The 222,900-nt window shown below is 55.8% G+C and overlaps 1 protein-coding gene and 1 non-coding gene across 3 annotated transcripts; both read left to right on the top strand.

Moving 5' to 3' along the window:
- Positions 1-77,445: 77,445 nt before the first annotated feature.
- Positions 77,446-222,694, top strand: CASZ1 (castor zinc finger 1). Of its 2 annotated transcripts, XM_069477325.1 has the most exons (19): positions 169,284-169,315; positions 169,660-169,698; positions 197,836-198,324; positions 201,509-202,343; positions 203,416-203,484; positions 205,060-205,150; positions 205,944-206,108; positions 207,189-207,361; positions 207,627-208,468; positions 210,855-210,990; positions 211,182-211,245; positions 212,467-212,621; positions 212,742-212,864; positions 213,769-214,107; positions 215,611-215,809; positions 216,458-216,629; positions 218,388-218,539; positions 218,687-218,828; positions 221,586-222,694. In XM_069477325.1, exons 2-19 carry the CDS (start codon positions 169,683-169,685, stop codon positions 222,692-222,694), a joined length of 5,271 nt encoding a protein of 1,756 aa, XP_069333426.1. In that variant the 5' UTR covers positions 169,284-169,315; positions 169,660-169,682. The 2 variants fall into 2 exon arrangements, with proteins under 2 accessions (XP_069333427.1, XP_069333426.1); XM_069477326.1 differs by lacking the exons at positions 169,284-169,315; positions 215,611-215,809; positions 216,458-216,629; ... (1 more) ...; positions 218,687-218,828; positions 221,586-222,694 and adding exons at positions 77,446-77,528; positions 109,623-109,779; positions 157,505-157,558 and having other exon boundaries at positions 213,769-214,691.
- LOC138391124 (U7 small nuclear RNA) lies at positions 88,814-88,875 on the top strand. Its single transcript, XR_011234745.1, has one exon. It is a non-coding gene; the product is annotated as a U7 small nuclear RNA (small nuclear RNA).
- Positions 222,695-222,900: the final 206 nt, after the last annotated feature.

Genomic DNA, 222,900 nt, shown 5'->3' with positions numbered 1-222,900 from the left:
CTTAATACATGCTAAAGAGTACATGTACAGTTTAAAGAATAATAATAAAACAAACAGCCAAATATCCGCTACTCAAGAATTAAGCGGGGTACAGTGGCTCTCGCCTATAATCCCAGCAACTCCAGCAACTGAGGCAAGAGGATCACTTGAACACAGGAGTTTAAGACCAGCCTGGGCAACACAGAGAGACCCTGTCTCTACAAAAAATAAATTAATTAATTAAAAAATTAGCTGGGCACAGTGGTGTGCACCTGTAGTCCCAGCTACCTGAGAGGCTGAGGCAGGAGGATCCCTTGAGCCCAGGAGTTTGAGGTTGCAGTGAGCCATGATTGCGACATTTCACTCCAGCCTGGGCAAAAGAGTGAGACTTTGTCTTTCAAAAAAAAAAAAAAAATTATATCCTACTTTTTCACTTAGCATTATGCTCTGGACGTTCTCCCATGCCATTAAATATTCTTTGAGAACTTGAATTTTAATGGCTGTCTGGTATTCCTTCAAAGGGTGTACCATATTTTATTTAACAAATCCCATCTTAGAAATTTAGATTGCTTCCAACTTTTTACTATTAAAAGAACATTGTGAAGAACACTATTATATGTAAATCTTTGCCCATAATCAGAACAATCTCTATTTCTTTATTGCAAGTGGAGAGAAGCAGGATTATAGGGTCAAAATTTTAAAATAGTAATAGCCAACATATACCAAGCATTTCTTTGCCAGGCACTGTACAGACAGCTTTATGTACATCAGCTCACTGAAATTTACACCTCCATGTGATAGATACTATTCTTGTTCCCATTGTACAGATTAGCAAACTGAGAGGGTCAGGGAAGCTAAGTGAATTGTCCCAAAACACATAGTAAGTGACAAGGCTAGTCTTTGAACCAGCAGTCTGGTCCCAGAGCCTGAGTTCTTAGCCACTGTGCCATGCTTTGGTTTGTTCATTCACTCAACAATATTTACTGAGCACCTACTATAGTGCCAGGCACTGTTACAGATGATAAGTATACAGCAGTGAACCAAACAGATAAAAATTTCTACCCTAGGCTGGGCATGGTGGCTCATGCCTGTAATCCCAGCACTTTGGGAGGGTGAGGCAGGAGGATCGCTTGAGGCTAGGAGTTTGAGACCAGCCTGGGAAACATAGCGAGACCCTGTCTCTTCCAAAAATAAGAAAAATTAGCCAGGCATGGTGGTACATGCCTGTAGTCCCAGCTACTCAGGAAGTTGAAGTGGGAGCATTGCTTGAGCCCAGGAGTTAGAGGTTACAATGAGTTATGATCACGACACTGCACTCCAGCCTGGGTGACAGAAGACCTTGTCTCAAAAATATTTAAAAAACCCACAAAACAATAACAACAACAACAACAAAGCTCTGCCCTACATTCTAGTTGGGGCAACAGACAGTGAAAACGATAAGTAAGATCTGTAGACTGTTAGAAGGTGGTAAGTCTCCTGGCAAAAGGATGCAACAGGAAAGAAGTAGAGGGAGTGCAGGGGTGGGTGTGCAACCAAAAATAGGAAGGTCAGGGAAGGGTTCCTGGAGAAAGAGACAGCGGAGTGAAGTCTTGAAGGAGGTGAGGGGGAGCTCTGCAGAGCTCTGGCGGAATAGCACTCCAGGCAGAGGGACCTGCGTGTGCAAAGGCCCTGGGGCCGAGCAGACTGACTGTCCAAGAGGAGCAAGGAGGCCAGTGGAGCTGGAGTAGGGCGAGAGGCAGAGGCTGGGTGGAGGTGAGGTCAGAGGGATGATGGGGGAGGTGAGGGGCTCTGAGGGCCACTGTGAGGACTTTGGCTTTTCTCTGAAGCAAGTGGGAGCCATGGAGGGTTTTGAGCGGAGCAGAGATGTGATTTGGCTTATGTCTAACAGGATCCCTCTGCCCGCTGGGGGGAGACTCTCCGTCGAGGGTGAAGGTGGACTTGAGGAGTCCACTGTGATGGTTGAGGCTGGAGATGATCTGGCTCGGCCCAGGCTGGTGGGGGGGACAGGGTTTGCAAATCATCTGACTGTGGGATGAATAAAGAGGAATCCGGGATGCCTCCGAGTCTGGAGCCTGAGCCCTGGCAGACACCGCACCATTAGCACAGCTGTGGAGATTGTGGGGGGATTTGGTTTGAATGCGTTAAGTTTGGGGTGCTGAGGCAGACGTCCCTGCTCGCTCGGTATCCTGTTCTCTGTTGGACACACAGGAGGATGGTACCGCTTGCCACACTGAAGTTAGACGTGGCCATTAGACCAGCCCCGGCCAGAGAGTTGTAGGCGGGAGTGAGACGCGTAACTTCTGGGCCAGGGCATTTGATTACCTGTAGCTCTGCTGTTTCCCTGCTGCTGTCATCTCAGGAGCATGTGCTGAGGTGAAACCTCCATCAGCCTGGGTTTCTAAGTGACTCATGAAGGACAGTGTCTTGCCCACATGTCCTGGACACATATCACCAGAAAGAAACAAATCTTTGTTGTTCTAAGACACTGAGATTTTGATGTTGCTTGTTACCACAGCATAAATTATCCTATCTTTACTAATACAGGTGCCTATTAGCAGGACTGCCTTGTAAGGTTGCACAGGTTGTACACTGTACAAGGGCAGCATATCAAGGGCGTTTCATTCTAATCACAGACTTGTCTAACTTCTAGATTCTCCACACATGTGAAGGACTGTGCTCTGTTGCAGTCACAAGCAGGGTGTCCCCTGAAGTTGCTCCTCTTCTTTCCAGCCTCTTTTGGAAGACTGATTTCCTCTCCTACTCAACTGTAAACCTGCCTCAGCTGCATCACAGGGTAGGGGTGGTAGAGGGAGTATTCAGAGTGTGACTGTTGCCTTAGCACTTGGCTATAAGTGAGCAAGAGTGTGGATATAAGTGCGTGCCTGGCCGGGACTGCCGCCCCCAGGAAAGCCCCTCCTTGACAGACCCAGGCCAAGCTGAGGGGGCAGGTGGGGGGCACAGCCATGCTCCAGCAGCCTCACTGCTTCCACGGGATGCAGATGGTCCTGCCACAGATTTAACAAGAAGTTTGATTTATGGAACTGTCATTCAGATGACTTTACGCTGAATGTTACTGATTAAACCCCAGAGCCAGTGCCCCTCCCCGCCCCCCCCCTTGGCGCAAGGGCCAGTCTGGGCTGCCTGGCCCGCCTTTCTCCTGCCCAGCTTTCCTGCGGTCGGATGGAGTACTATGTAGTACCAAGTTTTAACAAGTTTTTTGTTTTTCCACTGAAAGAAGTCACTTTCTCCTGACTTGCAAGGGGCAGCCCTGCCTGTTCTCCACGTGCAGATGTGGAGTAGACAGATGTGACAATGTGGGGTAGACAGACGTATGGGCACACCTGGGGCTCCGGGGAGAGGTGTGAACGGCAGATAAACATTTGGGAATTGTCGGCACACACTTGGTGTTTAAAGAGTTGGGGCTTAGAGGGATGGCGGAGGGAGGGTATGTGGAGAAGAGTCAGAAGACCCTCCCGTGTTTAGAATGGGGACAGGGAAAAAGAAGTCAGAGAGGAGGCTGGGAGGAGCGGGAAGAAGGGGAGGACCAGCCAGTAAGGAAAGGGTTCCAAGGTGGGCAGAGTGACCACCAGGGACCAGCAAACCGAGGGCTGTGAACTGACCATCAGGCTTCCCTACCTGTGCCCAGGCCCAGAGGCATCAGTTGAGCAGAATGGGTCCCAGAGAGGGTGGGAGGACCCAGCACCGTGAGCTCAGGCGCTGCTGGGAATAGGGTGGGGGCTGGAGGGCAGGTAGGGTGAGGGGAGAGGTGAGGCTGGTGGGGCAGAGCTGAGGCCAGGGGAAGTTCCTGCGCCTTCTGTGGAGCCCCACTGCTGTCCAGGAGCAGGTGAGAGGATGGGTCTGGGGTCGGGGAGATGCTGGCCTGGATGGGAGGAGCCGCGTTGCCAAACTGCCCCTCAGGGTCCCCCTTCCAGGGTCCACTGCCAGCGGTGGCCACTGTGAGGATGGCCTGTTTCCTGTATGCCCCACAACCCACTGGGGACTTCATGTCCTCTGCAGCCCCCTTCTTCTTACGGAGTTCCAGTCCCTTCCCCAGTGTGAGTACTGACCTCCGGGGGTCTCTCGCCAGGGCAGCAATTAGGATACACACCGCCCTTTCCCAGCCAGGACTTGGTGAAGGGGCAGAGGGGGCAACAGAGGCCAGAGAAGTTAAGTAACTTGCCCAAGGTCACCCGACTATTAAGTGGCAGAGCTAGAATTCAGCCCTAAGTCTACCCGACACTCATGCTCCCGGAGCAAAGGAGGGAGCCAAGATCTCCCTGTCGAACGTCCCCGTGGGCTCCACAGGTCTTGCCTTCTGAGTAGCTGTTACGTTTATTCCTCCGCTGCATGTGTTCCGGTGCGCTGGGGGCGGTGCCGGGACAGGGGAAGCCGTGAGGCAGGGCGCAGCCCCCAAAGGGCCCGCGAAACACTCGGGAGATCAGGCCGTGATCCCAGTTACCAAAGGCAGAGGCGGTCGCGTTCGTGGGGCTGTTCGGGGGGTCTGTTGAGGACGTGCAAAGGCAGCACCCAGCCGGGTCTGGGGGCACAGGGAGGGCCCGGGGGGGGGGCCTTGGCAGGCAGCGGTGGGCAGAGGGCGACCCTGCCAGAGGGCACACCGCGTGCGCGGGCCTGCAGGCTGGAGGGCAGCGCTGGGCCCCGGGCAAGCTGGAGCTTCCGAGGGGCCGTCGGGTCGGACCCCCGCGCCCAGCCCGGCCGCAGCCCACCCGCCGCCGCAGGGGCCGCCTGCTTGGAGCCAGCCTCGCCCCGCCCGCGCGGGGGTCGCCCCGCCGGCCCGGGCGTCTAATGGGCTGCCCGGCCCGCGTTCCGGGGAGTGGTCCCCGCCGCGCTAATGTGCGGTCGCCCCGCCCGCCGGCAGCTGGTGCCCCCGCGCCGACCCCGGGCGCCCGATCGATACGCATCAGGCGGCGGCGGCCGGAGCCCCCTCCCCGCCCGAGCGCGCCCCGCCCCGGGCGCCTCCGACGGCCGCGCGGGCCTCCCGCGCCGGGGTGGGCGGGCGCGACGCCGGGAGGGGCCGCCGTGGGACCCGCGCCCACTGCCGCCCGCTCCTCGGCCCCCTCCTTGCTCGGCCCTGACGCTCGCCTCCTCTCCCCTCGCTCTTTCCGCCCCTCTTCTGGTTTGGGGACCCGCTCCCCTGTCCCTCCGTGGCTGAGGTACTCATTCTCACCGTCGCTCCTTCTCTGTCTCTCCAGGGCTCTCGCGAGGACCCGGCAGGCAGCCGTCCAGGGCTGGAGGCTGTGGCCTCTGGGCCTCTGGAGCCCTCCGGCCCTCTGGCCTCAGTGCAGCCTGGGAGTGGCGGGTGGCTCCTTTAGGGACAAGGCCAAGGCCAGGGTCACGACTCATGTGACCCAGGGCGGGGGACCTGCAAGATGGGCGAATGAGGCACTTGAGGGGGTGTTCACAATCCTCGGAGATCAAGATAAATAACACTTTAATGCAATATTTTTGAAAAGCAAAATTAATGCAAAAAAAATTCGCAGTGATCAAAATAGCAAGATTTTAGGTAAAGACTAGATCAGTAACTGCTGAGCTGAGCCGTGTGGGAGCCTGCCGCAAAGGAAGGATCCGACCACCCGACCAGATTCACTGAACATTTTGACACTTGGTTCATCGCGGATCGCTCGCCGTGGATTCTACAGGAGACTGACAGAAGGAGCGCTTGGATTGGCTGGTGAGATTCCAGTCCCTGGACTGTGACTAACCAATGAGAAAGGATCCAATGCAAGCATCTTAATTATCTTTTTTAAAAACAGCTTTATCGGCCATACAGAGGGATAGACTTTGGAGACTCAGAAGGGGGAGAGTGGGAGGGGGTTAAAGGATCAAAAATCACTGATTGGATACACCATACACTACTCGGGTGGCAGGTACACTGAAAGCCCTGACTTCACCACAATGCAATTCATCCATGTGTCAAAAAACTTGTATCCCCTAAATCTACTGAAATTTTTTCAAAAGCTTTATTGGGATGTAATTTACATACCATACAATTCAGCTCTGTAAAGTGTAAAATTCTAACAAATGCAGAGTTGTGCAGCCATCGCCACACCGATTTTAGAACATTTCATCACCCCCCCACCCGAAAAGTCCCCGTGACCATTAGCAGTCAGTCCTCATTCCCTTTAATGTCCCCAGCCCTTGACAAGCACTAGTCTACTTTCTGTCTCTGTGGACTGGCCTATTCTGGATATTTCTTACAAATGGAATGTACAATCATACATCTCTCATGTATTGCTTTTTGACTTAAAGATGTTTTCAGGGTTCACCCATGTTGTAGCATGTATCAGTATTCGTTCGTTTATATTGCCAAATAATATTCCATTGTATGGACATACCACATTTTACTTATCCATTCATCAGTTGATGGTCATCTGGGTTGTTTTTACTTTTAGGCTGTGATGAATAATTGCTGTTATAAACATTCATGTGCAAGTTTTTGTGTGGACATGTTTTCATTTCTCTTGGGTATACACCTAGAATTAGAATTGTTGGGTCATATGGTAACTGGATGTTTAGCATTTTGAGGAAGTGCCAGATCGTTTGCCAAAGAGGCTGTACCATGTTACAGTCCCAACAGGTCTGTAAGTCTCCCATTTCTCCACATCCTCACCAGCACTTGCTCCTATCTGTCTTTTTGATTATAGCCATCCCAGTGAGTGTGGAGTGGGGATCTGGTCGCTTTGATTTGCATTTCCCTAGTGCCTGATGAGCATTTTTTCACGTGATTATTGGACATTTGTGTAGCTTCTTTGGAGAAATGTCTGTTCGAATTCTTTGCCCATTTTTCAAATATCTTATCTTTTATCACATCATATTTGTTGTTCCTACTTCTTTGCACTTGACAGTATGCTTTGGAGAACTTTCAGTGATCTTTACAGAACTCTGTAGATCTACTCACTATGTTTAGTAGCTGTCCAGGGTTTCACAGTGTGGCTGTGCTCTAGGTATACATCCAAGGTCTGATTGAGGGACCTTTTTGTTTTTTCGAAAATATTTTCTATTACAAAAAGACAAGGTAATAAACATTCTTACACACATTTTTGCTCACTCAAACGAGTCTTTCCAAAAAAGAGAGCCCCAGAAGTGGAATTCCTGGGTCAAATTTTTACCTTCAATCAATATTAACAAATTGTTCTCCAGAAAGTTAACTCATGTACATGCTAACCAGCGTTGTGTGAGAGTGCCTGTTTAACTGCATCTTTACCAATGCTACATGTTATCAGTCTTCTTAACTTTTTCCAATTTGTCAGACAAAAAAAAAAAAAACAAAACCCCAACTTATACCATTATTTTAATTTTCATTTATCTGATTACTAATGAGTGTGAATTTTTTTCATTTGATTATTGGCCATTTCATTTTGTCATCTGTGAAATGTGTGTATATCTTTAGTCCATTTCCTAATGTTTTTATACATTCTAGATATGAATCATTTTTCTCATAGCCTGTTGCTGGTCTTTTGTCACACAGAAATGCTAAATTTCGATGTAAAAAAGTATAACACTCTTTTTCTCTTTGACTCCTGGGTTGTATCTTGCTTTTCCTGCCCAAGGTTGTGATTTTTTTTTTTTTTATTTTAGAGACAGTGTCTTGGCTGGGCACAGTGGCTCATGCTTGTAATCCTAGCACTCTGGGAGGCTGAGGTGGGAGGATTGTTTGAGGTCAGGAGTTCAAGACCAGCCTGAGCAAGAGAGAGACCATGTCTCTATTAAAAAATAGAAAAAGTTAGCCGGGTGTGGTTGCACATGCCTGTAGTCCCAGCTGCTTAGGAGGCTGAGGCAGGAGCATTTCTTGAGCCCAGGAGTTTGAGGTTGCTGTGAGCTATGATGACACCATGGCACTCTAGCCTGGGCAACAGAGCAAGACTCTGTCGCATTAAAAAAAAAAAAAAAAAAATAGAGATGGGGTCTTGCTATGTTGCTCAAGCTGAACTCAAACTCCTGGGCTTAAGTGATCCTCCCTGCTTAGCCTCCCTAGTAGCTGGGACTACAGGGATGTGCCATTGTGCCTGGATCCTCTGATATTTTTATAAAACATTATTTAAAAAAAGAAACGCAGAGCTGAGCATGGTGGCACACAGCTGTTGTAGCAAGTAGTACACAGCTACTTAGGAGGCAGGAGGATTGCTTGAGCTCAGGAGTTCAAGACTGCAGTGAGCTATGATCACACTTGTAAATAGCCACTGCACTCCAGCCTGGGTGACAGAGCAAGATCCCAGCTCTAAAAACATAAAATAAAATAAAGGACTTATTACAGGCACAGCATGTAAGCTGGCCTTAAAATAAAAGTAAATAGAGAGAGATATTTCAGATGGGATAACAATATTAAAATAAAATAAATTCATCTTCTTTAATTAATAAATCAAATATAATCTCAATGAAGTTCCCAACATAAATGTTTATCAAACATGATAGTCCACTTGTTGAGTTCGTATGAAAAAGAATGTGCATAATAATATCGAAAAAAACATTTTCAAAGGAGAATAGCCCCTAACAGTTGGCAAAACATATTATATAGATAGAGCCATAGTAATTAAAATAGAACAATTTAGGAATGCGATAGATAAATTGATCAATGGACAGGTACAAGTCCATATTACATTTCAGATAAGCAGAATTCAGTAAGTGGTCTCGGTTCAAATGGCTGTCCATTTGGGAGGGGCATAGTTATTCATTTGTTCATCAAATATTTATGAATGCCTAACACAGGACAGCACTATCCATGTGGACGTTGGGGTGGGGCAGTGAACGAAACAGACAAGAGGACAAAAATTCCTGACCTCATGGAGCTGATATTCTGGCGGGGGAGGCAGTCAGTGCCCCACAAAATCAACAAAATAAATACATAAATTATATAAAGTATTAGAAAGTTATGAGTGCTATGGAGAGGAAAGAAAAGGAGGGGGTAGAGAAGGATGGGGAGAGACATGGCAATTTTAATAAAAAAGACCTTGTAGGCGGCTAAGGGAGGCCCTGAGGCGGCTAAGGCGGCTCAGGGCAAAGGCCCTGAGGCCCCAAAATGTGTTTGTTTGAACTACCTTTTTTTTTTTGTTAAAGAGATGGGGTCTCATTATGTTGCCCAGGTGGGAGTGCAGTGGCTATTCACAGGCGTGATCATGAGCACTACAGTCCTGAACTCCTGGGCTCAAGTGATCCTCCTATCTCAGCCTCCCGAGTCACTGGGACTACAGTGCTTGGGTTGGCTCTAATTAGGAACTTGAACTTTCACCCCGAGGGACATGGGAGGTATTAGAAGGTTGTGAGCAGAGGTGTGACAGGAGCCAATTTAGGCTTTAACTAGGCCACTCTGAGATCTGGGTAGAGCACAGGTGGTAGGGGGAAGGGCAAGAGTAGACATGGGGAGACCAGGGAGGAGGCGATTGCACGTATCCAGGTGGGAGGAGTTGGTGGCTTGCACCAGCCGGGCAGCGGTGGAGAGGCAGGAAGTGGTGGGACTCTGGACGTATTTTGAAGATAGAACAGCAATAATGATAATTCATGGAGGGGAGGAGGAAAGATAGGGAGCTCAGCTTTGGACGTTGGAGTTTGAGATCAGAAAAGAGAGAGCTGGGCTGGAGATGAGGCTTTGGGAACAGTCACTGTAGCCGGCCCCGCGCATGGTTCCGAGCACTAGAGATGCAGCTCTCCCAGTTGAGATGTGCTGTTCAGTGTAAAATACACATTGGATTTCAAAGGCTTAGGATGAAACAAAAGTAAAATGGCTCATTAATGATTTTTGCTATTGATCACAGCTGAAAGGATAATAATTCGAATACACTATACTCAGATAAAATAGAATATTTAAATTAATTTCACTTTTTAAAAATGTGGCTACCAAAAAAAAATTTTAATTGCCTTAGGAGGTTTGCACTACGGTTGGATTAGAAGGTCGTTAAAGCTGTGAGCGGGATGGTCACGCTGGGAGTGAATGTGGCAAAGGAGAGGCCCCAGCGCGAACTTCTGAGGTGAGGGAGCAGGCGGGGAGGTTGGGGGAAAGCCGAGCCTGGCTGCCCAGGAAACCGAGGCAAGACGGTGTCTCCCGGAGGAGGAAGAGGCGCCCAGCAGCCAGTGCTGCTGATGGGTTGAAGGAGGGCTGAGGATTGACGGTTGAAATTAGCAACTCTGAGGTCACCAGTCGAAGAGCATATTTCATTCATACAATATTCCTGAGCTCCTCCCACGTGCAGGTGCTGGAGGCACAACCGTGAACAAGGAGAGGCGGCCCCTGCCCTGCCAGGACTCATGATGAGACCGAGGGCAGAGTCCCCAAATAATGAGCTGCCAGTCACCCGAGAGGAAAGAGGAAGGGAGTGCAGACACCAGGAAAGCCCAGAAGTGAGGCTTGGAGGCCGTGCCCGGAGGGCTCAGGAGAAATTCCTACCCATGTTTTGAAAACCCACATTCCTGGGTTCTAAATCCCCCACCCACCCCCAGCACGGACCCTGGGCAAGGGGTGTGTCAAGACAGGGAGAGAGGAACCAGTGTAACATTCTCCAGCTTCTCTGTGCTAGAGAAGCCTCTAGCTCTCCTAGAGGTTGGCCAAGTTTGGAAGCCAGGGCTGTCTGGCCCCAGAGTCCATGTTCTTACCACTCTGCTCACTGCCATGACGTCCACACGGGCACGGTGATGTCCACATGGGACACGGGGAGTTACAGCAGGCTGTCTTCTCGACAGCAGAAGCTCCTGGGCTGCAGGGTCCCCCTCCTGGGTCTGCAGCCCCCGCGTGCCACGCTCCTTCAGCCCAGTCCCTGCAGCCTTGGCTTGCTCATCTGTCCAGTGGAACCCAGGAAAGGGAGCTACAGCGCATCAGCGACCACACCACGCTACCTATTCTGGGCAGAGTGAGGCTGGGAGGCTCTAGCCTTGGAAACTCGCTCCCCAGGGACGGAGGACGGAGGAGCTGGCCCAGAGCTCACCCGAGGGGAGGGAGGGCACTGGGCAGGCACAGCCTCCGAGTCCCTCCCTGGCCTGTGTCCTCCGGAGCGCTGGGCCCTGTTCCGGGGCCCCTGAAGGTCAGGCATCCCTCTGGTCCCTGCCGTCCCCTCCGCACTGGATAAACAGCACCTCCACCAGCCGCCTCCTCGTTCCCTCACGCTTCACCAGAATTAAATTCATCATTCATTTTTTATGGTTTATACATAGTGTAATTTATGTTTTCAAATATATTGAGGTCACACTTTAGCAGAAAAAAAGTATTTCACATTGAAATTGAAGGCATGTGTGTTCCATTAAATGGGGATGTTTGGGATAATTTTAAAAGGCTAAAAGTAGTAGAAAGTAACATTAAAATAAAATTTGAGAGATGTAATTACCCCTAATCGCACCATAAAATAATCAATACTGCATTCCATTATTTCTGACTTCCCTAGTTATAGCTTTTTTTGTTAAGCTCTTGAATATTGATGAGGTGAAAGGGTCGTGTCTTCTGGCGGAGGTCTGATGGAGGTGGAATTAAGGTGGTGTCCTCTCCGATTATCCCGGGGACACCGTGAGCGCCGCTCCTTCTCAGCTGCAGATCCCAGGGGACAGCGCCAGGCTCCTGATCTCCTGTCTGTCGGGAGGCCCAGCTCTTCTGATCCAGGACCTGGTGGGGGGGCCGGGGGGAGGCCCTGGGCAGAGCCACGTGAGCTTGCTTGGGCTACATTTTTGGAGCACTCATTGTGCACCAAGCTCTGTGCAAGCCTCGTAGATGCATCAACCCATTTAACTCTTAAAGCAACCCTCTGCAGCGGGTGTTGGCCAGACTCCCCCTTTTACAGATGGGCACACTGAGGCTCAGTTTGTAAGGAGTGGAGTTGGGATTTGTACCCACGTCTGTGCTCTTGCCATGTTCTATGCCACCTCCCCAAGAAGCCCAGCCTCTGCCTTGGAGATGGGCTGAGGGATAGCGATCCCAGCAGGAGGGCGCAGGGGTGCTGAGCCCCCCAGGGGAGGATAACTCAGGGCTGACCTTGAGGACAGTTGTCACTGGCCGTAGTGGTGCAGATCTAGCTAGAAAACCTCTGATTCCCCTTGGGGACACCTGAGAATTTCTGTCCCTTTCCCACATTTTATATAGTGGGCTCACTTCTCTGAACCTTCACATTCTCACCTGTAAAACGGGGTGAGAATATGAGAGCCCCTCACTCAGTTGTGTGGCTTAAGGGAGCTCATGCTGAACACACGGCCAAGCCCGTGGAAAGTGCCAGTCAACTGTACCTATGAAGGCATTGCCGACGGCAACACTAATGAAGAGGTCGCTTCTCTTTCCTGGCCTCAGTTTCCCCAACTCTAAAATGCCCCTGGGTGGGGCACTTGAACAGAGCAACAGCAAGGCCTTATCCTTCTCTGACATTCTGTGTTCTGTGATCTAGGCACAGAGGTTCTGCCACAGGCCTTTGGGACAGCCCACGATGAGATGGGCCCTCAGAAGGTCATCTCAGCCAGCCCCCACCCTCCCAGCATGGTCACACCTCGGGAGGGTGCCTCCCAGCCCCTCTTCCTCCCGCCCCAAGGAGCCTGCACCTTCCAGCTGCGGACAGTTTCCCGGGAGCTCAGGACTGGGTGCTGGACAAGGGCCTGTGGGAGCCCACCTACCTAACGGGACCGAGTGGTCCCTGGGGCCGCTGAGCTAGACACTGTCATGCCCAGCGTAGGGCATCTTCATGCCTGCTGTTTGCAGCTGTGCACCGCATCCAGCCCTGCCCCTACCCGGGATCCGGATAACCGCACGCTCGAGACCCGGACACCTCGCGGTGCTGTCCACGGGAGCCGGAAGGTGGAAACGACCCCAATGCCCATCCGCCGACGGCTGGATAAACAAAATGTGGCCAGTGGAATAGTCTTCGGCCATAAAAAGGACTGAGGTACGGATACATAGTGCAACTGAGTGAACCCTGGAAACTTCATGCTGGATGCAAGAGGCCGGGCACAAAAGACTGCAGAGTGCGGACTGCATTTGTAGGAAACATCCCAAACGGGCACGTCCATAGGGACAGAGAGCAGATTAGTGGTTGTCAGGGGTTTGGGGGAGGGGAAGATGGGGAGTGACTGCCTAATGGGTATGAGGTTTCCTTCTGGGGTGATGAGAAAGTTCTGGAACTAGATAGCTGCATAACATTGTGAGTGTGCTTAATGCCATATGTTCTGTGTATTTTACCACAGTAAAAAAAAATTTTTGGAAGTCTGGACGCCCTCAGGCCCTAAACCACATGGTGAGCCCTGCCTGACGGGCTCCTGGTCTGGCGGCTCAGCCCGGCACATTAGGAGCCCGGACGATGGGAGCGGACGAGCGGCCTCCCTCCCGGTGTTACCGCCATTAATAATAAACAACAGTAGAGTGTATTTTTAAAACTTTCCTTAATGGAGATTCCCAAGCAGCAACAAAAACACTCAGATTACCCGCTGGTCCCCTAAAGATGCTGGTGCGCAAAGGGAGCGTGGGCTGCGGAGGGCGGGGCGCTCCCTGGCCTCTGGGCGGCCCCCTCGCGCCCCACCCCTCCCCACCAGCCCCCTCGCTCCCCACCCCTCCCCACCAGCCCCACTCCCCAGGTTTCCCAGAGGTCCTGGGGACAAGGGCATGGGGAGGGTCTTCCTTATCCTCAGACTCCTTGCCAATGCCCTGGCCCTCTGACTCAGTTTCCCCCAGAAGTTCCCTTTCCTGCCCTTCTTTGCAGGGCCTGTGGACATCTGAGCAGAAAGGACAGTGCTGGCCTCAGTACATTCTGGCGCCTTAGGCCAGCAGAGACCTCCAGTCCCCTCTGCCGTGTCTCTGAGGGGACCCGAGGTCTGGATTGCTCAAGGCCTCCCGGCAAAGAAGCCGCAGAGCAGGGACTCGAACTCCTGGCAGATGGTCCAGCGTTTGCTCTTTGTCTCACGCTGGTGCTCAGCAAAGGCAGAGCAGAGCAGGTGTCAGCCCAGACCGTGGTGTCAGAGAGGACTCCCCCACCCCCATCCCTAGGGGGGAATCTCAGACCGGGCAAGTCGCTAACCTCGGTCTGTAAGTCAGCTGGGGAGGATGAGGGAGACGACGTGTGTGTAAAGATGAGGCAGAGCCCCAGGCCTGTGCTGCCTCCCCCTCCCGCCTGGCTACCTGGCCCAGGAAGAGTCAGAGCCCTCTGCCCACTGGGTTAGAAGCAGGCTGGGCTCTGACACCACGAGGCCCATCCTGACATCAGCCGCTCCTTACGGAGCACTCTCGTGCTTTGTCAAATAATCCCGCAGCCCTGGGAGGGACAGACCATTGTCCCCATTTTACAGATGAGGAGACTGAGGTCCAGAGAGGCAGAGAACTCGCTGGCTGTGGGTTCGGCAGTGGTACTTCCTGATCCTAGAGCCGTTGCTTGTAAATTCTCGGCAATGACTGAATCGGGGTGGGGGTTGCCATGGTACAGAGCAGGGTCCCTGCAATTATGCGTTTCCTGCATACATTTATCTGGAGTACGGGGACTCCTAGCATCAGGCTCTCAAAGTGATCAGAAGCAGACAAGTCCCAACTCCTCTGGCGACTGACTCTGTGGCCCTGGGCCAGTCAGTTCCTCCCCGCCCCCGCCCCTGCCCCCGCCCCGTGCCTTCGTTTCTCTATTTTCAAACGAGGGGTTAGACTCAAAACCTCTAAGGTCCCTCCAAGCACTGACACTGGCTCCTTCATGGCTTCTCTCGTCCTGGTCTCCCTGCCACAGCCTCGCAAACAGCCACAGGCCAGGCCAGCAGCCACGCCAGGGCCGGGAGAGCCCCTCCCTGACGAGGGCAAGTCAGGAGAAGGTGGCTGATGCCAAAGAGCTCAGGGCTGGGCCTGCTCTGCCTCCTCCTCCCCACCATTCCCTTGTCCCCCTTCTCCCTGTGGTCCAGAAGGGCCCCAGCCAGACCCTGTCCAGAGGCCCCTCATCACCCCCAGACCCAGTGACCCCTGAGCCAGCCACAGCCCACCCATCGGTGAGATGTAATTGGTTTCCACTGATAACCATAACAAGAAGGCTCTTTTAGGAAACTTGGAAATGGAAGGGAGGCCATTAGGAAATTTACATTTGCGAATATGATGTTTAATTAGCAATACCAATAAATTAATAGGAGAATCTTGCTGCGGTTCTGGGTTCATAAAACACCAGCCTCAATCGGCAGTGGGAGAATGCGGCAACCCGAGGCTGCCCGAGGGGAGAGGACGGGCCAGGACCACTCCAGGCTGCGGCTCTTGCAGGGACCCTCTGCCCCTGCCCCCCGCCCAGCCCTTACAGGGCAGCGCGAAGCCAGCCCCAGCAGTGGAATCGGGAAGGTCTGAGTTCGTATCCTGGTTTGATCTCTTATTCCCTGGAGAAGCCTCCATATCCTTATCTGTCAAATGGGGATAATGATGATAATATCCACCGCATAGGGCTGTTGTGAAGATTAAAGGAATTAATAGGGGTAAGAGCACCTAGAACAGAAAGGAGCTGGCACAAAATAAGTGTTAGCTATTACGCTGCTGCTCCTACTGTTATTATTATTAATGGGATAACGAATGGGAAGCACCTGGCGAGGAGGCAGGGCTTGATAAATACCAGATGTTATTGGCTTTTAATTTTTCTTTGCAGAGCCTAACCCACTCCTCTGGGCTCCTGGGCACGTGGGATGATCACCCTGACAGCCCTTACTACCCGATCTGGCCCTGACCTTGGAGCCATCAGCTTCCCTTTTGGAGTCATTGGCTCTGTACAGGCCGAGGTCATGGCTAGCTTATTACCATGTTCCCAAAACACATTTATAAACAAGCATGGGATACTCGGTTCTGACAGGTGCCTCCCCAGCTCACAGACCATCGATGGCTCCCGAGTGTGTTCAGGACTTGGCTCAGATTCCTCCTCAGCGCTGCCCCCATGGCCATCTGTGATCCAGCCACCTCATCTCCCACCTGTGGGGCCTGGGCACTAGCCCCTGCCATGATGCCAGGCCTCTCCTGCTTGCCAAACGTTCCGACTCCCCCCTGCCTCTGCACACGGTGGGGCTTGTCTTGGAGCGTCCTTCTCCGATTGAGAAACTTCCGCTCCTTCAACAAGGCCCAGCCTTACCAAGCCCCCTTCTAGTGTAAGGCAAGAATTAAAAGTCAGCCCAGGGGGACTGGGAACCAGGAGGGCTTAGTCACCAGACCTCCTCCTCCTCCTCGACCCCTTCCACTGTGCACGGTACTTATCACAGGGACTTGCTGGTTTCTTAGAAGAAGCTGACGCACAGCTCCTGAGCTGGCCTCTGGAAGCTCAGATTACTCACCTTCCACGGTCCGGGAAGACATGCTCTGTGCCTTCGCCCAAAACGGACCTCCCCGGCCATTTCCCCGAGCTCTCACCTCGCCTGGTTCACTCCCCCACCACCGTGCTTCCCATCGCCTTGTACTAACTGCGCTGCTGGTTTTCTTGCTCCCCAGGTCTTGGCTCCTCAGGGCTGGGCTTCCATCACCTGCCCTCTCCAGGAACAGAGCCTGCTCTACCTAAATGGATGAATAAATGAACAAATCAGGAGGTGAGTTTAAATTTCTCCTCCAAGAAGTCTTCCCTGACTATCTGAGCTTTCTGGAAGCATCACATGTGTTTATTGTCTGTCCCCCAACCAGATTGCTCTTCTAAGGCAACGACCTTGTTGTTTTGTTTACCACTGCTTCCTGGCACCTGTCCTGGAGCTGGTCACATGGCGAGGCAAATAAGTATTCCCTGGGTAAGTGAATGAATGAATGAGTAAATGAATATCGGAATGAATGAGGGACTGAGAGAATGAATCAATGACCAGCTGACAGGATGAAAGAATGAATGGATTTGATCATGAATCACAGCGGAAACACTGCTTCCCCGGGCTGGGGGCAGAGCACAGCTTCTCTTGAGCCTTGGCCCCACCAAGGTCTTGTTTCCCCAACTGTTTATTAAGTTGTATAAAGTGCATAGAAAACACGACAATAATTAAAGCAGACACAACAACAGGTAATTAATTGCATTCCTAAAATTTGATCCATGCATATGAATGAACGGGAGGTCACAGATTTAGTCGAGGAGGAGCCCCCGTGTTCTCCAGGGAACAGAGGTCGGGGTGGGGAGTCTTTGCAGAGTGGAGCTCAGGCTGGCCCCGAGGGAGGCTGTCTCCTTTCCCCATGCTCTTGGCTTGGCCCTAGCTCTGGAAGTCTGAGGTGGGGCCGGGTGATTAAGGAGGGACCATGCAGGGTAGGTGGGAGGCCTCTCCCAAACTCACAGCCACAGGAAGCTTCTGCTGGCAACTCCCAGGAGGTGGGGGGAGGTGACCACTAGCTCAGCACTGAGCAGGGAAATAGGTCTCCAACTCAAGTCCACAGGATGCATGAAGAGGCCCTGATGCTTGCTTAAAAAAAAAAAATGCAGAAGCTCTAATCCCTGCCTGGATGCTGAGTACAGAGATCTAAATGGGACCTATGTCCATGGTTTAAACATGCTCCCCAGGCATTCTGAAAACCTCAGAAACTTCCTGCTGGCTAACCTCAGGTAGCCCCTCAGGTGCTAGGCCCAGAGCTGCGCTTTCCCCTTCCTACCACCTCAGGAAGGAGTCTCCCCTGAGCCCAGGGGTACGAGAGGCAGGACAAAGTTCAGATTGGAGGGCAGCTGCCCTGGAGGCCAGGGTGATGGGAGACAGAGACACCTCCCGTTCCAGCCCCAGCAACTTAATAGTAGTCACCACGGCCACGGAGCTTTGGGGATCGGGGGACAGTGGGGGGGGGAGTGAAGTCCCTCTGGGCCCCAGCATAGAGAACTGAGTCTCTGGCTCACAGTTCTGCTAGGAAAATGTCACCTCCTCCAGGAAGTCTTCTGAGCCCCCATCAGATGCTCTGGTCTGCCCAGAGGGCACCTGCAGCTTTCCTGATGGTCCTCATCACTCCAGCCCAAGCTCCCAAGGCCGTCTCTCTGGCTGTAGGAGTGAGCTTGGCATCCTGTGACCTTCAGCCAAGGAGAGATGGCAGTTGGTGAATAAATACCCCAGCCCCCACCAACCTTGGGACAGTGTGGAGATGAGCAGGGTCCCCAGGCGAGTGGAGGCCCAGCTGCCCCCGTGGGAACTGTTCCTTGACTCACGGTCCTGCTCCTGTCTCCCTACTCCCTTACCATTTTCTTTGGGAATCCCTCCCAAATAAACGCACACCCAATCCTTGCTCTGCTTTTAGATAAACCCAAACTAAAAGAGTAACCTCACCCTGGGAGAGGTGAGGACCCTAACTTGCTCACAAGAATTATCCTAGGGGACCCTGGGCTGCCCTACAAAGCCCCTGCACACCCCTCATCTCATTGGCCCATGCAACCCCCTATGACACGGGTATCATCACCTCAAACTGTTGTTTCCTTAAGAGCCAAAACTATTTGGGAAAGTATTAGGGGACCCTATGTTTGCTACGTGTGGCCTATTTCACGCATTTGTGTTGCCAGTCTGGTCCCCAGGGCGATTGAGTTTGCACCCCATTTTTAATGACACAGACCAACTGCTGCTCCAATAGGAGGGCTTGTGGCCCAGCTCAAGGTTCCAGTCTGACCTCCTGAACATGGGGTCCAGGACACAGAGGAACATCCAGGGGGAAGGATGGAGCTCCTCCTCCCTGCTCTAGGCCTCTTGGCTCATTCTAGCCGCAGAATCTGAAGAAGTTAAGCTTTGGTTCAAATCTGAGCTGTGTGATCTTGGGCCCATGACTGCACCTCTCTGAGCCTCGGTTTCCTCACCTGTAACACAGGGCTCACAATCCTAATTTGCGGGGAGTTGCTGGGGCCAGAGATCTCGACAGGCGCCAGCATTTCAGCAGGTGCTCAGCAAACGCCAGAGGTCCACAGCCTCTGTGCTGACCGCCCCTCCCTTCTGGCTTATTAAGGCAGGGCAGGGAGAGGGTGTAGGCTGGGGGTGTCATTAGAATCTGTTCTCAATGAGGAGAGGCCATGAGGCCACCAGGTTGGCCCAGCTCCCCAGGGGCCTGAGAGATTGGGAGCTAAAGCAGCCGCCTGATCACTGGCTGAGACCTCTGCTGTCCTGTTCCCTGCTTGTTAGGAGGCGGTGGCAGGCCTGGAGGACAGGCGATGGCGTTCAGGCCGACCCCCAGATATCACAGGCATCTTGGGGAACACTCCAGACCTGGTGGGGGCCAGCTCTCAGCCATGACTCCCCACCGTGTCCTCTGACATCTGGCCTCTCCAGGGGGAGGGGAGGGGAGAAGATCCATTGCTCCCACCAAGAGGCCGCAGGAAGGTTCTAACAGGACCCTTACTCTAAAATGACAGATACCCATGTGTAGACACTGGGCTTTCTTGTATTTCATTTGAACTTAAAAAAATTATACCTCACTGTAGTAAATATTCTACAGAGACTTGGAAACTCTTGTGAAATTGTTTGCACTCGTTTTTATAAACGAATTAAGTCAGTTCTCTGCTCTCTCCCACCCTCCAAGCATGTACTTCCGGAGGCTGCGCTCCCGGCCCAGCCGAGTCCCGGTGCAGAAGCCGGGGGTGAGAGGTGAGACGGAGGGGGCTCCCCGGCCCCACCCCGGCCCCACCCGGGGACCGTGGGAGGCCACCGTGGCCTGCCCTGGGCTCTGCGCGGCCTCCCAGACTCCTTCCTCGGCCGCGGGGTGCGGGGGAGGCTGCTTCCCAGACGGGGAGGGCGGGAGCGTGGCGGGGCAGGGCAGGCGGGGCGGCCCGGCCGGAGTCGGGGCGGGGCAGAGGCGGGTCGCTCCCCACGGCGAGCGTGGGGACACCCGCCCGGTCCAGCGCCGGCCCGTCCCTCGCGCGTTGGGGCCGGGCCCCGCGCAGCCCGCGGCCGCCGGTAGGGGGCGCCTTGGTCATGCATTATTCATCGCCCGCCGCCCGCCCGCGCCGCCGCCTCCCTCGCCTTCCCCCGCGCGGGCTGCGGGCTGCGCCGCGGAGCGGGAGCGCGGAGCCTTCACAATATTGTGGCAGCTCCGCGAGTGACGGCTCCGGGAGGCGGGGGCCGCGCAGCTCGGGCGGCGGGAGGCAGCGGTGGCGGGGGCTGCGGCTGGGAGGGGTCCTGGGGTGGGGGCGACGCTGGGTCACATCGTCCCGAGGGGGCCCGGGCGGAGGGGCCTGGTTTAGCCGAGGCCTAGCCTGGCAAGTTCGGGTGTGGGGCGCCGTCAGTCCGTCCGTCCGTCCGTCCGTCCGCCTGCCCTTCCATCAAGTCAGCCAACTCGCAGGAAGCGTCTGCTCTGATCCAGGGGTAGGGAACATGACGGTGACCAAGGCAGGCGTGGTTCCCATCCTTCTAAAACTAATCTGGAAGGGGGGGGCAGCAGATCAAAAGCATGTAAACAGATAATTAAGATAATTCCAGATAAGAGTGCTCTGCATAAAAGAAAGCTCTGCTGGGGGCTACTCAGACGTCAGGGGGGCTTCTGTGAGAAGGTGACATTTGTGCAGAGACCCACATGGCACGAGTGAGCCTGACCTTGACCAGTCCTGGGGCCCCTGAGGTTTCTCCCCTCCCCGCCCCTGGCCTTCCAAGGGTGCCGTAAAATTCAGCACCTCGCCCCCACCCGCACTCGCACTCATGCCCAGAAGCAGGGAGAGTCAGATGCGGGCTGAGACGTCCCGCCCAGCCTTCCTCTGGGCTGCAGGTCCCGGCCACCACAGGCAGCAGGCTAGCCCCGGGCAGGGGGCGTCCAGAGGATCAGGTTCCCGGTGTCCCTGCCACTCCTGCACCCGCGTTGGGAGCGTGGAGTCTGGGCACGCCGGCCCTCGATGGGGGGCTCGGCCCCTCCACCTCCCAGCCTCTGCTCCGGAGCCGGGGCAAGGTGGGGGGGATGGAGGGCGTGGGCTCAGGGTCACCGCCGGCATCGGGTTTCCTTTCACTTGTACAAAGACTCGTTGACGCCTGAGCACATCAATATCCTTAATGACAGTGAGAGGAGCTGGGACTACAGACGGCAGGGCCCCCGCCCCGCCTTCCTCTCCCTGCCCTCTCCCCTGCGGCCCCCTCTTCCTCCTCTTCCCTCTGATTCCTCTGTCTCCTAGCTCAGGCTCTGCTCTCCTCTCCCGTCTCTCCCTCCCGCTTGTCTCTCCTCTTCCCTCCTCCTGTCTTGAGTCCTGCTCTCTTTCCTCTTTTTCTTCTTTCTTTCCTTTCTCTCTGTCTCAGCTGTCTCGTCTCTTCTCCCGTCCCCACCCCTCCCTTCCTTCTCCTCTCCAGGCTCCCAGGACCCCACAGCCTTTGTGCATTCGCAGACTTTCACCCCGCAGCCTGAGGCCGGGGTGGGCCAGTCCCTCTGTCTGTCTGTCTAACCCAGCTGGGCCCGGCACCTTCCCAGAGGCAGCCTCAGCCCCAAGGCAGAGCCTCAAAGTGGGGCCCAGGGAGAGGCGCTCAGCTCCCAATCCTGCAGCCACCACCCAAAGGCACGCGGGCTCCTGCCTTCCCACTGCCCCGGGCTACGCTGGGAAATGAAAATGGCAAGTTTGGGTGTGGGGCACCTCGGAGAGCAGAGAGTTTTGGGGAGGATTTTCTGTTTTGTATTTTTTATGACCATATATAATTTCGCATTTCTCCCCTCAGCCTCTGCCTCCTTGGCTCCCAGATGTGTCCCACATTGAAGAATTATCTCTCCTCCCTAGAGTGAAATAAATGCAATCAATATGAGTATTGCTCTCAGGGCCTTGAAATATTACATTAATGTTCCATGTGGTGACATTTTAGCTGGAATTTTCAAATACATTATGATGGTTCAAATTAATATTTATCAGATCAGCTTTTATATTTTGCAAAAGAGAGAGAGAGAGGGAGAGAGGGAGAGAGAGAAAAGGAAAGACAGAGAGAGCATTATTAAAATACAAAATGCAGATCAAGTCTAAAATCGATGGTCCATTTTCCTAGCACTTTCCAGGGGCTGTCTTTAGCTTTCTGGGTTTGTTTTTAAATTTATTGGTGTTTCAGGCAAATCTATTGGGCTCCCTCAGCCCCCTGGTCGTTCTCCCCTCCTTGCTGCCCTGGCAGGCTCCGGGCCCCTTCCTTTTCTGTCTTTCTCTCTTTATTATCCTGAAATGTAAATTACGACATTAGCCCAGTCCTTATTTTTTTTTAAACTCTCCGATGATTAAATCTGCTACACGACATCCTTGTCCTTTCTATAAATTAAATCATCTTGGCTTTGGACCTCCAGCTCAGGGCAGATGCCACCCGGGTGTCGAGGCAGCGAGCAGCTCGGGCCGAGGGCTGGGGTCCTTGTCCCGAGTGTGAACACTGGGGGCCTTTGTGTGGGGGCAGAGAGGACGCCTCTCTGGCTTGGTTTTCTGTAAATAAGAAATGTGGACTGGAGGGAGGAGGTGGTGGCAATCGTACATTCCACTTTATTTCAGTCACTTCCAAACTGATTACTCTGTGAAGTGGAAAATCCAGGCAGATTAATGGTTTAATTCTCTTTTCTTTTGCTTTTTCCCCCATCCACCTCCTGTTTGGTGGTTTTTTTTTTTTTTTTTTTCTCTCTCTCCTTTTTGCATCTTTTTCCCCTTCTTGGAGTTGTATTCAAAGACTCAGAGGCTTCGCGGAGGTGCATGCAGACCTATAACGTGGTTCTTGGAGGAAGGACAGCAAGTCCAGCTGGGGACATTGCCAGCCCCACCCTAGCTCTGCCTGGGAGCTCTGCAGGGGTTAATGATGCCTGCTGCAGCCCTTCGCTTGTTCTCTTCGGTGATTTTCTGTTTCCTCCCTCGGCAAGTTCTCTGGGTGAGAGCTGGAGCTAGAGTGAGTGTTTATCGTCAGGTGCACAAAGGCACACACACACACACACCACTGCAGATCCCACGCGTGCACACGCAAACACGCACGCAAACACGGCAATACAGACACTCTGAGAAGATCCACGTAGGGCGAGCTGCCCTCCTAATTTCTCTCCGCTGCTGATCTGGCCAAAAGAACGACAGGAAACTTAAAAAAGAAAAGGAGGAGGGATCGATTATTCGACCTGTACTTGAACCCGACTGAAAGAGATAAAGCGGAATTTTCAATAGGTCCCCTACCCTTTTCACCAGGAGGGAAAGAGGAGAAGAAAAACAAGAGATATTTATATGACAGCAGCTGCTGAAAATAGCATTTCAGAGCCATAAAAAAAGGCAAAAAGAAATTCAATGGTAGAAAAGGCAAGAAACTCCTCGTCTGCTCCCCAAAAGGCGAAGCAGGCAGCGAGTGGTCCCGGCTGGAAATCCGTGCTTGCTTTCTATAGATCTGTTTGAAATTATACTTGTCATTGAGGGGGAATTTATGCTTCTATTGATCTGCAAAAGGAAAATATTAAATGGTTTGGTTTTGATCTTTCAGTGACCCCAAGGTCAAGGGTAGTAGCAGATTAGTATTCATAGAATTCATCACGGAATTGCAGCCTGCATCCACTTTATGCAAACATGCTCAAAACACGGCTGGTGAAGCAGGCAGCAAATGGCCAATGACAGGGAAAAAGCCAACAGCACCCCCTCCCACCCCGTGGGGCTCTCCCTCTTCAAACTCCTTGGGGAGAAAAAGAAAGAAACAGCGAAGGGCTGAGTGGCTGGACGGATGGCAGACGCCCCGTGACTCTCATGGGCCTGCACAAAGGTGGGGGTCCCAGGCGGGGGCAAGCACGTAAGGGGTTCAGAAGGATGCCCGCCGTGGGGAATACGGCGTGCAGCTGAAAGGGCGACAACCCTGGGCTGGGGCCCAGGCGGGCCGCGCGGGGCACGCAGACCTGCCGCAAGACGGTGCCGGGAGAGCGGTGAGCAGGCAGGCACACACACGTGTGCGCGCACACTCAGCCAGCGGAAGCCTGGTCTTCCCTGAAGGGGGGCACGTGGAGAGCTCTCCAAGGGTGACATTGTTGCTTGTTCTACGCTGAGGAGCATCCTTAGCGTGAGGCGCCCGAGTGCAGGAGAGAAAGGCCAGGCGTGCACGCTGCCCTGATCCACCGAAGCCCTCTGCTCTCCCTCCCTCAGTGGCCGCGGAACCTGTGTTCAGTCTGTGTGCAAAAAGGACACACATGGAGCCCCTGGAGGCAGGCTGCAAACACCCCTCCTGCCTCTGTTCAGCACACAAGTGCCCTCTTAGCAGAGTCTGTCCCCAATGTGGGAACATTTGGTCAGTAACAGAGTCACTTGCCAACGCACTAAAAATAACCCACCAAGCATATCCCTGCAATGGCAGGAATTCTGGCTGGCCCTTGTTCTACCGGCTGATCAGGGGGCCAGTGAGGGGCACAGATCCCAACTCCCACTGGGGGCTGGGGAGGGGCCGAGGGAGCAGACCTCTGGGGACAAGGTTCGCCGTCTTTACTGGGTGCCCTCTTGTCCACGCTTGGCCTGCGTTGTTACCTCACTTAACACTCACAACTGCTCTGCCAGGGAGGGGCTGTTAACACCCCATTGTATAGATGAGAAAACTGAGGTTCAGAGAGGTGGGGTCAGGGGCTCCAGGTCTCAGCTCTGTCCTGACACTAAAGTCCGCCCTCTGAGCTGCTCTGCTCCCATGGCCTGGCACTTGCCCTTCACGATTTAGGCCAATTCCAGTATTGGGTGCAGAGGGAGGGCAGTTGGGATGAAGACGGGCTTGGAGGCCTTGGGGGCTCTGGGGGCTGCGGGGAGGGAGGGGTGGAGTGGCCCCAGCCCTGCCTCCTCGTCCCTGCTAGGAGGACAGCGTTCTGCCTATTAATCATGTTTCATTTATATTAGCTTGACTCGATCTACTGTATATTTGAAATGGATTTAATTTTAGATCACGCACTATGGAAGGGGGCCAGTTTGGTGTAAGGAGCATTATGAATATTTTCCATAAGCTGGATATACATTATCCACGGACAGATATACGAGCCGCAGCCCAGGGCTCCTGGCTGGGGGAAGGGGGCTGCTCTCTCCTTCCTTTCCCCCATTGCCCTGCAGCCCAGGGTCACAGGGCTTTGGAGGGACCCCTCTCCGCCCCTGCCCCTGCCAGGGTGGTGGGCTGTCTCAGCCTCATCTTTCCCCTGCCCGTGACCTCATCCTCATTGACCTTGAAGCTCCTGTTTCTCCCAGCTCCGGCCTGAGCTGCAGGACTGAGAAACGCGTGCAAGGTGGGAGGAAGCCAGGACTGTGACAGACCCCAGGGCCAAGGATCCTGGCCTGACCTGCCAGCTGTTCCCCAGAGCTGTGGAAGGCGCAGGGCCTAGCCTGAGATACAGGTGAGGGGGTGGGATTTGGAAGGAGAGCGGCCCCAGGACTGCCACCTTCAACCCTGAGCTCTGACGGAGAAGGCGGAAGCGGGGCTCCGCTGGCCAGCTGGTGGGTGGCACCTTCCTGCTCAGCCCAGCAAGAGGGGCCAGGCCAAACCAGACTTTCCCAAGAGGTGTCTGAGCCTGGGCCGGGTTGCGCCTTTCGTGGGGGTGGGCTGTGGGCCTGAGTCCTGGGGCCTTGACCCTTTCCCAGGGCGTCAGAGCTAGAAGGCCCCTCTTGAACCAGCCTATAATTCCAGACCTCAGCTGGGGAAACTGAGGCCCAGAGAGGATGAGGGTCTTGCCTGGGGTCACAGGGCGAACCGGCAAGGTGCACAAACACACTCATTTGCATAAGGCTCCCGTGCTGCCAGGTGTTCCCCGTGTCTGTTCTCCTGCGAGCCTGACACCGGGCCCTGACCTCGAGGGAACTAATGCTCAAGGCAGTCAAAGGACAAGTGCGTGGACACATGCCTGGGAGCAGCAGAAACGAGCCCCGGACCCCTGCCCCACCGCTCTGCGTGAGCCAGGTGTGGCATAGTGTTTTACAGACAGAGGACACAGGCTCAGGAATGTTGTGACGTTTGCATCCAGACCTGTACCTTTTATCTCCCTCCATCCTCAAATCCCTCCCCACACCCTGATTCCCCATCTAAGTAAGTGGCCCCGCTGTCCCCCAAGTTGCACATGACCCAAATCCAGCTTTTGTCCCTGTCACCACCCTGTCCCTCACCCCCACCATCACCACGAGGGTGTGATCCTCCCACAATAGGCTCTCTCGTCTGCCCACTTCTCTCCTTGGCTCCCCCCCTCTAGTCCAAGCCACCCCCATTTCTCCTGGCCACTGCGTGGGCTCCTGGGGTGTCCGCACCGCCCCGGCCAACTGCACTCTGTTCTCTGCACCGTGGCCGGAGAGACCTTGTTTAAACACAAGCACAGATGTGTTGCACACCCCTCCTTCTGCACTCCGGGGACCAAATCCCAAATCCAAACACTGGCCAAGAGGGTTCATCATGGTGTGGCCCCTGACCTTTTCCCCAGGGTCACCCCCCACCAGCTCTATGTCCTGCTTCCATGGCCTTTCCTGCCCTTTACCTGCCATGTGCCATGACCCTCCACCCCAGGAGCTTGGCACATACTGGCCCCTCTGCCTGGGCTGCTGCCCCCTCTCTTTACCTGGCCAGCTCCTCTTCCACCCTCAGGCTTTGACCTCCCCAGGGAGACGCTCTGATCACACCCACCCTCCCCACCCAAGTCTAGATCAAGTCCCACTTCTGCCTTTTGCAAACCTGCCGCCATAAGGGGCTATTTGGGATCTAACTGTCCACACGCAGCAGCAAGGCTCTGGGTACACGCTGGGCCCGGGACTCGCACAGGTACCAGCTGCCACTTCTGTCTTCCCCACCGTCCGCACATCCATCAGCTTCTCCACCATAGCAGAGTATAATGCACCCGTCACCCACCCAGCCTAGGCTGGCAGCCTTTCAGAAGTGGCATGCGAGGCTTCTCTTATTCATTCTTAATTTAAGGTTTTGTGAGTTGTAATAACCCCCCTTCCCCCCAAATCACTGGGGATGGGGACCTTCACGTCAGCCCCGGGCCAGGAACGCTGAAGGGTAATTGCATTGCACGTATGCTAATGGTTGTCTGGAGAAGACAATGGCAACTGGGGGCCTGGGATGGGGCTTCTCTCCCACCCAGAGTGCCTGGAGGGTGGGGAGCCGGGCTGGGGGGGGGGCTGGTGTCACAGCCAGCTGGGAACCTTTTGGGGGATTGTGTGGCCTGCAGTCCACAGTGGAGGAAAAGATAGAAAGGCTATGGGCCGGGTCTAGGGGCTTGGCTGGGGCCAGATGCCCTGGAAAGGGTGCAAAAACCTCTTCTTCCTCCAATTCCTCCTGCTCCACTCTCAGGGTACAGGCTGCTCCCCTCTTTTTTGGGGCCAGAGATAGCTCCCCAAGAGAAGAAGAATCTGGGAGCATGGACACTGGGGGGCACTTGAATCCTGGTCCTGCCTCCCATAAGCTGTGTGACATTAAACAAGCCACTTAACCTCTCTGAGCCTCAGTTTCCTCATCTTTAAAAGTCTTATTTAACTGGCACCTGCCTTTAGGTTGTTTTATATTTTAAAAGAGATAATACACAGAGGTAAATTTCAGGGTGCTTGGTGTAGGTAGGTCTTGGACAAATTAAGTGATTGCAGAAGTTTTTATAACTATTAGTTCAGGACGGGTCTGTGATGAGGTAGACCGAGGGACTCCTGGCTTCCTACTTGGAGGGGAGGTGCCTCCTGGATGGAGGGAAGGTCCTGACGCACAAGTGTCCCTTCGCTGGAGAGGCCTCTGACGCCTCCCATCGCGGGGGCTCCCTCTCCCTCTCCCGTGTCCCTGGGGCGATGCTCCTGCTTCCCTCAGTGAGTCCAGCTTGTAAGGAAAGATTAGTTTTCTTACTTCCTGTCTACTCCTCTCCAGACTGTGGGTTTATCCGGGTGCCTGGAACAGTTCCTGGCACACAGTAGGTATGCCATAAATATTTGCCCAGTGAAGAAGTGACTGAATGAGGACCACGCAGAAAAGTGCATGTGGATTGGGGCTCAGAGTTGCAGTCTCCTGGACCCACCTGACCTCTGTCTTGGGCCTTAGGAACTATATACCTGTCACCCACCTGCCGCCCCCCCCTTCCCCGGGGTCCTGTCCCCATTCTGTCACTGGACTGGAGCTTTCCTGCCTCGCTGTGATTTGGGGCTGGTGGGGAGCTGGGATGCTCTCTGGGCCTGGGCCAGGGTGGAGGGCGCTTTCCAGGCCGCGTGCCCCTGGTTTCTCCTCCCAGGCGCCTCGCCCGTGGCCTGCCCCAGGACCCGCAGACATCTGCTGCCCCTCACCTCCTGGCAACCTCCTCCCCCTCATCCCTGGGACTGAAGTGCCCCCAAGGCAGCTCAGTTATCCTTCTCCAGGGTCTAATCGGGGCCTGACATCCTTCCCCTCGAACGGAGAGCCAGAGCCCAGCGCTTTAAGCAGGTTTGAGGGTGCCGCGTCCTCCTGGGGAGTGAAGTGTAGTGGCCAAGGATGACGATGAAGAAACATTGACAGTGTCTCCTCCTGCAGCCCTGGTCCCATTGCTGTGGTCCACCCAGCACTTGGTCCCCTAGGTCGCAGACCCGGGGCCTCACCGGCTCCAGTGCCAGGGAGAGGCGAGAGGCTGGTGGCCTGCGCTGGCTCCTGCCAAGAGGTTTCTGAGACAGTCCAGTCTGTGTCCCCAGGTGGGGTGGGGGTACTGGTTCCTCCATGAGCCCTGGGGACACCTGCAGCCCCAGAGACTGCCCGCTCCACCCCACTGGCCCACAGCGGGGCCCAGGCCGAATTCTGAGTAGTGAGACGAGGGAGAAACAGACTGATGAGGGCGATGCCAGAGGACGGGCCTTCCGGTTTACAGAGGCCATGAGCTGGGGCAGGGGCGGGGGGTGCTCTGTGACAGAGACGGAGCCAGAGGGAGGCGGAGAGACAGGAAGAGAGGTAGACACAGAGACAGAAAAAGGAGGGAGAGAAAGAGAGAAAGACAAAGAGACTCATCTAGCAAAAGATGGAGGGGCTGGAGAGAGGCGAGTGCAGAGAGAGCAGCGGGAGAGGAGGGAGAGAGGCCGTGAGAGACCCTTGGAGACAGAGACGCACCAGGGATGCTGAGCAGAGAACCAGGGCGAGGCTGGCGAGGGTCTGCGCCGGTGACAGAGGAACTCGGGAGACGGAGAGAGTGTGGGGCCCAGCGTGTGCTTGTGGGGTCTGGGGCCGTCTGTGCACACGGCCAGGCCTGGAGTAGTCTCGCCGACGCTTGCTAAATTAGACGGAGAATCGGAAAGTGGGGGGCAGGCATTTTGCACGCAGAGAATGAGTGCCCTCCTCATGTGACTATCCTCACATGTCTGTGGTCACGTGTGCAGTGTGTACAAGCGTGCAAGTGTGTGGAGGACAGCAGGGCTCAGTTTCCCCATCGGCTGTCCCCATGTCCCCTTGGTGCAGACTCTGTGCAGACAGCCCTGCTGGTGGGCTGCAGGGCCGGAGCGGTGGGGGGGGGGGGTGTCTGGTGGGGGTTGGCCTGACACACGCCCTCAGCAGGGGAGGCCAGGGAGCTGTCAGCAGCCCAGGGCCGGGCAGGCAGCGAAAGTGAGCCGGAGAAGGGCCGCTTCTCCCCACTGCTGTTCACTTGACACTCTCTAGCCCAGAAGCCACCTGTTCAGCCATCAGTCACCCAGGGAAAACACAGCTTTCCTGAAACCGGGAATTGGACAGAGAGTCCCAGGAGGGGGTGAGCAGGGGGAAATGCCCACCTTCCGCCACTCCTAGGGGGCCACAGGCCCACCCCCGGCTGGGCTGGAGGGCCGGGTCTGGCCTCCAAGAGCTAAAAAAGAATATACTCCCAATCTGGTACTGACCTGGTACATTTCGGGGGACCAGAGGGCTGAGGGCCATGGAAGTGCCCACCTTGGGGGTGGTGACAGAGCAGCCCTTGCCAGGGTGGTATAGCTGGGTCTGTGTCCTGGAGGAGCTGCCATGTGAGCTGTGTGTCCCCGCATGGGGAAGGGGCAGGGGCCAGCGTGGGCTGGGGGTGGCACTGGAGCCAAGCCGGGGCTTGGGGGGCAGGCAGGGTGGCTGGGGCAAGGGAGGGACCTGGCTTGGAGCAGGCCTGGGGCTCTGCCCAGCAGCGGCGCCCCAGCCAGCAGAGGCCGGGCCATGCCCCGCCATGCCCCGCCTCGGATCGCTTGTTAATTTCATCGTTTAGCCCGTTTATGGTGTTCCCAGTTGCTGTTGCTTTTATAAACAAGCATTTTGGTGACCTTCCCCTCCGGACATCAGCTCCGCAAGAATCCCGAGCCCTGAACATTTATAAATAAGCCTTCTCTCAAGTTCCACAACAGGTGTGACCTCCCCCCCGCCCCCCTCCCCTGTCCTGTCCGAAAACTGAACAGTTTCAACAAGCAAAGGGAAGCCGCTAGGGCTGCCTTAAAGGGGTCGAGTGGAGGCCACGGTGCACGAGGCTGCAGCGGGGCTGGCCCACCTCCTCCTCCACGCCCCCCGGCTGGGAGTCCCAGAGAAGAGGGCTGTGGACTGTTGTCCCCTGACCCCACTTCCCCCAAACACCCCGGCCCAAGAGGCTACGGTCTGAGAGGGCTCCTTGGCAGACAGAGTGTATCTGAGTCAGGCCCCCCAGCCCCCCGGGAAGTTTGACTGAGCCCCCCCAACTCCAGTCCCCTCCACAGTCAGTTTCCCCCAAGCCACCCCACCCTGGTGAGCATAGAGCGTTTCCCTCTCTTCTTCCCTGCCAAAGCTCCCTGATTCATGCTTTGCAGCATTTCGTACACATTTATTTAACAAGCGTTCATTTATCCAACAAATATTTCTTGAGCTCCTCCTCTGTGCCAGGGACACAAGGCTGAAGACTCAGCCCTGCCCCCAGGGAGCTCACCCTCTAGCGGGGCAGACAGCAAAGTAGTCAGACAAGTGAACCACAGGTGCCAAGTCTCCTGAGAAAGGGCCTCAAGGACTTGGGGGTGAAACACTTCCTGGAAGGGCTGACTGTTGAGTTCAGTCATCACCAGGGAGGTGACAAGGGGACACACATTCAGGGCAAAGGAAACCAACAGGGCAGGGGCACAGAGGCAAACACAGCCCATGGGGAACTGTAATAGTTTGGTGTGGCTGGAGCTCAGGGGCCTCAGCAGGGCTGGCAGGAAAGGAAGGACTCTCAGAACCCACCTTGCATGTGCCCGTCCTCAGCAGCAGTGCTGGTCTTAGATTTGCAAACCCTAGAAAGCAGGGATCAGGCCGGTGGCAGTTGGTCCCCAGGGGAAAATAGGCCCCAAAATGTCCTTTGGTGCTGGTAATGTGAGGTGACAAGATGGTGCTGTTGAAGGATGATGAAGATGGTGGTGGCGGTGACTGAGACAGATGAGGAGGCAGAAAATGTGGGTGATGATGATGATGATGGGAACTGCAGGTGGGGCAGCAGATGGTGATGTGGATGTTGCTCAGGAGGGTGATAATGGTGACTGTGGGGGTGATCATCGTGGAGGTTGTGGCGGTGATGGTGCTGATAGTGGTAGCAGGGATGGTGGTGGTGATGGTGGTGATATAGTGGTGATCGCAGTGGTGCTGCTGTCTGTGGCGAGGCTAGCGATGGGGGGGGATGGTTATGGTCATGATGAGGGAGATGGCGGTGGTGGTGATGGTGCTCATGGTGTAGGGCTGGTGCCTGTGGAGTGAGGGCGGTGATGGTGGTGGTGGTGATGATGGCAGTAGTGACAGTGGTGATGGTGGTAACGACAGTGGTGGTGATGGTGGTGGCGGTGGTGGTGGTAGTGGCGGTGGGGGTGATGATTGTGGTGGCGATGATGGCAGTAGTGATGGTGGTGGTGGTTGTGATGGTTGTGATGGTTGTGGTGGTGGCAGTGGTGTTGGTGATGGTGGTGGCAGTGGTGGTGGTGGCTGGGTTGGTGCTCACGGTGTAGCCCTGGTGCCTGTGGAGTGAGGCTGGCGAGGCTGGTGATGGCGGTGTGGTAATCATGGTGCTCTTGGTGATCAAGGGTGATGGAGGTGATCCTGGTGAGGGTTGTCATGGTGATGGCTGAATCAAACCAAAAGGAGTACTTCCCCCAGTGTAGCCCAAGGGAGGAAGGTGGGAGATCCTAATTAAGCTCATAAGGGATTGTCAAGGTCACGATTCAGTCCTAAATGCCAGGCGTGACAACCAAGCTAAGAGGGGAAGTAGGGGAAGCAGGGGAAGCAGGGGAAGAAGCAAAAAGGCCCTGAGGGATTTTCCCTTTCAAGTCCTTGAAGGGGCCAGGAGGGCTGAGTGATGGGCAGAGCCGGGACCATCAGGGCACAGGGCTGAGATCCAAGTCTGTCACTGGGGGTTTGGGAGGGTCGTCTCTTGCCTAGAAGCTGGCATGGGTGCCAGGGTGGGCCTCATGACCTAGAGGACTCCCACAGGGCCTGGACTCTCTGAGCAGACATGAGCCACGGCAGTGTGGATCCTGGGGTGGCCTGGGGGTCTGACGGAGGGACCAAGGACTTCTGTCCGTCTTAATAAGGACCTAAGGAATAATTCTTCAACATGTCCTGTGATCCACAATTTCAAAAGAACTTTTCCCTCCCTTGTCTTTTAAAACTCACAACCACTCTTTGGAATGGGGGCTATTATTTATTTTATAGATGAGGAAACTGATTCGTCTGGGATCCCCTTTCTCTTCTTACCCTTAGTAGCCCTGCTTGTCCTTCTGGCCAGCTCAGTGGCCACCTCCCAGGAGCTTCCCTGAGCAGCTCAGATGACGTTACTCCACCTCCTCCGGGGTGTCCTGGAGTCTGCGATGGCCGATGGCCGCACCACGTCGCGGGAACCCGGTCTCGCTCCCCCGCTAGATGGACTGTGCGTCCACTGCGGGTGGGGACCTGCCTCTTACATTCAGCCCCAGGTGCCTGGCACAGAGCCGGGCTCAGAGGCCACTCAGGAAATACCAGATTCATTGATTTGTTCAAGTCTCCAGCTGACTCAGGGCCCCTCCGCTGCCCCTGGGGCTCCCCAGTGTTGGTACCCCCTCAACACGCGGGTGGGCACAGGCAGGGCCTCAGGAGAGAGGATGGAGCGTGGGCGGGCCTGGCTCAGCTGCCAGTTTGGGGCCGCGGAGGGAAGGTCTGGCTCTGGGAATGTAACAGCCGGGCTGTCCTCTGGGCTGAGCCCCTTTAAACGCTCCGACTGTCTGTCCCGAGAGACTGGCTAACGGCTGCCTGGGCCCCGTGGCTTTAACAGCATCAGCCCCAAATCAGCCTGGTCTGTCCCTGCCCCCAGGGGCTGGAGCTCCCCTGGGGCCTACCTTGGAAGAGTCAGCTGAGCTCTGGGGGACTTGGGCTGGATCCTAGCCAGAAGGCCCAGGCAGCAGGTGAGGAAGGGGCTCCTGGCCCTGTGGGTGGCTGGGGCGGTGCAGCCAGGCCACTGCCCATGAGCCCTTGGATGTGTTGCCCCTCCCCCAAAAGTCCTGGGTGATCAGATGATGGTCCTCCCTGCTGTCCCACCTCTTGGGGTTGTTTGTCAATGAGAAGGATGGGAAAGCACTTTACACCCTCCGGAAGGAAGTCCATGGAAACACAAGTTCAGTGAACCGTTATTATTCCCAGTAACAATGAGACGGAGCCCCTCACCTTTTGCACTGAAGCTGCACAAGGAACAAAGCGCTTTCACACACTGTCACGCTGTCTGCACCCCTGCTGTGTGCCAGGCACTGTGCTAAGTGCCTTGTCCTGGCAGATTGCGTCCTCTGGGGCTCAGACATCCTGGCCTTGGCAAGCTCAGTAGCTCTGAAGAGGTTGTCCCTGCCACCTCCCAGCCTCAGCTCATTGGAGCTGGCTGCTGTGCCCCCGGACTCCCCGACAGCCCACTGCAGGGGGAAGAACACTCTTCTCATCATCCTGATATGGAAACTGAGGCTTAGAGAGGGACAGTGTGCAGCAGGGAAACAAAGCCCAGAGTTGGAGCCCTGCTCTGCTCAAACTCCCCCATCTGGTCCTTCGCACCCCCCACCCCAGTCTTCATCATAGAGGAGAAGACAGGTGCTGGGCTGAATGGTTGCTGAGGGTTCTTTGGCTTCATCCACTTAATTTTTCCTGAGCACCTATAAGCTGCCTAACTTTTCCGGGGGCTGGAGACATGATGATGGACTGGAACCATACGGGCACCACCTTCATGGAGGTGACAGCCCCCATGGAGGTCACAGACAGGAGATGAGGAGGGACAGAAACCAGATTAGCCCCATAAGGACAGTAAGACCAGGTGCAGTGATGGTGCCCAGGGCCTCCATGGGGGTGGGGCCAGGGAAGGTGACGTTGGGCTGAAGGACAAGAGCAGAGGAGAGGCCCTGTCTATAGGCAGCATCAGCCTCTGATTCTGGCAATCTGGGGTCACTTGACCAGGAGATGGCAAAGGTAAGACTCAGACCCAGGTCTCCTGGCTCCCAGCCCTTGCTGGTGGGCCAGAGTTGGCCGGGCACCGGCAGATCAGCATGCCAGTTAAGACTGGGGCTTGGTGACTCTGGTGTCCCCGTTTCCTTTCCTGTGCTGTGGCCTGGAAAGTCAGCTGGGGAAATCATAGGGCTTACCTCGTTTATTTTCCTTCTCTTAGGGGGCACTGTCCAGGCAAAGGGTGTGACCAGCCCAGGGCGTCAAGGGAGGTGGTGACACAGCTCAGACTGGAACTCGGGGCTCGACTCTTAGAACAGTTCTCCTTCCACCGTCCACCTCCCCACGAGTGGCGGGGAGGTCCCTGTCCTCTGGGCCCAGCTGTGTGGATCCAAGGCCTCCTGGGAAGGAGGCGACGGACGTGGGGCAGGGCAGGGAGCTCAGGCCTCTGGCTCCACAGATCCGACCCAGAGGCCACTCCAGGGAGGAGCTTCTGTCTCTTTTCTTTTTTTTTTTTTTTTTTTTGAGACAGAGTCTTGCTCTGTTGCTTGGGCTAGAGTGAGTGCCATGGCGTCAGCCTAGCTCACAGCAACCTCAAACTCCTGAGCTCAAGGGATCCTCCTGTCTCAGCCTCCCGAGTAGCTGGGACTACAGGCATGCGCCACCATGCCCGGCTAATTTTTTCTATATATATTTTTAGCTGTTCATATAATTTCTTTCTATTTTTAGTAGAGATGGGGTCTCGCTCTTGCTCAGGCTGGTCTCGAACTCCTGAGCTCAAATGATCCGCCCACCTCGGCCTCCCAGAGAGCTAGGATTACAGGCGTGAGCCACCGCGCCCGGCCCTGTCTCTTTTCAATAACATGGGGGCCTATTACCGAGCATGAGAATGAGCGAGACTCATTCCATACGCCATCTCACATGAATCCCACCGCCACCGAGGGGACTCGCTCCCTGTCAGCAGTGAGGAAGAGGTTCAGAGAGCTGGGGAGATCGCCCCTGCCGGGTTCCACAGCGGGAAGGTGGCTGAGCCGGAATCCGAGCCCAGCTGTGCCGGATGTCACCTGCCTAGGGCGGATCCCTCCGGTCAGTGGAGCGACGCGTATGTGGTTTTTCTTACTAAGCACCCACTCTGTGCCAGGCACTGTTTCGGGGGCTAAAGACACAAAGTCCCTGCTCTCGAGGAGCTCTGTCTGGTCAGGGTGCCAGACACCAGCCCAGCAGCTAATGAGCCTCAGGTTGACTGCGAACACCGTGAAACTCATTCTCACACCTGCAGATTTGACACAAAAGTCCCTTTCTCAGTGAGATGTTCCCTGGACACCTTGTCTAAAGTTTCTTCCTTTCCTTGCTTTGTTTCCCACCTCCACCTCCTCGGCACTTATTATTATCTAAAATACCATATACTTAATTTATTTTCCGTCTCTTCCATTAGATCAGAGGTTGGCAAACTACAGCCCGTCACATTCGGCCCCCGGCCTGTTTGTGTGTGGCTGGAGAGCTAAGAATGGTCTTTACATCTATAAAGGGTTAAAAAATAATCAAAAGAAGAATAATATTTGATGACCTACGAAAAAGATATGAAATCCAAATTCCAATATCCATAAGTAAAGTTTTATTGGAACGCGGCCGTGCTCAGCCATCGACGCGCTGCCCGTGGCTGCCTTTGAGCCTCGATGGCCGGGGGAGCAGCGCGACAGGGACTGCACGTGGCACTCCTGTCGCTTTGCACTGCTTGCTGCTGAGCACACCACAAACTGCAGTGGTGCTGTTTTCACTCACTTTTGCCTCTTGGCCCGCAAAGCCTAAATATTTACTATCTGGCCTTTTACAGAAGTCTGTAAAGAGCCCCTGCACGAGAACAAGGCACAGCTGATTTACTGCTGTGTTCCCAGCATCTAGCACGGTGCTTGGACTTCTGTTTCTGGACATGGTGGAGTAACACAGCCAGATTTACCCTCTCACTTTAAAGTACCAGAAAACGGAGCCTCTAGTTCCACCTACTCGGGAGGCTAAGACAGGAGGACTGCTTGAGCCCAGGAGTTCAAGTCCAGCCCGGGCAACGAAGTGAGACCCTGTCTTTAAAAGAAAAAAGGTACCAGAAAACTGGATGAAATCTCTGAATCAATGGTTTTCAGACTTGGACAACAGGCAGCACAGGACAGTGCTGCCTAAGAAAAGGAAAATAAAGATGAGCCTTACAATTGCCACTCTTTCCTCCCGGAAAGAGTCGCCAGGCCAGAGCACAGGGAAGGAAAACAGAGTCACGGAGTTGAGGTGACAGAATTTGGAGTTCAGGGAGGTGGAACAATGAGAATTTGTGGGGCAAAATACGGAAGAGGAAGGAGGTGCACAGGCAGAGAGCACACAGATCCAAGAAGGGGTGCCCTCTCACCAGCCAGCGTGGAAAGATCTCCTACTGCAGGGGCATCTGGTAGAGCCCTCGGAAGGGCACTGCCTTAGGAATGGGGCCGAATTTGCCCTAGACGAATGCTACCAAAGCTTAAAAGCAAGCCTTGACAGTAGCAAACAAATAACTTACTAATAGCTGAGTTCTAGAACAAAGCCAACAATATTTAAAGGAATACAACAAAATCCAGCACCTAACAATATAAAATTTTAAATGTCAGTTAAAGAAATAAGCAAATAGGTGGTGGATGGTGGGAGCCAGGTGTCTTGTGGTTGGAGAGGGAGGTTACAGATAAGCAAGGAGAGGGAAGGCTGGAATGAACTCTGCAGATTAGAGTTGGAGACATCAGTATGAAGCCATGTTTAGCAGTAGTGTGAATACAGACAGATACAGAAACTACCACAGACAAGTGTGTGTACGTGGGCTGTGTATGCCTGAGAGGGCCTGGAAGCAATGACACCCCAGTAGCAATAAGCACTCCCAGTCAGATCTTGCTTTCTAGTAAAGGGGAAAATTGTGGATTCTAGGACCAGAGCAGGGAAAATACAAGATGAGGCAGAGCCCCTTGTAGTAGCAGAAAGTAAGAAAGTGCCCCCAAAACAGGACAGGGGCATGTCAAAGGGACTCAGGAACCAACCAGAAAGACCTCCCAATGGCCAAAGCTGGAAAAATTTGGACAATAAAATAAATAATACAGTATTGGATTATATCCCAAAGGATGAAATAAATACACATGAATCAATGCTGATAATAAACACATGATTGAATGAATACATAAAGGGGGAGAAGTGTAAAAATACACCAATGTCAGTTTCGTAGCTTTGACAAATGTACCATTATGATATAAGATGTTAACAATGGGGAAAACTGGATGTGGGGGTGTATGGAAACAATGTACTATCTTTGCAACTTTTCTATAGATATAAAATTATTCCAAAATAAAAAGTTTATTTTTAAAACATCCAGCATCAAACAAAAATTACCAGGCAAGCAAAGAAGAAGGAAAGTATGACCTATAACTGGGAGAAAAATCAATCAATAGAGATAGACCCAGAAATATCACAGAAGGCAGAGTTAGCAGACAAAGATGTTTCGAACAACTATTATCAATATACTCTTCACGTTCAAGAAGGCAGAGGTAAGCATGAACATGATGAGAAAAACAAAAAACTCAAAAATTAAACTTCTAGAGATGAAAAATACAGACAACATCTGAAATGAAAAATACACTGGATGGAATTAACAGTAGGCTAGACATGGCACAAGGAAATATCAGTGACCTTAAAGTCATAGCAATAGAAACTATCTAAAATGGAACATAAAGCGGGGAAAAGACTGAAGAAAAACATAATAAAATTTACCAGCATCTCAGCGACCCATGGGACAACATCAAGGGTCTAACACACGTGTAATTGGGGTCCCAGAAGGAGAGGGTGGGATGGAAAAGGTATCTGAAGAAATAAGGGCTAAAACTTTTCCAAACTTGACAAAAACCATAAACCCACAGATCCAAGAAGTTCAAATGAACCCCAAACAGAAGAAACCTGAAGAAAACCATGTGCAGGCAAATCATAGTCAAATTCCTGAAAACCAGTGATTTTTTAAAAAAATTGCTGAAAAATCAGTGGTGAAAGAACAATGTCTGGTACAAATTTTTAATAAACATTTGTCAACTATTAAAATGAATGAAATTTGCAAATATTTAGAAAGTGAAATGTAAGCTATGGAGAGTGGAACAGAGTAAAGAGAAAAGGGAGGTGGGCCCAGGGAGGGGCGTAGGCTGTTTCCATGCAGTGGAGCCTATCATGCAGCATTTGGGCAGAGCCTGGACAAGGTAAAGGAGCCAGCTGCATGGACATCTGGGCAAGGGGTCTCAGGCAGTGGGGACAGCATGCTTGAAGGCCCCGGAAAGAGACCCTGCCTGGCGCGTTCAAGGACAGCAAGCAAGCAATGTAACGGGGGTGCGCTGCGGGGGAGTAGCAGACGGGGCCAGTGAGGTTGGGCTTCGTGGCCAACTTAGGGATTTTGGCTTTTACAATGAGTGAGACGGGAGTCACTGGAGGGCCTTGGGAAGAGAAGCGGCATGATCTGAGTTAGGTTCTAGAAGGTTCACTCTGGACCACAGAGAAAAACAATGGTGGCTCAGACTGGGCCGCAGCAGTGGGGAGAATGAGAAGGGATCAGATTTTGGATTCTTTTTTGAAAGGAGGGACAGCAGGATTCGGCAAGGGGTTGGGGGTAGAAAGAAAGGGAAGTATAGGAACTCTGCAGTCTGTGGCCAGGGCAGTCCGGGGAACGGAGTTGCATTTATGAGCAGGGAAGGCGTGGTGATGAGTGTGGGGTGGGGTGGGGCTGAGGGGTCTCAAACGCACAGCCAGCTCCTCTGGCCACAGCGGTTCACCCACTCCTTCCCAGTGATCTTAGATGTAGCCTGAGAATTCTTCTCCATATGGTGCACATAGTAGGTCCCTAGTGGTTCACTTAGGAGGCAGCAGGTATAGCAGGTGAGAGTTGGAGTTCGGGGGTCTGATTCCCTGGGTGCACATCCCGGCTCCATGACTCAGTAGCTAATGACTCGGGGCAAGCTACTTCATTCCCTTGGACCTCAGCATCCTCATTTGCTCAGTGTTTCTGAATTTCTTAGTTTCCTAATATATTAAATGGGGTAATACTTGGCATTTATCTCATCAGGTTTTTGTGAAGATTCGATGAGAGAATGTATGAAAACACCTACACATGGTGCCTGGAAAGCACCCACAAATTAAGGTCCCCATAAACGGTGGCTGGGACAGGCCACCACCACGCTCCGGTTCACCAGTTTTTGAGCAGAAGCAACCTTCATGGCCCCAGGAACCAGTGAGCAGGGAACAGAGGAACCCCAGAACAAGTGCTCAGGTTTGATCTCTGCCCTGTGGGTTCTTAACCAGAGTTCTGGGGAACCCTGCGTGGGCCCGGATGAAAACTCGCCCGTTTTTGGACAGAGCAGGCAGTCATTGAAATATAAGAAGTCCCTGCTGAAAAATGTCCCCGCTGTGAGCGCTGCTGGGTGGATTAGCTGGCATTCCTTCTCCTCCATTGAGCGGAGTCGCAAGCTAATAAATATTTCAGAATTGGCTGTATTCAATCCAGCCCTTGTCCCGTTTGACGTCTGTTCTCTCAGCTTTCAGAAGGAGACAGGTGCAGAAGGATGAAAAGGGATTTAATTACTAAACATCCCCAACTCCTGATATGCAAACACATGCTGTACTGTACACACACCTACTGCACATGGTCACGCACAAACTGTGCACTCTCACGCATGTGCGGGCATGGCCCTGGGCACACACATACCCATGGGACCCTCGGCACATCTACTCCAAGTGCTCTCCCAGTGTGGTATTGTGTTCATACATGCATGCCTGTACACAACTAGCATAGGAGTCCCGTAGAAGCCTGTGGGCAAACAGTACATGTGAACACATGTGTGTCTAAGCATGTACACAGCACCTGTGGGTGTTAATATGAGCATGTTTGCAGTTGATATGCATGGATGTACACATAGGCATGCACTTAAAACATGTGCTCACACAGATGTGCATAAGCCCAAGAATACAGTCACACAGATGTTCGTGTCTAAGCACATGTATATGTGATGTGTTTCTGAGAAAAGAAAAGTTCAAAATCCTGATCACTGTCCAGCTGTACTGCACACTTTGGGGGGAGATTAGGTAACTTAGTGGAAAGGCAAATGGAGAGGGGGATACAGGCTTTTCACACTGAAAATTTCTACTTTCCTTGACACATGATCGAGCATCTGCACACAACACACACACGCACTCCTGTGCACACAGACCTACGAACCCCTGTACATTCTGTGCAAAAATGCACATCTCCCCTGTATAAGAGACTGTCATACAAACCCACAGTAGTGACTGTACCTTTGAATGGGCACACTCTCGTGCATACAGGTGTATGCACACATGTACACACCTGACACAAACACACACACACACATTCTCTCACCCGTCTGCTGGGAATCCTGGCTCTCTCCTCCTCTCTCAGAACTTGCCCAGCCTCTTGCTCCCGCCCTCTGGGTGGCCGGGGAAACAGAGAGATTTCCAAAAATGCACGGCCAGGTGTCTGGCCCTGAGGTGGAGAGAGGAGGTCGTGCCTCTGGATCCCCTCTCAGTGGCAAGGCCTGGGGCAGGGCGGGGACAGCTGGGAGGCAGGAGCAAAGCTGGGGCAGCCTCTCGGATTCCCTGACACCCACCCCCAGTTGTGGCCACACTGTCCCAGGGGACCAGGCCCTATCTCAGCAGTGCTGGTGACCCCATCACTCAGACCCCCACCCCTGAAGATCTGAGAAGCCTGTTTGCTGCCTGCTCTGCCCCATTCACACTGGAAGCAGCAGTGAGCACCTTCTCTGGGTTGGAGCTGCAGACTCTCATCTGCTCTGTGCCGCTGAGCAATCCCTAAGGGCCTGTTGCTCAGCGAGCACCCTGTCCCTCCCAGACGGGCCTGTGGGTTAGCCTCAGCTCTCAGGGGCTAGCCTCAGCTCTCAGCTGAGCAGAACCAAACCATGATGCTTTTTTCTAGGCAGGGCCTAGTAGACAGGGGGTAGACATTGCAAGTAGACAGGGGGTTGGCAGGGATGGGGGCATTCAAATAACCAATCAGTGGGTCCTATGGAAATGTATGCAAATGAAAGATGCAAATCAGCACTGAGTCTTTTTGCATCTGCAACCAGCCCAACCACCTGCCCTTAGGTGAGCACTTCCTTCCCGTTGACAAGAAGGATGGCAGCGCCCAGGCAGCAGGAAGTGGGCTGGAGGTCTGCGATCCCTGCCTTTCTGGCCCAGCGCCATCCGCCATCCCCTCAGCCCTCTCTGAGCAGCTGGTCTGGCACCTCCCGTGCCTGAGAGTAGGGGTACCCCTTGCCCAGCCCTAGGCTCAGCTGGCCCTGTCCACACTCACACTAACTCGCACTTACACTCAGTCACACCCTTGCACACTCATCTTCAGTCCAACACATGCTTAGCCATGTACAAAGACACACAAGCCTGTACACATCTGCACACACCTGCATGCTCATGTATGCAATCATTTGCGTTACTGACCCACATATGTGCTCACAGACTCATTGTACACACTCAGCTTTGCACGCACTCACTCTTACACACACTGTCAATATACACATCGATATCTTTGTATTTCTACATTCATATGCACTTACACCTTTGTACGCTTGCTCACACTGACTGATCACTTACAAGTGTTAACAGACTCCCACACACAAGCCTGCACATGCCCATCTCTGACGGTGCGGGAGCCCATGAACCTGTGTCCCATCGAGGCCAAGAGTCCAGGATCCTAGGAGAGGCAGGGGGTGGGGCCACAGGTGCCCCACTGGAGAGCCCAAGGGGCCAGAGCTCAGGGCCCAGCACGGCCCCCTGTCGGTTTCCCCGAAGGATGGGGAGCCCCTACCACAAACACCCCCGACAGGCTCTGGGACAGGTGGGTGGGAGCTCCCAGGATAATGCCTCCCTCAGGAAGCGGTAATTGAGGGGTAGAGAATTAGGTAATCAGCACTGCCAGGAAGTGGGGATGTGCCCTGTTGCCTTTGTTCCTAGAATGAGCAAGTGGGAGATGGGAGGGAAGGAACCCAGCCAAGCTTGGGGTGGCTGGAGGGGGGAGTGGTGTCCCCTCATCCTTCACCTGCCGCCTATTGGTGCCGCCAACGAGAGTAAGGTGGGCACTGTCAGGCCCTGAACCTACTGGTGGGGATCCTTGGGGGCCAGCTGGGCCTCGGAGGAGCCTGGGAGCTGCCTCATTATACCCGAGCCATCCCGCTGACCTCCCCGACTTTCCCTCCACCGCTGCGCACCAGAGGCTGCTACGAGCCCAGGAACGAGGTGGGCTGGAGTTCAAATCCTGACTCTTTCCCTTATTAGCAGCAGTGTGAGTGTAGGTGGGTCCCCTAAACTCCTCAAGCCTCAGCTGCCTCCCTGTGACCCTTCCTGCAGGCTGGATGCCCCTTCCCAGCTCACCAAGCAGTAATAACAGAGCCCTCGTTGGCTCAGCCCCTGGGCCTGGGCTGGGCCTCTGTGCACAGTTTCAGAGTCCTCTCAGTGGCCCCATGAGGCCAGGGCTCTTGCTATTATTCCTCCCATTTTATAGATGAGGAAACTGAGGCAAGGGAGTCACATGAATGGCTGGGTTCAGGCACCAGTAAGAGGAAGAGCCTGGGTTTGAACCCAGATCTCTGAAGCCAGAGCCCGTGAACTCCACCTCCAGAGGGCTGCTGCCCCCGTCCTGGTCCAGAGAAGAGCCCATAGGCTTCTGGACACGTCACCCATGGAAGTGGGCAGTAACAGCGGAGGTTGTAGAGTGGGCAGCCATCTTGCCAGCCGCTCTTTGGTCCCCATCTGCACCCCCACCAGGTGCCCCGCCGTGAGCCTCCATGCCTGCTTGGCACATCGTCACGCACTTGGGAGCTCTTCGTCACCCGCACGGCCCTCCCCTGAGGGCCAGCCACCCACAGCCGGGGCCCTGTGCGGAGTCCCTTCAGGAGACTCTTCCCACTTGATCCCTGAGGGTGCCCCTCCCCCCTTGGCTGGGAGTACCTGTCCCCGTGCAGGGTTGGCACTCTGCACCCTTCTCAGCCCCAGCTCCATTGCGCAGCTGCAATCGCCAAGGCCAGAGACAGGCAGGGGCTTCTCCAAAGGCTTCCCCTGGGCCTTGGTGTCCCCTTCTGTCACATGAGACAGTTGGACTCTCCCCAGTCCCTTCTCAGATCCTCCTGTCTCTATCCCACAGGCCCCTGATGCCTCAAAGCCAAGCTTAGAGTGACCAGGAAGGTTTTCCAAACCCAGGGGCGCTGCCCTCACCCCCAGCTCCCTGCAAAGATGGTCCGAGCACGCACCTGCCGTGCAGCTGTGCAGCCCCTGTTCCTTCCCCAACGCCCCCCTCCTATTCTCTGTCTGTCTGCTATTGAGTGGTCAGGGCACTGGAGTGGGAGTCTCAGCATGGGTTCCTGTTCTGTCTGCACCCCCTCCTCACCTTTCACTGGGGACAGGAGAGCGCAGCACCCAGTGCACAGGGCATGACGTATTCCCCTCCCCTTCTCAAGCCTCAGTTTTCTCATGTGTAAAATGGGATGATGATTCCACCCTTGGGGGCTCAGAGGCTGTAGGGGTGGACAAATAAACCAACACAGGGGTGTGAAAACTGTCTCAGTGCCGAGCATGAGGTGGGCTAGGCCCTGTCCTGAGTGCTGCGCCTGCGTCCCTCCTCCAGCCCCACAGAAGTCCGACAAGGCAGGGACTCTTCACCCGCTGTTCCCTCTGCCTGGAATGCTTTTCCCCCAGATTTGCCTGGCTTGACCCCATCTCCTGGGATTGACCTATCTCAAGTTGCAACCCCCTGGCCCAACCTCTGCCTCAGCTGCCCTCCCTATCCCAGTTGAACGCCCATGTCTGTCCCTCCTTTATTTTCACTCTTGTTTGTCTCTTGGCCAGGACAGGGGCTCTGCCAGGCAGGGATCTGCCATGGTTTTGTTCACTGCTGCCATTCTTGTGCCCAAAGCAGTGCCTGGCATGGGGCAGATGCTTAGTATCTATTTAGCAAATGGACAGCCATTTCACAGATGAGAAAACTGAGGCCCAGGAAGGTTCTGTGAGCTGCTAGAGTCGGGGAGCCCTAGGAGAAGCCTAGTAGCATCCCCCACCCCCAGCCCAATCCTGGCCTGGGGCCTATGTGCCCCCTCTGGCCTGTTCCAGGTGGCAGTGGTGGTGGGCAGACAGTCTGCCCAGGGACCAGAGGCTGGGAGGGGCCGTTGGGGGCTTGAGAGGAGCCTGACCCCTCCCCTTCCCCCCTCCTGGGCTGCCAGCCCCCACCCCAGGCTGGAAACCTGACACCCGGGGCCCATCTGCTGCTCCGCTGCCCTCCGTCCTCCGCCCCTGGAGGCCACTGGGAGGGTGGCTGCCGAGCAGTGATTGTTCGGGGCTGAATGGGCGGGCCTGGCGCCCACACCAGGTGCACCATTGTGAGGGGACACCTGCCTGGCGAGTAGCAGGCCCTGGCTGCGAGGACCCTCGCCTGGCAGAGCCGCCCACTCCCCTCCAGGGAGTGAAGATGGGGTCCAGACTGCTGCTGCTCCCCAGGGCAAAGGCCCCCAAACAGCGCCCTGAGTCCCTGCAGGCTTGGAGCTGCCTCCTCGGTTCTCCAGCCCCTGCGACCTCCCCTCTGCCTCCCTCTGCCTCTCAGCCCTGGCAAGAGCGTGTTTGGAGGTCAGTGATGCCACCACTCTCTGGCTGCAATGGTCAAGAGACACAAGCTTTCTGAGCCTCAGTTTCTCATCTGCAAAATGGGGATGGTCACAGAACCCACCACACGGAGCGTCAGGAGGATCAAAGGCTGGAGCCTTGGGCCGCCCTTAACACACAGTGGGCAGCAGACAAAAGCAGTCGCTGTCATTGAGACCCAGCAGAGTGCAGACGGGAACCCAGGGAGCTGGTCTCAGCCCCGGCAGGCCCAGCCCGGGGAGCCCCCAGCCTGCCCCTGCCCACCTCCCCTTGCCCGGCCTCCCGCCCGCTCTATGAAAATTTAATGCCGGGTAATGACAGTCTGGGCTAATGAAAGAGGCTTCTCTTCTGGCAAAAAGAGAAAAACAAACAAAAATCAACAACCTGCAAGGGGGCATTAACTTTTCATGAGCTGCTCTCCTCACTGACACCCCCCGCCCTGGCTCACCCAGCCCCTCCTTCCCTCCTTCCCTGTCGGAGCTGGGGCTGGGCAACCAGGGATGGGGTTCGGAAAGCTTGAGGGGGCCCGGATCTGTGGGGGGGCATCCTCCCAGGGTTCCTCCTCAAGCAAGCTGCCAGCTCTGGGGAGAAGGGGAGCCCCTGAGGGTTCCGAGAGCCCAGCTGAGCTCTGATGGGGGGGGTGGCTCCAGCCTTCAGAATCTTCTCTGGGCAGTGGGGATGGGGGGAGAGGAGAGGAGCAGCTGGGGGGGAGGTTGGGGGGGGGTCCTTTCCCACCCGCTGAGGCCTCCTCTGCAGCACAGACCCCAGCAGCCTGGCTGTCTCTGCTGCCAGCCGGGCTGGAAGTGGTTAGAGAAAAGGGCGCGAGCATCTCTCGCTCTCTTTCCCTCTCTTTGTGGTATCCTGGAGAGCCATTGGCTGCTGCCTGTGATATCCTGAGAGATGCGACAATTAATTTTCTTTTAATCAAGGTCGGATGAAGTAAATTGGTGCGGTTCTGCAGCCCTTCATTTTCTGTTTTTGCAGTGATGCAAAACAAATATGATCAAATTATGCTCCTTCTCACCTTATTGAATTAGGAAGCATGACTGATCAGAGGCGGTGGAAATGTTCTATACCATGTGGCACCCCCTCGCCCCCCCCCCCCGCTCTCCCTCCCTTAGCCTCAGTCTCCCTGGATTCGCTTGGATTCAGAGCGGGTTTGCCTCCCCCAGGGACCCAGGTGCTAGAGGGTGGGACCCAGGTGCTGGAAGGCAGCACCCGGCAGGGTCAGTGCCCAGCGGATGAGTGAGCGAATGAATGAGTGAGTGAGTGACAGATGCAGCCGGTCATGGGATCGAGCGGGTCAGGCGGGAGGAAGGACTCGCTTTGGTAAAAACCAGAGTGGCATCCGCTCAGGCTTTCTCTAGAACATCACTTTGTTTCTTCACGGGATTTATCACTGTCTGAAATTATCTGGTTCACGTGTCGCTCAACACAGGTATTGCCTGTCTCTCGCTCTCGGACTTGTGCCCTGCAGGTGTGGGCCCTTGTCTGACTTGTTCACCCCAAGTCCTGGCACATAGTAGGTGTTCAGTAAATACTGGTTGACTGAGTGAATGATTCTAACACATCCTGGTTGAGCGTGTGGGGCTCCTGCTCAGCAAGGGCGGTAGACACGGACAATGCAAAGGTCTGAACTTAGGGCCACCAGGACTAATTCTGCACCGTGGAGTTGAGGGGACATTTGAGCTGGGTCTGACAAGGTAGGTAGGAGTTGGGCCCAGGGATAGGCAAAGGGGAAACTTTCAGGCAGGGGAACTGCGTATGCAAAGGCTTGTGGTCAGCAATGACAGGGTTGTCTGGGAGAGAGGGTGGCCCGTCTGCCTGGCAGAAGAGGCTGCCCCAAAGGGGACAGTGTTGCCTAGTGGTTAGAATGTGCACTGGGGCACCTGATAAGCCAGACTCAAATCCTAGCTTCTTTCTGGGACATTTCAGATTTTCTGTCACTCTCTCTAAAGTGAAGATGACAACTGACACCCCATCTCAGAGTCACCTGGGGAATGAATGAGGTGACGACATAAGTCAGGTGACCTCACACAGTAGGCACTCAGTGACTGTCAGCCACTGTCATCACTATCTTTTTTTTTTTTCCTGTTATGAAAGGCAGGCTGGGGCTCACCTGGGAAAGGCCCTGAAGGCCACACCAAAGAAACAAAGCAGACAGGGACACGGGCTTCTCAGGCTGCTGGTGGACCCAGCCCACGGTGCTCAGCGCAGGGCAGGCAGATTGGATGTCTGGAAATAAATCCATCTTGCAGGTAGCAGGATGGATTACAGGACCCCTGCTGAGCATCCTTCTCTAAAGCAGAGACTTTCTGCAAAGTGGATTATTTCCCTAGTATATCAGGTTAGTAAGTCAAAAGAGTCAATTTCGCTTATAGCAAGCCTGCCCTGGGTGGCTTCTTATCCGCGATTCTCAAGACTGCTGGTTGACTTCAAGTTGCAGTATAAGAAAAAAAAAAAAAGACTGCTGGAACTCTCCGACCCTCCGCTGTGGGCAGAGTCCTGTCCTAGGTAGAGTGCTGGGGACACTGATGATGTGGTCGCTGCCGTCGGGGAGCGTAGAACCCAGCTGGACCCGCACACACGATGATAAAGCCTGTGAAGAAACACACACAGACAGAAGGAAAAGACAAAAGAAGGCTGGAGCCACCAGGGGCAGGGACGCTGATTCCAGGGCATCAGGGGTGGAGGGGGGGAGGACCAGATGGCTCAGGGAGGCTCAGAGGGCAGGGAACTGCCTAGAGGAGGCCAGAGAGTTTAAATAGGGGTTTGATGGGAACATGGAGGCAAGGAGGAGGCATTTCTGGTGGAAGGGGAGGCATTTGGGGAGGCTCAGGGCCGAGTGAGTCCCCAAGGGCACATGGACAAGTGTCCTTCTCTTACTCCTGGAAGCAAGGCTGCTGTGAAAATGCCCCATGGACCTGTTCCTCCGGAGTCTCTGGGCAGTCCCCTCTGAGCACATCTGGGCCCCTCAGGCCCGGAGCAGCTTCTCCTGAGTGTTCTTGGGTCTTAGGACAAAAAGGCCTGGGGCTCAAGCCAATGCCAGTCTCCAGCCCGACTCCGGGCAGCTGCTGTCCCAGGCAAGCTCAGGGCTTCCTGGCTCTATTATGTCCGAGCTGTGTGACCTTTGGCAAGTGACTTGACCTCTCGGGGTTCGGAGTGGAAGAACCTCACAGGCCTCACCTTACGGCCCCAGCACACTCCTTGATCTCTTTGGGGCTGCCCTGCCTCAGGGGAGTCAGCAGCTGGCTCTGGGTCCTCGGCCTGGGCAGGGTGTGGAGAGGTCAGGTGCGGTGGGGCGAGGGGGCACCCTGGGCGTTGCTCTGTGGGCCTCCCCTGTGTGTGCCTGCTGTGCCCATGGGCCGGAGCCACAGCCTGTGGGACCAGTCTCTGGGTGGGGACTTCTCAGCAGCTGAGTCATCATTTCTGGGGTGCAGCCGGTGACCCAGATGGGGCAAGATCATGACATATATTTATCTCTGCCATCTCCCCAGTGCCTCCCCTTCCTTCTCCTCTTCCTGTCCTTATCCCCTCCTCCAGTCACTGGGTGGGCCAGAGTGACACTGTGACTACTCAGCCCCAGATCTCTCCTGAGACAAGTTCTATGGTCCTCCAAGGCCTTCTGTCTCCTCCTCTCAGAGTTCAATGATGATAGTAATAGCTGCTATTTATTGAGCATTTACCAATTACCAGCTGCTTTGCATACATTACGCCTAATTCCTCTCAGGTGAAGTTGTTACTATTATTATCCCCATTTTACAGATGACAAAAAGGAGGCTCGGAGTTGAGTGGCTTGCCCCGGGTTACAGAGCCAGGAATGGCTGGGCTAGGGTTTAACTGGGTTGCTCTGATGCCAGAGCTCACGATCTTTCCATGACGCTTTGTGCAGTTTGTCTTCTAACTCCCTGGGGGTCCTCCCTCCTCTTGGAGCCCCCCCGGCCCAGGATCTCTCACCTGGCTCCCCTCATACTGACCTGTCCCAGGTCCCTGCGCATCAGCAGCTAATCTGATAACTCCATCCCGCCAGTTTAATGGGCTGCTACCCTCCAGGAACTTGCTACGCCCATCAGAGGAAACTTCTAGGGACACTGCCTGAGTCCACAGGAACTGAAGCCAGTGTGGGTGAGGGGTCCCCCCAGCAGGCCCCTCAATCTGCTCTAGGACAGTGGGTGTGGGGGTCCTGGGGCCATACCCTCTGGCAGCTGCTACCCTCCCCCAAACAGGGTCTGAGATGCAGTGGGAGGGGACGGAGGGGGAGGGGTGGTGCCGGGGAGGGTGGGGTGCCCAGCTGGTGAGCGGTGATCCCTCCTTATCCAGCATCAGAGCTTCATTGCTTTTCCAGGCTGAAGTTTCAGATCTCGTTTTCACTTTGGCCTTTGATCATACGGAGGGGGTGGCGGGTGGGCCAGGGAGGCATGGGGCTGTCAGGGGCGCAGGGGAGAGTGAATTCCAAGGTGACATCCCACCCCCACCATGTACAAGTATCTACTGTCAGAAGAGACGCTTCGAGGACAAAGAACGAGGGTGGCCGTGAGCGGGCACTCTGAGGACGAGGCCTCAACCCGGGCATTGCCTCCCTCCCACTCTGAGGCTGCTGTCTTTCTGTTTCCCAAATGAAAATAGCTTCGCTGGATTTTCCCCTCTGAATATTAAGGTCACACATGTTTGCTGGATGAGGTTCAGACAACACAAAAAATAAAGGTCCCCAAATCCTCCCTCCCCATTGCTGACGCGGGGCAAGGGCAACTGCTCCCGTGCCCATGTCCACACGAGGACCCTCCCCATTGTGACAAACGGCCCGCTGTGTGCCTCAAACTGTGCTGAAACCCACCTTCTTCACTTCACAGCCTACTCCGAATGTTTCTCTGTGCCAGGACGTTGAAAGCTGTATTCAATGACCTCGTAAGGTCCCTTACATTGCGCTTTATTTAACCAACTCTTTCAGGCCGGACACTGAAATCCTTCCCGGCTTTTGGCCCTTTCCGGCCTGGCAGTCGGTGGCTACCCCATGTTTGCTTTTCTCTCCTGACCCCTCCCACCAGGGATGTGTCCTTCCCCGGCTCCCCCTTCTTCTCCAGCTTTGTCTGCCTGGGGGGTCAGCCGGCGAGGACACGAGCTGGTGCAGGCAGCCGGGAGGGTTCAATGCAGTGGAAGACACATGGGCGTGAATTCGAGGGACCCAGGTCCACGCAGTGCCCTGTCCTATAGCCATGAGGACTTGGGGACACTCTTTATCTCTTTGAACCTCAATTTTCGAATCAAAAAATGGAGACAAGAATGGCCCCACTTGGCAGGGCTGCCATGAGGAGCTCATGAGCTCGTGGGCGTGAATGTGCTCAGCGCTGGGCTGGGCTGGGCGTCCCAGTCGGGGCCGGCACGTGGAGATGAAGTGAGGCAGCGGACGGAGGGTTTGTCCAGGCCGGGCAGGGGCAGCCTGGGAGGAGGCATGCAGGGACCCTGACACCCTCATCCCTTCATCCTCTCACCCACCAATTTTCCCGTTTTTATTCTACACTTAAAAAAAACTCACACACGCACGCTTATCGTGGAGTGCTTAGAAAACACATAGGGTTCTAAGAAGCAAATGTTGTTCCCGGGCAGTTTGACGCCTGTGAATTAACCACAGTGAGCATATCCTGGTCAGGGACCTGAAGGGCAGAGGCTTCCCATTCCCCTAGGGCCCTCCGCCACGTAGCCAGGAGGTCCGGAGTGAGCAGGATTGAGGGTAGATTCGGGAGGAACTGTCCCAGCTGAGAGGGTCAGAGTTCCTGGGTCTGTGACGGAGGAAAACAGAGGAGGACTAAGTGCTCTGGGACCAGATGCTGGGGTAGGGGGAGGTCCCTGGCTGGGGTCCTCCGGAGGTGGCAGCTTCAGGGGCACTGAAGCTGAAGGGTGGAAGGGAAGGGCTGTGAAGTTGCAGGGGACAAGTGGTCTTTTGGAGGGGACAGCTCTTGCAGAGGGGAGGAGAAAGGGGGCAGGGAGGGACCGTTTGCAGCCAGAAAGCCACATCTGTCAGGGCTGGAGGGTGCTGCTGGATGAAAGATGGGGTGGGCTTGGAAAACGTGTGTGTCAGCAGCAGACAGGGCCCGCCAACACTTGGAGCTGCCAGGCAGGGAGGCACTTTCAGGGCAAGTGAAGAAAGGGCCGGAGAGCCGGGTCGAGCGATAAATCTCCGGCAGGGTATACGCACAGCCCAAGGACCCCGTCTCCTCCCACCACTCCCGGGCACCCTGTATTTAGGGGGTCCCTCTGCCGTGCCCGGCCATTGCTGTCTCCCTAGGAACGTCCTTCATCCGGCCCGCAGGGTTCATGTCACCCCATGGAGCGCGGGCTCTGTGCCACTGTACACTTCGGAGAATCATTAGCAGAAATCATTAGCTAGAATACAGCCTCCCCCATAAATCTCCCCTGCACCTGGATCGTTTGTCCGTGCCTAATTTCCATCTCCCGAACTTTATGATTTGTCCCTCGTTTGATGAGCGTTTCTCCCATCAATTGTGCCGTAAGTGCTTGCAGAGAAAGACCCCCTGCACTGACCCCATCTCAGACAGACGGGTTTGGGCTCCTTGCCCTGCGTGCGGGGTGGAGGCCCCCTCCCCAGCCCCCTCCTCGGCTCGTCCCTCAAAGGGCACTTAAAGACACTGTGCCCGCTGCCTCTCTCAGGGATGGGAGCCAGAGCTGGGCCCAGAGTGTGGCTGCGGGGATGGCCGAAGAAGCAGGGTGGGAAGGGCCCGTGGCCGGCTGGATGGCTCTGGTTTCCCATCTCTGCCCCCAACTTGCTGTGTGACCTCAAGCATGTTGCTTTCCCTCTCTGAGCCTCAGTTTCCTCACCTGATGCATGGAGATAACACTGCCCATCTTTTGTGGTTATTGTGAATCGAGGTCATTCATTCATTCTTTGATTCATTCATTCATTTGTGCTTGCTGACGTCCAAAACCCGTTCAGGAAGTCCCTCCGCGCGGTCAGCATTCAGCAGACACGCTTACGAGCCACGCACCAGGTCCCTGTGGGTGCAGACAGCATCCTCAAGGGACTCGCAGACGGCGGAACTGGAAGGGACCTTGGCGGTTAAGAGCCGGGGCCTCCGTGCCCGGTAGATGTGGGTGTGAATCCTGGGTCTGCCGTGGACCAGCTGCGTCTGTGACCTTGGGCAAGACGTTTGACCTCTCGGCGTCTCCGTCCCCTCATCTGTAAAATGGAGGCGAAACGAGCACCTGTGTGGAGAGTGCCCCACACAAACCCTGGACACACGGCACCGTTGCCTTTGCTGCCTTGTCACTGTGAGGACACAGAGAGGGACAGCGGCTCTCCTGAGCACGCTGGGAATCGGAACATGTGCATGAGAGTATTCAGGAAAGTGTGAGGACGGGCCAGAAACCTGGGCCAAAGGCTTCTGCCCGAGGGGAGTGTGGCTCAGGCCTCACCGTCCCACAGGACGAGCCCCGGGAGAGGGGCTGAGAGGCGGAGGGGCAGAGCTCAGAATTGCTCACCCTACAAAGAGAGGGGGCTCCAGGGCCTGCCCTCAGGAGGCTGTGGGGCCCCAAGGAGGTGCCCACTCCTCAGGCTGCCGCCAGGATGTGGGAAATTGGGAAGCCCAGCTGGCCGGGCCCTTCCTGAGGCAGATCTGCCGATCTGGAAGGCTCCACGGCCATGATGCAAGTACTTCTGGGTTTTGGGACACAGGGTTCAGCCCCATCCGCCCACGGAAGGGTGCTGGGAGAAGCCAGGGCCTCTCGGATTCCTCTCGGAGTCGTGGGACGGTGGGGCGGGTGGGGGTGGGGGGCATGGCTAGGACAGGACCCTGCTGTCAGTCCCCTCAGGGCCGTGGCAGGGGCGGGTCATCTGGGAAGGAAGCTGCGCAGGGGAACACCGGCTTTAATGTTCCCCAACTGGCCCCCACCTGCAGGGCAGGGAGGGACTGGCCAGCCCAGTGATCACCGCGCCTGGCATTTGCAGGGGAGTCCTTAATTCCCGCTGTGGGAGGCCGGGGAGCCTGGTAGCTGGCTGTGTAAGTCATGTGGCCTCAGGTGAGTTACTTAACCTCTCTAACACTCAGTTTCTTCCTTTTAAAAAAGAGATAATAATCTCTAAGGCTTCATAAGGTTATTGGGAGGATTAACCATAAACCTCGTAGTGTGGTGCCTGGCACACAGTAGGTACTCAATAAATGATGATTATTGTCTTTATCCCAAGAACTGTACTTGCTATGACACACTCTTCTATTAATACTTTATTACCTTCTTGCAAAATACAAAGGGCAGGATTTGTATGCCCATTTTAAAGGTAGAGAAACTGAGGCCCCCAAACTGTTCAGGACTTAACAAGGTCACATTATCTTTGGTGACCTGAATGTGGGCATAGAACCCAGGCCTATTAGCTCCCGTCTCACCACCCTACCTCGTGGCAGACCCGGGGACGGGGTGTCTGCCCCCAATTTGTGAATTCCCAGGTGCTGAAAACAAAGAACCAGGATTCGGATTCGTCAACACACTCCCACGGGGTGACTCACCTGAGAGAGCGAGGGCTGGGATCTGCCCCGGCACATTCCCGCCCCCCAGCCTGGCAGCAGCAGCCCTGCTGACCTGAGGGCCCAGGAAAGGGGGTGCAGAGGAGGGGCGCGGGGGGCTTGAGGGGAAGGGGCCTCACCACCTCGTCAGACCATGGTGGCTGGGGGCAGGCGGCCTCCCCCAGCCTGGTCCTCTGATGTGCAGAGGGCCTGGGCTGCGACAGGCAGGGCAGGGCCTTGGCCTGGGGGCAGGAGAGTGGAGCTGGGGGTGGGAGTGGGCGTGGGGCCGGCGCCACAGGCTGGGAAGCAGCTTGCAGATTTTACAGGTCACATTATCTTTTATGGGCATCCTAAAAAGAATGTCAGGCACTGGAGGGTTTTTTTCCCCTTCTCCTCTCTCTCTCCCTCTCGCTGTCTCTCGACTCTGATCACTGCAGTTGCCACTGCAGGATTTTAATCACAGGCCTGGTCCCCGAGGTGCCCCACTGGCACCTGCTGAGGGCCGGGTTCTGGGGTTCCGCTCCTTTGTGGGGTGGGGTGGAGCAGCGTGGCCGGTGGGAGCAGCAGGCTCCCTCCCCCATCACACTGGAAGTGCCCATGTCTCCCCCATCAAGCTAGGACATCAAGCTCGACCTCCAAGGACAGGCTTTCCTTCTCCTCCCCCCACGGATCCCTGCCCCCGGGAGAGTTCAGTCCACAGTGGGTGCTAATTCGCTTCCAGCATCCGCTCTCTAGCCCTGCTTAACCCAGACTGGGGGTTCCCCGTGAAGACCCTGATGCTCGTCACCCCTTCCCAAGCATCTGCATTTCCCCCGGTCCCATCTTCAGTTGACCTCACTCCCAGGAAGAGGCCTGGTCGCTGGGGTCCCCAGAACTGAGCTTTGGGGCCCAGAAGTCCTGCCTGGGCAGCGTTACCTCCCTCAGCTTTAAAATGGCTTGGGTCCTTCAGAGCACACTACCTCAAGGGCATTGTGTTTGGGGCTTTGTCCCCTTACCCGGAAGGAAAACACCATTCTGGAACTGGCTGGGAAAGATCTAGAAGACAAGTGTGAGTGTGGAGGGTGGCGGGCGGGGACTGTTTAGCTGGGAGAAGGGCATTCAAAGACTCTGAATGCACATAACAGGGTGGTTAGTGGCATTGACCTGGGGTCCCCAGCTCTACCACTTACCATCTCCGAGCCTCAGTTTCCTGATCTGTAAAATGGGGATGAGAAGAGGGGTCTCCACCTCATAAGGTTATAGGGGGAAGTTGCTGAGTTCACAGTGCCTGGCACATAGTGAATGCTCAATAAATGCTAATGATCATAATTAGTGTTATTATTAATCAAGTCTGGGCACGTCTGAGCCACTGCTCTCTCTCCGTGGGGACTCCAGGAAAGGGGACATGGGCTGATGGCAGGAAGAACCCTGGGTCATGATACCAGGCAAGGGAGACGGAGTGAGATGGCTCTTTCCTCTGAGATGGTTAAGAAAGACGGGAGAACAGCCAAGAAAGCAAGTGCCACCCAGGAAAAGCAGGCAGCGGGCCTAATGAAAACCAGGCAGCGGGCCAAGTGAGAAATGTGACCTTCCTTCTGCCTCTCTTTTTTCTTCTCTCTGAGCCTGGGGTGGGGTGGGGCAGTGTGGCTGCCTTCAGCTGGGTCTCGGGCAGGAGGTACCGTTGGGATCTACTTCGATGACAATGACAACGTTGGGGGTGGGGTGGAGAGGGCAGGCTGGGAGACAGTGTGGGACTGCACAGCTCTGGCCAAACCAATATGGCCTTAGACAGGTTTCTAGGGCTTGCTGGGACCGTAGAGAAGCTCTGATATAAGCCTGTCATTTTACCCACAAGAAAACGGACTCAGAGAAGTGCAATGGCTTGCCTGAGGTTGCACAGCACACGGGATCAGAGCACTGACTGGAACGTGGGGCTCCTGGCTTCTAAACCCTCTGGTTTCCCCTACTCTGGGCTTTGCCTGGAGGGATTTAGCCCCTTACCTGGTCTTTTGGAGCAGTGGCTTTCTCAGGCCACGACAGCTGGATCGCTGGGGCATGAGGTCTCGGTACCGCTAAGGGTGTCTGCTACCCAGGGGAGGCGGGGGGAGGGGGAGGGGGGAGGCGGCGGGAGGGGGAGGGGGGAGGCGGCCTGAGTGAAGCCCCAGGGACCCCTTCGGTCTTGGGTTTCTCTTAAAAGTCTGCGTAGGCTCAGCGTGCCATCCCACGACGGAGCTGTGTTGCTAAACAGAAGGCAATGCGCCACCCCAGCACTCTTCAAATTTAGGAAAGAAACCGACGTATTGGGACGATGTGCCAGGTTTGTCCTACGACTTCACCTCCCTGACCATGTGGCAATACCTCCCCAAGGCGGGGGACAGCTCCCCCAGCTAGAGAAGGTCAGAGTTCAGTCTACTCTGTCCCTCGAGGCCAGGGATTTTTTATCAGTTCTGTTCACTGCTGTGTCGCCAGGACTCAGAACAGTGCCCAGCACACAGTAGGTGCCCAATAAACATGTGCTGAGTGGGTGAGGTTGTCTGAGAGAGCCTGGCCAAGGCAGTGACGTTCTAGCTGAACTCTGGGAGGCAGTTAATGGGCGAAGAGAGACAAGCCCTCTAGCCAGAGGCAACCGCACCTGAGGGTCCTGAGAGGCGACAGCCCGGCGTGCGGAAGGGGCTGAAATAGGGGGAGCGGTGAGTGGGGCGCAGGCCGTGGGGCTGGGAAGCCCAGTTCCTCTCCTTCCTAGCTGTGTGCCCTGGGGCAGGTTCTTGGTGTCTCCGAGCCTCAGTCTCCTGGTCTGTCAAACGGGGTAATAAAAGGATCCGCCTCACTGGGTGTTGGGGGATCCTGGGACCAGCGCCCAGGGCCTGCCTGCAGCCGGCCCTGAATATTCGGCAGCTCTAATAACAACGGTAATGACCAGTATTCCAACACCTTCCCAGAAGCTCTGTGTTTCATTTCACACCAGGCCCCGTGGCCTGTCCCCAGCCCCATCCCCAGCCAGGGACAAGCTGCAGCCCAGGGGTGTCCCCTTCCCATCCCCGCCACTCGGGAAGGTCGGACCTCCCCAAGGTTATCTCTGTTTTTCGCTGGATTCTGTGAAGTCGCACAGGTCACACTCTGGGGCTGAAAAGTGTTGCTTTTTATAGCCTTCCCTGACGGCAAGGAATGCCTGCGGGGCCCGTCCTGGGGAGTCCTGTCCCCTGGGCAGAGACGCCGCCAGGGGCTGGGGGCCCCTCAGTCACACCAGCCCGACACCCCAGAAGTCCGGGGCCCACCTAGGCCCGGCCCCAGCCCGCCAGGTCTCTCAGTGGCAGGGACGCTGGTCAGGCAGGCAGAAGTGCCCTGGACAGACAGCCAGGACTCCGGAACGCCTGGGTCCCCACTCTGGCCCTGGGCAAGCCATCCTCCCTCTCTAGGCTGCAGTTTCCCGTATGTAAAGTGGGGGTACCGAGCCTTGCCTGCCTCCCATGGCAGTGAAGTACTGGGGGGCTTCGGAGAGCACGGGCAGAGGGCCAGCAGGTCCTGTAGCCAGGACCCGCGATGGCAGGAGGAGAGGGAAAGGAACAAGGGCAAAGCCAGGCAAAAATGAGGCGTCAGAGCTTCTGGGGGGCAGTCGGAATAATAATAATAATTGCTGTCACTACTGGAGCTGCTGAGCGTTGGAAGGCTGTGGCGAGACGGGGACACACGTTTCTGTGTGGCAGGTGCTCCACCTCCACCTCCTCCACCTCATTTCATCCTCCCTCTGGGCCTTGGAGGAGGTGCGGTCATCAACACGGCTTACAGATGGGGACACTGAGGCTGGAAGAGCTGGTATGGTTTGCCCAATGTCACTCAGCTTCTGTCCCTCGTCTCGGTCATTCCAGCAGGCAGCCCCAGGTGGTGGCTGGCTGCAGAGGAGACCAGAGTGGGGGGCTGTGCAGGAGGCCTCAGCTTGGGAAGCCCCTGCCCTCCTGCCACTGGCCGGCTGGGTGCCTGGCAGCTCCCCTGCCAGTCCCTCCCCGCCCCGCCCCTCTGCAGTGTCCCCTAGGAAGGAGCTTGGTTCTGGGGTCCTAACTGGGCCCCAACCAGAGCCCGGAGAACAGCCGAGGGCTTGCTCAGCTAGAGCAACGCTGCACTTTGCTTCTCTCCCCCACCCTCCCCACCCTTCCCTGCCTCCCCCCCTCCATTTAATCTGGCTCTTATCAGGGATGATAACACTCAGCAATAGCAAAGCCCAGGTCCACTTTCTAACAGCTGATTGCCCCCACGCCCTGATGCCGCGATACAGGAGCCCACGGCCCTCGCTGGCCCAGGACAGCTCCGTGCCGCCACCCCCACCTCTGCCCCGGCCCGGGGGGCTTCCACCGACACCCTCATCACCCCCACGCCCCCGGCTGACTCCCTGGGAAACCTCCTCCGGGGAGGGGAGGCACCTCCCACCTCTACACGTGTCTCAAAGCTGTTTCCTCTTTTTTTTTTTGGAGAAAAAGACATCCAAATTTATTTAACACATGGACTGCCACACTAGAAAAAAATGTTTTTTCCTTGGGGCCATGGTGTTTTATTACGAAAATAGAATAAAAACTTAGAAAATGAAACAATCCTTTCTAATTTAATGAAAAATTTGTTATTTTTTATTGTTTTCTGTGCGTGAGTTCTAGGCAATTAAATTGTCAATAGTAATTGTAACAATAGGAATATCAACAAGTAAGATTTCCACGAACCAACTGCGGGGTTTTGCGCCGGCGGGGGGGGGGGGGGGGCACCCATCACGTGACCCGTATGCTACAGCACGGCAGTGGGAGTTGCCTGCGCACCACAGGCTCCCAGGGTAACGAGACGCATATGCTTCGCGAGGCCCCGGGCTCAAAACTAGCATGAGTTAAATACAACTCACGTGGCAGTTACTGCGTTAACATGTGTATACAAGAGCCTTCTGAATGAAAACTCCTCAAAGCTGTTGCCTCTTCTCCAGGACCTGCAGAAAGAGCCCAAGACCAACCTGCAGTGTCCACCTGTCCAGCCCTTTCTCCCGGCAGCAGTGAGCAACAGCTGCCGTTTACTGAGCACTCTGTGCCAGGCTCTGCAGGGTTTTCAGCTTGTTCTCACTGAATCATGGGTAATAGGTACTGTTCTTAACCCTATCCTCTTCAGAGGTGAAGAAACTGAGGCTCAGAGAGGTCGAGTCGTTTGCCCAAGGTCACATAGCTTGTTAGAGGAAAAGGCAGGATTCGAACTCAGGACTCCTGGACTCCAAAGTCTAGACTCTGAAGTGCTGTGTATCCCGCCCCCTGCCTGTGCCCTGCTGGGTGGAAAGCATCCGCCAAGCAGTGTCCCATCTGCACACAACTCGGGAGGCTCTGCCCCAGGAGAGTTGGACCCAAGACCCAGATTCTTCCCCCTCTGCCCTGAGGCTGGGGTGGCAGGGCTGAGAGTGGGGGTTCCTGCTGCAGCCCAAACCTAGGCCAGCTGCCAGGGCTGAGCCTGGGGTGCCTGCACCCCGTGGGGACCTTTGTCCCTTTAATAGGTCCTCCTGGGTACAGGACGTCCCAGGGCGGAGGGTGCAGCTGGAATGCCAGGCCTGGGCAAGCCCTGCCCAGGGCACTCCCCAGGCTCTAGGGCTGGGGGGAGGGCACCCTCGTCTTTGCAGCCATTGGTTTTCCTGTGGACAAGAATTGTGGCCCCCGGTCACCCCCAGCCAGAGTAGGACTTAGGGGTCCCAGGTGTGGTGGTGGCCAGACGGGCAGCTTGGCTCTGAGCTGCATGTAATTCACAGAACTCGCCCGTGATGTTTGCACTGACTTTCAACTCCGCACCTCTTGCTCCTCCCGCCGCTATCCTAGTCCCCGCCAGTCCTGGAGAGTCCAGGCACCTCCCTCAGGAAGCCCTCCCTGACTGCTGCAGGCCGCAGCCATCTGCCTTTCCCGCCTGGCACTCATGAAGCCTGCATTGGTTGAGCTCCTACTGTGTGCCGAGTCCAATGCTGTGCTCTATGGGGCGGGGAAGAGTAAAAACTTAACACGTGGTGCTGGCCTTGTGGGTGCTCTCAGCCCTGTAGGGGAGGAGATCACATGTGCATTCCCAGAGCTCTATTCTAAATAGTGTGAACTCCTCCTCCTCCACACTCCTCCCAGGTCCCCAGGGCGCCAGTCCTTAGGGGTGCAAGCACCCAGGCTCAGCCCTGGCCGCTGGTCCGCAATAGGTGCTCAATAAATAACTTGCTGGCTGAAGAGTGAATTGAGTAGATAAGCCAGTGCCTGTGTGCTTGCTTTGCTTCCTTGCCTGAGGGCAGGGACCAGGTGCTGTTTGACACTCAGGAAAAGCCGGAGTCTCTGGTGATGTGGAAGAGGGAGGAGGCTAAGGAAGATGGTCAGGGAGGTGCTGTCTCGTTTGAGACCTGACAACGGAGGGGTGGGACAGGCAGGGAGATCATTCCTGGGGAAGCCACAGCATGAGCAAAGGACAGGGGCAAGACCACCTGGGCACCAAGGGAGGGAGACGGGAAGTCCCAGAGCAGAGAAGAGAGGGCAAGGCCGGAGAGGGTGGCCACACCACATGCCACGTGGGCAGGACCATGAGAAGGAGTCTGGACCAGGTCCTGCAGGCCCCAGTGAGCCTCTGATGGGCTTTGAGCAGGGGACCAATGGCTCAGCTTGCTGCATGGCCAGCAGGTGGGCAGGGCCAGCCTGGGGCCACCAGCGTTAGGAGGAGGCTGCAGAGGGAGCCTGAGGGCAGCAGGACTCACTGCGCCTCCTTCCTTGGCTCCCGGACCTGAGCCTCTGGGAGCTCCCTCAGCCCGGTCTTCAGCTTGTGGAGGGGCCTCGAGGCCAGAGCTGGGGAGGGGCTTGCCCGAGTTTGAGAGTGAACTGAGGCGAGAATCTGGCCCCGGGCCTTAGACCAGGGCACCTGTCGCCCCCCCAGGGGCACAGGGAAGGGCAGTGGCGCCTCAGGGAGCACTCGCTCAGGCCACAGGCAAATACGGTCTCAAGCAGTCCCTGCAAGACCAGGGCATTTCGGATGGGCCAGAATGGGAGCTGAGGATAAAAAGTATCTTCCAAGGAACAGCGGTGGGGAGCCGCAGGGGGACCAGGTCAGCGTGAGATACAAGGTCCCCAGCCCACTGAGCCCTCCGGCCTGAAGGACCCCAGGCAGCCCCTGCTTTCGGAGAGGCAGCCTGTGTAGCAAAACCATAACGCTTTACTCTGACCGCAGAGAGGGGGCAAGGTCCCTCCGCTGCCAAGCACCTGCTGCGTGCCCGGCGCTTTGCACGCACTATTTCATTTCGCCCTCGCAGTAACCCCGGTGTGGGGGGGGGTGCTATTGACCCATTGCAGAGAGGGAACAGAGGCACACACCAGTGATGTAATTTATGCCACGGCTGTAAAGTGGGAGAGTCAGGATTTGAATCCGAGAGGCCCGACCTGACGCCGTCTCTCAATGCCACCCGCCTGATGCGGGTTGTACCAAGTTGAGAACGAGAAAGGCCTGGTTAGAATTCAAGCTCCACCATTAAGGGACCTCTCAGAGCCCCAGTTTCCTCCCGCTGCCCCCAAACACAGGGATGAGGAAAAGTCGATCTCTTGAGGTGACGTATTTGAAATGCCCGCAACACAGAGGGGCCCCGGGAGCACCTGCCCGCCTCCCTCTCTGCAGCCGACCTGGCCCTGCCTGGCCTCTGCCGTGTGCCCACACCCCTCGCCGGGCGCACTTGGTCTCTGCCCCACGCCCATTTGCATGCCAGGCCGCCAGCCTTGGCAGGTGAGCCGGGCACACCCCTGCCCTCCTCTTCCTGTGGGGGGGAAGGGCAGGGCTCCTACTGGGGGCTGGGCGTGGGGCAGGGTCCTGTCGGGGGGTCCTGCCCCCTCCAGGCTGGGGCTGGGGAAACGGGTGTTGGGCACAGAGCGCAGCCACCCTCTCTGAGGGCCCCACAAGTCCTGGTGGGCGTCAACTCTGGAGAAAGGGGCAAAGCCTCCACCCTCTCCTTCCTCCAGCCCCCTTCCTCCGCCCTCGATAAAGGTGTTTAACGAGCAAACAAAAAAGAGAAGGCCCATTTCTGGGATGCCTTCGGCTCCCCTGAGATGCCAAATAGCAATTGCGCCTCCCACCCCCTCTGACTGGCCTTGGCTTTGATGTTGGCCCCGGTGGGTGCCCTGTGCCTCAGCCTCCTCATCTGCGAAATGGGGCTGAGACGTCCCTGGATGGGCGTGAGGCTGCAGTAAGAGCGCATGGGGCGACAGCCCTTCTAGCTAAACCAAATATTCCCCATCCTTACTCAACTCCCAGTCGGAAGCTCCTGGTCCTGAGCACCTGGGGAGACTGAGGACCTGCCCCCAAGCTCCTAGCAGGTAGAGGTGGGAAACTAACCCCAGGAGTCCACACTCCCACCTCTTGTCTGTTCTCGGGGTGGCGGTGCCAAGATACCGTCTCCCCTCCCAAGGGCCCAGAGGAATTTGGATAGGGAAGAAAAAACAAGCCCCAGTCTAATGTTTTTCATTTTTGTCCTGAACAATGCCGTTTCTGGGCTGATTGTTAAGCAAATATTGCTGAAGGCGGGCCCAGAGCTGATGCCGGCTGAGGACGTTATGGGAGCTACGTATGGCTCCAGGGGCAGGGCCGGGACTTTGCCGCCCACAGATCCTGTTTGGAACTCCAGACCCCCTGTTGGCCCTTCCCAAGTCTAGTTACCTCTGCAGAGGGGCTTCCCGGCCTGGGGTCCGAGCAGGTCCTGATTGGGAAAAGGCAGTTTGGGTACCAGCTCTGCCCAGCAATGCCAGGTCTCCTCTCCTCCATCTTTGGGGCAACAGGGAATTTGACTGACTGTCCCAATCTGTGCTGGACTGTGGGGTTTCTTGTGACATGGGACTTTCAGCGCTAAACCCAAAATAGTCTTGAGCAAAGGAGGATGACTGTTCACTCTACAGGGCCCAAAGAATTACGAGATTCAAGTGGAAAGATTCCTAAGATGCTGCTAATAACAGCAACTGCTGCTACTTCTACAAGCCATTTATTGAGTGATTACTATGTGCCAGGCAGCGGACGAGGCGCTTTCATGTGCAGCCTCTCCCTTCTCCCCACAACAGGCCTATGGAGGAGACCCATTAGTTCCATTCCACAGCTGAGAAAACTGAGGCTCAGAACTGACTTGCACGAGATCACGCAGCCAGGAAGCAGTAGAGCCAGGAATCAAATCCAGTCTGATTCCCAAGACCTCGGTTTCAGTGACCACCTTCCCCATCTGGGAGATTGACCTTGGCCAGACACAGATGGTAAAATCAAGGTCAAGAGAGCTGGGAAGTGCCCAGCCCTAAGCTCGTGCTGCCTCAGTGGACGCTGGCTCTAGGGGGCCCTGCCTATCAGCATTGGGAGGTCTGGTTGCCTTTTGGCCCAGCCCCGGAAAACACACACCAGCTGCTTTGTGGGAATTAGGTGCTTCCCCCTTGTCTACAGGGTCCCAGAAACTGGCCCTGATACGGGGGCTCAGTGCAGCCTCTGAGATCTTGCCTTCCTCTGAGAGCCTGCTGCAAAGTCAGACAAACCTAGGCTTGCTCGTGAGAGAGTCACACCCAGAGGCCCGGCATGGAGGGATCCCAGAGCTCCGGCCCTCCCCAGGGTTCGGAGGACAGGAAGGTAGGGGTCAGAGCTGGTCTGGTCCCCTTTGCACCAGAGGCTGGGCCTGGGGCTGCCCATATGACCCCCTCCTCATCGTCCCCATGCTTGGCTGGTGCCTTGGCCTCTGTGGCTGGCGCTCTGGGGGTCTGTTTGAGGTTTCCTCCAGCGGCTGGTGGCAGCGGGTACAGCTCACTAATTAATTAGTGCTTAAGTACTTAGCATCCTCCTGCATCGTGTCAAACGAGGATTTGAGTCTTAATTCCCTATGTAGGTAACGGTGGGACTGTGCCGGGGAGAGCGGTCAGGATGCAGAGGAAATGCTTCTCCTTGCTTGCGTGCAGGCTGAGAGCCTCACTGCTACTGAGGACCCTCGGGGGCTCAGCACCTGGACCCCCAAACCCTCATCTCCCCCTCCTCCCACTTACTTCTCCACCGGAAGCTCTACCGTGACATAGAGGAGCAACCTGGCAGGCTCTGCAGCCAGACTGCCTGGTTCCACTCCCAGCCCCACCACCTGCTACCTGTGTGACCCCAAGTGAGTCACTTCATCTCCTTGGGTCTTGACTTGCATGTGTGGAGGTGACGATGATGGTACCTAGCCACAGGATTGCCGCAGAAATTCCACAGAACACGGCTGGCACGTGGTAGGCCCTGATTAATAGGAGCTATCATCTTTCACGTGTTCACCCTCTTGGTTATGTTTTTATTTATACAACAAACATTTATCAAGTGTCTACTGCGGACCTGCTGGGCACAGGCCTGGGTGCTGGAGAGTTTTTCCACCTCTCCAAGCCTTAGTCTGACCATCTATAAAGTGGGGATGGAGAGAGACTCTATCTCAAGGGGGTGGGGTGAGGCTGCCCCAGGCTGAGCCCCACTAGCTATTGGCAAGAGGAGGAGCAGCGGGCCTGCAGAGCAGGGCTGGGGCTGCAGGGCAGGCAGGATGGCCCCACCTCCAGCCTGGCATCACCCTGAGACATACCTGCGGAGGTGACCCCATCCCTTGGCCACTGGTCCCTTGTCAGGCTCTGGGCAGGGCTGCTGGGACCACTTGGGAGGGCTCCCTCATTCAGCTCAGGGACTCAAGGACACAGAACGAGGGTGTCACTGGTCCTTAGAAGGGGCCAGGTGGCGGAGCCACAGGGCAAGCGAGGCCAGATTTGAGCCTCTTTTCCTAGTGCTCAGCTTGTTCATTCCCCCTCCGCACCACCAGGAAATCGAGCACACGACATCAAACTTCAGCACGTGTGTTATTTAGGAGCCATGATCGCCTAACCATCCTACAGAAGCCTTTACCCGCTATATTATAAACTCCTTGCAAGCAGAGACCCAAATCAACTCTGCACCCACTGTGGTCCTAGCACTGGGACACACCCATAATAAAACATACATGCCTTCTACGCAGGGCCTACCACGTGCCAGGCACCATGCTAGGCACCGAGCATTCATTATTTCCCATCAATTCTTCGTGACAGACCACAAGATGGGTCTCCTCTCGCAGATGAGGAAACCAGGCTCAGCCGGGTTAAGCCCCTTAGCTAGGTTCTCCTAGCTGGTAAGTGATACAGCCAAGATTCAAACCCAGGTCAGCTCTACTCGACACTCAGTAAATATTTGTTGAGCGAATAAACACACAGATGAATGCATGGTTGCAGGCATGTCATGCAGTTGTTGGAGGAGGATGAGTGGGATGGTCCTTTTACGTGAAACCATAAAGGTAGCAGTAGTGAGAAAAGAGCTCCCCATGGTTTTTGACAGTCTTGAGCTATTACCTATTGTTGCACAGACTTCTGGAAGTTTAAGAGATGCGAAAAAAAAAAAAAAATATCCAAGCCCTGAAGGAAGAGCACAGTTCCAGGGATGATTCAAGTGTTCAGCTGACAGCAATGGAGCACCTGCTACAAGCTAAGCACTGGGAGAGGAGCTGGGGACCCAACCGTGGGTGGGCCAGACATCGTCCTATTCTCACGGTGCCCAGCAAGAGAGCTGAACCTGCAGCGTGAGGGCCACCCGGAAGGTAACACGTCTCGGGCAGCAGTCTGGGGACTTGGACTAGATGTCTCCCTCTTTATCTGTCTACCCCGCTCTGTGAAATGAAGAGTTTAAGAATGAGGGTGTTACCTAACCACACCGCCTTGCTTACACATTGAGACTCAGAGCCCGAAAGAAAGTAGATGGAGACAAAACGAAAGCAGGAGGTTGGAAGAATGGAGCTCATAATGAAACCTGCAATCTGCTTCTTGACCAAAATGATAGCTCGTGCGCACGGAACACTCGCTATGGGCCTGGCGCTGTGCTAAGACCTTCACGTGCTCCGTCTCACTCAGCCTTCTCTACAACCGTGTTTTACAACCAACAAACAGAGGCTGCAAGAGGTCACCTTGCCCAGGGTCAAAGTGCTAGTGAGTGGCACAACTGGGACCCAGACCCCAGGGTGTCTGACTGTGGAGACCGAAAGGTCAGCTCTGCTCTGCTGCCCCGGCATCTCTTCCTTGGGTTGAAAGAGCTCCCTGCAGTCTGATTTCACATGGAGGAGTGGGACGGGAAAAGTGGAGGGAAGCAGCGGACAGTCCCCAGGCTGGCAGCTGGTGTTCTATCTGCAAGGCCGCCTTGGCTCTGTGGCCCCAGCCTCGAGGCATCGGAAGGAAGGTGAGCTGCTGAAACGCAGAACTTGTGAAACCCACTGGGGTCCGAGGTCACGAGCATCTTGGAAAACCTCTCTGAAGGTTCCTGGCAATGTCCCTGTGGGAGCCAACTCATGTATTCTAAGAAAAAAAAAAAATCGTTAAAGAAGTTAGGACTCTGGAGAGGCCGTAAATGTAAAATATTGGTGGTTCAACAGTGTAGCCCTAGCAGCCGTGAGCAGAGTTCATCTTGATGAGCCAGAACCTTGTCCAAGAAATTAATCATTTTGTTTTCCCCAGATGGCTGCCCCTGAATCTTCCCAGGATGTCTGCTCCAAAGTTGCAACTTGCCCACCTAGCTCAGGACGCACTAAGACCGTGGCTGCACCTACCCAGGAAAGGGGACAGTGTCAGCGGAGTTATGGAGGGTGTAGGGCCCCAGATGGTAGCTGCAGCCTCTTCTGGAATGGTGCCCAAGAGATTCAACTTTCCAGACAGTCCCCAGATCTTCCCTTACTTTGGTTATTAGTCACCATAAACCATCACACCAAAGGCACTTCACTTAATGACATCCGGGAGGAGGGAAGTCGTGTCACTTGGCACCTTTTAGCCACTCAGTGGGTACTTGTTGATGGTGGGAACAAATAAATGGTTTGGGGCATAGACATGGCATCTGCTTGTTCCTTTGTCTGATGGGTGTCTTGCTGTCCTCCCTTGGCCCAGCAAAGGAAGGTGCCACGACCCAGCCAGCCTTTGACGGCGTGCCCTCCTTCATTTGGCAAGCCACAGCCAGAATCAAGATTGAGGGGTTTAACCTGTTGGGGACCCCTGCCAGCTCACGTCAGATTTAAAGGTGTTGGGGACCCCCACCTGCTCCGATGAGATTACAGTCGGCTGCAGACCTGGCCTGGACCTGGCCGTGACAGAGGAACTGAGGCTGGAGGGAGAATTTCCAGGGTCCCACCCTAGCCCCCATCCCCCACGTCCAGGGTGACTTCCAACAAACCACCTGACCCCTCCCCACCTCCTCGTCCCAGCTGGGAGACAGGGAGGGTGACATTGAGCTTCGGCTCTGGGGCGTCCTAAGGGTTAACTAATTAATGGTCGGAAAGTGCTTTGAAAAAATAAAGTGCTGGATAATGGGAAGGGCAATTATGTTGGGAGAAACTCCTAATTTGGCTGGAATTGATGTTAATGATAAAGTATCTGAAACATGTAGCAAGCAAGCGTGATTGTATTTTATATGACAGAGAGAGACACTTACACGCCGGGGACACGGAGAGCGGTTAATTTGGTTAAATAAAGTGAAAGATAAAAGGAACGCGGACACCACGGGACTCGCTGTTTATCTGGACTCGCTGTAACACTTTGGAATTGGATCAGGCCCTTTGACTCTTATTTATTTGTTTGTGGTGGAAATAAATGGGGAAGTGCCCGTTTTATGGCTCAAAAAGAAACTGCAGAAAGCAGAATCCAGGTAGGCGGCCCCGGCTTCCAAGCAGGCGCAGGCTGTGTTCCCAGGAAGGAGCCAAGGTCTCCGAGAGAGTCAAGGTGGGCGAGGACATCCCCACTCCACCCCACCGGAGCTTGGGGGACCTTAGCGGGCAGGCAGCGTAGCTCTCACCTTTCTGAGGGAGGAACTGAGACCAGGAGAGGGAGGAGGCATATGAATCAATGTAGGACTCAACATTCACCAGGTACTCCTGTTTGCTCGGCCCTGAGATAAGATGTGACCCCATTTAATCCTTAGAGCAAGACTGTGAAGTGGGTACTATTTTCACCCCTATCTTATGGAGGAAGAAATGGAAGCTCAGAGAGGCAAAGCAGCTTGCCCAAGGTCACACAGCCGGGAAGCGGTGGAGCAGGGAGTTGGGCTCAGTTAGTAACTGGGAATAAAACTCGACTAGTAGTGACTTTGGGACCGATCAAGTGCTCTTGGTATTCATGGCTCTGCTCTCCTTGACTAGGTTCTGCTGAAGCAAGAGCCAGGACAAGGAGGTGGGGAGACTCCTGTCCCTGCCCAGTGAGGACTGAGTGGGGCCGTCCAGGGTGCCGGGGCCTCCTGGCCTGGGACCAGTGCAATGCCACGGCTCTGGGGAGAGTTGGAGCCACAGCTTGGGGCCCGAGAGGACAGCATGAGGCTGCCCCAAGGAAGAACAGGAGCCTTGGTTTCTGGAAGGTCTGTGAGGTCCCTGCAGGTCCAGATTAGTATTCAGTATTTATAATATTTCCATAATGGTAAAACAAAAGAAAACAAGCAGAGAGAATGCATTTTTAATCACCAATCATTTCTCTTTGTTTGTTGTGAATGAACAGCGAGGTGAAATAGTATTTCATAATCACCCCATTCGAATTTTCCTCCCCACAAAGCACCGAGAAATCTCTAAATAAAATAAATAAACAAGCCAAGACCTTAAAATAAATTCCAGAGGGCAAAGTGCTACGTGTGGGTTATCACAGCTGCAGGGCGGTGGGGCTGGGAGGACGGGAGGGGAGGACAAAGGGCCAGGGGCCTTGTCAGTTACCTGGAGTCAGAGACCCCAGGTCTGGAGACTGACAAGGCAGGTAAGAAAAGCAGAGCGAGGGTTTGAAGATCCGCAAAAAGGTGGGGCTGAGACAGACTCTCCATGCTTCATTTCTTCTTTCTTATTCCTCCAGAATCTTCTGGTCCTCATTCTGTCTCTGAAAACCAAGACACTCCTGTTCCCTGCTCCCTGGGAGCTTCATAACCTCCCACTCGAAATACTACTCATCCAGGGGGTCTTCTCTGGACAGTGTCTGCCTGCCCTCTGAGCTAGCCTAACGCTCTCAAGTGGAAGGGGGAGAAACCATAGCAGAGAGAAAATGGAAGAGACATTGCCTAGTCTCCCCCCAACCCCCAGCAAGTTAATGCCAGGGCTGGGCCGGGAACTCAGGGGCCTTGGCTTCATCTACCCACACTTAACTCTAGATAAGAGAAGCCGCCTATGCCACTGAATTTTCTTCACTGGCTGTTCCTGATAAGTTGTTTTGTGCATCTCAGCATCCCCAGACCCTCAGGTCCTGGCAGGTGCCTGGCACATGGGGGCACTCATCAAATGTTTGTTGGATACATGGATGGGTGGGTGGATGGGTGGATGGATGGGTGGAAGGTTAAATGGCTAGATGGATGGATGGGCAGGATGGATGGAAGGTTGGATGGATAGATGGGAGGATGGAGGGATGGACGGATGGATTGGTAGATGGATGGATGGATAGAAAGTTGGATAGGTGGATTATTGGATAGATGGATGGATGGATATGTGGACAAGAGGCTAAAGCTGATTTTGTCCCTTCACTGGCCAGTGGAAAAGGCCACCTTTGCATGGCCACTTGCTAGATAGTTAATGCCATTAACAGTGAAGTCTAGTTAATATCTGGGGTCCTGGTGCCCTGAAGTTATGTCTTCTACAACTCCTTGAAGGACCTCGAAAAAAAATAACCTTCTAGCAAAGCAGGCCTCATTCTAGTAGAAATTTGAGGCAAAGCTCTAGGGCCAGGCAGATCCCCATTTTCAAGTAAGTCATGTGGCAGGAAAGAGCCCTGGCCTGGGTCAGAGCACCCAACTCTGTTCCCACTCCACTGCTAACTCTGTGTGGTCACTGGCGAGTCAGTGGCTTCCTCTCTCTGGGCCTCAATGTCCCACTCCCCACTGTTCTCTGTTAAATGTTCTAGGCTCTGGGTCTGGTCCCTTCTATGTGGGCCGGGGTTTGGGAGAACTCTACCTCTGGAGCTCTTGTCCTGTAGTCCAGGAGCCCCTCTGTCCCGGCCCTGGCTCCTTCCATACCAAGGAGCAGCGCTCAGCCCTCTCCAGACAGCCTCCTCCCTGGGCCTGCGGGTGGCGGGAGCGGGGGCAGAGGGAAGGGGGGTAGCGCGGAGCAGCAGGAAGCCGGCTGGATGTTCTGGCTGCAGCCAAGGCCCACACTCCTCTGGATCCTATTGAAAAAATAATAAAAAGGTAATTACTTTGTCATTACTGAACACTGGTTTTTCTTTTTTCTTTTTTCTTTTAAAGCCCTGGCCATAAATAACCAGCCCATTACCCTTCAGAGTGGACACCCACATCCATGCAGGGTCTGCATGCTGGTTTCCCACCCCCACCCATGCCCTGGCACACGCCACACGTCCCCCCACGCGTGCACATCACACACAGAGACACCGTTCGTTCACTTGACATTTTCCGAGCATTCTGCTAGCTGCTGGAAATAATAATAACAACAGTCATCATGCGTGAGTTCCAGGTTAAGGGCCATGCGTGAATTATCTCAATTAATTCTCCTAACAGCTCGGTGAGTCAGATACTGATTTTGTTGCCATTTTACAGATGGGGACACTGAGGCTGAGAGAGGTTGGAGGTTGCCCTAAGTCATACTGCTACTAAGTACCAGAGCTGGATTTGAACCTATGTGACCTAATTTAGAAATATACCTATTATATAAACATAGATTAAAAATTGCACCCGCACAGCCTTATGGGGGGTGCAGGGAGAGGACCATTATAATAAAGGCTGTGACAGAGAAAACAAGGGGTCTGCGAGAACACAGATGGGGCAACCAACCCTGTTTTGGGCAGGGGGACAGCAGGGAAGTTTCCCCAGAAGAGGTGATAGGTGTTTGGGTCTTAATAGGTGAGTGGAAGGAGGAAAGGCCTTCGGAGCAGAAGGAGCAGCCTGGACAAAGGCCTGGAGCGCAGACTGAGCAAGGGAGCTTGGAGCTCTAAGCAGCTGTGCATGGTTGGAGCAGAGGGCGTGCAGATGCGTGGGGAGAGGTGGGCAGGGCCGTCGCTCACATCCGGGCCAGCTTGGCACAGTGGGGCCGCCCTCCTCCGCCCACATTCAGCTACCTGGCACTCCTGCCAGTGTGACACGAGGGCACCTCATCAGCAAAACAGCTCTTTCCTGCCTCCCTGGCCAGCCCAGGCCAGCCCCGCCCTCCGTGAGACACCATGCCAGGGGTGGCAGCCGGCACCTGCCCAGGTGCCCGTCGGGAGGAAGCATGGCCCCTTCCGGAGTCCCAGGGCAGGCTCCCTTTCCATGCCAGCCGCAGGTGGGATCACATCCCAGGATGCAGCCGCACAGCCATGACTAGTCCTTCGGGCTCCTGCTCTCAGAAGTCTGCACTGATTTCAGATCGGGAAGAGGTGGGGAGGAAGGAGGAAGGGAGAGACGTGGGCCCCCGTGGCAGGAGCCACAAGGCCATGGAGTGGGGCTTTCTAGGACAAGGAGAGAGTGGGGAGGCTGGTCCCTTCGACTTTTCGACTTTTCCATCGCTTGGTTTGGTTTACCTGTTCAACAGGGCCCTGGGGCCAGGCCTGCCCCGCCCTGGCAGGCGTGGGAGGGGTTAAGGTGTTGGCCCAGGGATCTTTGGGTAAGAGGTGATGTCAGCATCAGCCCTGCCCCTCACCTGGCTATACTGCTGTGTATTTGGGTGTCTGCCGACAGCAGGAGCATAGTCTGCCAGTGTGCAGAGCACGACCATACCTACATGGACCAAGACCCTTCTTTAGGGATCACACAGTCCCCACACCCACAAGTGCGCGTGCACACACACACACACACACACTCGCCTATACAGATAAAATCAGACACGCGCTTCACATTTGGCTTAAAAACCACTCCTAGCCACTCACCTCCTCAAACCTTCCAGGCAGGCTGCTGAGGTGGGCTCAAAAAATATATATCTGGAGGGTTTCATTTAAATTCATTCTTTTAATTTTTAAGTCCAATTCATACCCAAGTATCTGGCTGTCAAATTCTGCATTATATTTGTATTTCTGAATTTTCACTGAATTGTTTGCAGTGAAAATGAATTACCCCCCTTTTCCCGCAGAAATGTAAAGTTATTATTATTTTTTTTAAAGTGGACGGTTCAGAGGATGTTAAAGCTGCAAGTGGCCATAGAGATCAGAGACCCTGGGACTAGGGTATGTTTCCTAAAAGGAAAATGTTAGTCACCTGCAATTCTTCTTGTTACCAGGCAGGAGTAAACATAAATACCAAAAAAGTAAATTAATTAGAACAACTAGAAAAGGAGAGGAGAGCAAAACAGCCTGTCTCTTGCTTGGAGCTAAGCTGAGGGCTCAGACAGGGAAAACGAAAGCAGGTAGAGAGTGTAGATCTTGAGCTTGGAAAACAGGTAGTATTTATGATGCAGAAATCCCTGAGGCTTTTCTGTCCAGGGAGGTTTCCGGAAGGTGTGGGCAGAGAGGAAGGAGGAAGAGGGCAGCCCAACTCTGTAAAGGCAGGACTGAGACAGACGCCACCCTGACTCCCTTGCCCCCCACCAGCTGAGCAAATGTCCCAAGGAGCCAGGCTCAAGGAGCAGTTCTGGAGGCCTCCCGAGAACCTGTCCGGGTGCTATAATCTGGGCCACAGCTCCTGGGGGCTGCCTTTCCCCCCACCTCTGCTCGAGGTGGTAGGTCTGAACAAGGCCGCTCAAACCTTGAAACAGCCCCTGCTTGTGGCCAGCGCGGTTCTAATAAGGATTCATTACTAGAATCACAGATGCTTTCACCCATTAAATTAGCAGGGGTTAAAAAAAAAAAAGGACAGAGAACACCAAAGGTTGGAGAGCGTGCAGGGAGATGGGCTCACTCACACGCTGCCGCTGCCGGTGGCAGGGCAGAGGCACACAGCCTTCCCGGGAGGGGGCACGTTGGCAATGGGTAGAAAAGGCTTTAAAACGAATGCACGCTCTTTGACTCAACAATTCCGCTTTAAGGAATGTGCACTATCATTTATGGATAAGGATATTCATTAGAGTTATTTATAATAATGAAAAGAATTAGAAACTAGTTCGATGTCCAAAATTTCCAATAGTGAAGTATTGCTTAAGGAAATTGTGACCAAACTCTACAATTCAGCCATTAAAAATCATGCTGTAGAAGGATGTTTAACGACGTGAGGAAATGTTCATGCTACACATTCACGGTAGGCTAAAAACACACCACAGTCCGGTATGTTCAGTGTGATCCTGATTTTATACAACAACAACAGCAAAAAAAAAAAAACAACAAACAAACAAAAAAACTAGACTGGAAGAAAATACACCAAAGCATTCATAGCGTTTACCCACCGGGGTGGGATTACAGATGATTTAAATTTTCTTCTTCCAGTTTATCGGTATTTTCTGAATTTCCTATATAAACATATATTATGTGTGTAGTCAGAAACAAATAATTATGTACTTTGTAAAAAGAATGAGAGAATTTGGGGGTGGAAGAAGTTGTAAAGTTTACCAACCTGGATGGGCTTTGGGAACAAAGCTCAGAGTTTGGGGAAAAAGCCCCTTTCTCATTCTCCCACCCCACGACTCCCAAGGGAGACATTCATAAATAAAATGAATGACCTCAGCTTTTTTTATTTTTAATTACAACTTGCCCAGTAATCACCACAATCACTTATCTGGAGATCTAGCTGAATTATTCAGTCACTAAGCATCTCGTGAGCACCTACTGTGAGGCAGCACTGGGCGAGGCACAGGGAGCCCGGAAAACCCACACCCTACCCCAGGAGAACCGCAACATGACGGAAACGAGCACATCATCCATCATTTTTAAATTTAAAAATAGTGTGCATTTGTCAACATTTATTGAGTACTTACTGTGTACAAGATCAGACGTGCTTTGTACTGTAGTCTGTTTGGTTCCTTTTGTCTTTTACTAGGTTGAAATAAGATTGACAGTTAAAGGACAGATTTTTCTGCTTCCCTCTCCCCCTCTCCCAGTGCAACTCACATTTAGGTTTCATCTCTTTATGAACATACAGCAAAGGCAAAAATGCTTGTTGCACTGGGGTAAGTTTAGGAGAGAGACTTCTGTTACCTCCCTGCCCAAGCAGCTTGTCCTGGGGGAGTCAGACAGCCTGACTAAGTCTTGGGAAAGTTATTCTCCATGTCTCGGTTTCCTCACCTGTACAGTGGGTACATTCATAATTGTAACCACCTCATATGGCTGTTCTGAGGGTCTGACGAGCTAATTGAGAGCTTAGCACGGTGCCTGGCACATAATAACCACTCAATATCAGCTATTGATGTACAATCTGGTTTTGCTTTTTATCACTGAAAATGACCAGAAACCAAAAAATTGTGACCAGCAAGCTGAGCTGTGATTACTTTCAAAGCTTTCCCAATTAAAGAAACTGAGACAGACTTGAACGTATTTGTTCCACAATCAGTAATGGAGAGCATTCTGGGTGCCAGGCTCGGTGCTTGGCTCCTGAGTTTCTGAGACCAAGGCACAGGCTCTGCCCTCAGAGTGGGGAAGGGGTGTGTGTGTGTGTGTGTGCGTGTGTGTGTGTGTGTGTGCGTGTGTGTGTGTGTGTTCCCTGGAGACTTAGAAATGGGAGAGGCTTTTGATCATGTGCAGGCTGCCTAGAGGCAGGGGGCTGGATGGGACCCTTAGCTGATCCACCTCCCCTCCCACAGGCACAGCCTCCTCTGCTGGGCACAATTCACCAGAGCCATCCATGTGTCCCCACTGCAGACCCCCAGCCAAATGTCAGGGAGCAGAAAACTTGGCAAGGCCACCACGTCAAGCTGGCAACTCCTGGCAACTCCTGGGTTGTACCAGCTCCTCCTCCCTCCCCCAACCTTTGTCCTAGGACCTTCCTAGTCATTCTCCTACAGCACAGATGTTTCGAGGGCAGGGACCACATTGACTTACCTTGATTCAGTGCCTGATTCACAGAGTGAGGACCTGCTTGGTGCTAGGCACTGTTCGAGGTGCTGAGGATACAAGGGGACACAGAACAAAGTCCCTGTCTCCAAGAAGCTCCCATTCTAGTAGGGACAGCTGGAGAGGAAATATGGGAACGAATGAAAAAGAAAAATCAGTTTGGATACTCAAATAGGATAGAGTGATAACGTTTGGGAGCTACTTCAGTGAGAAAGCCCCCCTGAGATAAGATATGAACAGAGACCTGCACAATACGGTTCAATGTGAAGGAAGCAGTCCGAGAAAAGGCCATTCCAGGCAGAGTGAACAGCAAGTGCAAAGGCCCTGAGGTGGGGACAAGCTTGGTGTTTTCCAGGACAGCAAGAAGCCAGTGTGACCAAGGGAGAGGGCAGATGGAAAGGGGTCCGAGGACAGGTAATGGCCAGATCTTGGCGGGCCTTGCTGACAATGGGAAAAAGTTTGGATTTTATTTTAGGGAAAGCTCAGGAAATGCTAAATGGAAGAAAAGGAGGAGAAAGAGCATGATTTCAGCCCCTGCGGAGTGGAGTGGGGGAGAGAAAACGAGCAATAGAGGAACAAGCATGGATGTTTAACTGAGCCCAAAGGCTGCTGTTTGGGTGTGGCACTTTCTCCTAATCCTTTGCTTTAATTTTTCTTTCTTTTGAGTTGGGGGTGGTGACTGGGAAACAAACACACCTTCCCCTTTCACCTCCTGCCAATGTCCTCTTCTCTCCTCCCAGCCTTGCCACAGTTTCTAGTCTCCCCCAACCCCAGATGAGGTTCCTTTAGAAGAGGTGGAAAGACTCCTTGGGGGGCTGGGAGAATTGCAAAATATCTGAGAAAAAAACAGAGGGAAGAATAAATGTTTTAATAAATTTTGGGGGGCGAGATGTGGCTGTTGGAGGTGTGGGAGGGCATTATGGTAGGGGAGGGAGGCGAGCATGAGAGTGACACAGAGAGACTAGCAAACCCCCCAGCCAGCCCCTCGAGGGCAAGGGCTTTGTCTAGTTCATCTCTGTCTCCCACAGCTGGCAGAGATCTGCTTTTCTCTGGGTCTCAGCAAATACCTACCAAACGGATGAATGAGTGAAGGATTATTGTTGGAGGGGAAAAACAAAAGGACAGAGGAGAAGGAATGGAGAGAGGACAGGAAGAAATGAGAAGTAGAGGGAGCAGCGACTGTCCCAAGGAGCAATGACAATTACTGGCATTTATCGATCAATATCTTGGCCCAGGCCCTCTTCCTGCATTAACTCATTTTAGCCTCTCAACAATCCCAGGCGGTAGATACTATTATTATCATCCCCATTTTACTGTTGAGGCAACTGAGGCACAGAGAGGTCAAATGCCTTACTCAAGGTCACCCTGCTGGTGAGTGGTAGGGATCTGACCCCAAAGCCTAAGCTGGGAACCACTCCTTTACACCGCCTCAGGAGCAGACGGAGCCCGAGCCAAACATCAGAAGGGCTACTTTGCCACTTCTCACCGTGCCTCAGTGTTTCTTTCTGCAGGATGGCAGAATTGGGCCTGAGATCGCTGGGCCTGCGTGTTCTGCTGAGTCACTGGGCACAAGGGTCTTAGAGACGGTGGGTGGGCACCCACCTGGGCACACCCCCTGGGACTGAGGATGCCTTTGATGGTGGTGGTGGCAATGGAGAGTAATGAGCCAGTGGTCTGCGGGGGCTGTTAATTATTGATGTGTTGCTCCTTCCTGTTAATTATTGGGATAAGAAGCAGAGAAAACAAAATGAACCTGAGAGGCGTGTCTAACCCCCAAATCTTTCCTGTGTGGACAGATCCTGAACTGATCCCCGGGCCCATTGCGGGTAGTAAGGAGCTGCTGTTTTGGGCTGTTTCCTTTCCCCAGTCAGTCTAAAGCAAGTAGGTGTCACTCGGTATCTGAGGAGTGTGGCATGGTTGAGCTTCCTCTCTCAAATTTTGGAGACTTTATTAGAGGACAGAGCAAATCCTGGCCTCCTCGGGCCAGTCTCCGTCCATTTGCTCCTGGACCGACTAACTTCCAGTTTAAGGCAGAACATGAAATGTATCCCAGAAGATGCTTGTCTTCGGCAATCATCACGCAGGGCTTTGGGTCACTTCTAGTTGTCAGAGGCTTCGCTGATACTTTGTAGATTAGGCCCCAAAGTCTACCAGTTATCAACAATGTTTACCAGCCTGTGGCATTTCTTCTGTTTGACACATTCTGTTGAGCATGCTGTCTCAAAGTTGTGGGTCACACTTTTAATTTTTATTAATTTATTCAAGTAATCATTTATCTATTTAGCTTACTGTTGTGGTCAATTCCTCACTTATCTCATCATATGGGTGTTTTCCCAGTTTCTTTCAGGTCTCACCTTATTTCCAACCTGTCCCAGGTAGTGTGACTAGCTCAGACGCCCTGGGATGGCGGTGGCCTGTCTGAGAAAGGCAGGACCAGGGCTACAGTGCCCCGGGATGGTGCCGACCGCTAGGCTCAGCCTGGTGTGGCCACTCTAACCAACGGGGAGGTGGGAAGGGTGGGCATGGGATAAAAGGGGAGTTAGTCCCGTCTAAGAGGCTCTCCGCTACCGCCTGGGGGCAGGGAGATTAGCTCTTCTGAGATATTCTTTATCTTGCTGCCTTGGTTTATTTTCTTCATGGACCCTTTCACTCTCTGGAATAACATTATCCATTTGTTTTAGTGTTTATTATCTTCCCCCGCCCCGCCCCATGTGAGGTTCCTTCTGAGCGGCCTATCTTGCTCATTTCAGGTTTATTTTTTGCACAATTGACTGAATGAAAAATTCCCGTGCAAAGCGCTGAGAACATTACGTTCTTTCGGGTCCCACAATTCTAACAGTCTAACTTGCAAAAAAGAGCCAGTTCTTCAGTGGGAAGTGGGAACCGGGAACCAAACTTGGGGTCTCTGCGAGTTCAGAACGGGTGGAAGGTAACACCCACCCCCATCGCTTCTCTCTTCTTCTCCAGCCTCCACTCAACCCAGGGGGTGTAGAAACCCGCTGGAGCCGCAAAAGGGAGCCGTGCGCTCTGATCCTGCTCCACAGGCCGCGACTCGCCGCGCGCGCACGCCGAGCTCAGCCGGGGCGGTGGGTGGGAAGAAGCCGGGAGGGGAAGGTCTGGGGGTGTGAGGGTGGAGCGGAGCCCGGCCCCGCGATCCGGCCCGGGTTTTGCATGCCACCCACTCGCCCGCTCGGCCGCGGAGAATTCCATAATCACAGCGGGCGAGAGCGGAGACTGGGAGCGAAAAATCCGGGATCCGGCAACTTTGGGCAGCGCATGCGCGCCCGCGGCGCTCCATCCCAAACACACACACATTTTTCCCCCGGACTTGGAAAGTCACCCAAAGCCGCCCCAAGTGCAGGTAAGAGACTCGGCGCTCCCTCAGCCGCGGCCCTCCCACGCCCCCCAGTTCCGCGGGCTTCCCGGGGCGCCTCCCCCGCTCGCCGTCTGTCCCGGTGCAGCCCCCCACCCCCGGGGCTGCCGCTTGCAGCAGGGAGCGGGCGAGCGAGAGCCAGCCAGCCAGCCAGCCTGCGAGCCGCGGCTGCCACCCAACTCCGGCCGTGCGGGAGGCAGGGGGCACGGAGGGCTGGCACCGGGGCGCGGGGCGGCGCGTTGCCCGCCGTGGCCAGGGAAATGCCCGGCGCGTGGCTCCGGGGGAGGGGAGGGCTGTTACTCCTGGGGGTCACTTACTCCAACTGAGGGGGCGGCGGGGTAGGGGAGCAGAGGGGGAGGTGCCAGGCGCTAGTGCAGGACTTCGCAAATAGGGTGGGGGCGCCCCCCGCGCTGTGGGCTCCCAGGGGGGCAGGTGTTCGCCAATACCGGGTAATCACTCCTTCCCCTTACACTCCCCCCCCCCCCCCGCAAGCTTTAGGGGAGTCGTGCGCTCTCTAGGGCAGAGGAGGCAGGGGTGAGGGGCGCCTGGGGTGACTTTGCAAGACTTTGCCCAGGGGAAGGGGTGGGTGGGGAACCCCTTCATCAGGCTCTTGTGCCCCGATAACTGGGTGTGGGTGCTGCCAACAGAGGTAGTCAGTGTTCGCTTAGGCGCGGGGTACCAAGGGGTGCCCCCAGCTGGGAAAATGAAGGCAAGAGATTTCTTGGATTGGGGAGCGGCGCCCCCTTTTTCGTCTGTGCCTGGGAAGTTTATCTTAAGTGCGCTGCTCCAGGCGCGGCAAGTGGCGCTCCTCACTCCCTTCCCCACCCCACCCCCAGCCTCCGCGGGCGAAGGGCTGGCAAGGTTGGCAACACTGGGCACAGCCGGGGCACCAGCTCAGAGCCGCTCTGCTGTGGGCCGGAGCCTGCCTGGGTCAGGGGAAAAGTTCGTGGGAGTTGCTGCCGCTTTTGTGTGCGCTGGGAGAGAAGTTGCGCCCGGGGACGTGGGACGCTGGGCTGGCGGGCCGGCGGGCTGATGGAGCAGTGCGCTCCCGGGGGGCTCTGCAGCATGGGAGAGGGTCAGGAGGAGTCTGTTCCCGCAGGGTGGGCTGAGGGTGACCTCTGAGCTCAACAATTGGGGAGGGGGAGGAGCCCTGAAGTCAAGGGCGCAGGGCTGAAATAGGCACCTGATGGACAGAGTGAAAAGTAGCTTGTGGGGGCGCAGAACACCAAAGGGGAGATGGCCGGGCCACCCAGTCACTTGGGATCGGGCTTCTTGGCAAAGGAGCGCGTGGTGGCTGCCGGACGAGTGTCGGGGAGCGGGGCTCCAGGGGGCGCACGGGAATAGGGGGTCGGGCCCAACCGACAGTCAGCTCTTGGGGCAGGGGGCCGAGTCGTGCGCCCGGGTGAGCGGGCCGGGCGGAGCGGCGGCCGGTTTATTTTTACTCGGTGGCATTTGCAGAATGTGCAGCTGATGGCCGTCGGCCGCCAGGAAGTTTTGCTTTCTGTTCTTTCTCTCTCTTTCCGAAGCCAGCGCGGCCGGGAGCGGGCGGGCCGGGGAGCCGGGCCTCGGAGGGCAGGGGGCGCCCGCTGGGCAGGCGAGGTCTGGGCAGGGGCGCTCTGGGGCCGCAGGTGGGGGCTGGCCTGGCGAGGGCGGGCGGGTGGTTGCTGGGCCGCTGCGGAGCTTTTGGGCGAATGTCTGTCCCCAGCGTTGGAAGCTCCTCGGCGAGGGGAACAGGTGTATGCGCCGTCAATCACGGCGGGAGGGACATTTTGGGGGCGTAGATTAAGATAATAATAATAGATTTTTCTCTAGGGGGTGGGCGCAGATTCTTCTCCCAAGTCATCCGCGACCCGGGTCCGGAGTTGGGAGAGGACTGGAGCGCTAAGGGAGACAGGGGGGGCCACTTCTTTCTCCAAACAAGTTCCTCCAGACCCAGTCACAGTTTGAGAAGCCGACCCTGGGTGCGGCGAGGACCTCCTTCCAGTCACGCTGGGGAGGGTACGGGTGCGGGTGCGTGCCCACCCGGAAAGCAGCAGTAACACTCCTCTGAGTACGGCGCTCCCCCAAACCCAGCAGGATCATTGGGCCATGGAGACGGGGGTGCGTCGCTGCCCAAGTGGAGTCTGGGGGCGCGGCCCTCAATGTGTGTGTTTGTCCCGACAACAGCCGGTACACTCACAGGGGTGGGGGACGGCCAGGGGGAAAGGACCAGGGTAGCCGCTGGGCAAAGTTAGTAAATTGAGGACATTTCTAAGCTGGTACAGGCGCGCAGTGAGAGCGCGCGAGGGGACTGGAAAACAGATCGCCGGGTAATATTGGTTCGCCCCCCCCCCGCCCACCCCGCGGCACGCGCGCGCGCGCACACACACACATACACACACACACACACACACACGCACACACACACGTCGCCGTCCTAAAGGGAGCTGTCCCGGCTGAGCAGGAGCAGCTGCGCCGGGCGTGGGGAGGGGGGTAGTTGGTCCCCGGGGGCTGCGCCCGGGCTGCGCTCCACGTGCCCGGAGGGGGCGCTGGGCCGTTGGAGCCCAAGCGCAAAGCGCCAGGTTTTCGTCCTGGTGGCGGCCAGGCGGTGCGTCCCCGGGCGGGCGTCGCGACCCGCGCCATCTCAGGCCATCCGCGCCACCTCGCCCGACCCCCAGCCGCTTTGCTACTTCCCAAACTTTGGCTTTTATGGTGTGCCCCTTACTGGAGCTCCCAGACCCTCTCCAGGGCAGGGCGGGGAACTTCTCTCTTCCCCGCGGCGGCCAAGGTCTCTCTCTCCGGAATCCGGCGAACTGGAGAGATTGTCGTCACCCCCACTCCCCCAATCTTGTTAGCCACCTTAGAGGCGGTTAAGGAGAGTTTATGGGGAATATTGTAGAACTTCAGTAATCAGGTTTCCAGCGATCTTATGCCTCCTGTTTAATTTATTAGACTAGTTATTTATTCTGTTGATGATAATCTGTTGCTGGTTTCTATGGAGATGTTAAACTGATCTCTTTCAGAAATCAAACTCCATATGCACTAAAACGTTTAAAGGGGCAGTGCCTCCCTCCTTTTTCCCCTTGCCTTTTTTTGTTTGTTTGTTTTTTAGACTTTGCACCTTGCCGAGACTTCGTGTCTTGCTCTGAGTCTCCGCGCATTTTATTTCCTTCTTACGAAGGCGAGGAGCCCGGGAGTCTCACGCTTTGTGTCAAGTACACTTATTATGGCTAGAAGAAAGCGAAGGCTTTGATCCCTAAGTTGCATCATCATTTTAAACAGATCATTTCACCACCACCCCCTTCCCCCCCATCATATAAGAGCAAAAATTCTTTCAAGATCAAAGACTCCAATCTAAAAAAAAAAACCAAACTATTGTTTAAAAAAATAGGAAAGTCAGTTAAATATGAAACTCTCCTTTATATCTGCTCCCCTTTTATTTAAAGAATTTTTTTGAATAAGAAAAACAAAACTTGTAGCTTAGCTAATTTTTTCATACTTATTAATAGTTTATCTTGCCTCCCCCCCATTTTTAATTTAAAAAGAAGTTCAAAGTTAGATTTTTCTGCCTGTGGGGGTTGAGGTATATTTGCTTCTCTTTTAGATCCTGACCATCTGTTTTTGGAAAATTAGCCTCTGGGAAGAGGGGAAAAGGAGTTTTTACTCAAACTTAATGGAGTGCTTTATGGTTGTTTTTTTTTTTTTTTTTTTTGGAAAATTGTCACCCAAATATTTTAAAGTCCTATTTTTCCTGTATTTTTTGGAGAATATCAGTAACCTGGCTGGTGTATGAGAGTATATGAACTTTTTCTCCTTCTCGTCTCCTCTGTTCAGGTATTTTTCTGTAGACTTGTGACTGCAAAGGGGGGTGTGCAGTGAATTAAGAAAGTAAGGCAGAAAAAAATTATCTTGTTTTGTGACACTGAAAAATTGTGAACCTACTCTGACTCAGATATTTATCACGCTGACAGATATGATATAAAGCAATTGCATTTCCTAATGATCCTTCGGGACTAAGTTGTAGGTAAAACCATTTAATGCATTTTTAATATTAAAGTAAGGTAGGGGTTCCATTTTCTTGGATGTAGGGGGAGTGGATGTCCCTGCATAGAGATGGTGCTTTCTGAGTATACTGCTTTGCTTTCTCTCCCGGACCGCCCCCCCCAACCCTTCACATTTCCATTTACTTTGGGGAGGGTTGAACCATACACAGGGCATTTGGCTCTCATAAATAAATTTATATCTGGCCAGAAGGTCCAATGCTAAATAAGAGCACACTTTAAAAAACCCAGACTCCACCCCTGCTATAGGAAATAAAACAGAGGCAATACTTGACTTTTTTTTTTTTTCTCTTCTGCCATCCTGGTTCTCTTTTATATTATTTTATATTGGAAAGGGGGTAGAGTGGTTGTTGCTTCTCAGCTCAGAGGAGAGAGGAAACGTTCCTATTATTTCCTTCTTTGCTGTATTTTAAAAATTTGTTTGATTTGGATTGCAAACAGAACAGAGGCTTACAAGTAGAAAAGAGCACTGTGGCTTTAAACTCAGGAGTTTGCATATTCTCCTTGTATCTTTCCCCTTTGCTAATTATTGTGTTGTTTTCAGAGCAAATATGTCATATCCATGGCGACCGGGCAGGTTTATTGTCTTTCTGAAGCAATAGCTCACATAAGTAATTAATGACTTTCTTTTTTTTCCTCTGGCTTAGGTTAAACAGATCATTCAAGGAAAGTCATATCTCTCTTCTCTCTCTCTCTTTCTCTCTCTCTCTTTCTCTCTCTCTCTCTCCCCCTCCCTTCCTCTCTCTCTCTTTCTCTCTCTCTTTTTTTAGCCCAGTGACATAAGAACATGAGTAGAACAAGAAAATACTTTAACCAAGAAGTCAACAGCTTATTTTCCCCCATTTCTTTTCAAAGCTGAAGTGTCAGCTTTCAGACATATGAGGCTGTCATTCTCACAGCCTGAGTGCAGTCCACGCCTGGGTAGGAAACCCACTGGAAGGTCGTGCAGCTTGGAGTGGAGGGAGGTGTTTGTATGGGGGGGAGGAACCTGGAGGAATTTGCTTTTGAGGTTGGGGAAAGCACTCCAAAATGAGTATTTCTCCTGTATTTAGCAGAATTTAATTAAATTGTTTACAGGAAAGAATTAATGAGTTGGTAGTAACATGTTCCCCCACCTCCCTCTTTTTCCCAGTCCAGTTAATTGGAAAGACAAAGTTTTTCTTTTTGATTCACCTTTAGCTTCTGCTTTCTCTGGCCTTTGTCTCAAGTGCTTTTTCCAAGAAAAGTAGCTTTTGGAATCCCCTCTGGTTAATATTTCCAGAATTAAAGTGGGGTTTTTGCTTTTGTTTTGTTTTTCCCCTTAGACCTACAACTTGAAGCTGACATCTACTTCTCAGGAATCAACAGCTCTGATGATTGACTGCAACCTGGATTTTTTTAACTTTTTTGTTCGGTGGGAGAGGAGCCTTTTAGGATACAAAATTGTGTAGTCGGCTCATCTCTCTTCTATATCTCATGATAGCATTGGAGAGGGTAGAGGCAATTTTTTTCCTTTTTAAAAAAAAATCACCTTTTATGATCTGCCCTTTCCTAATGGACCTTTGCTAATAAGAAGCCGTATGATGTCACCTCTTAACTTTAGAAATGTGCTAGATGTCCTACTAATATTCTCCAGCGGCATCCTTGCCCCCCATAGACATATATTAAGCATATTTATACTATCCTCCCACCCCTTTTTAAAATTGCATGTTTAGCCAAGGTTTTGTGTGTGTCCTTAAAAAAGGGGAACAAGATAAAGAGAAAAGCATTTATGTTGTACTCAGTCACAATTACAAGGAATATTTTCCCCCATCTGAACTAAGTTCAGAAAGGCCGTGAGTCAACGGAATGCATCTTTAGGCTTTTGGCATTGAAAATAAAAATATAAAGAAGAGAGATTTATTTGGTATCTGATTTCTGAAGAGGAGAAGAGAAGGCCGAGCGAGTCTGATGCTGAGACTCCAGCGGAGTTGTAATTGAGCCCGTAACCTCTTGATGTCTATATCAGAAAAACAGACATGAGCAGAGGGAACCGGAGGGAGGCAAACAAGCCTTGTAGAGGAGAGGGAGCTCAGGGGGAGATTCACAGAGAGAGAGACAGAGAGAGAGAGATTTAATTTATAGACATTTTAAAAACCGTAATTTCATTAGGATCTGTTCTTCCCTTTCTCTGAAGGGCAGCCCGGTAGACCGATAAGGCCGATCCCTCCGTCCGGGATGCGCAGTGTGGTTTGGTGGGCGCAAGGTCGAGCATCTTTGCCAGCTCCAGGGTTTGTTTCCTTTCTGCCCGCTTTCTGCTGGCTTCCCCATTTTGAGATGAAAAAGTCCCAAAGAGGCAAAAGTCAGCGGTGGTTCTGGCTGCTTGGTGATCTCTCTTCTGTGGGTGCCACGCCGTTCCGGGAGTGGGTCCGTCTCCTGCCTGGGCGGTGGCATCTGTGTGTCTTCCCTCTGTCCTAGGGATGGCTGTGGTTCCAGCAGCAGGAGGTCACTGGGGGAGAGGGGCACCCCCATCTCTGGCCCCCCTCAAGTTCACCAAGTTAAGTTGCTGTGGTTCTCAGGCCACAGCTTGGGGAAAAAAAGCTAAAGCCTGTCGTAAATTCTGCAAAAATTAATCAACCGTTTAAGAGCTGCACGTTAACAAGGTTTTGCAGGCAAGCTGGGCCCTTCTTCTGTTCCCCCTGTTCAAAGTCCGGCAGAGTGAGGGGTGGCCTGGACTGTGAGAAGGGAAGGGGGAGGTTTTTTTTTGTTTTTTTTTTGTTTTTTTTTTTTATCGGAATAATTGAAGACAACTAGGGATAGGGAAGGAGGCGGACGGGCTTATTGAATATAAATCCTCAAGTGCCCTTGTTCCATATTGTTGGAATTTTTTTCCCTTTTGGTCTGGATTTGTCCTGTGTGTCTTTGGTAGAAAAGACACGTAGAGAAAGAGAGCAAAGGAGGGGGTAGGGGGAGAGAGAGAGAGAGAGAGAGAGAGAAGGATAGAGAAGAGAGAGAGACAGGGATGTGTAGCTCCTTCGGAACTCATTATCATTCTTAATAAGTCTTAAGGAATAAAGAAGAGCATTGAGTGTAAATGCTGGGTAATCCTAACACTTCTCAAGGTGAGAGGAGTCTTGAGGACACAGAGAAAAGAGAGAGCAGAGGAGGGGGTGGGAGGTGGGGGACCCAGAGGCCCTAGGGGAGTGGCAGGCCCAGGGTTTGGGAGGTTCAGCAGGAGGCCTGGAGGCTGGGTGGGGGGACCCCTAGACATTCCAGGCAGGGTGGGTTGTCTGAGTTGACACAGGGGATCTCTAGGATAGGGTGACTTGCTAGGGGCAAGGAGCAAGTGTGATGGGAACAGCCCTGCCTAGGGTGGGGGGTGTGGACAGAACCCATAGGGTCTTTGATTTCTCTTGGGCACTGTGTCCCCAGCCAACCTGGCTCCTGTCCCCTGGCTTCAGGTTTCTAGAGAAGGCCCAGGTCGGGGTGCAGGGGGCTTGTCCTACTCCAGGCTTCCCCTTGCTGTCCCCTTGGGCTCCCTCGAAGTGGCTGCTCTAGGAAGCGGCAGGGACAGAGCGGCGGCCAGAGCTCAGCTCTGGACACTAGGTGGCTTAGAGGATCCACGAGGTTTTCCAAGGCGAGCGGCTGCTGGCTTCCCCACTCCTCCCCGCTGGTGGGCTCTGCTGTGTGATTCTCTGCCGGCTGGGCAGGCAGCCCTGGCGGACAGGCAGGAGGGCACCGGCCCAGGAGCCAGCCCTCCCAGTGACCAGAGTCCAGGCAAAGTGGGCATGAGGCTGGAGGCAGCTCCCGAGGGGGAAGGCAGCCAATCATGGACATTTGCAACAGGGACTGTGGGAGTCCAGACCGTATTCTCTGCCCATCCTTGGCCCCCTGGGCATGAGGCACTGCTGAGCCCATGGTGGAGGGTCTCTGGGCTGTGCTTTGCCCCTTCTTTTGAGTTCATGTGCCCCCTTTGAGAATCCACTTAATAAAAAAAATCTTATCATAAGCATAAATATTGCTTATAGTTTGAGGGGTTTCACGGATCTTATAAACCCAGCCTAAGACCCCCTAGGGTCCCTTGCTCTGGTGGGCTTCTTTCCAGTTCTCTGAGATGGGGTGGGAGAGAGGAGGCCAGATTGGTCCTCACCCCCATTCCCACCTGTCTGCCTCTGTACTAGGAGAGGAGAGTGCTGTCACACTGGCACACGGGGGACCCCATGGGTAGATCAGGGCCAACACTCAGGTTGCCGCCTGAAGAACCCCACCTGCTCAGGTACATGCCCCGTGCCAGGTCAAAGGCAGCCTCCTCCTTGTCCAGCTGACATTCTCTGGGATTCGTGGGATGTTTGAGGAAGGGTCTTAGCCAAGGTTATGCTCGAACCTTGGATAGTTTTCTCTGGGGAGAGGGCTTGCAGCATGGAGAATAGCACAATTCAGGTTTGACTTACAGTAGTTAGTTTTAAAAAATTATTTTTAACTCTGTGTTTCTTTTGGAAAGCAGCTTTGGGGGAGCTTGCAAAGGGGGTATGTGGGAGTTAGGGGTGCAGGCTGATGCCTGAGCTGGTGGGAAGCCCAGAGGGAGAGTGGGATGGGTTCATGGCAAGTGGATCCTGCTTTTCTGCTGTTTAAGAGCAGTAATGGCCAAATTGCGTGCCCTGAGTGTGCCTTGCTGATGAGATTTACCGAAAGGAAACCTCGCTGTGTCTACTGCTGGTCTCTGGGTGGGTGAGTGTGTGTGTGAGTGTGTGTGTGTGCGTGAGCGCGCGTGTGTGTAAATGAGAAGAAGGGGTGGGGGAATGAGCTCTGCCAGGCTGGCACCCTTCCCCAGCACTAATTGCTGGCAGAGTACCCACGGGGGCTGTGCCAGCGTCTCCAGCTCTGCCCGCCCCCCTCGCCCCTGGGGAGCTCAGCTGTGCAGCTCGCTATGTGAGGGCCATTTCCGGGCCCACTCGTCCCAGCAGCTCCTTTGGGAATTTCAGGGAAATCTGATCCTTGGGGAGACCATGAATCAAGCCCCAGCATCTCTGGCTGGGGATGGGGGACAGGGTGAGACACGAGTGGTCCAGAGCTCCACTGAGGTCTATCTGTCCACTCCCCCGCCTTTCCAAGCTCCGCTCTTAGGGTCTTGTGAGATGTGGTCTGATAGGCTAGGCATTGGGAGACCCCGTTGCAGTTCTGTCCCTGCAGTAAGTCCCTGTGTGTGTGGCTTTGGGCAAGTCATTTTATTTCTCTGGGCCTCAGTTTCCTCTCTTGTCGAATATCCTCTGACCCTGCCACCCTCATAGGGGTGTCCTGACAGCTGGCTGCGCTTATAGCTGTGAAAGTCCTTTGAAAGTAATTAAATGTAATGAAGAATTTATCATGGTTGCGTTGTCAAGTGCAGGGTGTCCCCAATGTCAGATGAGCTGGTTTTATATGATATGGTATCAGTCTCAAAGGGGACCCCTGTGAATTCCATTCTAGGAAGCCATGGGCCTGCATGTAGCGTGTGGTGCTGGGGTTGCATTTTTGTGTCACATTGTGTGTTGGGTCTCTTATCATTGGAAGCTTGGAGCTGAGTTGGAGGGCGCTGCCTTGCAGGCAGAATGGGAGATCCCATTCAGGATGTGGGGTGTGCTTTGCTGTTTTGTGCCTCTGGAGCCCACAGGGTCATTGAGGAGCTATATGTATTGTAGATTATGTGTTCTGGAGCCAATTAGCTGGGAATCAATGTTGTCTGACCTTGCATCAGTTACTTAACTAGCTTGTGCCTTGGTTTTTCCCATCTGTAAAATGGGAACAGTAGTGCCTACATTGTGGGGTTGATGTGAGAATCAGCTGAGCTAAGACGTGTGAAATGTTTAGAGCAAGCCTGGTACTGGTGTGTGTTACAGGCCCATGGGGGGCGGATGGGAAGTGCTTGCTGCTTACCAGGGATTGCTGTGGGTAGGGGAATGGGGAGCTCGCCCTCCCTGTGTCTGGGGCCTGGGATCCCATTAAGTGTGGGGCGATGTCGTGTTGGTCAGAAATTCAACATTTTGTGTGTCACCTTCACCTGCCTGGGCTGCCTGGCATCCTCCTGGGATTTTTAGCATTGGGTCTGGAGGGGATGAGGAGGAAGACTGTGCCGACACCTGGAGTCAGTCCCAAAGTGAGGCAGGGACCACTGGTCTCTCTTTCCTGTTTTGGTCAGACTGGGCGTTGCTGGAGCTCTGTGGGCTAAGGAGGTGGGAGGCCGGGGGTGGAGTGGGGCAGGGGGCAGACCCTGGGAATTGGCCCGTGGTGCCAGTGGACTGTGGCTATGGGAGCCTGATTCTGGGTGCTGGAAGAGTCCCAGAGTCCTGCACATGAGGGCTCCCCTATGACGGAGGTGGTGTGCCTGGCAGAGGGGTGAGAACATGGGGTTTGGAGCCAGGCTGAGCCACATGTGAGCCGTGTTTCTCCCACTTGGGAAAATTAATTCCTCTAATCCTTTTTTTCCACATCTGCAAAATGGGAGTTGGAATTCCTACCTTCTGGACTGTGAGGATTGGATGAAAGGACAGTAATTATAGGTGACAGTTGCTGAGGTTCCACTTTGAGCGCTATTTCACTGCCCGTAGTAGGGGCTGCAGGATGAGGGTGGGAGGATTAATAGACCAGCGGGGGCTAAGCCTCGCCAGAGGGCTGGGGATGACCAGTTTCCTTTTAGCCCCTGACTCCAAGGTTTCCCACCTGCCCTGGGGGCATCCACCAGGCCTGGGTGAGGGGGCAGGGCAGGGCCTGGAGAAGAGGCAGAGTCCCGTGGAGACAGTGACCCAAGGAGGCAAGGGCACACAGCGGAGGGGCAGGGGGCGCTGGAGGGGCAAGGGGCACTTATGGAAGATGAGGTGTATGAAACCCCATCGGCCTCTCCCATTTCACTGTGCTATGCCAAAACACCCCGGTTCCTGTTTCACTATCTGAGATCTGGGAGCAGGTTAATTTCCATGACGAACTCCAGGCCGAGTACTCGGAGGATTTATCTAATTAAACTGATGCTTTTTTCTAAGAAAGAAAGGAAGAGAGAGAGACATGGAGAGAAGGAGGGAGAAAGGAAAGAAAGGAAGGAAGGAAGGAAGGAAAGGGAGGAAGCAAGGAAGGAAGGAGAAACATAGGAAGGATGGGAAGAGTAAGGAACAGAGAGGGAAAGAAGGAAGGAAGGAATGGGAGGGAAGGAGGAAGCGAAGATAGAAAGCCAAGAAAGAAAGAGAAGGAGGAAGGTAGGTAGGCAGAGAAGCTGGAGGCTGACTGGTCATGTTTGAAAGGCTGTGACGGTGTTACAGCTCTTTTAGAATTTGTCTAGCAGGTTTTCCAGTCCTCACCAGAAGACCCAAAAACACAAATAAAGGCCGTGACAGAGTGGAGGAGGGGCTTGGTGGCTGAGGTGAGGGCCTTCCTGGTAGGCCATGCTCCTGTCTTCTGGCGAGATTTTAGTTTACTTCCAAAATAGCTCTTGCACTGGGAGGAAAGGGGGTAGCTAGAGAGTTTGGGGTCTGTACTGTCCAATATGGTAGCCGATAGCCCATGTGGCAACTGAAAGATTTGGTTCTTCAGTGAACCCGCCATATTTCAAGTACTCTGGAGCCACATGTGGCACGTTGAACATTTCCATCATTGCACAGAGTTCTGCTGGAAGCTTCCCTCAGAGGGGCGCTTCCCTCAGAGCTTGGGCTGAATGGATGCACCCCCAAGGGACTGTGATGGAGCCACAGTGAGGGGCTGGGCAGCAGGGATGCCCCCAGACGTCCCTGGGGACTCCCGACCTGGAGCCAAGGCCTCCGTGGAGCTGGGCTGTCTTCTCTTCCTGTCCTGCCTCAGCTCTCCTTCTCCCAGGGCGGCGAAACGGCCGATCGGGAGTTAGGCAGAACGGGGTTAAAACCCTTCTCCCACTTAGGATCTTTGTGACCTTGGGCAAGGGTCTGAGCTCTCTGATCCTGTGGAATTGGACTGACACACACAATGCCTGCCTCATTGGGTTCTTGTGATCATTAACCGAGGGGATGCGGTCAGCACTTTGTAGGGTAAGGGCACAGCGCGAGCACTTGAAAAATGGGGGCCGCCATTATCATAATTATTATAATTGTTGATATTATTTTCATAGTGATTATTGAAGGGCTTTTGTGACTGCCTAGTTCTTAGGGACACTCCCCCACCAAATACTGATTTATCCATAACTGACCCTTTCCAGAAATTAGTTTAAATGAACCTCCCCAAATCCTTTTTTTCTGGGAACCCAGTTTGGATTTCTTCTTTCCATTCCTCCTTTCTTTGGGCAAAGGAAGGCTTGAAACTGCCCCAGAATGAACTCTTGCACATCCTTCTACTTGTGATTAGAACCCCGTTCCTCCCAACACACACATAAGTGTGCTCATGTGCGCACAAACACACACACATATACACTCTCCTGTACTCGCCAAGCCATTGAAAAAAAAAGTAAACACAACCCGAAGTTTTAAAATAGGGGTGAGTAGATGCGGCCCGGCAGGGCTGGCTGGGTGTTTTGGGGGTGGGGGTGGGGCAGTGGCCTCTGGGAGGGATGTGTGTGTTTATTCCCGGACATTGCCCAGTGCCCTGTGTGCTAATGTGGGGCTGAAAAGTCCCCTGCATTGTGCAGGCTCCTTTCCCCGTGAAAAGGCAATTGAGTCAGTGAGTTCCGAATGGATTGGAGCTGACAGTAAATGAGAATTTGGCAGTGGGTAGACAACAAGCTCCACCACCCTCCACCCACCACCTAATACACACTCATCCCTCCCTAAACTCCCAGTGCTTGTTTTACAGGGATTTGGAAAAGAATTATGATTTCTTTTTGTGTGTATCGACATTATCAGCAGGGCTTCTACCCCAGCCTGCCCCCCACCTTCCCTGTGGCCTCACCCCCTCCCCCAGGTGGCCACCCTCCTCCCCTTGCCGCCTCGGTGGCTCCGAGCTGCCAGCGATCCCGAACGAGTTAAGGGCTGAATCAACTGTAGACCCAGCTGTACATTTTACTCTGGGTTCCTGAATGAAGCCATGTGCTGTGCTCAGCACGATTGGAGACTGTCTGTCCCGGGTGACCCCCCCCCCCCCCCCCGGCTGCTGGGCTCCACCAGCTTTCCTGGGACCTGCTGGTAGGTCCCAGGAACTCTGCCCTGGCAACTGGGGAGCGAGCGGCCCATGCCGTGGGGGCCTTGTCTGGTGCCCTCCCCACATCCAGCCTCTTATGAGAGACCTATTTCAGTTGTAAAAGGAAGGGTGTACCATTTTGGGTTGGCATTATCCCTGGAGTGCAAAGAAGACTTGCAGTTTTGAGGGTTCACGTGTGCCCGGGGACCTGCCCTGCCCCTCTGCCCCCCATAATGCTCCTTTCCACTGTGTCCACACCAGTAAATCAGTCAACAGATAATTACCGGTACCAGGCCCTCGGCAAGGGTCCCATGTCCCTAAACCTCCCTGCTTAAACATTCCCAAGAGCTCCAGGGAGGGAAATACTGCCGCCTTGCAATGCCCCTCCTGTCATAGCCCAGGTTTGTGAAATGGCATCTTTTTAGCCTGGCCACCCTCTCCTGGTGGAGGTGTAGCATCTCTCCTATTCCTGGGGGTCAAGAGGAACAGAGAAGCACTCGTTTGGGCAGAATTACAGCCTGCTCTGTGGGGGCATATGTGTCCCCCAGCGGCTGGGGCTGCCTGTTGTGTGCTCCTTTCTGGAAGAGGCTGGGGGAGTCTGCTTGCTTTAGGAGCTATGCTGGGAGAATAGTGGTTAGGTCCATGGGTTCAAATCCCCAGTTCCTCATTTATTAGGACTGTGACTTTGGACATATCAATAACTCTTCTGAGCCTCGGTTTCTTCATTTGTAAAGGAGGACCGATAATAGCGCCTGTGGCATGGGGTTGCTGTGAGGATTAAATGAAATAATGCTGGGCTCTTGGCACAAGCCTGGCACGTGGTAACAGGGGGTAGCTGTCATTGCTACTATTACTGTTTCTGCTCTGTCCTCTCCATCTGTCATCATGAAGGCAGAAAGACAGAGGGTCAAGCCTGTCCCTCTGTTTGGGCTCCAGGACCCCCAAGGCCAGGCTGGAGCCCCAGCCCAGAGGCTGTAGCCACCAAAAGTCTGTTGAAGCATACTTGCCAAACCAGCAAGGCAAACACGTCTGCCTAGTACAGAGCCCTGGAGGGAGCAGGGGAAAGGCTTGCGATGCCCAGGGCTGGGCTCTTGGACGCCCAGGCGCCTGGCCCAGGGAGGGGCCGACTCCCAGACGCGGGCCGCCATCTTGCTTCTCCTTGGCCTCTCCTCACAGACAGGTGTGTGGCCCTTGCCCTCCCCCAGGAGCAGGTGGCCTTTGCAGCCTGGCACCTGTTCCTGGAGGGCAGCTGCCAAGAAGGTGCAAACCCAGGGATCGCCCTGTCCTCTGAATCGTTGCACGAGGCCCGTGTGCTGCCTGGAGGGGCTGGCCTGGGCCTGTTCTAGTGGAGAGGTCAGAGGAGGGGCTTGTTCTCTCTCCCAGAGCCCCCTCCTCGCCCTCCAGGTGAGTCTCGGGGGAGCAGGGGCCAGCATCCCGAGGTCTGTGTGCTGGGGACTTGCTGGGGCGGGTGGAGGTTGTGGAGGAGGGTCTTGCTTTTGCCCTCGAGGGGCAGCAAGTGAGCAGAGTAATTTTACATTTTCATGTTATTAAAAGAGAAAGGAAACAGACATTTACCAAGTGCCAACTGTGTGTCAGAAGTTGTGCTGTGACTTTTTGTGGGATTGAAGGACCCAAGGCAGATAGGGGTTCGATTCTTATCGTATCCAGCAGCAGACAAGGCTCCGAGAGGTTCAGTAACTTACAGAGTTCACCCAGCTCGAGCAAGAGAGCCAGGGTTTCAGCGGAGGTTGGTCTGACTCTGAAATGCATGCTTTTCCCCACGCACAGAGAAATGGAACCGTGATTTAAACAGTTTTTGAAAGTAGTTAAAAGGAAAAAAATTCACCCCAACTTAACTATCATAATACAACCTTATTTAGTATTTAGTGTGTTTCCGTCTAGTGTTTTTTTCCTTTGGTGACTGTATATATTTATACCATACGTATTTTACATAATTACAATCATAAGAGAATATGGTTTGGGTTGAAGCCCTGGATGAAATAGGATCTCCCAAGGTGGGGCTACCAGGGAGTGACTGATTCTCGGCAAAATAGTGTCCCGGTTTGGGCTTGGGGCCAGCTTTTCGGTAATGGGGTTCCTGACGTTGCTCTGGAGAAGGCAAACTGGGTGACTGGAAAGGCAGGCAAGACCCCTGTGTACTCTTCTGAGTTGGTTTGGCTCAGTTAAGTGGTAGAATTTTCCTTTTAACTCACTTCCTTCTTGCTTTTGATAAATGGGAATATTTGTACCATTTTCCCGAATGACCTCCTCTCCTTGGGGTAATGAGAAAATGAAAGTCTTTGCTAAGTGCTTTGAGATATTCAGATATAAAAACGGAGAGCAGAGTGTTGTCATGGGCCTTTTGCTGCCAGGGCGCTTTATAAAGAGGAAGGGCAGTTTGTGGGAGTGAAGGTCGACCTGAGGATGAGGGCCATCGCTGGAACCCGCGTCTCTCTGGGCACCAGAGCAGGGGGTCTGTGGCCCGGCTCATGGTGAGCAGGGTTTTGGTGGCACCTCTGCTCGTCCTCCAGGTACACGCTCCAAAGCCAGGTCCCCATGGCCAAGGTGATTGGGATCATTCAGGCGTCAAAGCCCCCACCTTGGTTTGAATCTTGTGGTTAAATGATTCAATACAAGGAGAGGTCTCTCCCTCTCACTTCATAGCGTCAGCCCAAGAATAACACGGCGGAATAAATAACTGTGTCACCTATACAAATAATCATCCTGACGATGATTTCGAAACATGGAAAAATGTTTATTGTACGAGTGAAAAAAAATACGGAATGCCAAGTGTTGTGAACGCCGAGATAGAAACTATATAAAAATACAAATGCTTATGGACAAAGCTTGAAAGGTAATCCTCCAAAATGAAAATTATAGCGTTAGGGTGGTGGGACTACGGTGATTTGTTTTTTATTTCACAACATTTTATTTAAATTCCCCCCTGTGATTAAAAACCAACAAAGCCGATGTGTCGGCCCAGCAGGGAGCCCTGGCAAGGGGGAGGGGGCGGGGCAGCGCCAGGCGAGAGGGCGCCTGCACCCACGGCCCCCGAGGGTGCTGAGCTCACCGGCTCTGCCAGCCACAGAAACCTATGAGATCTCGAGAAGCCGAGGCGTATCGGTGACTCAGACCTTCGTGTTGTGCTGTTCAACAATAGCTTTTGTCCTTTGCCCAAAACCCTAGGCCAGTGTGCTAAAAAAAATTATAAAATTATGAGATAGTTTGTACTTTCCTTACCAGCCGGTGCCAGCTTCGGGAGCTTTATTTATTCAAGGTGGGGAGGCAGGGAAGGCGGGGTGGGGGTGGGGGGGGAGACAGAAAAGAAAAGAAAAACAAGGTAGAACTCGGACAAGGCCCAAGAAACGTTTGAACCTCAACAACAAACTTTCTTTTGTTTCACCGGTGGGGAGAAAAAAATAAGGAGGAAAAAATTCAGAGGACCAGTTTGAACCAAATAAAACCCCTGCTGTTTCGTGTGTGGGGTTGCTGCTTTTGCTTCTTGCAGTGGGTTTCGCCTTTTACTAGCAGAACATGAAAGCTGTGTCGTGACGCTCACCTGGGGGCCAGAATGTGATGCGGATGGCGTGGAGGGGGGCCCAGGAAGGAAGGGCTGGGGGCCCGGGGGCGGTGGCCGGGTGGGAGCAAGGACGATGACGGATGGGCTGCTCTCTCGTGTTCGGGCCAGGGGTGCCCAACTGCCAGCAGCCTCTGCCCTCACTCCCGCTTGGGTTTAAAGAAGATTCTTACCTCCTGATGTCCCAGAAGCCACTGTCTGCCAGTGGGACTCAGAATGCCATGTGGATCAGGGGCAAGGACAGGTTTGCGTTGTACCAGTTTGGACGGGAACTTTTCCCCTACTGTCCTTTGGAAGACATTTTAAGGGTTGGATTCAGAAAGAAAGACCTTGGGAGAGGAGAGTTGGAAATGGGTGTGTGCGAGATTGTGTGTCACTATGTGTGATTGTGTGTAAATGGTTGTGTGAATGTGATTGTGTGAGACCATATGTGATTGTGTGAGATTGTGTATGATCATGTGTGTAAATGAGTGTGTGACTGTGTATGTGAATATGCGTGATTGGCTATGAGATTATGTGTGATTGTGAGATTGTGTGAACGATTGTGTGTGATTGTGCGTGAGATTGTGTGAGCGACTGCATACAAGACTGTGTGTGTTTGTGTGTTTGTATGTGTGTGTGTGTGTGTGTCCCTTTGGTCTTAATCACTTTTTTCCCCGGTTATGTGGCAGCCAGGCACAGTCAAATTGATGGGGGGCCTTAACCTCCATTTTCTGCACGTATCACTTTGTGCCCCTGCCCCAAATCTGCTCTCTGAGTGGACCTGTGCGGTGGCCTGGAGCCAAGGGCTGATTGGCACTTCTTCCTTCCAAATCCGCTCAGACTGGTTGTGGGAATAACGTAGGGGTCGTTTTTTTGGCAGTGGTTTGACCAGTAAGAGAAAGGAGGCGTGGGGGTGAAGGGCGAAGTCACAGAGGTCTGAGGTGGCCTGGCCTGGGACTGGGGCACCCAACTCCCAGCCCTGTCGGCCTTGTTCCGTGCTCAGGACGGATTCCCTGTTGAGCTGCTGAGGCTCGAGTGGGCTCAGAAGCACCTTCTTGATCTTTCCATCATCATGACCGTTCCCGTGAAGAAGGCAGCTCACAGGTGATTGTCCCGTTTTCCAGATGAAGAAACTGAGGCCCAGAAAGTGGACATTGCTTAGCCAAGGTCCCACAGCTAGTCAGTGACAGATTTAGAACTAGGACCAAGTCTTTGGGCTACTTGGAAACGTGGTCGTCTCCCCCAGTGGCTCAGGGCAGGACTGGCCAGTTCCACACGTGGAATCGGGCTTCCCTCCACTTCAGGAAGACAAAGGGACCGTCCTAGAGCGTCAGATTTTGTGGTTGGGGTGACTAATGTCTCTGTCCAGGACAGAGCACTGGACGGGGAGACAGGCGAGGGGGTTCCAGCCCCACCTCTGCCACCGGCAGGCAGCCATGTCCCAAGACCTCGGCTTTGCCATCTAGATAGAGCAAGAGGGCTGGCCCAGTTCCTTCATCCCTTCCCACCCCAGGACTGCCGGAGCTCCTGCCACAATCAGAGTCTGCAGCTGTGCCATGCAGCAAACCCTCTCCCACAACCTGTCAAACCAGAGATGCCAGTTTCCCGAGGGCGCCCAGGAGCTCCCGCCCCTGTCTTGTACCAGGGAGAGCCCTTTCAGGCACGCCGGGCAGTGCCCCCAGCCCGTGCCCTGTGCACCTGCGTATTGATAACTGCGTGTCTGGATGTGTCTCGTGTTGGAGCCCTTTGGTTTGAACTTGCCGAGTACTGAGAGGCCGAGACGTGAGACAATTACGAGCAGGGGAGAGAAGTGGTACCCTGTGACAAGAGGCAGCTGTGGAGAAGGGGCAGGCTCCATGCCCGGGGTGAGCACCATCTGGGCAGGAGGCCTGGCTTCCAGCTGTGGGGGCTCCGGAAGGGCAGAGCCTGGGAGGAATGATTTTGAAGCCACTACTATGGAGATTAAGGGGATGAGAATGTAAATCTCAAGTAAAAAGGTAATTGAATGTAATAGCAAACACTGCTCGCTCTATGTTAATTTTAGCTCTTCCCCTGGATACAAGACGCTGTATTAGTGTTTTATTACCATTTTGTTTGCACTAATAAAATAGTAAAATTTATTTCAAGGAAGTTGAAGGATGGTTTTACAATGCAAATTTGAAGAAATTGGACTTTTCATTTATGCCTCTGCTATTTTAAACCCTGACGGGTGTAAATTAGCTACAGGGACCGAGCAGACCCCACTGATAGGGACTTGGGAGGCAGGAGCCCTGGCAGAGGTTCCAGACAAGCTCAGGACAGAAAGCAGAGGGTGTTCCGTGGAGGGGCGTGGGGTCCTTGGGGGCAGTGGGTGAGGGCGTGTCAGGCATGAATGACTCTGGGTGTAGGTGGGCTTGTCACACACCGGGCTGGCAGGGAGACACACGTGGCCACAGACCTCAGGGCTTCGTCTTCCCTCTCTGCCCTTTGGCCTCCTTCCTGTCCTGACGTTGGGCCTCTGTTAACCTGGTGAACCCCTAAGGGCAACGGAGCAGCCTCTTTCCTCTGCACCTAGAAAGGGCAAGTAGACCAGTTGTCCAGTTCACACCTGGCCCTTTGAAAGGGGCTGAAGATTGAAGGGACAACAGGAGCATTGAGGAAACTCTGAGCCTAAAAGGAACTAGGGAAAAGGACCCAGGCCAGAAACCAGCCCCACCCAGGCTCCCAGGCGCACTGGAGAAACTGAGAGCAGGACCTCCTCAATCAGCCGGCGTGCCTTCAGGCTGGGCCAGAGGTCCCAGATGTGGTAGTGTCCTTCAACCAAGAAGCTAGAGGACTGAATTAAAACAAGAAAAAAAACCAAGTTGTCTGAATTTTAGGGAACTGGATGATGGTATAGGTAGGTGGAGAAAGGGGTGATAGGAGACTCTCATTTTGCATTTTGGGTGAAGAATTCAGGTTGGATCTTGTTTTATCCAAACCAGTTTGTTTATCTCTGAAAAACTATCAGCAGCAATGGCCCAAAGCGATGCACTGGGGGACCAGCTTCCAAAGGGTAGGGAGCCGAACAAGTGTTCTAGCATCTGGCGGAGTCTGCGGCATGTATTGCCCAGGGTTTTCTGGCCTCCTGCCTGGTGTGGGGAAACGGTGCCGCCTGTGTCGCCAGTTTTCAGCTCCAGCCCTAGGTCTTGTGGGGTTTTTCTCAGTGTGTTCTCTCTCCCTTGTTCAAGTGGGTGAGCGTGTGTGTGTGTGTGTGCGCGTGTTTAATGCAAAGATTCAAACTGTTGATGCTGGCAAGGCGAGAGTAGAGCGACTGAAGGAGTCTGTAAGAAACTGGAGTGGAGATGGTTCCCCGGGACACTCGAGGACCCTCTTGACTGCAGATCGCATGAGCTCTGAGTGTTAGGACTCTGCTCATGGGTTGCAGGGAACTTGGTGCTGGGGCAGAGGAGGGTGGGCACAGGCCCTCCGTCTCGCTTGGTGGCTCCTCTAGGCTTACAGGTCACGCTTGGAGCAGGGGCATCTGCATCGACCCAGGTGGTGGGAAACACCCGAGGGTCAGGGTGGCCTCCAGCAGCAGGGCCAGAGCCCTGTGTGGCTGTCAGTGGAGCAGGAAGACTCTCCATCTGGGGCTCGTTGTGGTCCTTTTGGATCAAGGGGCTATGGATGGGATTTCTTGGGATCATGGGGCTTAGGGAATGTGCAGAAGCCAAGGGACTCTAAGCCCAGCCCCATCACAGGCCAGGAACCTCTGCTTTTCTTCTGGGTACACAGGAGGCCCTGGTGGCTGTGGGTTGGCAGCTGAGGGGCAGAGAGGGAGGCCCTGAGCTGGTGGAGGCGGCTGTGGCCAGAGCAGGTTTGAAAGTGTTGCCGAAAGGAGTCAGAGATGAGAACATTTATAAGTGGCCTGTTGTTTAGCTTTTGAAATGGTTTCCCATTCTGAGAGTGGGGAGACGCACCGCTGTGTACCCAAGGATTTAGAGAAGGCATCAGACAGGGGGGTTACACTCTGGGTGGATTTCAATCCAAAACTGTAATTACATCAGCAAGCAGACAGAAATGGGAAAAGAGGATTAGTGGGGTGCCCCTCGTGGGCACGGTGGTGGAGGGGGCACCAGGAGTGGCTGGCCTCTGCATCGGCACCTGCCAGCTCTCTTAGGCTCGAACTCTGTGCTGGCGTCAGAGATAAGGTGGTTCGTGCTGGACTGCGTGAGGAGCAGCCAGGGTTCCCTGGGGAACCCATTTTCTACTTGTCTACTCTTAATTCTCCCCAGCCCGTCTCTGGAAGGTCAAGGCCTCTCTGCAGCTCCAGGGCTGTCCTCCACCACCCTCATGGCCTCTTCCAACACGTGTCTGCAATAGAAGGAAGCTCCATTTTGAGTGGTTTGACTTTCTTTTTGGCATGGGGTATGTGTGTGTGAGTTGGGGAGAGGGTAACCCAAAGGGACACCAGGGGACCTGATGCCTTGTCCTGTTTGGTTTGGGGGAGCCTGGTGCCTGGTCCGTAGCACCTCCCCAGTTTTCCCTTTTGCCAGGAGAAAAGGGGGCCAGAACACCTAGGCCTTTTGCCCACCAGCCTCTGACCCTGCCTCTCATCCCGCTCAGCCCCCTGGGGTGTGACGGTGGCATCCGGCTCTCCCCTCCCTCTCCCTGCCCCCCTGCACCTGTCAGCTGCCTCATTGACTGTCTGGCTGGGCTGCCACCCATCCTGTCCTCCCAGGCCAGCTCCGCCCCCACCCCCTCCCCCAGGCCCACACTCCCTCCCTTCCTGTCTCTGCCCACGTCTGTCTCTACCTGCCCGTCGCCGGCACACCTGAGGATCCGAGGCTGCCTAACGGAGTGTGGGGACGGTTCAGGGTGTTTACCAGACAGCCAGGATAAGGTATTAAATCCTGTTGCTGTCTTCCCAGCGCCAGGTTCCTCAGATGGTTTTCCAAATCCCTAATCTCAGTGCCCACATCCCTGCCCAGCCTACGTTTGATGGGAGCTTTCCTTTCCGATTGAAGCTGAACCGAGCAGGATCTGTCATGGGGTTGGGTCTGGGTTCCCACCGGTGCATGATGACATGGGCGTCCAGCCCCTTCCTCTCTTTGGCTCTTCCTTTCTCCCCTCCTTTCTTTCTCTGGGAATCTTAGTGAGTGGGGGCCAGGATTCTACCAACAGGTGTTCTAGAGCTTTCTTGAGCCTCCCACCCCGCCAGTGTGATAGTGAGGCCCCCCTGCTGTAATGAGGGGAGTCCTGGATTGAGCCTAGTGGCAGAGGCACAGGGATCCAGCTCGAAGAGGATCTGAGATGGGGTGGGCAGGTAAGCAGCAGCCCTTCCAGAGCCCACCGTTGGGATTCTTCACGCTCAGAAGTGGCCAGTGTGGGGTTTTGCTCATGACACCCTGCGAGAGAGTCTGTAGAGCAAACTTGTTCCTCCCTCGTGTCTCTGTGTTGTTTTAGGAGATGACAGCTCTGGGGAGGAGGCGTGCTCCTGTTTGGTGCTTGGGGTGGACACCCTGCCCTCGTTTAGCTGGTCAAGCCTCTGGGGTCACAGGAGGGCCCAGGTGCTCCCCAGTGAACGGGGACATTGAGGCATCCAGTGGTATCCATTCTTGATATAGGGCCTTCCCTTTGGTAGGACATCTGGGGACCACTCTGCCCTTCCTGGCATGGTAGGGCTGGGCAGAGAGCAGGGAGGCTCTGACCCTGTCCTTCACCTTCTCTCCCAGAAACTAGGCTGGATGAGGCCCATTAGCTTACTTCCCCAAAGCTGGGAAGTTCTGCGAGTGGAGGAGCAGGACTCTAGACCAGTGGGGGTGCTTGGCTAATGGTGGCGGCCTATATCTGGCCCTCTGTGGCTGCCTGGGACTGAGGGGTATGTTCTTTCTCCCAGCTGTCATATGGCCGGGACAGAACTCCTAATGGCTGCTTCTCTCCTCTCTCCCTCCCATGCCCCTTCTCCTCCCTCCAGGCAGCCAGAGGTCCTAAGTTGGGTTTCACAACAGCCCAAGCCTCCTTCTCTCTCCAGGTCTTCTCACCTTGCTCTTGCTGGGCTCCAGGTGTCACGTGGCCCCACCCTCTCGCTGTGGCCTTGGCAGTCATCACTGCTCCTGGCTTGCCTCTCTGTCTCTTCCTGAGGTCAGTGTGCTGCAGGAGCAGAGGGGTCCCCAGGCCTAGCAGACTAGGGGCTTGACAGTGGTGAACAGGGCTGGTGACCAGACAGGGGGCAGCGGCTGACTGCATGTTATATCCTCAGCCAGCACCCCCATTATCAAGGCTAGAAGCTGGGGCTCCCGTGGGAGTCCTGGGTGCCTGTGTTCCTGATTTTATTTGGGAGGTGTTCTTTTTCTAATATGTGTTGGGCAAGGATCAAGAAGTGGAATAGGGAAAAAAAGGGGCTGAGAAAATCTGGAGGTGACAGTTGGGCTTGTGAGGAGGAGGAGAAAGAGGAGGAGGAGGAGCAAAGAGGTGAAATTAATTCATTAGAAAAACTTGTTTACTGGCTTTGCTTAGGTGCCTCCATTTTAAAAGTCTACGTTTACAATAAGTCGCTAATTAAAATACAAAATTAAGCAACAGCTATGTTTTTTTTTCCCTTACACTTTAATTGCATGATTTTTTGTGATGTAATTTCTGGAAACACCCAGCATACCTCACAGGGCTGATTGTTTGATAAACTAGAAGCACCTGAAACCAACCCAAAAAATAAATATATAAATCTGAGGAGAACTTAAGGTAGATTGGAAATGACAGAGAACTGCAGACAGCAGGGAACCAAAAATCCATAATAATAATAAAAAAACTTCTAAGTAAGGACATTTATCCTGCCTCCCCACCCCCGTTCCACCCGCCCCAAAACCAGAACAATCTGTGCATCTCAGGGGGGAAAAGGCTGAAATAGAAGCCAGACCAAAGTGGGCCAGTCACTCCCTGTCCCTCACCCCCAGGTTGGTCCTATGGAGAAAAAGCAGACACAACTTGGAATCCTCCCTGATGCCGTTTCTAGCTGGGCCCAGTATTTGCTGGGGCCTCTGCTTTCATCCCTGACCTTTCAAGGGGATTTTCTTTGTCCCCCTTGTTCTGAACCTAGATTCGATCCCAAGAAGGGGGTGTGGGGGCAATGACTGTCGCTCCTGGGAAGAGCAAGCCTCTTCCTGCTTAGCCATGGCAGATGGTAGACCTGGGTTGCTGGCCCAGCATTCCTGGCTACCCTAAGAGTACTGGCTCTTCTAGAAGGTAGTAGGAAGGGGTGGTCCAAGGTAAGAGAAGTGTGGGTTGACTTGCAGACAGCCCCATGGCCTGCTGCCTTCTTTCAGATGTAGGCCTAGGTATGATTGCAAAACTGCTGAGAAACCTGTCAGGAACTGACTCGGGTGGGGCTGGGAGGAAGCTGGATCCCACTGGCAGCCTTGCTGCTGGGGAATCACAGGCCCCGCATCATCTGCACCTCCTGGGTACGGGGCATCTGGGCAGTGGGAGCCTGTGGAATAGAGGGGACCTGTGACCGGACTGCTAGCTCCTTTCTCTGTGCACCAGCTGGGGGCCCAGTTGGCTGGGGACCTCAGGAACTTCTGTACATTCTGCTCCTGGGGAAAAAGGAACTGCCCCCTTTTAGGGTCTTTCTAAAAAATATATTTTCTCCCTGTTTATAACTCATGCTCATGGCTCATTGGAAAACACAAAAAAGTGTAAAGAAAATAATTTAAAAATGTGTAGTGTAGTAGTGAGAAATATGAGTTAGGGAGACAGAAAAACCTGGTTGTGAGCCCCAGCTTTGCCACCCAGCAGTGTAACTTCGGGTAAGTCACTTAACATTTCTTAACCTCAGTTTCCTCATCTATAAAGTGGGGGCAATGATAGTATATATCTTATAGGCTGGTGAGAATTCAGTGTGATGATTCATATAAAATACTTAGCACTGGGCTTGGCACACAGCACACTTAAATATTAACTATTTCTGTTATTCTAGCTAATAGTGATTATTCTCACTGCCTTGGGATAATATACTTTTTATGTTTTATTAAGAAAATTTTTTTTTAACATCGATGAGTTATCTATCTAAACCTGTGCTGTCCAGTATAGTAGCCTCTGGCCATGTGTGGCTATTTAAACTTTCATTAATTAAAATTAAATTAAATTAAAAATTCAGTACCTCAGTCACGTTCACCACCTTTCAAGGGCACAGTAGCCACATGTGACCAGAAGCTGCCTACTTTGTGGAAGTGTGTCTTAGTAGCTGCATAGTAGTCCACCATGTGCCCCAGTCACACTCTTCCCATTGGTTTGAATTTTTGTTCCTGGGAGGGCGGGGCATCCTCTGGGCTCTGATTGGGTCTGCTGGGGTTGCCCTTCCTCCTGGCACTTGGGCTGTGGCATGCTCTGATTGGTGCCAGGCAGTGAAGGATTCTGGGAGGAGCAGGCCCGGCCTGCTGATTGGCTCCCAGTGGTGGTGGTGCCAGGACAAGGGGCGGGGCTCTGTCTCCCCTCCCCCACAGTGGGCTCTGGCAGGGCAGGAGGGGGCTGCTCCCCTTAGCACCCCAGTGCCCGCCTCAGGCTGGCTCCTCCACACCCTTCATCTCACAGGGCCGGACACCAGGGAGCGGAGGGACTTGCTTGAGGTAGCAGAGATGAACACTCTGGGTCCACCTCCACTGCCCAGAGGGTCCAAGATGCACCTTGGAGCCCCCCACTGGAGGGAGGCCACCGGAGGCGAGGCGGCCTTTCTTGGTGGGGAATGCCATGGTGGGGGCTGGCCTGGCTCCCCGAGGCCCGTGCAGGCCTCGTGATCCTAGTGAGGGTCTTCAGGCTTCTGGAAGGGCCCTGACTCAAGATGGTTGTGAGATTCCCTGGATGGGGTATGGGGCTGGGATCCCAGGCCTGGGGGCTGCTCCGGGAGGACCTTGCAATGGCAGGTGACCATCCTGTGACTAGGGTTGGCAGAGTGAGTGCCGGGGTGCTGAGGGGATCCCGGGGTCACGGCTCTCCCGTGTGCCGAGGACAGAGCTCCGGGTAGAGGGCTGGGGCAGGCCGGCAGGGGAAGTGATCCCCAGGGCAGTGGGCAAGACGGATAGGGAGAGCCGAAACCGGACCTGCTGATGTGGCCCTTTCTGCTCGCAGCGGATCATAAAATATGGCTCAGATTTTCATTACGGGCTTTATCGATTATCTTCTGGGATGGATGAATTATAGAGAACATTAAATTTTTTTTAAAAAGCAAGTGAGAGAGGAAATATCTGAATGAGTTTGGGTGGTCGATGGCAGAAAGGGCTGAGCCACCAAGCCTGGTCTCCGAGCAGGGCGAGGACCAAACTTCTCAGGGCAGGCAGCCTCTGACCCTGGCCCTCGGCCTCCTGGGCCTCCCTGGGGTTGGCCTTGTGTTAGGGAAGGCCTGTGCCCCGTCCCCTCCAGGGATCTGGCCTAGGTTCTGGGGAGGCAGAAAATCGGTCATTTATCGGAGCTCTGACCTGGAAATAAGACCTTTCCCAGGCTTTGGGCCTTCGTGGCTGGGAGGTGGGCCCTATGCCCCGCTGTTTGCCCTCCAGGGAGCTCCTGATTCTGGAGACGCCTGCCTGGGCAGAGGGAAGGTACAGAGGGCATGGTCGGTCTCCTGGGGTCAGGACTGGGAGGGGAACTCCTGAAGAATGTGGACACCCGGTCTGTTAGCTGCCTCATCTTTTTCCTGCTCCTTCTCGTTCCGTTTGTCAGCAGTCACGGACACAGAGGGTTTTCGTTTTCCTTTGCAAGCTTGGGAACAGCGAGTCTGGGTCCCACTGCTGTGTGTCTAAGGCCAGTATGGAAAGAGCATTCCTGAACGCATCCCTCCCTCACGTCCCCCCACCTGCCCCTCTCCTTGCCAAGCAGTTTAGTTGTTAGGTGTCAGACAGCTCTGGTTCCAATCACTTACCAGTGTGTGACCTGGGTGGGTCCCATCCCTCTCTGAGTCTTAGTTCCTCAACTCCGTTGAGATAATAATCTGCCTCATCGTAGATTATATATATTAATCTTGTGATGATTATGTGTATTAATGTATTAAAATCCTGAGTACACAGTGCTTAGTAAACATGAACTATTATTGTTTTCCTCCTCTACTGTGGCAGAGTCTAGAAACCTTCCGCCTTCTGTTCATTTAGGCCTTTTGATTTGTTTGATTTATTAAATGCTTTATAGCATGTACTATGTGCTAGGTACTTTTCTTAGCATGTTATACATAATAAATCATTTAATTCTTCATGACTATATGCAGGGGGAACTATTATTATCTCCATTTTCCTATGGGGAAACTGAGGCACAGAGAGGTTACAGTAATTTTCTCAGGGTCACACAGCTTGTGAATGGCAGAGCCTAGATTCATACCTGGGCAGTCTGGCTCCAGAGCCTGTGCACTTAAACACTGTGGCATGCTGTCCATTGATCTCGTGAGGTAGCATGTACGTGTGTGTGCACACGCACACATGCGTGTTCCAACAGCCCTGCCCTCACGGTGGTCTCTGGCACACTGCACTTCCTGATCTTCCACACTGTGTTTGGCTCCCTCGGATAGATCATCCACAACCCCTGCATTTTCTGGGGCCCTGTTCTGGGTGGAGTGTATCTCCCCATCCCCCACACCGTCCCCTTACCCCAGCTTCACCTAGGCTGCTGTGAAAAGGTGGTGGTTTCCATGGATATCCGTCTCCCTCTGGCGACACGCCCTTTTTTGTATAACTCTGTTCCCAGGAGTTGATTGTTTTTGGCACACAGCTTTGTAAACTCATCCAACAATTAAAAGGGGGGAGGGGTGGAACAAAAAGGAGACAGATAGTAACTGTGGGGTGAATGACACGTAGAAAGGGCCTCTGGGGTGTGGGTCCCCTCCCTGTCCCCTGTCGGCAGCAGGACAGCACCTTAAGTGCAGAAAGGCTGCATAACCAGCTGGCTGGGAGTTCGGCTTGCAGAGTTCCGAACTCCCCATTTCCTTCCACTTGATCAGGGTGCTCTTGCCTCGTTTCTCTCTCCCTTGGAAATCTACAGTGGCCCATTCGCAGAGCCAATGTAGCCATCTCCAGAGGTCACCTGAAGCCATGACATGCCAGCTTGGACTGATTTGAATATTTACTGCTTTGGTTAATTGTGTATGTGTTTGCTCTGTTTGTGTACCATCAAATACCTACTGCATTGGGCGTACCCGTCGTAGGCCGTGTGAGATCACAGATGAAAAATGCAGTGAAAAACACTTTCGTGCCACAACACATCATGTAGGATTTTTGTATTAAGATGTGGATTTTTATATTGTTTTTTTTTTTTTTTTTTCCTTTTCCATACAGCCCTGAAGTTGGGCAATGTGCACGTCTGTGTTTTTGTTTTCACTCCGGGTGGTTTATGAAATATGCTCATTAGTGCTCCGTCCTCTCCCTACCCAGGCTTGATCTTCCACCATTATCCTCTCGGATGTAGATCTCTCCCCGGCACCTCCCAGTGTCTCCTCTTTGGGGAGATGGTGGGTGCCCCCTCATACACACATTCATCCAGATGAAAGTCAGGGAGTTCTGCAGCCCTGCTTCCCAATGCTGCACCACATGTTCATTGTGGTGGGGGAGGCAGTGGAAATCTCTGCCCCCCAAAGGATAAAGCCTCTTGGCTTGCCCCTTGTCTGGAGAGAAGAAATGTCCCATCCCCACAGGACCTCCTGACTTAGGGTGGCTTCTTCTGAGTGGTTTCCTTGTCCCCATCAGATGACAGGTAGCCGTGGGCATGACCACAGCTTGAGACCCTATTTAGAAGGTAGGTTCAGGGGTTACTGCTTCTTGCCAGGTGTGTTACCAAAGGCCTCACGTCCCCACCTTCAGCCCAGATGGAAGCACCTGAGCAGCCTTTGCCTTTGGCTGTGATCTCACCAGCGCTTTCTGGTGGCTCTGTGGGATTTGGCCCAGACCTGTTTTGAAGCCAGGAGAACTGAGATTCAGAAGGGAAAATGGCATTGGGTGGTTGCTGAGGTCATGGGGAGGGGAGGAGGAAGAACTTCGAGGTGAGTTGGGCCTGTGAGACCAGACCTGGCTTCGGCACCTGAGCGGGATGACCTTTGGCAAGTCACTTCGTATCTCTGTGCCTGCTCTCCCTAATCTATCCATGAGGACCATAATTGTTCCTGCCTTTGTGTTGTAAAGATTTGGCAAGATCGTGCGTGTAGAGCACTTGGCACAGTGCTTGGCAAGTAGAAGGCATCCAGTTGGTTAATATCATTAGTTCTCATATAGGCCTATCGGCAGGGGGTGAAAATCACTCATCTGGTGCCCTCTGCTCCCTGCATGCTACATGGCACATAGTAGGTACTCAGTCGGTTCTTATTGGAATTGTTTGGAGGAAGATGAGATAACTAAGCGGTTCCCTTGAACCTGAAAGTTACGAATTCACGGGCCTAATGGAGGAGGGGGAGAGACCGAGACACAGGCTGGGGCTTGGGGGAACTACACGGAATGGAGCGTGAGAATAGCAAGCGAGGTGTCCTGCTGGAGAGGAGGGATGGGGCGGTGCCAGGCCCATCTGATTGTGACATGCAGTCAGGGACTAGTTTAGTTCCACAAACACTTCTGTTGCCCACTGTGGGCCAGCTGTTGTGCTAAATGCTGGGGACAGAAAGATAATTAAGACCTGGTCTCTGCCCGTGTGGAGTTAAAAATCCAGTGGTGGAGACAGACTCGTGAACAAATTAGTTCAGTCCAGTGTAGATTTAAATGCTGTGACAAAGGATACATGAGGAGCAGGGTAGAGGGGCATGTGGGCCCGCTTGGAGTAGATTCTGGAAGGTTACCTTGAAGAAGCTCAGAAGAGGGTGCTGGTGATCCCAGCCATTTCTAGAGCACTCGTTACCGCCCTTTCACGTCCCTCGTTGGCCTTCCCCACGGCCTGCTAGCTGGGAGGAAGAAGGAAGGTATGTTCTCCGCTTGACTGGTGAGGAAACTGAGTGTAGGGGGATTAGCTGGCTTGTCCGAGGGCCCACGGTGGGTTCAGTGGCAGAACTGGGACTCAGAATCATGTCTTCTGGTTCTGGGCCCAGTGTTGTTTCTGCAAGTGCACTTGGCTTCTCACCTCTTCACCCTGGAGCTGCTAGTCACGGAGACCCAGCCTCTGGGCTTTGTACCTACTGGCTGGGATTTGGGCTGGCCCCTGGGGCCTGTGCTCTGGGAGGGCCCCAGTCCATGGAAGGCCTGAGGCCTGTGCCCTGGTTTGGTAAATGGGTCAGGCCACTTGGTTGGGGGCAGTCCCAGAGCAAGGCCACGCCCTGGCAGGGCTGGGGGATGGCAGGAATGGAGAAGACTGAGGAAGAGGAGGAGGCCTGGCCACACCCTTGATTCAGTTGTTCTTGGTGACAAAGCTGAGAAGCTCCCTCTGCCCTGGGAAGGCCCTTTTCTCAGCTGGAATAGGTCAGACAAGGGCCCCGCCAGGATCTGGAACACCCTCTTCCCCCATAACTAGAACCCCCTTCTGAACCAGGACATAAGACACTGGGATTGTTCACCATTGGCGTGTGGTCAGACTCTGGTCATTCTAGCTGCTTGCCAGAAGTCAGGGAAGTGTTTCTCTTGCTCTTTTCTCTGGGGAAATGTGTATGTCCCTTTTGCAAAGCTGGAAGGGGGGAGTGTCAGCCCCCTTTGTAAGATGCTGGCTTTTTGGTGAGGTTGTTTTGATGGGATATTGGAGTGGACACCCCCAAAAGGAGAGTATTCTGTGGGCAGGAGCTGTCGGTGGTCTCACGCACCCCTTCCTCCAGCCCAGGGATATTCTATTGGTGGATGGGCTGCCTAGGGCTTTGGGGGGGCCAGACTAACAGGCAGGGGCATTTCAGAGCCCAGAAGAGTGAGTCTCCCAGTGGCCCTGAAGTTCCCATTAAAGTGTTTTTTCCTCTTTTTTAAAGAAAAAAATATTCCCAAACTGGAAAACAAAGGAAATCCACTTCCCCCAAATCACACGAAACTCACATTAGGGGCCTGGCGGGAATCCATGGAAACCAGGAAACCCGCTGTTAACCCTGTATGGTGCTGAGGGGTGGGATGGGAGCTGGGCTGATCCAAGCCTTGCACCACTGTCACCGTCCATCTGTGACGGCTTCCCCCAGGGAGCTGGTCTCAGTGGCATTGCCCCACCAAAGTGGGGTGAGGCCAATGCTGAAGCCCTCACCTTCAAGAAGCCAACTCCTCCTTCCACTCAGGAAGGCAGGAGGCAGGAGAGGAGGGCTTCGTGAGCTCCCGGGAGGCCCCTGGGGATTCCGAGGGCTGGGCCAAGTTGGAGAACCTGCCGGGCAGCTGCCCACACCATGCCACACTGTGGAGTCAGGCCTGAGCCCGCTCACACACTTTGGGAACACACAGCCTCTGTGGATGCTGCAATCCTCCTGCAAAAGGGGAAGGGATGGACCAGAGTTTCAGCGCCACTCTTCCTGGTGCCCACTGACTGTGCAGGGTGGGCATGGGAGTGGGTGGAGCGCCTCGTCCGGGTTCTCTGCACCCCACTCTCGCCTCCATGAACCTGGGCTTCCATGCCAGGGAGGTTGTGTGCCGAGATCAGGTGGTGTGTTTGTGTTTGCACACATACGGGCTCATTTTTTCTGAAAATGGCTGAAAATATTTACAGGTTTGAAGTTGAAACGCAAACAGGAAAAGCCCTTTAAAAAGTGAGTGTAGTGGATATTCAAAACAGGAATCACCATGGAAACGCCACAATATTTGCTTAAATTGACACAAAGGTTGCTGGTAGGAGGGCACCAACTTTCTTTGGCCATTTTTTTTTTTTTTTTTTTGTCCCAACACCTATCACAAATGTATCCCAGCAGCCCCCTTTCAGGGTGTGCGCCCGCGCCCTCTTTTCCCTTTTATGAGGCAAAGTAGCACAAGACCAGGATGGAGAGACAGGGAGGGAAGCGAGAAGAAGCCAAGTTCACCATCCTGGGTAGCTGTAAAGACACCTGTTGATTCCTTTTTTAGAGACTCCGCTAAGGCCACCCAGGGGTCATGGGAGCGGCTGGGAGCTGGCCAAGGGAGAGAATGTCTGGAGGGCGCAGGCACTGGGGAGCCCAGGGCTTGATTCGGTTGTGTGGGTCTGATCTGTTTCCAGTGTTGGCTTGACCCATTGTCAGGCTGACCTTTCACCCTGGGTGCCAAGCCTTGGGTGTGATCATGCTGTTACCTGGGTGGCACCTGATTGGCCTAGTATTGTCTCTGCCTGTTTGATTCTTTTATTAGGTGCGACAACTGCGTAGCAACTGGCTAATAATTGTGCAGAGGGCACATTGGCTTCAGGGTCAGGCATGGCACACACCATGGCAGTGTCATCTGCTGATTGGCAGGCAGGGCTGAGAATTTCCTACCTTGTTGGCTGGTTACCACATGTGGTGTCGGAACCTGATTCTCCATTGTCCTCCTGTGTGGGGTGCCTTTGGGGGTATCACTTGTAGCCTAATCTTCTCTTTTCTTGTTTTGGTAGGCAAACAGACCTCGCTGACTGAAGGCAAAGACCACTCCATCCCACCTGCCCTTCCAGCTGCCACGGCCACTGACCCCTCCTTTACAAGGAGGTCCTGCAACTCCCCAGTGGTGTGCGTTGGAATGGACTTCGGACCTTGGCCTCTTGGGACACAAAGGTAGCTGCTCCCCGTTCCCCAGATGCCACCAGGAAGTATGGGTTGGCCAGTTTGGGGGTTGCTCCTTGGGGTGGAGACTGCCTAGGTCCTAGACTTGCTTTTCTCAGTGGTTTCTGACCTGGAAGTGGTAGTTTAAGCACCATAAGTAAAAGTGAAAAACTGTCAGATCAAGAATAGAGCCCTGGCTAGGAGCAGGGCACCTGCATTTTGGCCTTGGCTTTGCCTTTGACTCACTGCTTGCTCCCCTCTGGATCTCCAGTGTCCCCACTGTAAAATAAAGAGGTTGGAATAACTCACCTTCAGGAGTCTTCCCAGTGTTTCCACGGTGTGACATTAAATGGTGCCAGCAGTGTGCAGGTAGTTCAGGTGAAGCCCGTGCCCGGTCAGATGCTACTCTGGATCTAAGCCTCAGGTCATTTCTGAAACTTCATCTCAGGGAATGGTAGGTCCAGCCTTTCTGTGTGTCCAGAGGCTGCTCTGCTCTGAGCTCACGTGTGGTAGGGGCTGTCCTGGGAAGACTTGCTGGGGTTCTCTTGGGTGGTCCTTAGCCCAGGCCAGGACCCTCCTTCCAGAAGAAGCTGCAGGTGCCTTTTGATCCAGGCTTGGAAATAGCCCTTTGCCTAAGGCAAATCACTTACACCAGCAATGGGTAGTCTACGGGGCTGATGCTGTTAGATATTTACCTGTAGGTATCAAATGTGGCAGTTCTGGGGCTGGGGGGTTGACACATAGCAGGTGACTCGTTATAGATGGTCATTATTCTTTATTCTCTTGGGATCCTGAGGAAACCAACGTAGAGGGATTGGGAGTTCATAAAGTTAATGGACAAGATCTTAGGGTGGAGGTTGAGGCTGAGGCCTCTTCTCCTGCCTGTGCTGGGCTGGAGTCAGCATCCCTGGCTCACCTACCTGTGCTCTCACTCCCCGTGGTCGCCCTGGGCAGGCATGGCTTGCCCCTCTCCTGTGGCCAAGCTCTGCAGCTCTGGACTTGAAACCTGCCGTGAGGAAGCACTTGCAGAGATGGGTGTCTTGGTGCCCCTGGGGATTGATAAGTCCCCAAAGCTGCAGGCCTGCTTCATGTCAGGCCATGCCTCCTTGGGGACTAGCAGAAGCCTGGGATACAGCCCAGAGATTTGCAAATCAGATGCAAAGGTGGCTTTTGGTTGCTGTGGTTGAGCACGTGTGGCTGAGACTCTTCTTCCTGGTGTCCAGAATGCAGTCACACTCCAGGACTTGTTCCATCGTACTTCACATATGCTGCTGTTGTCCCCTGCATGGCGACAGGGCTGTTTAGACTGCTGCCTGGAAAAGGCTGCGGGGGAGTTGGGTTGTGCTGGAGTCTCGCTTGGATTAGGCGCTAGCACTGTACCTCTTCACTCACTTCCTGGGTCCCTCTCGCCTGAGTCCCCCTCCTCTGATGGTCATGAGTCCTGGGAAGGTAGGCTCCAGTGTCTTTGAATCTCTGGGGGTCTCACCCCACCCTGCTCTGCACCCCACCCATGAGCAGGCTGTCAGAGTGCCTATGGAGCCCCCTTTGAGGGGGTAATGTTTGCCTACTCTGTTTTCAGTGGCAGGATTTTTGTTTTCTTCTTTCCCTGAGCAAAACATGCCCATTAGTTTTTCCCTTTCTGAAGTTTCCACTCACTGTTGACTCCCAGGGGCTGCTGTGATTTGCACCTGGTGTGGGGTATGGGCTCCACAGGTCCCCTGGGACTCCCGCATCCTGGCATCACTGTCTTGGACTTGATTATGAAGCTTGGGAACTCCAAGGTCTCCAAGAGGGAATATAGTGGCCAAGTCCCTCCTCACTTACCCAGGCCTTTCCAGTGACCAGGCTTGGCTGTAGGCTGGGGTCCTCTGTGGCAGAGGTGACCCATGGTCTCAGAGGTGTCCTGCCCTACCAGTGTGGACGAGGGGGCAAGTCCGTGCTCAGGTCTAGTCTGTGGGCCTGACCCTGTCTGGCTCAGATTCTCCCCATTTCTGGCTCCTCTGCAGAAGATCTGGCTGCATTTATTCAACGGTTATGGAGGGTCTGGTGTCTGCCAGTTGCTCCCCAGTGGGCAGAGTGGACAAGACAGCCCCTGCTCTCGTGAAGTCTGGTAGGGGGAAGCAACAACAAACAGGCCCACAAACATGGACAAGTGGAGAATGAGATGAGGGGCAGCAACTGGGTGGCACTTTAGGTGGGCTGCTCAGCGGAGGCCTCTTGGGGATGTAGCATTTAGCCGAGATCAAAGGACAGGAAGTGGACAGCCATTTGAAGAGCAGGCAGGAGAATATTCTAGAAAGAGAGAACTGCCAGCTTAAAGGTCCTCGGGTGGGATGAACTCAGCACCTTCAGTAACCAGAAAGAAAGGCCAAGTGGCCAGGAGGTGGACAGGGGAGGGGCTGGGATATGCAGGGGCTCTTGGGGGAGAAGTTGGGATTTTATGCTTGGGTGACGGATGCCACTGGAGAGTTTGAAGCAGGGAGGTAAAATGATGTGATCTTTGTTTTAAAAAGGTGGCTGGTGCTACTCCAAACCGGGAGGCCAGAGGAGCAGCCACTGCAGCCGATGGCGTGACGGGGCGGTGGTTGGGCCAAGGACAAGGTGGACAGGCAGGGAGGGGACAGAGTTGCATGTGTGCTCAGACAGTCGGCAGGACTCGCTGATGGATTGAATGGGGTGAGGGAAAGAGAGGACCCAGGATGACGCCAGCATTCTGAGCCCTCTGACATGTGGCCCTGTGTCTTCCCATGTCTCTCAGGCCCCATGCCCGATGGTGCCAAGAACAAGCCATAAGCCATGGCTTTCAGAGGGTTAGCGTCTCAGGGATTAGAGGTGAACGCCATCTTGGAACCGTGCTGGGTGCTAAGAAAGGCTCGACCAAGTGGGTTCGCCAACTCCTGGTCAGTGCGGTGGAAGGCCGTGGGGGAAGGCCATGGCCTGCTTGTCCCCAGCCCTGTTTTCAGCAGTCAGCCTCAGAGCAGCTGAGACTTCCCAGCTCACTGTGCCCTTGGCCCTGATTCTGCACTGAAGCTACTTTTGTGCCTTCGCTCCGTGGCTTCTGTGCTGGGTCTGAGACTGGGGCTAGAAGTTCATAGTTTCTCCACCTGTGGCTGTTAATGTGGCTGTTAACTGCACACCTTCTTCCCTGTGTCACACACAGCCTCAGTTGATCGGCTGTGAGGGCTGACAAATGAGCGTATCTAAGACCTCATTTGGTGGGGCCAGCTTAGTCTCCAGCCCCAGCTCACAGGCAGGGATCCTAACAGTCCGTCCACATTGGAAAGGTGTGAATCGCCATAGGTGGCCTGACATAGGAAGGTTGGCTGCTGTCTTCTTTTCCAGGGCCTCTGGCACGAAGCTCCACTTTCCTGGGTCCTGACAGGCTTGCGTAGGCCATGTTGGGGCAGCAGTCCCAGCGTGGAGGCTGTGCCTGACCCCCCTGGACAGGCCCTGTGCAGCCCCGGGCTCTGCCGTGTAGCCCACTAGCAAGCCAAAGGCCTGGCTGGCACGAGCGTGAAGCTGTCACAGCCGGCTGCTGGGCCCCAGTGCGCACTTGCCCTTGCTGGCAACATATTCCCAGCCATATGGGCCAGCTCAGCCCTTCAGGAATGCTCTGGAGGCCTGATCTCCAGGGGGGTGACAGGAAGGGCGGGCTGGTGATGTCTTGTAGTGGGTGTTGGGGGTGTCCCAAGTGGGTAGCAATATGTAGCACAGCAGCCCGGCCCTCCAGGAAGCTCTGGAGGCCTGACCTCCCGGAGGGTTACAGGAGGGAGCAGGAGGCCAGGCTGGCAGCGGCTTGGCTTGCTGAGGGTGATGGGGCTGTCCCAGGCCTACAGCTGGTGCCTCTGCCTGGCTCCGAGGAGTGTGTCAGCAAGTCTTCCTGCGTGTGTCTGTTGGCCTCAGAATGCTGGACTGGCCCTGGGGGAGGGTGTGTCTAGGTGGGCAGGCGTGTGCGTCTGTCCACGCGTGGGAGGTTTTTCTGCCCTCTGCCTCCGTGGTCTGCACTAGATCCCTGGCCCTCACTCGTAACTGGACTGGACAGTTCTAATGCCATCCTCCAGGGCTTTGATCTGATGTGAGGCTGGCAGCTCTAGAGCACACAGCCGGGGTGGGGGATGCGGAGGGGTGGGGTCAGGAGAGAGAGGTGCTGGCTGAAGGGCAGTGGGGGCCCAAGTTCCCTGCCACGCCTGGGTGATGCGGCACTTTGGAGGATGAGTGGACTCCAAGGTTGTAGTCCCTTTGGGCTGGGAAGAGACATGACTGGGAGATGGTTTGGGAAGAGTTACGAATCTTTCTGGTTTCTAATCTGGGTAAGAATTCTGCCTGATGGTGCTAACACCCTGGCCAGGGCCTCCTTCCTCAGTTCCCCCTCATGCCTCTCCTGCCTTCCTAGCAGAGCCAGGAAGCCCCCGGACCTCACCAAGCACAGGTCCAAGGGGGGAGGGATTGGTAAGGGCTGGTAACACCTGCCCTGTCTAGAGCTACCCAGGGGGCTTCCTGTCTGGTGACAAGGTTGCTCCAAAGGGCAGGACGACCCCTGGATTTGGGAGGGTGGATGCTCGTGGACTAGGGGAGAAGCGCTTCTGCCCTGCCTTGGTCCCTGTGGCTGCCGAGCACCCGCAGTGCTAAGGGCCAGCATCGGAGAAGCGATGTCAGATTTCACACACAGGAATCCCAGTGGCTGTGAATGCGTTGTCTTCTCGTGTACACCTTTATGCTCCTCCTCCTCTGACTTCTACCAGCTTCTCCTGGCTTCTTTTATTCTGGAATCCACCCAGAGGTAGACCTGGTCCAGGTGAAAGTCCTCAGGCCCAGAGGCCACCACCCCGAGGCATGAGGCAGCCCACGGGATCCTTGGCTCCTGCCTTCACAGGGACCCCTGGCTGGCCGCCTGCCCTGGCCACCCACACCATCGCTGCTTTCTCTCTGTTCCATCAGACCTGGGGTGCTCCTCACCCTCCACTCACCCCCCGAGTTTTCTCCCCGGGTTGGTTCCTTGGCCCCCCTTCGGAAGCAGGAGCCTTCCCTGACCCTGATCCTTGCTGTGGTAGTCAGGGCTTGGGACCCCCATGGCCAAGAGAGTGAGAGGAAGAAAGGTGTAATTAAACACTAGTTTCTTCTCCAGAAATGCTAATCGGGAAAAGCAATTAAAAGCAACTTTTTTCCCTTAGTAATCTGTGTTAAGAGCTGGTAATGAAGTTTAGGGCCGTTGTGACTCAATATTTCAGCTTCACCGACTCAAGTCAAAACAATCCAAGCCCAGGAGTTTGCCGGCAGCTGAGCTGGGCCCCGGGCAGCAGCTGTTAGTCCCACCCTGCGCTGCTCTCCGGGCAGAGTGAGTTGCAGTCCCCTCTGGAAGTGGGGGGGTCTGTGACACAGAGCCAGGTCCCCTAGGGCATCCTACAGAAGACCCTGAACTTGGAAATGCGTCTCAGTGAAAATGCTTGGGACTAGGGTACAGGTAGCACCTAGCACAGGGGACAGAACTGGGGAGGGGTGGGGACAAAGAGGGCCAGGGAAGAGGAGATGGCACCCGAGGAGACCCCCGGGGTGGGCTGTGGCCCAGCTGTTCGGGGCTCAGAGCCAGAAGAGGTGATGATCTTAGTCTTGACCTCTGACCTCTGGTTGTTCAAATTCCATCTTACTGACAGCACTGCCTACCAGCCCATGGGCACCACTCAGCAGTGAGCAGGACAGGCACAGCTTACCGCCCTGTGGAGCTCGCGCCTGGTAGAGGGAGGCAGATGATCAGTGGGAAGAAGGAATGAAGGATGTGCTAGGCGGCCGCCCGCTGGCACGAAGGAGGAAACTGAAGCCGCTTTGGAGAATAGAATTGGCTCCGGGGTGGGTGTGGATGGTTTGTGATTTTCGATGTGGCTTCTAGGGAAGGGGTCATGGAGATGGTGACAATTGGGTGAAGACAGAAAGGAGGTGAGGGTGTGAGCCAACCTAACCAACATCTGGGGGAAGAATGTTCCCGTCAGAGGAACAGCAGGTGTGCGATCCCAGAGGCAAGAGTCCACCTGGCTTGTTGCCGGTGTGGCTGGAGCAGAGTGAGAGGCAGAGAAGCCGCGAGAGTTCAGGGGGGTCAGGGTGGGGACCCACAGGTCCTGCAGTCCTTGTAGGCTGTTGGGAGAACTCTGGCTTTTCCCCCAACTGAAATAAGCTTTTTGAAGAGTTCTGACTGACATGATCTGATTAGGCACAAGCTGTTTATTAAAAAACAAGACCCAACTGTCACAGACTCCTCCTCTCATGGGTCCCATAAGTGCCCGAACCTCCTCCTTCTCTTGCCTGTCCATCTGGGGGTGGGCAAGGGGGTGCTGAGGGGTCTGCCTGGAATGTGCCTGCCCCTGCCTCAGCCTCCTCCCCCAGTCCTCCCGGGGAGTGTTCAGAAACAGGGTCTTGTCACTTTAAGCAGGCCCCCACCTGCCTTCCCTGGCCTGCTTTATCTGAAGTCCAAGCGCATGTTGTTCCAGGACCGATCCGCTTTAGCTAATTAATAATCTGACAGGAGCCACCCAGGGGATTAGCCGTTGAGCTGAGCTCCACCAAGCCCCAGCAAATGAGCCCTGTGCTCCTTGGGGACATGGAGGTGACTTTGGAGGGTGCAGGGAGAGGGGACCCCCGCAGGTGAGCCACAGGATTGAACAGTGTAGTGGTGACCAGTGAGAAGGGAGGTGGCAGGGGAACAGTTATGAGAAGAGCCTCTTGAAAGGAGTCTACTGTCCCGAGACGGGTGGGGACCTCCAGTCTCCCTCACTGTCCCTTACGTCCTGCGCACCCACGAGAAACCATCCCCACCTCCAGGTGCTGCCTGCTGAGTAGCTGGGGTAGTATTGTCTGAGCTAGCAAATGAAATACAGGGCACCTAGAGAAATTTGAATTTCAGACAAACAGCACACAATTTTTAGTGTAAGTATGTTCCATGCAGTGTTTCGGACATACTTATATTAAAAACCTGTTGTTTATTAGAAATTCACATTTCTCTGGGCATCTTGTGTTTCCTCTGGCAACCCTGAATGGGGAGGGCTGGGGTCGAAGGGGCTCCATCCCCAGGGCAGCCTGGACCTCCTTCGGGAAGAGGTGACACTCTCTGGGTATCGCCTGGGGACTTTGCAAACAGGTGGGGTTGGGGTCACATTGACCTCTGCTGCCACGGAACAGGAGGATGGAGGCAAAGATCAGCCACTTGCCAGAGTTCCCGGCCTGTATTTGGGCCCATGTGGCCCCTGGATGGGTGGAGTCTAAGTTCCCTCTGTGGCATCTGTCCCTCAGGGCCACCTCCCCTAGGTGAGACTGGTGTCCAGGAATGGCCTGGGGGCCTCCCCTGAGGGGAAGACCTGAGTTCCTGGGGTAACTTGGGATGGATGGTCACTGCTAAGGGCATCTGTTCGGCACCCAGGGAGAGGCGAGCAGGGCTGGCCCACTGTATAGGAGGGGCCGGGCCAAGGCAGGCATGAGGTCAGAGATGACAGCCTGCTATATAGGGCCACCTCCATGTTCTAAGACATTTGGGCACTGAGCAGAAATGCCCATCTGCTGACCGCTCCATGCCCACCCGCAGTGGACAGCCCCATGCCAGCTTCGCAGGGAGGGCGTGCCATCCTGGGGCCTGGGCTGCCTGAGATGTCACTGGGGGGGCGCAGGGAGGGCTGTTCTGTATCAGAAAACTCGATGGGGTCCTCACTGCTCCCTCTCGTGACCCCTCTCACCCTGGCACTGTGCCCGTGGTCAGGGAGCTCAGGGCTGCCAGCTGGTAGAAGTCCAGCCTCCTGCAGCCAAGGGGCCCGATGCCAGGCGGGCACTGCCCGAGGTGGGAGCTCTCTCGCTGCAGCTCTGTTCTCCAGGAGTTAACAGCATCCCGCGCCCCGGGAGGCCTCCTCTCCCCTCGCCCCCGGCCGCCCTCCTCCCAGCCTTTCCCGGCACAGCCAGCCGGGAGTCTTGTGGTGGGAGCAGAAGGGGCCGGGGGTGCCGAGCTGGTGGGAACCTCTTCCGCTTCCCGAGCTCTCAGCCTCTTCCCCAGCCTGCCCGGCGGTTTGGCCCTGTTTCTTGAGCCGTCTGCTGCCCGTGTTGCCTCTGACCGACATCGTTAGCGTGGGTATTTATATTTCATTAACGACATTAAGCCCAAATGGCATTAAAAGCAAAGCTGGTGATAAATAGCTTATTAATAAACAGGGAGTGCTCCGTGCTGCCTGGCCTCTCCCAGCCCCGGCGTTAACCCTTGCTGCCCTAGATAGATACGCTTCACCCCGATGCTCATCCCCCTGAAGGTGGGGCCGGCAGGGCCGGTCACTTGTCCGCCCTCTGTCGGCTGCTCTGAGGTCAGTGTGTCTCGGATACTGCGGGGGCAAGGTCTGGTTCACTCCGGCTCATGCAACCTGACCGGCCCCCCTCACGGCCGCCAATCAAATCTTTGTCACCCTCTCCTCACTAGTTTGATTCTGGGGATAAGGAATTTAAGACATGTGGCTTTTGTAGGCCGTAAGCTCGGATCTTCCCCATTCCTTTGTAGCTCTGTCTGAAAGGAGGTTCGTAGGATATTTGGAATCGAGAAGAGTGATGCTCGTGAAAATGACAATGACAGTAGTAGTAGCAACAGCAGTAGCAATCCCAATCCAGCCAGCACTCCCCAAGTGCTAACCGTGAGCGGCGTTGTGGCCATCACTCCACATGCAGCGGCTCTGGAATCCTCCCGGTGACCCCAGGGGTCATCCAGCTCAGCCTCACGTTGTAAGTGGGAAAACCAACGCCCAGAAAAGTAAAGCAGCTTCGCCAGCTGGGGCTCACATCACACAGTTGCTGGGCCCCTGTCATCGTGCAGCCCCCTCAGAAATAGGACTTGTGGAGGGGGCTCTCCCTGGCTCCTGGGCCTCGGACCTGCCAGGGCTTCTCAGAGCTGTAGCTGTAGCCTTTGCTGGACTCTTCCTGCCCTGGGGACCCCGGCGCTCCGTCGTGCTATTCCCCTGCCTGGGCAGGCATGCCTGCGCACAGGATGGCTGTCCGGAGGGCACAGTTATGTACCTCACAGGCCACCACCCCACCTAGAACTCAGAGGTGCCAACAGAGAGCACCCCAGTGAGCCTTCTGCTTCTGATTGGAGCAACTTCTATGTGGCACCCTCCTGGGGTTGGGGGACAAGCCAGGCCTTGGTTGTGTGGGGTTTTAAGTTAGTATTTCTTGGATGTAGGGTCATCCCTTAATGCTTCCTAAAAATAGGGGTACACTAAGCCCTGGGTCCCACTCCGCCCCAGCTCCCTAGCTGAATTGGCTGAATGTAAGAAGAGAACTGGAACCTTTTTTAAACTTTGGCTGAGCGGCCCCACTTAGAACTTGTCACCCCTACAAACCTGAACCAGGATTCTTGTTATCTGCCTTGTCCATTTGGGGCCGTCTGGGCCCCACCCGGCTGAAGAGGCGAAGGGGCTCTCTTGGAGTTTTGCAGCATAAAAGGGAAAGATGGAGGGAAAGTGGAAAGTGAAGCTGCCATGTGGTTCCAAGGAGAGGATGGGGTAGAGGGCACGTCGCTGAGACCATCTGGTTATGTCTGGTGAGCACTCAGGGAAGACGGAGAGCTAATTAATTAGCAGGGCTCCTGCTGCCTCTGCGGGGGCCCAGACTGCTTCTCCCAGCCCATTCCCAAGCTAGGAGGGAAGTTGGGAAGCAGCAGCCACAGGGCTCCTTGTCAGAGAGGAATTCCACTTCTCATCCTGAAGGCTGGAACCGGAGTACCCCCCCTCCCCAGAGAGAAATGCAAGCAGGAGGGAGCCAGCAGGGATGCCCCACCTGGCTGCCTTGGCGATGTTGGGTCCACCTCGGAGGGTCTGATTCCCACCTGCTTCTCCTCCTGAGAGGACCTTCCAGCTGACTCTGGCCCCACAGGCCTTGGCCATCTCAGCAGGGCATGGCAGGTGGCTGGGAATCGGAAACATCATGGAGTGATGATTGCCACCTATGTGACACTTTAAATGCACAAGGCACATGCATTACACCAGTTATCAGAGATCCCAGAGCAGGAGCAAGCAGTGGGAAGGGCCAGCTGGGCCTGCCCTGCCTCGAACTGGCGGCAGGCAGGAGAGCTCGTTGGGAGAGAGGGGCGCGGTGGAGAGAGACAGGTGCTAGAGCTGTGTTTTAGATATGTGGCCGTCACTTTGCCATGTTCTGCCTCATTGTCCTTCTCTGTAAAATGGGCACAATGTACCTTCTTTGCAGGGATGTAGTGTCTAAAATGCCTGTGACAGGACATGGGGCCTGGTAGGTACTGAAGAAGCAGTAGCTGCTGCCCTTATTACTGTTGGGCCTACTCCTAATTTGTCACCACTAACTTCTGTTTGAGACACAGGAAAGGAAGTGGGGGAAGAATACAGTATACACAGCAGGGCGCGGCCTGCTGCTCATGCTGGGGGCACCTTCTCCTCTACTAGGCTTAGAAGGGGAGTTAGGGGGGCCTTTGAAAGGGGAGCACATTGCACCTTTCTCCCAGCGAGTGCTTGTTCTGGAACGGGACTGGGTGTGGGTGTGACAACTCTGGTCCCAGGCAGCTGCGGTGACCCATGGGAGAGCAGGATGAGGGGCTTCAGTGTGGTTGCCCCTTGCTGCCTTTGATGCCACCTGTGGTGACACAGGGTCTCTCCCTCTCCCCTGCACGGGAACTGGGCTTCTGTTAGGGAGCCTAAGCCCACCTCACTGTCCCCCCACTCTGCACAGCCTGGGACTGAGACCGCACATTCCCCTCATGCTCGCTGAATGCCCATAGAGACGTGTTCTACTCCAGGGCTCTTCCCTGGATGTCCGGGTGGAATGCCTTTCATTTGCCGCTGGGACCTGGCCATTGTTGGAACCTTGCTGGCAACCATTGCTCTGCCACGGTTTGGCAAGTGCTTGACTTGGCCCTTAGTAAGGTCCCCCTGCCTGTGGGATTTGGTTGGCTATCTGTTTGTTTGAGAGGTGAGAGTATGCAGACCTCCTGCCTTCCTCTGCAGACCCCACCTTCCCAAGGACAGCTTCTGCTGTTCTTCCCAGCCCACCTTTAGTCTAAGATCTCTAGTGTCTGTCTCCAAGGGCCAGAGGCCGCAGGGGTCTAGGGGGGTCATGGAGTGGCTGGTACCCTCTGGGGTAAGGGTCTATGTTTGCTTTCCTTGCTTTAGTGGAATGGCACAGCTGATGGGGTGGCTATCACGTGCCACTTGTCACTCTGAGGATTTCTGAGCACCCACTCCAGGTTAGGAGGGACCATGTGGGGAGAAGCCACAGGGTCATTTGCTTTGCCCACATGGTCTCAGTGCTACCCAACCCCGCATGGGCCCAAGAGAAGGGGCCGGGGGTTGCAGCCCAGACACAGCTCCAGGGAGCGGGAGAAGAGGGTGTGTGGGTATGTTCCTCAGTGGCCAAGGAGCCAGGCACTGTGGCTCGATGGTAGAATTTCTAGCGAGTCAAAGGCCACTCCAGATCCAATGCTTTTTCTTTTCCTTTATCCTTCACCTCCAGGAGTCGTAGAAATAGCACAACTTCCCCTCTGTGTGCTGGGATATAGGAAGGCCCTAGGAGAAGGTCTTGGGCCCAGAGCTGGCCCTCAGTTGGGGTGTGAGGTGCTGTCTTGGCTCTGTGCCTGTCCCCAACGACGGGCAGTGCCAGCCTGTTTAGTGGACACTCCTGACGAGCTGCAGGCAAAGGGGCCATCATCGGAAGCCGCCAGACCGGGAAGGCAGAAAGGATCACATGTAATTCTCTCCTTTGGGAGCTTCTACTTTCATTTTCTTTTCGCCACTATTTTTTTTTTCTTGGGGTCTAATTAAAGACTTGGAGCCGTTTACAGCCTGTGGTTGGCTTTTTATTTGGATCCTTGGCAATTACCTCCTGCCCTAAAATAAGTTTCGATGGAACAGGGGTAGGATTCTTCTTTTTGGCCAAGTTCTCAGCTTTAATTTTGCCATGCGTGGCGTGTGCGTGGTGTGCGTGCATGTGTGTGTGTGTGTGCGTGCGTGTGTGTGATGGAGTATAATGAAGCCTTTCCCTCCTCCCTTTTCCAAATCATGCCTCCTTGTCACTATCCTCATCTCAAGTGTCTTGTGGCCAAAGCAGAGGCCTGGACAGTGAGAACAGTATGTCCTAGGCCTCTCCCTACCTTGAGGCAGCTGTGTGACAACAGGCAGGTCACCTGTTGACTTCATCCCAGTTTCTTCACCTGTGAATGGGGCCAGTGGGCTGGGCATGCCAGAGGCTTTCCTCTGCACTGCTTTGGAGGCAGACTTCTTGCCGCAGCAGAGTATGATGATCCTTGGAGTGGGAGGAAGCCACCACCAGGCCTCATTATCCCTCCTTGATCACACACATTGTATTAGAATGGGAGCATAGAGTCGTGTTCCCAAAGCTTATTCCCTAACCCTCTCAATGTTCCTGGCCACTGTGTGTAAGTAGATGTGATCACCCGACTTTATAGACAAGCGCCCTATGGCCAGAGATAATTAGTGGCTTTTCTGATGTCACTTGCCGTAGAGGGGACAGAGCCTTGGAATTCAAACCCAGGTTCTCTGATCTTCCAAAATCCACACTCAGAATTGGCTACATAATTTGTGGGGCCCGATGCAAAAATGAAAATGTGGGGCCCTTGTTCTAAAATGATTAAGAATTTCATGGCAGCAACAGCATGGCATTAAACCAAGTGGGTGCCCCTCTAGCCTGGGGCCCTGTGTGACTGTGTGGGTTGCACACCCAGAAAGCTGGCCCTACCCACACCCCCTTGAGTCCCCTTCGCTTGTTTGCCTCGGTTTCTCTCCACGTGGTGAAGGGCAGGGATGTTAAACGGGCCACCTGTGTTCTGTGTCCCTGGCCGCTGTGGCTTCACTCCTGCAGATGGAGAGGACTCTGCGTTCTCCCAATTCTTAGCCTGTCCCGCCTGACTTCTGTTTCAGAAAGAAGCACAGTGCAGGCTTTCTGGAGTTCTCTGAGTCTCTTAGGGGCCTTCAGGCCTAATTTAGGCCACCTGAGATTTTACGTCAGCGGTGAGGAAATAAAGGACAAAGAGAATTTGGTAAGAACTCTGTTTCCTTGGGGCAGAGGGTGCAGCTTTTGGGGATCGGTCCCCACAGTCCCACGTAGGAGCTCTGTGAGATCTCTTTTTGTCAAACAAAGCAAGTGGTGACCTGCCAAAAATATCCGGGTCATTCTGGGCTCTGACTGCTGTGCTTGGGCTGGAAGTTCAGGTAGCCCATTCCGTAGACTAATCTGGAAACTTCCTAGCTGGTTGTTAGGAACCTCAAGTAGCCATGGAATCTTAGAGGGTAATGGATAGGTTGACGCAGCGCATGGCTGGGTGTGAGTCCGCGTGTGTCCTGGGGCGCGTGTGTGCTCTGATGAGGACATGGCTCTCCTGCGTGCCAGGCAGCTATTTAAATAAGAGCTGTCAGGATGAATGGCCCTCGCCGACTCCCCAGACAGAGCCTTTGCCTGCCCATCTGGGACCACGTTCCCCTGTCAGTACACACCTGCCCATGGCGCCATTTCTCTCTTCTGCTCATGCACGCCCCACCCCCAAGAAATCTGGGGACCAAAGTTCTGGCCCCACGACCCCACCCCGACTCTCGCTGCTGTGCCACCTGCTTCCCAGAAACTCCCTAAATTCTGGACCTTGGGCAAGCTTCAGGATAAGATGTGTCCTCAAAGCCACAGCAGCTGTTTTTATGAGGGGGGAGCAACTTCGTCTAAAATCGGGGGGCAGGCTGGAGAGCACCACAGGCGTGAGGTCTGAGGCCGTTGGAGCATCGGAGGGAGAGAGTGCCCGGGTTTCCAAGGACTGATTAGATGGTATGCCAAGTGTATTAAATTCTGCAGACATTTTAACAGCAATATGCTAGATAGTTGGGTGTCCCCTGAGGCGGCTGGATTTTTTATATCCTTCACAGAAGGTCAGAACCCTCTTCTGCCTGCCTCCCCTCCCCCGTGCTCCCTGCTCCTGTCTCCCCTCCCTTTCCTTGCCAATTTCCCTTGCTTCTTGCTCTCTGCTCTTCGGGTGCCTAAAAGACACCTCTGATCCCTCCTGCCCTCCCACCCCCCGTCAGGGGATCAGGGGTCTCCAAGGCTGGAGAGGGGTACAAATGGGGAGTTTGATTTCTATTTTTTCTCCCCTTCCCTCTACTTCCCCCCATTTCAGAGACTGTCGTAAGACCTCCTCCCTCCCTCCTTATTTTTGTAGAAAAAAAAGGCAGGAAAAGAATCCATCTGGCATATGAATAATTGAAATGGCTCAACTCTGTTCCTGTTGCTGCTGTTTGTTCTCCGCTCCCCCGGCCCCAGCCCATCCCCCTGAGTATGGGTCTCCACGCGGAGGGCGTGTGGGCATCCTTAGAAGGTTCTCCTTAATCCTGAGCCCTTTCTGCCTGTGAACCGATAGGTCTGAGTGGGGGGCATTTGGAGATGTGATTTCCTTCTCGCTGTCCATGGGGACAGCCAGCCTTCTGGCTAGAGTCTCCCCAAATATCACTCAAACTTGAACAGTTCCCTCGGCGCCTGGGCCTCAAAGGAGAACTTCCCTGACCCTGATTTCTCCCAGGGTCCCCCCAGGACTCTCTGGTTTATGCACAGACTCCTCTTGTCCCTCAGCCTGTGCCCGTCTGTCCTGAGGGTTCCCTGAGCTTCAGGGGCCATGGGGACGCCTGTCTGGGGGAGGCTCGCCTTTGCAATACTCACTGCACCCTCAGCACTGCGTCCAGGGGCTGTCCCCACCCCAGGAACCGGCCAGGCCCCTTGCTCAGTCCTCCGCATGCTCTCCGACCCAACTCGTTCTTCTTCCTCTCCTTCCCCTCGGCATGCTCAGCCGAGGGCTTTCCCTGGGCAGGAGGATTTCGAGTTCTTCACTTCTGCATTCAGCCTTTTTGTTGGGAGCTGTGAAAGACAGACTTTTAACTTTGTTTTGTGCGACAAGTTGGGAGAAAGCAGGAGGTGGGGTGGGGCGGGGATGGGGGAGATAATGGGCGCAGGCCTGGCTGGAATGGCTGCCTGTTCGCTTTCCGGGGCCTGGACCAGCTGCACACCAAGCCCCCGCATCCCGGCCGAGGCTTCGCTGTCTCTTTAAAACCATTTAGAGGAAAAACAAAAGAACTTTAGTGCATTAATTCTAGATGAAGATGGGTCTCCAGATGACAGCCTGATCCACATTATTCCCTGCAAGACAACTTCCCCTCTCTTTTCTGCCCCTCCCACCTTCCTGCCCCTCTGCCCAGCTCTTTGTGTCCTCCCTGGGTCTCGCTTTGTGAAAAGCCGACACGGGGGTTGCATGAAGCCGGACCCGTGTGCTTTATGCTTGAAAAGTCAATACTTTTGTTTGTCTGTTTGGGACAGCACGTTTGAGTCATGTGTGGGGTATCGACTTGCGGCTGTGGGCCCTGTGGTTGCAAAGTGCCAGGAGCCGGTGTGTGCCTCGGGACCACCGAGCGGAGGGGTGGGCGTGTGCGTCGCCTCGAGGTGGTGAGGGGGGCCCTTTCCCCAGCCCTTTCTGGGTTGGGCACACTAGGTCTCAGAAAATACCCCATAGAAAGAGGGTGTGAGTAGCACCAAAATATTCTAGATCTTTTCTAGGTTTGTTAAAAAAACCAAAAACAAAAACAACAAAACTGCCCAGTAAGCAAAAAATAATTCAGATGAAATTCAAATCACATTTGTTAATATATAGCTATATATGTATAAATATAAATATATATAAGTCGTTTGTAAAGACTCCTACACATGTTATAAAAGCTGCAAAATGTCTGGCATTCCAGGGCCTGGTAGGAATAATTAGATATTTATATCCAATAAAACTGGTTTGATGGGGAAATCATTTCCCTCCGTGTGGATTCTCAGTTGAGGATGAGTTTCGGTGGTTGGGTTTGTTTTTTTTCTGACAATAAAAGCAGAGGTTTGGCACCAACAAATGTATTTCCCGTAAATATCGAAATCTCTTTTTTCCACCGTGAGCTCTGCTAGACGGGCCTCGTCTCGCCAGCTCAGCCCGCCGTCCTCGCCCGCCTTTGCATGTTCGCTGGAGCTCTGCGTGCGTGGGGCGCCCTCCTGCACCCCCTGCCCGAGCTCCCAGCCCGGGGCCAGTGCTGGGGCTTGCGTGCACCCTGGGTCTGCTCCCCACTTCACCCCTCCCTCCACACCCCGCCCCAGGACAGCTGCTGGTGAGGACTTTTCTTGTCTTGGCTTTGCACTTTTCTTCTTTGAGAGGGGTCCCGCTCTCATGTTCCTTAAGGCCCAATCTAAGTAATTTTTTATTTTACAAAACACCTCCTACCCTCAATTTTCAACTTCTCCTTCTCCACCTCCTGCTTCTAGACCCTTCTCTCCCCCACTTTCCTGAGCTCTGCTTGACCTCCTGGCCCCCTGCCTTCAGGGCCTTGGCATGGTGCCGAGCGGCCCTGGGGAAGCGGTCTGCCTCAAAGCCCAGGCTTGGGGAGACCCCCGGCCCCACCCTGCTTCTCTTCCATCTGTTACGCAGCCATGACAGATGGAGCCAGAAGGAGCCGTAGGGGGCTGTGACCTCACTCTCCCATTATACAGATGCAGAGCTGAAGCCGCACCTGGGGCAGGTGCGGTAGTGGGAGGGGACTGGGTTGGCTTAAGGTTCCAAGCGCAGCCCTTGACTTCCAGCTGGTGCTGGGAGTGGGGAAGGCACTCGGGCCTCCCTCTGCCACTTAGCCACTGTGAAACTTTGGGCAAGTGGCCTCACCTCTCTGAGCCTCGCTTTTCCCACCTGGAACATAGAATTGGTAATCTTATGCTACAGGGTCGCCGAGAGGAGTGTGACAAGCTCCTAGGTTGGTGTGGGCAAGGGAGGCAGTTTCCTTGTCACGTGGTGGTAGTAGGTGTTCACCCTACTACAACACGAGGACAGCTGTGACCCTGGGTTGCCGTGACACAAATGAGCCCTTGTCCGTGGGCTCCACCTGCTTGGCGGGATTGCCCCCTCTCCCTGAGTGGCTGGAGGAACCTGACTGGGGATCAGAGCACCTTGCGGCTTCCCAAGGGTCAGCCTCGACTAACTTTAGCCGAGAAGGAAAAGCCAGGAACGGCAGAGGAGTTGGCAGAGTGCGTGTGCTGCAGTCGTCAGGGTGTGACCAGGAACCAGAACCCCAGGGAGAGGCCCAGAGAAAGAGACGAACTGCAGAGCCTTGGACACAGCCTCAGCCCCAGCTCTGTCTGGGGCTTTTGGGCCAACCTGTGGCTCGGGCTCTCCGGGGGCTGGTGGCCCCGTTGTCTTGACAAAAGCCTTTCAGATCAAAGATCTGCAGTCTCCTGAAGGATCTGTGGGGAGTGGCAGTGGCCGGCAAAGCCAGGGAAATGAGGAGTGGGCCCCAGGGAGGAGGGCTCTGGAAAAGGTCTGTGAACGCGGGCGGGAGCAGCGAGCTTAATTACGGAGCAGCGCGTGGAGCAGCGTGAAAATACACAGCCGCGTGCCGTGCCCCATGCCCTTCCCTGCTCTGGTGCCCTCCTCCTCCTCACCACGGCCCTCCCATCCCGGGACCCTGGGAGACGTCCCTCAAAGTGACACACACAGAGTGGCACACGCGAGCTCCCCCTGCACCCCTTGCCAGACAGAGAGCAGGAGTGACCCACAAGCACACGCCCACCTCGCGTGCGGCTCTCCCGCAGCTGGAGGTTTCACAGCGCGCCGTGTGCCAAGGGGACCAGACCCTAGCCTGAAAGTAGAAGCCACCCTCCAAAAGATACTTGGGTGTCTTTTTTGTTGTTGTTGTTGCTTTTTATTCCTTCTTCCCCCGCTCCCCCCGACCCCCTACAAAAATTTTTAAAAAAAAGAACTCAACAAGAAGCAGAGCCTGAGCTTCCTGTGACTGGCTCTCGGAGAAGCCAGTCAAATCTTCCCTTGTTGAGAACATTTTGACAGCATAAAATTGCTGCTGGAATGTGACTTTAGCGAAAAGTAAAAAAAAAAAAAAAAAAAAATCCTTCCTTCATGCATATGGAGTTTTTTGGAAAAAAAAATGGTATTTTAATGCTTTCTATTAAATTGGGACTAAAAGTGGTGTCTTAATTTGCATGCATTAGCATATTTGCATATAGATCACTGAAATGGTGGAAGAGAGAAGAGCCTTTAAATGAAAATTCTTTTAAAGGCACAGGCCTGCCTTCTTCTCCCTCTGGGATTTGTGCTTCATCTTCTCCTCCTCACCTCCACTCTACCTTTGTGTCCTCACTTCAAAGGGACAGGGATGGGAGGTCCAGACCCTGCCTCTCCAGAGCCGGCTCAGGGAGGAGGCAAGGGGCAGGAGGAAGTAGGTCCTGGCCATGGTGGCCCCGTGGCCCTGAGCCTCCTGTGCCGACGGTACCCACCAGCCTGTCCTGTGGAGGCTGGGGAGGAGGGGCCTGTGTCCACAGCCCACAGGAGGTGACCTCTCTGCCAGCCATCGTCCTTCCCTGGGTGGGCTCTGGCCCTCCTACGCACCCCAGGCCATGTTGATTCTTACAAGCCTGTCACGGGCACCCATCCTGCCAGCCACTGGCCTGGGCCTTCAGCCACCTGACACCAAAAGGCGGAGGTGGGGCAGGGTGCCCTCTGTCTTTCTGGCATCTCCCCCTCCCTACCTTCCTTACCCGGAAGGGCCAGGCTGCCATGTTGCCTTTGTCACTGGGTCTCTGGTTCAGATGTCACCTCCTCAGAGGTAGCTACGGTAGCCCCACCTCTCTCCGCAGTCAGTCTCTACCACTCTCCTCGTTTTGTCAGTAGTTTGTTTCCTTGCCGAGGGTGGACTCCATTACAGCAGGGCTTCGCGGCTGTCTCATTTGTAGCTGCACCCCCATGCTTAGCGTCGGCACATCGTAGGTGTTGAGGAGCTAGTTGTCAAATGAGTAAAAGGAGACCGGGACCCCTGCCAGGGCTGAGCCTGTCCCCAGTGTCACTGCCTGGCTGCACACAGTGCCCCAGCCCTCCGTAGACATCCTCAGCCTGGCAGGAGAAGCGGGGTCCAGGAATCGGTTAGGGCCTCTGGGCTGCTCTGAGGCCCTCAGAGAGTGCTTCGGTCCACTCTTGTTCCTTTGGGGGGCAAGCTGGGGCCGGGGCCTGGCCTTAGTGGACAGGAGGTCGTGGTGGCCCGTGTGGATCTTCCTGCTCAGGGCAGTGGTAGGGGCTGACGGGGCCCACGGTCTCCTGTGGCAGCCCAAGAAGGCCCAGCCCTTCCCCACCCTCCTTCCAGGTGTGGGAATTCCCCCGGAAATTTCGGGGTGTGCAGACCAGAGCCCCTTTCTGTAACTAGGTTGTGCTTGCTGGCCAGCCCTGTGTGGATGGTGGCATCCTGGGGAAACCCCACCACCCTTTCCATGTTCCAGAGGAGCAGCCAGGGCAGGGAGGTCCGGCCACTGAGCTCTGCGCCCTCCCTTGCTTCACTACTCTGGTGGGCTGGGCCTCCTGAAAGGCCCCTCCGGGCTGACGGCAGCCTTGGGCTCCATGCCCAGCCTGAGGGGGGAGGGCCCAGAAGGGTGAGGGGGACGCCCAGGGTTGGAGTAGGGCTGTGCCTCCACCGCTAATGAAAATCGGAAACCAATTGAGCAGGACAAGGTGCCCAGCCAGCAGGTTGTGGGAACGAGGGGCCTAATGGATGTGGCTGGGTGGGGGGAGCGGATGCCTCATTGATCGCCCAGTGGCTATATTTATCCACCTTGGTCTGTGGCCCCAGCAGCTGGATGGTGCAGGGATAAATAAATGGCCACTGAAATATTCATGAGCTGCACATGCACATCCGTGGTCAGGGGACGGCCAAGGGCCTTCTCTTCTTCCCTTCACTCCTGTCTCTGCAGAAGCCTTTCAGGAAATTCCTCCCACCTGGGTCAGGTGATGTGTGGCGCAGCCCCACTGGGCAAGCAGCCCAGCCCCTGGCCCCGGGAACACCTGTGGGCCTGGGCAGCTCCCATCCAGGCACCCTGGTCCCTGCCTCCCCCATCCCCATCGTTGCTACCATGTCCCTGTCCCTTGGTGAGGGATTAGCCACGTGGGGCCAAGGCTGTTTGCCTGCCCCTGTGTCTGCCACTAGTGTACTCCTCAAGGACAAGCTGGTGCTTCACTCATCTCCGTATTTCCCTGGCGGTCTGGCACGGTGCCTGACACATCCTTGAGAGGGGAGCACTGCGTGTGATGAGTAAAACTCAGAGGTGGGTTTGTGTCTTAGCTCTGCCCTGTCTTATCGAGCAACTCTACTTTGCTGGAGTCAGTTTCCTCATCTGCAAAATGGGGTTCATGGCAGTATTGCCAGCTTCTTAAGTGTGGGCCTGAGATTGCCCAAATCAGTGGAGTCAGTTAAGAACATGATCCTGGGCCCCATCCAGACTCACTGAGCAAGAATCTCCAAAGGAGGGGCCTGAGGACTCCATGGGGTTGAGCTTCTCAGGGATTTGCTGCCCACTGAGGTTTGGAACGGCTGGCCTATCGCCTCCTGATACCTTTGTCCAGGTGGCAAATGTTCATCCACGAGCGTGGAATTCTGTTAGTACTTGTGATCTCCAGAACCTGAGAAACGGGGCCAGGAGCAGAAAGGAGAGAGGCAGGATCTAACGCATGTCCCAGCTGGGCATCCCGGTGAAGCTGCCCGGCATGGGGTTCGCACGGACTGAGCTGAAGTTGTGCAGTGGTGCTGGTGCTAGGGCCCAGAAATGCCCGTCAGCGACAGGTGGGTGGGACCAGGGCGTGGGCACTCGGGGCATCGTCCACGATGTGGGCAGTCTGTTGCTGGGCAGAGTGCCCAGGAGGGCATGAACACAGTGGCCTTTGGGTTTCATCTGCCTTTAACTCTCCGCATTCTTCCCCTCCTGGAGGAGTCAGACTGCCCTGACCCTAGGTGAGAGGGAGTGCTGTCAGGAGTGTAGGTACTTGACCAGAGCGGGCTGGAAAAACACATTTTTCAACCAGATGTGTCTGTGGCTGTCTGTGATCATAAGCTGCTGCCTCTGGGTACCCTGGGTACCTACAACTCATGCCACCCCCTTGGTGCAGCCCCGAGCCATGCACTGCTGGCCTGTCGGGTGGCACAGGGCCCGTCCCCTGGTAGGCAGATGTCCGTGACTCGGAAACCATTTGACCCCATTTAACTGAAGGGACCGGGGGTTAAGCCGGCCATCTGTGGCGGGTTCTCTGAGGGCTCAGGGCACAGAAACAGGAGAGTCATTTGGGATGGGTGAAGGCAGAACTTCTGTTCCTGGCACTCAGCTGAGAGGCACCAGCCATCCCTCCTTCCTGCCAGCCTACCCCCTCCCCCAGCCAAAGTTTGATCCAAACAGAAGCAAACTTTGGGGACAGCCCTGGCGCTGCGTGGAGCCGGCTGAGCCTGCGAGTGGCAGCGGGAGCAGAGGGAGGCAGCCCTGGCGCCTGACTCCGCCGGTCCCCGTCCCCTCCCAGAGCTCCCCGGTCTCGCCCGCGTTTGCAGGCGCCTCTCTCGTCAGCTCAGAATGCAGCTTGGGGCCCGTGGCGGCTCAACCTTTCCCTCTCCCAGAGCCCCGGTCTAATCAACCCCTATAATTTATGCAGAAAATATGATTTATATTTAATTTCACCACACTTGCATTGTTAATTTGAGATGTAATTAACCCGTCGCCATGACAACTAATTTTGTGATGCCGTAAATTACCGCCGTCTTTTCATCAAAATTCAGTTACTTTGGCTCCTGTGTGCAATGTACTGATGCAATTAGGTTGCTAAGGGCAACTCAAAAGTGTTCAATTTCTTTTGTGCAACTGCAATGGGGTAGAAGCTCCCTTGCGTCCTCCCAGGGTCCCGTTGGTCGTGGGGCGGGGAGTTGGGGGTATGTGGCCGCCCTAGAGGGAATCCTCTAGAAACCCGGACTGGGTGGGCGCCTGCAGGCCCCACTTCTCTCCCTCCCACCCTCTTCCCTGGTAATTGTTTTTAAACAGTGACCCCTGGACACATGCTCCCCGGCCCCCCGAAGGACCCTAGGACAGGCAAAGGAGATCTCCCCTCAACATCCTGGAACCTGATACTGTCCTCTCCTGTTCTGGTGCTCCAGTTAGAGAAAGAGAGAAAACCACATCGCCTTTCTTCTCTCCTGGTGTCTAACTTGTTTATATAGATCTTCCCTTCTCCCTCTCTCTCTTTTTTTCTTTATTTAAAACAAAAACCCTCTGTGTTGCTTTTGTCACGTTAATTCCCATTTTGCCAACACCAGGGGCCCAGGCAGACGAGTTACCAAGGAACACAAAATTTTAATTAGTGTATTTTAATCATTCAGGCTTTCCGAGCTAATCCACATGCCCTAGAGAATTCCCGAGATGCAGCTCTGCCCTGCTTTACCATTTATTGTTGAGTCTATTATAATTACTGTTAGCAGGTGGGGACTGGGAGATGTTTATTATGAGTTTTTCATCTTTAGTATAATTACCGAAAAAAACAAAATAAAAAGATGTCGTTGTATTTTGTTTCCTAGAATTTTTTTTTTCCAGGGGAGGGCACGGCCATGGGATTTTTTTTCCTGCCTCTTCCCAGGCAGGTGACTTGGAAGACACAGTCCTCAAGATCAGCACGGAGTCGTGCTCCACACTGCACAGGCCCAGGAAGGTGGGCGGCTGCCACCTCTGCCTGTCATCTGCTCGACCAGGCCCTGGGGTTGTCCCCTCCCACCCATGTGTGCCTGCTGTACATCGAGAGAACAGGGCCAGAGATGTACCCGTGCTCCTACTTGGGCTGGTGGCTCTGCCTGGATTGGGTCAGTCTAGGGGTCTGGCCCGGGTGGACCCGTTGGGGGTGAGGACAGCACCGTGCACAGTTACGACAGTTCGCATTTGTTGAGTGCTTAGTATATGCCAAACACCTGTCACGCTCTTTAGCTGTGTTATTTCACTTAATCCCTCAGCAGCCCCCTGTGGCAGGCACCAATATCACCTCTGATTTTATAGAAGAGGGGACCAAAGCTCAGGATCGCCGAGCTAACAAGTAGCAGCAAAGGATTCAAACCCAGATCTGTCCCCAGAGCCCAGGCTGCCACCAACCATACTACACTGGCTCTTCCGACCAGATCTTCCAGGTCTCCCCATGGATGCCACCCCCTCTCAAAAGCCTTCCTGGATTGCCCAGGATTGAGTTGGGGCTCTCTCCCTATGTTCCCACAGCTTCACAGTGCCCGTCCCTCTGAGTTGTAGCTGCCCAGTGACTTCTCGACTGGCCTTTGAGAGCAGGGACCAGTGAGGGTGAAGGCCTTTCTGCCATTGTCCCTGGTGAACCCACAGCAGCTGATGTGGTCCCCGGTACTAAGGGAGCTGTGGAGGAAGTGTGGGGGATGGATGGGTGTGCAGGTATTACTGGGTGGGGTGCTGCACCCTGAGCCTTCGCTCGGCACCATCGGGTGTCACGGTCTCTGGACATAGACGTTTGGCTGGTTGGAGATGCCACTCTCAGCAGAAGCCACAGGGCCTGTGTGCCCCTGAGCTGGAGGAAGGGATGACCTGGGGCCCCAGGTCAAGTTTGGGTTCCATCCTGGGGACTTTGGGTGTGAAATGAAAACAGGCAGCTTTGGCTTCCACATCCCCAGCCCTGTGCGTTGGAGGCATCCCTGGGAAACCTGGCCTGCCCTCTTTCTTTGCTTTCTCCTCTTCGAGATCAGTTTTCAGATGTCTTCCCCTCTGAGTGATGATTTTGAAGTTTTCCTGGAAAATTCCACATCTCTGCACCAGAGCCAAGCATGGGGCGAGGACCGCTGGCTCTCCCAGGCAGAACAGAGCAAAGCAAGCTGAGCCCGCCTTTGCTCATTTCCAGCCCGATACCCACGGGGACCGGTGGGGGAAGGTAATTAACACGTCCCTGGGAAGGGGCCCAGGGCATCCTGTGAATTGCACACTGGTGGCAAGACTCCCTGTTCAGCTCTAAATTCTTGGGCACCCCATCCACCAGCTCCTCTTTATGTCCTGATGGGGCAGTGCAGCCCAGGGTGGCGTCACCTCCCCTGCACCCGCGAGCTGCTGCTGCCACCCCATGGGGGTGGTTGTGCAGACCCTGCTCAAGCCAGGGTAGAAGTGGCCACCCCCGCCCCCAGGTGGTGCTTTCACTGCTTGCCACTACTGTCTCACCTCCCAGGGTCACCGTCCTGCCCAAAGTTGACTCTCTCACATGGGATGTGATGTTATTTCTCCTCCAATGCCCTGGCAGTGGCAGTTAGGAAGGCCCTCATTACCTCCACGGCCAACGGTGGGGTCAGAGAATTATCTCTGCTGGGGCCCCACTCCGCTGAGCCCCCACTACATACAGTTTCTGTTCCTAGTTAGTGCCTTAAGACAGTGGTTCTCAAACTTGTTGGTCTTGGTACCCCTTTATGCCCTTAAAAAGTATTGAGGACCCCAGCGTGTTGGTTTGTGTGGATTACATATCTACCAGTATTTTCCAAATTAGAAATTAAAACTGAGAAATTTTAAACATTTATTAATTCATTTAAAAATAACTAAATCCATTAAATGTTAGAGAACTTATTTTTATGAGAATAACTATATTTCCAAAACAAAATTTTAGTGAGGAGAGTGGTGTGGCTTTACATTTTTGCAAGTTTCTTTCATGTCTGACTTAGTAGGGGACAGCTGGGTTCTCGTATCTGCATCCAGACCTTTCTGAAGGGTTGTTTTGGTTGAAGTCTGTGAAGAAAACCCAGCTTCCTACAGATGCGCAGTTGGAAAAGGGAGGGGTATTTGGATAGCCTTTGCAGATAATCATGGATATTCTCTTTTGACACTCCACCAAAACTCGACGAGTGGTCGTTTCCCAAAGGTTAATTGCAATGTGGAATCTGAAACCACATTATTGGACTTCGTGTACCCCGTTCCAGTAAACCCCATTGGTCCATCTAGCACTTTGAATGACTCATTCCCCGACATGAGACTTTGTAACCTCATGCATCAGTTATTTGGAAAAGACTGGTTCACTGAGGAATGCAGATCTTCCAAATGTTGACACATTTCATTATGTGATATTTTTAAAAATCAGTCATTAGTATCATCACCGGTCTCATCAGAAAAGCTGTTAAGTATTAGGGCACTGGCAAGGTCACGGTAGCAGATACAAGTGTTCCAAAAGTCTAATTTTCAGCTCCGATTTTATCATTGGCAACAGATATTGTCAGCTTTTTCCCTTGAAGTGACAGGCTCGCTCTGTTCACTTTTGAGAAAATCGCTGCCAGATACTCAAATCTGAACAATCATAGTTTGTCTGTCAGTTGCTCCTGCAGGTAGAAACGGTGTTACCTGAAGGAGGCGACTCCGCCTGCCTTCAGCTCCATCACACAAGCTCATTTCCTCGAGACAAGCCTCGGACTTGAAGGGCTCTAAGTGTGCTTCCTTTTCATCCTTTAGCATGTGAAAAGGACACATACTCAAGGGTCAAGATTTCATAAAAATTAATGATCTTTGTAGCTTCATCGAGGACATTTTTAAGTGAACGTGGCTTCTGTGTGAGCTGAAAGTGCGCGGAACGGCTACTCGCGTGCTGCTGCTGTGATCTGTGCCAGGACGCCGGCAGTTCCACTCGCTGTCAGCTTTTGCACCATCAGTGCGATGTCACCACATTGAAAAAGGCACAACGCAGCAACTTAGTATTTCGTGAAAGTAGTTTCGACTTTACAGGCCTCCTGATAGGGTCTGGGGAACCCCCGGAGGTCCACAGACCATGCTTTGAGAACCGCTTCCCGAGTCTCTCCCTCGCTCTGGTCAGGGCTCTGGCACTTGGGTTTTGCCATCGGAAAGGGCCAAGTTCTTGGCCTGATTGTACACTGCTGGCTCAGCACTTCCTCCTGGCTCCCCTGGCTCTGTCCTGGGTGGGAGGCTGCAGTGGGGAAAGACAGCTGGGGGGCCGGGGTATTCTCATGGGGTGGCCGGGGGAGAGGCAAAGGAGCCACCTGGGCCTGGCTGCCCTGCAGGCCGTTGTCTGTGGACGCTGGCATTCTCCTGGTCTTCCTCCCGCAGAAAGCCCCTCTGCAGCCGCCTGGCTTCCCATTAAGGCTCGGGCCTGTCTGGAGCTGGGGCTCTCTCTGCCTCCCGCCCCTTGGCGGCCTAGTTTCCCATCGGCCACCTGCCTTCACGCTGAGGGCCATGGGGCGGGCGCAGGCACCGAGGGCAGGCCTGCCGCCCCGTCTCCTGCTGCGGCTTCCCTCTCCTTCCCCACTCCCCTTCCCCCAGCTGCCTCCCGACCACCTCCCCCAGCGTGGCAGCCTGTCCAAGACACTGGGTTTTGTCCCTTCGGTCCAGGCACCCTGAGAGTGAGAGAAAATAGCTGTCCGGTGAGTGGGGGGAAGGCCTCTTGTTTTCACCTCTCAGGGGCTGGTTTTCCCAACTTTCCCATCCCAGCTCCTGCGGAACAAAGGGCCTCCGGCTCCGTGCGCTGGGCCTGGCCCAGCGAGGGGACTCACCAGCAACTCTTTATTGAGTCTTCAAGGCCAGCCAGGCACTCCATTAAAAAGCCATTCCCCTTTGTGCTGCCCGGCCCCCAGCTGTCCCCCCTCTCATGTGACGGTCGGTCACAGTTGTAAAACAACAACACACAGAGTTGGCAACTAACGGTGCTTTTTTTCAAGCCGGGGTCTCCATGGCAACCCCCGTCAATCACCCCTCAGGAGCGCTTTAACCTGACCAAGAGGGGGAAATAAAAAATAAAATAATAATAATAAAAAAAGAGGCCAAGAAAGAAAGAGATGGAAAGAGAGAGAGAAGCCAGTAGACAACTGGGGAGGGAAACAATTCAGAAAGTTTCTGGGGTTTGCTCCTTCAGTTGGAACCCAAATGAAAATTTAATCAGTTGGACAAGATTGTCCCAGTGACTGGAGGGGAAGGACATCCATTTTAATTTTCACATGTAGTTTGTACGTTGCAACTGATTTCACAAAGGCTTTTTCCCATGGTCCATAAAATGATGGAACACGGTTGTCTGTGGGCAGAGAGCTGGAGGGAGGGCGTCCCGGGGGCTGTTACAGTACATGGATGGTACCACGGGCCCAAACCCAGAAGTACCCAATTGATGGCCTGAAGCCAGCAGGAAGAGCCATTCAGAGCTTGGCCAGAGGCCAGCAGGGTGTCTGAGTCCTCCCATGTGCGGCCTGGTGCCAATGGGGATAGCCCACTGTATGTGGTGGGCACGGTGCCAAGGGGACATTGGAGGGCCCCCATACCCAGTGCCATGCGAGGAAGGGGCAGACCCACCACCTCGACGTGTTGAGGGGGAGCCCGGAGTGGTGGGCAGTGGTAGGACCCCATTCTTCACATGCTGACGTGCCAGCAGATGCCCAGTTCCTGGGCACGTGGCATCGCGCCCAGGGTGACTTCAACCTTCCGCGTGTTGGCACGGCGCCGGGCCATGGCAAGCCTGAATTCTCCCCCCACCTCGCCCCCTGACACTCATACATGCCGTCTGGCCGCTAGCCAGGGGCTCCACAGGTTCCCAGGTCTGCACAGTCTGGGCAAGGGCTGCGGGCAGGCCTGGCAGCTGCTGCCTGGCCCTCTGACGCCTGCGATCAGGAAGGAGGCGAAGGCCAGCTTCTCGGCCCGGCCCTCATTGCTCAGCGCCCTGAGATCTAGCACACACACTTTTTCTTCCTGGAAGTGGCGAGACGACGGAAGTTTCCGTCATGGCTCCTGGCACCTTGGGGAAGAGTTTTCTCATTTTTGGAGTCTAGGAACACAGCTTGGGGCCCGAGGAGAGCAAGGAAGGTGACCCTAGGAGCCAGAAACTTAGAAGCTTCCAGGCCCTTTCAGAGAGTGGGCGTCGGGCACTGCCGGGCCGTGCTGAATCCCAGGCTCCTGGGGGTAAAGAGTCCTGAGTTTCTGGGAGGCTGGATCTTTCTTCTGGATTTCCAAAGCTTTGCGCAAACCTGGCACCCAGAACAGCAAACATAGAAAGTTGTGAATGAATGGATGGACGGCCGATGACCCGGCCAGAGCACGGGCTTCCAGGGCTACTTCCTGTCCACGAAGGCTGTGGCTGGGTCAAACGGCAGGTGCCTCGTGGCTCTGCAGCCCCGCTGGCAAGCACCCTTCTCCCGGGCTCCTTCCGTTCCGCCCTGCTCTGCGGGCCAGGCCTTGACACTGGCGCCCATGGCTCCCCTGTGCCTTTGCTTCTGTCTTCAGTCCCTCTCACTCACGTGCTCCGCTCACATCCAGAGTGTTTGGTGAAGCAAAAACCTTTCTGGTCACCTCTCCCTGCCCCGCGCCCCTTTGTCCTGGCTTTCCTGGTAGGGAGGCTGGCCAGGAAGCCCCTATGTTGCTATTTACCCAACAGCTCTGGGGTTCGCAGGAGCTGACTCATTCCCAAGCCATTTCCCTCCAGACAAGGAGCAGGCCAAGGAAGACCCCCTGGGCTTTTGCGCAGCGCCTGTCCACCCTCTCTCTGGCCTCCCTTCGGAACTTGGGATGACTGCTGGAGGGAGGGGCCCCCCCAGGGACTGGAGCAGCCTTGGCTGGGGCCCCGTCTTTGCATCTCCTTTCCTGGGTGCCCTGGGAAGCTCCTGCAGGAAAGGAATGCTAACAATCTGCTGGAGTAGTAAGCTGGCACCGCACCCAGGCAGGGGCCGCGCAGTGCCAGAGCCTAGTAAAGACGTTGGCGAGGGCTCCGTTCCCCATGCCTGGAGTTTCCTCCGGCCGGATTGGCACACAGCCTTCAGCTTGGCCCGAGGCGGCACAAGGCAGAGGTGGCACCCTCAGCAGGCCCCAGCCTGGCCTGCCTGGAGGACGCACCGCCCTCCTCCTCCCCTGGCTCAGCAAGAAGGACCACGGTGCCGATGAGCATTCCGTGGCATTTTGTGGAGAGAGAGACGGAGTCTCTGAGCCCCACGCCGAGGAGACCCGGCTTCACCTCCCTGAGCCTCATTTCCTCCTCGGTAAATGAGGGTATGAATAGCGTGTCTCTCATAGGGTTTCTGTTACCATTTAATGAGGTTGTATATAAAAAAGGGCTTCGCTCTGCCTGGGACGAGGGCAGCCCTCAATAAACATTAACAATTAATGGCCGTAGTAGTAGTAGTAGGTATCGTACCTGCCCCACAGGTGGTTTGAGGTGTCAGTGAGATAATGTATGGCTAGCACTTGATACAGGGCCTGACGCATAGCGAATGCTCAGCAAATGTTAGCTGTCGTTTTTATTGCTATTATCATTACTGTTTCCTAGTGCACTGAGTGGAGCCTCACCCTGTTCTTGCTACTAAGTGACCCTGAGGATGCTGCCCCCTGCTAAGTCCAGCCGGTCCTCCAGCCAGTCCTTCTAGAACATTCGGCAGGCTCCCTTTCCTCCCTCAGTTACTCTCCTGCACCTGCCCTGCTGTCTTAAGCCGCCCCTGCCATCCCCTCCCCACCCCATTGTTGCGCTGTGTCACTCACCTGTCCAGGATTTCCCCAGCATAGTCCTCTCTGGGGTTTCCTAGCAGAAAGGGCTTCCCAGAACCTTGCTTCTACCTCCTCCCCCAGCCCGGCCTCCCCCAGGCCCTGGAGTCTGACTGTGTATTGTAACATAGTAGCTGAATGAACTCCAGTTTCAAAGGTTAATATCAAAATCTGGAGTGGATTACCTAAAAATTACTTACAACACCATTAAAATTCTGAACTCTTTTTGTTGTGGCTGTAAATTAATTTAAAATGTCAGGTTTTTTGAGAAATCCAATAAGAAATTGAGCCAACAGAGCAATCTGCAAACTGTCTGGCAAAGAGGAAAGTGTGTCTCTTCAATCGACAAGGAAAAATATGGAGCTTAACTGGAACCATATGGCTCAGTACTTGAGAGAAGTCTGCTGAAGAGGGAGGGAGGGAGGGGGAGCTCAGCTGACAGCCACACGCATGCAGCGGGAGGCCGGCCGCGGTGTTGGCATTGGCGCGCTGGAGGGGCCTGGCGGACGCCTGGCACACGGCCTACTTGGCTGCCTCGTGTCCATGGTCACCAGGCTGCCCTGGGCGGCGACTTGGTCAGTCCATGGTCTTAACACTTTCTCGCTGTGTCCATCCAGGGCTTCCTGGCCAACTGGGGAATCCTGCCCCCACCCCTGGGGTAGCCCAAGCCCCCTCCCTCCAGGGGAGAAGGGACATCCAACTTCCCGCCTAGGACAGCCACCTGTATGTCTGCGAGGACTGCCTTCTCTCCTTACTCTGTGGGCTCCCTCCCGGCCAACATGTGGTCCCAATTACTCCTGAATTCCCCCAGATTTACAACACATTAAGTAATTTGTAGGTTATTTCAACTTCAATCTGCTGAAGTTGAGAAAATCAAAATTAAATTCAAACCACAAGGAAACTTCAAAGAAAAAGGAGGAAGAGAAAACTTGAGCGCCTTCTCTGCCCCAGTCTGCGTATGCCCCCCTTATGTCATCTTCTGAGGTCCCAGCCAGCCCCCACTGCCTGCCTTCCTCTTTCCTGCTCCCCTCTTCCCCCCCCAGGGCCCCACCACCCCCCACCTGGCCTAGGCAGTGCCCCCAGGTTGCCCCTCCGAGTGAGCACGCAGAAGTCCAGGGGCAGCTCTGGGGCTTGTGCTGGACCCTGGCCAGTTGGGCTGGGGGAGAAGCACCTCTGATTTCTAACACTCTCTCTGCTCCCACTCCCCGAGCCCCTACCCCTACTAGTTGGGTCATCGCTGGGCTCCAAAGCCTGTCTGTTCACTTTCCGGACCCATTTTTGGGGAATCTCCACCGGCCCTGTTCTAGCCCGGGACAGCTGACAGCTGGTAGGTACCACCTGGCCCCTGTGGTTTAATAGCTAAGGTTACCTTATTTTGCTTTCTACCCTTTAAAACAGCCCTGTAAATAAGCAAACACTCAGTGCCAAGCACCTCCGGCACTTTGCCAGGCTGGTAAATATTTTAGTAGTGACTTGGTAACAGTTGTGTTCACTTTGATTTCCTCAGAAAGGTTCTCGGTGCTGGGGAGGGGGCCATGGCTCTGGGAAGTGATTTGCTGGTTATTTATAGCCCCACTCTGACCATGTGGCCTTTGCTTTAACCCCGTGGATGGTGTGCTGGGGTATTTTTAAAGCTGGCGTTATGTTCGCCTTACACCCCTTTCAGCAAAGATGGAGAGAACTCTTCATATCTTCTCCCAAAGTATCCCACGGTGAAAGAGCTCTGAGGCCCCCAGTTTGGGACACTGGACTTGTCCCCGCCTGGACAAGTCTCCTTGATCTGGGAGACTTGGGCAGATGCTAGTGCTAGCGGTTGGGTGTGAGTTTGTGGTTGACCCCTGCTGATGCGGTTTGGGCTTGCAGAGAACCCCAAAGAGCAGGGGAAGGCAGGCTCTGGGGTTGGGGTGTGGGAGCCCAGGCATGCCGAATCAGGCGACCACCTGAGATGGCAGGAGAAAAGCTAACTGTGAGAGTAGCCAGGTTGCAGGGGGAGTGAGGAGGAGATGCAACTGTTGGATGAGTTTTCTAGGTATCTAACCCTGGAGGGCCTGCACCGTGGGGAAAGGGAAGTGGGAGTCAGGGTTAAGACGATGAGGGAGGAAGGGAGGGGGCTTCCGGCCAGGGCTGCCAGTTTGATGCCTTGGGGTCCAGCTGTCGCTCTAGGTTGTGACAGGGTCCCTCTGCCCTGTGCCAGCAGGCTGGCCTAACCCAACCCGACTCTGCCCTGTCCAGCATGGCATGTGTTACCCCCAGGCTGGGCATGGGGGACAGGGGCACTTGGCTTTAATAGACCCCTCAGAGCCACACCACTGATGCCTTTGTTTTGTGGGTGGTTTCAACGTACAGGTGGGTTATCTCTAAAGGGCTCTAAATCATGCACAGTGAGAACACACCCCAGTGCCTTACAGCCCATGTCTGTGAGTACCCACGGGGTGGGCACAAGCAAAGTAGGGGCAAGGCCTGTCCCCTTTCGCTTGGCTAATGGTGACGGACAGACCAGGGGAAGGCACCGCTGGCTGGGTAGGAAGGGCTTGGTATTGTGATGAGACCCTTCCTTTTGTCCCCTTGCCCACCCCCCGTCCTCACTGGCAGGTGGGGCCTTCCCACCTCTGGCTTACAGCCAGGGCACTGTTCAGCTGACCAGCCAACCTGTTGCCACTCCCAGCCACCTGCCCTTCCTCTTCTGGCTCCTGGCGCCATGATGCGCGCCTCCTGTCTGCACCCACGCACACCCTATTGGTGCTCAGCCGCCGTGGGCGCGAGTCAGGTGAGCGCAGACAGAGTGGCAGACCCAGCTCACCTCCTTCCCGCGGGACCAGTGCCAGGGCTGTGCTCTTCCCGGAAGGCTTCCAAGCTCCCCCGCACGGCATCCTGTTGAGCCTGTTCTGGGGTGCGGGGGCAGGCCGTTTTGGGGGGAGAGTGTCTGCCCATGCTGCCCTGGCGCCAGCTCTTCCTGGAGGCCTCTGGTGGAGTTGCCAGAGGGAGGCAGTTGGGCTGGGGCAGGAGATGAGGACATTGGAGGTGGGAGTCAAGTGAGATGTGGTCACCTTCTGCCACCACCATGGCCCCGCTTGGGGCAGACGTGGAGCCCTGGGCCCATCTGCATTGTTGCTTACTAAGCTGCCCGTGTCTGCAGTTCCGTCATGAGTGGGCCTTGCCCACCCTGGCTCATGCACCCCCAGTTCTCGATGCCCTTAGAAATTCTGACGAGTTCTAGGGAGGTGATAGGAAGTTGGAAGTGGCCTTCTTTGAGTGCTCAGAATCTTTGAGCTCCAATGGTAAGAGATCCGCCTCGCAGAGTGCTGGGGCCCCACGTCTGTGCCCTGCAGTCTTCCCCGTCCACTGGCCCCTGTGCAGGAAGGAAGGCTGCTCTAGGGAATCTTCTTTCGTCCCTTGGCCTTGAGTTTGGAACTATGTGGCACCCACAGTTCCACCCATAGGGTAACTAGCCTGTTACCCTCTTGCCCTTTATTAAGTATCTTGAGCAAAACATGTCATTTCCTTTCCAGTTTCCCTTTGGCCTTTGGGAATAGGGATGCCTGTCAACGCTCACTCCGCTTCCCGCTCTCCCTAAAGTTACACGAGGTAAAGGAATCCTCGTGGTCCTTCTGTGAGAGTCCTCGGGGTCTCCCGAGCCACACAGGGGAGACGGGGGCTGTGACAGCCGGCACCCATGTTAGCGCAGGTCATGAAGGGCAGGGCCAAGGTGTAGAGTTGCCCAGCCTCAGCAGGTGCCCAGCCGCCTTCAAAAATCTCAACATGGCCAGGTGCAGTAGCTCACACCTGTAATCCCAGCACTTTGGGAGGCTGAAGCAGGAGGATGACTTGAGGCCAGGAGTTTGAGACCAGCCTGTGCAACATAGTGAGACCCCATGTCTACAAAAATTAGAAAAATTAGCCGGACATGGTGGTACACACCTGTAGTCCCAGCTACTTGGGAAGCTGAGGCAGGAAGATTGCTTGAGCCTAGGAGTTTGAGGCCTTAGTGAGTTGTGGTGATGCCACTGCACTCTAGCCTGGGTGACAGAGCAAGACTCTTCTCAAAAAAAATTTTTTTTTTCCATAGACACCCTGTGTCATCTTAAGGTGAGGCTGCTGTGCTGTGCCTCAGTGTCCCTAGGTGGCCTCTCTCTCCCTCTTCTACCCCTAGCATGGGCCGCCTCTGCATGCCAGCAGGCAGGATCAGGCGCCAGAAAGGCAGTTGGCCTCCACCAAGACCACAAGGTTTGCTGGGCTGAGGCTGCCTGAGGCCTCCTCCGGCCTGCCAGGTCCCGTAGGAAGGAGCTTCCCCTTCCTGGTTTGCAAGTCAGCACGCAGGTGGGAAGGGCAGTCTAGGAAGGGAGGTGGACTGGTAGGGTCCGGCAGAAGGTCGGCTGGTGGACCCCGTCCAGCCCCACGCGGGGTCTGAGGGCAAGAGGGGTGTGCTGGCAGGAAGCCAGCTGCCCTGTTTCTCCTTGATGCCTGCATGGAGAGAGTCCTGGTTTCGAGCTCCCTGTGAGCCCGGAATGGAGGAGATCCTATGAAAATGATGATATGTGACAATCAGTCACAGCAATTAGTGTTTTGGTTAACAGGCCTTTTTTGTTTTCTCTCACCCAGACAGAATGTCACAAATAAATCCTCTCCTGCATTTGCATATTAATTGGATCGGAGACGTCAAGCATCTTTCATTAAAGAAAATGATCTGCATATTTGGAGACATAAAATAGTTATTTTGATGGGTTTTTTTTCCTAAGATCAGGGGGTGGGGGAGGTAGGTGATGGGAGCAGTAGAAATTGAGGTAGAGTGAAGGCAAAGCCAGCCAGCCCCTCTGTCTGGAGTTAACCCTGTGCGGTCTGGAGTCGATGGGCCAACCTTGGTTGGAGAGAGACTCCATACATAAATAAATCATGGCACTGAGGGGCCCCCGGGCACTGGGCAGTTGCCCGAGGCCCAGGAGCCCAGCTTGGCTACAGTGCGCAGGGGCCCTCCACCTGAGTCACAGGTGAGGGGAGGCTGAGGGCCCTCTCCGAATAGCTCTTCAGTCCCTCCCTTCGGAGCTGGCTGCTGTCCCACCTGGATGTGCTTCACGGGGCAGTGGGCAGTAGCAGAGGGATGCCCACCTGTGTCCTGAAGCTCACGGCTGGTCCTGCCTGGCTCTCTGTGCCTCCCCTCACCTTGGCCCCTCAGCCAGCTTGCTCCTGCAGCCTGCTGCTCCTCCTCTCCCTTAGCTCATCCGTCCATGCCCAGTGTCTCCACACTCTCTGACCTTGGGCTTCCCTGCGCCCTTCTCATTCTCTGCCAGTCGTCCTCCCTCTCCCCAGATGGAAAGTTTTCTGGGGGCAGCAGAAGCAAAGCCTGGACTCATTATCACATGTACTCGAAATAACCCAGAAAGCTGCTGGGCCCATATTAGGGCATGAGTCCCGCGGAAAGCCGAGTGAACATACAGTTTTGATAGGCAAAGGGGACTGCCCAAGTCATCCTGGTCCCCCTCCTGCCTTATGATACTCTAGGGCCTTATTGCCGCTTTCGCCAGTTTTCTGGGCAGGTGGCAGAAACAGCCTCCTCTAGACATTTCTGAGCCCCCCAGGATATCTGGGGAACAGAGCAGGGAGGCTGGCAGCAGCATTCAACGTGCTCCCCTGTCTCCCTGCTGCCACTGGCCCCAAGGCCACGATCCTGAGTGCCATGTCCTGGTTAGAAAGGTGTTTTGGTGCCAGTGGTGATGGTGATGATGACGCCCACCACTTTCTGCACATAGTAAATGTGTGGACACTGTGCTAAGGGCTCTGCACTCATCGTCTCCCCGAATCCTCACCGTAACCCTCCGAGACAGGCACTATCATCTCGCACATGTTATAGATAAGGAAATCCGACCTCAGAGAGGCCAGCTAGCACACCCGTTGGTGCTCATCAGGGTTCAGAACTTGCAGCCAGATCTGAGCTCTTCACGGCCAGGCTGCGGGGTCTCTGGACGGTGCGGTGGGGACCAGCAGCGGTGTGGTTTGCCCCCAGCCAACTATTATTTTTGTGTATGAACACACTGCTCTGTGGTGCAGTCAGAGGACTTGTGTTAAGACTTTGTCTCTCTGCACGGCAGGCCTCTTCATCACACCAAGGAGACAAGGTTTGCCTTCGCCTTAGGGGCTGGGAGTGCCGCCAGGGGCTTCTGTGAGCCCTTCATCCCGAAGGGGCCTGTTCCGGGCCTGCAGGGATCACCCCTGCTCTCCGTGCCCAGTTTTTGCTTAGAATGTCAGAGTGTCCAGTTCCTCTGTTCTCACACCCTGCTGATTCTTCCCTCACTGTGCAGGCTCCTGGCCTCACAGACTTTGGGATCAGGCAGCACTGAGAACATGGCCCAGCTCCCTGGTTGAGCTGAGCCATGAATCTGCTCACTGTGCCCCGCTTCCCCGTGCCTCTCCTCGTGCCCTGGGTGCACCTGGGTGTCCCGTGGAAAACTCTTGGCTCGTTGCCGCCTTCCCCACAGTGCTGTCTCCCAAGGATCCCATCTCCTGAGCACGCAGATGCTAAATGCTTGGTGTGTGCAGCCGTAGGCCATCACCTTGAACTTAGGGGTCCTTCCTCTTCAGCCATCTTCTTCCATTAGCCACAGTATGTGGGCAGGATGCAGTTCCCGGGGCTAAAGGGAAGGCAGGGAGGTATGGTTGAAAGAAAAAGGGCTTTTAATTCAAGCAGTCGGTTTGCATTCTGGCCTTGCTGTTTTTATGAGCTGTGCACTTCCTTTCTCTGAGCCTCAGTTTCTTCCCTTACGAGAAAGGGACACTAATTCCTCTTGTGAGCAGGGTCCACAGAACAAGCTGGTGAGCCCGTTTGCAGGTCTAGGGTAGAGCGGGCTCCTGCAAATGCCAGCTGAAAGGTGGTGTGCTTGGGTCTGTCGCCTCCTCCCCAGTAGGTCAGACTCTGGCAGGGTCTCCTGGGCTGGGGCTGGAGGTGATTGTGTCCCCAAAGCACCTGGCAGCTTTGCTCCAGCTTGTTCCTTTCTCACCCTCTGGCCCTCGGTGACTTTGGCTGTGTGTACTTCTAGCAGGGCAGGAGCAAAGGTGGGGGCTGCGTGGCCCTCAAATTTGGGGTTCTTGGAGAAGGGGCCTGAGATGCCCTCTGGGGAGCAGGTGGACGGGCTGGGTGTTTTATGGAGTCTGGGGGAGTCCTGTGGCAGCTGTATCTGTTAAATGCCAAGAAGCCAAGTTGGTTTAATATGATTGTAGCTGCTGCTTTGATAAATCAAAATAATTAAAAATAATAAATTTGATTCCTCAACCAACAGGCTGTGTGTGGGCGCAGGGTCTGGGCTGCCAAGCTAGGGCCGGGGAGGTGGGAGGGGACGCAGGACGCAGGAAGGCCTGTCTCCTGGGATCTTAATGGGGCCGTGGACGGAGCCGGAGCTGGGCCTAGAGGTGAGCTCTGCGCATGGATCAGTGGAGGAGCAGCTTTCACTCGGGTAGAGCCCTGCTGTCAGCCTAGGCTGGAGCCCTGGCTCTGCGACCTTGGGCCAGCCTCAGTTTCCTCATCTGTCAAATGGAGTGCTAGTTCTGCCTCCCTCCCAGGGATACGTGAGGAGTCAGGGCTTTGCTGAGCACATGGCAAACCCGACATGGACTCCAGCTGGCACCATCACGGCCACTTATCTGCCCTGTGTTGAAGGGGCCCCAGTGGTCCCTCTGGGCCCTATCCTCGCACCACCTTTGGTGCCGCTGCAGCTGGGGCGACCAGGCATGCTCACAGTGCCTGAGCAGCCTCGCAGGCCCATTGGCTTACCAGGGACTCTTCCTTGGGCCGGCTTTGTCCTAACACAGGATTGTTCTGTTTATGAGGACATCCCTTGGTGCAGGACGTTTCTATTGATAGCTCCCTCTGGTTCCAGAGTCGAGTCAGGAAGCACCGTGCCACACCCTGGGACCGAGTCCCTGGTTCAGGGTGCCAGCAGCTCTGACATCGGTGGGTGGGAGTTGGCAAGGGTTTCCCACCCCTCCCTCTCCCCCCACATCCTCAGGAGCCGTATTTGGTGTCTGATCCCGAAGCGTCTGAGCAGCTGGAAATCTGAACTGAGTGGAGGGGGTAGGGGCTGGAGGGGAGGGAGGGACAGGGCGTCTGTCTCTTTAAATGCACTTTGTGTCAGTGCGATAAGGAATTTGATGGCTTTATCAGAAATACCAAAGCTTTATTTAGCAGGGTGAGGCTCACACCACTCAGCTCCACACAATCTGCTGATAAATAGCAAAAAATAAAAGGAAAAAAAACCAACAACTCACCAACACCCCAGCATGGCAGGGGAGGAAGGATGAGGCAAGCGGGAAGGCAGAGAAGCAAAGTGGAAGTTTGGGAGGATTGTGGGGTTGCAAGAGTTGGGGGTTCAGTGGTAACTGCTAGGGCTTTCTGGAAAGTGCTACCAGGCAGGCATTTGTAGAGTTTTCTGTTTTTTGGTAAAAGTATTAAAATGATTTTGTCTTCCAGAGAGAGGGCTTGGTTAAAGGCCACGCCCTCCCCAGTGTCGTCTTCATGGTAGCATTTCCCTTCTGCTCGGCCCTCCGCCAGCCCAGCCCATCCAGGTCTCTCCAGGGGAGTCCTTCCGCCCAGCCCTCTGCCCCACCTGTCCTCCAGGTGCCCTGGCTAGTGTGCTGGAGGCAGGGCCAGCCCAGGAATAGGGGAGAAATTTGGCCAAACACAGAAAAGCCTGCCAGTGAGCTGCCCGGCATTGCAACCCTGGGAAAGCGGGTCCCCACCTGGTGCAGCGTGGCTGCGGAAGCTGGGGAGGGGAGGGCTTGAGAAAGGCCTCGTGCTCTGCACCGGGTCTCTGCCCAGGGCTATGGCAGGCCAGGGGCTGTGGCATGGCCTTGCCCACCTGCAGCATTCCAGGACTTTCTGTGCTACCTGCCAGTTGGGCAGCTCTTGGGGCGGTTCCTCCCCACCCCCCACCCCGGCCAGTCTAGATTTCTCCTGCCTTCTAGAAGGTCAGCAAAACAGCAAAATGACATTTCCATTTGTTTCCTCCTCTTCTTACTTTCTCTTTGCACCTTGTATTTGCTTTCCCGCCCCTGCCTGAGTTGCCCTCTCCCTTTGGTCTGGCTTATGGTCAGCGCTTGGGCATGAGTGCAGCAGCCCTGGGTATTCCCTGTGACTGTCTGATCTCCTCCCTTTGCTGCCTGCTCCCCAGGAGTCTTTTGATGTGAGCACACCAGATGTAAGCCAGGGTCCCCACCCACACCTCTTTGTGTGTGCTGTGAAGGTTTTGTCTCTTCTAACTAGCTTGTGCATGTGACAAGGTATTAATGTTCTGGGACCACACATGAGCCACGTGGACTGGGAGTGAGGTGGGTACCGTGGGTCATGGAGGAGGAAGCGTCTCTGCCTCCTGCCCCTGTCTGTCTGCACAGGGCACTTCTGGCCCTGCTGGCCACCTCTCCTCACCACTTCCTAATGGCTCATGGTCCAGCAGAGCCACGGCCCTGGGCTCCTCACTGCAGGCCTGGCCATCCCAGGTCCAGGGCTGCTTCTACTGTCTAGACAGTTGTCACCTCTTGGTGATCGCAGAGTTGGTTGAGGAGGAGAGGTCTCTGCCCACATAGGTGTCCCCAAGTGCGACCAAGGGGCCAAGGCTTTCCATGGCCCACAGGCTGACCCCTCAAACAGGATGGAGGCTGGTGAGGCTGGAGCATGCTTCAGGTGCAAGTTATGGGCAGCCTGGAGTCGGCTGACCGGAGGCCAGGGTACAGGCTTGGAGAGCAACTCCAGACTGAGCACCCTCCCTGGAGCCAAGGAGGGGCTAAGCCTGTGCGCTCCCTAAAGTCAGTTAACAGAAGGCTGCCCGGACCAAGGTTAGGCCAACAGGCCAAGTGCTAGCAGCAGGTTGGTCTCACAGGAATTCCTGGGCTTTAGATAGGAGCAACAGGACTGGCCCAGCTGCTTGGGAGGGGCAAGGCTGGGCTGCGCTGAGAAATGGGCAGCTTGGAGGAGAGGGTGGGGGCTGGGCTGGCCAGGCAAGGGGCAGAGGGTGGAGGAAGCTGCAGAAAGGCCGAGGCCCTGAGACAGACAGGAGGAATAAATGGAAGTGACAGGGTCAGGCCAGACCTTTGTCCTGCAGCCTGATTAGAGAGTCTGCCCTGGATTTCTGAAACTTTGGGATGTTGTCGGACAAACTGGAGCTTAATTCTGTCAGGGCACTGGGGAGATTAGAATTGACATCCTGGGAGCAGATTCCTGGCTGGGCAGAAATCCAGCCCCCGCTGGGAAAAACCTGTGAAAGCATGGCCAGCCCAGTGGTGGCGGTGGGGGGTGCCCGTCAGCACCAGTGGCCACTGCAGCCTTGTGGATTGGAGCCAGCAGCGTTGGGAAGGCTGGGCTGTGTCATCGGAAGGCTCAGGCCTAGTGGGAAGCATAGAGGCTCGGCAGAGCTACTTCTGCGTCTGAATCTGGTTCTGTGCTTTTCCCAGCTGTGCTGCTTTGGGCAGAGAGCTTAAGTTTTTTGAACCTTCATTTTTGCATCTGTAAAATGGAACAAGGCTGCCTTCTGGACCCACTGAATTTTCATTTCCTTTGAAGTTGAAGGTATGACCTTGGGAAGCCAAGAGGGATGGGTCGGACAGCTGCGGCAGAGCCAGGACCTGCTGGAAGACAGTGAAGGTTCCCCTTGCTGAGTGTCCTGGCATGGGGTAGGCAGGGACTGCCAACCCAGTGGGGCTCTCCAGCTCAAGCATGTGGAAGGTTCCTACCCCTGCACTAAGTTGGTCCTTTGTATAGTCCCTTGCCCCCGCCCGTCAGCCCAGCAGCATCCTTAGAGATGGGCTTGTCCCTCTCTAAGAGCACCCAAGAAGCTCCCACCCAAATTAAGTGAGTAAGGGACACAGATGTGGGCCTGTCTTCCAGGAGGCTCCAGTCTAGGACGGCTGGCCTTGGACCCAGAGATGGGGTTGGAGGACTATAGTGAGGGCCAAGCACCATGGTCCCAAACCAGGCTGTTTCCGGAAGAACAGAGTACCCCCTCCCCACTTCCCTCCCGACTCTAATGACTTTTAAATATTGGTAAATATTTTGGCTAATGCAGGCTCTCATGGCAGAGAGCAAAGCTGTCTGCAGTTCAGGACCTACAAATTATTTATTAAAGATCTGAGATGCGGCGCAATTATGTGGAAAGAACCCAAAAAATTAAATAAATAAGTAACAAAATAAATAAATAACAGCCCCACTGGCCTCTTGAAGGCTTGGGGAGCTGCACATGATTGCCGTCTTGATGAAATCCCCCCGGATGTAATGAGCTGATTTTCTGCTGTTAATATTGCATCTGCTGATGAAGGATTCGTTAGGATAATGGAACGAAGCTAAAATATAAATGACTCCCTGTCAAGAAGCAGCTTTTGTTTGTTGATCTCCTGACAGTTCCCGGGCCAAGGCAGGGGTTTATGTGTGCACATGCGTTCTGGAACAGGCAGGAGGGCGGAGGTGAGGGCTTGGGGGGCTGCCCCCGGAGCCTGGCTCCCCGGTTATCCTAGGCTTTCCCTTCGAGGTGGGACTCCCTGACCTTGGGAAGCCCTAGAGCCCCGTGGGCGGGGAAGTCATCAACTTAGACCCATCTGGAGGGGAGCTTGTTGCACTAAGATGCTGGGCAGCAGAAGTTGTCCGAGGAGCATGGTGGACAGACGGATAGGCTGGGCCAGGTGTACTGGGATCCACACGCGAGAAGAAACACTCGCTGCGTGTGCTGGGAACGGTAGCCTGTGGATGCACGATCGCAGGCACTTGAGGGGGGAGTCCCAAGGAGAGGCCCCTTCACTGGAGCCACCCTGGCCTTTCCATCTCACCTTTTCCCTCAACAATCACAGAGCACATCTTGTGGAGGCCTAAGAGCACATGGGGCAATAGTTCTCAAGGACTGGAGGGAAAGAGGACCCATTTGAAATCATGACATTTTACCTCCCCCCCCCTTTTTTTTTAAGTTATATCATTTTATTTTATTGTGGTAAAATGCACATGTCATAAAATTTACCATTGTAGCCATTTTAAAGTGTACAATTCAGTGTATGCATTAAGTACATTTGCAGTGTTGTGCGACCGTTGCTGATATCTGGTTCCAGAATTGTTGTTGTTGTTGTTGTTTAGAGACAGGGTCTCACTATGTTGCCCAGGCTGGTCTCAAACTGCCAGCTTTAAGTGATCCTCCCACCTCAGCCTCCTGAGGAGCTGGGATTACGGGTGTGAGCCACTTCGCCTGGCTCTTAGTTCCGGGGCTTTTTCATCACTCCAAACAGAAACCCTGCACCCACTAGCAGTCACTCCCTGCTCTTCACTTCCCCCCAGCCTCTGGCAACCACTAATTTGCTTTCTCTCTCTATGGATGTGCCTATTCTGGATATTTTATATTATTAGAATCATATGATTTGTGACCTTTTGTGTCTGGCTTCTTTCACTCACTGTTTTCCAGGTACATCTACGTCGTAGCATGTATCAGAATTTCATTCCTTTTTATAGCTGAATAATATTCCATTGTATGGATATACCACATGTTGTTAAACTACTCATCAGTTGATAGACATTTGGGTTGTGTCCACCTTTTGACTACCGTGAATAGTGCTGCTATGAACATTCACGTACAAATTTTTGAGTACCTATTTTCCATTCTTTGGGGTATATACCTGGGAATGGGATTGCGGGATCTCTCCCATCTTCTTAAAAGCAGGGACCTTTGGGAGCTAGTAACAGGTAATATTTATTGAGGAGTTACTATGTGCCAGACACTGTGCTCACCATTATTTCAGTGGGTCCTCAGCAACCACCAGAGTGGAAGCTCCGTGAGGTTTGAGTCTTTGGTTTGCCACTGTTCTCTAGGTCTAGGACAAGTATCTAGCATACTTGTAGGTGCTCAAGAAATATTTATGGAATGAACTTCCTTTGAGGCAGGGACTCATATATCCCCACTTTTTAGTCCAAAAAGCTGGGGCCTGGAGAGGTTAAGCAGCCTGTCCCACCAGATCGTGTGGTGGTTAGCAGCAGAGGCAGGATTCAAACCCGACTCTTGCCGGCTCTGTTTTTTCATGCTGTCTTGTTTTATCTTCCTTGTGCCTGGCACAGTGTCATGCACACGGTTTGTGCTCGGTAAATATCTGATGGTTGCTGTGGAGCAGGGATGGGAGAGAGCTGGGTGGGTTTACCTGGCAGAGGGGCCGGGGATGGGCCTGGAGCAGGTGCTGTCTCTCCGTGCGTCTGCCTGGTGAAATGTGCCTGTGTGGGGACGGGAGGCACTGCTTTGCCACAGTGGGGCCTGAGCTGACAGAGACTGGACTGGACACTTCTGAGCACCCCCGCCCAGGACCTGGAAAAATCTTCTTGCTGCTTCCTTGGCTAGAATTACTCCTCACCTTGACTTTTAAGGCCCTTAGAGAAAAGGAGAGCAAACCAGGCCGCCAACCTGGACCCTTCTTCCTGGGGAGAGGACGGACCCTGCCCAGGGAGATCTGAGGCACCTCTGTGTGGGTTGGACAGGGCCGTGGGAAATGGAGCAGTTCTTCCTCCCGAGGGGGCCTCAGAGGAGGCCGGGGGCATCTCTTCTCCTGGAGCCCTGAGAGAGTAAGGCAGGGCCTTGCGTTCACCGCTGAAGTCCTGGCCAGGCGTGGGGACCACGCAGGGCAGCATCTGGCAAAGGACCTGGGGGCCGGAGTGGGGAAGGCCTGAGACAGAAGGGCAAATCGGAGGCCCGAAGCCGGTGCTGAGCCAGCAAAGGCTTGGCCAGCTGCAAGGGGAGGGCCAGGCTCAGGGTCTCCCTGCTTTTTAAAAATTATTACTATTAAAAACATTTCTTGAGCCAGGGCTTGGGAGAACAGAGTGGAAAAACCCCTTTCCTGCCCCCAAACTTCAGAGCCAATGCAGAGGCCTGCTCCGACTCCGGAGCTGGACGGCCACCCCCGCCTGCCCTCGCTGCCTCGAGGGCCGGCTCCTTTCCCCAGGCCTCTGTCCAGACCGGCACCTGCTGGACTGCCCTGGGCCCCTCGTTGTCCTGCTAACCACTGTGTAAAAGTTCCGGGCTTCCTTTGACCTTTCGTCTTGCCTGGTTATGCTGTGGACGTCCCACTGACATGCATCCCCTGCGGTATCGGCCACTGGGGGGGACTGCTCGGGCCCCCGCCTGCGGCCTTTCTCTCCCCAGCCCACCTCCCCTGTGGCACTTTCTATTCTCTTTCTTTCTTTCCCCCTCTGTTTCTCTCTCTCTTTCTGTCTCTGTCCCTCTCTCTTTCACTCTTTTAACATGGTTTTCCTAAAAAGTTTTTTAATCAATCAAATTTGAGGCAGAAAATAGGTTTTGTCACGCCTGGTCCCGGGGTAATGTGACTCTCACTCAGGCTCCTGACAGCTCCTCAATGCAGGAAGGAGGCCAAACAGAATATTTCTCCGGGAAAGTGCCCGTTTCCATGACGCTGCCCCTTGTTGTCTGTGCCGGCCCCTCCTCAAGCTGCCGGCTGACATGGCCCCAGCCCCTGTGAAAGGGCCCGGCCAGCGAGCGGGTGTGAGGATGGGGCGGTGGGCCAGGGGCAGGGGAAGGAGACGGCCCTGGGGGGGCAGATGGGCCGCCCGACAGCTGCCCTGAGCCGCCGTGGCCTGGGGACGGTTGGGAGCAGGTAGGGGTGTGGGACAAGGAGCGGGCCTGGTGCCGCGTCGTCACAGAGCCTCTTAAACATGGAGCTGGGCAGCCGTGGCTGAGACGCTCCGAAGCCAGGTCCAGGCTGGGCGGTGGCTCTGGCCAGAGGGAACTGCAGATGGACGAGGCCCCCTCAGGTCCTGGTATGCTGGTCCCTGCGCCTTCTTCACCCTTCACTCCCTCGTCCCTCCTCTCCTGGCCTTCCCTCCACCCTCTGGCCATGGCCGCCCTCTCTCCATCCGTGGCTTCCATCCTGCCTCCCCAACCCCAGCACCTCTTGTGCCGGAGGAGCCTCCGGTGGCTCCCAGCACCCAGCCCACCGTGCCCCACTGGGAGGTCCCTGCAGGCCTTTGGGGCTTCCCCTGCAGCCCAGTTTCCCTCTTCCTCCTTCCCCTCTCCGTCTTTCACTCTCTCCCCTCTCCGACTTTTCTCGCTCTCTTTTATAATTAATGATTAGTTTTAATTGGTTTGCTTAGGCAGCCTGACAGCAAATTAACAGAAGGCAGCCCAGGGCTGCCAGGCTCGGGTGAGAGACCACTGTGCTTCGCAACTGGCCAGGGGAAGGGACGGAGGAGACTGCCCCGCAGACGCCCTTCCTTGGCCCGTGGGCGGGGTGAGCTCTCAGAGGGAGGGCCAGGCCTCACCTGGACAGGTGCGGCAGCCAATAAGAAGGCACACATCAGGGCTCACATTTGTCAAACTTCTCTGTGTGCTTTTGTTTTTATTCTCCTCTTCACATCCCCTTCTGTGATCTCTCGGGAGCAAGACATTGCCCACGCCTTCAGAGATGAGGGTCAGGTGAAATGTGGGCAGGGCCACTGCCTTTAGTCTGGGGCAGGGTTTGCTTTTGATATCACCTACGCTCTCTTGAGCCATGGGCCCATGGGGTCAGCAGCTTGATGCCTCTGGGGCCAAGGTCCTGCTTTTTCACATGGACAGGAGAGAGGAGGTCACAAGGCTGTTGTCACTTAGCTCAGCTGCCTGCTGACAGTTACCTGCTGTAGCCTGGAAGCTCCAGAACGCGGTTGTTTCTGATTTGCCATAGTCCTCTGCACAGAACCCTGAGCGCTTTGGTGCTCAGTTCTCTGGTTACAGTCCTTAGAATTAAGAACATTGGGTGAATCCTAGCACTCTGGGAGGCCGAGGCGGGTGGACCGTTTGAGCTCAGGAGTTCGAGACCAGCCTGAGCAATAGCGAGACCCCATCTCTACTAAAAAGTAGAAAGAAATTATCTAGACAACAATTAATTAAATAAAATAAAAAAATATTAAAAAAAAAAGAACATTGGGTGGATGGTGGATGGATGGACAGCTGACAGGGGTATGCTGGCATTTCTTAGGCACTTTCTGCCATGATCCCTGAACACATTCCTTTTGTTTCTCGTCTTGGAAGGGTTTCACTTAACTTCAGCCTCCCCGAGTGCAGGGCCCTGCTGGGTTTTCCCAGCTGCTGTACCTCTCCCCTGGCCTTGCAGAGTCCTTCCTTAACTGCATCCGCTACCAGGCCCTGGGTGTGCTGACCGCTCACTTACAGGGGCCAGAACCAGACATCAGGGACAGTGAGAGACAGGAAAAGATGCCCGGAAAAGAAAAGAGAGACGGAGATGAACTACTGAGTACTTGTCAGGCTCCCATTGGGGTCCTAGAATCCACCCAGTGTCCCAGATCCCACCCAGAGACAGCCTCCCTGCTCCCATAATCGCAGCCTCCTGCCCAGGGCAGGTGGGGAACAGGACCCCAGGGCGCATCCCGGTCCCCATATGTACGCATCTCTGCCCCTCCCCCTCCCTCCTACAGCCCCCGACCAACTCCTGGAAAGTTTCCTCCCCGATTGTTCTGTGTGATCAGATCTGCAAGTTGCTCTCTAAGCTTCTTGTCACATTTTGACTTAATGAAGTGCAACTGCTCAGGGATTTGGGTTCAGCGCTCCGGTCTCCCGCGCTCCCTTGTTGTCAGAAAACAGGGGTGGTTGGGGACGGCAACACCGCGCTGCAAGTCGTTATCATTCCGGTCAGTCTGTTTAACACAAAATTAAACAAAGAACTAATTAGTGCCTCATGAATTAATAAATGCACAGTTGCCAGGGAGGATGGGAGGGGAGAAAAAGGTGGTGGAAGTGAGATACTAGAGTTGTGGAGTTGGGGGGCTTTGGGGGGTTAACAGGGGGCTGGCTGGGGCGCCTCAAGAGATCTCAGGCAGGTACGTGTGGGACGGATGGGACAGTGATGGTGACACCTCAGCCGAAGCCCTGGACTGACTGGCCAGGACACAGGCTTTGGCAGCCAAACACACCCAGCACCTGGCACTGGAGGCCAGGGGTCTCCATCCCTGGGCCTTGGCCTGCCCTGCTGGCTGTCCACCTCATTCAGCTCTCACCTCCTTGCCAGTTCCTCCCTTGTCCCTTTCTGCCTCGGCATGGCCCCCTGTCCTTTCTACTGCCCCATCTCAGTTGTCCCCCAGCTCTTTGCAGACCCCCAGCCTCTCGCTGTCTGGATCAGATGGGTGCCAGAGGCCCAAGGGGCAGCTTTCCTAACCCCTCGATGCCCACCAGACCCTCAGCCCTCCCAGAGCCTTGTGTCTGGCAGGGTAGGCTCCGCCCCAGCGGGCACCCTCTGCCCAGGCAGCCCAGCACAGGCGGCAAAAGCTGGCAGAGGACCGAGCCCTCCTTAAGAGGACGTGTCAAGTACAATTAGCATTATCTGTCTAAATATGTCCTGGGAACGGGAGAGCGGGCGGTGGGACTGGGTGGCATTCCGGGAGCCCTGTACAAGGTCACCTCCTCTCCCACAATCCCCCCAATCTGATTTGGGGATTACATAGCCTAAGGAAACTGGTGTTATTCCTCTTGCATCACTGATAAGCCACAAGTGAGGGAGAAGGGAGGAAAAACTTAACGAACAGAAAACCCTCCCGGAGCGTGGGTGGAGTTCTGATGCCTGGGGGGCAGGGCCTGGCTCGGGCAAGGGCAGTGGGGCCTGGTCAGCAGGCAGAGGGCTCCTTGGGTTTTCTCTCCACACCCGGGGTCTACCCCGTTTGAGTCTGGTTCCCCAAACTCATGCTCTGGGCAGGAGGGCCCGAGCCTGGCAAGCTGGGCGGGGTTGCGTGCTGGTTAAAGACACTCTACGTTGTTGGGCCATTTTCCTTCTCCCCATGTGGCCCCCAGTGTGGGTGTCTGTGACGCATCGGTAGGACTCCAGGGTGGAAGCCTGTTCCTGTGGGCTGAGGCTTCTCAGTGCCTCGGCCCCAGGTCCACCCTTGCCCCGCTGTCACCTACTTGCTATCGACAATAGCTTGGCATCAGTTGTTTTTATTTTCAGGGCCAGAGAATGAGAGTAAAGGACTGGTTACTGCTGTGTTCTCTCACGGTCCCCAGGCCTCCCTGCACAGCCACCGCAGCTCCATGGGAGTGCAGACCTCGTAAAGCAGCCGCCTCCCACCCCAAGGGCCTGTTCTGCCTCCATGGAGGAGTGTGCATAGCATGGCCTAACTTCTCTCTGTTTGGTTGGGGGCGTCCTGAGAACCATATTTCCCCTGCAATCCGCTCCTACCATTTTTTTGAAATGGTTCAAACTTTGGTTGGCATATACTCAAATGGGCCCAAATCAGAGCCCACTCAGCAGGTGTCAATTTCTGACCCTCTTGGCTGGCCCCGGAACATCAGCCCCTCAGCCCATAGGATGGCAGGGAGCCCTTGGGTGCAGGGAGGGATGGAAAACACACTGGGGAGTTGCAGGCTTGGAAAAGCTAACCAGACTCCTCTCTCTCCCACCCCAGGATGAAGTGACGCCCCCAGCTGCATTCGAGGAGCCTCTAGGACCCTGATACAAGGTAAGGCCCGAGCACCCCCATCCTAGTGTCCTTTCCCTTACTTGTGACCACTTGTCTAATGCACGTGTCACCCTGGGCTGGGTTGAGTCCTGCCCAGCACGCAGGGAGAGATGGGAAGGTGGAGACAGGGAATTAATGGTGAGCCACTCTGTCCACTTGAACGTGGCAGGGAAAGGTGGCCCCAGTAGGAGCGTCTCTGTTTGGCTCGTAGGCTGGAAATGGTCTGGGGACTCATGGATTGCAGGAATGTGCTTTGGGCAAGGAATGTGCTCGAGGCAACTTGGGGCAACGGGACATCTGTGGTGGCTGGGCTTGGGCTGCCCCATGGTCCCATGCCTACCCTCAGCAGCACTGTTGCCCGCTGGGGCAGCTGCTGCCAGCTCTGCTTGTAGCTCTGCCTGGAGAACCGCATGGACTTGCAAGCCTTAGAACTCCGTCCCTGCCTCTCTTCTCAGAGGCTGTGGGTAAGAGAGAAGGCTGCCGCGTCCTGCTCTTCCCCAGGCCAGGGCTCCCTGGACGCTGGGCACACGCGGCTGCCCTGGCCCTGCCCAGCCTTCACAGGCTGTCTCAGTCCCCCAGGTGGTGGTGTGAGGAACCACGGGGCCACCGGGCCTCGGCCCCAGGCAGTGCCGTGTCAGAGGTGACCGGTGGAACGCCAGTGTTATGTAAATAGCGGGGCCTGCCCGGCGGGCGAGCTGGCTGGCTGCAGCCATCCATCATCCCGCTCCGCGGGGCGGGGGACAGACACGGCACCGTGCGCCTGGCTCCAAACCTGTTTGTTTTCCCTTTGTCTCTCGAGTTTCGGGCGGCTGCGACTAACCGGCTCAGGGTTTTGTCCCACTGGCCCCCTCCCCCCGGAGGACGGGGAAGGGAGGAGATTTGCCGGGCTCCCACAGCGGCATCCCTTTCGGACTTCAAAGGCTCCCCCAGCATTGTCTGTGCTGGCGGGCAGTGGCCCTGAAAACGTGATCAGAGGCGGCCCGGTGTAGGGCAGGCCAGGCCTGCGCCCTGCACTCTCGCTGGGGCCCGTGGATTCCTCCCTTTGCCGCCAGCACCACCCTGGTTACAGCTCTGCTCCCGAGTCCTCTCTCCGCCTTCTCCCCACTGGTGCCCCTGCTTGCTCCCTTCTGGCCACAACCGTCCTGCTTTCTTGGCCACAGCCTCGCTCTTCTCTCAGGCAGAACCCTACCATGGCAAGAGCCGTGTGCCCACCCTTCACTCCATCCATGAGAACCTGAAGTTGCAGGGAAGGCTTCTCGAGATGCTGGGAGCTGGGACTGATTCCTGGATATCCACTTCCCTTGCCATGGCTTGTTCTCTTTCCCTTCCTTTTCTCCACCGTCTGCTCATAGTGAGAACCTTGCTTCCTCTTGAGACCTGTGCCCCTGAAGGTCCAGATTGGATACCTTCTGTCCCCAGGCAGCAGGATGGAGCCAGGCATCCCGGGTCCTGAAAGTCATCCCCAGGCATTTCCATTCGCTGGAGCAGGGCTTGGTAAAATACAGCCTGTGGGCCACATCTGGCCCACAGCCCACTTTTATAAATAAAGTTTTATTGGAACACAGCCATGCCCATTTGTTTGCATATTGTCCCTGGCTGCTTTTATTCCTCAGTGGCAGAGTTGAGTGGCTACAGCAGAGACTGTTTGGCCCACAAAGCCTAAAATATTTACTACCTGACACTTTACAGGAAAGTTCTCTGGCCCCTGCTCTGGAGGTTCTGGTTTCTGCATTCTGCTCATTCTTGCTCTTGCTCTCTCTCTTTTGTTAATGGCAAATATGCACAACATGAAATTTGCCATTGTACCCCACTTTAGTGTACAGTTCTCTGACATTAAGTGCATTCATGGTGTGATACGGCCGTCATCCTGCCCCGTGCGCTTGTCTTCAGTGGGATTGCTCGGAGGGGCCAGGGCATTTGTCTGGGAGCCCTGTGCGGGGGGGGGGGGGGGGGGGGGGGGGGGGCTACAGCCCTGGTCTGTTTGGGGAGCACCTCTCCCTGCTCACTCTCTTAGAGCCTCCTTCTCTGCTCAGTCCCACCTACCTAGAAGTTTGGGCTCTTTCTCTCCTGCCCCTGGCATCCCAGGAGCCCTATGTTTGCTCTCCCCTGTAACCTTTAGCAAGTTCCATCACCTCAGAGCCACAGTTTTCACTTTTGTCAGGTGAGAAGAATATCTGCTTTGCAGGGTTGTTTGGGCAAGGGTGTGAGTTGGGTCTCTACCTGTAGGGGCAACAGCCATCCCTGGGCAGGTTCTGTGAAACCCCCCACTCTCTGCCTTGGAGACCTCTGAGTCTGACCCCTTAGAGAAGGTGAGGCTCCAAGTCTAGTGAGTGCCTTGGAGGTAAAGTGCCCCATGGGAAGTGGACGGGCAGTCCTGGGTCTTCCACTTCTGCTGCAGGGCCCTGGGGAGTGGCATCACCCCTCTGAGCACCAGTTTCTCCATCTGTAAAATCAGGAACCCTGCCTACCATTCAGGCTTGTGGCAAGGAGGACCCTGGATGCTCTGGGGGACAGCTGTGAAGGCTATATTGGTGGGTGCTGCTGAGAGTGAAGTAGACAAGGGAAGAGTGGGGTCTGAATGAGAGCACGTTGGGGTGGGAGGGAGCCAGGCTGTATTCCCAGCTGAGAAGGCCTGGAGGTTACACAGTGGGCACTTGCTCTGTCCAGAGTCAGGGACCAGGGCTGCTCTGGCACAGTTGCACCTCTGTGGGCTAATGTGGGAATTGGGCTCAAAGCCCGAGAGGAAGGGCTGGCAGGGAGGGGGCGAGGAGAAGGGAGCTGTCCTGCAGCCAGAGGCCTGCGATGGGAGCTGCCCTGCACAGTTTGCCGGCCACCCTCTCCTGCTGTGTCTGCGGCTCTGTCTCTTGCTGTCCTCTTTTCACAGGCTCCTCAGGCTTTTGTATGTCTCTGTTTCCCCCTTCAAGCCTTCTCTCTGCATCCCACTAGTTTCTCTTCCTCCTCGCCTTCCCACCACCCATACCCCCCGCCCCAGCTCCATGGCTTACTCTCTCTCCCCCTCTCCCTCTCTCTCTCCTTTTCATCTACTCGGAAGGCTTTACTTTACTTCCTTGTCACCCTAATTGATTGCATTAACCTTTCAGCGTATTGGATTTCCCCGGCATCGTGCAGAGAGCCCTGTGCAATATGCTTATAATCTAAGCCATAATGGACAGTTTGCAGTCAACAAGCCCCTTCTCCCATCGGCCCCGTTGACATCTCTCTTGCCCAGGCCACCAAGGCCACTTCCCTCGCTGGCAGGGGTGTGTCAGTGGAATAGGGCTGGGCGGTTGCGGGCACGAGCTTGGACCTACTGATGGATCTCCCTGCCTCTCTTCTGCTGGCTCTGCCTCCTGCCTGGCATCGCCTTTTCCAAGCTCCCTGGCCCAGGTCCCTGCCAGGCCCCTGGTCTTTGTGAGTCCTCTTGGCTTGGCTTTCTACTCCTAGGACTCTGCCTGAGGTGTGGCTGATGGGGCTAGTGTGGATTTTGTGAATAGGAGAGTCCTGTATTCCACCCAGATGGTTCTCAGACCAAACTGTCCCTCCTTCACTTGCCCAGTGGGCTTTGGGGAAAGATGGTGAGGACCACTTCAGAGGTGGATGGTGGCTGAGAGCAGGGGTGTGAGATCTCTGGCCTTGACTGGCCCCCGAGCCAATGGGAGGCCTCGGTGGACCTTCTGGAAGCTGCGCCCACTCGTGGGAAGTGGGAGGAGCACAGGAGAGACAGAAAGAAGGGGATATGCTGAATCCAAGGGATGAAGGAGATGAAGACCCTGCAGGGCTGGCCGTGGGCAAGCAAGGCAGCAGCAGCGAGGAAGCAGGCACTGGGAGGCCTGGGTCCGGCCCTGTCCTCCACGGTAGTCTCACAACTATGTGATTTGGGTGCTTGGTAGGGGACGTCTCAGAGTCTCCTGTCTGAGGTTTGGCAGTAGCTTTGAACAGACCCACTCCCTCGTCAAAGGAAGAGACATGGCACAGGGCGGGAAGCCGAAGAGAAGCCTCCGCAGGCGGGACGGCGTGGCCTGACAGGAGACTGGCGGGGCAGGCGGAGGAACTGAGGCCTGGCCTCTCAGGCTGGCGGGAGTGGGCTGCCACAGGTCGGTTTCTGGATGGGCACCTGCTGGTCCAGCGGGAGGCACAGCAGCCAGCCCCTGCCAGCTGCCTGCGCCTGGGGGCTCAGCCCTGGGCCCGTGGCCTGGCCCCCGTTGGTCCTGGCCGGGCTGCCAGCGCTCAGACCAGCAGCCTGATCGGCCGCGTCTTCATTCACGACAGGATGGGATGTCAGGTTGAATACATTAGTGTCAGGCTGAGGAGCAGGCGGAAGCTCCATTAGCCCTGGTGGTACTTCCTCTCTCCCGCGCTGTTCTCTCCCCACCCCTTGCCCGTCATCTTCTCCTCTGCCCACCCCACCTCCTCCCATCACTCCATCACTCCAAAGGGCAAGCTTTGGCAAGAGGGGGCCCGACCTAGGTCCTTCCCATCGTCTCCCAAGGATTTTGGGGGTGGGCAGAGGGCACAGCAGGGAGAAGTCAAGCAGCGAATTAGAGTTTGTGATTGTCAGCATCAGGAGAAGCTAAATAACCCTGTAACTAGTATGAAGGTGAATTCACGGTCTGCTGCACATGGAGAATGTGAGTGTCTGTGAGACAGGGAGAGTGTGAGGCACGGGAGTGCGCCTGGCGCGGTGGGCAGCCGCCTCTCCAGGGACGCGCGGGAGGCGGGAGGAGGGCCGTGCGCTCGCGTCCCTGCCAGGGCGCAGCTGCCCAGGAGCCCCGACCAAGCACCTGAGGTAGCTCAGCTGCTTGCCAGCCTGCCGGCCCTGGCACCAGGGACCCAGGTAGACATTTGTAAGCACCAGCAGTATACATTTATGGACACCAGCCCAGGCCTTGGGATGCCAGCCGACCTGCCCGGATCCATATTAATAGCTCATCCTTATTGAGCACTTCCTGTGTGCCAGGCTGTGTACTGTGTCCTTACAACAACTCTGTGCAATAAGTGCTATTATTATTCCCCCATTTCCCCACTTTTTATAACCACTTTATTGAGATATAATTCACGTAGCATAACATTCACCCTTTTAAAATGTGTAACTCGGTGGCCGGGCGCGGTGGCTCACGCCTGTAATCCTAGCACTCTGGGAGGCCGAGGCGGGTGGATCGCTCAAGGTCAGGAGTTCGAGACCAGCCTGAGCAAGAGCGAGACCCCGTCTCTACTAAAAATAGAAAAAAATTATATGGACAACTAAAAATATATATATATAGAAAAATTAGCCGGGCATAGTGGCGCATGCCTGTAGTCCCAGCTACTCGGGAGGCTCAGGCAGGAGGATCGCTTGAGCCCAGGAGTTTGAGGTTGCTGTGAGCTAGGCTGACGCCACGGCACTCACTCTAGCCTGGGCAACAAAGTGAGACTCTGTCTCAAAAAAAAAAAATAAAATAAAAAATAAAATGTGTAACTCGGTGTTTTCAGTATATTCACAAGGTTGTACAGCCATCACCACTATCTAATTTTAGAATATTTCATCTCCCCCAGAAGAAAAACCCTGTACTCATTGGCAGTCACTCTCCACCCCACCACCCGCAGGCTTAGGCTAACACTAATTATTCCCTTAAGATGCTGAGAAAATGGAGGCTCAGAGAGGGTCAGTGACTTGGTTAAGGTTGCACAGCTAGTGGATGATGGAGCTGGGGTTTGGACCTAGGCAATGGAACTCAGAGCCAGTATTCCATAAGAGATTGCTTGATGGCCTGGCTGCCTCATCCACCACCCCAAGACTCACACACATGCCCTACCATGTGTTTCTGACAGTTTGGGCTCAGGTGTGTACGTGCACCATCCAAACACGTAGGCCCAGGCAGTGACATGCGTCTCTCTTCTCCCCAGGTACAGTTGCAACTCCACACAGGAAAACCTGTCAACCCCCTCATAGACACAGCCAAGCTCCCCTTCCCATGACCCCTCCCTTGGCTCCTCTTGCCCAGCCGTGCTCTTAGAAGGGAGGCTTGGCACAGGAACCAGCAACGGCAGGGCGGCTGAAATGGCCAGTAAGCCCTGAGTGGTTTTGGAGTTTTAAAATGAGAAATCCTCATATCTCCTGTAACTGATAATTGTAACTGAAATAAAATGCCAACCCAACATTCCAGAACATGTCCCCGCCCGGGTCAGGGCCACAGGCTGGGCCACGCTCACAGGGGCAACCCCACGAGCCCAGTTCACACTCTCCGGCTTCCCTTGGGTCTCTCTCTCGCTCTGTCCTTTGCTTCTGGTCTGTTTCTTCTGCCCTTTTTCTTCCCATCCACCCCTCTCTTCTCTGACATCCCATGGTCCCACCCCAAAACTTAAAAAAACAAAAACAAAAAACCAAAGTTTTTGTGGCCCTGCTCTTGCATTTGTAAAATTTGGGAATTAATGTGAAACTGTCACTGCTTCTGATAAGAGATAAATACAAGGGCAAGAGACAAAGGGAAAGGTAGATGAGAGAGAGAGACACAGAGAGAGAGAGAGAATGAGAATGAGTCTGTTGGATTTGGTTTGGGGTTTTTTCCTCCTTCTTCTCTCTCCCTCCAAAGCGGAGGATCCGGCCCGGCCAGTTTGGATATTTATTAAGAAAAAGCCAAAGATAATTAACTTTTTTGTTTTTGTTTTGTTTGCGGGTGCCTCCCCTGCTGGCACTCCTGACTGCCTGGCAAATTAAACCTGCTCCTTGCTCCCTGGGTGCTGGGCTGCCGGCAAGTCTGTTGCTGACTGGCCTGAATCTGCCAGGGCCATCCGCTGCCCACCCAACCACCTGCCTTGGCTTTCAGACCTTGGGTCTCCTTATGCCACCACTGATGCCACCTCCCCAGGCTCTACTGACTCTGAGAGCACCTCTAGAACAGGGTAAGTGGTATGTGGTGGGTTGGGAGAGGAGGGCCTACTTTGGGGTTGTGGCCAGCACTTCCATAAAAGGAAATGGGGGGAAAGCTTGAGCCTCTCACATGGGACAAGAGTGTTCCCTCTGGCCGGTTTAGAGCTGTTGACTTCCCACGAGAGGGTAAGGGGAACAGAGAATGAGTTGGAAGTACAGGGAGAGGCCAGGTTTGGGTCCTGTCAATTCCCAGTTCTTCTCCCAGGAAGCTGGTACACTGCTAGGACCCGAGGACCCTGAGAGTGCCCCGGACAAGACTGCAGGCCATGGAACTATCATGTGATATCTGTCCGCTCTTGACACCGGGCTCCATCCTGCTGCCACCTCCGACCTGGCCCAGGCTATCAAAGTCTCAGCAGGGTGGTTAGAGAGCCGGTGCTTGGATAAAAAGCTGGCTGCCTCTGGTCTGCTCTCCTGGAACCACACAGAGCCCAGAGGCCAAGCTGTGACCTGAGCCTGAGCCCAGTCCACAGGCCAAGAAGGTGGTACCAAGAGTTAGAGATTTCCTGGTGGGGCACAGAGCAGAGGGCTTCTCAGGAGCCAGGACAGCCAAAGGCAGGAAGGCCCGAGCCGGCTGGGGCTGGGGGTGTGGTTCACCCCCTTGTTAAACTAGTCTGCCTCAGCCCCTCCCCTGCCAGGGCCATCCTCTGCCCCTGGCTTCGTCCCCACCTGGGCAAGTAGGCAGCGATTGTGAGGTCCCTCCAGGTGGGGAACCTGGCTTGGAGCTGGGCACAGAGAGGAGGGCATTTTTCAAGGATTTTGCTGGCCCTTTTTTTTTTCTCTGAAATATAAGGATGTGCAATTTTTTTGGTTTCAATTTAGCATTGGAGAATTTTATAATTTAGTAATTAAAATCTCTGATAGGCTTTAGAAATTGCGGCTAATTGAATTTAATGGGAAGATGATTTTCAATTTTATTTGATTACCGGGACCCCTGGCATCGGTATTTATGGGAAAAAAATGGGAAATGTGCTGTGTGGGCTAAGATGGCATAATTGAATTAGGGATAATCGGATTTCTCCGTCATGAATTTCACTATAATTTTCCTATAATTTTCCATTAGATATCTAGTTTACAAATATTCACAAAGAAATGAAGCTCTTTCGGAATGGAGATTGCTGGCTAACAGGATTACGGGGCCGAGCGTGCGGCTGTGCCAGCCCCTATCCTGCCATAATGCAATCCCCGTGTCTGCCTTACACTTAGCGTGGCCCTCGCCTCACCACCCACTCTGCTGCTCCTCTCTCCCCTTTGTTTCCTCTTCATCCTTGTTTCCCCTCTGCCCTGACACCCACCTGTCCACGGCCCACGACCTCCCGTGCCTGTGGCCATGCCACGGTGCCTCGGCTGGGCCTCCCACATCCCCTGTGCTTCCTGTACACTTCGTGCGCTCACTGCTCTCCCCAGCACCCCCGCTCCATCGGCCTGGGGACTGCGCTCACACGCAAACACATGGACTCCTCACAGGTGCAAACATGCTTGTTCACATGCACACGAAGTCGTTTGGCCAAGGCTTCTGTGCCCTGGCTCAGTCGCCTCAGATGGAACCAGTTTATTGGGATCCTGGGGTGGGGTGCAGGAACAAAAGGAGCTTTGTTCAAGTTTATGTGAAAGTTACAAATTCAAAATGAGAGCAGATAAAGCATGAGATACCTGGTGTGTAAACAGGCTGGTGAGTGAGAAGGCCCCGGGCTCAGGAGGGAGAGAGAATGAGTGGGCAATCTGGGGGTGCAGGGGGAACGGGAGCCAACAATGGCAGCTTGACTCAAGGAGCAGACAGCTTTCCGTGGTACTGACGTGGGGTGCCTGGGCAGTGGGGTTGCTGTGTAGGTTTCCAGTTTTCTTTTTCTCTTGGGGGTGCGGTGTCTCAGGAGGAGCTGGAGGCTCTGGGCCCAGGGCCCTGAGACAAGGAGAAACTGTGGCATTGGGCTTTCCAGCCCTTGAGTCCTAGGCATGAATGTCCTCACTGCGGCTGGCCTCAGGATCTCAGGTGTCACCACATCAGTGTCCTCAAGGCAAAAATGGGCCATAGCCTCAAGAGATGCCTAAGTGCTTGGCCTCTCCCCTTGGTATGAGCATACACACTCAGAGAAAGACAGAGAAGTCTGGGGTCCCCTCCATTACATAGCCTGGGACTCGCACCCCACAACCTCAAGGCCTGAGCCTTCTTTTCAGACCTCCTTACATCCTAACAGGCCACGTTAGCCTGTTTCTGTGGTTTTCTGACATGTTCTCCACCAAAGGCCCTTTGCTCCTGGGCAGGACCTACTCAGCCTGCAGTGGCCGATGGTGGCCACTGACTTGTCGGAGCAGATGCTGTCCAGGCAGCCCTTGCCTTCCTCCACTGCTGGCTGCCTTCCTCCCAACTCTCTCCAGTCCTGCCCGTCTGGCCATTCCTCTCCAGCCATTGTCCACCAGAGGCCCCAGATTTATTGGGTGGCCAATCCAGGTAGCCTTGCCTAGGTAACTGGAGGAAAGATGCCTTCCTTTCCCCCTCTATGCCCTCCTCGGGGGTCAGTCCCTGACTGCCATCAGCAGAAGCCCAGAGGACATTCAGAGCAGGCCAGAGGCTATATGGGTCATGTATGCAGGGAGCTCCCCATCTGTGCGGACATCTTCAAATGTACCCAGAAATCACCACTTCCACCCCAAGTCTTCAGGCTCCCCTCTACACCTGGTTGCCCAGACAGGAAAGCAGAGGCTCAGGATTGGGGTGTGGGCCTGTTGTTACAAGCCAGAGCTACAAGGGGGCAGAATCCGTGCTTTGGGGAGTCACGGGCAGCAGCACCCAGAGCAGTCTGGACACAGATGCCCTCTGAGATCGTGTGTGGGGAGCGGAGACACATGGCCCTCTCTGCTCGATGCCCTGTGCCCTGGCAGTCACACTCCCAGGCCTAAACTTTGGGTAGGTCTGTTTAGGGTTGTAGGGCCAGGGGAAGCCCAGTAAAGTTTCTGGGACTCCCTAGGTGCTGTTCCCATGTAGGGATAGGAACAGGCCTAAAGGGAGGGTTGTGCGACAGGCAGGAATGGGAGTTGCCAGGAAGGGTGGTCAAACAGAGGAGGCATGCTAAAGTCCCTGTAAGGCCATGTAGAGCTGTTGGGTGATCAGAAAAAAGAAGAAAAATATGAGGAAAGTAGGAGAAAGAGTAGATTGTTAACTCCCTGATGTCTTCGCCCCAAGGCCTCCCTGGGCCCCTCCCTTTGCAAAATAGAAATATTGCAAAAATAGGCCAGCGCCATTTTGCTGAATGCTGTCCAAAGACCACGGAGAGCCTGGGCCCTGTTCCACTGCCGTCGTCTGAAGGCAGCGCGGCCCCTCCAGAAATGGGAGAGCTGGGAGAGCCCCGGGAAGGCAGCAGGATGGGCGAAGAAGGGACAGGGAATGAGAGCCAGTGACAGCGTGAGCCGCTCCTGCCTTAGCAGAGCTGCCCCAGATCCTGCTCACCCTGCCACCTCTGTCCTTGAGCCCCTCCACGCCTGGTGGATAACTTGAGTCACCAACATTTACAGACTCTCAACACAAATGGCTGCAGCAGGGACCAGGGGCTGAATGGGGCCATGGTGGGGAGACCCACCAAACTGCTTTCTCTGGGAGAGGAGGAGGAGTAAGGAGAACACCCAGGGCCTGGTCCAGCCAGGAGCGGGCAGGAAATGGGGCCTGACCCCAGGGCACAGGGGGAGCAGGTAGAGGGAGGCAGGCACTTTGGTTGAGGGGTGCCTGTGCTCTCTGCTGGGGGCCCTGCCGGGAGCAGAGGCCGGAGGGGCCTGATGGCCCGGGTCAGTGGTGGGGGCTGTGAGGGAGGAAGGGGTGCTGGCCCCAGTCGCGTCTGGCTGCGGGGCTGGTGGCCCAGCTTCCAGGGAAGAGGAGAAAGGCTGGGAGTCCCGGAGGCGCTCAGTAGGTGGGCAGAGGTGGGCACATTTTAAGGGCAAAACCGAAGCAAAGCGTCAGAAACCCCAGTGTGTGTCCCAGCGGGCACTCCTCGGAGCCCGGGAACGCAGGGGCTGACGCGCGTCTTTGCCAACCGCTCTGGGACTCCTCTTCCTCGAACTCAAAAAGCCACCACAACAAAATCTAGGAACCCGTCTCTGAGGGGAAACAAAATCGCTCTGATAGCCGGGGTACCCCAGCCCCGCAGGGAGCGCGAAAGGGAGGACGAGAGCGCGCGGCCGGCGGGCACGGCCCCGAGGCGCCTCACACCTGCGCCCGCCCGCGCGGAAAAGTTTACGCGGCCGCGCGCGGCGGCCGTCGCTCGCGCTCGCGGGGCCGGAGCGGCTGAAGGGAGCGTGCGAGCGCGCGGCCACCGGCGGCCGGTGAGAGTCGGCGCGTGTGCGCGAGCGCCGTGCCCGCGCCCCGCTCCGGCCGCGCGCGCGCGCGCGGAGTCCCCGCCTCCCTCCTCCTGAAGGCAGAGGTTTGGGGAATCACGGAGCCAATAAGGCCGTCCGCCCGCCCGAGCCGGTGCGCGCGCGCGCGAGGGAGGGAGAGAGCGCGCGGCGGCGCGGGCGAGCGCGAGCCCATTCACTTGAGCACCCGGCGGGCGGGCGGCAGCGGCGGCGGCGGGGGCGCGCGGGCGGGCGGGCCGGGCTCTGATCTTTCACCTGCCGGGAGCCGGCGCGGGCCCGGCCGAGGAGGCGGCGCCGCGGCCGCCCTGCCAATCACCGCGGCGCCTGGCAGCGCCCCCGGCCGCTCCCTCCTGCCAAACTGTTACCCTGAGTGTTACCGTCAGGAGCAATGACATCAGGGTTTTAAAACAACTTGTTATTCGGGGAGTAATCAGTTGCAATTAGGCATTAATTAAGTATTATGAAAGTTGATTATTTAAGTGAATTCGGCTTTCGACTCTCCGACTATGGTGAGTGCCGGCGCGGGCGGGGGAGGGCCGGGGCCCGCGGGCTCGGGGCGCGGGCGGGGGACGGGGGCGCCCCTCGGCCCGGCGGTCGGCCCGGGCGCCCCGGCCAGGCCGCGTCCACGGAGAGTTTCCGCTTTAGTTTGAGAAACTCGGGCGCGGCGAGGAGCTCGGAGCGCGCCGCGCCGGAGCGTGAGAAGCGGGCTGCGCGGAGGGAGAAACTTTGGCCGCCGGGATGTGCGGACGCCGCGATGGGGGGCGCGGGCCGCCCAGGGGGGCCCGGGGGGCCTGCTCGAGACTAAACGCATCTTTTTTCTCTCCCGTTCTTCTTTTTGTGGCGTTCCTCGAAGAGTTTGGGACCAAAGAGAGGAGCATGGATCTCGGAACAGGTACCGGTGGGAACCCGGGGAGGCTCTTTCACTTTTCTTTCGGTTCTTTCACGGAAGTTCGTATTTTTAGCCCAGTGAGGTGGCGGCTGAGCAGGGGGTGGGTGCAGCCTGCAGAGGGTCGGGGCGGCTGCCTCTCCTCGCCCTGGTTTCTGGTTGCGAGACTTCTGAGGATATTGTTGTTATTATTTGTTACTTGCTTAGTGACTGTGACTAATTTGATGCTTGTCATTATGAAAGAACCGAGGGGAGAGGAGCTGGGGGGCACCCAGAGAGAGGATTTAGGGGGTTTTTGTGGGGGTTTTTGTGCTCCGTGTTTTTTGTGTGGCTCCGTGTTTTTTCTATGTGTGTGTGTTTTTTTTCCTTTGCAAAGATCTCTGTGTGTCTGGCTGTGGGGTGTGTGTTTTTATTTTTTTAGTGGGGGGTGGTTTAGTTTTTGAAAGCAGCGTCCTGTTGGGAAAGGTGGTTAGTCTGGTTTCGGGGCGACTGTCTCAAGGTAAAGGAATTTAATTTATTTGGGACAAGGCTGTGTCGGATGATCAAGCTGCTTATTATGGCTAATGAGTGTTTTTCACCTGAGAATCTGTGGGATGAGGTGGCTGTTATCAGTTCAAAGTGAGGGGCCCAGGACTCTGTCCCGTCCCCCTCTTCAGCCCCCACCCTGGGAGGTGGTGATGGACCAGGCAAACTACTAAATTTAGGCATCTAGGTTTGGGGGGCCTGGTGTGGGACCAGGGTAGGGCTCCAGATAGCTCGGTGCTGGCCTAGGGCAGAGTTTATCCTGAGATTTTGGTGTTTTATTGGTTTTAATCTAATTCTATTTAATGTTTCTCCTCTTTTCCCATCTGGGGTTCCAGCCTGAGTCCAGAGTGAGGTTTGTCTGTAAGCTCTTCAGGCTTTCCATTGGCCCTCTCTATTGAAACCAAATTTTGACTAGGACCCTCACATCCTAGATTGACAAAAACAGCTGTCTTCTTCTTAAAGGGTTTAAAAGAAAGAAACAAGTAGATAATTCATTGAGACTGATCTCTGAACCCTTCCATTTCATTGATAGAAGGGTAGGTGGTACTGGTGGCTGTCAGAGTTGTTGTTTGTAACAGGCCCAAGTTCACGGCATCACCCCTTGGGACCCATCTGACCTTCTGAGGTCAGGAGAGGGCAGAAGGCAGCACTGAGGGTCCCCTGGCGGGTGGCATGGTGGCTGGCTTTAAGAAGGGGGTGTGTGTTTATGGGAGAGGGTAGTGTTCTGCAAAGTTTTAAGACTGTCCCACCAGATGTGATCTTGGCTAATCTAATGTGGAGGTCCTCAGGACCTCTGTGCCCAGGAAGGGTGTGACACCCCCTGCTGGGCAAAGTGGTGAAGGTGTCTAAGGCCACCGATGCCACCCTGCCCCTCCCTGCCCTCCACTCCCACAGGGAACCAGCCCGCCCCCACCTCTAATCAGGTGTCTCATCAAACTCCCTCTCAGGCCCCACCCCCTTTCTTCGGAAATTGGGCCCCCACCCATTCCAGCCAAGAAGCAGACCTCAGAGATGGGTCAGGCAGTAATGCACCACCCCCTACCTGGGGCAGGGAGCCTCTGCTTGTGGGCGGGCACATAGGACCCAGGCATTACTCAGCTGGAAGGCGGGCCTTCCTGTCTTCCTCCTCCTAACCTGGGTGCTAACTGGGGCTGGCGTCCATCCTTCTTCCATACACCAGCCAGTCTCTCTCAGTCTGTCATGGGGCACTATTCCAGAGCCCTCCTGTGGGGTGTCTGGACTGGAGTGAGGGCCTCCCAGGCCTGGCAGGAGGCAGGTGGCAGAGCCTCTTAGGGCATTCCTCCTGGGCCTTAGGGAGACTTACTTCTCCCAGCACTCCAGGGACAGGCTCTAGAAACTTTTCCTAGAAGCCTGAAGGGCCCCTGAGGTCAGCTGGTCCCTTCTGTGGCTGGAGCAGGACACTCCCAATGGGACCCAGGCCTGGACTCTGGCCATTCAGGGAGGGGAGGTCCAGGGTGTCAAAGTTCTGACTATTTCTCGGAGGAGTCATCTGATAATACCATCTCAGCCTCTTCTTTGAACTTGGAAGTTTCACTTAATCTCAGAACTTCAGAAGAAAAGCACTTTTTCCCCCACTTCACAAAAAAAGGGAAGCAGATGGGGCCTCTGAGATCCCTTCTGAGCCTGTCTCTGGGCCAACTCCACGTTCATCTTCAGGAGCTTGGAGCGACTCCCTCTACCTCTGGAACACACAGGGACACAGCCAGGGCCAGGGGTCTCATCTCTGGCCAAGCTTCTTGCTAGTGAGGGGAGGGGCTGCATGGGCAGCCTCAGGCAAGGGCCCCTCCAGCACAGGACAAAGCCAGAGGCACAGGCCCCAAGGGCTTGCTGGCACCAGGGACCCAACAAGCATCAGATCACAGGTTAACATCCCCTCTAGCCCCGGACACGTCTAGGTCCTGAAACACTCCAGCCATGAGTAATTCAGTGGCGGGAGAGGCAAGGCTCCTCAGGAGGGGACAGCAGGACCTCAAGACCCTCAGGGACCATGTGGACCTCTTTCCCCCAGCATAGTTCAGCCAAGGGCTGGATCAATCTGGACGTCTTTAGCAATAAAAAATGCCGATGTCGTCCTAATTCACCAGGCCCCGAGATGACAGCAAATTTACATTTTTTAATTAAACTAGCAGCCAGTTTTTATGAGAGGGGGTTGGGTTATGCAAATCAAATGGTTGTGTACGGAAGATTAGGAGAGTTTGGGAATAAATTCCACAAATGCTAATAAAAAAAAAAAAAAAGGAAAGAGAGAGGGAGGGAGGGAGGAGAGAGAGGAAGAGAGGAGGACATAGTTCCATTAGGCCCTTTTAGAGTGATTTCCCTGGGGGAGGGAGGGGGGAAGGGGAGATGGGAGGAAGCTTTCAGACACAGGTAAATCCATCCTGCAGTTGGGAAGCTCCCCGGGATTAGGCCCCCACCAGGCTGGTTCCTAGGCCCAGAACATAACTGGAAGCCAGGGTGGAAAAGGCTGTGAAACAGTAGGAGAGTGTTGAGAAGGAACTTGCCCTTGACTGCTGAGGACCTGGTTGTAAGTGCCCTTTCTCTTCTTGAGAGGGGGAGGGACTGATCAGGGCTAGAACTGTCCAGTAAAGGATCCAAGGTAGGCTCTGCCAGGTAAAGGCCCAAACAGGCAAGAAGGTACCTTCAAAGGGATGGCCGCAGACCTCAGGGGGAGCCGGTGAGGGGCAGCACTGCCCACGTGACAGTGTCGCTGCAGCCCTGTTGTCAAGGCGAGTCAGCAGGGGGGCTTGGTGCCACTCACTGAGCCAGGCCTGCTTCTCTTTCCTGCTAGGCCTTCCAGTTCAGACCCCCTCGCATGCCGGGCAGAACCCCCATGGATACTGGCCCGGGCTTCAGCTGTGGGAAGGCCAGGAAGGGTGGGGTCAGGAGCTGAGCCAATTTGGCTCATTAGCCTGGTTCTTGGAGTGGAATTTCCTAGTAGCCACATGCTTTGAGAGCGCACAGTCTTGAGGGAGGAGAAGAAAGGCTGCAGACTTCTTCCAGGTGGTACCTGACCCCAGGGAGCAAAGAACTTGCCTCCCTCAACCCAGGCCCAGAGTACTGCTCAGGCCCTGCTGCCCTACGTGTCGGCCCACCTCCAGACTCACCTCCAGAACTTCTGTGAGCTGCTGGTTCGAGGACAGAGCCTTGCCAAGAGTGTAGGCTTCTAGGAACCTCACTAGCTGTGGTTATGCTTTTGACCCAGCATTCACTCGGGATTGGGAAGGTTCTTGTGCTGTTTCTGGAGGAAGAGATTCCATGGCAGGTTTAAGATAGAGCAGATTGCCCTTGATTTTCCTTCCTCCAGCTTTCACTTGGCCAGATACACCCACTCAGCCAGTCTAAGATGGGACCAGTCCCTGCAGTCAAGTTGGGCACCGGTTTTGCCAGTCTGCTGCAGGGGTAGGTGCTCTGGTGCCATCTTGGCAGGCAGGAGCTGTCAGAGCCGAGGACAGAATGGGCTGTCACGAAAGCAGTGAGTCTCCTGATACTATTAATACAGAGGCTGGCTGTATTAACAGCACTGGTCAGTGATGTTTGGAGGGACTTGAGTGTCAGATGACCTTCAGGGTCTTTGGTTCTCCCACTCTCAACTTGATTTTATTCAGTGGGGCAGTCTTGAAGGGGAGGGGTTGAGTGGACAAGGTGAGAAGCACATCATTTGGACCTTTCCTTTGGTAGAAAGCATTTGAGACTGGCAGCTCTGAGCTGTGAAGTGACCCTTTGAATCAGCCCTAGTACTAGTTATAGGAGGACATCAGAGCCAAACTCAGTATAAAAGGCCCAGCAGAGTCAGGGAAGGCAGGTCTAAGAGGATCCTGTGGGAGACCCCAGCCCAGGCCCTTCTTCCCTGGTAGGCACCAGCCAGGGGAACCTATTAACTCTCCTCTCCGAGGAAGGTATCGCGGCCAGTGTTAGTCAGAACTCTATACCAGCCTTCATCCATACTGCTGGTGTTCCTCCACCCCCCAGCTGGGGAATCTGGCTGAGTTGCAGCTTGGGTTTTTATGATGGAAAAATAAAATAAATGGAGGCACCTTTGGAGGCTGAGTCACGGCAGCAGCATCTCCTCATTAAAGCTGCTGCCCCTGGCTCAGGTCCCTGTCCACTGCCCGGGCAGGGGATTGGGTGGGGCTCGGGAAGGCTCTTGGCCCTGACTGCTCTTCTTTCTGGACTCTGCCAGGTTAGTGGTGCGCCCCAGTCTCCTCTGGCTGGCCCACCATTCTCAGAGGGGTCAGGCCGTTTTTCCACCCTGATGCATCCCCCCAGGCCCCAAGCTTGTCTTTTAACACTGCCCTCCTGGGGCTGGACTTTAAACCTTAACCACCCTCGCTATGGCCACCTCCTCTTCTTCCTCCTCCTTTTCCTCTTCCTCCTTGTCTTCAGAGGGGGAAGGAAGTTGCTCTGTAGTAATTACTGCCTGTGGGTCCCCAAGGCAAGCAGCATCTGTTCTGGGGTAGCTTGGCCAGGGTACAGCGAGAGTAGGAAGAAGTCAGGGAACAGGAAGGGGAGGGCCGGCAGTCCCAGGGTACAGAGGAGAAGCACCTACTTCCTTGGAGCAGCTTGGGAAAGGCAGCAGCTTGGCGGTCTAGCGCACACCCCTCTGGCTGCCTGACCATAGATAGCACCCTCACACCCCAGACTCACAGAATGTATGTCCCCCGTCTGGGAAGAGACCCCATGCAGGTAGTGAGGTCCTCAATTCAGCAAGCATATGGGGAGCTCCTGCTGTAGGAGATGCAGAAATGAAGACTGCCTGGTCCCCCCAACTTTGCAGGGCATGCCTAGTGGAGGGAGGGAAAGCTTCAGTCGCCTGTGGCTCCAGGCAGAGGAGCCAGGGGCCCGGGGCCCAGAGCCCAAGGAGCTTTATGAAGGAGTGGCCTCAAGGAATGTCCCCTCTGCCACCCACGCCTTCTGCATTCCCACACAGTCTCTTGCTCGTGCCTTGTCCTCACGCCCTCTGAGAGCAGAACTCTTGCTTCCCATTCTGCAACCACATTTTTCTGCTTTTTTTGCCCAAGCCACCTAACTCCCTAAAGCTAGGCTCTTCCTGCTTACCTTTTTTGCCAACCCTCCCGCCCCCCAACACCTTTTCCAGCCTCACACCCAGTTGGCCCCGGAAAGAGATAGGAGATCAGAGGCTGGCAGACTCAATGCCCTGGTCCCCAGGAGGCCAAGGCCAGAGACCTTGTTTTCTTCAGCTACTGCTGCTCCTGATGGTGACCATTAGACATTAGCTGCTGTGCCGACATCTCCCAGCGCTCGGCTGGGGCTGGGGCTCACGCCTTCCCGCTGTAAGTGCTGGTGGAGCTGATTGATGTGCCTGCACCGAGTGCCTCCCTTGACTCCCCAGCTTCTCAGTAGGGACAGAAGGAGGAAGGCAGGAAATGTTGGCCGATTCCCTTGGGACCTGGGTTTTAGCTCCTTGAGAGCTTTCTAGAGTCTAGTTTATAGGAAGGAGTGGGACTGGGATTTGGGATGATGTGCAGGGGGCAAGGGGACAGAGGGCTAAAGGTAGGAGTTGGGTGGTCAGTTGAGGGCCCCCCAGTAGCTACTAACCATGACTGTGGCTTGGGGCTGGGAGGGGCTGGGCTGGGATGTCGGTGTGCTGCCTGGTAGGGACAGGAGGGCAGTAGCCAGGGGCATCTGGGCCTCTCCTCTGCTTCCTCCCTTGCCCACCTCCATCTCCCATTTGCTTCCCCACCCCCAGAGCAGGCCTCACTGCACATGTCTGTTCTCTCTGGTCCTGCTCTGCACTCCAGGACCCCTCCAGCTAGTCAGTCCCAGGGCAGGGTGTGATGCCAGAAAGAGGGAGTGGGCTCACACAGAGGGCCCAGCCCAGATTGCCAGGGCTTCAGACCTCGGCCCCATGATGAGGTGTGTAGGCTGCTCCGGAGCTGGCTGTGGGATCCATTCTTAGAATGTCCCACAGGCCTGTCCTCTGGAGTCTCTCCCGGCTCTCCTGGCCCCGTGGCTCTGCCTGTGCCCTGGGTGCTTGGCTGCGGAGACCCCTTCCTAAATCCAGGAGGGCCCTTTCTCACTGCCTCCGGGGCTGAGGCCAAGGCACTGCCTGAGTTGGAGGAGAAGGAATGGATATATTTTGTGGCTTCAGAGACCAGGAATTCCCAGAGGTCACCTGGCCATTTCTTATACGGCCTTCTCTGTGAACTAAAGGGGCCCCTGGGAGGGAACATGTTGCATGAGAACAGGAGACTGGAGGAGCCAGGTAGAGCCCTGGGTGGGGAGACCTCAGTGCAGGGAGAAGGCAGGCAGCATCCAGGAGGCCGGCAGGGAGAGAGATTCCTGGAAGATTGGGCTACCAGGAAGCATCTTCTCCTTTGCTGTGGCCTTCACCTCCCTCTAGCCCAGTGTCTGCCTCCCTGCTACCCCTTCAGCCCAGGAGCCCAAGGCCACGGCCAGCCACAGGGGCTGCCTGGCAGGATTAAGGGGGTGCTCCACTGCCCAGCAGGGGGCGCCCCACTGCATCTGCCCCAGTCCTGTTAGGACAAGGAAGTGTGGTCAGGACCTGGTCCAAGCCTTCTGGCCATGGGTGGGGGAGGGGCAGCCTACCCTCCCCACCCCCAGAGGTTCCTTGGCTGAGTTTGTTTTGCCAGGGTGACCTGTTTAATCATCTCATTTTCTGGTGGCCGTTTATTCCTCGTTTCCACGGTTACGGCCCCATTAAGGGGAGAAGCAATAAGGCAGAGAGTCAAACAGGTAATAAAAACATTAAAGCCCATGTGCACGGAGGGAGGACCAGGCGGGGGAGGGGGCGCAGTGAGGTGAGACGGTCCAGGGAGCAGCTGAGGTAAGAGGCCACCCGCCTTGTCCTGCAGAAGCCCCCAAAGGCCTGCTCCCCAAGACCCAGTATTAGCCCAGAACCGTCCCCAGCCCTTGGTCCCCTGGCAACAGGCTGTGTGTTGGGAGGTAAAACAGGAAGGAGAAAAGCAAGAGGGGGAGTGAACAAAGCTCCCCAGGACTGTCCCACAGCTGGTTGTGTGACCTGTTTCCAGGCCCCACCTCGTCCTCACTTGGTGGGGGTGGGGGATGATTTCTGACATTGTTTTGAGCTCTAGAATTTTTTTTCTGCCAACTTTATCAGAAAGCATATTTGTGGTGAGTGCTGCTAACAGGGCCAGTCTGGTGAGTAAATATTCCTGGTGTGGACGGCCCTGTGACCTTGAGAGGGAAGAGCACAGCAGCATGGCCAAGGGTGTGCAGGGAGAGGAGGGCCAAGCGGCCAAGGGCCCCTGTGCTGGCGGGGGGGCCCTCCTAGGACGGGGTAAGGTGGGGGCCAAGGGGTTGAGTTTGTCCCTAGCAGGCTCTCCCCAGCAGTGCGGTCCAACTAAAGCTCAAGTGACACAGAGCTTGAGCTGGGTTGTATGACCTGCCCTTTGGTGGGCAGGCCGGGAGCCCTTGGCATTGCCTCCCACAGAGGAGCTGCTGGCAGATTCTCCTCAGGGCTCCCTTCCTCTCATAGATGGAAGTGGAAATGGAAGTCAGTCTCTTGCCCAGTCCCTCTGAGCCCAGGGGCCCAGGCCTACCTCCCAGTGCACCCTCCCTGTCCTTCCTGGGAGCTTCCTGGGTGTCCCTAGCCCCTCTGCTCTGCGCTCCACATTGGCGAGTGAGCAGAGGTGGTGGGCTGACCCGAGGGGAGGATGCGAGGCCGAGGTCTTCCTTCAGCAAGTGGGGGCACTGGGTAGGAGTGGGATGCCTGGGGATGCTGAGCCAGCCGCTCAGCGAGGAAGGAGAGCAGAGGCCAGCTCCACAGGGCTGTGGGTCAGGGAGGACCTGCCTCCTTGTTCTCTCCAGTGATCCGTCCCAAACTCACCACGGTCTGTGATTCATTTCAAAGTTGACTTCTCACTAGAGAGGGAGAGAGAGGGGAAGGTATGGGAAATGGGGGAACCCTCTGGCTGAGAAATGTGTCTTGGGAATGGGCCTAGATGAGTTAATATTCCGATCAAACAATTAAAAATAGAAAATGCTCCCGCGGCACCAGCTGCTGAGGCTTTTCAGCAACTGTCACCAGCGGGTTCATGGGGCAGGTGGTGCTGGAAAGGAGTTTTTCCACGAACGGCAAATATCAGAGATTACAGTGTGCTCCCCACCTCCCTCCCAGGACCAGGACAGGTGTTTAGGGGCTCCCAGTTTTCCCCAGACTCCCCTCAGGGGCCTGGAGCCAGGGGCCTGTGCAGCTTCAGGGCTGCCCTTCTCCCCTCCAGGGCCCGGCCACAGCGGTGAAGTCATCGCCAGATGCCTTGGTAATTGCTTTAAGAATCTAACTTAAAATAAGATGAAAACTTATAATCCTGAGTAAGGAGTAATTTCCCATCTAATAGTAAATTAATGAAAGGATTATACCAGGGGGCCTGGCTGGGAGGCCGTGCTCATCTGATTAATCCAAGGGTCTCAGGCAAAACAGCTCTAGGCCAGGAGCCTCCCGAACCTCAGGTCGGGTCCCACTCCCTGGGCTCCTCTTGGGCTCCGCCGTGGCCACCTGAGTTGAGAGGACGTGTTCCGTGTGTGCTCACAGTCCCTCTCATTGACAGGGACCAGCTTTTCAAAACTCACACGTGGGAGAGGCTCAGGTCCGACCTCCCATGGGCATGAGAAGGCCCAGTGTCATCAGTTCACCCAGGAGAGAGAGTGCTTCACTTGGCACCTGAAAATGTGGGACCTCAGGGGCAGGTGCTAGTTAGAACTCTGGGCAGAGTCTCCAACTACCAGACCAAGTAGTCAGCAACATGGTGATCTCGCAGCAGGGTGGCCAACCACCCCAGTTTGCCTGGAAAATCGGGTGGAAAGACCCATGTCCTGTGAACCCCTTTAGTACCAGGTAAACTGAGAGGTTGGTCAGCCCTGTTTGGAGGTAGGAGGGTGGGCTGCTTGACACAGTCGTTCATCTCTCAGAGTCTCAAAGAGCCCAGGTACCTTCTGAATAAAATATATCTCTGTCCAGGATGGGTGACTTGTCACTAGCTCTGTCTAAAACCACCCTGCACTGACCAAGGCTTGCTCCAAGGCTGCTGTGTTCGGCTAGGTGCGCGTGTGCTCGAGTGGGCATGCACACACCTCCCCAGGCATGAAAGGGCACTGCCTGACAGCCTGACCAGCCCAGAAAGGGGTTGCAACTGCAGCCCTGCCCCTTTAACACTGAGCCTTCTCCCCCATATTTCATAGTCCAGACAGGGCTTCTGGAGAGGCTGTGGACAACGCAATCCCCCCAACCCCCTCCCTGCCATGAGTTTACCCAGCGCCTTCCTTCCGAGAGAGCCACACCTAACATCCCATCTCTCCTCGTGAGTGAGTTCCCTCGAAGAAAGACAAAGAGTTGTCCCATTTCACAAGTGGGAAAACAGGAGGCCCAGAGACACTGCTGGGTTTGTTCCCAAATGCGGAATGCCAAATGATATGGCGTGGGGCCTCCCTGAGGACTGCTCCAAATGGCAGCATTGAGTGGAGTTTGCACGGGCTTGCATCCCTGGGTATTTGCTGTGCTATATGGCCCATGTCCCCAAACATCTCTGGGCCCCATGTGTGTCCCACCTGTACTCTCTGGACACATCACTGGGCCTTCCTTGAAAGACAAAATGTAGGTGATGCAAATGCATTTTGAGCCTCCTTTTCAAAGGCATCCGATATTGCCCATCTGAGAGAAGGGGATGCTCTTGTTTGTCCGCAGGGAAGGGTTGCCGGTGGCTGGAACACAATCTGACTTGTCTCTCTGGTGAGATGGGAGTGAATGGACTGGACGTGGGGCACTCCGGGAAGCACGTCTAAATGAATGGGTGTTCTCCTAGGAGACAAGTTCTCGAATGCGTGTTTTTTGGATTTGTTTCTGTGTAAGCAGAGACTTTGCTAGAAGGGAAGTTGGGGACATTTCCCCCTGGTTCGCTGGGAGACCATTTCAGCTCAGCTCAGGGCCTGTTATCCCCACGGGCCTTCATTGCTACTAGAAGTAACTGCCTACCTTGTGAATGCACAGTATGAACTTGCTGCTTTGCAGACAGCTGTCCCCAAGTGGGGTTTTAGCCTGAGGCTGTACTGAGTTTGCCCAGGTCTTTTTGCCTGTGTGTAATCTGGGAGAGGACCCGCCTTCTTTCCCAGTGTAGACCATGCTGTGCTTTCAGAGGTGGGGAACAGCCAAGTGTTCTTGGGAAGGCTTGTGCTGCTTGAGTGTCCTGTTCCACCCTTCCACCCCACACCTACCCCCAACCCAGAGGAAGGAATTATGGGGCAGTAGGACTGAGAACTCCTAGTCTAAACAACCCAGGAAAGCATGCTCAGAGAGAGCCAAGCCAGAACCACAGATGGTGTGATCCGGATTGTAACTGGGAGGATGGGGGCTGTGAATGTTAGATGTTAGGTGGCAGTTGCTGTTCAAGCAGACAGATTGGTGACTTCCAGGCTGCAGGGATCTGAGCGGGCTGTCCTTTATTTATCTTTTCTTACCTGGGGTGGGGGACGAGTTGGAATAGACAGAAGGGGCAGATAGGCCTGGAAAGCCGGCAGTGGGAGCAAGAGCAAGCCAGGAGCACCCCACCTCAGCCACGCCAAGCACAGCATCCCTGGCCAGCCAAGGTCCCAGCCCCACCACAGGGCCAGGTGGGGTCACTGTCCCTGGGCTGCGGATAGGAAGGGTCACTTTGGGGTTCCTGGAGAGGCCTTCAGATGGAGTGAGAGTGGAGCTCCTCCCTCAAGAGCCCTGGGCAGGCCAAAAGCCCAGAGAAGAAGCCGGGGATGTTTTCTATTTCCGGGTCCCTTGGGGGGCCCAGGGGCAGATTGAGACAGGCTCCTTGCAGGGAAGGTGTTAACAAACAGCAGGTGATTAAACATGACAAGTGGTGACATTTCTGTTCAGGGTTCTCAGTCCCGGCAAAGCCAAGAATGAAGCTATAAACCCTGACATTTTGTGTTATGCACTGAGAGGTTTTTAATAGACCTCGCTCCCTCTTTCCCAGTCAACTTCTCTCTCCCTCCTTCACTCCCCCCGAGTGGCCACTGCCCCCTTAACCCTCCTCTGCTCCCATTCCTCCTGGACTCCAGGGGCCTTTCTGGGCCCATGTCCCCAGAGCCCACCCCTGTACCTGCAGGGCCAGGTGGACCCCTGCCCTCCACTTCTCTCCCTTCTCCTGCATCTTGCCTGCTGCCCTGCTCCCTGTCCCAATGTTCCCACTCCTCGCAGCCTCCCTCCATCCTTCACTCTCTCACCTCCTTTTTTTGGGTCCTGATCTCACAGCCTCACCCTTAGCTGTGGCTGTCCCAGTTGTCTGGGACAGCAGGTGGCTGTCCTTGTGCCCTCTTTGTGTCCATAATGTTTTCAGACAGACTTGATAGTGAGTGTAGGGAGATTGTGGGGCTTGGTATGGGATTTTCCCCCCATCCTTTTTTCAATCCCCTTTTCTCCTTTTTGGGACAGGGACAGGAGGTGGAGGCAGGGAATTGCACTTCACTGCAAACAGTTGCTGGATTTATTCAGAACGGGACTGGCCAGCAACAGTTGTTCCTCTCACAGAGAAATGTTCGAACAACTGGGGCCTCTTTTGTTCTCCGGGCAGAGTTCTGTGAAGGGCGTTTGGAGGTGAGCCGGGGGCTCAGGAGGGCAAGAGACCCAAGGGACGGGGCTCAGCTCAATCCCACCCGGGGAGTCCCCCCTACCTTGCAGACAGGAAAGGCTCCTGGAGCTCTGCGGGGGTTGGTCCAGAAGTCAGGCCACACCGCTGGGTTGCAGCTCTGCCCTAATGAACTTGAGAAGCACTTGGTTTTCTGTATTCACTCAGTAAATATTTATTGGGCCAGATACTGCCCTGAAAAAGTGGTCCCATCCCACGGATCTTGCAGCCTAGTGAGGTCGAGGGCTGATTAAACAAGTTACTACAGAAGTGCCACAGCAAGGAGCAGGGTGCAGGGAGAGGGCAGAGGAAGGGGACAAACGCAGCGGGCTTCCCAGAGGAGGTGAAATTTCAGTGGGGACTCCTGAAGGATGCATGGAGGAAGGGTACTCAGGCCCTGTGTTGAAGGAGCAGTGTTTCTGCCAAGGCGGCAGGGTGCTGAAGGCATGGCAGGGGCAGGCAGGTGCTGCCCACATGGGCAGGCTGGCAGGTGGAGTAGGGCCTGGGCTGTGCCATTCCCCAAAGGGCTGTGCCCTTTGATCTTTGAGAAACTGACCCCAAACTTGCTCTTCCATCTAGCCTTCCGCCATCTTGACCCACCTGGCCAGGCATGGTGGTCAAGGGCAGAACGGGACCGAGGCTCAGCCCTTTCCCAGTGGGAAGCAGGTACCAAGGAGTTAGTGAGGGCCCCCAGGCCTGGGGCTGCCCCTGCCTTTCCTTTTACTGCTGACTCATGAATGACGGGGCAGGAGGGAGGACACAGACCTGCATGGAGGGGGCCATGGGAGGAGCAGGAGCTCCAGAGAGCCTGGCTGGGATCAGTGTCTGTGTGTCTGCCCACCCCACCTCCTCACCTTCACCTGCTGACCTCAGGGCTCAGTCCAGGGAAGGGCTCCAGGACACCCGCTCCAGATTGGAGGTGGCCTCCTGTCTGTGCTCTCAGTGATGTGTGAAATGCTTGACTCTGTGCCCCCTGGGACCTGAAACCATTCATTCCCCCAGGATCCCCAGGGCCAGAGGCGGCAGTGCCAGTAGGTGCTCAGGATGTATTTGAGAAACTCAACGGAATTAGGAGGAAAACGACCTGAGTTAATCCTTAGAGCAGGACCAGTGAGGAGCCTGTGGATTGACCTGCGGGGCCCTGGTGTCCAGAAGACAGGCCGCACAGGTCCTGGGTCGGCTCTTTCCCCCACCCCCAGACTGGCCTCACCCCCCTCCAGGCCTTACTGTAGCCATGGGGCAGCCGTCAGGCCTGCTGCTTGGGAGGGGCTCTCCTAGCATGTAGACACTTCTCCCCACCTTGCTCGGCCTTTGCATAGAGGTCAGGCCCAGGACATTTGACCTCCGCGTTGGCTCTCCGAGAAGGAAGACCAGGTCAGCTTCTTGTCCTGAGAGCGGCATAAAGGGTCCAGGGCAGGCTTCGGCCATCACTCCTCTTGCCCACCCTACCCCACCTAAGCCTTTTTGCCAAGCTGGGCCTGGGTCCTTTGTCACTCACTTCCCAGAGTCCAGCCAAGAGTCCCTGAAGGACTGAGAGGCTCAGCCCTCTTCCCTCAATTGGTAGCTGGGCTGGTGGGGGGACCGTGCTGAACCGGGAGGGGAGGGGGAGTCCCAGAGCCAGGACTTGGCCTGCTGCCCTGTAGATCCGGAGCCAGGTTTTACTGTAATCCTTACATCCTGTTGCAGATCCTTAATCAGCTGGAGCCCAGGTTGGGCCGGACCCTGCGGTGACACTCGGGGCTGTAGCAGGGAAAACCTGAAGTGGAGCTTCTGGACTTGGGGCTGGGGGCTGCGAAGAGGAGGCAGGTGGAGGGGAGGAGAAGGGAGCCAGTGCAGGCCCAGGATGTGGACAGAGCCCAGACCCACCACCCACCCAACCCGCGCTGGGGGTGGAGGAACAGCTGTTGCAAGCTGGGAACCAGGGCTACGGGAGGGGAGGAGGAGCCCGTGCGGGGCCCCCAGGAGAATGCCAGAGTATGTGGGGGCTGCTGCATTGCCTCGTAGCGCCATTGAGACAGCTGGCCCTAGGGTTGCTCTGATAGTGAGCAAGACTCCAGCCGGCAATCAGCACGGGGAACCCTGGGCGACATTGGTTCCAGGGATCTATACCCACTGGGGCCTAGATCCAAGGCTGAGAGTGTTCCTGCACTGCTGGAAGGGGACCCTTCCTGAGGAGAGGGGAGGCAGAAGGCCCAGGAGACCTGTCTGCCTTAGGTTTGGGCAACCAGGGGACTAGGCTGTCTGGGAAGCAGGAGGGGCCCCTTAGCAGGAAAGCGGGATCTAGGGTCCACTATTCTCTCCGTCAAAAGCAGTAGGCCATGGTCTAGAGCTCCACACCAATCCTGGCCCTTCAGTTCAGCCCAGCCCTGCAGTCCTGCATGGATCCTGGGGGGAGTCAGTGTTAGAGGGGAGTGTCCCTTCTTGGACCTCAGCTCCTCTTGGCCCAGCCTGGCTGCCCGAAGAGCAGCGGTCCAGGAGAATGAGGGGACCGCACAGGCCAGAGATAGCCAGAGAGCGGAAGGAGGAGCGGGCTGGCTTGCAGCGGGCAGGCAGGCGGGCGGGCGTCTGTCCTGCCAGGGGCCCAGGCTGGCTCTGCAGACAGCCTCTTTTCTATATGGAAATGAAGAATTTAGGCTAATGGAGCTCAACCATCTCTAATTTTGCGATGGCAGGAGGATTTTGATTGAAAGTAATTAAGCAAGCTAGCTGTAAAATTAATTAAAGCAAAAGGGGGGGATTTTTTATTGGATTGGATAGCGATATAGCGTCTGTCAGGCGGGGGACGGATGGGGGTGACCTGAATCCTCTGCCCTCCCCCCTCCCACTCGGGACGTTTATGTCACTTTAATCTCCTTACAGCGGCTGCTGTGCATTTGTTTGAAATAATCAAGGAAATATGGTCAGAAATTGTCAGCTTTCAGATCTAATTTACCTGACGGCCCCTGCGCGAGCCGGCGCGGCCCAGGGAGTGAGTATGCGTGAGCGGGTGGGGGAGCTGAGTGGGCTCGGAGGACACTGGGCTCTTCAGCCCTTGCCCCAGGCCCCGGGCACCCTCGGAGGGGTGGGGGGTGCTGCCGCGGCCAGTGGGGCACCTCCCTGGGCTTTGCCCCTTTCTGGAACAGAACCCCACCCCCACCCACCTGCTGCCTCTGCCTCACTCTGTAACCAGCTTTAGGGTTTAGGGAATATAGGATTAGGGAGGTGGCTGTAATTCCTTATTCCAGATGGCTGACAACTGCTAAAGCTCTCCACCAGAGCCACAGTTTTAAAAATACTCCTAAATTAGTCCCCTCATGTCCTCGTCATTGTCGTTGTTGGCCTCAGCAAGGGATTGTGGAGATGGGCTGTAGGGAGGGCGGGGTGGCATGTCATCCACAGTGTCCCTCTGCCACCTGCTGCCCTCCCACCTCCTCTCCTGGGGCTGTGCTTGCCATCCTGGGTCTCTCTGGTCCAGGCCCATCCTCTACTTCCAGGAGAGTGCCTGCCTGTTTCCCCTTCATAGCACAAGTCACAGGGCTGGGGGTCTCTGTCCCTGGGAGAGAAAGGCCCCCTCCCTTTGCCACACTTGTCCTACCCATTTCCAGTGGGTAAGCCATACCGTAGAGCCAGCCTCCACTTCACTTCTTTGGAGAGCTGGGCAGCCTGACTCCCAGGTCTTTCACCTGGAGGTTCAGAGCCATTTGGGGTCCTCGTCCTGGTAGACCAGTGTATGGCCCGAACCCTGCCCAGTTAGGATCCCTTGTGGTGTTTGGGGCCCAAGGGCCCTGGAGCAGTCTCCAAGGCTGCAGGAAATTCTGCTTTAAAACAGAAATATGTAGCAGTTTGATCTGCCGGGTATGAGAGGGCTCAGACTGGGAATTAGGTTCCTAGATCTGTCTAGTTCTGATGAGTGAGTGACCTGGGCTTTCGCCAAATCTCTCAACCTCTCGGGCCTCGGTCCCCTTCTAGGTCTAAAGTTCTGTGCAAATCTAGGACAGCCTCCACCCCGATAGTTGTCTCTTCATCCCGAGGGTGTGTTGGACCTGAGTGTGGGCTGCCCTCGGGAGCTCCTGTCCAGCCAGGGCTTCTTGCATGCCCCATGCTCTACAAACAGCAGGTCAGGATGAGCAGCTGCCCACCTTAGAGCATACCCCTTAGGAGCCTCTGTCCCCACCTGCCCTTCTCAGTGCCACCCAGGCACCCTCTGCCTGGTCCTCTGCCAGTCCTTTTCCTGACCCTGAGGGCACCTGCCCTACCGCCTCCTGCTACATTGCAGCTTTGGAGCTGGGTGACTCAGTCTGCCTCCTCCAGCAGCGAGGGAGTTTGAGCTCCTGTCGATCTTTCCAGCCTGAGCAGAGCAACTGGAGGCTTGGGAAGCATCACCTTCCCCCTTCCTGAGCACTCCCAATCTCGACCCTCCGCTCTCCCCTCACCATGAGTCACTCATCTTATGTGTGTGGTGGGGGTTGGGAAGATGGAACCCCAAGGAGCTCTGCCCAGGAAAGAGGGAGAGAAAAGCTGCTGGCTGTCCTCACATCCTCAGGACACAGTCCTGCGTGCTGGAGCCTGGACAGCACTGAGGTCTTTGGGGCCCTGCACTCAGTGGCTGGCTGTGCTCACAGGGCCGTGGTAAGAGGCAGTGGCGTAGCTGTGCAGCATCGGGCTCAGTCAGAGCCAGAGTCCATGCCCTTTGTGCCTGCCAGTTCCCCAGGACCCAGGGCCCAGGAGATAGGAGGTTAGGGAGAGTCTCTGGCCCCAGCCCAGCATCTCACCTCCACGCCTGGCTCACAGCTGCTCACGCTGGCCTGTGCTGCTGTAACGTGGGGGAGACCAGCAAGGGAGCCTGGCAGGGTCACTCACCCTGGGCCAGAGCTTGTTTCTGAGCCTGGTGCAGGGCCAGGGCTGCTGATGGCAGGCTCCAAGGGGGAATGGGGGGTACTGCGGAAAGAGGATCCCCAGGCAGGCCCAGGCATGTTGGTAACATTGAGGCACAGAGGGAGATGGGGAAGCCCAGGAGGAGGGAAACTCCTTTGTCCAGAGGAGGGTGGCAAGGCCTCCTTGCTGTTCTCAGAGTGTCCCTGAGTTGACCCTTTGTCCTACTAGGAAGAACCTACGTTGGGTATGCTCTACTGAGAAACTACTTTTTGGAACTAACCCTGTGTGGTGAGAAGAGAGCTTGACTCCACAGTGGCTTTCCTTGGAGAGGAAGGACAGGGATAGGCGGTGGGCAGGCGAGGACAAGGCTGACCACAGTGCTGAGATTGTCAGGTCAGAGGACAGCCCTGGGAGAGCACATCCCCTCCCCAGAATGGCCTGCGGCAGCCAGGCCCAAGGAGTCTGGAAGAAGGAAGGAGTGAGAGGGCATCTTGGGGGACTGGAAGGCCAGGACCAGCCCAGCAGCGCTGTGGTGTCTGTCACCTGGCTGGCATGGGTTTGTTACCACCACCCCTGAGATAGAACATTGATTGTGGCCACTGAAGGTCCCTGCTGTGCCTTCTTCCCTGGCCCCTAAGACTCTGAGGAAGACTCACTAAGCAGGTGGCCCAGGTCCAGATGGAACCCTGGCCTGGCTGGGGATGGCACCTTGTTCATCCTGCCTGTCTGCCTGCCTTCCCCTTTAGCCAGGTGTCTGAACCTCTGGGCTGGACTTGTGGAGGGAGAAAAGGTGAGGCTGAGGGTAACTGGCCTGGCCCTGCCAGCCCCAGGCTGCTCTGGCTTTAACCAGCCCGCCAGGCCCAGCTTCCTGCGAACCGTGAGGAAAGAGCACTTCCCGCCAGGAGTCCGCCTGGCCTAGCTAGCTGGGTGCCTTCTCCCGTTAGTGGGGGGCCTGGCATATATGAGGCTGGCTGGTCTCCTTCTCCCAGAGGGAGGAGTAGGCGGCTTTTCCCCTGAGTCCTTACTCATGCTTAACAGGGGCCAGTGGCTTCAGAAGAGTTCTGGTGGTGCCCTGGCCACAGGAGCCAGGGGTAGCAGGGGGAGGTACCTGGCTGACTGGGAGAGAAGCCCAGAGTGGCTGAGGTCTCGCCCCAGGAATCATTAACTGCAGGGTCTTGTAATGCCCACAGTGCCAGGGGAGCTGACACCTCCCCCAGCCAGGTCCATTCGGAGGTGGCTGGATGTGACTCGGCACTGGGCTGAGTGTCTGAGTCCAAGCTTTGCCCCTCTGGCCTCACGAAACCTCCCCACCCAGGCCCGTGGGTTCCCTGCGCATGCTAGACTACCTCACCTGCTCACACCGTGCCCACCCTGCTGCCCGGAACCCTCACGCCTTCCCTCCAGTGTGCCTCAGGGTTTCTTGCCCTTTAGGCCTGAAGTCTCCCGGCCCAACCCTGGCCCCGTCCTCTGTCCCCCCTGGCTTCACAGTCACATTTTGCTGCCAGCGCAGGGCACTGAAAAACTGCTGGCACTGCCAAAAACCCTGTGTGCGCTATGACTCCCCAAACATCCCTTTATTTTTATTGTTCTGTTAATTACTGTTTAAACTTTAATAAGTCACTTCGTCAGGAGGGGGGACCTGCCGTGAGCTTTTCTGTGCAAACACGGGCCGGGAGTGACTCGGGTGTAATATAACCCTTTATGTGATGTGGGAATGTTTAGATTGTAACAGAAACTTGTTATTTTAATGACAGTTGGGGGGGATCTGAGCACAGAAAAAAAGGAGGGGTGGGCGCTCTCCTCGCATCCCCACCGAGGGCTCGGCGTCTGGCCTCTCCAGGGTTGCTCCCTTGCTGCCTCGGCAGCTGGGCCAGGAGGCCCTTACTGGGCGGCCCACTGGCCAGCTCTTGACAGAGCCGAGCAGGCAGACAGGCTCGGAGCGGGGATGGGGCCTGGATGGCAGGGGCAGGTGAGGTTCCAAGGAGAAAGCTGGGCTTTGGGGATGGAAGAACAGGCCTCCAGGTGCCTGGGCAGAGGCAGGCGGGGCATGGGAGGCTGGACTCTCCACCCTCGTTGCCCCCGCAGCTACGGGGGAGGAAGCAGCCCTCCCCGCGCCCCAGGAGAGGACTCTGCCCACAGTCACCAGTAAGCATAGTGGCAGGCACCATGCGCTCCGCAGCCCTGTGCCAGGCACATTGTCACAGTGGCCCTTCAGCCACACTGCGTTACAGATGAGGACCTGAGGCCCAGGGCAGAGGAAACTTGCTTAGTGTGGTGAGCTTTTAAAAGGAGCACGTCTCTGGAGTTGCTTTGTCTTCTTTGGAAGCTTCTGAAGCCCAGGTGCCTGAGTGTGGTCTCAGAGGGCTGGGCGCTCCTTCAGGGCAGTGCTGGGTGGGGCTCAGGCCCCACACTGGGGTTCAAGATCGTCCTCATTAGCCAGTGGGGAGCTTGGGCAGGGCTCACGCTCAGGTCCCTCCTCACTCCCATCAGAAGGCGCCGAAGGTGAGGTCAGAGGCACACTGAAGTCTGGGGATAGGGCCACTTGCCATCTTCCTCATGAGGCCTGCCTCCAAATCCAAGGAAGTCAGGGGTTCGGGCCCAGGGTAGGAGTGATGGTGGCTGATGCCCCTGACTCTACACCCAGTGGCACTTCTGCACCAGACCTGCTTCCAGAGCAGGGACACCTGGGGAGGGCACCTTGCTCACCACACTAAGCAAGTGCCATCTGTGGGGCACCGGCTGGAACCTCAGAATACCTTCAGGCCTGTTTCCCTCCTTTGTCTTCATTTAGTCTCTCTGTCTGTCCATCCACACAGATAAGCTTCTGCTCTGTTCCTGGCACTGGAGTGGCAGAAACGAAAGAGCCCTGTGCTTGTCCTCAAGGGCTGGCACCTGGTTGGGGTTAGTGAAGGGGCGTCAGGGGAGGGCAGGACTGAGGGGGCCCACCCCATCCACGGCCTGTGAGGTCCCGTCTAGCCAAGGAGGGAGACCCTTGCACTCTAGCTGGCTCTGCCGTCCACCTCTGTGCTGCCTCCCGAGGGCACCACTTGGGACTGGCCCCTGCCTCCCCCAGCCTCCTGCTGGGCAGGGCCAGAGGTTCAGGGTCTGGGTTCCCTCAAGCTGAAGGTGGAGCCCCCCAGATGGCGGCAGCAGCGCAGGCCACGAATCGCTGAGGTTTTCCTTTTCTGAGCAGCGCGTTTCCCTAAATTGTCTTTGACTGCGTGCATGGGTAATGAAAGTTTATGCCCTTGTTAGAAGGACAGGCGGCCAGTTCCAGTTAGAACTGGGCTGTCTCCCTGCCAGCCCCCTCAGCCCCCCTCCCCAGCAGGAGAGAGACGCGTGAGCACCGGAGTGTGTGTGTCTGTGTGTGTGTGCGTGTGTGTGCACGCGCACAACCTCCCCCTCCCTGGTGGATAAGAAGGCTGTTAGGGGAAGGGAGAGGGGACGGAAAAAAAAAGAAAAAAAATTTCCATATTTGTGTAAGTTGCTTTAAAAGCATTTTATCATGTCATAAAAAAGGGAAAGTACTCTCAGAAATTGATCCTCTCCGCCAGCCCATTGGACAGAAGGACGTTGGGATGTTAATGGCCATCCTGCTCCAGGGTGGCTTATTAAAAAATTTATACATAAATGCTTAAAATTGCATAAATTATTAAAAAAAAACCAACAAAGTAAGCAATTTGAATTCCCTCTTTTCCTCCCCTTCGCTCGGTCCCCCATTTCCAGCCCCTCCTCGGGGCTCTCCTGGTCCCCGGGCTCCTGTCCCTCCACCAGGGCTTTCCCCCTCGTCTCCACTTACACGGCGCCCCCGACGCCGGCCACCCTCCCCTCCTCCAGCGTTCCCTGCCTCGCCCACAAATTAATGAAACAGCCGGCCCACCACCAAAGACTCACATGCACACGCACTAATAAAAACATCACTAATAATGCCCCAAATCGCGAAATTAAATATTAAGGCCAAAGCAGGCAGACGTGGAGCGGGGCTGCCGCCACTGCCACCGTAGCCGAAGTTGGAGCTGATGAGTGTGTCTTTCGCAGGCGTGGAATGTCACCCACACATCCTGGAGACTGGAGTGGGGAGTTTTATGATGGTTTTTCATTGATTTGTTTCCCCAGCGCAGCTGCCGACCTCTATTGAGGGACAAACATAATCAGCACTGACGCAAATTAGATGGTTATTCGTTTTGAAAATTGACAGAAAAACAATAAAAAAGATGAAATGCTCCCAAATCAATAGATATAATGAAATTCAAATAATCCGAGAGATGAGGTCTCCATGGCAACTGATAATGTGGAAAAGAAAACAATTTAATAAAGGACAGACACACTTTGAAAACAGATTGGGCCCGGGGAGGGGGGCGGGCCGGCGGGCGGAGGGCTGGAGCGCGGGCTGGCGAGTGAAGGATCACTGTCCGTCCCAAGGACACCCGCCATAATTAAGCGAGGCTTTCGGCCCCAGAAAGTGCAGATTCAGGTTTTAATACACAAAATTATTTCAGGAGCAGTGAATCGGAAAGTCGTTTGTAATGACCTTCCTGAGAGGCCCGGGCGCGGGGCATGTTGGAGGCTGGGCGGCCCGGCGGCTGAGTTATGGCATATTTGTGTTTTTATAGTGCGGAGGGGAGGGGGTGGTGGGGGGAGGGGGGAGAAGGTTAAACAGTATTTACAGCTCAGTTGTTTTCGGAGAGGAAAGAGAAATAGAGTTCATGGGGAGATGCGGCGGGCGGGTGAGCCAGGGAGGCCTCCTGGGCCAGCGGGGAGAGGAGGTGGGCCTGGGCAGGTCTCCCACCTCGGGCTGCCTTGCCTGCGTCCACCTCGGGGACCCAGGGGAGACGCCTCTCCCACTCTAGTCCCTGGTGTGGCTCAGCTAGTGGGGCCTTCTAGGTGTGGGTGGGAGCCTCTGTCCAGGCTGCGTGGACACCCAAGCCACACCTTCTCAAGTGAGCAGTGGGACGTCTCTGCAGCCGCTGGTGCAGAGGTCGCTCTGGACAGTCGCCCTAGCCCTGCACCCTCCGGTTCTCTGCACGGCAGCCGGTTGCCCGTTTAAATGGTGCAGCCTTTCCTGAGCCCATGCCAGGTCTAGGGTGTGCCCAGCCTTGGGCATAGTCAGTGAAGACCTGGGGTGACAACATGTCCCATTGCAGTGGTCAAGTGCCAGCCAAGTGCCTACCTGGGGCTTTCAAAAGGGCAAAGCTCGGACCCTTTGGGTTTGGCTGATGGCAGGGGGGAGGGGGAAGGGAAACACATCCCCTCTGCAGCCCTCCAGAGAGCCACTTGCCCAGAGCAGGGCAGCTCAGCACAGCTCAGCACTGGTAGCCTGGCCGTGGGAGCCCTGGGGACCCTAGCTCCCTTCCAGAGGCACCCCTCCCTCAGGCTCTGCCTCTTCTCGTGGCTACCGGAGCCGTGTGTATGCGTCCTATTAGCATGACCCTACGCAGCATTTCCAGTTCCTGGCCTGCTTTATGTGTGCACGTGTGAATATGATGTGATTGTACAAACACAGAGACGCCTGGGTGTGTGTGCGCACAACGGCATGCGCACCATCTGTGTGCGTTTGCTCGGGGTGTGTGTGTGTTTTAAATCTCCCCTGGGTGGTAACTCTCTTTTTTCTCCCCTTCCTGTTTGGCTGTGACCTGGGGGAGATTGATAGCCAGCCTGTGCGGTGGATGCTAACAGTTTCCCTGATTTATAGAGTTACTTACGCTAAGTGAGGCCACTTAGACGCGTCTGGATAGTAAACCTTTTAACTGGACTAAAAAATCATAATAAATAAATAAACAAAGAGGGGCAAGCTAGGGCCCAGTGGCCTAGCACCCCCTCCAGCTTGGAGCTGCTGAGGATCCTTGGGGAGCAGCAGCCATTCCTCCCACCCATAAAACTCGGAGGCCCTTCTGTTTGGAGCTGGGGTCGGGATTGAACCCAAGAAGGAAGGACACCCCTCTGCTAGGGGACAGGTCCTGGCTGGGGGAGGGGCCACAGCTGAAGGAGATGGGAGAGGGAACTGTTCAGAGGGAGATGGGCTGGGGGGGAGCGGGCGGGGGTGGGCGGGGAGAGGAGGCTTGTGAGGAGCAGGCGTCCAGCAGCCCTTCCTCACTCCCAGACTTGCCGCTCCTCTAGCACCTGTACGTTTCACCATGGGGATGGCTCTTGTAATGACTTGTAAACTTCCGTTCCCAAACTGAATGGTCCGTGATGCAGGAACCAAGGTTGCCTGTCACGCCCACTTTGTAGCCTCAGGATTCAGCTCAGGGCCTGGTCTGCATGCTCAGAGCGTGTTGAAAGGACATAGGCACAAGACTCCAAAACTGGGCCTTGTGGCCTATCAAGTTCGTGTTCTTAGAGGGTAGCAGAGTGGAAGCTCCAGCAGCACGCGTACCCCTGAGGCGCCAGGACGCTTATTTGGGAGGCAGGGAGTGGGAACGTTTAAGACCATGACCTTGGACATCTGAGCCTGGTGGGATCGGGCTCCAGCACTGACTGGGTGATGTGGGCAGTTACCAGCCTCGCTCGCTGCCTCTGCTTCCACATCTGGAAACGGACACGACAAGCAGCCACATGGAGATGCTGGACACTGTTGTGGGCCCAGCACGGTCCCTGGCACAGAGGAGGTGCTCCAAAGGTGCCAGCTGCCGTAGGTCTCTAGACACCATGGGCCAGGGCAGCCACCAGAGTGGCCCCCAGAGCTGCCTGGCAGTGGGCAGATGGGGCCCCGGCCCACCCCCACCCCGGGGGACTGGTTCCTGGCCCCTGCCTCCCCACCTCCTGATATACAGCGGGCATTAGGCCGCCCAAGGGGATACTGCATCCTTAGGAAGAAATATGTCCTCATTTTTCTTAAACACCGTTTCCACTGAGTGAAATGTTTAGAAGGGACGCGCAGGGAGAACTTTATTTCCTACCAGGGAGTTCAGAGCCACCAAGCAGAGCCCATAAAGCACCCGAAGCCTGGTAGCTGACAGGCAGCCCGGCCCCGAAACACATTACTCACGGGTGGGGAGGGGCTGCCAGGCTGCCCAGGCCCCTGGGACTGCCCCCACCAAAGCAGGACAGACAACTCTGAGACCCAGGGCCAGGGTCAGTGGACACTGGGCCTCTCCTCCCCTGAGCCCAGGCTGCCTGCAGCAGAGGGCCTGGCCCTGACCAGGTGAGAAAGGACCAGTTCTTCCCCAACCCTCTGCCCCTAGAGAGCAGGGAGATCAGGGACGAGGGGCCCAGGAGCAGCTGCAGGAGCCCCCCTTCCCCACCCACAACTGGCAGGAGCCCTGGCCTCCCCAGCCTTTGGAGGAAGTGGGGAGATTCATGCTGTAACGGGCCTCTTCTCCGGAGGCCCTCCCTTCATTCGATTTCTGAAGCCGGCTGATTTGAATATTTATAAATATCAGTAAATTATTTATTGTAGCAATCTGCTGCACCATTTTACCCATCGCAGTTAACACTTTAAGGGGCTTGGTGTTATGGGAACAGGAAGTGGGGGTGAGGAGGCGATGGATGGAGCAGGAGCCCCCACAGGGAGGCCTGGGACTTCCCAGAGCCAGCCCAGGAGCCCTGTGAGTTCCCTGCCAGGGGGAGCTGAGGCTCTGGGTGTCTACAGCGCCAGGATCAGCATTCTCCTCTGTCAGATGGGACGGTGAGAGCGCCTGCTCCACTGAGTCACTACAAGTCCTCAGATAGTGCCCGACAAGGCGGTCAGCCAGCTCTTGTCCCTCTTCCCCGACCCCGAGCAGAGTCTGCTCCTCTCAGAGACAAGAACTGCCTGCTGGGGGCTGGCTGAGCTTGGAGCCCTGGGAGGGAAGGTGCAGAATTTGGGGAAACAGGGAGGAGCTGAGAGGACAGCCCACCCTTGCCGCAGACCTCCTGCGACTCCTGGGCCAGGTGAGGTCTCTTGGCCTGGGAATCTCAAGCCCAGGTGTGGTACATCTGCCTGCTGTCCCCTCCCAGGGCTCAGCTGCCTTTTCCCAGGTCCATGGCTGCCCGGCCCTGTGCTCGGTGCAGACAGATGTACTCTCACTTTACAGCCCTGCAGCCCTTCTACAGCGAGAGAGCTCACCCAGGGCCAGAGCTAGCGAGGGCAGAGCCAGGCCATGAGCTCACAACCCCAGAGGCTAAGCAGTAACCTGATGCTGTGCCGCCTCCCCAGGTTCGCCCCAGACAGTCCAGGGCCACTAGGGCTGGAGGCTGAGAGATCCACCAGGTGCAGGGTGGGCTCTTCTGCCTATGCGTGGATCTCAGGCCAGGATGGGCCCCCCCGCATGTGTCCCTCCCCTTGCCTCACCTCCTGAGTCTGCCTGTCCCTGGGTGAGCAGAGCAGGAGTCCCCTCGCCTTCCCACCCTCCAGCCCAAGCTAGCCTCCTGGGCAGTATTGTTCCCAGAGGAAGTGTCCAGTGTAAATAGAGCAGCGGGCAGGCTGGTGGCGGGAAGGAGATGAAAGGGGCAGTGACAGGGCCGGGGACGGATGGCTTCCTTCCATTGAGGCCTGGCCACAGCGTTTATATTTTGGGGAAGAAAGTCAGAGGAATGTTTACATGGACAGGAGTCTGGGGTCAGCCCACGGGGGGGTAGTCTATAGATCCCAGGGCCCTGATGGAGAGGCAGGGTGCTAGCCCCACGGGTGGGCCGGAAGGCGGCAGACAGCTAAGACCTCAGCTCGCACACCCCCCTCCCCACTCCCCAGCCCTGCACGCGTTGGCACTTAGGAGCCTAAGCCCTGCCTGTGCCTCCTGCCCCTGTATCCCAGGCCCACACGCCTCCCTCCACTTCCACCCCTGGGACCCGCAGTAGAGTCAGAGGGAGGGCAACATCTGGAAGGCAGGTGGGCTGGGGCAGAGTGGCAGCTGGAGGGCAGGTGTGGGGGGAGTCGGCAGGAGCAAAGGGGCCTAGGGGCTGGGGGTGGGCCCTGGGTGCACAGCTGCATCGCAGCTGGTGGGGGCCCAGGCAGGGACTGAGCCAGGCAAATAGCCGAGATCAGGAGAGGGTGGGCTGGGCTGGGTGGGCTGAAGTGCAGGGAGGCTCCAGGATGGGTGGGGGCCCGGGGAGGGGGTGTCACCAGCAGCAAGTGCAGCCCTGGGAGCTTCTGCTTCCCTCTTCCTTAGGATAAATATTTATAGATTCATTTGCCGTCTGCCATACACACTTGGCTGCTTACCTCCTGATAAAAATAGTGCGGGTTCCCCCACTCCCACCCTTCCCTTCTCTGTCCAGGGCAAGGGTCAAAGGGGACCAGGTGAGGCCTGCTCCTTGTAGGCCTGTTGTAGGAAACCTGGTGCCAGGGAGCCTGCTGGCAGGCCCTGAGTGGAATGATGTGATGATTAGAGCCCCCTGTCAGTGTGGGGACTTGGGTGTGGGCAGCACAGACTTGGAGATGTGGACACACCTGAGTAGAGTGGGCATCCGGCCTGGGCAAGGTCCAGGGCCCTGAAGCAAGGGCCACGGGGCTGGAAGTGGGCTGAGCAGACCCTTCCCTGGGCCGGGCTGAGATCACTCCATCCCGTCTGGGCCAGGTGCGGCCGTACATACGGGCAGCTGGCAACAAGACAAGGATCTCGCTGGAGCCGTTGGGCATTGTGTATATCGGGGGACAGTTTTCTGTGGGTACAAGTCAAGTCCATCTGTGGGGCGAGGCCCCCAGGCAGACACAGGTGTTGCTGTTCCTGTTTGAGTAGGGCCCCTGTTGGGTTTCCGGGTGTGTGGGTGTTTGTGGTGCTGACTTGTTATGGTGGAGCCCCTTCTGCCCGTGGATCTGAGGAGCAGAGCCCCTGTCCTCACTTAGTCTTGGGACCCATGTGGAGGTGCAGACATGTCCATTTCTCTGGTGACGGCCACTTGACCCAAGCCATGGAGAAGCACACTTTGATGGGGCTGCTTGTACACAAAGTATGAGCTGAGACCCTATCTGCCAGGGCCACTGCCCTGTCCCTGGCTCCACCACAGGGTCTGACACAGTAGGAGCCCACTAAATGGACGGATGGATGGACAGATAGACAGATAAGCACGTGGGGTCACTCTGTGTGTGTGTGCCTGTGTGTGTATATGTCCACCCTTGTCAAGCTTTGGGGCAGATCCCAAGCTGTATGGGTGGGCTTGCCACGTGCCCCTCCTCTCCCAGGACCCTCAGTGCCCTAATCAGGGACAGAGTTTAGGCTGAGCAGCGTGGTTAGGGTTTCCAGCTGTTTGTGTCAAGCTGTCATGTTCAGAGATTAGGTGCTGTGGCTGCAGCTTCTGGGCTCCCTGTTAGGGATCTAAGGAACCTCACCTGTTCCAGCTGGACCCCTTGGGCTGGGCGGTGGGCATCCCAGGGCCAGCTAGGCCTTCCGGGGCTGCAGGAGCTGGCCAAGGGAGAAGAGGAAGAGTGAGGTCTTAGGACAGGTACAAGTGGCCCCAGGAAGGGCTGTGAGGAACTCCATTTGGACAGCTCTTGCTGAGGCCGGGGGAAAGACTTCGGCTATAGGAAGTGGCCAGAGGCCCAGAGCGGGCTGTGCAGGGCCGAGGAAGACCCTGATAGCAGGGAGGGAACTAAGGCAGATCTCTACTGTCCGGTGAGCAGAAGTTGGAGTCAGTTGGGGCCCAGGGGCCTGGCCTGGCAGGGGAGCTGCCAGGGGATGAGATACTCAGGAGGGGAAGGTGCCAGCCAAGTGCTGCTGGGACAGTAAGGACAGAGGTTGGCACAGGCTGGTCCTGGCTCTCGGGGACTCCTGCCCAGGGACATGTGGTGAGAAAGCGCGCTCACAAGTGGAACTGGCTGCCAGTAATGCAGCACTGTCACCTGCCAGCTTGACCCCATGACCAGCTCCTTAACCTGCCTGCGCCACAGTTTCCTCATGTGTCAAAGGGCACACCACCTCTCAGAAGACTATCCTGTGTATTTGAAGACTCATTCATTCATTCATTTGTTCATTTACAGAGTAGTCTTTGAACCAGGCCCTGTGCCAGGCTCTGAGGATAGTGATTCTTGAGCTTGGCCCTGGGAGCTACAGTCTAGTGGGGGAGACCAACAAGTGCCAGGCAGTCTCAGGGCAGTTTGACGAAACCACAATGCATCGAGGGACCTGAGGCATCGGGGTGCAGGGTTGTTCAGGTGGGCAGGCTGTGCTCGGCAAGCACTCCTCTGACTTCCATCCCTCCTCTGTCCCTGCAGCTGAAGGCACGCGGTGCACCGACCCGCCAGCAGGCAAGCCCGCCATGGCGGCCAAGCGCAAGGGCGGCCTGAAGCTCAATGCCATCTGCGCCAAGCTGAGCCGCCAGGTGGTGGTGGAGAAGGGAGCAGAGGCAGGCTCCCACGCCGAGGGTAGCCCGCTGCGGCCCCGGGACAAAGAGTGTGGTGGCCCTGAGTCTGGGATGGCCCGGGCCCCCCGCAGCGAGGAAGACAAGAGGCGGGCGGTGATCGAGAAGTGGGTCAATGGGGAGTACAGCGAGGACCCAGCACCCGCGCCCGTGCTGGGCCGCATTGCCCGCGAGGGCCTGGAGCTGCCACCCGAGGGCGTCTACATGGTACAGCCCCAGGGCTGCAGCGATGAGGAAGACCACGCAGAAGAACCCTCCAAGGATGGCAGCATCCTAGAGGAGAAGGACCCAGACGGGGCAGCCTCCAAGGATGACAGTGGCCCCAGCACCAAGCAGGCTTCAGGTGCGTGTCTGGCCTTTGAAGGGAGGGGGAGGAGGGACAGGGCACCATCCCTGGGGAGGCCCAGCAGGGAAGGGGCGGTATGTTCAGGGAGCCTTCCTCACCCCTGCTCCAAATACTGGCACCTTATCCAACCTGCTGAGGCCTCCTAGGGGTGGGGGCAAGGCAAGAACTGGAATGGGGGGGCACCCAGGGCGAGCCAGGCTGGACTGTCCCAAGTGTGTGCGTCTTCAAGAAACAACGGATGGATGGACAGACGGACAGACAGGATAGATGGGTGGACAGATGGTGGTGGGTGACTCTGTTACACCTGGAGACGGGTGAGCCTGTCGGGGGCCGTAGTCCCTGGCCACGAGCATGGGGAGAATGGTCAGTACCACGAACTGCATGAGCTCGGGGAGGTTTCTCCGAGAAGCTTAGACTCGGCTGTGTTCTCCTGCCCCTCCCCTGGGCCTTCTCCTTCCTAAGCCTCTGTCCCGGCCCTCCCAGGCAGGCCTGCTCAGGGCCACGAGGATGGCCCGCCCAGCCGCCGTATCCCCTTACACCCAGCTGCCCTGGACGTGGTCCTCTGGCTGACCTCTTGCCCACGAGATGGCTGAGGCCGGGCTTTTCTGGTGTCTCCTTGTCCTTAGGACCCAGAGCAGCCCTGTGCACCTTCTGCTCCAGGGAGGGCGGGCGAGGGGGCAGCACTGGGACTGGAGCCCCAGGGTCTGGGCCTTTCTCTACCCCCAGCCTTCCTCCCAGGTTGGTGTCTGGAGCCTGGTGCCCTGAGCCTCCCCTGCCCGCTCCCCTACCCCCTTCCCCCTGCAGCGAGGGGCGCATCTCCTCCCCGTGCGGGGAGCCCTGCGCAGCCACATAATTATGCATATAAGATATAAACAGAGCTGTTTAATTATCCTTCGCCACATCAGTGACAGAGTAATTAACAAACATTGCAAGATCAATGAGGAAAAGTGTGACCTTCAGTTTCCTCTGATAGGAAAAGCCCTTGCCGTTGCCAGACACAAGGTGATTGTGCTGGGCCTGAGGAGAGGAGAGGGACGCGACAAGGGCCGCTGTCCCTTCCGCATCCCACCCCACCCAGGCCCAGCTCTGCCCACAGCTGAGGGCAGGTGAGCAGGCCTCAGCTCCTGCCTGTGGCCTCCAGGGCAATGAGGGCTGGCAGGAGGCAGGGCTTCAATTGCCAGGGGCCTTATGGCTGCAGGCCTCCCCCCTCAGCCCGACACCTGGGACAAGGCTCAGTCCTGGGCACTGGAGAGAGCCGGAGCCCCAGCTGCCCACCATAGGCTTAGCCTCCAGGCCACCTTCTCTTGGCCCTGGAGATCAGGGACGTAGGCCTCTGGGACCCCTGCCTGGCCCCCTCCCTGCTCCAAGCTGCCTGCCCTTCAAAGCCCTCTGTTTCTCTGCCATATATAGTGAGGGCTCAGCTGCCTCCAGCTATTTTTAGCCCCTTTCCCTGGTCCCTGAGCCATTGAATCCAGCAGCCAGAGCCCACTCCTCCCAAGCTGGGCCCCCAACCCTATGTAGCTTCAGGTCAGGACAGTGGCTGACCCACCGCCCTGCCCTGGAGAACATCTGTCTGCTGGGTCCTTGTATCACTCTGCCCGCCTGGGGCCCAGGTGGCTGCCTGTGACTGTCCTTTCCTCACCTAGTGGGGTGTCAGCCCCTCCCCGGAGCCCAGAGCCTCTCCCTCCACATCCTGCTAGGTGTCCTCTCCTGCCTAGGCCCCACCCTGCCCCATCACACCCCTCCAGGTGTGCTTTCAGAATCCCAGACCCGGCAGGCTTGCATAGGGTCCTGATGCTCTGAGTGTGCCGGAGTGGGCCGGCTTGCACACAAGTGGAGAGAACAAGGTGTCCCCTGGGGCCCTGGTGGGTCTCAGTCCCCTGTGTGCAGGGGTGCAGCACATGTTCCGTGAAGGAATGAGTGTGCGTGTACACGGGGGTCCTGCGTCTGCTGTGGTGTTCGGTTGTGTGTGGAAGAGAAAGAGCTCAGCGTTGCAGTGGGACCGTCTTCCTCCCAGCATCCTCAGACTTGCCCTGGGGAGCTGGGTGTAGGGTTTGGGGGACGTGTGTACGTGTGTGTCTGTAGAATTGGAGAAAATAGCTAAGAATGTGAGCTTGTGAGTCTGAATGTGAGAGTGTATGTGTGTGTGTGACAGTATGTGTGTTATGTGTCTGTGAGAGTGCATGTGTATGTTGTATGTGAATGTGTGTGAGCGTATGTGAGTGTGAGTGTGTGTGTGCATGTCAGGGTTGTTGTATGTGGGAGTGTGTATGTGATTGTGTGTGTCTGGCTGTGTGTGCATGCATGTCACTGTAGGGAAATCCCTCCAGTCTTCTCAGTGTGCCTGGGCTGGGGACAGTGGTGAGGACAGCTGGGCAGCACTTGGGCCCTGCCCAGGCTCCTGCTCTCCCCAGGTGACACAATCTTGTGTGGGAGCACAAGTGAACGAAGGATGACAGGGGAGTTTGAAGGAGTCATCCACGTCCTGAATCCTGGCTGGGGTAGGGGCCCTAAGTGAGTCTGGTGGGCATACTGGTGCCCTCTCAGCCCTGCTGTCTGGGACCGTCAGCAGCCTGGGAAGGCTAGGGGCGGCCAAGAGGCCAGGTCCTGGGGCCAGTCTTGGGGTGAGCCCCTCATCCACCGAGGGCATCCGGTTGTGGGGATCAGGGAACGTCCTCCAGCCAGGCCACTCCTGCCCTACCCAGAGCATCTCCCTCAGCCCCTGGGCTCCCTCCTGACTGCCTAGCCACCGCCCACACCCCTACCTGTCCCTGGCCCCGTTCTCACCGGCCCCCTCTCCGGCAGGCAGGTTGGGCTCTGGCCTTACTTCCAGTAAAATGACTTCTCTTTCATATTAGGCCAAGGCGAGAGAGCGGAGACATTTATGAAACTTTGTTTAATGTACTGAAAAGCCATCGGCCAGAACATTTAGGAAATTGATTTTCCTGGCATTGATGAACTCGTTTTATTTTACCCCAGTATTAATTACTTTTTTTTAAAACAAATTAATTTAAGAGTCGTAAAACCTAACAAGTGAGCCAAATGTCCATAGATCATGTCCTGCTCCACCCCCTCCCCATGCTGGCCCCTCCCTCCATGGGTGGGGGCTCACAGTGGAGGGGCTCCTTCCCTTCCTCCCCTGCCCCCTCCCAGAGGTGACCCACCCCCTCCTCCCATGTAGGTGAGGCCTCCTCACTGCGGGATTATGCGGCCTCCACCATGACCGAGTTCCTTGGCATGTTCGGCTATGACGACCAGAACACGAGGGACGAACTGGCCAGAAAGATCAGCTTTGAGAAGCTGCATGCGGGCTCCACCCCCGAGGTGGCCACCTCCTCTATGCTGCCCACCTCCGAAGATACCCTCAGCAAGCGGGCACGTTTCTCCAAGTACGAGGAGTACATCCGCAAGCTCAAGGCCGGCGAGCAGCTTCCTTGGCCAGCCCATGGCACCAAGGCCGAGGAGCGGGCAGGCAAGGAGGTGGTGGGCCCCCTGCCTGGCCTGCGGCTGCCCAGCAACACAGCACACCTGGAGACCAAGGCCACCATCCTGCCCTTGCCGTCACACAGCAGCATCCAAATGCAGAACCTGGTGGCCCGTGCCTCCAAGTATGACTTCTTCATCCAAAAACTGAAGACAGGTGAGAACCTGCGGCCCCAGAACGGAAGCACCTACAAGAAGGCATCCAAGTATGACCTGGAGAACGTCAAGTACCTGCACCTTTTCAAACCTGGGGAGGGCAGCCCCGACATGGGTGGAGCCATCGCCTTCAAGACGGGCAAGGTGGGGCGCCCCTCCAAGTACGATGTCCGGGGCATCCAGAAGCCGGGCCCTGCCAAGGTTCCACCCGCCCCCAGCCTGGCTCCTGCACCCCTCGCCAGTGTGCCCAGCGCTCCCAGCACCCCTGGGCCAGGGCCCGAGCCACCTGCTTCCTTGTCCTTCAGCACTCCTGAGTACCTGAAGTCAACCTTCTCCAAAACAGACTCCATCACCACGGGGACCGTCTCCACTGTCAAGTAAGGCACTCCCCCTCCCACTGCCACCCAGCCCGGGGGCTGAGCTGAGTGGGAGGCCTCTTCCCCACATGTGAGGTGCACACTTGCAGACACACAACGCTGCACACACCCTGTGCACATCCACCATGCACCGGTACAGACGACACTCAACGCACGTTTGCTCTTGCACTGACATTCGAGTGTCCTCGTGCAACACTCACGCATGGTTCCCAGACCTGCATACTACGTATCTTCCCGTGCAGCCTCACACGCTCTCACACACCAGGTGCTGATGTGCGCTGCGCCTTGGCCTATGTGCATACCAGGGGCTATGGACACCCTCATTTGCCCATGACAGGCTTCTTCTGCCTGCTGCCGCAAGGGCCCAAGGCAGGCTTGTAGTGGCTGAGAACACTGCTTCTCAGGGGTGGCAGGGGTGGGTCCATGCTGGTGGCCTTCACCCCCAGGCTCAGAGCGGAAGGTAGGAGGCTGGGGTGGGGGTGTCTACACCTTTTCAGCCTGAACCCAGGGACAGGGGAAAGGCCTGGATGGTAACACGGTGGATCACATGGGGCTGATGGAGACCCTTCCCCAGAGCCCTTCCCTCCACTACACCAGCATGGGAGCCCCCAGACCCTGGGGGCAGTATACCAGGGAGCACATCTTGGCAGCATCCACTGGCCTGAGGGTGTGGAGGTGTTTCCTCTGCCCCACTGCACTTGCTCAGTGCTGCCCTCCCCACCTCCCTCCCCGGGGGGCCTGGTGCCATCCTGAGTGTCCCTGTGGGTCAGAGCCAGGCCCCAGCTTCCCAGGCTTTGCGCCTCAGTGGACGGACCCTAGACTGCCATGGCCCGGGTGCAGCCCTCCAGCCCCGCTGCTCCAGGTGGCCCTGCCCTCACTGGAGCTGGTCTCGTTGACCCTCTGCCAGGCTTCTGCCAAGGGACTTTCTTAGTTCCGCCCTGAGTGCCTCGGAACACTGCAGAGCCAAGGAGAGAAGGGCTGGGCCCCAGGGCAGGGAGCTGCCCACGACGCTCCTGGGGCATGAGGCACCCCCTGTCCACTAATCGGCTGTGCCCTGTGTGTCTCTCACCAGGAACGGATTGCCCACAGATAAACCAGCTGTCACCGAAGATGTAAACATTTACCAGAAATATATTGCCAGGTAGGGCCCTGGGGAGGAGCCTGCCTTGGAGAGAAGGTGGGGGGCCATGAGTGCCGGGGGACTCAGACCATCCGACATCTGACCGCTAGGGCCAAGGTGGCTGCCTCCTCCCACCCCATGCATTTCTGTCCCTAAACTCCCCCAGCCCCTTTGCTGTAGTCCAGGCCACATAGTCCATATGTGGCTTATTATCCGAGTAGGGCCAGGGTGCAGGCAGGGCCCAGCACGGGGCCTAGCTGCAGGTGAGGGCACCTCCTTCAGCTGGTCCAGGTCCTACCCTGACACGGAACCTGGGGTAGGACCTGGGCCACTGTGGAGCTGTTGGGGTTGAGAAGGAGTGTACACAGGTGTCCTCGCTGACACAGCCCAGTGGGCTCTGCTGGCCTGGACACCACCAGACTCCAGGCCTCCCCCTTTCCATCCCAAAAGCCGCGGGATTGGTAGGTGAGGAGCCTTCGCTGCGACACATTCCCCCAAATGAGACCCCACCCCCACCCCCACACTGCTGGTGCCTGGAGCAGCGCGTGGCAGGAGCCAGGCCTGGCATCTGTCTTTCTGCTGATCTTACAAGTTCTTGCCGTCCCCTCTGTCTCCACTCCCGTGTCCCTCTGTCTTTCCAGCCTTGTGTGGTTCTGTCTTCCCTTTATTATTATTGTTACCGTTATTATTAGTGCCTCAACAGATGGCCCTTTTGGCAGCTTCAGCCTAAGTATTTATTTGCAAGTGGGTTTTCCCTCTACAATGGGGAATTTCTCTCACTCTCCTGCAGTCTCACATCATCCTCGGAGGGGGACAGGCAGGCCAAATGAGCCACCTTCTCCACAGTTGTCGTGGTGTGCTCTCTCTAGAGTGGCTTCCGCAGGCCTGGCCATCACCGAGGCTATGAAAGCCATATCCCAGCAGCATCAGGGCCTGGGGAAGGTGGGCAGTGGCCAGGCAGCACGGGGCTCCGGCTGCGGCGTTGGCTGGAGACTGAGCTCCCTGCCGCGGGAAGCCAAACAGATGCTGTGCTTTAAAAATTCATAACTCTGGACTGTTTCAAGTGTCAGGAAAAGCCCAGGACAGAGAGAGCCCTTTAACACCTCTCAGCAGCAGAGCCCCGGGCTGGCCCAGCCAGGGCCCCCAGCACCTGGCTCGAGCTGGGTGGAGGGTGGCGGCTGGGAGTTGGTCAGGCAGCTACCTGCAGAAAGGGCAAGTGGGCCGCCGTGGGTGCTCTGCCTCCCCTGCCATCCCAGATCTCTACCCCCGTCTGTCTACCCCTGCTCTGGATTTCAGCCTGAATCAGCGTCTCCCTGCCCCCTCCTGGGGCCAGGCCTCTTTGCCCTGTGTGGTGCTCACTCCCCGGCTGATGCTGGCGGGCATGTAGCTCCGTGGGCCCAGTCACTCCCCCGGCCTTCCCAGGCCTCTCTGCGCCTCCACATGCCCACACAGGGCCCAGGGCCCTCTGAAGCCCAGCAGCACTCCTCTGGGGCACAGCCACAGAAGAGGCAGCCGCTCAGGCCGAGGGCCCTGGAAGAGTCCTCCCTGGGGCTGGCACGCAGACAGGGGCCTGACCCCACCCCCTCGTCTCTTCAGGTTCTCGGGCAGTCAGCACTGTGGCCACATCCACTGTGCCTACCAGTACCGCGAGCACTACCACTGCCTCGACCCCGAGTGCAACTACCAGGTACGAGCTGCACAGGGACGCACTCCGCTGCCCCGCCCACTGCGCAGCCTGGAGGCTCTTCCTGGAAGTGGGACAGGGAATGCTTAGTTCTACTCAGGCCACTTGACCTTAACTTGGGTAGGCATAGGCCAGAAAATCTGCCAGCCTGTCTGTCTTCCCTGATTCCTGCCGACAAAGCCATTCACACCCTGGTGATCATAATTCAAGCTCCCTCTCATTGAGAGTCTGCCATGTGCTGAGGACTGAGCCAGTCAGCCTACGCACCTTATCTAATTGACTCTTTCCACTGGCCTTGTCAGGTTGGTATTACTGCCCCATTTTAAAGATGATAACATTGAAGTTCAGACAGAGTGTCGCTATGTCTGAAGCCACCCTCGCGGGTGCAGAGCTGGTAAGTCAGGTGGGATTTCAGACAGCCTGCACACCTGTCTCACCAGGGATCCCAGCCTGGCATAGCCTACAGACTGAGCTGTCACCCACCGGAGACCCTGCCTTCAAGGCCTGGCCTGATTTATCATCGGTGCTCGTGGGCATGGCTGGGAGCCTGGGGGAAGGTCAGGGAAAGATCTGTGGTCCTTGAGGCTTTGAAATTGTTCCTCAGAAGGGCTGATGTGCCTGGAACAGGCCTTGGACAGTCTGGGCCGCCTCAACCCCAAGCAGAGTCATTTACAGGGAGACCTGAGGGCCCTGGGGCCAGCACCTGGCCCAGGGGCTCTTGGCACATTGGCGGGCGGGGGGTGGGGCACGGATGGGGAGTCCAGGCTCTTGCCGACTTAGCGCTCTCTCCCGGCAGAGGTTCACAAGTAAGCAGGATGTGATCCGACACTACAACATGCACAAGAAGCGTGACAACTCCCTGCAGCACGGCTTCATGCGCTTCAGCCCGCTGGATGACTGCAGTGTCTACTACCACGGCTGCCACCTCAACGGGAAGAGCACCCACTACCACTGCATGCAGGTGCCTGCCGCCCCCACCCCGGTGTTCAGGGCAGCCTGTGGGGAACCGGCCCAGGCAGCTCTAGGACCTTGCAGCCAACTCCAGCTTGGGCCCTCCCCCGCCAAGCCCCGCTCCCCCAGGCAGGGCCACCCCTGTGGGCAGGGCCCTGCTGATCAGGAGCCCCCTCCTCCTGGCTCAGGACAGGGACTGGAAGTCCAGGGGCTCAAGCTTGGGCGGTGTCTGGTGGGCCAGGGCGGGGCCTTCCCCATGGCCATACTTGGTGTGGATGAAATTCAGTGAGCTGTTTATACAGACCGACATTTTTCAGGCTTTAACACCAAGAGCAGCATTGCAAATGATTCCTGAGGAGGTTTTTGTTTAATTCTTTGTTTTAATGCCACGCAGAGTCTGGGCTTTTTCAAGGTGTCAGGCCAAGGAGGAGCGACTTTGGGTTGCAAATAGCAGCCGCTGCACCTCCCCCGGTATTTGTCAGGGGTTGTTATGGCCTCTGTGAAACAACCTGGGCCGTGAGGAGAGGGGGGCCCACCCTCCGGGCTCTGAGATGGTGCAGACACTGGCACGGCACGGCCTTCAAGAGTGTTCAGATTCCACGGGTTTTTACTCAATATGGCAACATTGCCTGCCTGGCCCGGGTGGGTGGGGTGGGAGGGCCCGTGCCCAGGAACCATCCACTAAGCAAATCTCTGGGCTAAAGGTGACCTCCAGGCCTCCCGGTCTAGCCCCTGTCCACCTCCTGAGGGCTTTACAGGTAGGACCGCAAACTGAGACTCAAAACCCAACTGCTGCAGAATGAGTCTCCTTCCCCTGTGCCGAAAAGTGTCCAGGGTCTCTGAAGATGGCCTGATCCTCCGCATAGGCAGGGCCAGGCCCCAACAGGTCTTGGTCCCCCCCTGCAGGGGTTGAGGGGTTTATAGAGGTTTCTGCTTCTGTTCTTCTGTTGACCTGAGGTCACCGTTTAGATGTTGAGAGGTGCTCAAGCTCCCCTGAGCAGGGTAGTGGCCACAGCCGCACCCAGTAGTGCTGACCTTGGCCCAGGAGCACCCAGACTCAGTTTCCTGACCGCCATTCTGACGTGTGCAGGTGGGCTGTAACAAGGTGTACACGAGCACGTCAGATGTGATGACCCACGAGAACTTCCACAAGAAGAACACCCAGCTCATCAATGACGGATTCCAACGTTTCCGAGCCACCGAGGACTGTGGCACAGCCGACTGCCAGTTCTACGGACAGAAGACCACACACTTCCACTGCAGGTGAGCAGAGCCTGGCCGAGGAGGCTCCTGGGCTGGAGGGGCGGGGGTGGTGGATGGCAGGAAACCAGGCTTATGGGACAGCTCGGGGCCCTGCCTCTTCCCGGACAGCAAGGATAGGAGTTGAGGGCTCCTCAGAGGCCCTGCCTTAGTGTGCAGCCTGGGTCTTCCACCGGGGGCTGTTCCTCCCAGGGCCACAGTGGCAGCAGGGCAGGGCCTCCTCTGTGCCCCATGAGACCCCATGACCGGCTCTCAATGTCCCATCCAGGCGCCCTGGCTGCACATTCACCTTTAAGAACAAGTGTGACATTGAGAAGCACAAGAGCTACCACATCAAGGACGATGCCTACGCCAAGGACGGCTTCAAGAAGTTCTACAAGTACGAGGAGTGCAAGTATGAGGGCTGCGTGTACAGCAAGGCCACCAACCACTTCCACTGCATCCGTGCCGGCTGCGGCTTCACCTTCACCTCCACCAGCCAGATGACCTCGCACAAGCGCAAGCACGAGCGCCGGCACATCCGCTCCTCGGGCGTGCTGGGGCTGCCCCCCTCGCTGCTGGGCGCCAAGGACACGGAGCACGAGGAGTCCAGTAACGATGACCTCGTCGACTTCTCTGCCCTGAGCAGCAAGAACTCCAGCCTGAGCGCCTCCCCCACCAGCCAGCAGTCCTCCGCCTCCCTAGCCACTGCCACCGCCACCACCGAGGCCATGCCCGGCACCACCAAGCCTCCCAGCAGCAAGATCTCAGGGCTGCTGCCCCAGGGCCTGCCTGGCTCCATCCCCCTGGCGCTGGCCCTCTCCAACTCGGGGCTGCCCACCCCTGCACCCTACTTCCCCATCCTTGCTGGCCGTGGGAGTGCCTCCCTGCCCGTGGGTGCCCCCGGCCTCTTGGGTGCCGTGTCCTCTGGGGCAGCAGCCACAGCGGCCCCTGACACACCCGCTGTGGTCGCCTCAGGAGCAGGAGACTCGGCCCCAGCGGCAGCTGCCTCTGTCGCAGTGCCGCCTGCCTCCATCATGGAGAGGATCTCTGCGAGCAAGGGCCTCATCTCACCCATGATGGCCAGACTGGCTGCAGCTGCCCTCAAGCCCTCTGCCACCTTTGACCCAGGTGAGCAGGCTGGGCCCTGCCCAGGAAGCAAACACCTTCTGGACCTGGGTGGCTCCCTGGCCTCAGGTTTTGGAACAGAGCAGGGGGGTGTTTGCAAGAGGCATCTGTGTGGTCCCTGCACCCGAGTGTCTGTCCTGCCAGCATCCCCCCTCTGCCTGGTCTCTGCCTCCATCCTGTTTATTTGTGGGGCCCCTCATCCTGGCCTACCCCCCACAGAGAGCTCATGCTCCTGTTTCTCAGGGACAGTAATCCCTGCCCCGTGGGCTGCCTGGCATCCCGGGGGCCACGTAGGGCCCCTCCCTTCCTGTCTGCTCATCCTCCCCCACACGAGTCCATCCCTGATGAGAGAAGGCCCAGCACCCGGTGTCCTGGGTCTCCTGCAGCTGACCTGGAGGGGATGAGAGTCCAGCCCTGTGGGAGGGTGGCTGCACCTCACCCCTGGACAGCCCCTCAAGGCCTGGGGACACCCTTCCCAGGCTCCTCCCTCTGTGAGTTGCCCTGTAGAACTTTCTGGACAATGGAGGCCTTCTATGCTACACTGTCTAGCATGGCAGCTGCTAGCCACGTGTGGCTGTCGAGTGCTTGAAACTGGCTTTGTGACAGAGAAACTGGATTTTAACTCTGAGTAGCCACAGCTGGCCAGTGGCTGCCAAGTGGGACAGTGCAGGGCTGGAGCCACCAAGTCACAGCATCTTCTTCACTTGGGCTCCCTTGGGGGGCAGTTATTCCTCCCTCTCTTCTTCCCCCCCTGTCTCTCTCTAGCTCTTTCTTTTTTTCTTTCTATAATTTTTTGAATTGTCTAATCTTTTAAATGTTCCTACTATTTTTCTCTGGATTTGGGGGTACTTTTCTGTTTGCCTCACTCCTCTCCCTGTCCCCGCATCTGGGTAACGAGTAATTGCTGAATCCCTGAGAAGAGTGCGGTTCCCGTCTGGCGTGAGGCTCATGTCATTCATTCATTGAACAACCGCGGATGCTTGCTGAGGGCGGCTTGCTGGGTGCTTGCTGGGAGCCAGGCAGGCAGCGGGTGCTGGGGACGCAGCAGGCAAGACGACAGACAGACAAAAGTCCTGCCCTGTGGAGCTGACGGAACAGTGGGGGACGGTCTGTCCCCAGCACATAGCTAGGACTCGACCCTCAGCGGTCTGGCCCCTGGGCCTGGATGCTCTGCACCCACTCGAGACCGTCTCGGAACCAGCCAAGACTGAGGGTCCCTGCGGCTCCGCTGGGGCTCTTCCCGGACCTTGCAGGGGGCTGCCAGTGCTTGGTGGGGGTGGGGCTGGGCCATGTTTCCCTGGGGACCTTGGGCAAGGGACTCTGGAGAGCTGCTGGAATGTGGACTCCTGAGGTCTGAAAACTCCGTCACATGCCCAGTGGGACACTCGTACCAGGTGGCATTGTGGAATAACCCACCTTCCGTGCCAGGTGTGGGAGGGGCCCTGGCTGGTCACACCCCTCTGGCCCGTTGCCTGCAGACTGGGGCAGGGCCCACTCTAGGGCCACCCTGGGCTCGGTGGCCAGAGTGTCAAATACTTTGTTTTCTTTAGAAAAATCTCCTTCCCCGAAAAGAAAGGTCAAGGGAAGGGGAGGGGGCCATTTCCCTTTATTTTTTAATAAAATGCCACTTGCTGTCTGTGAAGCAGCTCTCTGTCAGCTGGAGCGCCTTGGGGCAAATTAATATTTCAGTCACTGGGGGATTGTGGAGGAAGCTGCCGGACAGGGCCCTGTCAGCAGCTCCTCTTGCCCCTGCCCTGCCCGGGCTCCTGCAGCCTCGCCCGCCCAGCTCCCACCCGGACCCAGCCGGCCGGCTGCCGGGCGGGCCTGTGTCCCTGCACTGGACAGCTTGACGGGCGAGGTCACACCGCTTGAACCGCTCTGATTGGCTGTCAGCTCCCATCGCCCTGACACAGCAGATGCCCTTCCCGGGCATGCTCAGTGCTCGGGCCGTCGCCCCGGCAACCGTGGGCCGGGGACCTGCGGAGGGGCCGCTCCCAGTCCAGATCTGCCACTTTCCCTCAGCATTAACAGAGTCTTTAATAAAAGCCTAAGCGGCAGCCCCACAAATTGACTGTGACAGTTGGTGGAGCAAATGAAGGGCCCCCGCCCCCACCCCAGCCCCTTCCCCAGCCTCCCGCCCTTCTCCTCCAGGAGGCCCTGAGCCAGGACAACTTTGACATAATTTTGCAATAATTATCACTTGAAGAATTGCCACACAGCGGCAAGCGTCGCAAGTGATCACGTCAGTGAGGAGAATCGCTGACCAGCAGCGGGGCCTCCCTGGGCCCCGGCCCACCCGGCCTGCTGCCCTCCCTCCAGGGGGGCTGCAGTCTGCGCCCACGTGCAGCCTTCAGCCCCGCTGACCCGTCTTCCCTCCCCTCCCCTGTAGGAAGCGGGCAGCAGGCCACCCCCGCCAGGTTCCCCCCGGCCCAGGTGAAGCAGGAGCCTGGTGAGAACGCCGGCGCCCCTGGTCCCCACGAATCTTCCCAAGACCGCAGTCTAGACCTGACTGTGAAGGAGCCCAGGTGAGGCGGGCAGCAGGCCCCTCAGGAGCCAGCTCCCTGGGGACAGCACCCAGTGCTGGAGCCCAGAGGGTCCTCCTGCTCAGGCAGCCACGGCAGGCGGGCCTGGAGCCCACGGTCAGGCTGGGTGGGGCCTGCCTCCGGGCTCGGTCCCTGGCTGTCTGAGCTCAAGCCCCTTGGTTTGTGTGTTCTAGTAATGAATCAAATGGCCACGCAGTCCCGGCAAATTCATCTCTTTTATCCTCGCTTATGAATAAGGTAAGAACCATCCATCACACGCCTCCCTTTCCCCCACCCAAAGAAATTAAAGCTGTGCTGGGGGGTGGGGGGAATGTGTTTGTTTTTTAATGTTTTGCCTCTAATAAGATGAGTTTGTACCATTTAAATTTTGAGGCCATTTTTCATCGGATATAATTTCAGAGCCACTGCTTACAAATTAATTTAATGAACTGGCTGAAGAAATATATTCCAGCCCCTGACACCTTTTTTTGCCTTCAGATGGAGGGCTCCGAAAGCTTTTCCAGAGCCCTCTAACTTCTTTCGCTCTTAGTTATTAATATTATTTATTTATTTTATATATTTTTTGTTTGTTTAAAAAGGGGTGGCGGGGGAATAAAGTGGGAGCAAAACATCAATTTCCACTTTTCGGGTTGAGTAATGGTCTCGGACGCCTTCCGGAGAGGTCGCTCTGGAATATTTATTTTAAATAATGCAGGGTCTTTGTAAATTATACATCATCTCAAATATATTTTTCCCCTTCACATGATAAATTTGACTACAGCAAGATTAATTTGGTTACTGTACACAAGTGACTGCTGAGGAGGGAGCTGGGCCTGGGCTGGACCTCAAGAGGTGGGGGTCCCGCTGGGCGCTTGGCAGGAAGCGGCCTCCTGCTGCCCTGCCCCTGCCCCGCCCCCTTCTCTGTGCCTGCTGCCTGCTGTCCTGCTCTCTGTCCCCTCCTCTGGCCACTGCCCTGCACCCCACTCCCTCCTGTAGCCCTGCGCACTGGCGCCCTCCCGCCCGCAGCAAGCCTGTCCGTCTCCCCCATGAGTCTCCCTGGAGCTGCTCATCCTTTGTGTGCCTTCTCTTGTTCTCAAGGAATTCACAGGGGTTCCCCCATCCCTCCTCCTCCTGCATTGCTTTTGAAAACCTTCTGGCAGGAAAATAACCAGAGAGCCGCAAAGTCTGGGGAAAGCTGGGCTGCAGTGCGCGCCCTGAGTCGCAGCCTCAGCCTGAGTGATGCAGGCGGGCACCGCGGTTTGTGCGCGGGAGGCCTGGGGAGGCCTCGCAGCTCTGGCCCTGCAGCTGCAGGCTCGGTTCAGAGGGCTCTTCCACAGCCAGAGCCACGCGGGGTCAGGCCCTGCTCAGCACTGCCGTGCTTGGGTCGGTTCAGGCAGCCCGGAGCGGCTGCTGCTCCCGGGGCAGCATGTCTTGTGTCGTGATGTCCTCCAGCCCCAAGCTCGGCCTCTGTCCTCACAGATGTCTCAGGGCAACCCCAGCCTCGGAAGCCTGTTGAACATCAAGACAGAAGTGGAAGGAAACCCCACCGTGGAGTCCTCGCCCTTCCTGGGCAAGGCCGTGAAGGCACTGGTTCAGGAGAAGCTGTCAGAGCCCTGGAAGGTGTATCTTCGCAGGTGAGGGGCTTGTTGGGAGGGTAGGGCCAGGCCAGGCTGCCGGCCATGCCCACCCATCCTGCCCCACCTGGTCGTGCCAGAGCCCCCAGCTCTCCTCTAATGGCCGGCTCCTCTGGCTAGGTTTGGTACCAAAGACTTCTGCAACGCCCAGTGTGACTTCCTGCACAAGGCCCATTTCCACTGCCTGGTGGAGGAGTGTGGCGCGCTCTTCAGCACCCTGGACGGAGCCATCAAGCACGCAAAGTGAGTGGGGGTTCTGGGGGGCCCATTTAAACACAGTCCCATTTATCCCAGCCTAGCTGTGGACTGGGTGGGGCTGCGGCCTGCACAGGCCCAAGTGCACTTCCCACAAGACCACAGAAGCTGAGCTGACTTCTCAGAAGGTGCTGCCCCCAAAACGGTGGGCTTCCCACACTCCTTCTTTGAGCCCTTGCCCAGGCCCCACCTTGAGGCCCTGAGTCATGGTGGCTACTCCACCAGGTCCCAGCCACAGAGACCCCCTGCAGAGCCCAGGTGGAGAGACCTGGCTTTGACCCTGGGGCAGAAACCCTGGGTGAAGGCCTTTCCAAGCCACGGTATTATAGCTTCAGATTCCTTTTGACCTAAAAATAATGAAATTAATTTGTAAATCCTATTCAGTTTAAAGGCAGTGTGTCTAGCCACCACAAATTGAACTCAGAATTTGTAAACATTTAATACAGATCTTCAGGGCTCTCTAAGCCCCAGACCAGGCTGTTCTCAGCACGTGGGCATCCCAGCTGCTAGTCCGCAGAAGAGAGTCCGGCCTTAAACCTCAGAGTGGGTTCTGGAGGGAAGGGCTTCAGGAGGCAGGGCTTGCTGTCACATGCGTGCACACACAAGGAAGGAGCTAGGGACAGGAAGGTTGCAGTAGGAGGGTAAAGATAGGGCGGAGCCAGAAGCCCAAGTTCAGAGTCAGAGGACACAGCAGTCTGCCCTCTAGTCCTTCTGTCCTGGTGGGTGCTGGGAGAGCCCTGGAGCCCAGTGCTGGGATGAGGTAGGGACACTGGGCCCCTAGGCTTGCAGTGGGAACGCAGCAGCCCTCCGAGGTGTGCCCAGCCGGGGAGGGGCTGGCCTGCGCGGGCACTTCTGGCCGCCCCACCTGAGACACCCTCTCCGCCTCTCACAGCTTCCACTTCCGGACGGAGGGGGGAGCAGCGAAAGGAAACGCAGAGGCTTCTTTCCCGGCCTCAGTTGCTGAGACCAAACCTTCCACAGCCCCCTCATCCCCACCAGCACCTCCCATCACCACGGCCACGGTTTCGTCTCTGGAGGGGCCCACTCCCAGCCTGGCCTCCGTGCCCTCCACCCCCACCCTGCTCGCCTGGAAGCAGCTGGCTTCCACCATACCCCAGATGCCTCAGATTCCAGCGTCAGTGCCTCACCTGCCCGCTTCGCCCTTGGCAACGACTTCTCTAGAGAACGCCAAGCCCCAGGTCAAACCCGGATTCCTCCAGTTCCAGGAGAAGTGAGTCCCTCGATGAGCCGCGAGTCCCGTGTTCCCTTCGCGTCTTGGGAGCAGGTGCTAGCAAGGGCGGCTGAGGAGGCCCTACTCCTCACCCTGCAGTTAGTGCTGGCCGTCCCCTGCCTCTCTGGGACATGGCTGTCGGGCAATGTCCTTCTAGCCAAAGATGCTGCTGCTCATACCTCACTGCCTATTCCCGGAGCAGGTGGCCGGGTGGGGGAGACGGTAGAGGTAGTGGCCTCTGCTCCGGCCAGGCAGGTGGTGATCACGCAAGGACCGGCCTGGGTGGGCTGGGCGTGGTAGTCCTCAAAGGATGTTTCCTTGCCCGACAAGGAGGGCTGCACCTCCCTCCGGGCCTCCGCGTGGGCATCCTTGGGGGTGCCACACCGTGGTAGAATGTCTGCAGGGCTGGGGAGGTCACGGACAGGGCGAGGGGGCACTCACCTGCACAGGGTCTGAGCTCTCAGGGGTGGAAGGGACCTTCCTCACTGGATGGTGGTGGCTCCTTGCGGCGAGAACGGTGACTTTGTATCATAATGTGTGCAGCTTCCTGTTCTCAATAAAAGTAATAAATTGGATTATTTATACCGCCTGAGTGGCAGCTGTCCTCCCTCTCTGAGCACCTGGGGCTGGGCCCACAGCATGAAAGAGGACCGGCGCTCCTCTCCATCCCTCCCCACCCTCCCTTCCTCCCTTCTCCTCTCCAAAGTGGCAGCCCACGTTTCCCAGACCGGGTCAGCGTGCCCACCGTGGGTCTGCTGTGTGGGGACTGCAGTGTTGCCAACCAGAGCAGAAGGCTGGAGCCCGACGTCCTGCCGCACCCTCTGCAGCTGTGAGGCAGGGCTCCAGGTCAGGGTGCCCAAGGGCAGGCCAGCCATGGGGAGTTGGCCTAGCACCCCCTCTCCTCTCCTGATGGCCCCTGTCACTCTGCTGGCTCGTGAGGTTGAGTGAGTAGAGGCCCCGAGCTGACCCTGGGGAGCCCCGCAGCTGTGAGCCTCCTCAGGACCCGACACCAGGCACACGTTCCCACTTGCCGAGGCCCATGGTGCAGAGCTTCCTGGTAGGGCTGCCCACCCATCTGCAGCCTGTCAGCCAGCCACATCCAAGACAGTGCCGGTACCATGCCAGCCGGGGCCTCACAGGCATCCCGCCAGGGCTGGCAGCAGCATCCTTATTTTCATACCCGAGAAGTTATTACAGCCATCCTTATCTATAATCCTGAGGTGTGGCCGTGGAAACTACGTGTCCCAGCATGCAATGCTCTGGGCACCCTGCACATTGCGATCCCTGAGCACCATGCACAGCTCCTAAAAGGAGGCAGGAATGCATGCTGGGATCTGTAGTCTCCTGTGGCTGAGTCGTCCTGCTGAGTGGAGAGCAGCCTGGGGCCGTTCCTCTTGAGTGTACCACTGGTGATGGGGGAGCGAACCCCAACACGAGCAAAGTCAGGACGCTGGCACGGAGGGCTCGGGAATGCCAATGACCTGGGCTGTGGTTTCCTTCTAGTGATCCTTGCCTCGCGACGGACTGCAAGTATGCCAACAAGTTCCACTTCCACTGTCTCTTTGGGAACTGCAAGTACGTCTGCAAAACCTCTGGCAAGGCCGAATCCCACTGCCTGGACCACATCAACCCCAACAACAACCTGGTGAACGTGCGAGACCAGTTTGCTTACTACTCCCTGCAGTGTCTCTGTCCCAACCAGGTCAGCATGGCGGCGAGCAGGGGCGGGGATGGGGACGGGCTCCTCCTGGCAAAGACTGCATTTCTCACACCCTTTTTCACTTGGCCTCCACCAGGCTCTGGAAGGGACACTGGCTGCCCCTAGGTCCCTGGAGGCCCCTGGGCAGGGGTCCAGATTGGTGCTAAGTTGGTGAGGTCTGTCCTTTCAGTCCCAACCCCCAGTGGCAACTCAATGCTGGGCAGCCACTGTGCACTCAGCATCACTCTTGCCCATCCTGGAACTAGCTATGTCCCCTTTCCCCAAAGGCCTAGAATTTTAAACTAGGATAAAGAAGTAGAACTGCCATGCAGGACAGGAAGCTTAGGCCGGATTCACCTTAGCGGCCTTACTCCCAAGACTACCCAAAGAGTTTGAGTCTTCATCTGGGCTTGCCCAGAAGAGTGCTAGGATAGATTAGTGATGTCTGCTCTGGGCGTGGGCAAGGCAGGACTACCAGGTAGGATGTTTTAGTGAAATGACACATGAAAGGTCTTTATACGATTGTGTTTTCTGATTCTGAGCATGGAAGAGCCCATGTGTGCGAAGGGCCTGCCTCATCCTGGAGGCCTGGGACAGGTGGGAGACCTGGAAGTCACCTGCCTGTCCTGACCCTCCTGTGCCCGCCTGCAGCACTGCGAGTTCCGGATGCGCGGGCACTACCACTGCCTCCGGACCGGCTGCCACTTTGTGACCAACATCACCACCAAGCTGCCATGGCACGTAAAGAAGCACGAGAAGGCTGAGCGGCGGGCGGCCAATGGATTCAAGTACTTCACCAAGCGCGAGGAGTGCGGCAGGCTAGGTACTGGAGGCGGGGCAGGGACTGCCAGCGGGCAGCAAGACCGTGGCCACCTCTCCTGCTCCCCGCTCCTGCCCCCACCTCAGGCTCCATGTTGTGTCAAACACAGGCCAGGCATCGCCAGACCTGGGAAACAGTCAAAACCCAAACAGCCCAGGAAATAGGCTGGGGGTGACTCGGGCCCCTGCACCCGAAACAAACACCCCGGGACTTCATCACCAGCTTGAGGGCTTGGCTTAGTTCTTTTTCTTTTTTCTTTTACTTTTCAGCAGGGTTTGCAGGTAAGTCTTATGAGTTCAAAATTCCTTGCCATGGGATCTCTTACCATGGCCTAAATTATGAGTTTTTGTCCAGAATGAGCCATGGTTGGTTTGTTCATTCATTCATTCAACAGCTATTTACGGACAGCCATGTGCTACTCTCTGTTCAATGCCGGGGGCTTGGGGGTGGTGGCAGTGGCAGTGGCAGCTCGGATTTTCTGAGCATCCACTACGTGCTGGCTCTGGGCTTGATGCTGGGGTCTGGTGGGTAGGGAACAATCCAGTTTGCTGTGGGCTCAGCTGGAGCAGCTGTGACTTGGGGCACCCGAAAGAGGGGGCCAGGCCTCTGGGAAGGGGAGGCCACAAATGGCCCTGAGCTTGGCAGCAGATGCCTCAGAGTTAACTGTCTGCGGAGAGCTGGGCCCGGGCAGGGAGAGGCCAGCCCCAGCCCGGAACAGGGCCTCTCCGCTGGACTCGCTGGCCGGGGCTTGCTGAGGCTGCCTGGGTGCAGGGGGAGCTCCAGGGCCAGCAGGCAGAGGGCAGAGCCCACCCTTCTGCCTCAGGACGCAGCCACGTATTCGTGGGCCTGTGGCTGTGGGCCGGGATCTCCCTAGGAATAGACTGGAAACCGGAGGGCAGGTGGAGCCTGTGGGCAAGGCCTGTTGTGTCCCCTGTGGCCATGGCAGCAGGGTCTTGTGGGGGTGGGGGGACATCTGCAGTCTGGCTTTCCACAGGTGAAGGGAAGGGTAAGATACTCAAAGTCACCTCCCAGAAAAGAAAGGAAACAAACCTTTCCTTCAGGTATTAATTCAGAAAGGATTCAAAGCCAGGGAGAGGGCTGGTAACCATGGCAACAGGTGTCAACACTCGGTGGCCTGTGCTGTTCCTGAGCTCAGTTTACAGATGTCAGGGTATTCTGTAGTTGCCATTATTTACTCAACTTTTGGTGTTTTTGGTGGTAGCTGGGGCCAGACAAAGCTGGGGGCCGATACAAGACACCTGGCCAGCTCGGGCGCCATGGCAGCGGGCAGGCCCTCACCTGCCCTGCCGATACCGTCTCAGTGCTGCTGTTTGCTCTCGGCCCAGAGCAAGGTGGGAGGGGGGAAGTGGAGGGGCAGGCAGGACCCCCGGCTCTCCAGGGGAGATGTGGGGACAGGTGGCTTGCTGGGAAGTGGCTGACCTAGTAGACAGGGTCCATTAGGGTCCGTTGCCTTGGAGCTGTGGACCCCTCTCCCATATGGGGCCAGGGATGAGGGCCAGCCTGTGGTCACATGCCTCTGCGCTAGGCTGGGGGGAGGCTCAGGGTTTGGACAGCCAGGTGGCCTTGGACTGCTTGGCCATCCTCAGGAGTGCCACCTCAGAGGAAAGTTCCCTGTCCCCAGACACCATCTGCCTTGTTGGCCACACTTCCCCTGTGCCCAGAACAGTGCCCAGCACACACTGGGTGCCAAGAGCACCGGCAGGCTAGGGAGGCTCATGCCAGGTGGGGCTGTGTCCGCAGGCTGCAAGTACAACCAGGTGAACAGCCACTTCCACTGCATCCGGGAGGGCTGCCAGTTCTCCTTCCTCCTCAAGCACCAGATGACCTCCCACGCCCGGAAGCACATGCGGAGGATGCTGGGGAAGAACTTCGATCGCGTGCCCCCCTCCCAGGTGAGACCCAGAGCGGCGGGCAGCCCCCCCGTAACCAGGGTGGCCAGAGTACATTGACAGTCCCATGTTTGCTGCTAGGCAGGTATCACCCAAGGTGACAGCCTGCCCCCCAGCCCAGCTTCCTCAGGGATCCCCGTTTCCTTTTAGGGCCCCCCAAGCCTGATGGACACTGAGACAGATGAGTACATGGACTATACCGGCTGCAGCCCGGGCGCCATGTCCTCTGAGTCGTCCACCATGGACCGAAGCTGCTCCAGCACCCCTGTGGGCAACGAGAGCACCGCGGCAGGTGAGCGGGCAGGCGCGGGCTGCTGGCTGGGGCCAGGCCCTCCTCCCAAGGCCCAGCACCACTGGGTCCAGCCTGGGACAGAAGGTTCACGGTCAAGCAGCCTCAGAGGACAGGCTGGTGTGCAGCAGAGCTGGCCTGGGGCACGTGGGTCATGGAGGCCCCTCCCGCCATCCTCCCGCCTCGCCACACTCTGCCCTTCCAGACAGCTTCCAGGAGAGGAACCTGGGCTTGTCCCGTCTGAGAGCTACCAAGTAGAGCAGCAGCCCCTGGCCCAGGGGCAGGTGGGGGGCCCAGCCCTGCCGCCCGCTCCCCACTGCCCTGCCCTGCCAGCCCCCTGCTGCCCTGTGACCCTCCCTGCGCCCCCTCCTGGTCTCTCTCCTGCCCCCTCTTCTTTGTGGCACCTCTCTCTGCTCCTCTGCACACATTTTCATATCATACTTGCTTCTGCCATTGGGTTTCTCATTTTGGTTCTTTTTGTTTGTTTGTTCTTTGTTTTGGTTTCTTTTTTTTTTTTTTTTTCTGCTTTTCTCCACCCTCTCCAGGCTGCCCGGCTCCTCCTCCTCTTCCTCCTCCTCCTCCTGCTGCCACCGGTGACGAGGCTGCCCGCCTGGCCCCGCAGCCCCCACCGACTGCATCCTTCTCACCGGCTGTGCTCCGGCCGCCCCTCCCCACCCTCCCATGCCTCTTCTCTCCGTCCTGTCTCTCATACTCTCTGCTCAGTGCCACTCTCGGAGCCAGCCGGGGCCTGGCCCACCCCATCAGCAGTCCGCCCAGCTTCCCGCCCGTCACTGCCACTCCAACTCCAGTAAAAAGTGACGTCCCCCTAGTTCAGGACGCCGCAGGTAACTCACACAAGCCTTCTCAGCAGTCTCTGTCACCCCAACTGACCCTCAAGGCCATGGTCCAGGGCCTGACTCCTGTACCCCTCACAGCCAAGCACCCCTGAGATGAGAGACTCTGGTCTCCATGCCAAGGTCAGCTCCCTGTGGCTCCTGCTCAGCACTGGGCAGGCCTGGACATCAGGGCCAGAGATTGGCCCCCTCCCAGCGGCTGCTCAGAGCCTCAGAGATGGCTGTGCCCCACCCCCCCGCCCCCACATCCGTGCTGGACGCCCTGTGGGTCCACCTTCCTCAGCCCTGGGCAAGGCAGAGCCCATCGCTCCTGCCCTCAGAAGTCCGCCTGACCCGGCTCTAGGGAGAGGCAGACGTGCTTGGGCAGGTTTGCCGGTGCTGGGCCCTGCCCGGGTTCGGAGGGTCCTGATTCTAGCCTGACCCGCCCCTGCCAGCGGTGCAGGAAGAAGAAATCTCTGTGGCCCCAAGCAGTGCTCAGTGGCCGAGGTGCCTCCTCGTCCCTTCCCCAGATCTGGTGCCCCACAGGGATGGAGCCTGCTTGCCCCGTGCCTTGGGTGTAGACGGCACCCAGCTCTGTCTCTTCCTCTGTTCACTCCTGCCTGGCATTCTGATTGAGCAGAGAGCTCTGCCAGGCCTCAGGAGTCACTGCGGGTAGCCGGGCCTAGTGTCCCCACCCTGATGGACTTCAGGCCCTCAAACGCTCTGTTTCTGGCATAACCAGACCCTGTGACTTCAGACCCAGAGCAGCTGCTCCTCACACACCTGAGTCTCAAGGCCTAAGACTGTCCCCTGCTCCTTCCTGGGCATCCCCACCCCACTGCAGTCCTTGGTTTCTCTTTGTCTGCTCAGAGTGGGTGACAGCCTGTTCCCCAAATGTGCAGTGCAGATGTTTGGTGGCCACGGTGGTTGCCGGGCATTCTAGGCAGGCTAAGGGGCCCAAGCCAGTCGGCCCTGTGGGAGGCCGGAGGACGCCCAGCACCCACTCTGGTAGGGCTGGCCTGAGAGTTTCTTCTGTTGTTTCTGAGGGGCGGGGTGGGGAGCGCCGGGACCGGCTGCCCGTGCGGCCAGCGTCCCCTCACCCAGAGCTGTAGGCCCTGCAGGTGCCTCCCAGACAGCGGTAAAGCAGCACAACCCCAGCCTTGGCAGTGGGGCATCCTGAGTTCCAGAAGCAGTCCGGGGCAGGTGGGCACGGATGGGTGTCTGTCCCTGGCTGGGCCCCTGCTCCAATCTTGGCCCAGGTAGGAGGCTCTGAGGTCTCTGAGACCCGGCCCCTCGGCAGGGCTGCCCTGTCCCGGCCCTCTAGGAGCAGAAAACTCCAACAAGACCTTAAAGAACCTTCTGGTACCAAGGAGAAGGTGTACCTCGGGGCAGGGAGTTACAGCCCCACGCAGCCCTGGGGCGCTTGGCACCCCCGCCGTGAGTAGGCAGGTCCCCTGTGCAGACAGGCCGCAGCCGGGAAACTGGTTCGCCGGCGGGAAAAGGAGCCAGCCTGTCCCTCATTAGAGGCAGGCGTGTGATGGCGTCCTGGCCCCCATCCAATGTGGGTAATTACACTCTGCCGACCTAGATTCCCCCTTCAGCTTCAATTAGCGCCAGGACGTGTCCTCACTTCCCACCCAAACTGGCCAGGAAGCAGCCACCACATCCCCCAGAGCTGGTCGGTCTGCCCCCTGGGGCGGACGCCTGTGTGGTCATCTTGCACGCATGGGATGACAAGGGGAAGCCTGGGACCCCTGCTGTCCTGGGGGTGGCGGGGGGTGACAGTAGGAGAGGCCACCTTGTCCCTACATGCTGCCCTCTGGCCCCTGTGGCAAGATCAGGGTCCTGTGTGGGAGTCACCCTGCAATGTGGGCGCCGCTGGGCCAAAGAGGCACCCCTTCTGCACTGACCTTTCCCCCCTCCCCAGGGAACACCATCTCCATGCCAACAGCCTCGGGGGCCAAAAAGCGCTTCTGGATCATCGAGGACATGTCACCGTTCGGCAAGCGGCGGAAGACGGCCTCCTCTCGCAAGATGCTGGACGAGGGCATGATGCTGGAGGGCTTCCGGCGCTTCGACCTCTACGAGGACTGCAAGGACGCGGCCTGCCAGTTCTCGCTCAAGGTCACCCACTACCACTGCACGCGCGAGAACTGCGGCTACAAGTTCTGCGGGCGAACGCACATGTACAAGCACGCGCAGCACCACGACCGCGTGGACAACCTCGTGCTGGACGACTTCAAGCGCTTCAAGGCCTCGCTCAGCTGCCACTTCGCCGACTGCCCCTTCTCGGGCACCAGCACGCACTTCCACTGCCTGCGCTGCCGCTTCCGCTGCACCGACAGCACCAAGGTCACCGCGCACCGAAAGCACCACGGCAAGCAGGACGTGATCAGCGCCGCGGGCTTCCGCCAGTTCAGCTCGAGCGCCGACTGCGCCGTGCCGGACTGCAAGTACAAGCTCAAGTGCTCGCACTTCCACTGCACCTACCCGGGCTGCCGCCACACGGTCGTGGGCATGTCGCAGATGGACTCGCACAAGCGCAAGCACGAGAAGCAGGAGCGCGGCGAGCCGCTGGCCGAGGGCCCCGCGCCGGGGCCGCCGGTCAGCCTGGACGGCTCGCTCACGCTGGGCGCCGAGCCGGGGGGCTCGCTGCTCTTCCTGCAGACGGCCGCCGCCGGCCTGGGCCTGGCGCTCGGCGACGCGGGCGACCCCGGCCCGCCCGACACCGCCCCCGGGCCGCGGGAGGGTCCCGCCGCGCCCGGTCCGGCCGCCGGGGAGTCCTCGCAGGAGGACGAAGAGGAGGAGCTGGAGCTGCAGGAAGAGGAGGCCGAGGACGACGAGGATGAGGACGACGACGAGGACGACGACGACGACGACGAGGACGATGAGGACGACGACGACGAGGACCTGCGCACCGACTCCGAGGAGTCTCTGCCCGAGGCGGCGGCCGAGGCGGCGGGGGCGGGCGCGCGGACCCCAGCCCTGGCGACTCTGGGCGCCCCCGGCCCCGCGCCCGCCGCCGCCTCGCCCTAGCCGAGCCGGCCCTGCGCAGGTGGGACGTGGCCACTGCTGTCCCCGATTTTGTAAGAAACGCTATTTATATGTGACGCTTCCGTCTGTACAGAGCTCCGCGCGCTTGGGTCCGCCCGGCCCCGCCCGCCCCGCCGGTGCTTCCGGACCCCGAGTCCGACTCAGGACAGGCGGGGACCCCCTGGTGCTCCGCGGCGCCCCCGGCTCGC

Source organism: Eulemur rufifrons, chromosome 8, assembly GCF_041146395.1.
Source record: "Eulemur rufifrons isolate Redbay chromosome 8, OSU_ERuf_1, whole genome shotgun sequence".
NCBI lineage: Eukaryota > Metazoa > Chordata > Mammalia > Primates > Lemuridae > Eulemur > Eulemur rufifrons.
This window is presented reverse-complemented; position numbering and strand designations above follow the sequence as displayed.

What these genes read in the sequence shown, in the direction of transcription:
- CASZ1 (XM_069477325.1), top strand. An exon ending in ACCACACACTTCCACTGCAG is followed by an intron (nt 207,362 to 207,626) that starts GTGAGCAGAGCC and finishes TGTCCCATCCAG; the next exon opens with GCGCCCTGGCTGCACATTCA. An exon ending in TGGAAGGTGTATCTTCGCAG is followed by an intron (nt 212,622 to 212,741) that starts GTGAGGGGCTTG and finishes TCCTCTGGCTAG; the next exon opens with GTTTGGTACCAAAGACTTCT.